The sequence below is a fragment of the Amia ocellicauda genome, chromosome 4 (assembly GCF_036373705.1).
Source record: "Amia ocellicauda isolate fAmiCal2 chromosome 4, fAmiCal2.hap1, whole genome shotgun sequence".
Lineage (NCBI taxonomy): Eukaryota > Metazoa > Chordata > Actinopteri > Amiiformes > Amiidae > Amia > Amia ocellicauda.
Window position 1 is genome coordinate 43502914 of NC_089853.1, and position 282642 is coordinate 43785555.

Consider the following 282642-nt stretch of genomic DNA (forward strand, 5'->3'; position numbering starts at 1 on the left):
AGGCACTGAGTACACTGGCTGTGCAGTGGTGCTGTGGTTTTTGATAAATACTCTCTAATTACACTACAACACTTACTGCCATCACTGGAAGCAGGAATCTCTGGCTAAGATTAAACAGCTCTGCTCCGGCACTGAATTATTCCTTTTAGGACCATTATTTCGCTCCGATTCACTTAAGGCTTCTATTTGTTTGGCCGGTCGTGCACACTTACAAGCAAGGGGCGGGAGGGAGGTGGGGGTTAGGAATGCATTTCTCCTTAATGCATTCAGTAATGATAATATTTTAAACAACTGTTACAAGAACAACAACAACAGGGGTACAAAAAAAAAAAACATGAGGACGGGGAGAGGCTTATTTAATTTATGTGGAAAGTAGGCGCGAGTGGCAGTGATACATGAGTTTGTTAGTCAATTGATAAAGGAGAGGAAATTTTTAAAAACCATTCATCACCACAGGATATGGGCACCATATATCACCTATTTGCAAACAACAGACTAATATTCATCCTACAAATGATTCAGTGACCCTCCCTGATACATGCAGCTCTGACTTTGACCTAATTAAGAACGAATGAAAAGGCTTTATAATTGGGGCCTGTACTTACACTGTTCGCTTTCGCCTATATCTTCAAATAATTATAGGCTTCACTTTATTGTGGAAATGAATCGTACATATTTTGCAGAAATTTAAAAAAGTTAAAATTATTTGCCACCATTAAATAATTTAAAAATATGCAGATTGTTGTCCTAGGTGAGTATATCTGTGATTTTTGAGTTTGTACATGCTGCCAATGGTTATACACAGTCTAAATTATTATTGCCTTATTCTATAGTACTAATTTAGACAAGCAAAGTGTTCTTATAATGAATCATTTGTTAAATTACAGTTTAAAAGCTTAATTCTGAATTTGTAAGAAGTTGTTACATCAGTATTTTTGCCAGGTTTAAGCTTTCATCAATATTATAAAAAGAATTTATGAAAGAGATGTTAAAATTGTCATTTTACAGATGAATTCCCTGTCACAAAAAAATCTTGCTATTGCAGGTTTTAACCCTGATTATGATAATAGATATTATATTAAAACTTTTTCCCCCCTTTCTTTCAAAAAAGCAATAATTACTCCATTATTCCTGGTAGTTATTGCCACTTATTAAAAAAGGAAAACGTCTTTGTTAAGATTCACATTCCAGATGAATGGTTTTTGCAGAGCAGTGTATTTATTTTGCTCCATAATGACACCAGGAGATTTGTTATTCCCTGGTGCTCCCGAGTTTTTCACATTGCTCCACATCCTCAGGGCTATATTTCATCTGCACACCCAATCCCCAAACAGATTTATTTACAAGTCTTATTTTTGTACAAATCTCCAGTTCACCGTCAGCCTTATACGAAGATCAGAGCTCTGATTTGTATTGTATATGTTTCCCCATTCGGCTTCACATTTTAACTTTATCCAAATGATGATCTTGATTTCAAGTTTGATTCTTATTCTGCTAAAACAACGGTGTCTGAATCCCATCCTTGAGGACCACGGGGTCTTTAGACTTCTTTCAATCCATCTGAGTTCTCCATCATGTAACTGAAACATTGTTTGTTTAATAGAATCAGTTTAACTTCTATTCCTCTGCATGAATGTGTGAAAACAGGAAAACACTTTCTTAAGCAGCTCAAAAAATAAGAGAAGTCGCCATCCCTGACCTAAGCTTTCCGTCAAGAGTTTATTGCACTCTCTCCGTGTAAGATATTTAAAGCACTTCCTCATTCACCGTTCCTGACCTATCATTCATCTTTTGTACAATCATGCAAATTAATTTAAATCATTTTAATTATAGGTAGAGAGCGATGCTAATTACAATATTATTCACTCTGGGTTTTGCATATGCAGAACCATTCTCTTAAGCTACACAATTGTGGCAGTTCATTGTTTTCCTTTTCTTTTGGGAAAACCTCAGCAATTGAATGGAATAATAACATGTGTAAACCGACCATTGTAAATAGTTTTCAGCTGAAAGATAATGACAGATATGTGCATAGGTGTCAATGAAGCAATGAAGAGTTCAGTTGGTATGAAACCCAGAAGACACTCCTCTTGGGTCAAGGTTGACAACCCCTGAGTTACACCTCACCTTTACTCAGCACATGGGATCCTCTGTCTTTCCCAAACACATTGCCTTGTCAATGCATTAACAGGCCAGCCACTCTCCCACCCATTTATACATTATATCTCTGTCACATCCATTATGACTTTTTGCAAGCATGAGCAGTTATTTTGAGTAACACTACCTGGGGGCGCTGTTTGTCAGAAGGGTGAGGAACCTTGAAACTGTACGGGCTGCCCCGTCTCAGAGGGAGGGGCAGAGAAAGAGCGAGGTGGCATTTTCCTACCCTTTCTCTCAGCAGTTCCTGGAGGATATTGGCAATTGGTGCTGTCAGTGTAATTTCGGCAGGGGCGGGGGTGGGGAAGGAAAAGCTATACATATTTAAAATGGTTTACTGTAACCCCCCGAACACACACGTGTGAGCGAGAAACAAACAACTCCAGAAGAAAATCATTTTTCACCTTCTGTTTCTTTTTTTTTTTTTGTTGAACAGCCTTCATTTTAGTCTCTTAATAAATGTACGGTGAGTTGATGTTGTGAAATGTCGGGAGCTGGTGGATATGAATGAGAAGTGGATCCTGGAGAGGTGGGGGTTGCGTTGGTCCAGGGTGCCTGTGACTAATGATTCAGGCTGCCATTCTGTTGGTGTCGCCCCATTTATAACAATCCAGGGCCTGCTCCTGTTCATTTTTCTCCTGTTCTCCTGCCCGGGTACTGGGGAGATTAATCAGCTGTCGGTCAGGGGGACGGATTGCCAGGCTGGCAGGACAGATTCATTGGGCTGAAACAAAGACAAGCTAAGCAGAGCCAGGGCTGGGCAGTGCTGAGTTTTAAAGGCATGGTCAGGTTCCACCGAGGGTGAAGCCTGTTGCTCAGAAGGACTGCTGTCTTCCAGCTGGACCCACTCTATCTTCTTAATGTTGAATTAGACTAGTCTGCTTTACTGTCGAACCAGGTCCAGATCCTTGGAACGCACTTTCTACTATTCATAAATCAAAACACAATGGGGTACTTCGTAATTTGTGATTCACGTGTGGGTCAATGTTTTGATTTGGTCTAGACCTATATGGCTGCTAAAAACCCATCTAGGTAAGTTCATTTATCAATCACTTCATTTTTTTACCCTGCAGCTCAATGCTTTCCCATTCTCCCTTGGTCTCTAACTCCACTGTCCTAAGTCTTACCATTTTTCTTTTAACATAACTCTGCCACTCTTTTATAAGCTAAAAGGACAACAAAGGAGATTAATTGGTAGTATTTCTACTCATGGTACTGGCTTGTTTTACGAAGGAAGACAGAAGCAGCATGCGATCACTCAACAAATTTTTTCAGGATGCACTGCCATCAGTTATCGGTTGTCAACTTTTCTTTTCTGTGGTATGACTAACCCTGTATAGAGCGGGCAAAAGAGATAACCAAGGTCTTTAATGAATGATTAGGAGATAAAATTGCAACATGTGAATTCTACATTTGTATCACGAGATTCTTGTTATAGATTACTTAATGCCAATAGGTTATACAAATGTGTGTGTGTCATCGTGAAAGATGTTTGGCAGTTTTTCTTTTGTGATATCAAAAATATCAATTTAACTCCATGCAAAAATCCATAAATGTAAGTAAAAACACACACCAAAAAACAGACTAGTTTAGAGGGTGTGGCTCGGCAGCAAAAAAGTCATGGCACTGGATTTATTTATTCCTTTATCGAAAGTATTTTATGACTCCTTCAAAAGGAATGATATAAATCAAGGGGTTGTATTTTCCTCTCTACCCCAGTCCTACACCTGAATCACAGATCCGTGGGTTTGCACTGGCAGGCTCATATTGTGTCTTGTTTGTCTGGTACTACAATATGCTATTGAGCTCCATTGATCCCCTAGGGCTCTGCTGAGCGGCCCACTGTGCTGACAAGGCGAGCCGTTTGGTTAATGATTAAAAGACTGTCACCCACGCCAGGGTCTCCTGATGGATTCATTATCACAGGGGAATGATGGCGAGCAGAAAAGCAGTCAGGTAGCTTTGACATCAGGGGAACCCCACATCCCAGTTCATAGCCGCCTGGTTCCAATGTTTGTTGTTGTTGTTTTTTAATTTCGTACTGCTAATTACGGCTTGATTATCTCCAAAGACCTAGGCCACCAAAGATGGGGGCTTTTTGCTGGGTAAAGGGCAGCTATGATGCGATACGTGTGACATTTCTTGTCAGTGAGTGGGCTGTGGTTTTGATTCAACTTGTACCCGAGTTGTACTGTAAAAATGACCAATTCCTCCCTGTTGACATCAGCAGCATAATTGTGCAGCCTGCTCTAAAAGACCACTGTTGATAAGCTGAAATTATTTAAAAAATGTTGGTTCGCCATTAAGAAAGACATTTAATCTCATAGCTGCAATGAAAAAGGTATAAAACTGAAAACACCAGAAAGAGTGGGACTAAGGTAGGTCAGTTTGAAAGCCATCCAGGACTGGATTTTACACCAAAGATTTCCCTAATACCTTGATCTTTATACACACCATGTTGAATGCCAGATGCTCACAACCGAGGTGAGTGTTAAACCCATCACACAAGAACTCAAACCAAATCCACAACAACCACGGGACAGCACTGTATAAAGATCCACATAAAAACCCTGATACCTGGTTACATAGGCACCAATTTTACATGGAGATGTTAAGATTTACTTTTGATATAAGCAGCCATGAAATCAGTTCTGCATTGCAGCATCTTTCCCATAAATTAAAAATAAATATATTATGCTATGGCAGTATTTTAGGCTTAATATGATGTCTCTTTAGGTTGTATATAAATGCCGGCTGACTGAGGAGTGGGTGATGTGAGGAAAGCAAAAAGGATCAAACCCATATCTGCATTCCATCGCCTCCATTAAAAGTCTTTGTAGTCCTTTAGATGAATTATGTGGAGAAGATGACATCAGCAAAAATAATAATAAAAATGATAATGTTAGGGATGGTAAACAGACAATGAATTATATCCTCAACTTAGTATAAAGAAAAAATGTGCGTGTCTGTTGCATTGCATGTAGCCCGCAGGCTGTAGGGGAAAGCTGGCCTTTAGGAGACATATGGATCATTTTTAAGAGAGATCATCTTAATGAGCAGAAGAACATATTTGCAGTCTGTTTGGAGTGTTTTGTGATCTTGTTCCAGCTGGTTGCTCGGCTGCGTGGCTTCTAATCTCTCCTGGTGTCTCTTGGGCAAACCCATAGAGACTGTTTGTTCAAATCACCTTGTTTTTAAAACACTCAGAATTGGGACAATATGGTAAGTATGGAGGCTGTTTCCATTCTCCCCAACGAATCTCTTCAAGATCACAGTGCCGTGCAGAATGCAAGATGAGGTCGTCGGCTGTGGGTCAATAATTCACCTGTTCCTATTGTAACTGGTTTCTGAGCTATTAGGCTTGGTACTAGTGAGTTAAGCAGTACAGTAGGTTTCAGAAACATTGAGGCTTCACTATAATCTAAACGAATTTCGTGTTGCTTCAGGAGGGATGAGATGAAGCACACGTTGTCAACGCCATCTGCCATTTCTTGCACTGCAAAGCCCAGAATGCCTACAGTCCATCTATCACGCCAACCAGAGGATCTGAGCAGATTGAACAGTTAACACCATGAACGTGAGCAGCCACAGGAGTTGGTCTTGTGTGGCAAACTAAATATGGGAGACCTCCATATGTTGGAGTCCAGTCCAGTTCTACTAGCCTATAGGTCACACCCTGGACTCTAGCATTAATTTAAGGATACACCTAATTAGAGAGCAAATAAGCAAAGCAAATAATCAACTGACAATTTTCATAAATATTTTGCATCCTTGCAGTAATATGTTCTACTTTCAGTGCCGTAAAAACGTAAATATTTTGGGACAAAGGGGTTTAATCAAATTCAGCCAAATTAAAAGGAAAATAGAAAGCAAACATCCTTCTTCTATAAAAGCAACTTAAATGTTCTGGGCACTTACAGCCTGATTTACAAAATAGGTGAAATAAAGAAATAAGATTCAAAGTAATTTCTAAACCTCATTCAGGTCACTTAACAAACTAATTGCAAAGGGTTTAAACAACATTTATCGATTGCCTCCCCCTTTAAACTATAAATGAAGCCACTTGCTTCTATAAAACAAGCTTTTAAAATGATGTTTTATAAGTATGCACCTGATAAAATTGTTTATTCCTTTATCTCAAGAATACACAAAAAATATCTAATTATCTAAATAATAAATAATAATGTTTAATCAGATCATTTCCAGTGTATCTGTGTGAAAAACAAACATGTTATTCAGAGTGGCGGCTGTAATGTCGGTGAATGGAGTGGTACGCGAGCTTGCCTCTCTGTGGGCATGATTGATGCCAGGGGAGTGTAGGTGGGACAGGATGTCTAGCTTATTGGAATCTGTGTTCCACTCACATCACAGAAATCAAGAGGCACCAAACTAGGCCCAACACCCCCCCCACTCCCCCTTCGTCCGAAAGCAGGGTCATTTATCACAGGCCAAGAGAAGAGCCCCCAGCATCCAGGGTCTTGTCAGGTGGAGCAATCGGCTCTTTGTGCCGGCCAGCAAACAAGTGTCGGATCAGCAAAAGTCTATTAAAGGCTGGTGGGCTTTTCAGAGGCAATTGGTAGCGGGTCACTGATTCTGCTGCTTTCCTATCCTCCTCACTGCTTGGACCCCTCTTTGTGTCGCTAGTTGGGGTGACACAGATCTGCTGAAGATTAATGATTTTTAGCAGGCATTCGTTTTATTTTTTCCTTGCTGCCTGGAAGAAGGACAGTATACCCCAGCTTATATTGCAAATGCCTTCTCGTCGTAATAATGGGTACGAGGTTTGATCCATCAGAGAAGTTTTACAAACTGTGTGCTTCCAATACAGGCACCCTGTGATGTGTTATAGTTCTATATAGAAACATGACTGTACTTTTCCCTTCACAAAATGCTCTTCAAATTGTGGTCTTTGATAAATCAGACCCTTTGACCATTTTGATCCTATCCTGTGAATCAAGCAGATGATGTGTTTTTTCCAAACATTGCATAGTGGAAATGTAATATCTTTTAGGATGTCTAACCATATGTCCATAATTAGGACAAAGCCTGAAATACTGAAGATGCTTCAAACACTGACACTTTAATGTTATGTTATAAAGAAAAAAACTCCCATATCCTTATGAAAAATAAACAACTTTCATGTGACTGTAGAGCAATATGAAGCACATGTATCCTTAGAAAAGTATAGTAGACAACGTAAAATAATAGGAGCCTGCTATCGTTTTATGACAAGCCTGTTTTCGTGTTAAACATTAGCTGTACACTGTATTTTGAAATAGAAATGTTTAAAAATCAGTATGAAACTAACGTGAAAAATTGATCTTCAATAAATTAAAATACTAACTTTGGATATTTACCTGGGATGAAATAAACATTGTGATTGTAGAAACTCTTGATTGAAGCCTCCTATAGAATCTCCATTATATTTGCTGCTAATACATAATGTTGTGTGGATCTTGCCAAAAGTATTTGGTTTGTTACAGCTTTGTCATCTGTTGTATCCTTCATTAAGAATTGTAACTGTAATTTTAGTTCTGTTATGAGCATGACATTGGGAAGAAAATGCATATTTATGAAAATGTACGCAGTAAACAAACAAAGCTTTTAGTTATATAACTTTAAAAGCAGAAAAATATCCTGAGGAATTGCTAAGAATGCACAAAATATCCACACCATATGAGTTCCACTTGTTAAATAGAATAAAATAATAAAACATGTCAAAACTTTTATAAGATTGTATTTGTAAGTCTTATTAAAGACTTTTGGAGTGTTTTGAGGAATGCTGAAACATTCTATTTGGAACATTGGCATTACAATATGTGGTACATCTCTGGTTAGACAGAGCTTCACCAAGTCCATGATATATATTGTAATCTCCAAGCTCTCCAATTGCCTACGGGATACCTCTTATTTTTTGGTTTGATAGTCTGGTGAACAGCCAGCTCCCCTGTTAATTAAACATATTCTGTCCTGGGTCACCCCAGGACAGCAGTGAGCACAAAGCCCTGATTACAAAAAAAAGTGTATTTTTTATTTTTATTTTTTTTACATGCACTCTCATTACAGGCTGTTATACATCATCGCAGACAGACAGGGCAATAAAGGGAGAGCACAAGTTATTTTTTGAGCTCACCACAGCGGTCAAATGTGGCTCCGCAAGCAACATGTTTTTATGGTTTTGAAAAAACAGCCTTTTCTTGGGGTTGGAGTTTGCATGTGCTCACTGTGGTCTGAGGAGTTTATTAGAAAGAGGCATACTGAAGAAAAAAAATACAGACCACTAATTACTACCTTTCCCAGCACAGAACCTGTAATTATTTCCTATGCATGCAAAGCTTGTCTTTATTATTAAAAATAGAACATTATCTTTACATATTCCTTATTGATCTGAGTTCAGTTTATAGAGTATGCTGGATTTAATCCTTGACAAATATGGCATAAACATGTAAACTTGTCCCAGCACTGGATATGCAAAACAGTTTTGGTAGATGCATGAATTGTGAAATATTGGGACTCAATGACATTTTATTGAATTGTTAACCTTTAACAATACCAAAATCATCAGGATTGTCCCATTGCTTTGCATTATCTATATATGTATATATGCTCTGTATGTCTAACCAATCCTATTTTGGAGTGTGTACTAAATTATGTATTAATTTAAACCACTATAGGTTTTAGCCCGTAGCAAAACATGAAGGCAAATTAAAATGAGTTTGTTATGCATTGCCTAACCTTCAAGGGTTAATATCTAAGACATGCACTCGATGTATGACCAATAGAGGCGCTCTCCTCAAAAGAATACCACTACAAAATATCCATCGACTTACTGCGATTGCATGACTGTCAACTGAAAGTAGGAAAGTAGGAAACTTCACTTGAAAACAATTAGTTTTTGAACAGCACGTCTATTACAGTCAAAACGCATTTTTTCTATGATGTTTTCACATAATGGAAAACTTGAAACATATTAGTTGATAACCACGTAAATCGGTTTCTAATTTCTTGTATAGGCTACTGTGCACTTTGAGTGAAAATATGCCTACATTATAAATACATTAATTGCATTTATAGTCTGTACTTAGTCTAAAACAAAGCACAAATTCAGAAGTAACAGTAGTAACACAAATGATTGTATCATATTTTAAAGCACTGAAGAACAATATACACAATTGCTTAAACGACCCTTTGACAGTCATTCTTGAATAATCTTTCAGTACACGACGTTTTGGTAGTACTTTTGGAGTACTGGAGTAATTTTTGTTTCTATATATATATATTTGTTAATTATATATATATATATATATATATATATATATATATATATATATATATATATATATATATATGTATGTATATAAAGCAATCTTACATTCCACTGACATTACATAAATAAAAAGTTATATGCTGGGAGACAGTTATGGGCAAAATATTAATATTATATCTATACCAAGATGCTCCAATTAAATTTACCATTTGGGCCAATATGGTTTTGTCCTTATTTTAGAATGGCAAAGAATAGTTGACAGGGAGACCCATTATACAAAGCACATCAATATTTTATTATTGAGCTTATTTCGATGTTTAAAAGTTAACTGTGAGCAAGATTTGACAAGATGTTTAAATGAAGATTGTGTAAATTATGTGTTTTTATTGGTTCCAGTTTTTTAATTGAAATGTGTTTTACCTTAGATCTCACTTTTATTGCATTTTAGAAATCCCATCAATCAACTGATTTTAGCTCTGGAATCGTGTAGTGATCTGAAACAATTATTTACAGATTCAGGAATTATTTTAAAAATACGTTTTTACGCACACTGACGTTAGAAAGATCCACAATATCATATTTGGATTTCTAGCATAATGGCAATGAGCTAAAATAATAACTTTGTAAATGATCTACAAAAAGTCTACAACACAAAGCTGCATGACATAACCTCCATCAGGTCTACAAATGGCCATTCGCCCAAACGTCCTTAAAGACGGTCACTTTATTTTAACCCTTCATTCAATCAACCTGATTATTTCTTTCTTTTTGTAAGTGTGGTCACTATTAAGTCATTAACACTTTACATTGCGCTTTGATTTCACAACAAGCGTCTCAATGATAAATGCCCCCCTGCCTAAAATATGAAAAGGAGATGAATGGATTGATATGAATAATTGCAGAGAGTTGTACAAATGGGTCACTTCGGATTAGACCAATTAAGGAAGTCACTGTTTAGTTTAGTCTTCCTGACATTAGTTAGGAGGATTTCTGGTAAAGCTTTGCGTAGCTCTTGGGTATTTTCTGGGAAAGGAGACTCATAATAATAATAATAATAATAATAATAATAATAATAATAATAATAATAATAATAATAACAGCCTTGGAGGTTATTCCGGTTATTCTGCTGTTAAACAATTAATCTAGTGGGACTTTATGTTTGTTAATTATCTTATTCTTGGTAAAAAAAAAAAATACAAATAAACTACAGAATACTTCGTATGTAATATGGTAATATGGTATAGAAGTCTTGCTCTGAAATAATAATAATAATAATAATAATAATAATAATAATAATAATAATAATTATTATTATTATTATTATTATTATTATTATTATTATTATTATTATTATTATATCCAGGACTTTTGATCCATCCATCACTGATTACATTATTTCGACGAACTTGGATACAGACCTCATCTTCTTGCTTACCTACATCGACGCTGGAAGAAACATATCCTAACTTCTTTTCGTGCACAAAGTCCTGCTCCGGAGTGTAATCGCGGCTTTCCCTGCGTGTAAACTGCGCCTTTTTATTTAATTGGGTAGGAGGCCTTGTAATTAATTATTATGCCTTAATTATTAAGGACATTTGCAATGGCCACAGCCGAGGACATGTTAGCACTGTGCCATCTTCTGAGGTCCAGGACGCAGCACTTGTCACTGACACAGGGAACATTTTAAAGGTGATTTTATTTGTTATCCATTCTTAAAATTCGTAGTATGGGGATCTCATTAGTCTAAATAAGCAAGCATCAACACTTTTTTCCGCTGTCTATAAGCACACGGATCACTTAATAGATCATTAACCACCAATATGCTGCTGACTGAGACATTTTTTCCATCTCTTCTCCATTACAACCTGCTATTATGGAAGAGGGGAAAATCCTATAGCAGTCCTGGGTATATTAGAGGGTATTACAATACACTCTTAGCAATGCCAGCCTAGGCAAACATTATTTTGCATGTCCCGTTTTAGTTAGTGTCCACAACTGCAGCCCAAGGACAGCTTTCTGACAGACTGCAAATACCAGCAGCTGTATGTGTAGGCATCATTTAGTATTACTGTACAGATCCCTTACAGCTGGTAAGAGGTTTAGCGAGTGTGTTTTTCCTCGAATAGTTTAGTATATATATATATATATATATATATATATATAGCAACTATTATATCCATATACACTTTACCGAATCTTTAAATTGTGTTGCTATATATATATATATATATATATATATATATATATATATATATATATATATATATATATATATATATATATAGTTTATGTAAATGTTCTGTTTAATTTTATTTGCATTTTGCATGTATTGGTATTTCTAAAGGTGTGGAATAAAATATCACAAGGTTTTCTGTACTCGGCTGTTTAGGGCAATAGGTTAAGGACGCTGAGGCACGTTGATGCCTGTGTGGACCAATTGCTAAGGCCTGATGAGGTAGTAAAATATTAGATTTTAAAGGTCACTAAACTTAAAATGTACTTTATTACTCCGATCTCTCACTATCATACTATTGAGTTATTGTTATTAGTATTAGTATCAGTATTAGTAGCCTAGTAGTAGTAGTAGTAGTAGTAGTAGTAGTAGTAGTAGTAGGAGTAGGAGTAGGAGTAGTAATTGTTGTTGTTGTTGTTGTTGCTGTAATATCCTTGTAGAAGTAGTAGTAGAGTCCAACTCTGTTGTCCAAAGTTTATAGAATGTAATGCATGCCTCTTATAATTAAGGCTAACGTTAATATAAAATGTCAGTATGGGGTTGTTTTAACTAAAAATGCTTCTCATAAAATTATATACAATCGTATAAAATATGTATATATTTTTAATCGTTGTGGAAAATACTTTTATAATTTTACAATCTAAGAATTATTCTCATTGTTGTTATTGTTGTTGTTCTTAATACTACTACTACTAATAATAATAATAGTAAATAATAAGAAAATGAATTACACTTTCATACACTGCAATATACCGAATCTTTAAATTGTGTTGCTATTTTAGTGCAATGGCTGTGTGGTTATGAAGCTAATATCAATTATTTCTTGTTGTTGTTACCATCAATTTCGAACTTGCCCCGTTTCTATTTTCTTTTTCTTTTTTCCTAATAGTGAGAGTGAGAGTGTTTCGGTGTTAGTGTCACAGTGGAAAGGTGCTCCAAACAGATATATGCTGAATATGGTCAGACACGTACTACTACTACCACCACTAATAATAATAATAATAATAATAATAATAATAATAATAATAATAATAATAATAATAATAATAATAATAATTTTGCAAAATCCCATGGAAACGTGTATCGGTACTGACAAAAGATAAGCAAACCAGAAAACGTTAGGGAGCCAAGGCTGAAAAAACCAATGCAATTTTGGACGTTTATATCATCCTTTAACCCTTTCTTTGGTCTCTAGCATTTGTCCCATCCTGTTTGCTTTTAATAAAGAAACAACCGAAGAAGACGTAATCTAAGTAAATGCATAGAATAGGCTACTTAATATACATAATTACAAGTCTAAATATTAAAGTTATTAGAGTTACTTGTAAAAGACTACGAGAATAACATAATATATAATATGTTCATTAAAGAATAACTGTCGTTGAATTGAGGTTTTATTTCGGTATAGGCTTTATACAGAGATGTGTAGGCTACATACAAATAGCTTGTATGGTCAGTCATATGGTTCCCAGTATCTTCAATCCCTGGAGTGATCAATACCCAGAGGGTTGCACTCCAGCGTATATAAGAAATGAAAACAGAATTATAATCAAATCGATGCTTTAAATTGACTCATTTACAACCAATTTCCCCTCGCAGGCGAGGAGGCTGAGCAAATTTCTGAACGCATCACATGATGAAAGAAAAAATGGTTAACATATAGAGTGTGAAAAGCTGGCTGCCTCATTTCACAAATCACACGCATGTTTTTATTATTTTGTCCTGCACTCCTTAATTATTTCATTATAAACATGTGCTTACAAGCTCAATATGCATCCTCACCTTTATTCTTCTTGCTCATCGTTCAACAGCACATTAGCCATCCATCTCTATGTGTTTGCATGCATGTGTGCGTTGACATACCTTGTAGAAGGAGACAGCTTGTTTTAACAAAAATGAAACACCTTATTCTTAAAATGCTAAAGTGCTCAAATCACTGATGAAAGTACATATTAGACGGGGGTTTCTGAAGCACCAGAGGTAGTTTTCATTTTAACCACATGGGGTCACTCTTCAGCGTGTTTTCTAGGGTAGATTAAAAAAGAAAGAAAGAAAAAAAGACAAAACTTTCACCACGGGTTCTTCTTTCTGAACGATACAGAATGTACTATTGCCCGAACAAGTTGTAATTACGTTGCAGAATATGAGTGCAATGAGAAAACATGTCCTCGAAACTACGTTTAACCTTTTATTAACGCGGACTTCACTCTGTCCTGCTGGGCAAATGCATCAGAACTAATAACTTCAGTGGCATCCAATAATCTTTTCAAGAAATCACTGAAGTACGCCAAAACCCTGCGACAGCAAAGCAGCGTCCAGATGAAAAGTGAAATATTAAAATGGAAATATGCACAAAATAAAATTCCTATATTAGGTAGCAGAGCAGGTTTTTTTCCAAAAATCTGAAATTACAAATGTTTAAAGCTTGTTTTTTTTTTAGTTTCCTTTAGCCACAAGACCTTGTATTTGACTTTGCGTAGGAAGTAAGTAAGTAAGTTAAGTAAGTTGTAGCTTTTGGTAAATAATATGAATATAAAACGTTAGAGATGTGTGTGTGTGTGTGTGTGATATATAGTCCTTTGCATGCATTGTCTAGTAGTGTGCATGGCGCACATAACGCAACTTGCATTCAATATCTTGACAAAACGTAAAGTAGTAAGTTTTTTCAACTCCTTAAAATGTGCTTGTCCATAGCAATTTGTAGTGGGAATGCACTTCTGTCACAGTGTTACCAACAGTCAGTTTGATACACCACATTTTAACATAACACATTTTATTTTCTAGCACATTTCTTGTCGTCGTTTTAGCGTTTTCTTAGCGTTTGTCGCCGTTTTAGCGTTTTTTAGCATGTTCAGCAGCATGGAGTTGTGGTTAAGCCACCGGACGCCAGAACGGAGGGTCGTGGCTCCAGTCCCAGGTGGGGGGCACTGCTGCTGTACCCTTGAGCAAGGGACTTTACCTAGATTGTATCAATGGGCAATTCCACGTAAAAAAAATAATAATAATAATAATGTGATGTAACAACTGTAAGTCGGGGGTCTGCTAAGAAATATAATAATAATAGTTGCTCAATGAGACCAGCAGCAATAAAAACAAACCATTCATATCGACGCAGTATCTCTCCAGAATATGCAAGCCAGTAGTAGTGGTAGCAGTAAAGGCATTCGCAGTCCTTTCCTCCTCTTCCTTCAGGAGTCAGCTGACTGTAGCTGTCAAAACTCCCCTCTCTCCTCCCTCCCTCCCTCCCTGGATCAGATGCTCAGCCCCTTTCCATTGGAGAAAAGCAAGGATCACCCACCCCTTTGCAGAGTGACATCAGGCCCGGCTATAATAATAAAGCGCAGACTGGAGAGACTCGGGAGTGAGTTAGTGCGTCTGGGAAGGTGGCAGAAATCTCTGCGGTGCAGAGAAGGAAAGCTGCTTTCAAAGCGAAAATCCGTCTTCCTGCTCACCTCCGATCCGGCCAAAGGACTTACAGTAGCGCGTCTCGGCAAGAGGAGGGGGCGCAACGGTTTCTATGTCTGCTGGTTTGCAGGAAAAGAAGAGAGACTGCATTTCGTACTTTTGCATGTACGGCAAATCATTCCTACCTCTTGTTCGGCAGACTACAACATTACAGAGGCCGGTTTGAAACAACCGCAGATACTGATGTTGTTTGCAGTGCATTAGAGAGAAAGTTTTTCTCCTTGTTATCGCCGAAGAGCGTCGCACGTTAGAAAACTCGCGTCCGCAGCGGTGGAAGGGCTGTTAGAGACTATTGCAGGAGAGCGGACGGGACAGCTAAAGTCGGGGGGGTTTCGACGTTGGCAGAAGTACAGAAGCCTAGTTTACAAAATAAACAAACTATGGCTGGAGAGTTGAACATGGGGCCAGAGCTGCCAACCAGCCCGCTGGCATTGGAATACGTCAATGACTTTGATTTGATGAAGTTCGATGTGAAGAAAGAAGCGCTAGCCGGGCTGGACCGCTCCTCCGTGCGGCAGTGCACCCGGCTCCAGCCGCAGGGCTCCGTGTCCTCCACCCCAATCAGCACCCCGTGCAGCTCGGTCCCTTCCTCGCCCAGCTTCAGTCCCACCGAGCAGAAGAACCACTTGGAAGAGCTTTACTGGATGCCCAGCAGCGGCTACCACCAGCAGATGGACCCCCAGGCGTTGAACCTGACCCCGGAGGACGCAGTAGAAGCGCTGATCGGTGCCACGGCCCACGGCCACCCTCCACCCCCACACGTCCAGCAGCAGCTACAGCAGGGTGGCTTCGACGGCTACAGACCAGCACATCACCATCACAGCCACGGGCATGCCCAGCAGCACCATCACCAGTACGGCGGGCTTCCCCATCATCCCGAAGACCTCCCGGGTCACCCCGGGGCGCACAGCCATGTGCACAGCCAGCATCACCACCATCACAGCCAGGACCCGGACAGCCCGTCTCCTACCTCGCCCGGGTCCCACCAACAGCTCCACCACCGCCACCATCATCACCACCACCCCCAGCAGGGCCACCACGGCGGAGGAGGGGGGCTCAACGTGGAGGACCGCTTTTCAGACGAGCAGCTGGTGTCCATGTCCGTGCGGGAGCTCAACCGGCACTTGCGGGGTTTCACCAAGGATGAAGTGATCCGCCTGAAGCAGAAGCGCCGGACCCTCAAGAACCGGGGCTACGCGCAGTCGTGCCGGTACAAGCGGGTCCAGCAGAAACACGTCCTGGAGAACGAGAAGACCCAGCTGATCAACCAGGTGGAGCAGCTCAAGCAAGAGATCAACCGGCTGGCCCGTGAAAGAGACGCGTACAAACTCAAATGCGAGAAACTGACGGGCAATAACGGGTTCCGAGAGGCAGGGTCCACTAGTGACAACCCGTCATCGCCAGAGTTCTTCATGTGAGTGCGACAGCTGATCCTGACAATATTAATAATAATGATCAGAATCAATATTAATGATTATACTAATAGAAGAAATTAAGAAATAATAATCTCATATCTAATCATCTCCATCCATGTGACAACTGAAATACAAAGAGCAAATAGATTTTTTTTTTCTTACAATTGCAGCATCTTTGTAGCTTAGTTGCTTGTAGAGACGAGACTATTTTTTCTTCTCAAAACAAAAACAAACGACACAAAAAAAGTACTAGATCCGAACTTTCTTTTTTGTAGATTGCTTTAATCTGCTAGGGGCATGGAAAAAAAAGTGGACTTTCTTCTTACTGTGGTTTCCTTCTTGAATGTTAAGAAAGGTCATATCAGACGTCTTCTAAGTAAGGAGAATACTTTATAAGACTTGCATATGCACTTGCCCGAGAAAGGAAAACAAAAAAACGACAAAAAGAAAAAGAAATGAAAAAAGACTTCACATATGCAAACTTTCTTTCTCTTATGTACCCCGCCTGCGAATTAAAACTGTCAAATGGGGAACATTTTATGCAACATCTCATTGGTTTATTGCCTGCTTGGTTATATATAAATATATATATATTAAAAAAAATCTGCATTAAAATATTAATCCTGCATGCTGGACATGTATGGTAATAATTTCTATTTTGTACTTTTTTCTTGTTTATCTTAAAAGCATGTTGTTGATCTGAGCTTTTCATTTGTTTTGGTTATATAAATGAAACGATCACAATATCAACATTACTGCTTGTGCAGTTTTCATAATGTTTGGGTTTATTTAGCTTGTAAATATATGCAACATCAAACTGCACAAAGACATTTTAAGGAGGCTGGTTTTAAACTTCGACTTTTTTTTTGTTTTGTTTTTTAAGTTTGAAAGTTATGGGCATTTTGTTTTGCAGTTTGCATTAAAGACAACCAACTTTGTTAATATTAAGTGCACTTTTTCGGATCATGAGTTTTCATTTTGGGTTTTTTTGCAGACCGCCTTCAGGGAAGACATACTATAATAATAACATGTTAGGAGGTGTGATAAATGAAACAACACTGATTATCATAAAAACAAAAGCTAATGATAACAGGAACATCCTATGGGCCACTGAGGCTATTTCATTGTGAATACAGCAGGATATTTGGTATATTTGGTAAAATACTGGGATACTCCACCAAGCAGTTGCGATCCCTCTATATCTGGATTGTGTTTGCGTTAAAATAAACACAGATAAACCGTTTGCTACCTGCATTCCTGTGTATTTTTTTTTGTACTTAATTATAAATGTTTTCAAGAAATAGCATTGAGTACCGCCTACTTGACATTACTAAATTATATAATCTGACTATATTAGAACGTTATTTTTTCTCAAGAAAAAGTATTCACTTCCCAAAACTAATGCATTTGGAATAAAGGCCTTCTCAACCTAAATTATTTTAACAAATCATAGCTTTCCACTTGACCGATTAATCTCAAACTTATTCAAAGACATTTTTTGTATGTGCATGGCAACATGCCTAAATATCAGGGGTTTATTTACAATTTAATTATTCTTTTGTAATTAACGTGTACATTTGAAAAGAAAATTACAATGATTAATGTTATATGTTTTCCTGTATTTTTTTTCTGCCGGCCAGTTAAAAAAAAGGATTCAGGTTTTGCAAAATCTCAAAATGAAAACTATATATGTGTATGTTTCTATTTTATTATTATTTTGTATTGATTTATTATTATTATTTGGAGTTTCTGGTTCTGCTGGCCAGATGCATAGTTAAGTTTTTTTTTTATTTTAATGATTTTAAATTAACAAACTGTCAGATCATATGGAAAAGCATGGTGCTTGCATTTAAAAACTATTGTTAAAAAGAGTCATGCATTTAACAATCTTTGGTTTGTTATTGATTCAACTGTGTTGAAATCAAACTTATACTGCAGCAGCGGGTTTTTGTTTTTTAATTTCATGTATTTTGCGAGGGGATCAATTTTCAATCCTGTTTATATAAACGAAAAAGTTAAATTTGGACTGTTGTAGTTACATTCAGGCTGGTTTCTGTTTTCGTCTTATTTTTCGTTGTTTTTGGAAAAAATGGTTTCCTATTTTGCTTATTAAAGTCATTGAAATGGCAGTTATTTTGAGGACATTGTTTTCTGTTTTCAAATGGTTTTTAATGATCCGACTTTATGAAGTCATTCAAGGGAACACACAAAAACGAAGTATTAATTGTTATGAAAAGGCATGCTGGCACACACCAGACGGAATAGGCCCGTCAAACGCACACCTTAACTGAGTTTTTAAATAATTTCTTAATTTATACGTCATGTTACATAGTGCAAAAGCAACACTTTCACGAGTGTGTAATGTTTGGATATGAAAGTGTCAAAAGGGAGATTTGCAGTCATATGTTCCGATTTGGCACATGCCAGTCTCCCACGAAGGATGCGGCTTACCTATAGAAATAGCAAATATTCAAATAGTAAGTAGCAATAGTTGTCGTCGTAGTAGTAATAGTAGTAGTAGTAGTAGTAGTAGTAGTAGTAGTAGTAGTAGTTGTAGTAACTAAATGGAAACTGAGCGATTGTGAATATGGGTATGGAATAAAGGTGGCCAGTTCTCAGGCAGTTCTCTATATAGGTGTAGTAAGAAATTCATCTTTTTGTCTTTACTTTTCTTTTCTTCCAAAACACAAACAAAACCATAGAACCAAACGACCACAGAAATAGGACAAAGTGTCGCCTATACCTCCTCATGCTGAGGTAGAAAAATGTGCAGAGATACAGCATGCACATGCACACGGTAAAAGGAGATCTTTGACCTTGCAACATTGCGCGCCCGACTGTGAGAACAATTAACCATTTAATGGACTATTTCGATGCAATAATGCATGATATTAAGGGTATTTCGTTTTTTTTTGTTTTTTTTTTACGCCCCGAAGAGGTGTTTGACCAGCACTAAAGCTAATTGTACCTTTAATTAATAGTGGCATGATACAGAATAATAATCAGAGCTGTATATTAATAATATTTGACACCGGTCTTGTTAATAGACTAATCTAAATAATGTATCTCAGATACGATTTTGCATATGCATCATCAAAGATTTAAACCATTGACAATTCTCTGTGCGTATCAATGCATATATACAGATGCATATCAGGTGTTTCTACAATATGCATGGATGTTTTTTTTGCTGTCTATATAGTATTATTCAAAACTATTTGCTATCTAATGTACCTATATGTCTTTCTGTCCAAGAAGACTATTCTGCAGAATATTTTTGCTATAACCTGGCAAGCGTTTATTTATGTATTTGCTTATGTATTTGGTTATGTGTAAAGACTACATTTATTTTTATTATTTTGTATTCGTCATTTCAAAATGTAATCAGCCCAGTTTGCCAATGAAAGGATCTCCAAAGCAGGGATACATATTCAAAACTGTCTTCCAAATCTTTTTAATGAAAATATATGCTGTGTTTGTTTTAAATAGTTTTACCTGAGACATGTTTAATGCGGGTTGGATGGGGGTGGCAATGTAAACTGCGATTTCCTAACGGTTTTGAGTTTCTACCGTCAGTACATTATCTGCCGGAGGTCTGCACATTTTCAAGGACGAGCTGTGCCCAATGCTGGCGAATGGAGAGAAGAATCTAATATAACTATATCCCAGTTTACATTTTTATGCGAAAACTTCACGTCAGCATTAGCAAAATGTTAGTTTAAACTGATCTCAGTGCGCTCAGTGAATGGCAAACAGCAGGGCAGCGGGCAATGGGAGAGAAAGTAATGGCATTGCTTAATCATTACAAATTAGTGCCATCATTACATAACGATTACAAGTAGTAATATTTCCTTTACAAGCCTTTTATATGTACAAGTAGCAATCTAAGGTCTGGCATTCGTGTGTAGAGGCACACAGTTTAGAATACACAGAAATTCATGTAGGGTTACTCACTTTTTACAAGATTATGTTCCAATCTCTGTCTAAATACAAGGGCAAATAAATATGATGAAACATTTATTCTAAGGATGTTTAGGGGATAGAGCTAAGTCCAGCTTGCAGACACTGCATTACATTACATTACATTACATTACATTACATTACATTACATGAGCTAACAGGAGCATCGGTGTAATATGGAACTGTATTTGTTTTCAGGATTGTGAGTTCAGAGCAGTTCAAAATTGCAGTCTTGTCATGGTTTGTTTATTGTCAAGATTTTATTTGTGTGTTTTTCTTGGAACATCTCACGTAACTGGGTTGGATTTTAAACAGGACTCGACTGGGGAATGCAGACTTCCAACAGTACAGCTCTGACACAATACAGCTTCTCCGCCTCTTGTATTGCTAAAGATGAAATCAGTGTGGATACAGTCTATCTGATGGCAAAGGTCTTTAAATAATCAGCTTGCAAAGACAGACACACTGCTGATGAACATTTTTAGGTTCAATGCAATGGCCAATGCAAAAAAACTGAGCACCCTCGTGGTACTGAGTATTGTTTGTGTTTGTGATGATGATCAAGATACAATAGTACCCCTTTTGTGCAACAAGATAAAGGATTTATATTATTTAATCAAGCTGTAGAATTCTTTCAGACTTCACGTTGAGATGGTGCAGCAAGAAAAGTTTCCTGACTGGATGATTGATGGGATTGGAGCCAATGTACATTGATTTCTCAGAAGTTCATCACTCTTTTTCTGTGAAAAGGAACAGCATTGTGGTAAGTGTGAAATAAAATAAATTGCAGAGGAACACCCTGCGCACAGAAAGAGAAGTGAAAGAGAAATTCTGTAACTTAGTGGAAACACGGTCGAGGTTGATAATTGGCATCTCCCAGGGAATGCAAATAAATCATGTACAGTAATCGCAAGGATATTTCTTCGGCATCCTATCCCAAGGATGGATAGTGGAGCATCGCAATTCAGCTCACTTCATATATGCACAGCAGAACACTGGAGAATATAATCTAGACACTATGTGTGGTAGAATCATTCCTTTTTGTTGGTGTCAGTTGTTTAATGGTAATTTAGGCTTCATGTTATGAGTAACTAATATATCCAAATCAAGAACGGTGGAGGTGTGGGAGGGTCACCCCTACCCACTCCTGCTAACCCACGTTCCCCATATGATCGGAGTGTTATCTCCCCCATTGCAACTGAGCTGCAGTCACACAGCTGATGAGTTTCGGCTCATTGTTTTCACCCCTTCATCACGCCGAGCATTTCGTGAATCTAAATACCTTGCATATCATCTGCCCGTAATAAAAACGTGATAAGGCCGGACTTCAGCCCGCTGCTGATGGACTAAAGTCCGTCCCTTATTAAACACACCCCAAACCTATCAGGAGGGGGGAAAGAGATACGTCAGGGATTACACCTTCTCAAGAAGAATCAAGGACAAGTTAACCAGTTAATGTAATAACGATTGCACTGATAACACTGCAGCTCCTCCAGTGGCAGCGTGATCGGCCTCCACAGGAGCCTGTCAGGATACATTATCGAAGGATATACATGCATATGCAGTTTATTATTTGTATTTATGCACAGCTCTAACCCCCTTCGTGTGGATCTCTGCAGTGTAGGTCAGTTTAAACCTGTAATGCTGAGGCTATGGTGTAAAGCAAATGAAGCGCAAAAGGCATTTGGGCCTGAACTCATTGAAACTGCATACATTGTCTCTGGTTTTTGTGATAAAGGTAGGTCTTGTTAGTTAAAAACTTCCTTTGGCCCTCCAAGTAGTTAATATGATTCCTAGGGATTACCTTTCAACAATACCTGGTAAAATAATTGCCACTGTTGTTCTCGTATGCTGAGCTGACTTCTTTCAGTAATAAACGTCACAGGAATTCAAGTTCTGTTTTGATCATTGTAAAAATAATAGTTATATAAGAATAAAAACTGCTCTTTTAGTTGGAGTGTAATTGGGAAGTTCCTTTGATATAAGCCATACATACAAAGATGCAGATATCTATGACGGGCTGGATTCCCCATGTGTTAGTGAGGGAGATAACAGGAAAACTCAATTCCAAGAGCAGTAAGTGTAATCCCCCCTTTCTTACCCCCACTGCCACTACCATTGACTTTTATTAGTACTGACTTTCCTGCTGTTCCAAATCACTGTGATTTCCTTGCAAATTAAAACAGCGATATCCCCAGGGACAGCCAAATGCGTGTCGAGAATTCCTGTGCTCAGATGGATTATATTTGCCGGTGGAGTTTGCTCAGTTAGGTGTGTGTGTGTGAAGTGGGAATGCCTGCGCTCAGCCCGGCCGGCCTTTCTTCTCCTCGGCCCAATTGCTTACATTACGTCAAGGGTGGCCAAAGTATACAGACCCGAGGGCCACATGGCAGGTGCAAGGAGAGGACAAATATTGAACGTGGAGCGGCAGAATCTGATAGTCTGAGAGCTGTCTCTGCGACTGCGATGCACTGCAGAAAGTGTAACGGCAAAGTCACCAGCAAAGTGAATTTCCATTTCAGTGAAATAGTACGCAGGCGATCGATGTTTGAAGCACACGTTCTTGTTGATTGGATTATCCCAAAACCCTCTGCCAGAGCTTTCTCAGCCTTAATATGACTTGCCAAAAGGCAGCAGCAGCTAATTGATAAAGTAAAAATGAGGACTGTTATGTAAATCCATTGGCTGATCAGACTGATACAGTAGAAGGCGTGTCTTCTAATGTTTAGCTGACAGTCGACTCCTGTATTCCTTTTGCTTGTAAGGGCTGTGCTTTCTAATGTTTGGGTATCCCACTGTCCCTTATTGTTTTGCTTTGATTTCAGATGGCAAAAATATTCTCTGGATATTCTAAATGACTTGGACAACTTTCTATGTCACCTGTTTTCAAGCTAGTGGATTTTAAATGACTGAAGTACATGACAAAAACAACTTATTATGGTACCATAGTTACCCACTGGGCCCTTAAGAAAATGACATGGCATAAAGCTGAACTTCGCTTATCATTTTAATTGCTCTGTTATAAGGAGATTGCACTAAAGTAAGTGAGTCCAAAGGCCATGTTTTATTATTTTGTATTCCAATCTTTTGGGCATATCTTGTAATTGATAACTAGGAAAAAAAAACACCTGCAGGATTTCCCAACCAAAATCCTGACAGACTCCTGGACATTTCCCGGACGAGTACTTCGCCAGTCCACAGGGAGGCTCCTGCAGGACTCCGTGGAAAGTTACACAAAACCATAAGGATTTTGACCCAAAATGTATGCATGTGTATTTCTGGATTGTTTTTACTGCACAAATATGTTGGTTTTTCAGATTTGCTTGTGACTTTTCAGGTGTCGAATAGTATATTTGGGTTCACATTGCATTATTGTTTTCCAATTCTGCACCATGTGTATAACTGAGTCATTAATGTAATTGTTTGCTAAATTGTGTTGTGGCTATGTTATGAGCTGTGAGCGTGTGACAAGTTCTCCCTGCTAGTTTAATGTGGGATAGCTATCTGGAAGTTATTTTGTAATAATCCACTACTCCTGCAGCTACTGTCATTGCACACAATACAAACAAACCTGCCTGGAATTCTTTTAATACGTTCCAATTCATGCACAAATAATAGTCGGATTGATTTATGTTCAGATTTCTGTTCTCGGGGCAACTCGGTTGGGTTCGAAAAGTAGATAAAATGCTAACTGAATAAACAGACTTGATTACACTGATGCAATTTTCATGACTTCTATTTACACATATATTTGCAGTGATAAACAGAATATACTTACATTTTTGGGGACCTGCAATTAAAACCAAATTCAAATACAATCTAGAAGATTCCTACTAGTATCCCATCCTTCATTTGTGCAGTTTAATATCTTTAATCTTTAGTAAGTCATTAAAGCATCTGTTCTCCAGAAAATAACAGGAACAGTCAGCAAGCCAAGATTGACCCAAATATGAGTTAAAGAACCAATTCCGGTCTTCAGTGACCTAAACAGACATAATAAGAACAGTCCTGTTATACTATATTCTTAACGGATGTGTAATCACTTAGTCATAGTCTCCGACCTAGATCTGAATTAAATATCAGACTAGATGTTATTCTTAAGTTTAGGGTCCTGTGAATTTTTTATCACTAGGACACATATGGAGTTGCCTTATTGCTATAAGAGTGAAGCAAATTAATGTGATGGGGGATGGACGATAGGGCACACCTGATTCTGCCCTAAGAGCCTGATCTGGCCCCTAGGCACAGAAGGCTTTAAATTGTGGTTCATGGGGCTTTGCGAGAGTCCGGCGCTGCAGGATCAAAAGGGACTTTCCCATTGTGATTCACGGGCCAGGGGTTGGTGCCAGACAGCCAGCTACACATCTGCACTCCTTGGCTCCTGTAAACACGCTTCCGTTAACACTTTCTATGCTGCGTCAGGTAGCGACTGTTTGACTGTCAACTTTAACCATCTAAAAGGTGTCATCGAGACATGTGAGCACAGCACAGCTCCCTTCCGGCCAGAGACAGGCCTTCCTAAAAAAAATAAGAATAAATAATAGATGAGTGGATTGTTAAAAAAAGAAAGGCAGATCCTAATTTCAGAGAAAAGTGAAAGCACTGCTGAAGGGGTTGGGTAAGGCAGTACCGTAACTTTAAATTTAATGTGCACATACACACCCATAAAATTCAATACAGTGTATTCTTATATAACATTCTTGCTGTAAGCATCTCAGGGCACTTTACAGCCACGTAGTAACACAGAGCTTTTGTCTATTGTCTGATGAATGCAAAAGACACTGCAACATAAAAATTCCCAGCTCTGCAGAAAGTGAAAACTTTTGACTTGTATTGTTGCACAAAACACAGAGGAAGAGTGGATGAATGGTTGAACAGCGAGGTATTGGAAGTTGCAGGTGATTCTTTGATTGAAAACATTTAATCATTTTAATTATGTACTTTGTCTTATTAATTTTACTAGTATTACTAAATACAAGTTTGTGACACAGAGGTTGTGCATCATGCCATATCTAAAACAGAGGCTGACTAGAAGAAAAAAAGAGCAGCTGTGAGTATAAACAGTGCGGGAAGAGCAAGGGTTCAGTCTCCATTTGACAAATAGGTAATGAGTGTTTGCTGCTCTCTGATGCTCCCCGGTGAAGCTGGCTCATCAGCTTTGCAAAGAGGGCTTACACTGTGGAGTAGCTGGAGGGGGGGATGTTACATCAATCCAACACCATGACCTCAAAGAATCTGACAGCTCCTCACCACACCTGCAGGCTATGCAGTCACAGACGTGTGTGCCTAGCAGAGGGCTTTGTTCAAAAAGAAAATAAAACGGGGGAAGAAAAATAATAACAAAAATGGAGGAGTTACGTTTTCTGCAGAGGAGCCCCCTTCGGGCCGTATCAAAAAAGGGAAACTGATTACTCTTGTGCTCTTCAGAAACACTATCTAAGCAATCTAAGTCACTCTTTAGCCTTTACTAACCTTCCCCAACTCCCAGCTCACCACTAGTATTGTTCTGAGAACCATAAAGTTTCGCAGCTCCACTGTTCTGTTCTCTATAGACGGCTAATTTTGTTCACAAAGTGTTAAGTGACAGCAGATTGAAGACTAACACTAGGAGGCGCATCCAATGAGAGACAGTGTTGGGCAGATGGACGGAACTACAAAGCTGTATTTTAAGAGACTGATTCAGTTGGATCCTTGACTGGACATCTAGGCTGGCCCAGTTGGGTCCTTATCCTTTCCTGTGGTCAAACTCTTTTCTCTTTTCACTCTTGCCTCTCAGTTCTTCCTTGGACCTTTGCTGCCAGGGTGAGTAACCTTTTGTAGTGTCCTGTACATACATTGTCCTGGATGTGGAACTCAGACAGCCCTACCCCCACACCCCCTCGCCCTAAGAGAGGCTCATAAGGTCTGTGTTTAATTTTACAGGCTGATCTGTTTTTAGATTTCCTCGTTTGCAGTTGCCACAACGCTCTCTTCTGCCAACATCTGCTAGTGGTTTACAGAGAGGCAGTGTAAAGGATGGAGTACCAGGGATCAAACGCAAACACATGCCTCCTTAACACGCTTCTCCATCTCTCCTTCTTGTATCCACTTGCAATACATTTCCGTGGCAGTTGCGTTCACACCCACTCTTACCCCCCCGAGCTGGGCTTTCTGTTTCCTTGGGGGTAGCTAGATCAGGCTGATTGCAATTGAAAATGTCATCTCCCAGCTTGGGATGTTACTGACCCCTTTCGGTACCCTTATATACAATTGAGAAACGACTCACACAGACAAAGAAAGGAAAGTGTCTTTTAAGACGCAGAAAGTGTCAAAGGAAGTATATCTGCATTGTGTCACAACTGAGCCTTCCTAAGTGTACAATCTACCCGAGATTAAACTTTTTACACTTTACAATCCTCCTGGTATAAAAAAAGACAGAGCAGTGGTTTAAACCAAGATAAGCTCTGTTCTATTCTTGTTTCTGTTTCTTTTTAGGAATGTATTGGTCAAAAATGTGATTCTAAACTAAATATTTTAGAGTAATTAGAGCTCTTTTTGGGTGTCTATTCCATGTTGATTGGAGTCCTTTGGATTGCCTTTACTTTAATCACAGCTCCCTCTTGTGGGATCATTCCAATCACTTCGCAGCTAAAGCAACCAAGGTCATTGACTGGAGTTTATCTGTGGGGTCCTGGTTAGTCTTCAAACTGGTTTGTGCAGTAAATCATTGATAAGGAATGTGTATGTGACTGTGACACGTCATACTGTGAAGGCATGTATGCCTGACAATGAACTCTGAACGGCCATAAGAGATTTCAGTCGTTTACAACACCGATTTGTGATTCGGTGTGAGGGTTAAATGTTGAGAGGTTTGGCTTCACTCGCTTGCCTGGGGGAATGGCGGTCTGGCGCTGACAGGGGAGATGGTGGGATATGAAACGACGACTGCTGGGGGGGTGATAAGCACAGGGTAATTATACTTTATTGGGCAGAAGTGAGAGAGCTGAATCGGAGTTGTCTACTCTTGAAATGTTATTATACATTTCTATTTTAAATAAAATGACTGTCGTTCCCCTCCTGAGATACAATATAACTTTGCCTTCCTGTGGAATTTATATTGGTTTAATAACAATCTCATAAGTCAGAGAGAACCTTCTGGAGAGCAATGCAGTTGGTTATGAGTTTATGACACAAAGACATGTACACGGTGCATAAACCTGAGTTGTAAGAGGCTGAAGAAGACACAAACTGTGAAGGGACAAAGCGAATATGGAAAGTTTTAGGGGGATTGACCTACATGATGTGTAAACCCTGGAGAGATAGAGATTAACTAGAGAAGCAATAATGAGATTATGAGATTGAAGGAAGCAGATACTCACAGCACGGCTAAGGATAGCCACCTCGTGAGATTGCATTGCAGTTCCCCTTTCAGAAAACAACAACAACTAAAGCACAACAAAAGCCTGGTAAAGATGGTCCAAGCGTACACACAGAAAGACATGTGAGGACAAAGTGCAAAAGCATAATTACACGTTACTGCTCGAGTACCGTAAAAAAACTACTGTGCTGAACGTCTAGCGTGGATCACATTCACTGCTCCCTATCTCTTCAGATAACCTTTACACTCTTTATCTCAATGGCTGGTCAAAATGTAATGAGGACCAGTGGTGCAAATCACCAAAATAGAAAGAAATATCAGGCAATACAAATAAAAATAATTAACGAAACCAGGGATGTAATAATGTTTAGATGTTTTCAATATGCCAGTCACAGTAGGTTGTTATTCTCATCATTCACGCTGATTTGGAGCTACGTAATTAATTTACAGGCTGCACTGAGACTACAGTAAAACTGGGGAATAAAAGAAAAGGCCAGATTACTTATCTAGTCTTATCTTATAATACTTCCATCCAAGCTCTTTAGTGAACAGCTATAAATTCAGATCCCCTTTGCTGTAGTTATAAGACCCTGATAGACTGTATTGCATATGACATCTTATTAACCTTGTTAACAGAGTTTACCTACACAGGGGGAACGAGAAAGTGAGCTGTGAAAATGTCGAGCCCACATTTGAAAGGTGAGTGAGGTGGCTTAGCACTAAACACAGGTGAAACTCTCCCTCTTTCCGAGCTTCTTGTTAGAAACTTGATAATTAGATGTGTTAAGTAAAATGGTAGGAGAGCTGCATGTTCCTGTAATTTGCCCTGTAAGCACATACCATTTTAATGACATAAATATTACATTTTTTATGTGGAACCTGTCCTTTATGGCCCTGTTTTGCTGGGCAGGTTCACGGGCACAGTTGCAGATGTGTGGAGGCAGTGGCAACCCCCTGCCCGTCCCTTGAGGTTTAATTGAAGGGGCTATGAAATCCCTGGACAGCTCCCTTGCCAGACCCAGCAGGCCCTTAACTGAAGTGACTGGGTCAGCGTAAAGCAGTGGATAAAAATACCTCCCTATTTATACTGAAATCACTCTGTTTCCAACCGCTGAAAACCCAAACAGCATTCCTCATCAGTGGAGCCCACACCAAGGAAGGAGATGGATGAGGAAGCTATCAGGGAAAGCAAAAGAGTCTCCACAAGTGGCATTTAGCAGCCTGTCCTATACTTTTTCTGTAAACTAGAGAGGTTTTTCCAACTCCCCCTCCAGCTGAAGAATGTTGAATGTTAGACTGAACCATCACCATTTCAACACCCCGTCGCACAATCTGTGGAAAATGTTTTCTTTTTTTTTTAAAGAATACATTGGAAAATATGTGCAAAAGACTCACATGAGAAGGGAGGAATCCTTGGGGAAATGTTTGTGGCTTGTCAGTGGCCCAGAGGTAAATTAATTCGGTCTAGGAGTTTTAACACGTTTTGTCGACGACCTCTCTTGAGTATAGGTGTAAAATTCATTTACCATACCTTTAAACTGCAGGAAACGATTTTCATATGCCAAAAGTGCACCACTCTTCAGAAATATGTCTTGTAATTGTATTTCACTATCAGTCATTGATCAAGGTAATCGATACGGACAGATCAGCTGGATGCGACCGTGAAATGAAGGTGGAAGCCAGGCTCTGAAGCCAACCACATCACATTACGAGGGAAACAAATTATATTTTTGTTGTTGTATTGCAAAAGAGTTTCTTGCTGAATGAAAGAGTGAATTAAATGAGGACTAAACCCATTTTGAAGTGCGTTTGATCGCCGAGGAGGAACTGGAAGACAAAAACACAACTTGAGTGACACACTTGCATCCCCCACTCTGCTGATGATGGACTCTGTGTAATAGCATGCTTGTGGGAATCTGCCACTGCATATTAATTTTCCCTTCACGCTTGCTTTGAGGAAAACAGAGGCTCTAATTGATGCAAAACAAAGTGGTTCAGAGAGGGGTTCAGGTCTTGTTAGAGAGGACGCTGGGTTTCAGCATCACTCGAAGACATCGGAGCGCCACACAGCTATCATCTCAGTTACCTGCGGACGAGGATGGAGGAAACTAGGAGAGCTACTGGAGTGCTGAGAAGTTTTGAAAACTATTTTTGACAGGAATTCCAGGATAGCCTTTTCTGGTCTGTCGTAAAAGATAATACCATTTAATAATTCATCATCATCATCATCATCATCATCATCATCATAAACTTGATTATACATAGTGCCTTTACAAGCAAATGGATTCAAAGCACTTTACAAGTCAAAACATAACACAATAACAGTCCAAAAGGGGCACAAACCACAGCCAGATATTTCATTTTGGCACCAAACTCTAACATGGTACTGACAGCATGTACGTTTACTGCGTTACCTAACAGATAATGATCAAACTTGAGTTTAATCACAATTTAATTGCAAAATATTGTGTGACATCCATTTCTGTAGGCAGAAGCATCAGTATTATATCAGTATTCTGAATAAGAGGGGGCCCAAAATAGAGCCTTGTGGGACACCAAATGTTACTGCCCAACCTCAGAACTAAAACCACCCAGTCAGATGAATTGTTGGCACCCTGTCAGATATGATTTAAACCACTGAAAGGCTCTGCCAGAGATACCCAATAACCTCTCTAACCTATCAAAGAAGGATAGCACTAAGATCCAGTAGAATTATAATTAAGAGAGCACCTCAGTCTGCTAGCATCTTCTGATCGTTATTAAATGTAATAAGGGTGGTTTCAGTGCTATGCAATTGTCAAGAACCAGATTGAAATGGTTCATAAAGTTTATTAGCAGTGAGGTGGCAGTTTAATTTCCAAGAAACAGCTTGCTCAAGTATCTTCGCAAAAGAGGGCAGAATTGAAATGGGCCGAAAATTTCTCAAATTAATCCAAAGCCACCTTAGTTTTTGTTGGCAAAAGTGTGACTGCTGCAGTTTTAAAACCACACCAGAACTCAGGGAATCTTTTCAAATGTTTAACACAAAGAAGGCAAAGAGTTGCAAAACAGGACTGGAAAAGAACAGAGGGAATAGGATCGAGTGAAGAGGATCATTCAAGATGGGTAAGAGATTCAGTAGTGTGAAGTGTGGAGAGAAAGAAAGAAGACCCGACTAAACCATGCAGGCTGAAATACTGTGGGACAACAAGAGAAGACGTACAGGTGGATGTTGTCAATTTGAGATTTAAAATAGTCTAGAAAACTGTCGCATAGTTGACGTGAAGCTGGCGATGTAGAGGGGCAATTAGGCTTTAACACCTGCTCAATGGTGGAAATCAGAAGTCTAGGGTTATCATTTAGCCAATATTTAAAAAATAGCTAGATCTGGTAGTTGCCAATGCATTCCCATATTCAACCAATGACTCCTTCCATCAGTGCAGTTAAGATGACAGATGTGTTTGAGGATAAGCTCCCATACTACAAATCTAACCCTACCTCTAACACTCTGAACCATCACACACAATTTCCAATTAATAAAATGGCAGCGATTTGCAATGCAGTTTCCTCATTGGCAGGTGGTTATTTACTCTCAGAGACGCACCTCCTTCAGAGCAGACTTGACCGATCGGTTCAGATGAGGCTACGGATCTCACACACCATGCAGATGAATGTTTGCTTTTTGCTTGCTTGTTCCATATTCTTCTGAAAAAATAAATACATATAGAAAGAACAGAAATATCATTTAATTTCAGTCAGTTTAGATTGTTATCTTTACTGACAGTTAAAGAATGAAACGTGTACACGCATGCATGTCTCCTCTATGAAGCTGTGATGGCCAGTGTTTCTGCAGTGGTGTCTCTGTGTCTTTAAGCGTGTAACCCATGCTTCTCCCCAGAGAGCGGCGAGAGGGCCCTGCCTCCTTCGGGGAGCTCAGCGCTGCTTTGAAGGTGATCCAGAGCTGTGGCTGAGCTGCGCTGTACCTCGGGGCCTGGAACCTGCTCAACTGCAAACAGCCTTGCTCCTACTTCAGGTCTGGGGTTTAAATCCTGCCTGAGGGCCTCAGCAGGCCCAACCTGCTGAAAGTGCTGTGTGTGGCACTGTCTGCACCACACACTGAAACCGGTGGAGAAAGGGAAAGCCTCAAACATGTATATTTTCTGCAGTGGCACAAGATGCAAGTCAGCATTGTATTGGTATTCCAGTTTGGCACATAAGGAATGCATGTTTTTGTTATGAATTGGGTAAAAAACATTGGGTGATATTTGTTGCCATTTACTGACACATTTTTCCACAACTGCAAATAAAGGGATATAACATACAAACAATATGTTGTAAAGAATTATTTTTTCGCTGGGCATAACATGATTTTTCATAAAACTCCATGACTGCAACTTTCCAAGACTCCATTTTCATAACACCAGTGTGATAATAATAGTGATGATAATTTAACGTTATTGATTCAAAATAATATTTTTTGTGACCTAAAAACTCCTTTAGGCAGTACTGTATAATGCAATGAAGCTTTATAACTTTATATAACTGCAATTAAAAAAAAAAAACTGAAAGTATATGTAATTTATTATTCATTTTAGTTTGTTGACAGTTTGGTGTACTGTGCCAGAATCAAGGATTTGCTGAACATAATCACAGGGTTATTATTGCAAACCTTTCAGTACCACAATAAATAACACAATACACTCCCCATCCTTGTGTTGTTTGTTGATTTGGAATCTGGACATTTTAATTGACTCGTTTAGGCAAATTAGCAAAACACATAAACAAGAACTATTATTTATGCCAGTTTCTTAACAGGAATACGAGAAAGGCACTTTAGGATAATAGTTCTCTGTTGTGGGTCGATGGGTGAATTCTTGGACGGTACCTGGTATACAAATGAGCCATATACCTTATTTTCACTCTTTTTTTTTTAAATACATTTTCTCGCCAAACATGGTTTCTATTATGAGGGATTTATGTACCTCTTTGTTGTTGACTTCATTATGTATATTTGTTCATCTGTGGGCCTCAGAGTTGTGTGCAACACAAATCTGTTTCCCCCTAATGACATTACATTTTTAGTGTATAACAGCTTTAAGTTTTTCAGCTCTAGTCTGGTCCTGTCCTGAGTCCTTTTTTTTGTTAAAGATCAGACTCTCCTCCCACCCCTGCCATAAAGTTCAACATTGGGTTCCAATTTCTATTTGGGAGATGTATTGGGGGGCTAATGGAGTATTTTTGCTGAATCAACCCTATCAGACAGTACCTTCCTCTCCCTCTTTACCTTATACCCCTTTCTCTCAGTTTATCCTGATTGCTTATCCCTCTCTCTCTCTACCTATGTGCGCTGCTATGTTTTTTTTTGTCTCTTCTCCAATCCCCCTTTCCAGCCTCCTCCCACATCCCTGGGCAAAGTGTTATAGAACCTGACTGACTGGTTCTTTATATTTCAGCAAGACGAGAGCTTTTTATGTGGGTTTGTGGGCTGCGAAAACCTCACGAAAAATGTCTCGAAGCCACAGAGAACATGGAAAGAGCGCATTCCTTAGAAAATGTAGGCTGAAGCACCTCGTTGTGCTTTATAATATAGAGAAATGCCCTGTCGACATTGGACTCGGAAATGTACTTTGTGCCTTGATGTATGTCCTATTATTCCTGCAATAATTAAATTGTCCTAATGAACACCAGATGTACTGCGTTACATTAACTGATAAAATTATAAAAATAATAATATTTTAAAAAATTAATAAATCAAAGTGTCAGAGTGTTATGAGCTTGAAAAGAGGTTGTGCTGACTGATTATTTGTCGGCAGGGACTGTCTTACTGTGGCTACAGCAGTTAAGTTTGAAGCACTGTGAGTTAAGATGACCAGGCCAGCATTTCAGGTCAGTCAGCATTGTCTGAGTGGTCTAGAGTAAAGTTCTCAGACAAGTTCACATTCAGGTTAGGCCTGGTTACACTCAGATGCAGTGATTGATTGTGTGCGGACTGAGCTTGTATCTGATTGCTCCAGACAGTAGTTTCGAATAGCAAGCAAGGGCGCAAGGCAAGTGCAATTCCACACCTTATATTGAAGGGTAGAGAGAAAAAACGGATTCTTATTGTATTGCAGCAGGAAGTAATTCACAGGTTTGAATAAATTAATAAATGCAACCAATAAAAAAAAGTTAATTTCCTGTATTTATTATGGATTATTGATTTTATTCAGGAAGGCTCTTTAAAGTGATCTGTTTGGAAAGTGGAAGGAACTGTGTGGCGCAGAGGAACGGCTGAAATCGAACCATCTCAGTGGTGCCTAGCAACCTTTCAATCGAGTGCTAAAGTTATTTATTTACAGTGTTGAGCCTCCCAAAAAAGTGTGACTTAATGCTCCTATGCAAAAGTATGATGGTAATAATCCTAAATCAGAAATGTGTCCTTACATGCCTTTTCTCTAGTTGAATCAGTTCTTCCAAAGCTGTTTTAACGAGCGTTTTTATGTGGGTGACCCTTTCCGTGAGTTTCTCCCCCCCACTGTTCTAGAATATAGTCCCAAACGTGCTACACAAACCTCACTTTCCTCTTTGACCCCTAGAAGAAGTACAGTGTCTCAGTGTTGAGAGCTATCTTTAGCCAGAGTATCCCAGGGGATTTCAGTCTTAAACTCCATATTCATGACACATCACTTAAAGGATTATCGCTGCATCACCTGATAGCCGGCTTACGTCAGCTTGGCAGCACGTTTGTGAACAGGTCTCTCCTTGCTCACACTCTCAACTAACAATTACTTTCTTCCCCTTTCTGGCTACGGCTTCAAAACTGGTGCTCTCCAAGTGCAGTCAATGCTGTAATAGTTAAAGCAGCAGTGTAGCTATCCAGTGTTTTATTTTCACCTCCATTTATTTTACTGATTTAAAATGGTTTACATTTGGATCAAGCTCAGTGTCTAAGGGACAGTGGCTTAAGATTGAACTGGACAGTGAGGGCTGTAGCAAGACACACTTAATTACCGTTAACCAGCCTACAGTATTAAGTTTCAATTAGTTCCTTGGATATTAATCCCCATATGTTGTCTTTTTGCTCGTTATCTCTGGACCTGGTTCTTTAGTGTCTCAATCGAATAAGCTCCTTTCCGGCACTGAAAGTAAGTCAACTCTCTGTGCTAGGGAGCTCCAAATCGTTCCCCACCCCTACTGGAAGAAAAACGTTTTATTTTTGTTTATTCGTCCGGATGAGATGTTCAGGGGTGTTGACAGCTTCTGCCCCGTCTCTGCGAGGGCGAGCGCCCTTGGCTAGTTGACCTTTGTTTGGGACACACCCTGTGTTTTGATGGTGACATTCCTCGGGGAGAGCTCAGACTGGAGACGGTGCCCCGCTCTTATCTCGGTAGTCCTGGTGTTGAAGAGTCCTGTTTCATAGACACCAGGGTTCATCACAGGATATCCAGGCGATTTCCTTCCTTTTCCGTCACACACACTTTTCAGGGGAGTACCACTGCCATATCAGAGCTGTCCATCAAAGATCTGAGCAGCCCATCCATCAATCCACTAGCAGCACCTACACGGGTCAATTTCAAACACAGGGTACTTTTTATTGGATCCAATATGGTTTTTAAACATCAGCAGTAACAAAATACACCATGTATATCAAACTAAGACCCTTTTTCTTTTAGTTTCAGTTGCTTTTCAATCCCAAGAGACTGTATTAACTAAAGCTTGACCGATATTTTCAATCGCCAGGTATTTGTCTCCAGTATTTCACCGTCAATGTAAACCTTGTTTTTCTGGCTCGTGTCTGTCAGGTGCTTGTTTGGGCAGCCCTTGCTCTTTGCTGCAGTGCATTACTGGGCTGCAGAGGGTATTAAGCCTCAATGTACTCATGAGATACCTTTGCATTCCTTGGGGAGATACTAAAGGACATCATGCTTTACCTCTAATCAGCAACTAGGCCTGCACACTGGCACACTTCCAGAGAGACAGTGAAACAGTGTTACTTCACTTTTAATACAAAGGCTATCCGACAGTTACATTTATTGGGACGGGTGCCAGTGACACTTCATTTCAATTTAAAATTTCAGCTTGACTTTGACCTTTCATCACAAAATGAGATACAGGATACGTTCTCCACTCGACTGAGTACATTACAACTTTATGGCAAATATGGCAGCAAGGGTACAGTGTTGTTTTCTTTTCCTGTTCAGTAAAGGTCTTGTGGCAGTATTTTCGTGAAGAGTGGGAGAGAAATTCAATTAGTCACATAGCATGACTTGACCCTGAGATTATAATATGGGTGAAACTTGCCGAAATAGCGGCCTTATCTAGAATATAATGTAAATAGTTATGTGTTACCTACATTAACAATGTGAGATAGCACATTCGGAGCAAGTCTTACCAAAGCTGATGTTGGCTACAAATGTGGTCAACTGATCCTGCCTGGTGAAGCACAGTCCTGTCGCTGCAATGGAATGTGAGTGTCGTTCACTTTTGGTTTCCTGGAGTCTAATCTGGCATTGTGAAGCATGTCAGGCGTGATATTACGGTGCGATAACTAGTGACTTCAGTCAATTACCTCAGACCAGGGCCTGATGTTTTGTGGTCAGATTAAATCATGAGCACATGCGGGGGAAGGACTGAATTGATCATATCTTGTCCATTATTCATGGGTGCCCTGACTCAAAGACAAAATTCCACATAAGCAAATCAAACGGCATGCTGGGAACTTGCTCTGACCATGAACCGCTAACCACCAGTGCCAGTGGCAGTCACTGTGTGAATGGTAGGGTGTCCATAAGCTCCCAGCACAATGAAGGCAATAGGCTGTGAATAATCTTGACAGGTGAAGAGGAGTGTGATTACATTTTCACTAGGAAAACTGCTGAATCTAATTAAATGAGTTTTTTTGTTGTTTGTTTTTTAGTTGGACGGGGGTGGGGGGTGGGGTGGGGGGGATTTACCTTTTTGACAGGCAAAACAAAGCCTTGTACTTACAATACCGTTACCTCAGAGATGAGCACTGACACAGGCTATAATTTTCAAAAATCTCAGCCACTGGCCGAGATTGACTCCTTACCAGTCCTTACCTTTCAGACTAATTTATCGTTGGTAAATGCTGAAATGTTCTCAAAGGTTACTGGAATATCTTCCCCATTTGTAAGATTGGGGGTTATTTCTTTGTAACATCAACAGGAAGGGAAATACTCCTCATGGTGCTTTATTTCAACACTGAGCTCTGTGCAAGCTCCAGTGAGACTCGGGAGGCCCTCCCTACTCCCCCTGATAAAGACGCCCAGATGTTTCCACAAGACCAACTCCTCAGCTCCTCTTCCTGTTTAAACTCACTGAGGAGGAAAATCTTCCAGCTCTCACTTTGCATCAGGAAAGAAAACACATCACTGGACTCTAGAATACCCTTTCCTAAAAAAAAGAGAAAAAAAGACAGATTATACTGATTTGCAGGCATCACTATTACTTACATTATACCACCAAGCTGAGAATAGGTGGAAAAAGGATTTGGAATTTGGGGATTTATTTGTGGGGGTATTGTTTAAAATGTAATTATTGTTATTCTTGTTTAAATGAAAGTCATTAAGACCTGTCAATGTATCTTTCAGTTCAGATCTGTCCTGTTGTCTTCCCCTTAGCCACCCGTTCTTCATCTTACAGATGTTCTTTGTCTTTCACTGGGGAATTCAATTAACCTTTGGAGTTGCTCGTTACTAGTCATGATACAGCGTGCCCTTTCACACACATTCGCCCTCGCACACACAGCGACGCACAAGCACTGTACAGTACGTCCTGTGGAGAGAGGGCTTAATGAATCTGGCATTGAAGAGTGGGAAGTGGGAAAAAAAACAAAAGCCACCTCCTTTCACAGCAGACATCCCCCCCCCCCACACACACACACACTATTTGGGTTGGCAGCACTTTGGGGGTCTTCCTCTTTCACTTGTGGCCTTTGAACCCAATAGAGGGATGCTTCCTGAAAGATTCCTGGATATTAGGGCACAGGGACCCTGTGGCCGGGTCTGTGCCATAGAGATAATGTAGAGGAAGAAATAAGTGCTTTCTTCTGCTGAACAAAGGGCACCATATATGAGCTTTCAATTGTAAAATCAAAGAGTCAAATTAAAAATGATGGAGTACTTCAATAAAAATATTAAGTTTTTCCTGCTACAGTATATAATCATACCAGCACAGATGACCAGGCCATTACCAACTGTCCAACAGGAACGTTCTGCCTTAAAAAAGTTATGCACTAATTTTAAATATGTTTTTACAAAGGTTCTTTAGATATAATGAATACAAAATCCACTTATTGTCCATTTCATATAACGTATTCCAGTTATATATACGTTTTGTTCGCATTTTATTTATTTTAAATTAAATTAAATTACATGTATTTATTTTGTCTTTTTCAGCCAGTGGGTGTGCACTTCTTAGTTACTACAACCTGTCTCACAACTGACATCATTAATTGCCCATCACTTGCTAATAGGCTTATTGGTCATTAGAGAAGGATGCTGATTGGATAAAGCCAAAACAGATTACATAAATTTCATTAGTTGTTTCTGCATGTTTGTTGGTTTGTTTGCTTTCCTTCTGATGATCAGGTTTTAGGTTTGTAATGAAAAATTAAATACTTATATATATATATAATTCCACTTCCCTGTGCAGAATGTCTTTATTTATGTTCCAGATATTTGTTTGTGGGGTTATTTCACAGGCCCTCTCCAGTCTGCATTGCACTTAGTCAGACTGGGACAGAACCCCTCCTGTCAGAGGCAGATCTCTTTGTATCAACTGGCCTCAGAGTTTTGAATAAAAATAGCTTTCTGGCTCAGCACTGTTAAGGAAAAACAATATATTGGCATGGCTGCTATCAGCATTGTTTTCCTTATCATCTCCAATAATAAAAGGCTGGTTAAGGACAAGTGCTGAGCAAATAAGAGAACAAATATGTTTGAAACACATTACATTCAATTACTACTGCAGAGAGATGCAATGTCTGATTTCAATTCTACTTTTGACCAGGCTTTTCTTGATCAATAAACACACAACATTTTAAATGATTTACATTTTATTATTTTAATTCAAAAACTGTACATATAATGCAGTTCTCACTCCATATTATATTATAAGCCCTATGTGTAATAAATAGAAAACAGAAAGGGGTGCAATCACATTATTACAACTTAGTCGAGAAAATAAAGCTTAATGTGGCATCCTACCTTCATGCTGTACTTTCCAAAGATTCAGTTGATATCTAACCCTCCCCTGCCATACAACTGCCCAGCGTTTTCCTCTCAGTCCTGTTCAATCTGTTAAAAGACTTTAATGAATAGAAACAAATTCTAACTGCCATCTTCCTCTATGCTTTGTACATGACTTTGTAAAGTCCAGAGCCTTACAACTCAAACAACAAATAAACGATTCACAACTAATTTTGAAACATGAATTGCCACACTGGATGCCATTCAGCACTCGACAATGCAACTGTGTCAGAGTGACAATGGTGGGCCACTTTTGAAGCGCTTGTGAGCAGCGCTAACCTGCTGAAAATGAGTCTTTCTGAATGGCCTGAGGTGTCTTGGTTGTGCTATATGAAGAAGGCAAGGGAGCAGGGGAGAGGGCTGCTGAGATGTTGCTGTAAAACTGCACAGCATTACCAGACACAATAAACTTTCCCCCTTCTAATTGGGCCAGGAGCTCCAGCCTAGATTGTTAAGCAGTAATTAAGCAGTCTGTTCTGTAATCACACGTTCCCCCTGCTGCCTTTGTTAACCGTGAGCCACTGATGCTGCTCGCTGTGCAATTAGATGTCAGACGAAGTGAATGAAGTCATGTAGGCTTGCCACCCCCATCCCCAAAAGAATATTAAAAATTCAAATGATATTACAACATACTTTCACTCTGATATATTGCCCTATGGTGAATACCTGATAGTTTTTCCAGACTAGGTACTGGTTGAGTGTCAGCCAGCTTGGTTACAATGTCTAGGCCAAGTGGATGATCCATGAAACCAGCAAAGGGCAACCTATCTGTGCCATACATATCATCATCATCATCAGCCACTGACCCACTGCTAGACGAAGGCCTCCCCAAGATGTTTCCACTTGCTTCGATCTACAGCTTCTCTTTTCCATGTCACGCCCGCAAAGTTTATGATTTAATCTTCCCCTCTTCTATGTGGTCTACTGGGTCTTTTTCCATCTCTTGGGATCCATTCAATAACTTCCTTTGTCCATCTTTGATCTGTTCTTTTTGCAGTATGTCCGGCCCATTGCCATTTTAACATTTACACTCTTTCAATGATGTCACATATTTTTGTTGGTTCTCAGATCCATCTCTTCTTGTTATTCCAAGCATAATATATATATGGATGGACTATAAACATGAAATATATACAATATACGAGTACAATCTCACCAGACTGGATTAGCCTTCACAGGTTTTATGTTTATCGTCCACGCATCAGTACTGACACGCATTATTCCTCCTGCTGTCACCACACTGCGGTCAGTCCCATAAATAATGCTCCTCTGATCTCATTGTGTCTGCTTTGTGTTGTTCTACAGTTCAATCCCAGCTCCTGTGTTTACGACTCACAGTGTACTCAGCACCTGTCCACTTCTTTGCCTTCCCTCTCTAAAAACACACAAGCGCTCACAATCACTGACACACCTTTTGAAGTTTTAAGCTTGTACTGTGTTTGGCCCCTTTCCCTCACCTACTGACAAGTCCCTGCCCCCACTCTCCCTTCCACTCTTACCCTACACTATTTGAACTGCGATAAGACGACTACATTTGGGTAAATATTTTTCCATGAGAGAGCAGGGCACAATGTTCCCGTCATGGCTAGAGCAAACACTTACTTCTTTACACAGGAGTTTTTAGTACTGTGATTTCTTTAGAGGAACAGACATTGTCCCCCTTCTTTTTAGAAGTGAGAGAAAGAAAATCTGTTTGCATAGAAATTCTGAACAGGGCTTAAAGAAACATTTAGCTAAGGTTCTATATTATTAATCATAATGTTAGCTTTTCTATTTTCGGGGATTTTGTTTTAATCTGGTGGTCTCATGCAAGAACTGACTTTATTGGCCCTTGTACATTTAGTTTTTACACTTCTGAACCATGCAGGCACCAAAAACAACATTCACCTTGTCATGGACAGGTTGATAATCCACAGAAGATTTGCTCTCTCATCACCTGTGAGGAGGAAGCTGTTTAAGCAGGCGCGCTGGCACAGCTATTGTGTAATATCAGGTAGACGTGCGTATATTAGGGTTAATGACTGCTCTGACTGAAGACTGTAATTAAGTGCGGGGAGAGACGTGTAATTGTCTGCTAATTAACATAAACAGTGCAGCGGGGTAGGGCCAAGCAACAGGCCTTCATGTAACTCTTTAATTATAAGAGGGCACAGATTGTGTCCACAAGATTCCAGGGATCTCCCCAGGCCTATACTTAACGGCCACTGGCTTTCTCAGCTGAGCCGTTTAATAACTGTGCTGTCCGTTGGAGCTTTAGCACCACTTAAAGGTCTTAGAAGGAGTGGGAAGAGAGGGTCGCCATTTATTGGATGCTATTTCGATCCCACTCAAGCTCGTGATGTTAAAGGTAGTTTGTAGGATTTTTAACAGGAGTAGGATTTTTCGAACTTCCCTGCACTCCACCCATTGTTTATCACCGCATTTCGGAGCTGTTATTTCGATTGAAGGATTGCATGAAGCTTGACGTGTCAGAAGCAACCTGTTGCAGTGCACCACCTGTCCTTGGAGACCATTTGGTTTCAGAACAGGTTTCGTCAATTGCACCCATTGAGATGTGCAGCCAGGAGACCATGTGTCAGGGGAGAGCAGGTCCCAAGGGAAATATCTGACCTGTGAAAGGTTTTCCATGTCCCATACCTTTGAAATGCTCTTGTCATTTTCACGGGTAGGTGTTTTCAAGTGGATTCTCAGCCCCCATGGCAGAAACAACATGACCCTTTAGTTTCCCAAAACAGAGAAGATGGTTTAAACTCTCATTAAGGGATGATGTATAGATATACCACATCTAACATGAGCAAAATCTGAGATTATTCAAAAGAAATGAAACAAAAAAGTAAGTGGTACCCCTGTCACATATTTATGGAACTTGCTTTGACTTTTGTATCCCCCCTTTATTGTATATATCCAGACAGGTGGTCACAGAAAGGACTGGCTAGGAACTCACCTTTGCCCTCGCTGTCAACTGTCCCTTTTGTGCAGCTGACATGTGGGGGCAAGCAGCTGAACCTGGCTGAGGAAGTACAGCCTGGGAACTGAGATGGTGATGAGGTATGGCCAAACTTTCTATAGCCACCCAGGTCACAGTGTGAAATGTGCTAGCTTTGGTTCAAATATGTTTCAGGATCAAAAGCTAAACAGAGTCAAACTTCTCTCGTCTCACTATAGAGTGTTTTACCAAAACTGAAAGTAAGCACCGTCTTCTTGGGTTCTGTGAATCTTTATAGGCAAGGATTCTAAGAAATGGGTGGACAAGGGACAGGATAAGGGAAGTCCACAGAGTTTCTGGTTTACCCTTATAATAGTGATTTGTCTTCAATGAGAAGGTATCCCTCACAAGAATGTCTCAATGCTTGTTTCACAGAAATGATGTACCACAAATGCTGCTGCTTGTTCATAGAACATGAGAACTGGTGACCAAAGAATGACTTCATTTCAGGAGATAGTGGTTGCTCTTTCACTATCAGAGGTATCAGTGCTGGGGTCATCAACCCTTTTCCTGGAAGAGCTGTCTCTTTTCTGAATTTCATTCCAACTAATCTCTCATTTTTTGTACTTGATGTTTTGTCTTGCTTTACCAGACCTTTTTATAGTTGTGATTCAGTTGAAAACTATTAAAAATGTCTGGTTAAGCACATTATTACTCCAATTAAGGTTTCAATTAGGTAATTTATGGACTCAGCTGAAATTAAACCAGAAAGACACAGGGTTCCTACAATATCAGGATGGACAACCCTTGGTTTCCACTATGGCACAACATTCCTGCATTTTCTTTACAATCCAGATTGATTTCCGCATGACTATAGAAAAGAAAATACTTTAAAAAGGAGAGTAACCTGGATGTCATCATTAATTATTTGAATTTGAACTGCAGGAATAACATTAGAAGAATTTTAACTGTTGTATTCATAGGCATTAGATTTGTTGCGTAGAAAGTAACTTAAAGGTACTTAAAATGTTTTTCTCACTTAACTTGTGATTATGATCACTTTGCCCTTTATTTCAGCAACTTAGTCAAGAAATACTGAGCAGCACTATAAATAACCAAACTGAGAAACAGCCAGTGAGATGATAAGTCTTTGGGGTTCTTCTTTCTGGTGCTTTCCACTTGAGACACTTACTGTAAGCTGCTCCCAATCTAACCTTTAACACATGTACTGTGTTGACACTCAGCACACTCAGAAATACACCTCAGAGCAGCGTATGTAGGTCATGTGATACTGTTGAAAGATACAGCAGATTTAAATAAGGAACCATTATGGTATTAAAAAATGTAAATGCCTATATCAGGTGTAGTACTATTATCCCTGAGCACACTCATTGGGAGTCAACAAAACTGACTCATGTAATTAGGGTTAAACTATTGCAATTAGTGTCCAAGGTGTTTATTTTAGTATCTATATATATTCACATGAAGACCCAATCTTTTTTTTTCACCAATCTTAATAAGCAGGCCTAATTTAATAACGTCCCTTTTGTTAGCATATTAAATACGGAGATTAGATAAAACGGGCACTCACTCACGTGTCATTTTTAGTTTTTGATTTAAGATCGCCGAGATTAATTTAAAACCTATTGTTCTCGCCTGGCAACTCCACTGCTATTTCACCCCCTGCACAATTCCGACACTTCATCCCGTGGAAGACGACACAAAACCACCCATCAATCATTGGAAAGGTAAAAAAAGATTATTATCTCAGTAACCATATTAACCCAAGGATCCTGGCAGTCTTATCCTAAATGGAATTAAGAAGCAAAACGGAGGAGAGAGAGAAAAAAAGAAGATTGGACGATTCTATTAATTCATTTATTCTTTCAGTACATGGTTTTTAATTTTCGTCTGCTTGGGGAAAATAAAGAGAGGCCTTTCATTCATTAAGTCTATTTGGGAGAAAATAAATGGGTGGGTATTTTAATTAATGGGATTTATGAAGACAGTCACCTTTAAATAAGAGAGTTGGCTTCAAGTCACATCTCTCCTTTTGTCTTTGGATTCTAAAGCCATATTAATTATTCCACATATTATGTATACTATGCATTTTTCATTGTATTTCTTGTGTTTTTTTTTTTAATTAAAAGTCTTTAAAGGTAAATACGATACCAGAGCTGACCTTCGAGTAATAGGGAATAAATTAAGCTTGTAGAAAAAGACATAATATAATCTATACACACAAACACACACACACAATACAGACATACAAATACAACCACAAGTATACACACACACATTTACATATCTTACACAGTACACAACCACTTCGTACAGATCAGTTTTTTTTAAGGTCACCCAGTACAGCTGAAGTGAGATTCTCTAACATGTGGCTCAGATCCATGGAATTTACCTGTAAGATAACTGACAATTAAAGACAACTTTCACATTATTATGATTACAACTTCCATTGGCGGCTTACTTTATCAATCAGCATTATTAGTCCATTCAATGACATCATGGCTATTGTGTATATTTACAGCCTATAGCAGTTGTTTTCAATCCGGTTGTGGAGTACCTCCTGCCCTGCTGGTTTTTGTTCCAACCAAGGTCTTAATTGATAAATTGAATCCTTAATTGAACTAACAAAGCAATATACCTCTAAATTAAGTAAGGTAGCACCCAATTTGAGGGCCCAATGTCCTTTCTTACTCACAGACCAGCTGACAGAGAACTTGCGAGTCAATGCTGCCATCATCTTCCTGTCTGTCACGCACATTTGATTTTGTAAATTGATTCTTTCATTTTCTTTTCATTTGATCAGTTTCCATATTAGCCTTCATGTGATTATTGTAATTGAAAATACAGTGTTTGGTATTCCAGTAAATTGGACAATGATGTTATTTTGATCCATATTCTAATATTTTTATAAGCATTAATTTAGTGATAATTTACTGTATCACTAATAAGTGTACAACATTTTTATATTTTTTGTATAGCTTACGGGTACATAAACTGCCAAGAAGCTGAGTGCAAGGTTGAGGTGAATACAAGTATATCTATTCAACTCCACTTCTGTGGAAAAGGCTCGATAAAAAAGGGGGTAAAAGTAGATATTTAATAAGAATTTGTCTTGCTGTAATTGCTGCAAATGGGCTGTTTTATTAGCTCTGAATGCATATCAGGGCCGGGATCATCAAGGATAGAAGGAAAATCAGCCGAACAATAATCTTATAATTTAATATAATTTGTATCCTTCTTGTCTCTAATGAAGTGATGAGAGAACAGATAGTGTAAATTACATGTTGCCACACACTGACATGAAAGGGAAAGAGCTTCATTTTATTAAACTTTACAAGTGACATAAAAGTTATCGTTAAATACACATTAACCGTTCCTTGCTCGTCTCGGCAAAGCGGCAGCTTACACTTGGAAGGCACATTGTCTTAGCTTAGCCTGTCACCCTCTCTTGGTGCTCAGAGAATTGAGAAAAAAAAGCCATGAAAGAACAAAAGGAACAAAGAGAATCGCAATGTGGGGAAACTGGGAGCTGCCAGTGGCACAGGAACGGTGCGATGTTGGCTAATCTTTCAGAGATGGCTTCTGAGCCCTGGCGCAATGCCATTTTTCAAGGTTCAGGGGTTTTACTGTCTGCTGTATTCACTACAAGGGCTGTAATACCATAACCAGATCAACTGTATTTACTATTGATACCGAATTAGGCAGAGAGGAGACGATACACCCAGGAAGACTCTCTCTCTCTATATATATATATACACTTGTGTGCATGTAAAAATGTACATGTAGTACATATGAATGCCAATCGAAGCTATTTCTCTTATTCTTTGTATTCATTCTACAGTATTTATATATGACTGTGGTTGCAAATAATGCCACTGATATTGTGTATCCAATACTGACACAAGTATACAGTGCATTTATGTACTGATTTATTTTTTGTCTGCAAAACGCGGCTGCATCCTTAAAAAAAATAACTTGAGGGACTTCAGTAAGTTCTATAGGGTCAAAGGTTGTAGTCGTACAGTGATGGTGGCAGGGGATTACCTCCAGATTACCTTGTTGTACCCCATTGTAGATTATTAGTAAATGATATGCTCTTTGAAGGAGTGCAAGCAGGGTAAATAACAGATGTCTGTAGATTGCCTGTGGTTTAACTACACTGTAGATGAGGCTCGGTCATATTGCAGTATAAAGCTCTGGTTCCCCTGGGGTGATTTCTAAATGTACATTGAAATGTATGTACACAGAGTACTTACCACAAGGAGGAGAGGCTGTGTTCCACTTTATTTGCACTAGTAAGCAGACAGCACAGATTTCAGCAAAACTGCTTTAGGTCGGTTTCAGGAAAAAATAAATAAAACTAATAATGTTCTGCAGCTATCGGAGCAGTTTAACTCCTTCGCTCGCCCCGGCCCTTCGAGAGGCAGGATGGCACAGCCAGTGAGTTAGCTGCTGCTGCATTTCTCTATTGGGCAATGCAAGGGGATTCTCTTATTTCATGTTGGAAAATACTTCCGCCCCGTGTAATGATTTATATCTCAGGGTTGTACTCACCAGCATTATAAAATCACCCTGCTTTAGCATGAATAGATTTCTCCTGCCGTTTTGTCAGCTGATCAATTTTTTTCCAAATGAAATAAAATACAATAAAAGGTACCATTTATTTCCCTTTTTTTCTGCACGAATATGAAAATTGGCATTTGAAACAGGCAATAAAGTATTCTATAACAGTACCAATCCTAAGGGAGAGACTGGCTGGGAGGACACACAATAATGTATTATCTTCTTTGTAGTTCTTTGTATAACAGACAGCTCGTATATTCTTTTGCGGTGCACATAGTTCTCCAATGCACTACAGCAATGGTCTGACATGGTTTATCTTTCATGCTTGTTGCCAGCGCTCTTCATATCAGAGCCACAGAGGATTATTCTGATAGACAACATGTGTTAAAGGTCAAATAGCTACCCTATGGAAAAAGTGAATATATTTATACATACTTCTTAGTAGCCATTTGACATGATAGAGGGGTATAAAAAGTGGCTATATTATGCAGGGTTAGGATTTCATAAGTGACTCACTGTCTTGAGTGATTTTGGAGGAAAGAACACAGCATGTGGGAGCCGAGGGCAAACCAAAAAACGTAATAAAAATAAGGTCACAAAACTAGCTCCTACTATTCAGAAATAAGACTTATGGCCAAGACATTACATTAACTGATAAATGCATCTTAGTCATACTGCCACAGAAAAAAAAACTGCCAAGCAAGAACTGATGTTCTATAATTTACTACTATAATACTACTACTACTTATTTATTATAATTATTATAATTATTAGCTTTTTACTGTAATCATTTTATTTATTTTTGTATTATTGTTTGTATGTATTTATTAAATACAGGCAATGACTAAATATCTAGCTTACCACATGCATTCATATATTAAGCCAAGGATAAATATGTAAGGAGATAGGATAAGCCAGGTGTTACTTAAAATGTTATTATCCACTCTAAAATAATTAGCTTTAATTTAATATAGACCATAACCTATCAAACAAAAAGCAAGGTGCACGAATACCTTCACATTAACTGCAAGAGGCAGGTATTTAGATCATTCAGATGCTCTGCTCACTACTGCAGAGTTGGCAGAAATGTCTAATATACAATACGGGTGCAAGTGAGAGCAGTTAAATAAATGCTATGATTTCTTATTTTGAAACTCTGGCATTGCCTTTTTTTCTACCAGGGAGAAAGACTGGGTAAAGTTTGTGTAGGCTGTTGTGCACACCATGATAATTTGCTTCAATGTCATCTTTAAACCCACAGCCAGCTGTTTGGCATGCAAAAGCAAAATCCCCGTTTTGCCTAATTGCTATAGCAGTGTGTGACACCCTTGCAAACTTCAAACCGTTTTCTCCTGCTCTGCTCTTTTTGCAGAGGATAGAACTGTGCTTCGGCCTTGTTTGTAATCAAAACAAAGCTCTTGATAAAACACGCTTGAATTCTCTGCAAGAGGCTGTAATGTCACCGAATGCATTGAATTAAAGAAGGTTTGGAGTAGAACAGAAGCATGCCTGATTAGTGACGAATTTAATGATGGCATGATAGTAACTCCTTGGGGAGCACTTCAAAACTGTGACTCTTCAAACTAATAAATGATAAAATAAAATAAAACCTATGATTGATCTGAAGGCTGAGGAAAAGGTCTTCTCTACACTGTTGCATCATCTGTTGACAGTAATAAATACAACTCCCTGTCCTCCCTCCCCCGCATGCTAATAGCAAGATAGGCACAAAACTTTGGGAACTGTTTTGAGAGCAGGTCTTCCGTGAAGTGATCATTTTGCTGCATGACCATTGAAAAAAATGGAGGCCTAGCTTTCATTTATGCAAAACAGAAAGAAACAAAATGTCCGTGAGATATTTGTTCGAACAAAAGAAACCCAGTTTTGATATTGTCTGTTTTTGCCCGCAAGTACCTGCTTTATTAACCTCACGACCGCAGAGAAATTGTGTGCTCAGCGCAATGTGACTGCAGTGGCTGATCAGGGCGGGTGTGGGGGTGTAACGAATCTTCCTCCTAAATAACCCCTAGATTGGGTGTACGTCCAACTCTTACACAACTTGAGGAAGCTAACTTCTTCGCTATATATTCTGTACAGGGTGTTAACCTCACACCAAAGAAAAAACCTAGCACAATTGGACTGCATTTAGATCTGTTTGAAATTGATAAAAGCTAGAATACATACAGTCACAGACACTTCAAATATTCTTGTGTGGTACACAAAGTGGAAGTATTGTATAATTTGTGCCTAATTAATTCTGTTCAATATAGATGTAATATCCCAAAGTGACAATGATTCCTCAATCACTCTGTCCCCTCATGAAATATGCCGAAATCTCGGTCAATTAGTCACTTGACCTGGACTGCGGATCAGACTGTTAGGAAATGTGGGGCAACTTGATGAATGCTGTTTCCTCCACTTCCTGTTTCAGTCAGTCACATGAGTCCAGTTTTACGCAGGAGAGCCGAGACCAGCAAGCATAATCACACAAGCAGGTGCTCACGGTCGACACACAGACACACGCACGCACTAATACACTGAGGCATTGTGGGAAAGAAAAGTGACTCAGCATTTTAGGCGAATAGCAGTGAAGCAACTCATAAACCACACTTTTTCCCAACTTTCTTTAGTACTGTTTTCTATCCTGCAATTTAGTATTTTGAATGTGAATGCTACAGTGCTGTGCAAAGCTTATCAGTACCATTAAATATGATTAAAAACATGCAAAGAAGCAGTTTCAGTTGCTTTACATTTGACATTTTCAAACTTGATAAGTGTTCAGATGTCCCATTTTCCCCGTTCGAAGCAAAAGTGTTACAGTAGCATGTCAGAGAAGGGTTCCTGACTGTCCCAGTGTTTCTAACCACAGCAGCCATGCTCTGTGTAAAAGCTTAATGAGTCAGTCTCCTCTCAGCCGTCAGTGCTCTACCTCAACCCAGCTTTACCATAGCAGCCAGCTAAACAAACAGGAAAGTCTCTGCTTTAGTAGAATCAAAAAAAAAGAAAATGAGGAAAGAAGAGAGAAAATCCTTTGCAGCAGAAAGCTGTGAGGTATTTGAATGTCTGTGTGCTAACGGGATTGGTCAAGGGGCATTTGTAGACTTGTACCATTGTGAAAGCCATTAGGTTACAGATTTTTGTATTTTATTATTGTCTTTTTTCACACTGGTGCACGTGACGGCATTCCTGACGCCAGACTAAGAACACTCTCTCCCCAGCACAGCATATCACCAGCCCCCTTCAGCCTGGGGCAAAGTGCTGAGTCAACTTAGAGCAAAGGTGTCTGCTTCATATTGGCGTCAGAGAGGCCCAGAAACACTGCAGACGGCTGCCTCTTCTCATCCGTTCCGTTGCCCCCTGCATCTCCGCTTCCCTCTTCTGCTGAACGCTCAGTATTTATACAGCGCTAGATTGAGATTTGCTCGGCTTTTCGCTGTGCCACAATTTTCACACCACTGGTACCTATGACTGAGAATTTCGTTTCCATTAGTTTAAAAACCACGCCAGGTTTTGAAGAGAACAAAAAATGTTACAATAAACCATTTCATCAGAAAACAAAGCTGATTTACTAGTGCAATTCCACATTTATTATTATTGTTACATTTCGTAGCAGACACACTTATCCAGGGTAACTTACAATTGTTACAATATATCACATTATATATTTTTTTACATACAATTCAATGTGACTGTGACAAACAATTCCCCTGCAAAAAAAAAAAGATATTCAGAAACTGGAAAGGGTGATATATTTATTTAAATCGGTTCTCAGAGATGCTGGCTCTTCATACCACTCAGTATTGCCGGTCATGGTTGTCCATTGTAAATGTAAGCTGTGCACAAAAGATTTAACTGTAATCCTGTGTTGTTTGTCTCTCGTGAGGCCTAAAATGCTGATGAAATAATTGAATTAATCCTGCAATTTTGCTTTTCAGACGAGCAAATCCTGTTCATCACATAAATCTAATATACTGTACTTATTTTTAAAAGAAGAAATCGCTTTTATTCCAGTTTATAATTCACTTGGCACAGTTCTGCATCTCAAACAAGCTAAGAAAGCCTATCTAATTACACATCCAAAATCTATCTAATTGAATGGGTCAGGTGCCAAATTTGTAAGGGTGGGCTGGTAGTGGGCAGCAGCACATATTCACAAGTGTCCAAAGATCGGTAAGCTATTGTGTAAAGAGTTGAAAAGAAATCAGTAAATTAGTAGGGTAGTCTGGCAGGGTTTGGGATACTTAAACGAAGCACCAAAGGGCTCAGCAGTATTTAAAGGAATCAGGAAACAAACTGGTTCCCTGATATCCCTTAATAGCAGACATATCTTACAGTAGCGTAGGCCACTGGCGGGTTAGCTAGGCCCTGTGATCACGAGTATGTATGCAATTAAAAGAATTTAATGTGACAGGACAACTGAGTAAATAAGCAAGCAATGTGCTGTGTGTTGACACCTCATTAAAAACAACCAAAAAAAAGCAAGGAAATACTTTTTCCTTATGAAAAATCTGCAGTGACCCACCCTGATGCAAATTTGCTACCAAAAACATGGGTATATTGCAAAACCATTATCACAATGGAGAAAGATGTTAGTTGCTAAGGCCTGCTTATAGCTACGCTAAATACGGAAAGCCATTTGTGCATTATTGTACCCTGTTAATGAGCTGAACAAGGAGCAAGACTTATCAAGAGGGTCATTGGTAGGGATTCAGTCTGCTGAAATGCCCTGTTAAATACTCACCTGTGTGACGCCCCTGGTCTATCCCTGCATGTCTATCTTTCGCTGTCTTCCCTAGCGGTGGTGCCGGGGTCCTGGGCTGGTTCCTCCCCTGAGAGACCCAGTCCTGAGAGCCAATGAAGACTAATTTCCAAAGGCTTCAAGCTGGGAAAGACAGTAAAGCACAAAGCACCATAAGTTTGGGCATCACAATCCAGTCTGAAACATCATCACCACCATGTGACATCTTGCTAGTTGTTTTTATTTTTAAATAGGATTAAAATGAATAGACTAGATTGTACAACTCTTCTTCTTCTTATAGTCATTAACAAACAACAATAATAAACATAATCATTATCATCATCTCAAATAAATAATTGATGTTGGCTATATTTATTACATGTTTTGATTGCCATATCAATATCTCATTCCTTCAATTGTCTGTATTTTATAAGCTTTGTCAAATTAATCTTAGAGCTTTGACACTTATTATTGATTGTCCTGTAAGTAAATCATTTAAAGACAGGTGGGCTTTCTTCTGAGGGTTTTGCAAATTGAGGGGATGTTTTCGTTTTTTTATTTAATCTGCTCAGGTGGAAAAACTAAAAACATTAGTTTAATGAAATTGAATTATTACACACCTGTGGATGTCTGCTTGAAATTGTTATAAGGTTTTCTTAGTTATGCACCTCCCTGGAAAATGTGACTGAGCATCAAGAGCCCTCATGTAAAATTTGCATGCTAGCAACTTCCTCTCTGTGATTACAGTAATCTTGAGGGAGGTGCGGGGAATGAGAAATATATATATATATATATATAGAAAATATTGTAGAAATGTTTATTCAAGATATCCAGGCAGACCTTAACAGTTTGAAAGTATAGCTATACAACTTTTACCAAGTAAACCAAGCAAAAAAAAGAAAAGTTCCTGTATTACATCTGTGAATAACGTTAATATTTTTATAGCTGATTATTCTAGTATAGCCATGACATTTCATAACTGTTTGACTATATTTTCATCTCTTCATGTACTTTAAATACTTGTTAATTATAGGCTGCACATTTGTAAACTCCTACATGAGGATAATATTCATGTCCAGTCCAGTGCATCAAATCAAATCATAATAGAATAGTCAGGTCCGCATATAGATGCCATAGCTTATATTGCATATTGCAAATTGCTGTGGTTTGCTATAGTATCCTTCAAGGTTATTTCACTGTATTTGATTGACTTTAGAAAAAAAGTGAGAATACACTGATGATTGAAAATTTGTTTTTATTAAATAGTCTTAATAAGTTCCTTTTGTGTTGTTTAAGGGTGGTTCACCGAAGGCTGAAAATGAAGAAATCAACCTCAGGGAATTTTGTACTGACAGCACGTATACTCTGCGTGCACAGGGAGGGGCTGAGGGTTACAATAACACTGAGGATTTCTTACGGCAAATACACTTACAGTAATGCATCTGAACCATACGTGCAGCATGTCCAGTCACAGCTACTGTCCAGCAGTCATTTCTAATCTCTGTTTTGCAACTGGGATGTGAATGCACTTAATGCACAGCTCAAAACCAGTGCAGATGTCAACTTTGTTTCAGCTGTAATTCAACTTTTGGTAAGAGGCACTTCTTTATGAAGCGTGGTAGATAGAATGGATCAGCAAGATCAATGTACACCAGCCCCACTGTCGAATACAATAGTTGCCTCTCGTTGCCCTGTATACGCGATGTCTCTCCCCTCAGCACAAGAGCAATGCAGGCAGCCTGCTAACTCAGCACTCTGCTCCTATAGGGCTCAGAGCGCAGGGGAGACAGGCGCCACAGCCCCACTAGATTCTATAGGGCTAGACAGCTTTTCAAACACCACGCGACACTCAGGAACAGCCATGGATTGCATTACAAGTTATCCTTAGAGAGGTGTCTTGAATATTTCTTGTTTGATTTTGTTTTTGGGGTTTGTTGCAGTTTGGCATCATTATAAATGCTAATTAATAATCAAAAAGCAACCCGACGGCCTGTGTGTTCATAAACATGGCCCAGTGGCTTCTGCATGTGTGTGCGTGTGTGTGCTTGTGTGTGCCTCTGGCTTCAGGAGCGTTTGAGAGTGTAGGGTGTGGGTGTGTGGCATGGCAGGCAACCTATCTCTCCTGTTTGCCCTCTCGCTCTCTCTGTCTCCCACTCCCTGTCACACACACTCAGAGACACTCCTCTGGCGGGGTGCTCTGTACTGTAACCTAGAGGCATGGGCAAAGACAAGCAGGCTCCAATACATAATTGCGCATGTAGCTACACAACCACAGGGGTTTGGCAAGGCATGAAGTGAAATCTGGGCACCCTCAGAGGCCAGTACCAGGCGGGCATATTTGCCAAGGGCTGGGCCCAGACTTCCGGTTTCATCTGGAACCTGCTTTCAATTTAACACACCCCCCTCAACCATACGCACACACCCCACCCCCCAAAAATCATAAAACACACCGAAAAGCACACGCACACCATCACATATCTGTACTGCTATCTTTCCAGGGCCACAGCTTGACTACCTAACTCAACATTGTTCCTGGGGTTAAGCCAAATGCTCTTAGATTGAGAGTTAGAGGGGAATTGCACTTTACTTTAAATGTTAGTATTCGCCCTTCTGGTTATTAATGAGACTGTATGCTCACGTCTGCTTCTTTAACTATAGTAATTAGAAATTAACCTTACACACATATGGATGCTAAGCCATATAATATAAGCCCATACACAGAGTGTCACTAGGCAGTGCAAATGCTCATGTTAACACAGACACTGTGAAAAAGTGAATTCCGATGTAAAGCAATCTTCAACTTTTGCAAAAGCAGCACACGCCCCTTCTTTAACTAGACTTGGAAGCATTTTTATATAATAATAATAATAATCATCATCATCATCATCATCGTCATCATCATTTACAATGGAGGTGGATTTTACCATTTACAATTTAAAATAGGAAAACTAAATATGCATTTTTTCAGAAAGGATGTTTAGTCATCACCCAACCCATTTTTTTCTAATTTTCTGATCCATCAAACTAAAAATCTTGTTTTAAAACGGGGTTGTGAAAGAAATGAAGGATAAAGATGATTTTGTAAACGTGGGCCCATTCCCACTGTGCTTCAATGGCATATTCATAGTAAACTAACCAGTTATAACAAGGCCATCCTTTTGCTAAGCCCCCTCAATAGTCTGTGGCGTTCAGTTAGACATTATTTCAATTATGGAGGAAATAACAGGGAGCAACAATAGAAGACTGGGGTGCATAAACTGAGAACTTAATTTCCCCATATAATAGAGTGTCAGAGATTATGTTCTTCTCAGAGTGAAGGTGCCTGGAAGGGGTTTGTCTGTAAAATTACTCTGACGCTAGAATTGTTTCTTCCCTTTCTTACGCATTAGTTCCTAGTAAGAAAGGGAGTTTTTTGTTTTGTTTCGTGTGTTTTTTTTCTCTTTTGCGTGAACTAATTGCAACACAGATTACCCGCTGTGCATGTAAACAGGTAGATCACACCCTATTTATCTCCACTCTGCTCATCAAAATGCAATTTCTCTCCGGTTTAAATTGACACTTGAGCTGTTGTAATTGCTACCTGTTCTCAACGTTCAATAACATACAGGCCCTAATTACAGCTCAGCTGCTGATTATATGGAGCTCTGGCAGAAAGTGAAAGTGGCGCTGGCACCCTGCTGGCAGATTACTTTTCTTCAGGGGAAAGGAGGCCTGTTGACTGAAGTCTTTAGCAGGTTTGTCTGCCTATCTGCCTGTATGCACTGCCCATATATATGCCCACTACCACCAGTCTTTATTTCCAATTCCCTGTTTACACTGTCATTAGTGTTCAAACCAGGCCTGTTTCTTCATTCTCTGAATAAGCTGGTTTGCTCTTTAGGCAACTTTTGTTGGTTGAATGCTTTTTGTTGTTATTTAAAACATGACATTTATTACATTTCTGATGGAACCGAAGAGCTTTCATTAATATTCTGACAGCCAGTTTCAATTTAATTGCAACAGAAGAAGAAGTGTTTGTTTCTTAATCCAACCATATTTTTCTTACATCTCCAAATGCCAAATATGTTGTGGCGCTCTAAGAATTTGTTGGAAAGAACTCTTGGTGTTTAATCTGCCCCGGAGTTTGGTTTTCATTTGTGTTCCTTACCCTACTGTATTTGGGACTTTGCTAAGAGCTGCTCATAAAAGAACAATGAGATCTATTTCTGATTCCACTTGCTAGACAACAGAAAAACCTTTTAACTACAAAGCAATCAAGTCCACAGATTCTCTTTTTTCCTTGCAATTTGCTCTCACAAAATATTAAAACATATTCTTACTTATGTAATGACACTTCAAGAATTCAACTCAGTTTTCCTTCCTTATTTTTTTATCACTCCATCCAGTTTATCACTGTACAGAAACAAACCTTAACACCTCTTGACCAGGTCATTATTCCCTGCTGACAGAAGGTGGGTTTTTCGAGCTACGAAATGCTGGTGTCTGCATCATTCGAAGTGAACTGGCGGTGGGGATTACAGTAAATAAAACTCTATTGTGTTACAATCCACTAACCCTGGGGTTAGAGCAAAGAACATTTATCTCTGGGCTGCCACAGCCCTGCTCTCTCTGCTGTAGGGAGTGAAACTGAGCCAGCATAATTATTGCCTGCTTCAAACTTAAAATAACATTCATGCCCTAATTACAACGCAGTCCTGATTATGCCCACTTCGAAGAGAGAGGCAAAGTTATATTGGCCTCTAGCATAAGCATATATATATATGAAAGCCATGGAAATATAGTGAAAAATGATTGGGAAACAGTAACAAATAGGAACGCATGGTGGTTATTCATACTAAACTAAATCTGTCTAGCTAAAGGAGAAAAGAAACTCGCAGACGGTAGTGTTAAGAAATGTGTGGTCGATTGGAGTTATGTCTCTACTGAATTTCAATTCATAAGTCACTTTCTTTTTCTTCGTGCTTGTCTTGTGTATCCGGCTTTTGTGTTACCTTATAGTTTTGAGGTCTTTACCATCTCATATTCTCTTGGGTCCCTTCCCTCCTGTCTTCCTCACATTCAATTTCCCTCTTGAAATAAAAGTCCAGGCTAATTAAAAGCTGTCAGTAAGTATCGCAGGTCTGTTTACACACAGTGCATCTCTGATATCTATCATTAGCTGTTGAGAGCCTCCCAGCCTGTGTGCAGTGTGTTTAATGATGTGTACTCCTGTTTGTAGTAAAAGAATAGATTAACTCTTCGATTGTTCCTCGTATAAATCATACATAGAGCAAATTGGTGCCATACCGTGTCATCTTTAACACCAGATAAAGAGTTATTTGCTTGCATCTCATATAATAGAATTGGACAAGAGATTCAGCACATCTTTCTCTCTGTAGGGTATTAGAATATAGGTTTTAAATATGAGTATATCTATAGTTCCTATATAAAGTCTACACCCCCTTGCACTTATTTCACATTTTGTTGGGTCAGTGCCTCATGCATTTATATTAGGATTTTTTTTTTTTTTTTTGCTATCTACACACCATACGCCACACTGGTCAGGGGGAAAAAGTTGTGAAAAACATAAACAAGTATAAATTAAAAATACAAAACTGAAATATCCTAATTGGATGGGTCTCCACCTCCCTGTGTTAATACTTGGTGGAAGCACCTTTGGCAGGAGTTACAGCTGTGTGTCTTAACCAACTTTGCACACTTAGATTTGGCAATATGTAATCACGGTTTACAAAACTGTATAACCTCTGTCAAGAGGTCATCTCGTTTGGAGGGACGGCCTGATCTAGGCAGGGTCTTGGTGGTGCCGTACACCTTTCAATTCCTAATCATCTTGACTGTTCTCCAGGGTATATTCAAAGCCTTTGATATTTGTTAGAACCATCCCCTGATTTTTACTTTCAACAACTTTCTCCTGGAGTTCTTTTGAAAGTCCCTTTGTGTTCATGGTTGAGTGTATGCTTTGAAATGCACCCAGCAGAGGGAACTTGAGGGAACTGCTTAAGTTATCCTGAAATCATGTGAATCACTCCAATTTAACACATGTGGAGGACACTTAACTTGGTGTGTGATTTTGAAGGTGATTGGTTACACCTGAGCTATTAAGATTGCTATTACAAGGGGGCTGGACACTTATCCAACCAAGCTATTTCAGATTTGATTTCTTATTAATTTTCAACAAAGTAGGCTGTGGAACAAAAAGCACACAGTGGATGTTTGCACTTGGAGCAAAGCCACAAGGTATAAGTTGAGATGGTTATCCTTATATTGGCATGAAGGACCTGCAGACATTCACATGGTGTTCAGTAACAACTCAAACAAGTTTGCCAGAGCAGCCTGCTATTGGAGTAAATAATTTATTGTCAGTTATTGTTCTTTCCACGCTCTATAATATTGATGTAGTTTGTTCTATAACAATGCACAGGACATCTAATTCCTCACGTGTATTTGGTTTTAGTCTGTTTGACTACCGCTGTGTGTTTAGTATTTCATTCCAACATTGACATTATGTTTGTGTCACTATGGCCTGTTACCAAGGGGTAAAGAGATAAAAAAAAAAGAAGTGGGTTTTTCATTTTTCCCAGTTAATCTTAATCCCCATTCAAATTATAACAATATGAAAAAAGTCCAATGAATCAGCTTTGCATACCTTCTTGTAAAACTGCGATACTTGGTTTATGACCTTATGTCACTTTATCCATCTCTGAACTGGTGGTGCTTTACATTTCGGTGCAGAGAGTCCACAATAGAGAGACTTATTCATTTTGTTTTATTTAGAGTAATACAAAAAAGCTATTCCAGACATTGAGGAAGGCAACCAGTGTTCTACAACCATTTTATACATTATTTAAAGGGAAAATTGAATTAGGATTGAATCTGAATTGAATGAATGACAGAATGGTAAATTCTACTTGCATTGTAAATGTATTTGAAATACTTTGCTCATGTCAAAACTATTCTTAGTGGATGCACTTGCATGATCTGATTTTGGAAGACTGAATAACAGATGCATTATCAATTTTCTGTAAAAGCCATACCATTGTAGATTATTGAAAGAAAGATAGATTTTTGTATTTTTCCTTTCCATGAGAGAGTCTGTTCCTCATTTCGACATGACTCATCCAGACACCAAGTGCAGCTGAAGTTATGAAATCGAAACTTACATCTATTGTTTCCAAAGAAAGCCCTGATTATTTGGGGGGCATTTTCAAAGAAAAGGAGCCATTTTAGTTTGGGAACTCTTTTGCATAGCAATATAAATACATACATAAATATGACAATTCTCCCAACATGTTAAAGCATAGCAGATGGATTTATTGTATTTTGGGTCAAAGTTGAGTCCAAGTCCAATTTGTGGACACAATAGATGACCAGCAAAATGTAGTTGACATTTACTTGACCGTATTATGCTCATGTTAAGTGTTTTGTATCTAATATTTGTGGGCTTAATGTCTGAAGCTATGTATGAGCACAGTCAGTACACACCGTACAAACAGTTGATCAGGTAGAAAGCCACAAAAGTAATATAGCATGACATTGCTTGTATTCATGTACATTTGTGTTGCATCAAGTTGTACGTATGGGAAATAGAGGCAGTGTTTCATGAGGAGACACAGATGTTGACTGCAGAGCGCTGCTGAAGTGAGAATGTGTGGGGACTGACAGGAATGTCAGTAATGTGTCCCATTATTAAGTGAGAGGTGCAGGAATGTAATTAGGGCAGCCACTGCATCCTCCCACCCATGGCAGCACGGTGCCAATACCCTGAGCTCCCGCCCTCTCGCTGCAAAACAAGGCTCCCGCTCAACATTGCAGCATTTTCCTTATTTATTTATTTATTTAGAGATGCACATGGGATTTTAATTGCAATATCAGTCATTTGCTAGCTTTCTAATTGCCCAACTTGAATGGAAGGTCATTTTCTTTTCTGATTGTGATTGGTTCCTGCTTAAGGAAATTAATCAAATCTCAAGGATCAAGGAATGGAGTTTTCTCAAAATTGTGTTGTTTTTTTTCCCCTAGTGCATTTGTATTGATTTGATGGCTTTGTCTTTGAAATGTAGGCCTCTTTGAGCGCTCTCAGGTTTAGTGGGTTTTAACAGTAACCCTTTGTCTAGAGATTTAGTAAGTTGTGGAGGGCGGAAAGCGGTTCTGCTAGATGGACATCTGATATGAAAATAGAAGGTAATCAAAAACATTAACAGTGCAAACTGTATTTAATTGTAGAGGAATTTTCTTTTTGGAAAACGCAAAACAATTGGAGATGAGATATGTTATGTGGCTGTTTCGATTGTATATTTAGTCCGAACATTTGTTTTAGGGAATCCCACTCTAAAACGTTTTTATTCGTTTTTTGTGTGAATAAAGTAACTTACCTACTAGTTAAGACTAACTTTCTATGGGTCTAGACATTGGTACAGTTGGCCATTTAGCTAGAGAAACTAGAACAGAGCTGCTAGATGCTTAAAAAAAGTCTTGTGAAAACCTGAACAGAACTGAACTGAAGTGACTAAGTTAAGCTAAAACCATGTGCTTTTAATATGCCAACTGAGTATTACTGCTTACCTGATTTTGGAACAGGACAGAACTAGTTAGAACTGGGATCACTTCAGTTCCATCAGCACAGCATTCGTTGATGACCTGTCTCCACATCCATGCCACATGAGCGCCCAGGTTTAAAAGAAGTGACAACTTCCTCTTTCGCTTCTACTATGGTTCTTGTCAAGTGATTCTGTGTTTTGGGGGATAGCTAAAGGGAGATAATGGTGGTTATTATTCAGGATGTCAAGTCATGTCTGTGAAAAAGCTGTGCAATGAAGCTGACAAGTGAATCACACTCCCATTCAAAAGCACTGAGTTGATGGAACAGCTGTCAGAGGATGTTGCAACAGGTCTGCAATTGCGATGTGTAATGGAAATGCTGGACAGGCAGACAAAAGCCTCACGTGAGGATTTTGAAATCATGCAAGAGGGAAGGTTGAGAGTTATCTGGAAAATGCAAAAGATGTATCCCATTATAACTGGAAGCGTGTGCTGAATTCTTGCGTTCTGCAAATGTTTATTGCTGCAGGGCCTCCCAAAGTACAAAATGAATGTAACATCCATGAAAAAAGAGTACTAAGTTTGTTGTATTCATCCATAAACAGAATCAACAACAGGAAGCACTGTATACTAGACTTTCAAAGACAAAATTGAAGGAATTTGTCCATTGTGCATCAGGATTTTATTATTATATTTTTATGGTATCAAAATAAAACTTTTACGAATACATTTGAATGTAGTTTTAGTCAGGAAACAGCTGTCTTACTGAAATGTGTTTATCTTAAAACATTCTTTAGAACCACAGTCTTGTCTCTTATTTCCTATAGTTTATGAACAAAGAAGGCAGAGAATTTGTGATTTGCCAAAATATAGCATGCTCTCAAATCAATCGACCAGCAGTAGAATTTACCTAATAGTATTTGGCACTCCTTTCATGCTAGGGTTAAAGCAATATCTGTTATCTTTCGAGTCGGAAGCACTGCCCAAGGGTGATGGGTTTAGCTTGTTTGCATAGGAACCTCATTGAAACATTTTTCTATCAAATCTGCCTGATAGGTCCCTGTGTCAGTCACTCAAACAGTCCCCTTCCTGTTTCCTGTTTGTATATAACGTGATGCACACACAGGAACTTTGTCTCTGGACCCTGAGGAGGTGAGCAAGAGCCTCTCTGTGTTTGTGTTGTCTTTTAATCTTAAAAGCCACAAAACTGTTTTCGGCTGGCTGGGTTTACATTAGTACTCCCACCCACCGAGGAGACGCTACATTTATTTGTCTCGTGTGTGTATTATTTTGTTTATTTAACTTTATTTAACACCGTCCTGTGATGTCAGCGCCCCTGGTGCTCCAGCTGTGCCTCAGCTCGGTTTCACTACACAATAATTAAACACTAGTCTGTTTTAATATATTTCTTTTTAGATATAGAAATATTTTTGTTGATTATTGATCTTTCAGCATTATTACAGATTCTTAAAAATGACTGTCCTTAAAATCACTGAATTACTTTACTGTTACAATAAAATCATCAATGCATATACAATTTACAATGTTACAATTGTAAAAGCTAACATCTAATATCTTCAATCTAAAATCCATTATTATTTAAGTTATAATCTAAAATCCAATATGCGAAATCTAAAATCTGTTGTCATTTATGAGTCTGCACATATAGGGGATTGGAGATCTCCTGTATCTCTCCGTCCGACATCTCTGGATGGCCAGTTTGTTTGAGGTCCATGTCTGATGACCTGTAAGCTCCTCCCTGAGTGGAGGAAGCCAGTTCCATAAATGGGACTTTAGTAGCTTTCTGGCAAAGTCCAGTTACAACTGAGTGCGTCTCTCTGATAGAGTGCACAATGCGAGAGTGCAGCCGGAGTGCCTAACCACTCTGAGTACCTCTGGCCAAGTATGACTTTACAGGCCCATTTCTTTATGCATTCCAGCTTTTTAGTGTGGTCTGTAGTCAGGGAACTGTGCCAGATGGGGACAGCATAATCCAGCATGGAGCGCACGTAGCCTGTGCAGATGGAGACCAATTCTGGGTCTCGGACACCAAATTTCTTCAGTCGATGCAGAGCAAAAAGGTTCCTGTTGGCTGAGGTCAGCATATGATCCAACTGACTGTCCCGCCACAAGTTATCCTGGATGGTGACCCCCAGGACTTTGACTGTGTCACAGACTTCCAGAATGTTCTGGTCGATGGAGAGAGTTGGCAGGACGAGTTGGTGTCTCATGTTGGTGAAATGTAGAACTTTTTGTAGAACATTTCCTTGGGTTGATTTTCATTTTGTGCTCCTCTACCCAAATGTCAAGACTACTCTGTTGAAGACTTCAGGGTAGTTGGGGTGTCTATGTCTGGGCTAAAGTGGTGGTGTTCTGTCCTGGAGGGCACTGTTAATCAGTAAAACTTCACCAGTCGGGTAGAGAAATGTCCCTGGTAGCGCACTTTCTGATGGCGGTCAGTCATGAAGCTGCAGATCCATGGGATCCAAGGTCAAGGAGGCACTGAACTGCTGTTGTGTTGTCTACAGCTTCAAAGGCCTTTGCAAAATCACTTTCAATTAGTGTACTCACTGAGCCTGGAACATCACAGGCTTTGTACACAAAGTCCATCAGACTGAGTAGACAATGCGTTACAGATTCTGTCGGCTGCCAAACTGCATGGGATCTAGATTTGGTGTGATGTCACTCAGGATCCAGTGTGTAGCAAACTGTTCACATAGCTTAGAGAGCCAGGCTGTTAATGAGATTGGCCTCTGTTCATCCATGTTTGGTGGGCTAGATTTTGGTATGGGGACAACAGTAGCCTATTTCCATTGTCCAAGGATGACCCCTTTTTCAAATAAACTGTTGATGATGTCACAGAGAGAAACACTGATCTCACATGCAAACTCCATCAATATTCTTGGGAGAATCTTGTCTGGACCAGGGGATTGGTGGCAGATGATGGAGGATAGTTTACTATACACATCCCACACTGGAATGGTTGGCAGTGGGGGGGCTGGTTCCAAAGGAGGTAGAGATGAACATTCAAGAGGCGGAAGTGACTGGGACACCTTAATGAACTTTGTGTTGATTGCAATTGTCACAAAGTCCTGGGGATTGATTCCAGGGGCGCTGATTCAAGCTCTGGAGTTCATTTTTATCATGTCTTCCACTTCGGATTTATATAATTGTTTTCTTGACACATGTGTTTCCCTTTGGACCTTATTTCTGTAGAACCTTAACAGGGCACATGATTTTCCAATATTGAAGGGTTTTTGTCGCTGGTTGATCAGGTGCTTGATCTTAGGGGTGATCCAATGGTTTGTCTGAGGGATAGATTTTCACTGTCTTCATAGGGAAATGTCTATCAATTTCAGAGAGGATGGTGTTGTAGAAAGCGTTGTTTGTTTCTTTGGTGTTTGCTAATTCGTTCACCTCTAGCCATGGGTGAGTGGTAATCCAACTGCGAAACTCATTCAAGCAAGGCTCCCTTATAAGTTGTTTCACTCGTTTCGTGGTCTGGGAAGGTCTTGGTTGTGCGTTAGGAGGACAGAGGACACAGTTGTGGTCACTTGAGCTGATAGGAGGGAGAATCTCAGGCTTCAAGTACAATGATTTCATGTTAGTGATAATTTCATGTTAGAGAGGCTAGTGTTGTTCAGAGTTTGTTGTCTAGGTGTATTTCATGGACACTAAGGCGGTTGAAGTCTGATTTCTGGGTATTTAGTACAAAGCAGGTCAGATTAGGCTATTAGATGTGCAATGAGTTAATTCTGCTGTTGTGAATGAGGTGGCAAGTTCACCACACACACGGCAATAGCAGATATGGGCCGTGGGAGTCTCAGGGGTCTCACTTTCACACACAAACATTCTAGATAGAATACTGATACAGGTTAGTGGATATGATGGAACAGTCTCTGATGTACAGTGCTCCACCTCTATTAATCGCTAGACTAGTCACTATGTTGGTTTTTGCCTCCAGGGCTTTTCCTTCACAGAGCGAGAGCAAGCAGCGGCAGTAAATCCAAGGCCCGGTTGCATGACCAAAGCCTCGCTCTGTCATTAGAGATCTCGCCCATGTGAGGGGCTCCTCCTCCGGCTTGCAACCCACTACTGCAGCTGTAGGAGGTCTTGCTCTCTCGGCTTGCAGGGATCAAGCTCTGCTTCGCTCTCCGTCCTTGCATGTTTCTGGCCCTGCAGCTGCTGGTGGCCATTTACCCATGGGCCCTCCTGCCCTCGAACAACGCGGCGCCCGGTGTCCCCGGCGTCCCTGGCATCCCTGGCACACCGGTGTGGTTAGGCCTGCAAGGCCCACGCAGAGCTTGTCCTTAGCACTCTGGTGCTCGGTGTCCAGCGGTTTTGTACGGCGCACCTCAGCGGTGCTCAGAGTTGCTCCTCTGGACCTCCTGCGTCGGTGATGCGGCACGGCCCAGTGACATGTCCTTTGGTTCGACCTAGCGCCCCAGTGCAGTAACAGTGTGACGTTGTCAGTGTGCAGTTGCCCTCCTTGCTGTTTTGAGACACGCTTACAATGGCCAGTACTGCTAGGCACTCCACTTGTTGCGAAAGCATCCCAGTAACTGGTGTGCTGCAGCCAAGCTGATCGGCCGCGCCACTTGCACACTCCGCTAGTTCAGCTCGTGTGTGTGGCACTTGGCGAGGATGGAGAAGTCTTGTACTTGGAGTTCCATCTCACCCTGAGCCCCTCTGCCTCCTCCCCCAGGCCTGCCGCTTCCAAAGCCACTGGGTCTGTAGTTCATGCTCCAACCACAGAGTGTACAGGAAGGCCCCCTCCCCACCATGGCACCGGCACAGCGGCCCCAGCTCTGCAGACAGAGCATGTGATGCTGCCCTTCTGGCTCTCATCGCCAGAATGGACCAGATCTGCTTTCCAAGAAAGAGAGCAATCACGGCAGCTGGCCCGGGTTTACCCCTGTGCCGCACCTCCAGCTCAGCCCCGCAGGCAGGCCTCTATCTAGAGCTGGTTCAGCGAGATCGCCCTAGCACGTATACCTCGGGGCAGACTCCCTTAGCAACTCGCTGCCTCCTGCCTTGCGATGGTGAGAAAGGAAGTACTGCCCAAGGGTTACAAGGTCACCCGGGAGTCTCAGTCTCCTGGCAAAGAAGAAGTTCCCGTGTGTCACGTTATATACATACAGGAGTGCAAATGTTGACGAGGGTCCTATGGAAACGAGCTAAACCCCTCCCCCTTGGGCAGTACTGCAATCTATCGAAATATCATCACTTCCATGGCTTTCAAGGGCAGATTGCAACAGCCACCTAAACATTTCACAATGTCAGGTCAAATTAAAAAAACATCTTCAGGACAATAACAGATTTTACAGATAGACTAAAACTACAATATCATCATGTTATAAAAATATTTTGCATTAAATTGCAATGGACACTGTGGTGTTGAGACACCTACACAGGCTATTTTGCTTATTGTTTGCAATGTAAACTTTCAATAATAATTAGATGTATTCCATTTTAAATGGATTGAGTAGCTTAAGCAATATGCAGATTTGAGGAGCCAACACAGTTTGTTGCAGGGCTGAACTCAACAAACTTGTGATTTCCTCATATAAGTGAAATCCCCTAAACATTGCCAGAAACAAACATTGATTCCAATAATATGTCTGTATAAGGAAATCCAAATATAATGTGTAAATCACCTCCAAATCCTAAGTTTGAAGGCTTTGTAACCCTTTCATGTTAACTTACAAAATACAAAAACAAATTCTGAAGAAGGATGCATAGAGGAATGGCACAGGTTAAATGTCAGAGCTGGGGCATCGTTGGTGCTGTGCAGGAACAGAAGGTCTCTGCAGGGCTGTGTAGGCGGACTCTGGGATTCACCAGGAACTCTAGCGGAGCAAAAGCAACTTCCCAAGTTTGTTGTGTGTGTTTTGTATGTGGACTCAAGCAACCTCCAACGATAAAAGAACATGCAATGTACAATACCATGCAGGTGGAAGCATTACTTTTATTTATATTACTAATAAGCTCCATATTTTTCCCCTCTGTAAATATGGACAGGATACGTATATTTCAGTCTAAACATCGGCATCAGGGTCAAAAAAACTTATTTTCTTCTTCTTCTTGTATTATTTCAAGTCTGGTGAGTGTTTGCATTATGAAAAGCAATGGATTGTTTTCTGCATCTAATACTGTTAAGAATAATGTATTTTGGCTTTGATATATATTATTATTATATCTTTTTGATATTATTATTAATATTAAAAAAGAGAGCAGTTGTCAAGCAATGAAATGTTGAATGGCTTCTCAGTCTGAGCCAAATAGCTTTTGAACAAAAAATTCCTTTACTGAGGTCTGATTTATTTTATTTTTACAATATGGTAACCTGGTAACACTTGTGTTTCAACAGCAAACTGGGTGTGGAGAGTTGTACTGTAATTTTGCTTCCCTGTTTTACTTACCCTGTGGGGATCATGGCTCCCATTCAGGTCAATTTTCATATTCTGAGGTTTATTTGTGTTGTGCGTCTTATTGCATTTCTTTCTCATGTTTTTTTTTTCTCAGACAGATTGCGTTTTATGTTCTTAGCACAAAGTGTTTATTTTAGTTGCAACTACAGTGGCAACTGTTCCGAACTGGTAGCACACATTTGTGTTTGAGAACCTGATGTCAAGCAGATGTTAGGATTTTTGTAGTACAAGCTCATGTGAAACTTTATTTGACAAGCTTGGGGTCTACTCTGCAGTGAACAGAGAGAGAGAGGAACCAAAGCATGCTTTGTGGAAGTTGATCTGGGTGCAAAAGCATTTCACATGAAAACCAGGAATAGGTTTTCATTTGTACTTAATGACAAATGGTCATCTTCCTATACAGTACAGGCCTGAATCTTCTACAGATTGACACCACCTTACCTCACAGCAACTATTACTTGTTTGGCAATAATGAAAGGAGTGCCTCTACATGCCAAATTCATTGGCATCTGCAGAAGAACTGGCTTTGTTGTTACCAGCACTACATCACACTGAATAGAAATGCCAAAGAAAGATCTGCACTTGTTCATTATATTCAAATGACTGTAACATTAGATTTATTATAACAAATTATTACTTCCCAATAGCATTATAACCATTCACCACTGAGAACCATTCAGCCAAGTCACCAGTCTCTTGCTATTTAAATGTTCTCCGCGCTGTATTTTAGAGAAGCCAGATATGCCTGGACTAGCAGAAAGCAAGACACTCAAGTGTTTCTGGCGTATTTCACTGCATCATTACACAGTCTTCCAAGATGAGCACCTAAATATAAGTCTCTGATCGAAGTCACCTAGGAGGCTGCTTGGGTTTGTATTCGCTCGCCTGCCGGTTTTAGTCAATTTCAATTTATAACAGGGACAATAAGCGGGAACCTTTCGTGTTTTCAACTGATAACCCAATAGCCAGGTCTAATAAGTTCTTTGCGAAGAAGCACTTAAGATTGGTCATTAGCTCTTTAAAATCACTGGCTGATGAAGATAACCTAAACGCACTGTGCTGCATCTCAGCCCCCACAGCACCCCTGCCCTAGCTGCTGCCGTAAGATCCTGCCGTTACCTTTCAATCCACGTTATGTTTTGTAGAAGAGAAAACTGCATTTGCTGCACCTTTCCAAATTAGACAATGTGAAAGTCGTGCTTTGGACAATGCCAATCAGGATGCCGTTCTCTCGGCCGACCTTGCCTGCCCTTTTGCAGTGCATTTAAAAACCCCAGCTGATTAGAGGCCACACGCAGTACACACACAGCTGGAGATAAACCGCCTTGTCTACTCATGTGCCTTACTATATTCTCTATATCCTTAGGGCTGTTACCTTCAAGGAAAGACCATGCTTGTACTACAAAGACCTTCCATTGTTTATGAATCACAATGTGTTTCATAACAGGCTATAATGAGGCCCTGCAGCTTTAACTACAGTTTTCCCGAAGCCATCACCCCATGAAAGAATGTTTTAGCCTACAGATCTACAGTACCCTGGAGCCTTGCTAAGAAACCTAGATCCTGTTCTCTCTTAAATTGACATGGCTCTTACATCCTTAACAATCTCCTTTTATCAATATTTACAGAGAGCTGATAATACAGCAAATGGGTTTCCATCTAGTGGACTGTATTGATGCCTTGGCTGTGTAACCCAATCATAGATGAAAAGTGCAGTTCCCTGTAAGATTTAAAACCATTTATGCATATTGAATTAAGATATATTATCAGAACGCCCTTCAATGTTGTGTAGTACATTAAAGAGAAAAGAAAAGTTGAATAAAGTTGTCCAAGTTACAAATCAATGTTTTAAATCGCTTTAAGTCGTCTGCTATTGGAGATCCAGAAGAAACCATGTTTTTGTAACAGTGTCTCCTAAGGCCTTCTTGTATTAGCTGAAAAAATACTTTTTTGACATTTTTGGGGGACTGACATTATGTTTAATGGGCACTTTGGGTGGTTATCATTTTAGAATGGAAAAAATAAATGTTTGGGGAATGCATTTATTGCGATTTCTGTAAGAAAAAAATCAGGTTGATTTCAAAACCATTTTGAAAAAAACAAATGAAAACCACATTGGGTTTGTTTGTGCTGTAGCTACAGAGGAACCTGCCAGTCAAATTATATAAATGTAACTATTTAATTACTCTGTAATCAGATTATATTTCTCAGACTGCAAAAAGCATTTTACAACATCTTAACACGCCTTCGCTCTTAACACACTTCTTTTAAGGGGACTGTTATTTTAATTCAGTCAAGTTTAGATTTTTATAATAGCACATAAAATGATCTGTTCAATGACCTATCATTTCTCAATGCAACTCTGTGTGATTAAAAAGAATAATAGCAATAAAGTTCTATTAGAGTTTAACAGCATGGCACAGAAGGTCAGAAGTAATTTCAACCCTGTCTTGTCCAGTAAGTGTGGTCAACCCTGACTGAAGCTGATTAGTGTTACAAGGACAATGGCTTCCATTGACCTCTTAATTAAGTCTCATTAGCTGGCACTGCTAAAAAAATAACAAGCCCTATTTTGATAGGGATTTTATTTATTCTGTAAGGTTTCAATCAAGCCTTGGACAAAAGTCACGGATCATTTAACTGTCATGTCTAAGAACATGTTGTAAATAACTGCTGCCTGCATTCAATCGACAGATATACCGAAACATCACGATACCACAACCATAATTGCACAGGACATTCTTGTAACCATATTTGTTTACTGATTAGCCACTAAGAAAAAAGAAAGAAGGAAAGAAAGAAAGAGAACAAGAAGTGAAAGGAAGAAATACTGTGGCGTTTCGGTGAGGACTGAAGAACAAAGGAACACATTTATCATGTTTTGGGAACTGCAAATAAACAGATAAACACATAACACCAATATCCTGTGTCTGGATTCCTTGGAACTCATTCAGGATTAGTTCATTTTGTTAAGTTAATTCCCCCTCCAGATATACAGATTGTGAAATCATATATTAGTGTCCCCACATTAGCCAAAGTGAGTCAGGAATGGATATAATTAATTCGGTCACTTCAAACGTCACAGAATTGTCTGTATATTCTCCAAGACCATTCTTTGGACTCATTTCAGACTCCATTTTCTTTCAGTGTCTTCCCATAATTGGAAGTGCGGGTTAACTCAACGGCCTCTTTCCACTTTGACATACCAAGGCGCTTTCCTTAAAAAGACGTGGTAAGAGTGGTAAGGGCACCTTCCAATGCACAACAAGGCGAGGCAACCTTTCTTGACCACTTTCAATATCTTTGTTTGGCAGATGTCTATGTACGTGACTCTTCATTGCATTGCAGGCTCTCTCAAGGTTTTGCCAAGAGGGCATTCCTTTCGATTACAGTATATTAATCTTACCATTATAAAGTCTCCTCGGATCTTGGGTCAGCGCGAGTCAAATCGGAGGCCGTAATTGAAAATAAAGCCAGGCAGATACACCTAAGCGAAGGACACACATCCCAGATAGAGTGGAGTGGATTTTCCATAGAGCACTGTCAAGGCAGATCAGTCAGGGTCAAGCAAGCACTCACTTAACCCTGCTGAAGGGTCCAGGTACGTCCTCATCCCTCTTGGGGTTTAGATGAAGAAGGGATATTTGTCAGAGTTTTCGCCATTCAAACAATCTTATTTCTTTCTACTGCATTCTTTTGTGGGCCCTTGCCTACTGAAATTAATATAGCCCTGGTAACCACTGAGTTTGTTTCCTTTGGTTTTGCTGCTTCCATTGTTGATAAGGCAAAAAGACTGATATCACATTTGAGGGAACAGGAAGAGCCATTGGACGAAAAGTAATCCAGTTCAGATTAAACTAAGATTATGGTAAATGGATATCTGCCAATAGATTTGCTGCCATTGTAATGTCATATTGATTATTTTCATAGCACAGAAATCAATAATTCATTCACTATTGTATTCCAGTGGCTAGCGTGTGACAAAGCCATCGGCTACTGTACATGTACCTAACCTTCTCAGAAAGATCTCCAAAAGGGACATTTCAAAGTCCAAGCAGAATTTAAAAGCAAGTCAAGATAAATGTAGATGAAAAAACATTAAAAAGAAATGTAAGACAGACAGAATACAAATCGCTGTCTAAAACTACTGTATCCCAAAGTTATAGTAACTACAGAAGACTTGCCTGTACATGGAACAAATACTACAGACGTTTTTAGTCTCCAAAATACAAAATGGTTGCGCTGATATTAATAATTTCTGTACTTGTGCCTGAGTCTTTCAAGTGGCATAAAGGAGCAAAAATAGTGGCATGGAGGCTGATGTGAGAGGACAGATGCATGTACACAAATGGAGAGCAAGTTCTGGTTGACCTGTTTCCAAACAATTACAGTTTGTGATTGAAGGTCCTAGACTGGAAGCGGGCTGCCACAGAACAGAGCCCCCGTGGAAAGAGGGAGCAGACTGGAGTCAGGGGCACATGGGTATTTTGTTCTGAACACGGCAAAGCACTTCATCATGAGCGCAGATCAACCTCAAACCACATGTTCATTATGGTGTCTAGACGAGACCTCAAGGATCGCTGACTTATTACCCTGGCTTCACCTATGGCATGCAGATCTATTGTTCCCATCTTGGCTTGTCTAAACACTGGTTGCTACATTACACTATCATTAAGTTCCTACATAAGACACAGGAGACGAGGTCTATAGCTCTGCCAGTGAGCGCCTCTGCATCTGTCTAAAGGTGGCTGATTTCCTCGCTTTGCGGGCACGAAACGGGTACAATTTCATAAAGACGGGGCTATATGTCATGTCTGGTGCTTAATTACACCTCACATCTCCTTTAGTGTAGCGCCTCTCTGAATATCACTCGATCTATTGCTGTATTAAGCCTAGTAAAAATTCTAAGAGCAGCTCTTTGTTAAAAAAAAAAAGTAATTTTGCAAAGTGTAATGGGGAACAGCTGTATATTTCACTTGTTTTCTCTTATTTCTCCACAAGTGAATTGATATTTACTGAACAAAACCACATTGTATGCCATGCATAACGAGCTTCACGCAGGTTATCAAGATTAATTCTAATATTAGCTGTAATTGCTTTTCTGCCATAGTTTCCAGTACTGTAAGAAATATTCACAAACATGTGCCCATTACTGTGGTGGCAGGCTGGCCAGTCTTCACCAATATACACTCACCTAAAGGATTATTAGGAACACCTGTTCAATTTCTCATTAATGCAATTATCTAACCAACCAATCACATGGCAGTTGCTTCAATGCATTTAGGGGTGTGGTCCTGGTCAAGACAATCTCCTGAACTCCAAACTGAATGTCTGAATGGGAAAGAAAGGTGATTTAAGCAATTTTGAGCGTGGCATGGTTGTTGGTGCCAGACGGGCCGGTCTGAGTATTTCACAATCTGCTCAGTTACTGGGATTTTCACGCACAACCATTTCTAGGGTTTACAAAGAATGGTGTGAAAAGGGAAAAACATCCAGTATGCGGCAGTCCTGTGGGCGAAAATGCCTTGTTGATGCTAGAGGTCAGAGGAGAATGGGCCGACTGATTCAAGCTGATAGAAGAGCAACTTTGACTGAAATAACCACTCGTTACAACCGAGGTATGCAGCAAAGCATTTGTGAAGCCACAACACGTACAACCTTGAGGCGGATGGGCTACAACAGCAGAAGACCCCACCGGGTACCACTCATCTCCACTACAAATAGGAAAAAGAGGCTACAATTTGCACAAGCTCACCAAAATTGGACAGTTGAAGACTGGAAAAATGTTGCCTGGTCTGATGAGTCTCGATTTCTGTTGAGACATTCAGATGGTAGAGTCAGAATTTGGCGTAAACAGAATGAGAACATGGATCCATCATGCCTTGTTACCACTGTGCAGGCTGGTGGTGGTGGTGTAATGGTGTGGGGGATGTTTTCTTGGCAAACTTTAGGCCCCTTAGTGCCAATTGGGCATCGTTTAAATGCCACGGCCTACCTGAGCATTGTTTCTGACCATGTCCATCCCTTTATGACCACCATGTACCCATCCTCTGATGGCTACTTCCAGCAGGATAATGCACCATGTCACAAAGGTCGAATCATTTCAAATTGGTTTCTTGAACATGACAATGAGTTCACTGTACTAAGCTGGCCCCCACAGTCACCAGATCTCAACCCAATAGAGCATCTTTGGGATGTGGTGGAACGGGAGCTTCGTGCCCTGGATGTGCATCCCACAAATCTCCATCAACTGCAAGATGCTATCCTATCAATATGGGCCAACATTTCTAAAGAATGCTTTCAGCACCTTGTTGAATCAATGCCACGTAGAATTAAGGCAGTTCTGAAGGCGAAAGGGGGTCAAACACAGTATTAGTATGGTGTTCCTAATAATCCTTTAGGTGAGTGTAAATCCAACTGGCATTTGACAGTAATTTAACTATGGGGACCAATTTATGTATAATCTAGCCTGTCACAAATGTTCTATCTCTCAGATTAATTTGATTTGAATACAGTAAGCGGAAATATGATGCCAGGTAAGTCTTTTCCTATCAACTACACTGATTACACAGGCTTTTAAGTAACCCTGCACACAGTGATAATGATATAGACTACCGCTTGCCTTTCTTTTTTTTCTTCTAAACAACAGAAGATAATTGGACAACAGCATCTGATAGCACTTTTAATGAATCACAGCTCTTTCTAGTTATCACCAGCACAACTTTGAAGCCCTGGATTCACAACACGGTTTACCTATTAATTACTAAGTGGAGTGTGCATCAGTTGAGATGGAGAAGTCTCTGTTAAATGTGTCTTTGAATAACAGACCGTTATAAGAACATGTAAAGAGATAAAGAGAGAGCAGAACGAGTCAAAAAAAGTTGAACAATCAGTCAAGGAACGCTTTTCTTCAAAGGGCTGCTGATAACAACGAGAAAGGGTTAAGGATTGATCGTTGAATACAGATAATAGAAGAGTATCTTGTGTTCATTAAACTGCCATTCTGTGCAAAACACGTGCAGTTTATCATGCTATCTAGGGGTATACAATACCTGGCTACCCAGCCTTTGCACTTTACTATGCTTGCTGGGATGCCCCTTGCTTCATTACGATCATTTGCAATGCCGCCGTAAAAGCTCCTGAGAAGAGCATTAGCCAGGTATAAAACGCACAACCTCTCTAGTATAAATGGGACACTTAGTGAACAATTAAACAATACTACCAGGAAGATTTACACATGAGGGCTTACCAACAAATATAGCAGTTCTTCTGGCACTTTATTAGACATCCACCCTGGCAGGGCAGATAAATGGGCCATTGAAGAACGTCTGTAATTGGTAAGGCAGTAATGTTTTTTTGTTTTTTTTTCGCTTTAAGGGATATAGTCAAACGCAGAAAGACTTACCTTCACTTTTTCGAGCTGCGTTTCAGCAGTGTTTTTCACTTGGCCCCGCCAGAGAGCAAGATTAACACAGCAAACACGACTTTTGGTCACTTCACTAAAGTTGCTATTGATTGTGCGAGGAAAAATATTTGCATTGGACAAAAAGTGGTGTAGCTGTATTTATATCAGCACTAGGCCCTTAGGTGGGAGGGGGGGAGTGTAGAGGAAAGGGAGAGGTGGGGGCAGAGATGAATGCATGGAGACTCATATCAGGGCCATGAAAAGAGCCATTTCTCTCTAACGACAGATCAATGAGTTCTCATTCAATTATAGAGTTTGGAATAATTACACTCCAACCAGCCTGGGCTGGTAATGACTTCATTCTCCGGACTTGGCAGGGTTCTACATTTGCCCTCAGGGTGGCCAAGGGGTGAGGATTAGGTTTGGAGGATTGGTGATCTTTCAGCCACCCTTAAAGAATTCATACATTTACAACAGAGATTTATACCACCTTCTCGCCCAACAAACGGTATCGGTGTCAGAGGTCAGCTGCTTGTTTTACTTTTGAATTCAGAAATAGGGAAAGTGATACAGCCAGAGGGTAGAAGTGAACCGCAGATAAGTGTCTTGCATTGTAAATTATTTGGGGCACTAACAAAAAGTGAAGAAAACTACATACTGATGTGTTTTACCCCGACATATACATTGATAACTATTTAGTAGTAATAGTGGTATCTGAAAAAGTCTTGGTATTCAAATCCTAAATAGCAGACCAGTGTTCAGACATCTGGCCTTTTGTCATTAGTGAACTTTCAAGGGGATTCTCTGAGTCGCGGACCACAACTGGCCCAGTGCCCGTAGGGGTTGGGTGGATTCAAAGTCACAAAGACTTTCCTCTGCTGTCCCTGAAGCTGCAACCCCTGAAGCTTGTGCCAGTCTGTGATGTCATCAGCTTTGTCATTCTGCCCCTTGCATTGCAGTCTGACAGTGTCAAAAGAAGTGCCTGCCCTGAGAGTACACGTTTCATGGAGCATGTTTTTGTTATCTTTGTGTTTGCATCGTTGTTGGCCATTTCAAATTAGGGACCATGTATATACATATACATATTTTAAATGTGTTCTGATCTCATGTCTATAAGGACTGAGGTCCCATCAGCTCCTATATAAGTGGTGCACTGTGGATATGTGATGCATTATGCTATGATCCTCACCCTTTCTATACCGCTGCCCAGCATATGCATCACTCTGTATGCGTTTAGCGACGAGAGGACGGAAAACAAATGAGATGTAATGAGAGCTCTGAGGGAGGTCAAGAGGGTAATTGGCCAATCTGTTTCTGATAAACTCCTGCTGCTGGTCATTCAGGCTCTTGAGGCATTGATAACAAACACCAAAAGTGTGTGCGTGTCTGTGTGTCAGGGGAGGGGTTATCATGTGTAGTGCTTGGGGAGCAAAGGCCAACAGGAGCCCCACTCCAAATGTGCCCTATCAGAAAATACGTTTTTGTTTTCACTTTCACTGTGTTCTTTTTCCTTCATCTGTTTTTCTTTGTGTCTAGATATTATATATATATATATATATATATATATATATATATATATATATATGACACAGCAAGGTAATCCTGTTCTGTGTCTCTATGGATGAATTTAGATTATGAAGTAAAATACAATCCTATCAAGACAATCTCACATCCTAAATCATTACTCCTCTTTTCTCCTTTTCCCTCTTTATTAACTTTTGTTTTGCAAGCCCCACCTCCATCCTTCTGTTTGCAACATGAACTTCTCCTCTCTGTCTCTCTGTCTCTCCCTCCTTTGGGCTCTTCTCTTTTTTCACCCTCTTTAACTCCCTCGCTCTCTCTCGCACTCCCTTTCCTCCTCTCTCTGTCCCCCTGCCGTATCGGGTTAAACAGCTGGCAGCCCTCCTCTTACTTCTTTAATGATGACAGCAGTTCATTAGCGTACAGTAGAAATGGGACACAGAGGTTAACTCAGGCTTTTCCTCTGAAATAGCTCTTTTTACAGCCCTATGGCAGTGATTCATTTTCCAACAGCATGCAACCCCAGTGCCAGGCAAGAGCAGATGATTGCAGAACCCATTCCCATTAACCCCTGGGTGTCAAGTTTTAAAAGGCTGTCACGAGAGCCAATTTTGAGTGCACTGTAGCTTTAAAGCTTAACAAGCTGGTAGACTGAGAGAGGGGTGAGAAGTAAACACAGGGCTGAGGTTTCAGTTGCTGAAAACCTTGTGGCCTGCTTCTTCGCAGTTTGCAAGAATCTTTGTGAAGCTTACTAGGCAGAAGGTCAGGGAGATGGTTTTATGGAATCAGTACAATCCAAGCACTATCGGCAAGAGTTAAATAAAGGGAAAGGCATTTTAAAAGTTTTGGCCAGTCAAAAATTGCAGCCTTCTATCATGGCACATTTGTTTCGGTTCAGTTGGATTTACCAGTGTAGAATGAACGAAGCCCAAACAGGGCCTCAGTGGACTGGATTGTAAAAGGACTGGCAGACTTACTATGAATCTTCTCTTCTAATATAAACTTTTACAGAGCAGCAGTCACATTTGGAATTTAAATATTCACAGTGCTGACAAATCTTTACATTTTTTGTTTATTTATATCACCATTACAGACCGAGGCTCAGTGCAATTGCTTCTGAGATTCGGTGCATAAGTTTTGCTGCGTCCTTCTACTATGACATGAAGGACACGGTTAAAAAAAAAAAAAAAAAAAAAAGGGACTGGGATCTGAAGAAGGCCTTCTCTCGCCGGCCCGTCTATTCTGCTTCAGTGGAGCCTGATGAGACTGGGGCCTCTTGTCGGGTCTTTATTTGATTGCTCGGGTCTGCTCGGGGGATCACATTCTCTCCCTGAGAAGTGCTAACTTGGACAGTGGGAGGAATTTTTTGTGGTTTATCCAGCGAGCAGCTCCATCTGTGTAAACTGGAGCCTGCCAGGACGTAGACTCCCTCTCTCCACAGTTACTGCTCGGCTTAACCCATTCGTCCCTCTGAAATGGTGTCGATTAATTTGCAGTTGCATTGCTTAGTAAACATTGTAACCTCTTCATTATCTCGGCTGCTGTGACCATCATCCTGGCGCAGGAGAGATGAGAACGGTGACCACGTGTCTCCTGAAACGTGCTCTTTCAAGCCATGCACTTCTTGTCACATTGCAAGCCCAACATGCTAACAACTGAGCTGAGGCCTAAAGCAGAGGATTGACTTGGCTCCCCTTGCTTAGGCTGTGAAGCTCACTGGCTCCTGATACACTGAGGGAAAGTCTTTCTGTGGAAACCAGGCTGACTTTACAGCGAACCAGCCTCGCCAGTCGGTAGAGTTACGTCATTTAAATGGTTTCCATAATACCCAATCTCCTTGTTTAATAGATAAATGCTCCATTGCTTGGTATATTTTATGAAGTTCAAATTTAGTTCCTTGCAGAATTCCAGAGCAGGCCGGGAGGAACTGGCAGTCGATGTAAGTCACCATGGGTTAGTGGAACACCAAGCGCTGACACATTTTCTATAGGTAAGAGATTGCAGTTTCAAATGGACGTTTAAGGGAAGTGAGTGTTTATACTGCCTCTGTTTTAAAATAAAACCTATTCCAAGTTATTGTAACCAATTAATTTATATATAAAAGTTAGCGCTTTTGAATTTTGCAGAATGTTCTCAATGATTTCACAAATAATGTTCCCATAAGGACAACTGACTAATGTAACAAAGCAAACATTTGTCTCCACCTGTGATCTGAAATTGTTAGAGAATGGCAGTTGACATATACGTAAACTATAAAAGTATCAATGTTTCAATTATTTTTCATCTGTGACGAATTGGGCTCAACAAAAATTCTATCCTCCTTTAAATTACCTCTCTAAGTGTTTTAAGGCCTCTTAAAGTTTCATAAGCAAAGGTCCTTCGCGTTCCTTCACGAGGAGATGTCCAAGAGCATCCGCGAATGACTGAACAGATGAGCTGCAGTCAGGTCTCTGTTTCTCGGCTGTCAGCTCTCCTTAACGGCAGCCAGCCTTGGATTGGCCGATCTCACTGTGCCGCCCTGGGCACTTTGCTTGTACAAGCCAGACACCGAGAACACAGCCACACAGACAGCCCTGCGGCTAGAGGCACACAAAACATTTAGCATTATATAAGAACGCCAAAGTGATCCTTAACCATCCGTGTGAGCGCCAAGGGCCCTTGCACTGCCGAGCATGCGAACACAACGCAACAGCTCTGATCTGAACGCCCTGGTTAGACTGGCGTTGAAGCGCCTCCATTACTCTGCTGCCAAAAGGGTAATTTGGAGCGTAGAGACTTGACAAATTCATACAGGGTAATTTTCCAAAAGCTCCTTTGCTTCTGTAAAAAAAAAAAAAGAATGCTGCATGTTTTCAGAATTTGTACATGACCCATTAGTGTTCTAATTTAGAAATAATGATTGTTATGACTATTTATGCGTTTGTTGGTTGGTTTATTTATTTATTTGAGGGTTCGTTGAATTTAGTTTCTTAATCTGAAAGCCAGTGATCTCAACAAAGACATATTCTTACATTTCTTAAGTAATGATCAGCCTGGGTAGCTCACACTGCCGGTCTGATCTGAAATCTGCGGAGGTCAGTGCACTTCCAGACCCTTTCTAAAGAGTATAATCCTGAGCTGCAGCGCTCAGGGGTGGGGGGGGGGGGGCAGGGCAGGTGGCCGGTGATCTATTGCAGTCCTTATTGCTTTGCTGCTCCCATTCCCTTAAGCACCACTCAGGATCGATGCTCCAGTCAAAGACCACTTCTGCACACATCTCTTTAAGTGTACACTACTGTGTGAGTGCAGGGAGAATTGCTCTGGCTCATGGCGCTCCAGTATCGGACACTGAGGTTTGATGGTGATCCAATATAGTGTGTGTAAATAGGGGAGAGAGACAGGATAAACATTAAGTCACAGTTTATTTTTTCCATACCGAACAGAATGTGAATTGTGTGTAATTCAATATACAACATTTTCAGCACCTTTTCAACCAGAACTTCATTTTAAGTTACAATATATGATGTCACTCTGTCCTGATATGATTTTCCTATTTAAATAGTGAGCTCTTTCTGAACACAAATACTGCGAAATCTGCACACTGGTTCAGTAAGATGTATCACACTATTTTAATAGGGGTTGATTTTACAGAAGCAGAATTGAACTTGGGAATTATTTAAATTTGATAGGTTTCATTTGTATATATTAATTTATTTGACTTTATAAAATGATGGTGATAAAATCTGAAGCCTGTTCATTTAGAATCTGAAGTTGCTGGGTAAAGTGAGCAAAACACATTTAGATAGCTGCTGCTCAACTGGTGACACATTATCGAAATAGCTTCTTCGGCTTTTCTGAAAGAAGGAAATAATTTTGTATGAGTGAAAAATGCCCCCGCTACTCGTGCGCTCTATTTGAAGCCGCCTTCCAGAAGCGAGCGAGGCACGGAAATCTCAAATATGACTTTGTTTCTGTTTCTCCAGAATCAACCTTGCTGGAATGAAATACAAAACACCCTTACATTATTAATCTCCATGTGAGCATCAGGGAGCAAGATGTGCCTCTATTTTTATTTTTGCATGGTAAAGTGACTCTACTGTTGTTGCACAAGAAAGAAGCAACATACAATAGGTGGAAGCCAGAGTTGATAAGTCTTGGGTCTGAATGGCTGTGCGGGCAGCCAGAGCATGGCTACATCTAGGCCGTTATGTTCCACAAACCACAGTCGATTAACATACTGCAATCAAATATTTACAGTAGTTAAACCCATTCAAAAGTGTCTTGGCCATTTGTGTAGTGGTGCAGTTTAGATATGACCAGCTGCAGCTTTAATGGTTAGAAAGGTTTTAGATCTTCATTTGTAAAGCGTACCAAACTAAACCAGAACTTAATATTGTGCAGATAAATTTACAGTGGGTCTTGGGACAAGCACAATGTATTTGTGTGTTTATGTAAATCATAACCATATTTCTTTTGCCAAAAGATTCTTGAGTCTAATTTTTTTCTGCTGAGATTTGACAATATACTTTAGAGAACTTTAATTACATATGACAAATGTATTCTGAAGTATCCCTGAGGTTCAGACCTTTTCTGAATGACCCAAATGAGCCCAGTCCACCTTACAGGTTGTGTCTCTTTAAAGACAGATTCCTGGCTGAAGGATTTATGGCAGATGAGTCACTGGGCTGTCCCTGGCAAACAAACCCTAGCCTTCCATGTTTATGACTTCAGTTGGCCAAGAGCCTAGCTCCATGGCTCTGCTGTCTAAATCCACTCATCCTTGTCAGGCAGGGGAAAGGGGGGGATGGGGTGCAGGATTTCTGAGGGGTGCTGGGAACGCAGGTGACATGCCACCTTCTTTGCAATCGGACCCAGATGTCCTGAATCATTTCCATGTCAAAATGTTGTGTGTGGAACTCGGTGTGTAACTCTGTAAATTCCCTGTTTACAGGGAGTTGAATTTCACAGACGCAAGCGTGGGGAGGTTATGACCTGCACACCATTTTATTATGACTCCCTCGTTTTTCCCGGTCATTTGACTGTGTTTGTTTTCACTTTCAACAAAACCTGCCTGCTTTCTCTGGACCCTGCTCTGCGTTGCCATGGCAGTGCTCTTGTTGAGGTGCTGGTACAGACAGTACCGAAAGCACGGCCCGACGGCATGGTTCTGCCAACAAGTTCCCATCACAGAGTTATACCCTTTAAGAATAGTGTAATCACTATTTATGGGGACACTTACAAATGTTACAGGGCATTGTATACGTGCTTTCTTTCAGAAGTAGCTGATTGGAAAGTTAATATGATGAAAAATATATTCATACACATACTGAAAGGTAATCTGTACTGCAAAGCTCATGCCAATTGTCATTGCTTCATTCAGAGCAGCGTTGGGACATCTCTGCAGTTCTTTCTGTCAGACGCTGATGTTGCAGAGGGCTAATTTTCCTGTAGTCCGAGCTTTGAATGCCTGAATGCAGACAGAAACTCCCAGCTGCCCCTGCCAGCGTCCCTCTATTCTCCCCAGACTACCAGCCTGTAGCGAGGACATCAGACAGCAAATATTTGTGCAGTGATCTCAGTGTTTGCATTAAGTGCACCGCTCGCTGCAGAGCAAACACGAAACAGAGCTCCTGACAGCTTCTCCGCAGGTAACAGCAGCATCCCACCTCTCGACGCCTAGGTGCCAAGATGACAGGGGAAAAAAAACTCTGTGCCCTGTCACCCCATGGCATTCATGCACCCACCTGCACCCCCATGAAACAACATATGAAGGATCAGGGACAATTTAGAGCCAGTAATTAATCTACATATATTGCTGTGGACACACTTAAACATATGCAAATCATTGACATGGGAGAAATACACTTGCCTAATGGAACACAAGGGATACTTAAGAAAGTATCCGCTTAAATAGTGTAGCCAATACTAATAATGAAAACCTAAAGTGCAGTTTCATAATTCATTCTTTTAATGCGGATATCTGTACCTGGTAATCTCCGCATCATTTACGTATTACAGCAATGGTCAGTGTATCTCTCAGTAGAGTGGTCGAAAGTCTGGAATATTACACTTTTTGGGAGGAGCTGTTATTAGTCACTGCTTCCCAAATTCGCCTGAGCTCCCACAAGTACAGTGTCTGAGGATATTACGTGTTTTCTGGCTCGCAGGCCTGCCGTACTATACCTACTTCAGATTTTATTGCATCTGATACTTGTGGCTCTCATAAACTCCGTCCCTGATCTCATACAAAATGCACCAACTCTCAGATCATCGCCAGGGAACAGTTCCTTCCTGCAGTGCATGCCCATGTTCACTCAACAGGAGGATGGTGTAGCGAACCCTCTCTCATTGCTATGCCAGTATTGATCCCCCCGGAGTGAAATCGGTAGATCTATTTGCTGTGCCTAATTCCTGAAGCGAACAGCATGCATGGCTCTAATGCACGGACACTTAATATCTATCATCTCAGCTAGAGAAGGGGAATTTAAAGGATATCCAGGTGATTAAGAGCTAAGGTGCACAAGCTGGGACAGGACTGTGAGCTGCAGTGACTCAGAGTGAGAGGAAAGCAGAGCTCTAGCCATAGGGAGGAGTGTGTGTGTGTGTGTGTATGTTTCTGAGGGGGGTGTCACCTTATCACAGCTTCCCATATTTAACACTTTCCCCTCTGGAAAGTGTGTGGAAAAAACAAGACCATCATGGTGAGATTGTTTCTGTATCTCAAACCTCTAGCTCTTTGCGGTGTATTCAAGTTGCTTGGTTATTTGTTTTTTAACCATCTACTGCGCATTGTGGTTGCTTATACTATATCTCACGCAGCACCGTGTAAGCAACTGAATTTGTTGTACGCCTGCAAGTTTGAAGGCTACTGTTCTCAGGATTGGACCAGTGTTGTTATCCTCTGTGAATGTATAATGTCCCATAACATACAACACAATTGCACTATTAACTACAATCCAAGGCAAATGAATAGATAATAGTAGTGGTGGGACTTTAAAGGGTTAATGGCAGGTAAAACACGCACGTCTCGGTGCAAGACACTCTAATGAGAGCTCATTCCCAGGCCTGCAAATGCTACCGTCCTCCTACACCTTAATGGGCACTTACATACTGCTCCAATTTACCAAGAATAACAATTAACTGGATCAGGGGCAAAGTAAACACGGCACTGATTTGACAGCTGGAGTGGGTGAGAGGAAAAGAGAGAGCGAGAGAGTGAGAGTTGAATAGGGGGAGAGCGAAAGGGAAAGGGGAGAGAAGAGGAGGAATGGCAAAGACTGAGTGTGTGTGTGTGTGTGTGAGAGAGAGAGAGAGAGAGAGAGAGAGAGAGAGAGAGAGAGAGGCCTCTTATGAAAAGAAAAGGAAAGGAAAAGGGAAAAATGCTGTGGAAGTTATTTTGAATCTCTGGAGGTTCTGTAAACCTTGTGTGGAGGTGTTTTTTTTTTTTAAAGCTACACATTTCTCTAGGATTCTTACCTATGGGGGAGAGAGATGAGAGGGGAGAAAGTGAGAGAGGAGGAGGAGGAGGAGGAAGAATAGTGGGTGAAAACAAGTAAAAAGTGAGAGAAAGATTAGTTCGTGTGCAGAAAGGGAAGGCCATGTAGATTTCCATGGGTTGGCACACCAGATGGCAGGATATCAAGGCTGGCGGCCAGGGTAACAGGACCCCACTACCCCATCAACACACACACACACACACACACACAGGCTCCTGCGGGAGAATCTCAAGCTCAGCATCTCAGTGAAACCGCAATCTCTTACACACTCCGGCCTCCCTCAGCCCTCTGCACACATCTGCTGTACTCCTGCACTCGGGGACAAGCTGTGACTCGCAGATCAAACGCAGGTGAGACCGAGCCGGAGCATGCTCAGGGGAGGCATGGACAGGCGAGTGCGCAGTACCCTGGAATAGCCTGGCACATCATGCACGTCCCTTTGGAGACGATTTACTGGGGTTACCACAAAAGCCAATTAATTGCGCTCCTGTTTTTGCAGCATGCAGACCTGCGTCATTCTTGTCATTTAGCGGTAGTGAAACATCCGTGGTCTAGATTGGCATGCGTGTGATGCTGAGCACAGTTCAGCATCTCGATTGAACGGTTTAATGTTATTCTTCATTCATTCCTCACTCTGGGCTATGTTGTCTCATTCGTTTACCATAAAACAATCTCACACACGATTTTTCTTTCAACAAGTGGTTTTCTGTACACTGTGCTGGAATTTTCACCACCTGCTCTATAACCAGCAATAAAACACCCCCATCCGAGCTCTTCCATCCTGTCACTTTCAGCTTTAATAATTCTTGCAGCCCCAATTTAAATAAACGAAAAAAACACAAAGTAAAATAGCTTCTGCTTCTGGGTGGGTCTAATGGAAAAGTTTCTCTCGTTTTCTCGCTTTCTTTCTTTCATGTAGCTTCAAAGAGAAAATATCGAGTGAGACAGAGGAGCCCTTGTCTGCGCTCATTGTTGGGACACAAGTTAACGTTCTTCCCGACATTATGTGAAATGTTACATATCTATTTTGGTACGCGGGGGAGCGACGCAGGCTCTGTTGCCAGGGTATCAGGAGCGTGGGTCAGCGAGGCTGGGGAGAGGGGAGCTCAGATCATCATCATCCAACTGACCACAGAGTTACATCATGCCTTCCTGACTCTGGCACTGTGCTCAGAGTTTAGTATTCTCCACATCACATGTCTTTCCGGCCCCTGTTTTAAAAAAGCTGCTTTTGGTAATGCTAGCCCTGTATAAGAAACCCCTGATTTACTTCCTCTTACTGAATGTAACTTTTTTTCTTTCTTTTTTCCCTTTTTCCTTCTGCTTCAAAACAGAATAATACCACATTGTCGATGTTATGAACAGCATAGTAGTTTGAACAAGGTAAAAGGTGTGGATTCTATTATATTTACTCTGATGTATATATATTTTTGTTCTTACACAACTTTACATCTTTTATATCAGGTCTTCACATTTCTTATAAAACCATATTTCATGAAGATATGAAAGCCCACATCCTTTTACTCACTCAGTCCTCATAGCAACTAAAACCCTCTCTTCCACACTGCAACCTAGTGGAGTTGGGGAGCAACTAACAGCACTCAATCTATAGCTGTACTCTGAGACTCCATATAGTTTTAAAAGTGATACTGTGGAAGACACTACATCACTGAATTGTATGGCTGGAATTGTGCTCCATATTTTAATTGTACAGGACCATGTGCATTTCTATAGGATGCCCACTGCTGTTTTTGTTGTTGTATTATTATTTTTTTGGCAATCGTATTCTTAAAGATCATTTCCATTAGTGAAAACTCCAGAGCTGGCTTCCCCATCATGAAGTCTGATGAGGATTTATTATGCAGGCAGCTGTCAGCCATCATCGTACTTGGCGGGAATCAGGTGAGGCCCCTGGGGCGACAGTTAAACTGCTGAAGACTGAAAAATCACGGGTGGCTGTGCAAGTGCCTGATAAAAAAAAAAAAAAAAAGGCTCCAGTGTGTTATACTGATCAGCGATCATTATACGAGGCCTTGTCTCTGTCAAGTGGAGGCCTCCCAAGATTCTGCTCCCAGCGCATGACATGTTTTCTTTCCCCGTTGCCTTGAAGTTTAAAGGGAATAAGGGGGGAGAGGAGATAGATAGATCTTGGAGACAGAAAAAATCTGAGGGTCTATCTCTCTTCACCGTATGAGCCTTAAGCAACTTCCGAAAAAGCAACATATCAAAACTTAACTGCATTTCCTTTTTTGAATAGTGCTGAGTTCAATATTATTTTGTTTTGAACTTAACTTTTTTCCATACTCTAGGGCACCCCTTGATGAAATGCAGGCGTATGCTTAGTGTACTTACTTAAGGGCAATCAAACATTTTGTCTTTTTTTATTTTTTCACGGTGTAGGTAACTTCAGTTTGCAAGATACGCGATTCTGAACAACTTCTTTTTTTCACAGCGCGATCGGAGCTATTTAAAGTGGACTGACAGCAGTGGAAATGAAAGTCCATATTTTAGCAACAGAAGGTCAAACATTGGTAGCAACTGATTGACCAATTCCAGGCAAAGCCATGGAGAGATTCAGAAAGAGCTTCTTCCCAGGTAGAGATAATCCTGTTTTGTTCCTAAAGTATTGATTGCATTTGGGAAAATTGATTGATGCACAAAATCCCAACGATGTGGTTTTCCTAGTGTGGATTTCATTACATAATGCCATAAGCAAATACAAATTCTCCATCTTCTATTTCATTTCATAAGAACAGCTTCCGAATCCAGACCTCACAGGAGGGGAAGGCTAGCCGTGATGGATTTGGAAATAAGAAATCAAATTCAATGAAGGCGAAGCTAGGACGACCAAATTAATTTCCTTATGAATTAAGTCTGCAACCGGGTCTATGGAGATGCAAGGCTACGTAATTGGTCCCATGTGCTCCTCATGCCCCAGATATCAATAATCACTGTGCTCAATACTTTAACTGAATCATTGCCTCTCGGTGCTAGTGGGAGAGAGCAACCTTCCACAATGAAATCAAAGAGGGACATAACTCCTGCTAAAGGCATTTTTACATCCAGATGAGAACTCAGCAAATGAAGGGAGGCGGGGGGACGGGGAAGTACAAGGGAGGGGAAATAAAAATCTACATTGTATACCTTTAGTGGGATGTAATTGTAATATGTCAAAAATAAAAATAATTGATGTTATTATGAACCTCAATTCAGACTCATTACTGCACTCAGGAGATACTGCTAAAGTATCAAGAGATATTAGATTTTAATAGTAAGATGACAGTGATTATTATTATTATTATTATTATTATTATTATTAGTAGTAGTAGTAGTAGTAGTAGTAGTAGTAGTAGTAGTAGTAGTAGTAGTAGTAGTAGAGTCATTTGCTAAAGGTCAGGAACGGCAATAGCCCATATTTTATGTTATGAATTCTTCACTACATTTTTCGAACTGTTTGCTTAATTGGACACAATTACCATCACTCCTATGAACAGATCCATCAAATCTGTCACATCCACTGAGGTTTTTGACATGAAAACAAAGCGGTAAGGATTCAGACAGCTATGTAAGCTGCACAAACCAAAACTGAAGATGCTGGGGTACATGGTTTAGCCGCCATATTGGATCTTCATCTAAGCATGAACATGTTAGATTTACACTCTACCTGTCAACACTGTTAACTCTAGACTAATCCTAAAACAATTATTGAACATTGAGAGGTAATAAAGGGGAATTAAGTGGTGTCTTAATTCTAGGCCTGGCACTATCTCTGCCATTGACCTCCTTTTCACAAGCATCTGTAGCTCTCGTTGATCTGGATGCTCCTCTGAAATGCACGCAATTCAAACCCGGGCAGGAACGTAAACACCAAAACAAAACACAATTGAATCACCCTGTAACAGATGGTATGTAATAATATAGACATGATAACAGGATTTGAAGATTAATACAGAGCAGCTATGGATTTTGCATGCAAGACCAGCAAGGGATTCAAGCTAATAAGATTAAGGAAAGAACTGTTAGAAATTGTATATGTTTTAAAGGATCACCCCCCCTGGTAATTGTTTAATTATGTCCTTATTACAGTATTATGCTATAGCTTTTTGTTTGCTTTTGTCATTTAGTTTTGTAAAAGCGGTTTATGTACTGTGTACTTTTTCTTATTGGCATTGAACATAATCTGCTGTTCTGCACTCTCTTCAAACATAACATGCAATTACATCTCAACATTCAGTTCAAAAAAGGTGATGTAGAACCTTAAAGGTCGTTTAAAAGCTTTGAACATTTGAAAGCACCCCCTCCACACACACACACCTTTCGGGAAATTCAAAACCATTTGCTAATACGGTTGCCAAACTGCATAAAATGATTTTTCATATGAAACCAAGCAATGGACACACAATCTGCAAGCTTGCACAGCACGGCTGAAAACCTTAACCTTCGTTTTCCACTTTACAATATTCATATACAAAACAATCACACCTGCTCCTTCTAACTGAATCAAAACGATGCTGTGAAGCCGAGTGTGCCAGTGTCCGTTTCACACTCTGTAGGGAAGAAAGAAATATATTTTTGTAGCTCCACAAAAAGAGCTCCCTCGTGACATGAAAGTTCCTATTCTGAAAGATCCAATACTCCATTCCTAATGTCAGGTGAGTAACAAGTACAGAATATTTTGCACTAGCCTATGTACCGATCAGATAGATACCTCCTACCTATCTAACCTACCTAACTAACATCGGCTTTTCATTCTGCACTGTGGAGAAATGAAGTGCTGTTTTTAGTGCCGCTCGAAGTGAAGGGTATGGCACCCTTTCACTAACTGCACCCTGTTTATCTAGAGCTCAGCCCGTCTAGAGTATGTAAGGCTCATGCTGTCAGCCAGATGATAAAGATCTTGACACAACAAGCGCTCAGTGCTCGCTCACTGGGGCACGCAATCAGTGCCGAGCTTAAAGTGGCAGCTCCTGTACATTTAGATTATTGCAGCTTTGCGCAATCAGACTTAGACTCTGAGGCAAACCATACTAAGCAAAGCAAACAGTGTCCAGCACTTTCGGTGCAGCAAAAAGCTGGAAAAGCAAAGTCCAGTATTGTAGATGAATGCTTTGGGTAAAAATGACTGTAAATCTGAATAGGGTAAAAGTATAGAATTAAGTAGACATTTTCTTCTGCTAGGTATTTGTTTTATTATTCTGTAAACACGAAACATGAAATAATGAATGTATCATGAATAAATATACTATATATCCTAAAAAATACATATATGTGTGCACACAGGATATTATGTGACAGGAATGTCTGAACTAGAACTTTCTGTTAGCAGATTTCACTAAAATGCAGTGTTTTACACATCTAAAATTGTAGTTGTCACTTTAGAGATCTGCCATATGCAAGAAGTGTTTTACGCTGAGCCAGATTATTAGTTGCGTAACCAACCACTAGCATCACATAATTGTAGGGATTACAAATGCCTCATTGATTCAGTATTAGCTCAGATGCGCTAATCTTCAGAAGTGTGAATTGGAAAAAGTATTTTTGCTTCATTCATATATATAGTGTGCTTATAAGGTTATGTGTCCAATTCAAACAGCTTTCACACAGTGTACAGTAGATTTAATACAAATGGGACCATGGAGAACGTACCCTGTAACATCACAATTCCTTCTTGAACAATGAGCATTTCCATGCAACTGTGTAGTACGTCCTGCGAGCCAACATGGATGCAAGTGGTGTTCATGCTCAGCCAACCCCTGGGAACATTATATCAGTATATTAGTTATATAGATGGAGTGTTGCTACAGTCCCCTAATTGTTTTCCCGTAGTCAACACCCTAGTATTCAAATTGACGTCTAACCAAAATAAAAATGTGGAAGTAACTCAGAAGAAAAGGTTCACTAGGAGTTAAAGTGTGTTTTTGTGCAAGTTCCTCATTTTCTTTTTTTTGGGGGGGGGGGGTTTTGGCATTTTTAGATTTCTCAAACATTGCACTTGCCCATCTGTCAAACTTTAAGTAAAAAAAAAAAAAAAAAACAGCTAAAGAGAGTCTTTCCCATTAAACACTTCCTATTCGAGTGATCTTAAGTGGTTCAATGTGCATTTAGCGAGCAGCTGTGAAAATTAGCGGGAAGAAATTAAAAGAATGGATTCACCTGGTGAGCAGAGGAATGATTCACACACGTGTATTTACACCTGGGTTTATGTATTTATCCTAATCCATAAGAAGACTTTTTTTTCACTCCGCTGGGGAAAAAAAAATGATAAAATTGAAATGAATGTACAGGAAAAATCAATGCATGATACGTCCTCAATAAATATTTTGTGTCTCTTGGAGAGATTATGTATTTCCATTTACATTATGTGTGTACAATGTGTTTTGTTCCATTCCACACTATTGACTGGACTGTGATTGCGTTTGCAGAGAGTGTGCACCGGCATCGGTGCCAGGAAGGCAGTGAAGGCAGGAATGCATCAGAAGGGCACTCTGCTGATTGTGTTAAATGACATATGCCCCCCCCCCACCTCCACACACACACACACAAACACACACCTCCTCCCTTTCCCACCTCAATCTGATATGTGAGTTGGTCGAGGCTTCGTTCAGATGTAATATTTACTTCAAGAATGTTCACCACAGTCAAAGGGCGCTCATTTTGTGCTATATGAGACTCGGGGCTCCCCTTCAAAGAACACCACAACTTTTCCACTATAGCTGTGCAGATTCTCACAGCCCAAGAAGAAGGAAAAAAATACTATTTATAGATGCATATCATTAATAGTCTGTTGAAAAAGCTGTAAATATAGAAAATATATTTTATTCAAACAAAAATGTGCTTTCTAATTTATCTTGATTGTGTTTTGATTAATTTTGCGGTCTTTGATAACACATTTTGTCTACATGCTGATAGGCTGGCTATCCGCTGTACACAACTTAGCTTTTTTATTTTATTTTGGCGGAGGTGGTTTTGATTTTTGTGAAAGCTCATGACTCGCAATCCCTGCAATCCTGTTACAGTTCAGAATCTATACTAACCCCATCAGCGTCCCCTGAGCCGGGCCGGGCAGCCGAGCGCCTAAATAAAACAGCGGGGAGTTTGTGTGAATTTCTCCAGCTAGTTTCTCTCTCACTCACTCAGGACCATTTTCCAATCTTTCAATTGAAAGCCTAAGCAGCCTCGGTAAAGCTGTTAGTGAGGGGAATACCAGATCTTTATTGATTATCCAGGAGAGAAAATCAGCTTGCATTATTACCATTATGATTATTATTTTATTTCTATTTAGTTGTGGGAGGGGGGTTGGAATGTTATGAGTTATTTCATTGAAATTTCAAAGGACCCTCGGGCTTCGAAACAGGTATCTTATAAGTGTGTTTTGTTTCTCTTACAGGATCAAGCGACTGATTGTAACCTTCTAGAAGAAATTTGTCAAAATATAAATGTTATGTGTCGCCACATGTCGCCAGTTTTTTATTTCCATTGTTCCAATCCTGACAGATTTTTAAACTTAAGATAGAGCTACAATGCACTCTTTGTGAAGATGGCAGCTTGGCGTTTGAGAAGAGGGTGTGCCCTGGAGGCAGCTGACAGTCTAAAGTCATCTGCATCTGCAGGAGAAATGTTGACTGCAGACGTTTTGATTGTATTAAGCTTTGGGAAAAGGTATTTTTCTAGCAACTGAGCTGAGAGATAGAGAGCAACTTTGATGCTTTCCTGGGGACCGATTGCAAACTGACATCCGGAAAGGGATCACAGGTGACTTAAAGTCTTGTGTGGGGTGTTAACAGCTCCACCCAAAAAATATTAGCAATTCACTAGGTTGGAGCAACTAGTGGACATGCCTCTGAAGCCATGTGCCTCAGAAGGGCTCAAGATGGGTAGCAGAGGGAAAGCAGAGAAGTAAAAAGGCATCCCGGCATTGACAGGGATAACGCTGCCCAGAAATATTATCTGACACTCAAGTACCGAAGGGTGACCTGTTTCAATAACGCTCTGATTGGGAAACAGGTGGAGATAGTGCAGACTAGTGTAGATTAGAGGCCAGATTGACACCCTAGCAGCCAGACAGCTAGGCATCATGCCAGCCTTACAGACCTAGCAGCTTTTTTCCCACAGAAACTTTTTTTATTTTTTTGTTCCTTTTTCAAAGTTGAGGAAGCTGGTTGTAAATTGTAGCTGCAGCTGGAAAGTTTGGAGTGTCATTATTATTTTAATGTTCTTTTATTTTGATTGCTATGTATCCTCCTTTTTTTGTCAGATGAAAACACGACTGGCTCAGCTTCATAGAAAAACAACAACGTTTCTCACACCTCATTTTATTAATGAAAAAGCCGACTTGACAAAGTTCTAAGTGTAAAATTTTTTTTAAATGGTGAACAAGACCAACTCTTCTATATACATTTACTTCATATAGCTTAATATTTATTATTATTATTATTATTATTATTATTATTATTATTATTATTATTATTATTATTATTATTATTATTATTATTATTTCTTGTTAGATGCCCTTATCCAGGGCATTTTTAAGCGCAATACAATATAAGCGCAATACAAAGTGCAAGAATACAGTTATTTACCTTAATTTATTTATATTTACATGAAACATACATCACTATTAATTATTTGCCAACTACTTTGATCTCTATACGGCATGTTTTCGCCTTAATGTGGTATAACGTGTTATAATTTTGAAAATATTTACACTATGTAACTTTTCGATTAATATTAGTCATCTTTAACATAGGCATCAGCCAATTAATAGTAATAATACTCTATATATAAGAAAATAAGAAAAAGTGTACTATATATCAAATAAAATAAAAGTAATATTGATGAGAATGAGAAATAGGCTTTAATTGCTTGTGTTTTACTGTGAAACATTGCAAATACAATTTTTTCTTCAACATCTTAAATCTAATCCAGATTTCAGATGGGCACAATACTTACAGGCGTGACAGGGAACAAATCCAATCTGGCATTTGACTATAGTACGTGAGCAAAGCAGGGTGCAAATGTATTCAATCCCTGCAGCTATTTAAGAACTGAAGAAGAAAACAGACTGCAATCTGAGCAGGCCTGCCTCCCTAATTCCAGCAGTAAAGGAGTTAACAGAGTCAGTCAAGCGAGCTCCAGCTGAGAAGCTCCCGTAAGCTCAAGAGAGTGAGAGGCAGAGAGGGAGAGAGAGACAGAGTGAGAAAGAGAAAGAGAATGAGAGAGAGAGAAGGGTGGCGGTCGACATTGAGAGGGAGAGGGGAACCAAGGGAGCAAAAGAAAACAAGAGAAGGAAGGGGAGAGAGAGAGAGAAAGGGGAAAAGAGAGGGAGGGAGAGGGAGAACACGAAGGGGCTCTCCAACGAAAACAAAGTGTCAGATTTAACACACTTGTGCTGAGAGGCAAGGCTTAATGACCCAGTTCCAGCAGTCAGTCGACTACAACAAAACTATTGAGACCCGTTCAGGCAGAGAGAGAGTGAGAGAGAGAGAGAGAGAGAGAGTTGGGTGGCTCAGTCAAACTGTTTTTGGCAAGCGGACTCAGCTCGCCACCAGGAGCTATACACGAAGCACACCACAGAGTAAACATGAAGGGATATTAAAACAGGTTTTCGGATGGCGTGTTTGAGCGAGGGAGCTTTGATCAATCGCATGCCTGCTTTACTTTCTTCATTGTAAGACTTAGTTTTATTGACAAATGCACTCAAGCTTGTGGCCATAAAGAAATGCAGTGCATTTCTACTATGCTGTGGAATTTTACACTGGAACTGTTCAATCAAAAAGCTGTATCTGGTGGCCGTATAGTGTGTAATATAAGCAGCACAGGCCAGGCGCTCAAGTCCCAGTGACAGTAGCTCCCTTCCAGTGGCCTGAGGGGCCAAAATGTAGATGAACGAGGCATTTTTGTTGTAAATCAACTTAATCTTTAAGGGAGATCTAGCTCCAAGGCAGTCTTGTTACTCCTCAGCTGGTTGGTTACAGCCCTGAGGATTGCCAAAGAGATACACTTGATTTACAACAAAACAAGCCTTGAAAACTAATCACCAATTTATAGTTTAGTTTCTACCCTTCCCAAGATGGAAATTCCACTTGTTACTTGACTCCACTGTGACCCCTATATTAGCACAGGACCGATGAAGACAACCTACACTCATCCTCTGAAACTCAGAGCTTCCTCTCACACTGACCCAGAACAGAGACAGTAGAGCAAAGATCACAGCTGGCCAGCTAAAAAAAAAAAAAAAACGGTAGATTTTCTTCCCCCTGATTTGAATACAGTCACTGCATGCTTTTTATTAAATTACTTTCAGAACTTGAAGGGTTTTTTTTCCACATTACTGTACTACAACAAAAAAATCAGCTCTGATTGTCATTTTAATGTTGTTGTTATTAAAAACACGTCCTTACTGACAATCACTATCCACTGTGAGCTACGATATGGGCAATGCATTGTGGTACGATTCTCAACTGACCTGCTGAAACACAGAGGAAAAGTTTAGTAGTTTAATAGGGGCTTAAAAGTTCAGCATTTTATGTTTCCCTTGTCCTGGAAATTTGTTTTCTTCTTAAGGGACTTCTAGACAAAAGTGTGAACACCTCATGCATATAAAATGATTGTCTACGGGCCAAATTGTAACCCCAGATTAACGTTGTATTACTCTTGGCCTTTTGTGTCATGTTCCAACATTAAATTAACTCAAGACCTCTTTCTCTGAACAATTCTATTTAGGGAGTTAAAAGTCTCATCGATTGGACCGACAACACAAACTACAAATAATAAATAAATATTGTTGTGTATGATTGTGATTGTGTGTGTGTTCGAGTGGAGAAAGGGACGCACAGCTGTTTTGCCTGGTCTCTGTACACTACAGTTCAGCACTGCTTAGAAGGAGAAGTATGAAAAGAGAAGGGGGGAAAAGGAAAAAGGAAAAAGAGAAAGGACATCCATACTCAGACACACACACACGCTTATGCACACAGCAGCGAAGCTTGTCCAGCTGAGAAAACAGTACCGCGAAAAACAGGCCTGAGAAAATGAAAGAAAAGCGTCTGAAAATTTGCTTCGGGTGGCTTTTCCCCCGTGAACATCTGGAGAACTGGGGAACACGGGGGTGGGGGGTTGGGGAGTGGTGGTGGTGGTGGTGGTGGTGGGCAAAAGAGGTGGGGGATGGGGCAGGAGGGTGTTGTTAAACCAGGGGAAAAAATGAGCGAGAGAGAGAGAGAAAAAAAAAAAAAATCGTCCAGCTGTTTGAAGTGAAGCCATTCGGCAGAGGACAGGGCTGTGGGGGGCGCTTAACCTTCTTCCTGCCAGTGGCCAAGTCGCGTGGAAAGGCAGCAAACATGTGCAGTCCATTAAGAGGACCGGAGGGAAGCAAGGCTGTAGGGACAGTGTCTTTAACTCAGAGACAACTGGTTGCATCATGACATCCTCACAGATAACACATGTGGGCCGTTTCACATCATACTAACCCTTGTGACAGTTGGCCCTCCACAACCCCCACTCGCACACAGACAAACCCAGAGCAAAACTGTCCGATTTGCCACCTGAGGGGAAAGCTGTAATGGCTGTTTTGCTGTAGGGGTTTGCCTCAAGACTAGCACGTTTTTCCAGCCTGAATTTAGGGGGAGAAAAATGACAGTAAAATACAGTAAAGGGAAAATGATGATTTAGTTTTTTCAGTTTAAATGAAATAGCCACTGAAATTCTACTACGATCTATTTTTAATAGTCAAAACACATGTCTCTATAATACAAGCCACCCATAGGATCCCCCTATATATCTAACCACACACTATTTACCCAACATTTTACAAGCTCCTTTATTTTATTATTGTAATGAGGATTTATGAACTGATGATGTGCAGAGATACAACGGTAGTAAAAGGAAGGTGCTAGTGTGGCAAATCTTTCTTCCATCTGTCTTCCTTAGGACAACCGCTTTTAAAGAGAGGGCTCGGACGCAAATTAATTCCCGGTAAACCTATCTGAGAACATTAACAGACTGCCTGGGGTCTGAGTGATTGGCCCGGTAGCCTAACCTCTCTGGATTGCACTGAGCGTTCATGCTGAATGCAGAGAGACTTAACGGAGCCAGACAAGTGTGGCGGGGAGAGAGAGAGGAGGGGGGCGGGGGGATCTGTCAACTGGTGTGATGGGGAGAGGATGTTATTAAAGCCATTGTAATGATTTTAAATGTAAAAAGCAGGCTGCCTCTCTAATCCAGAACAGTAACACAGGGACTGAATGAACTGAGAGTGGCTCATATTGAACAGTGGGGCCAGTACAGCAGTATTGGCTGACAACACACCGGCAGGCATGAACAGCGATGAACACATGTGTGCAGTGGGAAGTCACACAGCATTGGTTTGACGCTCAACAACTTTCAGGATAAGCCCTGGCTCAGCCCCTCGGCACCTCCCCCTGCCCAAAATATCTGTTGTAAAATGATACAGTGCCCACCTGTGGCAAGCTGAGGGCCTGTTCGATTGATAGAAACAACCTGTTTTGTAACAGGGATTTACAGCCTTCCGTGACCCCTGACACGTGACCCCGTGACCTCTGCCAGTCAGGTGCAGGATTCCCGAGTGCCGCGGGATCCCGAGCAGAGGGGAATGCCATTGTTGTGGGAAAGTCTTTCTGCACAGGCACAAGGTCACAGTGTGGGAATTCAGCCGGCGAGGGAGACGGGCCTGACAATCACAGCATTCATTCCAGTTCGGTTGACATCTGAAATTACCATAAAGGTTTTTAGGAATAGATATAGATATACATTTATATTTTGTAGCAAAAATCCTAGGACAAGACTGACTCTTGTCTATATTTTGGACAACACTGTACTGCCAGCATTGATTTAATATTATGTTATGGGCTTATAGATTTACCAACACTAATATACCATGTAATACAGCTGGGATTATAACACAGTAGTTCAAGGAGAATACCATGTCATGGCTTAATCGGAGTCTCTACCTCAATCTGCAGAACACAAGAACTGGACTGATGAACCGGGAAGAGGCTGCAGAGACTGAGAGAGTTGGGAGAATATGGTATGAAGGTAATGGCATCTCGGCTCATTTCTGTGTGTATATAAGTGGAAGGGTTATACAGAAACTGAAACAGAGCAGTTATGGACACTCTACTCCCAGCAGTGTCACCGCCCAAGCCCAAGCAATTGCAATGGCCTGACACATACATATTGCAGGATTAGAGTTAAAAGAGTGACACCATTCTCAGTCCAGTGACTTTACAACACCAGTTACCCAGTTATAACTCAATTCTAGCTCCTTTTCCTTAAATCTGCCCATTACGTCCATTTCTCAGCACCACACCACTGTTTCGCACACACCCATTATTGATAGTTTTAATGATAACTAGTTTGGGAGTAGAGTTGGGTGTTTAGATATTACAGCATTTGAATGCAACCATCATTGTCAATTAGTGACAAACAGGTTTGTCTTCATAAACAACTGTCCAAGCCGGTTCAATTGCCTCCACGAGAAATCCCAAAGCTGTGAAGGTCACTTTCCTCAGAAATCTAAGGACATTGTTTGAATATCCTTCTGGAGAAACTTGCAGTATCCTTAAGATCTATAGCCATGGCCGTGTCTCCCCTGAAGCAAGTCATTAAAGGTCATTATGTGGAGGTTCCTTGCCAATGTAATTTAAACAGAACTCTTCAATCCTCAGATAATGTGGGCTCATATTAATTTTTAACTTTATGAAGGGACTGACGTAAACTGGTAATGGACATTCCTTCTGTCCACACAAAAATGTCCAGGAACAACTGCAAGTGGAAAAAGATTGGATTTCTATTTCCATTGAGACATCCATCATCATCATAATAATAACAATAACAATAATAATAATAATAATAATAATAATAATAATAATAATAATAATAATAATAATAATTTACACTAGACTTGAAGCAAATATAGGACAGGAACATAAAAAGTTGAATTCATGCCACTAGGGAGTACATTTTTGAGAGTTTTCATAATTCGTTTAAGAGTTTTTGGTTTTGTAAAAGTGGAAATTTGTTTCTTTATGTATAAATGCTATAAATGTAATATGGAATCTATTTTATGGATATAGTCCTAAGTGCCTTCAGCGTGTCCCATATTAGGACCCGGCATCTTCCTGATCAGACAGACCCCAGCTAAGTGGGGGTCACTAGCAGGTGATAAGAGTACTTCCCTTGGAAATACATTAAGAAGGAGGATATTGATTACACATTTTAATTGTTTTTCACTCCAATATATCCAATTACCCTTTGAACTTTCTATAGGAGCATTAGTGTCCCAGGAGGACTGTCAACTGGTGGTTTCTCTAAAGACCTTCTAACAGCAGTGAAAATGCTCCAGAACATGGACATGACATAAAACAGAAATGATCTCTTCCCACTCACCACGACCACTCCTAAAGTTTGAGAAGACAACATAGTAACCCATGAAAACGAAAGCAAATTCATTCTAGAGCACGACTACAAGAACTAATAATATACTTTAAATTAAAATGTCAGTCCATTGTCACACATGTATTAATCTTTTAAACAGGCCCTAACAGGCCCTGATTTAATAATCCTTATAAAAAGTACGTTATGATCTATGAATGTAATCCTAATTTTAGAATTCAATTTTCCTTTAAATGCAAATCCTAACCATATTAGTTAAAATAATTATTTCTAAATAACCTCAGTGTAAACCTTAGAGAAGGGATTCCCAAACCGGTCCTGGAGGACCCCTGCCCTGTTGGTTTTTGTTCCAACCAAGCTCTTAATTACATAATTGGGCCTAATATTGCATTGTAACTTTAACGTTGCATTGTTCAATTAACAATTCAATTAAACATTTTATATCTCAATTGCAAACAAAAAAAACTACAACAGGACAGAGGGAACCCCTGCTTTAGACCATCCCTACCTTCATCTGTATCCCAGATCTTTTTTTATAAAGATCCAAATCTTCAATTAAAACAGTACAGTCATTTTCTGGCAAAGCAACAGCCATAACCCCAAACCTAGCCAAAATTTCACACTTGGCCAATACAAATCTACACCAAATTCAGTTAGGTCAGTAGAAAAGCAACCCTAACCTAAACGAAAGCCCGTTTTTACAGGTGATTCTAACCCAAACACTAACCCACAGCTAAACTACCTAAAATAATGCTGTGTAAATTATCTAAATCTAAAGTACACCATTCCTACCTTCACCATTCCTACCTTATCCCTAACTACAAGATAGTGTCTAAATTGCAATAGAAAATAAAAATAATATATATTTCAGACAATTAATTAGCCTAACAACTAAATAATATTCAGAACCTGTTTTCTGAACTCTACATCTGGAGACACTCGGATTGATCACTGAAGTTAAGTCTATAATGGGGTGGAAGGTTTGCATAGTCGGTCTGCTAAATTGTTCAATAGGTGCATCCTGGGCTTCAAAGGGTTGGGAAACACTACAAACGCAATAAACAATGATTTGTTGTTTTAGTGCGGACAAGACACAATAGAAAGAAGTTAGACTTTTCCTGCGGTACAAGCCATGAAACAACATCATCGATCTGCAGTCTCCTTATCTTGCTGCGGGAAAATATTTTTAATGCAGTTTGTGGATAAGAGTGTGTTTGTTTCTTGTGAGGCAGTGTGTTTTACTCAAGTAAAGTTCTGACGTCTCTAACAGGACTTTCCCAACGTTGGGGGGGATCAATACTGGCGTCTGGTTCAGTTCTGCTCCTTGGAGCGCGGGCTGGAGCCAAGGTACCATAACACACAGTGGTCCTGTGAGTTCACTGTGCAAAGCTCTTGGAACTCTCTCTATTTTTCATGTATTTCCCCCCTGTGTCGAGACCTCCTGGATGCCTTTCTCCAGTAGGAAGCCAAACAAAATGATTGGGGTGACTTGGCCTGAACCAAGCAGAGCAAGGCGAGAAACTGTAGTAGGTGCAGGAAGGTAATTTAACCCATTAAACACCTACCCTTTCCACCGACAATTCTGCTCTCCCCTCCAATATAAATAGAATTTACATAGCTCATAAATCTTTTCCAAGCCCCACAGAGTTGTAATAATTAGAACAAACTGCCTTCAGCTCGTAGAACGCCTCTTTAAAACTATTACTCAATCCTCACCAATAGGTCTTGTGGCGATGTAAAGTTGGTCATACAGCGCATGTTTTATATGGCTTCCTAATGACCGTGGAATCCCATTGGCTGGCCGGCCTTTTCAACTGTTTCCGATTAGTTTACGGTGCCCAGAATGCACATATTAAAGATGCTTATCTCTGTGCTCCCTGCGTAGATAATATTGGAGTTCCCAGCTGGGCACAGACAGTCTGTCTCAACGTGCTGATCAATAGGGAACTACCGCAAACATGTCACTTTTTATTAACTGCCGAGGAGCACTCCATCACCGTGTCACCAGCTTCACACTGCGCATACATGAATTTATACACTTATTAAAAACAGTTTTAAGCCATCTAATAACTCAGAGCTAACCTCTCTCTCCCTCAGCTCTCCCACACAAGAGACAAGAGCCCCCAAACATCAGGAGCTTGAAGTGATGCAACCTAGCATCCTATTGTTCCCCTTAGGAGGGAAAGCTGTATACTCTATGGACACACTGCCGATGAAAAGCCTGCATTTTCGTGTTGCTGCTCTGCTTTGCACCGAAGAGCAATCATCTTGGTTTTTGAAATACGGGGATGCCACAGTGTAATACACTTTCAAAGAGCATTCCAGCCCTGACTCTTGACAGAATCAATGGTAAATTATTTAGCAAATAAACAAGAAAATCAATCCCACATAATGCACGAGAATTAATCCCTCTAAGAGTCCGAATGATACACCATTTTGTATATGTGTATCTATAGCCCAGAGCATGTGGGGGGCAATAATCCTCACGACACAGAGCGAGCGAGCGAGAGAGAGAGAGAGAGAGAGAGAGAGAGAGAGAGATGGACAGAGAAAGAGGGAGAGAGAGAGAGGGGGAAGCTTCAAAGGAACCCAAACATTTTGCAGATGATTATTTTACATTTTTAAAAGTCTCAATTACAATCTGTGAAATAGACAGATATGGGAATGACAACTTTATCCTTTACGTAACCACAAAATGAAAAAGACACCAGTAAGTTGTTGACCAGTCTGTTTAAATTTCTTCCACAGTATTTTAAAAAACACATGAGCTACAATCACGTTACATTCTAATTTGCATTTGCTGTGCTTGTAATAACTTGATGTTTACAAGAAGAAAAAGTCTTTCTGAATTCCTTTGCACGAGTCTTGTGTAAAAGAGGAAAGACAGATATAGATGCATATCAGCCAATCACTCAATGAACGTTTGTGCCCCAGAGAGGAGGTTGTAGAAGTGTGATAGAGTTGGTGTGCAGCAGCGCAGCCACACAGCACAGAGGACGCCAGGAAGGCTGACACCCAGCGCTGTGCGTGTCAGAGTTCAACACAGGCCATTGTTCTAGGGGTCAGAGAGGCTGCTGCTTTCAAAACTAATGCACTGCAGATAAACAGGGTAACTTTAGACACATAGGATTACATGGATTAGATAGACAGGCTTAGTCTTTTTTTATCTAAATGTGTGGAACTCGTAAACATGCTCCTGTAAAATGCTTTTTTCATTCTATTGATTTATTGACCACTGAAACTGCAATAATAATAATAATATCAACAGTGAAGGAGTGACCATTTCTGTCATGCTGTGGGACTCCAGGAGATCTCAAGAGCAAATGTTTTTCTGTAGCGCAATATTCAGCCCAAGAGTGGCAGTTTGACTTGGAAAACACAGAAGGTTTAGAAATATACAGATCATATTTTACCCCTATACACAGAAGCTTTGGTTAGCCTTTGCCCCTGGAAATTTTAGCCGTGCAGAACAGCACATACTACTGGCAATAACAGCAATATTATATGTATTGAATTACCAAAAATGTTTAACCATACACAATGACGCAGATAATAATAATTCTACAAATAGGATATTTTCCAAGAATAGGTAGCCCTGCACTGCATTCCCACAGAGATTGAGAGATGGATCGACTGAAACTCTTCGATGTGTCATCATACTTAAATCACTGAACTGCAGCTCCACTTGCCCTATATTCAAAGGCACTGAAGTACTGGAAAACTGTTATAGAAATAGCAGCTTGTAAAAAAAATAAAAAAAAAAGTGCACAAAGTCATAATTACAGTAATTCATTGAGCAGTGTGCGCCGGCACAGAAATTCCCAGAGTCTATTGAAATCAGATGTGGTTTTATACAATGAGCACAATTAGGCTCACCTCCCAAGACTAAAATTAATTACTATGTTTCCTTAATTATAACACGTCTTATAGCACACTTTTGTAGCTAAAGTCTGCATATTGTAATCAAGCAAGACACTCAAAGGGCAAAGCTTAGATTCAAATTATATTTACTGGTATCATGTGCTGACACTTTAACTTTCGGAAAATAAAGGTTTGCCTTTATTTGTGAACAAGCTGACCAAGATAGTTCATACAATCACCTTTACAATTTCCACACAAAGTCAGTCTTGCCATCAGACCATTACTTTTATTTTAATTGGGACAGACTCGAAAGAATACTTTGTGCCATGTTTAAATTTGGGCCTGGGGAGATTCTCCAAACATGTTTAAACTAATACATTGGCCAGCTGGATGTTCTCAGCGTCGATCAGTTTTAAGCATTTATTCTCTCACCACCTGCTCTGAAACCTCATCCTTACCCTGAGAAGAGGCACCAGCCTCCTTCACCTCGGATCCTTTAAAGCAGGGCTGCCTACACAATCACAACCAGGGCTACTTGTACTTGTTGCCACAGAATGTTAATAGAGAAATTTGTCGTCACTTATCTGCAGCGAGGGGAAACTCAACGGCAAACCATATTAGCATGTCACACTAATTTGGAGGGATTGCCTGAACCCAAATAGCTTCCTCTTAAACTAAAATATACAAAAAAAAACAAAAAAAAGAAGAAATCGTTCGAAACCAAAAGCCTCTTCTGTTTTCTGTTCTCTGTTCAATTGTGCAACCGACGAATTCCCTGTGTCTTTAATAATAAAACAGTGTATAACTAATACCGCCTTTTTTATTGTCTTCTTGAATGGCTTTATAAAAAATCATTGACTCGACTTTGTCTTGGTAATATGGTGAGAATGCTGAAATTGTAATACAAGTAAGTAGGAGAAATTGACAGAAGATCGTAAGACTCATTTGGAACGATATCCTTAGGTAATTATTGTGAGCAATTATCCAGCTAATTAGCCAGTTATCCATGTGAGCAATCTATAACTCTGAAAGATCAATGTGTTCCGATGCATCAAACATTCAGCTAATTTATAGATTTTTAAACCATTTTTCCTCTTACTCCACGATCGCATATTGATTGACTGAAGTTAAGAACCTGCATTCTGTACAGTGCAACACTACTACATGCCAATTCAGGTCAAAGTGCATCCAAATAATTAAAAAAATAAAGGTACCATCAAGGTAGGTAACTTGCATATATACACACAGAGGAAGAGTAACGTCAGATTTCTTTTAAAATCATTCCATCCCATTCCACCCACAGCCCAGTAAAATGGACCTGCTCTGACAGAAGGAAGCCAGGCTTTCATTGTCCTGAATGTCTGCAGACCTCTTTAATTAAGAGATGAGGCTTTTTCCTCCCTGTCTCTGGACAGTCTCCGCACTAATGAAAAAAAAACACATCACACTGTGCAGGCAGTTATTAAGAAGACACCCTCCACGACTCGGATTCCTGTCTGCTGGTTTGACTTGCAGGTTAGTCTTATCTTTTCCCCAGGACATTTTTATCTAAATTATTATTATTGGGAGTGTTTTGTCCTCTATAGCAAGTTATTCCGGCGGTCTTTTGGCGGAACGACATATGTATAAAACAGACAGAGAGGAAGGAAGAGTTCAAACTGATTTTTTCCCCATCGTACGTGTTTGACATGCATCCCCTTCTAAATACAACTTAAAAACACGAAACTGTCCATCTACAGGAAAAAACGGAAGACAAATATAAATTCCCTTTAAGACACACTTTTCCTATAAACACCACTTCCACTTTTTCAGTCTCTCTCTCTCTTTATTGTTATGTTTTTCTTTCACTCGTAAGTAACCTCTTCTGTAATGCAGCGAATCAGCAGCTGTGGCTGTTTTGCCAGAGGAAACTACTCTTGCCAATGTCATTCTAGTCCCCCTCTGTTGTAATTGTATCTGTATCAATAACGGCTGAAGGAGAGAACTGAAAGTCACTCGTGGTAACACTGGAGACTGCCATTCCCACAGGACTGGATGAAATCACGGGTCCCATCGCAGCGAGGAGTTTTATCTTGCCCTCTGATCACCTGCGCGGAGCCTCTTGGCAGTATACCTGCTCCTATCTCTCCCTAGCAACGCCTGGCTTCATGCGCCTGGCTATAGTGGCGGTTCACACATCCCTCGCACAGGAGTGAGAGCCGGGGCGCGTATCCCACGATCCGAGAAGGGCATCGCTGGGAAGTCAAACCGTAGGCATTAGACTTTAGTGACACTGATGACTAAGCTGGGAGACAGTTTGATTAATCCTCGTCTTAATCCTTAATTCCCTTTAAGTGGAAAACGAGCCAGCTTCGTTTTTGTGGGGGGATTTTTATGCAAATAGACTATGATAATGGAATTAGCACAGGCCTCTGCGCACAGCATTTTACAGTGGCTGGGGTGCAATATATAAAAATATGGTCGCCGGCAAAATCCCCTGGGGTTTGCATGTTTTTTCAGTTGAATAATTTGTCCCATTGTATTTCACTATGCCACCACAGTGCATTTTATATCAGAATAGCTGCATGACAGTATTGTTCAGGCTAATACTACAACTAAAAATATGTAAAAGCGTGCAAAATATTCTTCAATATGTATTATTGTTGTTATTAAAAATAATAATACTGTTCATTCATACATTTATTCACTAGCAGTACCTTAATTAAAAAAAATATTCTGATGAGGATATCCCCCTGAAAAAAGATGCGCAACGCAGCTTCAGGTTGTAATAACGGAGGTTGGCTCACGCTCAAAGCAAAGCCAAATTGAATTAAAATAGTGCAGTGCATGTTGCAAATTTACATGTGAATTAGGCAGAGTAAAGGTGATTACTTAAGGCCAACGTGACTAATTGAATAAGGCTCCAGGTTTTTACACTGTGCGTGGCGGTTCTGTCCTGTGTTTCCAATGTCATTAGCAGACATACATGCTCAGTGTGAGGTGCCACGCTTTGCTAATTTTGGTATTACCTGAGAAGGAGAATGACAAAGGTCGCTGTGTTTTCATTGGCGTTCTGTATCGAAGACAGGACCATGACATTGAAGACGAGCCAAAAGTCTGCTGCTTCAAATAATGCATTAAATGTTTTCTGTGAAATGTAAATCATTTTAAAAATAAATGGACATTGTCAACAGTTTCATCATCTGCTTCCTAAGTAGTTCAAGTTATATATAAGCGGGCCGGACACATATGGATGTCTGATCATGTGGCCCACTATTGAAAACTTGGACTCCCCTGGTCTCGGGTGAGATGAGAAAAGCAAGGCAATGGACAGCACACACACACACACACACACACACAAAAATAATTAATGATCGACTTCCTTTATTTTTCTACCTCCAAGGTCATTAAACGTGCAGCCCATGTGGTCTTAAATTTTGTGTCGTTTTAATTAAGAATAGGTCTGTTTTGCAGTGGCAAGGTATTCTAAACACCATGAGAGGCCCTTACAGTACTGTTCCGAAGCAGATGCCTAGTTTATTAGCATAACGAGTAACAGTATCAACTGTACATTAGATCTTGCAGTCAAACTGCATGGGAAACGCTCGATAAGCGCGGCTCAGTTTGTCAGACGTGTTTACTGATCACAATGGTGTTTAACAAAGGAAAAAGGTATGGCATTGTTTTTTTTTCTTTTTCTTTATTTTTACTGTGTGTGGGGGGTGGCTGTCTTTGTTTTGCCTTCAGCTATCACACCCAAAATTTCCACTTACTCTTGGTTTTTCTGGCTCACAGCACTTCTAACAGCAACCCTGGCAAGAACATGATCATGGGAAAAGGGTGAATACCATATTGCCATGCAAATCTAGCTGTATGTGATACCTGTGTCACTATGAGGCTTGTCAGTGTGTCACAGTGTTTATTTAAGTCTTATTTATTTTTTAATATGGACTGCAATGAAATTCACTTCAGGTGACAGTGGGACTTTACTTTCCCAGCTCCCACAGAACTGGAGAAAACCACAGGTCCCACAATTACCCTGGGGCTTATCTGCCTCCAGCATCGGCAGCATATCTGCAGCCATCTTTCCACCGCAACGCTCGACTGCACCTTCACTATAGTGGCTGTTCACACATCCTTCTCACAGGAGATTCAATCCAGGCCCATATCTCCTGCTCATTTGGGATTTAATAGCTTTATCTAGACACAATACAAAACACACAGGCATCTCTGCAAGGGAATAATAAAATTAAATAATAAAAACAAACGGTAACAAATCCAGGATTAAAGACACTAAAGGGCATGAACAACTGAATGTTTACAGTAAACTGGGTTATCCATTCTGTGTTTGGTGCTGAGCGTGTGAATCTCTCAGAAGAGACTTTCCTTTTACAAGCACAACTATATTGTCTTTCATTGCTATGAACTTCATCCACTTCCCTGCTGAACTATTTTGTTTTAATTCTCTGTCTGTTGTTTGAACCCAGGGCTTCTCAGACACTTCTAGTTTATTTCATAATCGAACTGATAACTCATTTAGTGAAGCCATTTACATGCTTCAGTTAATTTATTAAAGACACATATGAACGTCTACTGGACTGTGGACCGCTAAAACCACAGTCACGGATTATTGCTTTATCAACTTCACAACATTAAGCATGATGGTAAACGGCTTTGTTACCAGTTTGATTCCTACACAAATATATTTAATTAGCCATTAAGGAAAACATTAAAAGCTATCATTGGTATGTTTAATTAATCTCAGAAGTGTCCACTACTACCATCCTCTGCACTGTGCCAATGGTGACAACAACTCACTGCAATTTCCGCCTCCTTTCCCTCTTGTGGTGACTGTAGGGGTAGCTGACTTGTAGCTGGACTTTCAATTATGCAATTATTGAGTTCAGTTGTTTAATTGAGTCAGATAACTCATATATTAATTCTGGTCAAACATTGAGGGGGGAAAGGAAGCACACGTGAGACATTCAACTCGCAGAAGTAGAGCATCAAGATCCACTTTTGTATTTAACAAATGCATACACACTAGTTCCGGTATCAGTGCTGTAGATACAGAAAAGACACAGTTGGAAAGAAAGAAAAGCAATTTGTATCCAAATATAATGATCCACTTTGTACTTCAAAATCTAATCTACACGCTAGTTCCTGTTACTTGGTGCCATTAGGGGAATACATTAAATGACAAATACAACATATTTATAATAAGAATTGAATGATCTGCATTGCACTTAATTTTTTTTTTCTTCTACTTATTTTTCAGCTCTAAATATAACTTGGTACATAACAGGAAGTCGTTCTAGGGTAAAAGTACAGAATGGCACTTCAGGTTAACTGATGTATTACTTGGCCGATTCGTTGAATTCTACATGATCCCAATATAGACTGTAGTTAACATTTTCCTAGTTCGGACTCTCGAGATATTCAGGCTTAATCCATCCTAAAATTGACAATGGACAGGGGCCACTGGAAACAAATGGATTATTAATTAAATAAAGTCATATTTGTGTTTCTGTTATACCTCCTTCTATACTGTACATTTTAATGATCATACATGCTTAATAGTGTTTACAATTTCAAACCGGCACTTGCATTTACATGTAAGTTAAAACTGAAAAAACTGGCATCTGGGAGTGTGAAAAAACAAAACATTTGCATTAACCCTTTGGCTTTCTGCTCAGTTGGCTGGTTCCACCAGTTTGCCAGAGGGCTTCTTTATTGTCTATGGGAAAACAAAGCGGCAAAAAAATATTGTTGTGGTACATTTTTTTCTGAGACTAAACCATTGGAATCTGGGCCTCGTTTGTTTCTACTAACTACTGCTTCAAGTGATCGTCAAATTAATAAAAACGCTATAGGGGTTGGGTCATGCTAATTGGGACCAACTGTGGGACACACGTGCCAAAAAAAAAAGATTTTGTTCTCCTACCAGGGGGACAGATATGGTTTCTGAAGTCACCCAATTGAAAGAGATACAGTCTGAAAGTTCAGAAGAGAGAGGGGCTGAGAGTCAAAACACTGCTACTCGATGACCATAGCTGATAAGCTTGTGAAGGAACCTGCACTTCTGTTTCATATATCAAGATTCTGCAACTGGAATGTCTGTCTATGTCTACCAATTGTCATCTCACCAGAGGCTGGGCAGAATTTGTGTTGGTCTAGCTCACTTTGCCCATGCATCACCAAAATGGAAAAAGTTACGGCATCTGAACTCAGCCACAGCCTGGCCAGTCACCACGCATGAACCCCACTGGCCACATGTGGGCTTTCCTCAAGTCATCCTTACAAAAGACTCCCAGAGGAGCCATTTCCTGAGACTTCACACAGATCGTAGACTCCATTCCCACACCTGTTGTTAACTACACTTGAACCACAAAAAAAACATTTCTTACAGTCTGTAAGAATGACACATACCGTCATCATCACACATCATATTCACTTTTTAGGGCTACAATTGGATATTCAAATGAAAACATGTTGACACATTCAGTAAAAACAACTAAGACTGCTAGCTCTGAGCTTGTTCTGGACAAACTGCAGTATGACACATGTCTCCACTCTACATTCGGGTGACAAACAACTCCTCAGAAAGTTCTGAAAACACAGAGCACAAATCATCACCCGTTTAAATACATTTTGTTATATTATGCTGATTAGCTGTAAGCATGTTACAGAAATAATACATAGATGTACTGCCCTTTTCTCATTAGTCAATACATCTGCAATTTTGGAAAATCAGGGCCATATTGGACAGAAAAAGGACAGTAAAGACCCCAAAGCAGAGGGATCTGGGAAAAACTCCCCATATTTGCCAAACTATTTACTGTGGTAGTGGTTTATATGATGTGGAATTACCATAAAAATGTTACTACAGCAAAAACATGTGTGATATAAACCCTGAGAATTGAGAATGGTGTCGCCAGTGTAATTTTGCTAGTTAAACCCACGCTCATCTCTCTCCAAATCAATTTTACACACTCTTATGTAATCTTACAAGAATTTGTTGCACACATGTAATATTTCTTCAATGGTTCACTGTATCAGGCAAATAAAATTAATAAATACATAATAAATATATAATATAAAAAAAAAAACATGGTGTGTTAATGTTTGTTGAGTATGCATACAAAATTACAATGCATGTTTTGCATCATAATTGTGACTAATCTCTCTCCATCTTATTTAATTCCAAATTCAAGCAATGGCCAAACCCAAGTCTTTATGTGTGAAAGAGCAATAAAAAATAAAAAAAACAAACAAAAAAGGAAAGTCAACCTCACCCAGCAGTTATGTAAAATATGCCCTGTCATGGTGTAACACGACATCCCGATAGTGAATCTTCCCTTATTAGGGTCAGGGATGGAGTCATGTGAAATTAATGCTGACTTAAATTATGGTCACACTGGTTGAAATGTAAAGAAACCGATGTGGGCCGGTCTTAAATTTCAAGGCAAAAAAATAAATAAATGGAAAAGTCACAAGAACACAATTCAAATTAACTCCAGTGAATTATATATGATGTCTTTTCCGTTTATTTCGTATTGCTGGAGAAAAGCAGTAAGATGTGTAATTAGACCACAAGGCTAAGGCACATTCTGAATAATTAAAAGAGCAGGAACTCCAATTAAAATATGACGGCACACCATTCACAGTCATTTTCCTCCGTCCCGTACGGGAGAAATATCACCTTTCCGGCATACCTCCCCCTTTCTTATTCTTGAACTTTTGACAAATAATAAAACTAATTAAGGCTTAAAATATTAATATGTAATTCATAACAGCAATGTTGACTCTAAGATATAATAAACATTGATTTTATAGCATCAGGAAAGTACAATAAAGGATATAAATCAATAGGAACATTAAATGATGCTATATGAATGGCTGTGGCATGTATCTATTGATAAAGTCAAACATGAAATAATTAAATACGTTTGCCTAATGCATTCCAAAGTTTTTTTAATGTTATCAGAGTTGTCTAATATATAGAATACTACAATACCCTGCATGTATTGACCGATTTATGGAAGCTATGTCATTTATTCCCTTTTGGCTAAAACTCATACTCATGGACCAGGCGTAAAGTGCTCCATTACCAAACGGAAACACATCTATGCAGCTTAGATCCAAATAACAAACCTTCGTTATAAATGTGCTAATCATAAGTGTGGTGATCTAAACAACACCAAGGGCTAAAAGAATGGAAACAGGGTCCAAAAAATACATTCCTAGTCATTATAAAATATTTTGTTTGCACCATAAATGAATGAACCATTTAAGTCATTAAGTTATCCCTAAAAAAGTGTATACAGTGAGTTTTGATTTTCTGTAAGTAACAATGAATGGGAAATTATCGTCACATTTCGGTGATCAAATGAGTTGATTCACCAAAAAAAATGAAAGAAAAAGATAAATAAATAAATATAACAATAAGGAGAGCCTGGTGCCCGGCCCTAATTAAAATGTTTGTATACAGCTGTCTCTATTAATAATGCAGGACTGGTGTGTAAATTAGCTGGGCCACCGTAAACCAGCACAGGGCCGTATTGATTACCTCTGCCTCTTCATATAGGAGACCTCTGGAAAGTAACTGCTTACAAATTGCTGTGAAAACAATGACACTCCACGCCCAGTTGAGTCCTAGAAAACAAGTAGTAATGTGTTTTGAAGAAAAAATACACAAATAAAAATAATAATGGCTTCTTTTATTCTATTTTGTTGCATTACAACCTGTCATTTAAATGGATTTTTATTTGGATTTCATGTAATGGACATACACAAAATAGTCCAAATTGGTGAAGTGAACTTGTTTAAAAAAAAAAAAAAAAAAAAAAAACGGAAAAGTGGTGCGTGCATATGTATTCACCCCCTTTGCTATGAAGCCCCTAAATAAGATCTGGTGCAACCAATTACCTTCAGAAGTCACATAATTAGTTAAAGTCCACCTGTGTGCAATCTAAGCGTCACATGATCTCAGTATATGTGCACCTGTTCTGAAAGGCCCGAGTCTGCAACACCACTATGCACGGGGCACCATCAAGCAAGCGGCACCATGAAGACCAAGGAGCTCTCCAAACAGGTCAGGGACAAAGTTGTGGAGAAGTACAGATCAGGGTTAGGTTATAAAAAAATATCAGTACTTTGAACATCCCACGGAGCACCATTAAATCCATTATCAAAAAATGGAAAGAATATCGCACCACAACAAACCTGCCAAGAGAGGGCCACCCACCCAAACTCACGGACCAGGCAAGGAGGGCATTAATTAGAGGCAACAAAGAGACCAAAGAAAACCCTGAAGGAGCTGCAAAGCTCCACAGCGGAGATTGGAGTATCTGTCCATAGGACCACTTTAAGCCTTAGACTCCACAGAGCTGGGCTTTACGCAAGAGTGGGCAGAAAAAACATTGCTTAAAGAAAGAAATAAACAAACATGTTTGCTGTTCGCCAAAGGGTATGTGGGAGACTCCCCAAACATATGGAAGAAGGTACTCTGGTCAGATGAGACTAAAATTGAGCTTTTTGACCATCAAGGAAAACGCTATGTCTGGCGCAAACCCAACACCTCTCATCACCCCGAGGTGGCAGCATCATGCTGTGGGGATGTTTTTCATCGGCAGGGACTGGGAAACTGGTCAGAATTGAAGGAATGATGGATGGTGCTAAATACAGGGAAATTCTTGAGGGAAACCTGTTTCAGTCTTCCAGAGATTTGAGACTCGGATGCAGGTTCACCTTCCAGCAGGACAATCACCCTAAGCATCCTGCTAAAGCAACACTCGAGTGGTTTAAGGGGAAACTATTAAATGTCTTGTAATGGCCTAGTCAAAGCCCAGACCTCAATCCAATTGAGAATCTGTGGTTGCTGTACACCAGCAGAACCCATCCAACTTGAAGGAGCTGGAGCAGTTCTGCCTTGAAGAATGAGCAAAAATCCCAGTGGCTAGATGTGCCAAGCTTATAGAGACGTACCCAAGAGACTTGCAGCTGTAATTGCTGTAAAAGGTGACTCTACAAAGTTTTGACTTTGGGGGAGTGAATAGTTACGCACGCTCAAGTTTTCTGTTTTTTTGTCTTTTTCTTGTTTGTTTCACAATAAAAAATATTTTGCATCTTCAAAGTGGTAGGCATATTGTGTAAACCAAATGATATAAACCCAAAAAATCGATTTTAAATCCAGGTTATAGGAATAATAGGAAAAATAGGAAAAATGCCAAGGGGGGTGAATACTTTCACAAGGTACTGTATCTATATATAGGTATTCCTTAGTAATAATACAAAATAAACATAACATAAATGCTTTACTACTCAGTATAGAAACAGCACCACAGTAATGTTTAGCCAGTTTAAGCTTTTGAAAATACACTGATACAGCATAAAAGCAGATCCCTCTGTTTTGCCACCACAGTTATAACTGTATAGACGAATTCAAAATACTTCAGCCTCATGCCCCATTGCCTTACTTTCCCACTTCTCACACACACACACACACAATCAGTGCCCCGAGGTGACACCAAGCTCCTCTGCTTAGACCCCGTCTCGCTGTTTTTGTTTTGTTACACTCGACTGCAATTCTCAGCTCACTTATTCTTTTGTACTTTTTTTTTATTTAAAAAACAACAACCACAAAAAAACAAGACCGAAAACAGAAAACATCTGAACAATACCGTTATCTTTGTTACATCCGCTCTCCCTGTCTCTATCTGTGTCTCCTTTCTTTCTCTGAATCTCATTCGGTCTCTGTCCTTGAACGCCTCTTCACACACACATCCTTCGTTCCACTATTATTAAGTCCACCCTACCCCCTACGTGTCTTTCTCTTCGTCTTGTTTAGTTGCTGTTGTTATTTTCAAATTCATATTCGCTAAGACTACATGAATCAGGATTTTTATGTTCACAAAAGCAAAATGCTTGGAACAAATGCCCAACAGGATTGTGTGATCACTAAAGCAAAGGCATAACACAAAACTGCCTGGATCAGGAATAGCCAGAGAATAGGAGGTTCACAGAAGAGACAGATGATTTTGCGACTCTGGCTATCAGCACAACCTGAAGATAAAGAGGTCAAGTATGAAGAAGATCTTTATAAAAAAATAAAAAAATAAATCCTCTCCTTGCATGCATTTTGTGTATATTCCCACAATGTACTATTATTATTATTATTATTAGTAGTAGTAGTAGTAGTATTGTGTTTATTATTAATACAAAAATAATAGCATGAATAAATTACAAATTAAAGATAGACGTCACTCATGTCTTTCTTAATTGGGAGCTCCCTCTGATTACTGCCTCATCACTTTCTCCCATCGCCTCAATATCTCTGTTTCTGGCCATGCATTTAAATGCAGGAGATGTATTGATCTGTTGACCGTAATTGCTTTTGTGAGGCTCTGGCATGTTCTGAGCCAGTCTCCTGAAACTCAGATCGCCCCGCGTCCCCACAGCGTATCTGACTCGCTCCTCTGGATCAGGGCTGGGTACACGTCCCTCTGACAGGGCTACACAGACACACACAGATATGCCAGTGCACAAGGGCAAGTCAAACTGGTAAGACTAGATGATTAATTTGTTGTAATTTAAATGAACATCCACTGGTTGTTCAGATGCATAGTTCTTCAAAATGATTGTGGAAGAGTGGTCCATCTTTTTCACACATTATTAGATTTTGAAAGCATGTGTAAACAGTGTAACAATGTCTAATAAAACAGGGTCTGAAATCCATAATGAAGTTGTACAAATTGAGAATGGAAAAAAAACTGTGATTGTTACAATTAATATCAACATGATAAAGAAAATGAACTATAGCTATTTAGACAATAAAAACTTACTGGAATTAGATTGTTTTGGTCAATCTATGCTATTGTTAGTCTGGGATGGCTAACCTGTAGCCAGCAGACATTCCCCGTAAACCTCGCCTCCAGTCAAAGCAAAGAGTTAACCTTGCCTAAGGCACTTGGCTCTGATATAAAGCTTATCTCACACCCAGTGCAGTGAATCTGTCCTCTAAATTAAACTAGCTGGGAGGGAAGGAGGAATAAGGAATAACAATGTTTGTTACTCTCAATTACAGCCTTAAATTAGAATCAATAGACCAGGAACAACAACAACAACAAAAGCTTTCCGTGCTATCTGGGGGAGGATAATCGAGGGAACATGCGGGAGAAATTAAAGCCAGGTTATTCCTTTAGAAAAATAGTAATAAGGAGAAATAAACTCACAGGAAGTTAAATAATACAGACACAAGATATTCTATTTTTTTCTTTAACAAGGCCTCAAGCCAATCCCCCCCCACCTCAGTTCCCTACCCCTCACCGGTTGCCTAGATACCACCCATAAGTTTCGCCATGGCAACATCTGGAATAAAGGTGGATGGGCACGGTGCCAGGGGTGGCCTAAACTTTAGCTGTAGCCATAAAACTAACAAAAATAAATCTTGTTCAACTGCTCTTCTCCTCGCTGCTCAATCCCCAAACTAGCTCTTTAACACTAAACTAAGTGTTCATTTACACGGATCTGCTTATCTGAAATTCCTGAAAAGAATTCAATGAAATGCCTGAGGAGGACTAGTTATTTACTGAGTGCAAATATAGCCATCTGCCAGTCGAGGATACAGAACTGCTCTGAAGGGTCAGCTTGGTTCTTTGAGTTTACTCGCCATTATAAACCAGAAGATCCTACTGTAAGTATTTGCTTTATTTCATTCTGTTTAACCTGTGGAACTAAACAAAGTGTCCGTTGTTACTCTACTATGATTTTATTAGGCGTGCTGTGAACTTAAAAACAGGTTCTCCCTCTATTGCCATCAGGGTGAAAATATGCAAAACACTAGTATCATCAAAACCAAACTGGATGAAAATATAGGGCAATTGAGTAAATTAAAATGCGTCCCAGGAGATATCCCCCCTCATCACCATCACCCCTCCCTTTGTATTAATTCTGTGCTGGCCTGTTTAAACTTCTAAGGCATCCAAAAACCCTTTCAGGATCTGAACCACTGTACTTGTTGTAGTGATTTTGTAGATTTGTGACCCTTCACCACAACACAAGGCATGAGACACAGTGTTTAGACAAAAACCTTCATGGACAGGCCTGATTTCACCAATTATTTTCGCCATCCCTACCTGTTATTAAAATCTGTAATTAACACTGTTAATCCATGTGCACTGAATCCATGTTTCATTTCATTCATGCGGTTCTCATGATAAGTCAAGCCTTTAGGAATACTTGCTTTCAATTAAAATGACACTCTATAAACACCAATCAGGTGATAAAGAGTGATTAAGTAGTCTCGTCGAGTGCAAAGAATTAGTCATTGAGAGCAAATCTAGTTAGGTGATTCATTTTTGCACATTGAACAACAACTAAAACAAGCTGCCCTCAATGACTCTTTCTTCGCACTCAGACAATTACACAACAGCACACTGACTACTCGAACTGTGCAGTCTAATTACTCAAACAGGTGCCATGCTCTGTATTGCCTGGTTGTCGTTTAAAGAGCATCTTTTCAATGGAAAGCAATTATGAATAAATGCACAATTCGCGATCAGTTCTCGGATTTAATTGAGAACCAGACGTGTTAAAAATGTTCATTGCAGTTTAAAAACATACTTTTTTCCCGATTAGAAAAATGTAAATTTGCTCTATAAGACAAAACAGAAATCTAATATGCCGGGGAGTGCGGCATAGGTTTGGTTTTGTGATAGAGGGTCTCATTTGATTGTGAAACTACTTCACCTTTCTTTACTTACTGATAACCAAACTAAAGCTCGGCTCTGGGCAAACCCCAATATTTGTCACAAGCTGAACAACTGTCTACAAAGCTACTGCTTTTTCACACTCTTTTTGCAAGAACACTAAACTATCCCCTACAAATCTATGCATTTGCTTTCATTTAGCAAAGACCTAGAGCACACTTTGTATGGCCAAGATTACTGCATTCTATTTACTTGTTTAGTAATCAGTTATTAATTATGAATCTCTTTAAGCAGCATATGATTAATGCGTCTCCTCCGATTTTATCTCACTGCAGAGAAAGCAATCCCAGATGTACAGGATTCATTCTGGTCTACATCTGGCCTCACCTCAGCCCTCCTTAGAATGAGTACCAGGAAAGTAGTGAAAGGAAAACAAATCTCAGCCAATTGTCACACTTCACACCCAGACAAGCCAAATGAACACAGTTAACTCACTCTGAACTGGCACTGAAACCAGTGATGTAAGGGTCACTGCGCACTATGTGTATTGGTGACATGATCCATTAAGAAGCTGCCAGGAAACCAAACATGAAATCAGTAATCATATATATAAACAGTGTGTTTTAATCGTAATAATAATAATAATAAAAGGGTTTGACTTGGACTCAGAGCTGGGATTGAACCCAACTCTATTTCTAAGTCATGTAGGGTGGGGTGGAAATCCTGAAATGAGTGGAAAAAAAGTTGTGCAAGATTTTTGAACTTGCAATAATTTGGTGTCAAAATCTTTCCAGATTCCTGCATTTGTCCTCCAGGGATCCCTTAAGGATGATCCCACTAACGTTCACTTGAACAACTCTGAAGTGGACTGATCAAATACTGTACCCAAAAGCTGACAGGATTTCTGGATGTGCATGTAAGAATCACACTGGATTTAGACTGAGTCAATATTTCATCATCTCATAAAACATCATTTACAGTTAAAGCTTTTTTAAGAAAAGGGTTCCTGTTCCTGGGAAAGTCAATTCAAAACAGACTGTGTGTATAAATAGATGATTGCATGTAAAATAAAATAAAAAAGATTTCCTAAAATCAGCAAAGTGCAAAGCCACGACACGAATACTTTCCAAATCCCGATAAAGCACAATATTCAGTAGAGGAAACTCCTGTTCCTCATCATGTACCAAGAGCAAACGCAAACTGTTCCTTTAATTAATTGAGTTCCTTGCTTAATGTATGGATTGATTTCACCCTTTCAATATTATATACTATAAAATCATATTTAATACCAAAATTACCCACTTTATTTGTTGTTTAATCACAGCAAATATCCACAGTTCCATTAAAATTTAAACTGGACTCTTGTTTAAAGTACCACGCTGCTTTTTTAATGAAACTGAAAACAGGTGCTTATAGTTCTTTCAAACTAATGAGGATGTTAATTTACTCAATACCTTTTCTATTATTTTTTAAATAGCAAATGGCATGCAAGGTCCTTTTCTTGGATTCCTGACAAGACGGCAAAGGTTTGTAAAGCAAACAGAGATGTGAGTTTTCTAAAAGCATGTCTCTGAGGCCGTCTGGGCCGGTAAGGTAGCACTCTCTCAGTCTTTTCTGGTGCGTCTATACGTTCAGAGAGCGTACAGGAAACCTCCAGAGAGGACTGTTTTCCTTGTGTGTGTGTGTGTGATTAATTTTTTAAGGTGTATGTAAAAATAAACACTGTGCGTCACGAGTTGGTTCAACTTCATTTCTTCTGACAGGTATCTGAGGTCTGGAAACGTGCAGCCCTTGTACTGGGTGTGTTCCTTGTCTGTACATCAAAACAGGGCTGTAGCATTCTGTATTTGTTGTATTTGTTTTATGCATTGGAGCCCCGAGTGTAGTGACAGCATACAGAACCTGTCCAATTGTTGAGTAACACAACTGAAAATGTTTAGTGAACTGAAATACACCATATTTAAAAATGTTCACATAAGAAACTATTTTAATATTAGATAATTAACTATATTGACAATTTGTAAATATTTGTATAGTTTATATCAAAACCTTTGCACATGTATTTATATATATTAAATTAAAGCCTTCATTTGCTATTGGCTTGATCAAAAGGTATTTTATATTGTGTTGTTTGGCATCCTAAGCTCTGACCAGTGCAAAATCTGTAGTGGTTCCTGCTGGGATTCCTAACATGCAAGACCTTGTCATCCATTAACTTCCCCTGTGGTTACGTAACCCGGCCCAACTCCATACCCCCTCCCTGTTCTTCGGGAAAGAGTCAATTATTTATCAGGCAGCTTGTATTCTTTCATCTCTGTTTAATTGCTTCAGTGGACTTCGTACTGGGACCAAAGAGCCCGCTTATAGTTTGTAACCTATTATTAACTGTCTCTAATCATGTGATTACTTCCCAGGCAGATGTTCCGAAAGTCACAGCTGAACTGGTGTCAAACCGGTTTGAGAAATTGTACCGATACAAATCATGTCGTATTACCTGGATGTCTACCCATTAAAAAAATGTAAATGGGGTTCATTTCTGTTGCCCACAGGTCACTAAAGATAAACATGTCACTCTGCATTGATACGAGTTTTAGATCAATTTATGTCTGGATTGGGTAAGTAAGGTTCTGTACGTGTCACTGTCCTCTCTCACAATGTCTGTTGATGTATCCAAACACAGCTGAACAGCATGGCACAGCTATCTCTGATGTGCCAGCCCTACGCACGCACCCCAATAAAACTATGACTTCCCACTGCTACTCATATACTGAAGGCACATCTACGTGTGAAAATTATCTCAGTGTGAAAACAGTTGGACGCAATGTGTTTATCATAAAGTTTACATGTGGTGTCCCAATGGCTTCAGCTCTTCGGGGATGCGATGTGGTTGTCAGAGGCATAATGAAGTGACTGGCAAGGAACCCAACAGCTAACCTTCCCCAGAGACCGGCAGCCTCTTTGAGGTGCAGACAGTGTATGTTAAAACAAGATACGACAATAGTAAAAGGGTCAGGAGGGTTTCGGTGATTTGTTCCATCAATTATTTACAATTATTTGCATTTCGAAAAAAAAAAAAATCTTTTAAAATGTCTTTTTCCTGAATCTGGTGAGATATATTTAATGTGACAGAAAATGTCCACAGTAAATCCATGCAGTGTGACTGAATTGAATACATGGTACTAACAAAATAAGTCTACCTAAAATATATGTATATTTACATAGAATACATACATAGAAATATTGTCCTAATTAATTTAAAACAAAATAAATTAATTTGTATTAACCTATTAAATAGCATTATTCTGACACTGTTTTTGTTTGTTTGTTTGTTTGTTAGTGTGATTGTAGCATTTAAAATTTGTGGCAGTGCCAAGAAATAACTCTGCCCTGTACTTCCAAAAGAAAATATGTTCAAAATAGCCAAATAAATTGGAACTGAAAGAAATGAAAAGATGAAAGAGCTGCACAAGCCCTAAAAGCACGTCAAAGAAAACAAAAAGCTCATGTCCAGTGAAAGCAGGATGAACTTGGTTGAAGTGTGCAGCAGCAGCATCTCACTGCGAATCGCAGGCGTGTTCCTTTAACCCACTTTCGAGCAGAGATGGGGGAGAAGGAGGCACATGGGACATTTTCAGGGCAGTATGGGATGGAGCTGTTGCCTACGGTGACGGGAAGAGGGATTTACAGTGCATTCCATAAATTCTTCCGGTCTGAAAGCAAAGCCCCGGGCTCCTAAGCCACAAAGCTTGCCAGGAAGATTTTGGAATTCCTCTATGAACTATTCGACCCCGGCACAGCCAGCACTGTGGGATGTTCCTACTGCAGCCAGTGATTACAAACAAACAAAAGAAAAAACATATATATTTATAATAGTCCACCCAGGAAGACAGAATAAGCTCTTTGGTGTGGCCTAGACTAGAACTGCACTGGGTTTCATTCCAGCCCAGCTTGACTTCTTAATTAGTCTAATTAAACAATTAACTGAATTAATTGAACAGTTCTCTCCAGACTCTGAAATGTTCCGTTGGTTCAATGTTTGGAATAATCAACAACTTGTAACATATTGGCTAAAAAAATCAAATATAACAGTTTTAGATAAGCCTACCTGAGTAATTAATGACATTAAGTAATTGGGTGCACAAACCAGCCAAAAAAATGCATTAGATTCACCATCATTCTAATACAGAGGTATCAGACTCCAGTGCTGGGGGTCCAAGGACCCCCAGGACTGGAGTCTGATACACCTGTACTAGAATGAAGGTGAATCTGATGCATTATATGGTCAAGGGCAGTCCAATTTTAATTTCATAAACACAATTCTCAAATAATAAGAATAATAATTTTAATAATTAATGAAAATTATAATAATCTTTAGTAGTAATTATTATATAAACAAACGAATCTGCTGTGTTTCCACTGTATTTTTCACAGTGGATCAGTCAATCACCTTGGATGGGCTTCTGGGAGGCTGTTCACCCAGAGAGTCGCTCTGCTTCCTCATAAGAGCTTAAATCACAGAGACATCGCTGTGATAACCCAGAAACACGGAATGCGACAGTTTTGTCTTTTAGTTTTAATGGAGTAGAAGCGACGGAGAGCAGAAAGATAAAGGGGAGCAATTGATAATGTGTAGGAAATAGGGAACAAGAGAGGGGGGGAGCGAAAGAGAGAGAGGGAGAGAGAGATGGAGGGAGCGCAGATAAAAATCTATCATGTACTGCCTGACAACCACTTTAGCCCTGAAACAGCACATTCTGACTGTGCTCGCCGACAAATCTTTTCTATACATCATCTCGCAGGAAACAGCGCATGATAAATTCTTAACACAATACATTTTGTCCAAAAGATTTAACATCTAATTCAGGCCTGACAGGTCCCTCCATCTCCTTCCTCAGCCCCGTGCCATTGATCTCTCTGGCTTTGCCCGGCCTTGGACCCAACAACCGACTGCAAGCTTGAAAATACGGGCCCGGAGAAAAGAGATAAGACTGAAACAGGTGATATATGGAACCGTCATCAACTGGACGTGAGAGGGCTGCATACGCTCAGCATGGCTCTCGGCTACTGGGATTAAATGTTAGTTTTCCCTGCCCTTACAACTGCGGGGGCACATCTCTGAGTACAAAGTGAGTTTGTCGATCTCACAAGCACAACAAAATACTGACAGATAGGAGGGATGACAGGGTCCCAGCTGAAGTGTTTCCTATGCACATAAAGGCTGCCATCGAAAAAGCAGGTTTGCTTTCCCAGTAAGATGCTCCATTCGAAAGGCGCTATATTGTATTCATAAACACAGTGGAGGATCTTTGTAGTTGAAGTGCCTCCGGGCTTTGCTCAACGTCCAACATGGGTTCTTGCCAACGCAGCAGCTGCGAACATGGAAATTAATTTGAAATGCTAAACGACTCGGAGATTACATTTTGCACTTGTTTATTTGGGACTACTCAGGAGAAGGTTGAGAAACTTGTAGCATTGAGACAGAGGAGGCCTGGCCCTGGACCATCCGAATTCCAATGCGTTTCTATTTTGATATTATTTATTTGGGAGACGGACCACAAACGAAAACGGGTGCCTTGAACAAAAAATACTTGGGAGAGATCAGATTGTGGAACCAAACCATATTTATGCTCTTCTCTTCAATCTTGTAATAGTTTAAGGATATTCTTCAATCAATCAGCCACTAGGCTAGCGAGGTGATTGATCAATTATAACGATAGGATTCAAATGCAACCCCAGTTATCTGAGAAAGAGAATACTACCCAAAGGGGGATGGGACATCGCTCGTTACCATGTGAACTCAATAAAGCATTGACTATAGGCCGATAGGGCCACAGGGCCAGGCTCTACTGGGAAATAAAGAGTAAAACACTGAACGGGGAGTAGGGGCCAACAGATGCTCGCACACTGCCAAAAATACAAAACCAAGAGCAGGGGTCAAAGGCCACGCTCTACTAGGAATAGAAAAACAAAGATACTGGATGGGAGGCAGGGACCAGCTACCTTAACATATCATAAATATAATCTTAATGCAAATATATAATGTTAAATGTGAGGAACATGGATTTAATGTGTGGCTGAGCAAGAACAAAACATAAAATACACTCAAAACTGTAGGGAAGGGGTTAACACGGATTTGGGCACCTAGCTAGGGGTCCACAGAGGAGGAGGTTAGCGAAACCACTGACCAATGGCTTTTCACCTCTTCCTTCACTTCATCCAGGGGTCACACTTAATGTTCTGTTTCTATGGCAACGAGGGATTTGAACAGCGTCACTGGTAGCAAAGGGCAGGAGACTGGCACCGCGCCAGGACAACTGGGGTTAGCGCAGATCCACAGGGAGAGGCAGTAGAGGCTGCCAGGCTGGCTCAGCGGGCTGGGGGGACAGAAGGGGAGCGAGAGGCTGAGAGAGCCCTAGGCCTCCACTACCCAAGCCAGGCCTCAACTTGGTTGAGTGAGAGAAACTGCAGGGAGGGGAAAGGGAAAGCAGCGCTACTTGTGATAGAAGAGACGACCAAAACAAAATTAAACAAAGGGAAACAACCACAGGAAAACAGAACCAAACTCCAAATATAACAGATCCCTCCCACACTGGTCAGACAGGCAAGCGAGCAGCAGGATTACATCAGGTTGCGATAAGAGTGCGAGACTGGCATGTATTTCTTGGTTTTAAAATTGTAAATAAAGAAAAGAAAGGCAGCATATTTCAGTATAGATTCCTTCAGATTTGGACCACACTCACATCACTTTCAGAAAAGCGGTTAAAAGACACACAAGTCATTTGCAGTTTGCCGTTTGTGAAGGCAGCAAAACAGAAGCAGTGTACGCAACCGCCAGAGAGGAAAGGGTTACCCATTTCTGTGCAGTGCTGTGCTTCTTCAAGCTAATGGATTGCAATTCCTTAGATTATGTTTTGGCCACATTCCCAACATACAAGCAAATTGAAAGAATTACTAGGAGGACACAAGTCTCAACATTTGGAACTGCGAGATGAGGATTCAGATCCCCTTGCCAAGCCTTATTTGGCACAGCAGCGCATGTAAAATCACTGGAATAATTAACTGTTAACTACACTTGAGCAAAACACACCGATTTTGCTGTTTTCACCATGGATTTAAAGAATTCCTCTGCGGGTAATCTAATAATTGTAGGTCATGTTGCGCATAGAGTCTGTGAAATGTCCTGTGTCTGTGCTGCTCTTGCTTCATTCATTTTACAGCAAGAATAAAACATGGCAGGGATGAATAGATCAAGTTTTGGATGTGTGTGTGTGTGTGTGTGCGTGTGTGTGTGTGTGCGCGTGCGTGTGTGTGTGTGAGTGGACTGTGTTTAATAACTATAACATATAAATAAATATCAACATTATATTACATGTATATATAGAGAAAGATACCGATATAAATAGATGTAGAGGCAGATATATATATGGATGAGACGTGGTCTGCAGAAGTCATGCCGTATTGCAGGTCAGTGTTCATATGTTTGTCAAGGGTTAACCCCTGTCCCCTCCCCCCACCAAACACAGAAACAGCTAATAGCTTGAAAACAGAAACACATGGTCGAGACAGATAGGCTATCATTACCCTGTGCAAGATGTTCCAAGCATTTCAATTATCTAAAGTTTGCAAAAACGTTCTGTTGAAATTGAGAAAGGCAGTGTGCACTAATGCAATCCAAAACGATTAAAGTGGATCTGAATGAGAAGAAAATGGCTCTTTCTTTGGTGCTAATTAATTTAATGACTTGTTGCCTTAGGCTCAGCCCAAATGCTGAAATTTCTTAACGAGAAAATATCCTTATTTTTTCTCCCCCCCCCCTTTTCAGGACACCAAATGTGTTGAGAGTAATAACCACAACAAGTTGACACTAAAGCTGGGGGAAGGATGTCTTTCTCTGACAGGGGAGTGGAGTTTAAGTGCTTTTTTTATTTATAAAGCCATATTCATGCCAGATTTCTATTTAGATACCATCTAATTAGAGCTCCACCATTCTTATCAATCATTCCACATTTCACAGTAATTCCCTGCACATGTATGCATATGTCAAACATCCAAATATGCAGGTATATACAGTGAATGTCAAAACAATTGTCTGCAACTTAATCTCATATCTGATGTTTACAAAATATGGATGATTCATTTTTTTGGCAGCCTTAACTTCAGCATCCAAAACACTCTTAGGCATAATACCAAAGTGCAATGAAATAAATCATTTATATATATATATATATATATATATATATATATATATATATATATATATATATATATATATATATATATATATATATATATATATATATATATAAAATGTAGAATTGAGAACAAGGGCAGTGATGTTCAGACTGTACAATGCGCTAGTTAGAGCTCATCTGGACACTGTGTACAGTTCTGGGCTCCACACTTCAAGAAAGATATCGCTGCTCTAGAGGCAGTTCAGAGGAGAGCAACCAGACTTATTCCAGGTCTGAAGGGAATGTCCTACTGAGAGACTGAGGAACTGAACCTTTTCACCCTGGAAGAGAGGAGACTACGTGGGGACTTGATTCAAGTCTTCAAAATCATGAAAATCATCGACCACTTCAAACCAGAGGAGCTTTTCCAGATCAGCAGGGACACACGCACCCGGGGACACAAATGGAAATTGGGCTACAAGGCATTCAAGATGGAGGAGACACTTCTTCACACAGAGAGGCATCACAATCTGGAACAAATTCCCCAGTGATGTGGTTGAAGTGACAATTTGGGAACATTTAAAAGAAAAACTGGATAGTATCCTATCTTATGTTCCTAATATGATCCGCTGCTGGATGAAGGCCTCCCCAAAGAAGTTTCGATCTACAGCTTCTCTTAATATATATCATAAATCCCACCAAATTAATAATAAATAAGATTAATTAACAGGATTAAGTGAGCTCTCGTACCGTAACCAGCCATTGTGACAACATCTCTAAACTACTGAGGACAAGTTATCACTACCTTACTTAAGAATGTGACATTGACAACCAGTATGGCTTTGAACTCTTTCAGTTTTATGGAAGATGAGCACAACATGTCCTGTATTTGTTTGCTACAGATGAGACTCTTGCACTTCATGGCTGTGTTGTGTGTGTTTGTATCCTGTACTGGTTTGAATCTCCCGCCAACCCAGCCCATCCCCCTATGCTCCAGCAGTACCGGTCCCCACCCCCAGCCTCCTGTCTGGCTCCGGCTGCTGCACACACTGTAGGCCTGCTCCACATGTGGAAGCACTTTGGAGGTGATACATGCTTGTAAATCTGCACACAGGCTCAGGAGACATTCAGGATTATTATTTTTTACACCAGAAATTTAATTTAGAAGGAAGGGGGGGGGGGGGGTTGAACAACAGATGTTTAACATTTTCCATAGCAAGAGTATGTGTATGTAGGCAATTGGTGTATGCTTGTCTAAATGCATACCTCCTACCTATGTATCTATCTATTTCTCTAAGTGTCTGTCTCTCCATTCATCCATCCACAGGCCTTTTGCTTTGTCTGTTTATCGGTTCATCTCTCCATCTCCTTACATCCATTCATATTTCTATTGACCACAGTCTCTCCTTATCTCCCTCTTGCTCGGTGGCTTTCAGCAGGAGCTATTTGCAGCTGATCTGTGGCGTTGGGGGGGGAGCTTTATTGGATTTGTAAGTCTTTGATGCTGATTAAGCCCATGAGGTGTACATAAAAAAAGAAAGAAAGACTGTTTCTTTATGCAGCATAATTGAACCACTAGAACCACTAGTGACAGCCTTGACATCAGTACAGGGTTTTGCAGGTGGGATATTCCACAGGGGAGCCCCTAAAGTTGCCCCCCACCCACATCGCCACTCCCCCATCCCATTGAAGTTCTGTCCAAGACTCCACGTGTGTCAGATGAAACGCTAACCATCATCTGTGGCCCTTCCTGCTAAATCATGCGGCCACCAATAAAGGTACACAACAAAGCATCTTCAATACTGAATGTGCAGCAACTGTAAACTACTGTAAAAGACTGTTGATATAAAGTATCTATCTCTGTAAAAACACTGTAGTCAATTAAGTCCCAGCCAGGGTGACATTGAGCAACAGCAGAAAAGCACATGCTCCAACCCTGCAAAAGGTCCACAGGCCCTCCAACACTGTGCAGCTGTGACTTCTTGCTCTGCCTGCGTTTAAAAGCAGATGGCTCTGGCAGTAGACCGTTAGTAAGCAGCACCCATTCAAAAGTACCATCACACCTGTTTTAAAGATCTTCTGCTGGGAGAGATCCATGTGAGTCTGAGCAATTCAAATCAAATGATTTTCACTTTGCGCACCAGAAAACCTGTTATGGATTTGGTTTCTTTTCTGCAACTGAACAGCTGTGTGGGTACCTTCCCATAATGCTTTGCTTCACTTTGTAGAAGGTCAACGGGCTGCTGTCGGGCTGTGGTATTCTGGAATGCCTATTGTTTTCAATACTGGGAAGAAATTCCATTGTCTCTACACTCACTGCAACGGCCAAACCGTTTGATGACAGATGTTTGTATCAGCATTCGTAAAACAATATTTATAGTCTTCCTTGAGTAAAGTGTAAAGAAATGTATCATCTCCAAACAGTGTTAGTTGATTAGTGTTCTGTTAGTACTCATATTATTATTATTGTTAGCAGTTAGCAGTACTCAACTGTCCTCAAAGATTCCTGTGGTCACTTACAGACTTAAATTAATTTAGGGGTATCTTATCAAAATTATAACATTTGACCACCCAAAAAACATATTAATTACTGTATGTTAAATCAATTAGATATTATCAACAAGATTTTAAATCTTCATAACTATGATATGGCATATCATTTTATGGCAGTACATTCTAAAATAAAAGTTTATAATAACGGAAACATTTAATGGCAAAAATAAGAATAAGTATATATATATATATATATATATATATATATATATATATATATTTAAAAAAATAAATAAGTTTAAGTTTATTCCAACTCTAGCTAATACTAAGCAGCATAATACGGCTACCACCTACAAAACGACTTTTTTCTCCAGCCCGGGCAGATAACTCTAAACGTATTAGATTTAGACTTGGACTTAGACAAGCTTTGCAAAGTCAGCCCAATTTGTTTCCCTAATACAGACCACATTATTCCAATATACCCTTGAGCTGAATTCAAGTTCACACAAAGAAATAGCAGGGTGTGTGGACTCCACAATCCACACCATTAACACAGAGGTTACCTTGAGGTCTAAGCCCGCTGTTGTTTTCATAACCTCTGTCAGCGTTACCAAAATATATATTTATACGACGACTGTGGTCTATGCCTGCTTTCTTTTTTTTTTTTTCTCTTTAAGAAGCAAGTGAAGATCTTTGTGGTAAAACTGTCAATATTGCCAATCAGAGACAAAAGCCACCGGTCCATAAATCTCCCCCTTCCCCAACCCCCACATCCTCACAACAGTCATTGTGACCTAGTTTCTCGGCTCTTTGGAACACTTCTTTTGACAAGGGCAATGCAAATATAATTTTCTGCTGGCTCTATTAGGAATAGATGCTGCTTAAAAGAAGGCGGTGGTCCGCAGTTACTTCATGAACTGGTATAAAGTAAATGCTAGTCATTTAAAATTCACACAAGGACACCCTCTCCGTTCCTTCCCTATGGGCAGGAAGCTTTAAAGGAAACCATCGTATTTGTAGACGATCTTTGTGCCTGAAAGCAAGAGCTCAGTCTGTTTTGAGCGAGAGAGGTTGTACAAACAAATGTGGGGTTGTGTCTTTAATCAGGGTTTGTGAAAAGGCAGATCGCTCGCTGTCATTTCGGAGTGTTGGCTCGCAGTATCGATCTCGGCCTGTTAATATTCATAAAGGCTATTGCAGCAGCTTTAGACTTTAACACTGCAGCCCACCGTCCTAAATCAATTTCCATTGATCTGAATCGACTTTTCCTCAACGCATTGATCTCTTTTAAACTCACGCTCAAGGTCTTTTCAAACATATTTACTTAAAAATGAAGTCCAGGAAGGCTGTTAATTCTTTTTATTTTTGCATATTAGAAATCACGGTTTCTGTTATGGTTAATAGATAAGTTAGAACTGCGACTTCATTGTGGTTTATACATTTGTATTTCACTTTCTGATAGGAGAACGGGCAATACGTATCTGGTATAACTCTTGGGAGTATTTAGCACTTCTTCAGGCAGCATATTGTATATGTGTAATTCTCCAAAAGCAGGCCTTATTTATAGTCTATGGTGGTTTTATTCTTAACACTTCACAATGCCACAAAGCCAGAATTATTTGTTTATGTTATGTTTGTGTTCTTTTGATAGCACAGAAAACACAAATAATGTACATTTTGTGTTGCTTTAGAAAACAATAAAAGCAATGTACGGTGGGGGGGGGGGAGTAAAAAAAAAAAAGCAATTGTTAAAACCAAGAAACACTGCGCCTTTAATTAGCAGGTAAGAAAATTCACTGAAAATTAACACAAAAACAACAACAAAATGAAACAGAATGATTTTAAGTCATTTCTGGCTTCATAGGAAATAGCTGTAACATTCTCAGACACAGGAAATATTGTTAAGAAATGACCGTTTTTATTGGGTTCGTTAGCTGCCTACGGCTTTAGCTCAGGATGGTTAACTACCCTAGTGTGCTAATTACCTAACCCGACTTTGAATTCGGTTGCCTAACTGGAATTATGTTCCTTGCACTCTGCAGTATTGCTACCAGGCATTATTTACTAAAGAGTTCTTTTAATTTCCAACAATTAATATTCCTCTATTTAGGCTGATTGCTATTATTTAATTCCTAGCTCGCAGGCGTTTTATCTTAAACCCCATTGTGTGTGAAGTGTTCTTCCCTGGTTCTCCAGCTTTGTTCCCTGGCCCCTACAAGACTCTCATACTTCATATTCAGCTACGCTGTCTGAATATTAATACTCGCCTCTCCTGAAGCTCTAGGGCTTTTTTGCGCTTCGCACCCAAAACAATGAGATGCTCCGTTCTCGGCTCTCCAGCGCCCAGATCTCGCAGATGAATAATGGACACCAAAACAGTCACTTTTCAGCTCATCAGCACGGTGTCACTGCGCCTTAATTATGAGCAATGAAAGACTCCAGTGTCGGCTCCCTAACACCGTCAGCCGGCACTTCTTAATGAGCAGTAAAACACCCCGTTCTCTCTACATGTAGCACCTCCATAATGGGCATTCTCACTTCTGTCACACAAAACTTCAAAACAAGATTGGGAGTCTCTACCTCAGCCTTACTGGGGTGTCTGTGCATCACTGTAACAAACCCTAAACCTCAATTCATTCCTTTCAAGGCACTCCAGCTTTCTACCCTGATACTAAGCATTCATAAAATGGCAATCTCCACTCCAGCGCTGAGGCCATGCACCATAATCTGAGATCTAAAACACTGTCTTGTACAAATGAAGGTAGCAAACACTGGCCGTGTTTCACACCCGTTTTCAACACAATAGAAGAGCCCTAAACACCAAACCCCCTTGTCCTGCCAAACCCTCCACTCCCACAGAGCTCAGGTCAGTTTTTACGAGAGGTTGGCCTCCACAGATAAACAAACTTAACCAAATGATTTATTTAATAAAAAAAAAAGGGACAATTTTTTTCAGGAACCTTTAAAGTGCAGAAAATATGAAAAATTTAATAATTCCAGAGAATAAAAATTCATAAGGAAATGTACAAAATCAATATTTTATGCTACTTACTGTACCTATTCTTTATTACAAACCTATTCAGGAACAAGCATTAAAAATTAAAGCTTATGTGAAAGGAGGGGAAGGAGGGGAGGGGGTGTGTGTGTGGAGCAGAGCTGCGAGTTCAAAAGCAATACAATTTCATTCATGTTTAAAGGGCCTTTTTTGTTTCTCTAAGAGCCACTAAAGCAGTTTTTAAAACAAAAAAATGCTTTGATAGATTGAACGTTCCAAGGTGCCAAGTAGCTGTCAACATAAATAGCAATAAAAAGTCGAGAAAATGTTTTAAACCTGAGTTTTCAAGGTTATGGCCCATAGCAATGATTTGAAGGAGCTACTTTCTGTAGCTACTTACGCAAGTAACAGTACATGTGTGTGTGTGTCAGTGTGTGATTGCACTATAAGGGTGTGTGTGCATTTGGGTGTGTTAGTGTGTGAGGGCTTTAATGGTTTTAACATATGGAACAAGAAACTCGAATTAGACAAGGAATTGAAATGTTTTCAAAATAGAACAGCATTCCTACCTGAATTGCCTCCTCCTCTAATGCCATTTATTGCCGTTTCCTCAAGCACAGTGTGTATAAATGCTTGTACAATCCGTGCTTTCGTGGTTGCATGTTATAGTTTAATTTTATCCTCAATTATTTTTAATTTAGTTTTCCTTCGCTGTTATGCTGTTTTTAAGGTTTTCAATTATTATCACAATCATCATCAGCTGGAAGCACATGGTAACCAAGTGTTACGTTGTTCTCTATAAAAAATATAGTCACTGCAATGGCTTTTTGGAATGTTAATAATCAACATTTTATTGGTTTATTTTTATAATTCGTTTTCTCTATAACTAACACATCTGAAAACAGGCACAAATAGACACATTTATTGTCTTTAGTTTCATGTTTTCTGTACATTAACTCTATATATTCAACTTCACACCCAGCTCTGGGAAGTGCAGCCCTGTCACTTCTGAGATGTGATGTGCTGATGAGATTGGCGAATGCACAGCAGTGCAGATAAGGGATGCTGGTTTGGAACTATATCTTAGATAGCATCAGCAATGAATACAACCTTTTGGAAAAAAAAACAGCCTGCATGAGATGGTGGAAAAAAAATGTTTTTGTTTGATTTGTATATTTTAATAAATAAGTACATACATACATAAACACACACTGTATGTATGTATGTGTGTGTGTGTGTGTGTGTGTGTGTGTGTGTGTATATATCCTTAAATATATAATATGTCTCTTATCCATTAAGAGTTTTGGGATCCTTTAATTTATCTCAAGCATTATATAAATAACTATACAGCATCTGGATAAAGTTTTTTCTTAATTGTTTAGAGGTTTGTTCCTCCGCACTTCTATTCCAATTTATTCCTATTCCTATTTATATTATGTTTTTGTGTTTTATCATGAATACACTCATTGTAAACTAAACACACAAACAAGGACCTGATGAAACTAAGGTGAGAAAGTGACCGTTCATCAAAAAAAGATGTTGTTCATGCATCAGACATTTTCCATTTTAATGCAAAACGTCCTTGTTCTGAAGAAAATTGCGTTGTGTTTTTAACATCAACATATTCTTCGTACTTTGCTGTGGTTTGACAAAACCCAACAGTTTCAAACCACTACATATCCAAGGCGCGTTGAATGACTGCATCTTCCTAGCAGCCCCACCCCCCCCCCCGGGTTAATTATATAACATTACCTCTTATCAGCAGCAGAGGTCAGTGTAACGAGCCACAGCGCTGTCACTGTGCTGTACCCTGTCTGACAGTCCTACTGACTCATCAACTCGTCTGCCCGTACACCTGTGCTGAACCGAACACTGCGGAGACCTTCACTCCGCATCGCTCTGTCCGGCCAGATCCTCTCGCTCGACCAGGCCCGACGCAGCCAAGATGAACTTCTAATGGAAGGTCAGGATTGCCAAAAGATTTAAATAAAATCACTGTGGTGAGACAATGATCAGCCTACTAGTTTCCCCAGACAAATCCTGGTTGCATTGCAGGCCCTGACTCTTCGGCGCTGGGAAGTGATAAAGTCAGCTCACAAAACATGCAATTTCAAAGTTTAAAGTCTAGTCTTGCGTTGTTATCCCATGACGAAGGTGTCAAAGATGGGATGTGATACCCAAGGAAAGAGGGGACACAAGATCTGTAGCTCTTTTTTGGATGTTTTATCTGTACCTCAGCGTGACTGAGTGACTCTAGTTAAGCCACATCTCCTTCTGTACACAAGCTGTTCCATTTTGTCATCAAGCACTACTGACTAACATGCTACTACAGTGCGTTACTACTGACTGATGTGCTGCTAAAGCGCACTGCAAGGAAACCTGGCTTTTTACCACTGCTTCCTTGTCAGACCACTGAACTGACACCCTCCCTACCTCCCAGAGTGGGGAAGCCCACGTCCGCCTGCAGAGTGAGTGCGATTTGCCTGTCTGTGTTTGCTAAGGCATATTATTGTTACAACTGTATGTGTTGCTGGAACAAGAGAACTGACAGGGCTGCCAGACAGATATCTGCTCTCAGTGGGCCAGGTAATGGAAGAAAGATGTTTTTGAAGAGAGCCTGCAATCAGCAGAGCAGAGTGTGTGAGGTGTGTACGATAGGTTCCTGTCTATCCCCATGCAACAGGATTTAGTCTCCCTACAGACAAGTACACTCAAATTATAAATCCTGAACTGCACTTAAACAATGCCCAGTGATTCGAACTGAAATAAAGATAAAAATAACTTTGCAAGATGTCTTATCTCCTTTATGCATGCGTCTCACTGTACTAATATTGTGAGAGGCAAGGTCATCTATACATGGTAACTTAAAACAGACAGATCTCCAACTTTTATACAGGATTAATAAGGGACCGTGTAATGGAAGATGTCGCCTACACATCCTCACACAACTTCCGCTACATACGAGAACTGTGTGTTTTGCCTGTAAGCCTTGACTTGAAGGAACTAATGTATACACAGAACGAAACAAATTCTCCCTCGCTTTCCTTCCTCTCGCCACCGAGCGCCGAACAAACAAATTGCTAAAAATTGAAGAACAAACAAGCTCCTCCCCACTCCTTTGTCTGTAATTCCTCATGGAAGTGTTTAATATCAGCCTGAACTTTAATTGCTTGTGAATTGAGTGTTTTCATGGGGTGTTAGTCAAGGCCCTCCCTTGGATTAGCGTGCTCACTCAGGGGGAGAAGAAGCTGATTCGAGCTGACAGCCGCCGTGTCAGAGAAAGGCAGGCTAACCTGCCGGATTCACGCCCCACCAGAGCCTCCGCTTACTTACGCCGAGTGGAGACATATGGTGGGAATCATGCGCTCTCTCTGCCTTGTAATTAAAACATCTGGGAAGAGGCCTGGAGCTCGTTGAATTAAACAGGAGCTGCCAGGCCAGGGAAGAAATGCCTCGAATGAGCCACTGTCTCCCTGGACCCAAGTACCCCGGGTTGCCACGGAGACAACTCTTGAGGCCTACTTCTGCTTTTGTGTTGTTTTCATTCCCTAATCTCTTTCATCGGTGTTGGCTAATTCTCTGCTACCAACAAGTAAAGTCAGCTGCGAAGGATTACAACCAAGTCGTCGTCTAGTTTTCAAATACATTAATTAACTGAACTGGCCCTTGGCACCATCCCAGTTGTGCTTTGCGATGCCTTTGTCATTCAGTTTTGATGGATAGTTTGTTTGTAACTGATAATAAGTATCTCTACTCCTCAACAAAAAAGAAAAGTGCCACAATTTTTTGCTATAATCCACAATCTAAAAGCAGGAATTCAAGAGTCATGCCAAAACAGGTAGCCTAGAAACTGTAACAGCGCCCCACATTTCAACTGCAAGGTATAGTGAGTTTATTCAAAGTTAGCATTCCTATAAAGGAGCCAAAATACCATTTGTCTGGCTTTAAGTTGCCGTTTACACCCCTCAGACCGCACTGGCTTTGGCAAGGATGGCCCCAGAGGTCATGAATAATGCCGAGCCCCAAGGTTCAGTGGCCATTCCGGTTGTGGAAGCTCTCGGGAGCATGGTTAAGAGGCAGTCGCCTGTGCCATGTACACCATATGCTTTCCTGAGTGTGAGGCTGTGAAGCACAATACAGAAACCCCACGGGCCAGAGCTGTCACACCAGCCATAGGCAGAGCAGCCAGCATCACGGCCTCGGATGGAAATATTGTTTCATCTACATTCGGGCTTTAGAGGGCCCCTCCAGTAGCAAAATTAAGAAAATAAGAAAATAAGGCAACTAAACTGAAGACAGGACAATGCTTTATCAGTTTTTGGTCCCTGTTTTGGCATTTCCTTTTTGTTTAATTGATGCGGTTCACAAGTCACTTAAAGGAATCAAACAATGTGTTATCAGTAGGACAGCTTGTCCTGGTCTATACTGGAGAGTTCTAGTCCACAAAAACAAAGTCACAGACTAATAGCTCTGGAGTCTGAGTGACCAACCCATCGTGAATGTGTGACACTTCACGGATGGGACTTCACGTACCTGTGGCACCTCCAGCATGGGGGTCTTATCAGCTGCAAAATCTGCACCTTCCTCATAAAGTCATCTGGACTGGTTCACACAAGTGAGCGGCAGGTTCAACCAGATCAAGATTCTGTTGAGAAGGACACAGAGAAAGGTCATTTTTTCTGGGAAAATCTTGAAATTCTGCAATTTCTATACTATTTCCTAGTTTTCCCGCATGGAATAAAGCTATCTCAGCAGCATTGGGCTGACGGCGGAAAATATGAGTGTTACGCCAAACTACCTGGTTTCTTTAAGAACCTGGATATCAAGTTGAAATAACTGTATGGACAGCAGTTTTGGTTCCTACTTTTCCAGATCGTCCAGATAAACGCATGCATTGAAGAAAATGTAAATCTAAAAAAGTCTCAAACTGGAGAAGAAATGTCATTTTATTTCAGAGTAGCTTCTAAGGTATTGGGAAGCATTCTGTGTGCCTAAACAACAATCCTGTTGGTTTCACACCTTCTTCTCTGCTTTTTCCTCAAAGCTTATGTTGAAAAACACGTCAAGAACACTGTGTCACATTTTGAAATCGGCTCTTCTCTTGGTAAAGTGGGAGCAAATTGCAATTGTGACAAAATGCGGTTGTGTGTTCTGAAGCACCTGAAGTATTTTTTACGGATGCGACAACAGCACTGGCCCAAAGAGAATGGAGGAGGTGGGGGGGTGAGGAAAGGTTTCAGTCTCATTGCTGCCACACTGCGGCACTCAGCACTGCTGGCTTTCATTTCACAAACAGAAGTGTCTGCAGATAAGGCAGCAAGATCGCGTGGAGCCCTGCTGAATTGTGGCACCGCGCCAGGACCTTTATAGTACATACCAACTCTGTGGCTACACACTTGGAGACAAACTGCTGCCAACAACTAATTGGCAATCTGATATTTTCTTAGGCCTGTCCCTCTTTTTTTCTTCCTCCCCGTGATTCCCTTTTTGTTTCAATGCACTGCAGAAGGATTGTCAGTGTTCGCTTGCCCTGATTTTAATTTACCATGCAGCCATTATTAAAGGGGTCTGATGTCAAGCATAAACAAACTTGGATGGATTATGCGACAGGCAGCCAGATGCAAAGAGACTAAAGAAGCTGCAGTAAAACGATCTTCACTAGCAATTTAGATCAGTAACAACAAGTCTGACCTGAACAATTTCACTTCAAAGTACGAGACTTCGCTGTGAATAAAAATAAGTTGCTTTAAAGGAAATTTGTTAGATCTGATACTTCGGATTTCAAGTACATCTCATTACAAATTCATACTAATGTCACTACGTGGGTGGACTGAGATTATATCTGGAACTGAGAAACTCTTGAAACACAAATGTATTTGCTTTGATATTGATATAAATTGAAATAACAATAATAATTATATAAATATATCAGCAGTCTTTATCGATCCACTGCTGAATGAAGGACTCCCCAAGATATTTACACTTCGATGTACAGTGTCTCTTTTCCAGGTTATACCATATGTGTGTGTGTTTGTTTATTACTAGAAGTAGTTGTAGTGGCTCAAAAGTCCTTTTTGCCTTCATGCAAGTTCAGTAAGATGGACAAACAGGAACAAACATGTGCTCTCTGTGGTCATAGGAGTCAGGTACGTGTGTCCCAGCACAGACAGTGTGTCTTTAAGAAGAGCACAGAGTGCACACAGAGACATTAAACAGTTACCGGAAGAGCAGCCAACAAGCTCTCGGTAGTGAAGGGGAAGCCAACAGTTTAAAGATTTCAATTGGAGGACTTGGCCGGGGCTGGACTCAACGTGCTGTACAACATGTTTCCCTGAGCCAAGAGACACTCGCTGCCTTCACTGGGTTAGGAGGGAACGAGGAGACATATAATTTCTAGCAATGGGAGCAGTGCTGTGCCAGCAACCACAGGGCTTGAGCAGGCTTAGCTACCCGGTATCCCATCCACACTGCGAGGCTTTCCATAAGCCCGAGTCGGGGAGCGGAGGCGATGGGGGGGGGGGCTGAGACGGGCTGTTGTGTGTGTGTGTGTATTGGGATGGGGGGGGTTGGAGTGTGGGCTGGAGCACCCGAGGTTTCTTGTCGGCTCCAGAAAATAACCAGATCCCGTCGTCACCACTGTAATTACAGGCTGCTCTGCAGACTTCTTCACTATATTCCACTGCTGTTTCTGTTTTTTGTGCTTGGATTCAATCTTTCCAAATATTTTGTTACCTTTCTCAAGCCCCTTGCCTTGCCCTCCCTGCCAAAGATTACACTCAATTACATCGCATTAAACAGCAGTTTTGATTAAGATGTCACTTTTGTTTTCCTTTTTTCCCCGTGGTGCCTTAAAACACACTAGCTTAAAGTATGCGTCTGCTTTAGCAGGGTGACTGCACTTTAGTGTCTCCATTGTTTTAAAGGCTTCTTTGTTCAACATATAAATGTGTACGAGGTGAAATGACTAAGTGCATTATGGGTGCACAGTTTCTAGGCTGAATTCAGAACCAGAAATAAACTGGCATTGTATGTATGTCAGGAAAAGTCCATTTCAGGTCTGCAGGTTCTGTAATTTACCATGCCCCTGCCCTTCTCAGTCTTTCCTGCTGTAAGCATTGAGTCATCATTTACCTTCACTTGTTCTGCACACTCAGAAACTAACTGTTCTGTACATTCAAGAAAGCTAAACGTAATGTTTTCTCTTAAAAAGTGCTTGGAATTAACTGTTACTACAGTTAAATAATAAACATTGCATTTGAGGGTAGGTTAACTCTTTAGTGTCTGCTCTGTTATACAGCACAGCACATAATGTGTCTTAAATATAATGCAATATCATTTTATATTTAACTGCAGTGTTTCGAAGTATGACATTTCTTAGCAGACACCCTTATCCAGGGTGACTTACAATTGTTACAATATATCACATGATTTTTACATACAATTACCCATTTATAGAGCTGGGTTTTTACTGGATGTATCTAGGTACAGTGCCTTGCTCAAGGGTACAACAGCAGTGTCCCCCATCTGGGACTGAACCCACAACCCTCCCCTCAGGAGTCCAGAGCGCTAATCACTACCTCACATTGCTGCCCAAATAGTTATAATAGTAGTAGTAGTACAAATACAGATTGAAATACAGACACATGAAACATTCAAATGCTTCCTTTCTTTGTTTTGTTGCACTGCGGTAAACAGTTAAGGAAGAGTTTTCTCCTGATTTGCCATTGTGATTATACAACATAATTTGACATGGGTTGAAGCTGAAGCCAGACTCCCAATAATATTAATTCTATAATGGTGTTCAACGAACTAATGACCAGGAGAACCGAGCAGATATGATTTAGGGGCAAATATTACTCGGTCAATATACCTATATAATTTACAACATGGCTAAGTTAATTGGGTATTTAATCAGTTATTGGGAGGCAGATGATAACGTTCTATTAAACATAAATTGATGTAAAAGGGACACCACTTGACCCTGCTGGATTTACTAGCCGGGCCCAAGGTCAGAGTTCAATGTAGGGCCATAGTGGTCAGTCCTATAGGTCACATGGCTATGGAAATTTCAAAACTCTACATATATTTTACAGATATTGTGTTGTTGCTTTTTTTTAAGTGATGTTCCTTTTATTTGAGAGAATATGGACTTCTGCCTGTTCCAAGTGATGCTTACAAATCAGCAGTTTATACAAATGTTGCAATATCTTCCCTTTCCAAATCTTTGCAGTCCCATCCATCTCACTCCCTTGCACAGCCAGATACACACAGGCACACTCTCTCAATAACCAACGGTCTCCTCTCCCTAAACATTTAGCTCAGCACTGATTCATTTCTGTACTACTTGCTTCGATGGCCTTTCATGACAACTCATTCCACATGTGTCGTCCCAGGTGAAATATTGATGGATTTTTTATGAATCGCAATGAAAAATTAATTCATGTTCAGAAATGAAAGAAAGTAAACATGCCCCTATCTGCCTATTGTCATTTATTTATGTATTTGTTTGTTTATTTATTTATTTGTGTTTGTTAGTTTATTTATTTATCGTGCCTCTGAACGTGATGTTTGTTTGTGCTTCAAAGCCGCAAGTCTAATGACTTAATTTGCCCTGCATTCTCATCAATTAAAAGTCTGTCAGCAATAGACAGATGGGTAGATAGATTGATTAAGAGATCAATAAATAAATAAACAAATAAATAAACTGAACAGGGAACTGCTGAAATGAAAAAGGAAATGATTCAAGGTGAAAGTGGTAAAGCAGAATGGATTGTTCGCCACATATAGATAGTTAGATAGATTTTCAGAAGAAAAAAAATGACAGAAGCTACACACTTTCTAAAATCTACTTCAATTAACTGAAAACGAACGAGAGAAATGCATGTGTGGAGCATTTGATTTCTATGTTGTATTTAAGCATAATATCAGGATACACTTGATCTAAAACCATGTTTATCAATCCAAAGCGGGGCTTTCAATCTGTGCCAGTTTATAATGTTTTCCAGCACCATCACCTTGTTTTAATTAAACCTCTCCCGAGAATCAAAGATACACCAATTAAATTTCAAAGAGGGTGTAGTTTCGGTACGTACCTCACAGAATTCGAAACCCTTGAGATGTCTTAATGAAAACACCCTATTCCACAGTGACTGAGCTCACTACATTAATGCTGCTCATTTATATCTTGCTTACACGGAAGACTTCAGGCATTTCCTAACTGCCTGCACTTCAACATTGATGTCTCCCAAATCACAACTTACAGCATACAAATTTGACTATTATTCAGTAGGAACAATAATTTGTGATATCTACTAACAGCATTCTTTGCATTTTAACTATAGTGACAGAGTGTAGCACTGGAATATTAATATAATATGCCTTTTTGGCTACAGAATTCAACTTAAAACAATCTGTTTTCTTTCATTTACTTTCTTATATATATAGATGTACAGTAATAATGATAATAATAAAAAAAGCTCAAAGGAGAAAAACTTGTCTAAATAAAATCCGACGGCAACTGTCAGTTTACATCCAATAGAAAAAGTGCAAGATTGTTTGCGCAGATATATCAGTTATCTCTTCTCTTCATGCAGTTTTAGCAGCACCACAAACACTGGCATGTATGCAAGCTATACATTATCTAACTGAAACCACCAACTACACCCACAATCTTTTTTTTTTCCTTTTCCTTTTTCTGATAGCTTGCTGTCATTCAAGGTAGGGCTGACCATTGCATTTTACACATTTTGTGAAACCCAGATACTTTGTGATTGGCAGACATCAATGATCTCTCAATGTCACAGAAGAATAGCTCCTTATTCTGGTGTGAAAGCTAAGCGACTCCCTGAAAAGAAAACATACAACATGGTATTACGCCCTTGATACCAAAGGTCAACACACCTGCCTGGTCCAATCGACAAATCATAAGGAGGCCGATATCAACTACTCAGCCTTTCTGCTCAGATAGATGGATCAATGAAACAATCTCTTGCTTATTGGGAAATATCGATAAACTATGCACAATTATGCCGGCTCACCCTTCGTATTAACCCTGCCCTTTGAACTTGAAGAATATGTGATTGGCCAAGTGGGAGAAGGAGGCACTCTTCAGGGTATAAGAGCATGATACGGACCTCTGCCATTTTTATTTATCAAAGGAAAATGTAATCTGCTTTAAATGGCATACTGAAATTGCATTGTCATCCTTACAAGCTACACAATAAATGTTGACCTAAAATTATATGCAGACAGAAGAAAGGAAATAAATAAATAAAAATAAAGTACGCCTTAGTTTCACTTCTATATAGACCTGTCTGTTACTCAGTTTTTCCCAGGCTCTTTTGTGTTTGTGAATCTGTGAAACACCAGTGAATATTTCCTTTTCATTAAGAAGAGATACATATCCAAGAAGTCTTACTCACCTGTCCCTTGAAAACAATCTGTGAGGTTGCCAAGAGGCATAAAACATGATTTTTTCCCAAAAATAATCATAACAAATAAATGATCCTGCACAATACTCCTAGCTCAGTAAGTGGGGTGACGGATCTAAGGATTGTACAGTGTAACACATAAAACTGTGCAGGGGGGAAATGTCTGGTCCTAGAAGTGACACAACTGTCAGCACAGAGTGAGACTGGCAGCGGCGGCGGCGGCAGCAGCAATATAAACTGACTTCTCTCAGACTTCATTAGTCTAATCCGTCCGCCAATACTAACAAGGTTTTGGGGAGAAGTGTGCATTGATAAATGAGATAAACAGTTATTAGATCATCAGATACCCCCTTCAATAGGGCTGCTTTCTTCCAGCCAAATTAGCCCGGCAGTCACTTAAAGACACCGGGGAAAAGGAAACTGTATGTGCAGCGTCGTTCCTAATCTGGTTTTTAGTGCGGTAATCATGTCAGTGTCACTTTCAATCAGCACTGAGCAACGAGGAGCAAATAAATCCCCCCAAAATTAAATTGGCTGGTGTGGGGGGGGGTGGGGGAAAAGCAGGGATGGGTCACAGACGGTGTCACAATTTAAGGAACTATTATTGTTTATTTATTCGTTTTATTTTATTTTTGTATTTTTACGTCACCGAGCATATTCGTGGTGCCAGGTTATCCTTTGTTCTTGTTTTTTGAAAGTGCTCGTAAAGATCTAGATCTATTATAAGGATGGGTAGAGTAAGTGGAGATGACACAGCACTATTTTCAGGTGGATTTCAGTGCGGTTTCAGGATATGTTTCTGGATTGCTGGTTATGAAGTATTGATTGGGAATGTTCTGTTCAATTGGCACCCATACTTCTCCCTTGAGAACTTAAACCATTCAGCTGGTGTCTAGGCTAAGACATTGGTGTGTTAACAAATGAATTCTAAATGGCTTTAAATGCAGGTACCTTTCCCAAACCCACTAAAGAGCTATGCAAGACAGGATAGCATTACAATGTAAGACAAAATATGGATCTGTGATCTTGTATCAATTCAGAAGCAGGAACAGAAAGGAAAAGATCAGGCTTAACCAGACTTTCTGCTGACCAATCAACAGTGAGGGGACACACGCTATTAAAAGCCCTTCTGTGGTTTAAGCGGAAGCTCAGCTGCACCAGACGCGAGAGAGAGCAGCATGGGAAAGCAGGTGGCCTTGAGGACGAATGGTGACTTTAACAAGGTGCTGGAGCTTCTCGGCAGTGCTCTTCTGACAGACTGAGACTGTGCTTCGTCTGGTTTGTGGGCTGATCACCTCCCAGCATATACATTTTTATGTTAAGACTGTTTTCCCACTAGGTATCATCTCTCTACACATTCTTTTTCTTCTCAACGTCAAAGCTTTCCAGGACTGCTCTGCACCCTTTCCCCATTACTCTCCCTGGATCTCTCTCTCTCTCTCCCTCCCTTGCCGGTAGTGGGCCCCGTCTGTAGGTAATTGACAGAGATGTTCTGGTGATCATGACAAATGCCCCTGTCTATTTGTGAGGACGTGGCTGTGTGGGGAGCGGGCTATGTTAGCAGAGTGAGAAGAGGAGCTGTCAGCACAGCAATAGGACCGAGTGACAGGCAGCTCCAGAGTATAGACACTGGCCAGCTTTGTCCTCTTATCACAGACCTTCACTAGTAAGAGGCCCGCCGGCAACCACAGCCTATTATTCAATTAAATAATTTCTTTAGGAGGCTCCACTGATCTCTCCAGAGACTGTAAATGATTTGCAAAATCCAAGTTCTACACAGTTAGGGAAGCCTTGAGGGAACAGACTTTGACAGGTTTTGGCAATGTAGCTATATATTTATGATATGAACCAGTTGACCCTGAAAGATTTCCTTGTAATATTCTGGCACAAGCATTTGAAATGGTGGGGAACCGCTAAAATTGTAACGATAGATATTGAAATAGTATTGCATGAAATGTGAATGGACTTGACATAAATAATTAATTGGAGGTGATAACAGATACAGTACTGTGCAAAGGTTTTAGGCAGGTGGGGAAAAATGCTGTAAAGTAAGAATGCTGTCAAAAATAGACATGTTAATAGATTATATTTATCTACAACGATCCCAAACATACAACAAAAGTCATTAAGAACTATCTTGAGCGTAGAGAAGAACAAGGAGTCCTGGAAGTGATGGTATGGCCCTCACAGAGCCCTGATCTCAACATCATCGAGTCTGTCTGGGATTACATGAAGAGAGAGAAGCAACTGAGGCTGCCTAAATCCACAGAAGAACTGTGGTTAGTTCTCCAAGATGTTCGGGCCAACCTATCTGCCGAGTTCCTTCAAAACCTGTGTGCATGTTTACCTAGAAGAATTGATGCTGTTTTGAAGGCAAAGAGTGGTCACACCAAATATGGATTTGATGTAGATTTTTCTTCTGTTCACTCACTTTGCATTTAGTTAATTGATTAATATAATCTATTAACATGTCTGTTTTTGAAAGCATTCTTACTTTACAGCATTATTTCACACCTGCCTAAAACTTTTGCACAGTACTGTATATATTTGGATATGTATATTAAATACAAATAAGGAACGACATTATTGTATATCAATTATTTTTATAACTAAGTTCTTGAAACGTGTATTGAAAGTCATGTTTTCACACTCTTTCATAGCATTTGTTGTTAGGAGGTTGATGGTTGCTTCACAGTCAGGTGTAAAAACACCACAGCTTTCCCAATAGCAGAAGCCCTGAAAATTTTCATATGAAGCAAAAAGAAGAAAATCAATGTAAAGAAAGCCACAGGCCACAGACCATGCCTGTATGTTTATGTTTGTGGGGAATTTCTCAAACACCAATACTCACTCTCTCAGCATCTTTTCTAACCACAACAATCCGGTAAATTTGGTGGCTTTTGCCGAGTTGCTAGAATCGGCAGATTCGCTTCCACAAAATCCTGAGTCCACAGGAGTTACTTAAAAGTGACAACCTCCACTCACCACACCATTGCGCTCGTCTGCCTCCTGTGAGAGGTAAACCGGAGAGAATGTATAGAAATTGTAGTAAAGTAGTAAAGAATACAAATAAGTAAAGGAAAATGTTTTTTGTTTGATAAAAGTATTTCAATTAAAGCTTTGAACCGTCTGCCATTCTCAAATTCTCTCTTTTTTTGTATTACTTATGTATTTATTTATTGATTCATTTTATTTATTTGGTAATTGATTTCATTATAAACAATGTACAAGCTTACCTGAAGAAACACAGAGCAGTGGGTTTAGAATTTGGTGTGTGCACGTGATTGAATCCATCTCCTAGTTATTTCTTAATATATCAGAAACATGCCTCTGACGCGCCTCTATATGAACAATACAGGAAGCAACATGGGAAACGCAAAAGCATGGCAACAATGTTAACAATCACCAGCATTTCCACACAGCAGATACACTTCAGAAAGGATACGTTAATTACAATTACTGCTTGATTTCCTATCTGAGATTTATAACACCAGCTCTTGAGCAAGACAGCAGCCATTAAAAGTACATGTATTTACTTAATTAATGACTTTTCATAACTTAATTATCCTCCCATTGCTAGAATTATAGTTTATATTACAGATACAAGTAAATATATTATAAAATATGGTAGATTACATTAGGATAGAAGGTAGCTGAAGCAAATGTTTTCATGCATGGCAAAAAAAAAAACTGCTCTATGCATTTCACATGTAAATGTAGGTCATTTTTAGTTTATTCATCAGTTTCACCATATTTACAAATGTTATTATTGATCATTTTTAGTATATACCAAATCATATCAATTGTATATCATAGATGTATAGTACAAGTTTTATAATTGAATGCAATTTAATCCTTAAATATTTAATTGCTTGATGCTCTTTGTCATGAAACACAGACTTGCAGTCATTATTCAGTGAACCACATGAAACAAAACCAGAATCTTCCCTTGGGTTGCACATGCTCCCAAAATCTGGTGTAGCATTACATTATGGTATAGGATAACAATCCAGCTGTTATGATATGAAAGTGCAAATAGTTCTTGCACCTCTAGCAGACAATACACTCTGTCTGATCAACCCTCTATTTATATGCTTTTTACAATAGTATTCCCATCAATATTTAAGTTAAGTTTAAGTTGCAGAGTGAAAGGCCACTTTTTTCCCCAATCGTGGAGGCCCAGCTTTAATTCTCACTCCAGCAGCAAAAGCAGCAATATAGGAACCACTGCAAATGTAATAGTTCCTCAATAAATCATCCTCAGAGAGGCCTTCAGAAATACAGAAGTTAGTTAAAATACCCAGATGCCTTTATGAAAGAAAAAAAATTGGGCCACATGGGCTAATTCTTAGTAAACCTCTTCTGCTTTTTTTTCATATATACACACACGCACACACACTCACGTACATACATTTATATTTACACACACGCCCATTTTATATATATATATATATATATATATATATATATATATATATATATATATATATATATATATATATCACCATCAGCCCATACCAATCCACTGCTGGATGAAGGCTTCCCAAGATGTTTCCTCTTGCTTCAGTCTACAGCTTCTCTTTTCCATGTCACACCTGCAAAGTGTATGATTACATCTTCCCATCTTCTGTGTGATCTTCTAGGTCTTTTTCCATCTCTTGGGATCCATTCAATAATTTCCTTTGTGCATCTTTGATCTGTTCTTCTTGCAGTGTGTCCAGCCTATTGCCATTTTAATACTTTCACTGATGTCACATTGTGGTTTGTTCTCAGATCCAATCATTTATTTTTCTCTCTCTTCTTGCTATTCCAAGCAGACATCTTTCCCTGCTCCTCTGTGTCATTTGCAGGTTTTGTGTACGGTAGACATAACTTATCAATTCTTCGAGTATCTGTTGAACTACTTCCATTTTCCTAGTTGTAGCAAAACTGTTAAACATGACTTATGCTCAGGTTCATTTTAAGTCCAGTGTTCTTACTTGCATCTGAGAGTCCTTGAAATTGTGTTACTGAGGTGTTTTTGCAAATATGACACACAGACACACACACATATATTATATTATATAGTGAAATTACAGATTAAATGGGCAAAACCAATCTGAGTATTTCGCAGCCAAGTTTAATACTGTATAACATTTGGCTTCAGACATGACAAATTATGAATGATGTTGGGTTTCTCACAATAGCTTAGTAGGTAAATTAATATAGCATCTTATTCCACTTGTCTGTAATTGGTCAGACTTACAAAAATCAGCATCAGGGTAAAGACAGAGGCATACTGATCTGGGTACTGTCTGAAAAAAAACCTTTCAGAAACCTTGCAGAACAGTGGTATCTAAACAGTACAACTACATAAATAAGAAAGCGAACCAAGCAGAGAGAGAAAAGAATGAACTCATTTGATTTGTTCAAGATTAATGCTCTTGCTCTCCTTTAATGACACACTCTGGTCTAACTGCCACCTCTTGTGGTGAGGCCCAGTGCAGGAGAGACTGTGGAGAAGGCTGAGCGAGAGATGCAACAGGAAGCAGGTATATAGAAATGGTAAACCACCTCATCGACTCTAACGGCTGACTCCAGCAAATACGAAGTCTTTTCAGAGCTTGCTCAATGCTTTATCCTATCTCTTGGTCTGGTTCACATTGTTGCTGTTTGCGATTTGAAATCTCTTTCAACTAAACAAAGTTAAAAAAATGAAAAAGTTACAAACCAAAATAAAACTCCCTGTCAGAGCTTAAACGGGATACATAAACATATTCGGTTAGGTCCATAACTATTTGGACAGTGACACAATTGTCATCATTTTGGCTCTGTACCCCACCACAATGGATTTGAAAGTGTAGACTTTCATCTTTAATCTGTGGGTAGTTACATCCAAATTGGGTGAACATTGTAGGAATTTCACCCATTTTCATGTGTGGTTCCCCCAATTTTAGGGGCTGAAAAGTAATTAGACAAAATGAACATAATCATGAATTAAATTGTGAGTTTCAATACTTGGTTGCAAATCCTTTGCAGTCAATGACTGCCTGAAGTGTGGAACCCATAGACATCACCAGATGCTGGGTTTCTTCCCTGGTGATGCTCTGCCAGGCCTGCACTGCAGCTGTCTTTAGTTCCTGCTTGTTTTGGGGGTGTTTTGCCTTCAGTTTTGCCTCAAAACAAACCAATCAGAGAGAGAGCAAAAACATTAGGTGTGGCCAAAACAACTATTTGGTACATTCTTAAAAAGAAAGAATGTACTGGTGAGCTCAGGAACACCAAAGGCCTGGAAGACCACGGAAAACAACTGTGGTGGATGACAGAAGAATTCTTTCCCTGGTGAAGAAAAACCCCTTCACAACAGTTGGCCAGATCAAGAACACCCTCCAGGAGGTAGGCGTATCTGTGTCAAAGTCAACAATTAAGCAAGGACCTCACCAGAGGGTTTACCACAAGATGTAAACAGGAAACGGGAAGACCAGATTCGAGCCAAAAAACATCTACAGAACCCTGTAAAGTTCTGGAACAACATCCTATGGACAGAAGAGACCAAGATCAACTTGTACCAGAATGATGGGAAGAGAAGAGTATAGAGAAGGGAAGGATCTGCTCATGATCCGAAGCATAACACCTCATCTGTGAAGCATGTTAAGGCATGGGCATGTATGGCTGCCAAGGGAACTGGTTCCCTTGTATTTATTGATGATGTGACTGCTGACAAAAGCAGCAGGATGAATTCTGAAGTGTTTATATATTATCTGCTTAGATTCAGCCAAATGCTTCAAAACTCATAGGACAGCGCTTCACAGTGCAGATGGACAATGACCCGAAGCATACTGCCAAAGCAACCCAATACTTTTTTAAGGTGAAGAAGTGTAATGTATACATATATACATATATATTATTATTGTTTACAACATTACAAGCTACCCAATTCAAGCTCAGAAAGAGGTTTATGTTTTCTTAAGATCTGCCAGGCTGTATTGTTAGTTGTGTAAAAGGGATGAAGAGGGGGAATTCAAATAGAATAAGAAAGAAAAGAAAAATAGACTCTTACACAGGCTTTTTAATATTGGCCCAGGTTTTTGCTGCGCTTCCTCGTGCATTTGTCACGGCAAAGCGCATTGAAGGCTTAATTCATTCTACTTTGTTTAAGGAACTGCATGTCCAAATCTATTTTCACAAGATAATGTGTTTCTATAACAGTGAATGCAGGGCTTGTGGGCTCTTCTGAGGTTAGTAGAAGGCAACCAAGCATGATGTCCACCACCAGCTCACCTCAACCACAGAGCAGCCCCCGACACCTGGCTCCTCAGCCCGGCACAGCACTGGACAGCAGTTGCTTTAAAACAGAAGACACAGATGCAAATAATTTTAGCCTTTTCCACCTGAGACACTGGAGGTTTGTGACAGGAGGCACGTTGACCATACTTCCAGCCACCGCTTTTACAACAGATTGAACAGAAAGTGCAGAGGAAGAGCTTATGGTTTCACTATTCATAAACCTTTCCTTCCCTACATATTTATTATGTTTCTTCCTTTTTTAAATCCTTCCCCACACCTTATTTATATCTGCCTAAACCGAGCACACTCAGATTGGCCAGACTAACCACATGAGCAGGTGTGTGAAGTGCAAAGGTTAGGGTTCAGCTTCAGAAAAGAAAAAAATCCCTTTGGAACGGACTCTCAATGTGACTGAAGTAAGGGGTCAGGAAAGACCAGCTGTATTTTTCAGGTTTATTCATCCTTTTAAAGTTGGCCATTAAAGAATACCTTTAACCTTTGGGTTTATTGGTTTTATTATTTTGTGTGCGATAGTCAAAGCATAATGTCAAAAACAGTTAAAATAATTATAGCCTTGAAAGAGCCTGAGGGTTAATATAACTGACAAGATTAAAGTCTAGCAATACAGCTAACTACTAGTACTTTTATCATCAATATTTTGACTATAAATATTAATATTATACTCATACTATTTATACTACTGTGCAAACTGCAATAAAATTAATACTGATGTATTCAGGCAGCACAGTTTTACAAAATAGCACTACAAAGTTTAATATTAAAAGAATAGGCATGATATATCACTTCATAAAGAATGCACTGTTTTTGATCTATCCCATAATCAACAGTGGCCTATACTCTAATGTATATTCAGACATAAAGATTGAGATGTATGGTAGAGAAAACAAAAGGATACGCAGGTGTTTTTTTAAGGTAAGAATTAAAGATATTGAAAGAAGGAATATGACGGCTGGGGGAAATAATCTGTAGCACAAATGAATCTCCACAGGTGGGATGTATATTTCCACTGACCTAAATGAAGTCAGAAACACACACTCGCAGTCCGTATGCAAAGCAGCGTGAGTCAAAGTGCTTCTTCAAAGTGGGATGCCAAATTATTTTTATTTACAGATGATATTGAGTTCCTCTCTTTCTTTTTCAGCTTCTCGTTTTAATCTCCCGCAGGAGCCCACGTCGCCCTAACATCAAACGTCACACCACAATATACAATCATACAAAAAAGCAACATAATCAATGAATAAAACATTGTCTCGGAAAGGCTTACAAGTACAGCCCTTTAATTTGAAAAATGACAGCAGGATTCCTTCAAGTAACCAAGCAACTGTTTCTTTAAGAAATCAGGTTTGCTTTTTTTCATTGGGGGGGTATCAAGTCTAATTTCAATCAGCCCTATAACACACCGTATGAAAACATTGTACTGAATCTCACTTTCTAAGAGTTACTGTTTCCCAATAAAACTGGGCCCCCCCCCCCCGAATAGCTAAAGTTTACTCCAAATCACTGTTTTGTCTGTAATACCATGTGCGTACAGTAACTGTAATGGCTCTGTAATAGGGATTCTGTTTTCATAATTGTTTTATAAGAACTGCATTTCTACGGTGATATCGGTTTCCTGGGGCTATGCGACGATTGAACTTTCTTTTCCTTCTCTTTCTTTTTCATTTCAACCCCTCTACCCCCCCACCACCACCACACACACACACACACACACACACACACATCCCCGACTGTAAATCAAATGCTGCCCCAGCTAATGCATGGATCCATACAGCCCTGAGTGAATTAACGTTAGTAATAAGATATCAGGGAGCTGATTGATTCCCACCAGCAACACTATAAACTGGCTCAATCCGAGAGTCGACAAGGCCATTATTTTCAAACATTGATCCCACTGTGGATTGAGGGTGGGGGTCTATGAGTCTGAGAGACCCTTTCCTGGTGCTTTGGGGACGACCAGGATTGGACAGCATTCAGAAAGCATATTCCCTACTGAACATCCCCGACAGACTGACAGACCTTGCCAGGTGAGGATGAGGAGAGTAGACCTCATGTTTGCAGGTTCTGCAAACGATGCTTTTGTTGGTTTTTCATTTCAGTTGGGGTTGGCTGACTGAGCTGTAAGATTTGATTCGAACGCACATGTAGCTTAACATTTGCATTCTTCCCCTTCTACCTATGCTTTGCTTATAAAGATTGGGTAGGGAGTTAAAGCTCAAATATGGCATTCGTAATGAGGTATTAAGATGTTAAATTACAAAATGTAAGCAATGTGACCCGCTAGCCAGATTTTGACCTGCTTAAATCATAAATGCACTTGTAAACAAAAACACCTATTTTCTTTTACATGAGAATATTTTGACTAGTCTATGACAGTTTATAATGCACCCAATACTGTCTTTCTGTGAATCCACTTTCTCTATCTGGTAGCTCAGATAATATGGCCAGCAGACTTGCTTTGCTAAAAACAGGCAGTTCTTCAAAAACATGTAACCCAATCATAAGAACCATCTGTTAATAAAAAACAATTTGGTTCACATTACATATATTCACTCAATGATTTTATTCCAGGAAGATCAAATGAGAGTTATTATACTGTTATTTGGAAAAATGGGGAGGGGGAGGGGGGTAGAGAAATCCCCAAAGCATCCTGTCGAGGCAACTTATTTTTGTGAATGTTATTGATTTTCCTCCTAATTGATATTCACAATGCTAATCTCGAGTCACAAATCTAGGCAGCTATTGATCAGGAAGAATGTAATAAACTTTTTCAATGGACGAAATAAGCGTTATTGCAATGTTAGGAAAACATCATTTAATACCAATATTGTACTCGTAATTATATTAACACAATCGAACTGCGGGCTACGTGACGCATAATCAAAGTTATAACTACAGCTGATAGCATTACAGTGTCCCTGGAGAGCCGGTGACCGAGAGCTCTGGAAATGAAATGGCTCTGTGCCCATGAGGAATGGCACTTAAAGGGCAGGGATCTGGGCACTCAAACCCCGACTTTTAACGCTGGGGCACAAGAGATCAAAAGCCACTTAACGTGAGACAGGCACAGCCAGGGGGGATGCAAATGCAACGGAGCGTTCTTGACTGGCTGAGAGCGATTCATGTTGTGGGTATTACAATACCTGAGGGAGGGACTCCTCTTTAAGATCTTCTACAATTTTATTACTGAGGAGGCGCGGATGTGTCCAGAGATGCTTTGATACTGAGGGGACCCAGAGTTTAAGTGGACCGATTGGTTTAATGTGTTCACCATGTGTAGCTCTGCTGCTTTCATGGAAAAAGAAGAGCACACTGGGGGTAGCAGTGTTGAGGGGGCTGTACAACTCAACACAGCACTGCACAACACATCCCAGAGATATAAAATAAAACACAAACATTGAAGATTGCTCAAGTTAAAAACAAAATGGCCCTGCAACTTACATAAGCAACTTGAGTAATAATAAATGAGGCAGTGATGTAGTGACCCCCCCAGATCTGACTAGTTATAGTAATTTCCGTTGTACATTAGATTACCTATTTTAATTAAGTGTTCAACTCATCAAAATGTTAAATTGACCTATTATACACTGAGATTATCTTTAGTTGTGGGAGGGTGATCTTTGCTTTAATTCTTCGCGTGACCTTAGCTGTTCCACATCAAGATTAAGGTCTCTCTCTTTCTTTCCTGAAGTATTAAACATATTCAAAGATTCAAAGATTGTTTTATGTTAATATATATATATATATATATATATATATTTATTTACATATTAGGTCATAATACAAAACTCATGTTACTGATCTGAAAGGGTCAAGATGTTGAAACACATCCCTGCCTACACCACTGATATGAGGAATACCTGAGGAATCTCCCCCATCTGGAGAAAGTGGCTGGAGTGCCAGGGAGCAGGGAGTTCCGCGCAGGGCCAGCTCACTTCATTAGATCGGCGGGACCCTGCAGGAGCAGCTCAAATGAGCTGGAAGGGGCCGCCTCATCCCAGGCCGAGGAAGCCGCACGGATCTTTAATATGGCTCTGGCCTACGGGGCCAGGATCCCTCCAGGAGGTGGAGGGGCTGATTGCTTGTAGCATTTAAATGAACTGCCTAGACTTAAACTACAAAAAAAAATCCCCCCTGTCCACTCAACAGTAACAAGACATTATTTGTGATTGTTGCAACGAGGGAAATACAAACTCACTGTAATAAGCAAGACCGGGCATGGAGACAAAACTATGCAGCACCTCATTATATTACCCATGTTTCCTGGCAATGCGCATTCGATAGCAGCAGAGAAATGCATCAGTGTGCGTTTGATGCTTTGCCTGTTTTGTCTCCTTTTATTTTATTTTCATTGCACACAGTAGTTTTGCATCTCTGTCAGAATTCCTCTGGTGAAACCCAATAGCAGACCGAGTCAGCGAAACAGAAATAACTTTATATAACATGCCCCCTTATAACAAGTGCTTTATTTTAATAAGATGAACAAGTGAAAAAGGCCACATTAGAGTGATGCAGGCCTTGTGGTGTTCAGACAGGCCACAGTTTGTGGAATAGTTCACCCCCCAGTCCTGACAATAGGCTTAATATAGTCAGAGATGTTTATAAAAATGCCACTTAAATGTGAAAACAAAAAAGCCATAAGAGGACCCAGAGATATATTTATAGCAATGGGTACATATGTTCTCAAAGTCATAACATTCCCAACTGAAATGAACAAAACGTCTTGGAGAGAAAACAAAGCAGAGTAGGTCGCACTTGGACTGCGATGGAGCGCGAGAGAATGCCACGAATATCAGCAAACACCCACAAAGGTATCAAAAAAGCAGCCTTGTCTCAGGCTTTTTAAAGTCACTCACATTAAATAATGGGGGTTGGGGGGAGGGGTGCGGTTTTTGAAAGGTTCATAACCAGAGAACGAAAGAGACGAATGCCATCGATGGCTGTCGTTCAGGTGGGCAAGACCTCATTACCCAGAGAATATTAAAGGGTGCTCGGTTCCTAGTTGGAGGCATGTATTTTCCATGAGTGAGGAGGTGGGGGGGTGTTAAAGCTTGCAGCTGTGAATGTGGGCTAATGTGACTAATAGAGCAGCCAGACATAAACTGAGAACCATTAGCCATTTAATAAGAACCAGACAGGGGTCAGGAAAACAGAAAACAGTATGGACCCTGTGTACCGTGTGGAGACCTGCTCTGAACATACACCAACTTTTGTCTTTTCGAGAAGTGCTAATTTGGAGGAATGTGATAATTCCTCCCATATTACAGGTGTCTGCACTTAAGTTCTTTATTAAAATTTATTTGCTTTATTTTCGGATTGCATTTTTTTATTTATTTTTATTAAACACCCTGAAGTAGCCAAGGCAGCTCTCCAAACCTGCTCGGGTCTGTGAGTGAAGCTTTTTTTGCATCTTGTAGTGGAACAGCCTTTCGTGGGGTGTTGTTTACACCAAGTAGGTCATTTGAAACCCAGATATTTGCCCTTAGGAAACTTTAACTCTTGCATGAATATTTAATAATAAGCTTTTCAAATAACACACTTACATATACACAAACATATACGCCCACACAGAGTAGAGCGAGATGGAGAAGTCCTACTCAATCTCTTTCTCCACACACACGCATATATACCAGACGTTGGATCCCTGCCCAATACATTGATTTTCCCTGTCCCATCATTCTGTACCCTGTACTTTTTACCAGCCTCTTGAACCAGGTTGTTCTTTTATTGTGTTGTTTGCCCCACGCTCACTCTCTCTTTGTTGGTTTCTTTTTTCTTTTCTTCCCCCTACTCCACAGATGATTAAAAAAAAAAAACCCTCCTTCGCCCGAAACACTGAGCCACCCAGCTGCGCTCATCCCTGCTGCTCTATACAACGACCACAAGAAAGCTCGCTGGGCAGCTGTGTGTGAAGGCACGCTCAGATAAATAATTTGAGTGGAATCTGGACTAGCGCGATGTGCCGACAGAGCCGAAAGAAGTGGTGGACTCTTGGCACTCTCGCTGCTACCCTCAGAGCCGCGAAGACACCAACGCAAAGGGGAGGTCTGCAAAAACAGCTGCCTGACTGCGAGATGCCAGGACTGCTTTGAAAAGAGGTGGAAGGAGGGGGCCTGCTGGAGCCAGGAGACCTCCTCTAAGGCGGGACTGTAAAAAACAAAACAAAATAAAAAACACACACAAAGAAAAAGAAAAGAAAAACTCCCTACCATTTAGTTCTGTGCTGAGTTGGAGCATTAACCATTTACTGCACAAGCAAAAGAATAACACAGGTTTTAAATCTGTCCTTTTCGCAACATGTTAAGTAACACTTGAATCATTAAACTTGTCCTCTGCTTGTAGGATGCCTAGTCACTCACTTATTTCTGCCATTGCTATGAACTAGTTCACAAATTGTAAAATGCTTCAATAAGATGATGAGACCATTTATGAGATGATGTTTGAACTTGTAGACACAAGATCCAAATAATAAAGTGCTGCTGTCGTTTATGGCACTTCCTTCAACCAAAGCTGTGGATAACAAAAAGATTCCCCCGAGTCCCTTGACATGAGATGTGTGAGGAGGGGGGGCAGACGAGAAAAGATGTTCAGTGTTCTCCCAGTAGTAGATGAAAGAAAGCATTAAAGCACTTCCAATGATTTGATTTTTGTATTTGAGAATTTACAATAGCTGGTCTCATGTGTGCAATTTTTACTGTTGCATAATTTGACAACTGGCTCGCCCCTGCAAACTTCCTGGCAACCTCCTTTAAAGACCGCTTTTATTTTCCTGGAATATTTAACCGGAGCTGAGAAACAACCCCCTGAACAGGAAGAACAATGCAAGATCATGCACAACACATATACATGTAGTAATGCTAGCAGAATCGAAATAACTGGAATAGGCAGTTGTGCCAACTTGGCTCCAATCAGAGGGATTTCTGGGAAAAAAAAGTGACACACAAAAAAAACGAGTCAACGCTTCGTGTGGATTGCAGCCCTGGCAGTATGTTTACATGTGTATGACAGAGTTTGATGATTCTGCTCTGTGTAAAAGTGACCTCCTCAGCAGTAAGCGCTCTGTGCCAGCACACACTGCCCTGCACCACATGGACACTTACTGTAATCTGGCCCCTGCGCGTGAGACATGAGGGGAAACAAAGTCAAAGGGCTCTAAAAATAGCCTGCACATTTTCTGAGACTTTGTAATACGGACCATGCGCTTCTTTGATGTGGCTCAAAAGACAATAACCCCCAGAATGGTGTGTCACCACCATGTGCTGGAAGAGGGGTGAGTGCGAGTGTGGGAGGACGAAAACGCTCCGTGCCACACTGCAATCTCGGCACAATAACACAGGCAAAACAAGAACAGAGGCCGGCAATGTTTTGGATAAATATTTTTTCTTCTTCAGGTCTTCGCTTTTTTCCCTGACCTGAGTAATAAGCTGGTGTTTTTGTTTTGTTTCTGATGAGTAGAGCTTAAAGAAGTGATTAATCAACTGAATAAGTTAGGTAGACACTTTTCAGTCCTCTTGTCTGTACTCTTTCACAGTACAGACTTTTTTCAACTTTAGTAGTTTTGTTTTAATCTGCTGGGATGGAGTAAGTCACTGGTAACAAAATGGTTAAGAAGCAAAAGACATTAAATCACTCAAGAGAGTTGCTTAAACCATTCTGCTTGGGAATGAGAGCGCTGACAGAGTTGATGGCTGAGAGTTAGAAGAAAATTACTACACACAAAAATTACATTGTGCACCATGTTCTGTCCTAGAGAGTATTACAGATCTGATATTCCCTAAAAAGTAAATCAAAACACACACTCCTTACAAAATGTATATTTCCAGTATTGGGTATACTATCTGTAATAGTTAAGTCTACTCCTCAATATCCACACTCTTACCTGGGTTATATATAAATCAATATTTTTAGTTTGTATCAACAATAACAAGTACAAAGAGCCAACACATCACTGTTATCTATTGTTCTTGTAAATGTCTATTTGTGGCTAATTTATTATTATTACATATTTTTTTTACTTTTAACTTTTAAAGTCAAACACAATTAAATGTCCATTCCCACCTTTCCAAGCAGATTACTTTAAAACTGAGTGCTGCGTCATTGAAATCACAATATCAGATCCGTTCGGTAGTCACCTGTGAGGTACGTTGAGGAGGACGCCGGCAGAGAAGGGGTTAAATAACACCTCCTGCCTCATGTGAATATGCTCGAGAGACAATGGAAAACATCTTCAATGGAAAAATGCAATGGCTCGCACGGTGACTAAGACAGACCACAATAAAAGAAACCCATTCTAAACAGCTTGAAATATATATATATATTTTTTAAATTGTCCACAAAGAAAAGGCTCATAACTTTTTACCCCCAGGGAGAAAAGATACACTGACTGTCAGGCAAAAAAAAAGAAAAAAAAAAAAAGAAAAGAAAATTCTGATTAGAATAATATGGGAAAAGATTGAGGGCACCCCCTTTAATATAGAAAGTTTCCCCCCTTTCCCTCAGCAGAGATGTCAGGTTTGCTTCATTTTCTAATAAATCCATGCCCTAGAGTTATTTGCGCACGCTGACTGGACAGAGAGAATGCGGTTTAAGGTTATCACTGGCGGAAATTGTCAAGTCTCCAGCAAAACAGAAACGGTGCATCTTTAATCTGCCCTCATAAGTATGCCAAGATGATCCAGTTCCACAACAGACCTGGTAAATAGACAGCAGCACAGGCCTTTCACAGAAGAAAGAGCTCGTCCGTTGGAACTCAAAACCAAGGGCAAATGGAGAGGTGGGGGGGGAAATGTGTTGTCACTTGTTGTCTGTAATCTTGGACACTAAGTGTACACTCTGAGAATGACCATATATGCACGAAACAATTGTTCTTCAACCGGACTCATAATTAACTCCTTGTGGGATCTGCGAGAGATTATATCTAGGTGGCTGGTATACTATGCACTCCCCAGCTGAGTGAATGCAATGTCTGAGCATCTTCAACAACGCATTAAGATAAGACTAATTAGGGCACAATACATTCATTTACACTTTTCGGTTCATTTATTGTAGAATGAAAACCTGCTAAGAGACTTAAGTTCGGACTCATTTAAATAAAACCGGCACGTGTTACAAATACAAAGTAATTTTGGATTCCTTGCAGGGATTTACAGGAGAATTCAGTGCCCCACACATCATCAGTTATATACACTTTCTGTGATGGAGAGCCTTCCCATGACATGGCTTATTATTTGCGAGAGTTCGACTTTTATAAGGGGTGGGTTAGCAGCAGGAATCAGGTGACACCAAGCTTCAAAAGATGGTTCATATTGTTTGTCTTTTTGGGTTACTTTCCAAATTTTTTAGATAAATCAGGGTGTTTAAGAAGAATAACCTAGCGGACAGTCTCTTTAAATGTAACATTAAACAGCTGCTAAGCCTATCAGATGCTCTTACACCACAAGTTGAGAACCACAACAAAACAAACACAAACCTTGTGATCTTAACAAATAAAACATTTCATTTGGGGGCAGTACAAGATACATCTGCCTTCTACAAGCCAGGCAGTGCATGTCGCGATCCCCAGTTCTCCTTTCATTTTCCTAAATACAGTACATACACCCGAATTAAGGATAATGAAAAACACTTTGAGAAGAAGGGAAAAAAGATGACAATATGTGTGGCAGATTTAATTATTTTGTTTTGTTTTCTTACGCAGAGAGGGAGGCAGAACCAAGCAAGGCATACAATGCTAAATGTGTTGACAGATCAGATATCTATCACTTATGTTCCAAGCAAACCTCATATGTCAACATGTGGTCAAAATCCATTTTTACGATTATTCACTTTGTTTTTTTTGTTTTTTAACTTAAAACAAGAGAACGTTTTACTGCAATCAAGAGGTTATGCTCAGCTATAGAACAGGGGGTTCTTGACTAATATATGATTGAAATCATCATTATTAAAGTGAATACTGGATGGTGTGCAAATAAAATAAATCCTCTTTAAATGAAATATATGACTGGGAATGTAAAAGAACTGCAAGTCATATTTAATATGATTGAAAACATAACTGTATTGAAACTTGAGATACCACCAATTTGCTCTCTTGGTGTCTGGTTCCATGTTTACAGTCTTTTTTTTTCTTCCCTCTCAATGTTTTTCTCTCAATTCTGCAAGCTGTGGAAGACTTGTCTCAGCACACGGCCAAAAATTACCTCTAATTAAACTATTTACAATTTGGTGTTTTAGTACTTTAATTACACCCAATTACCTTGTTCTTATACATATTTAGAACAATTCGTGTTCCTACCTACCTTTACTATGTGGAAAATGGTACGGTGTGTGTGATTTAAGTACTGTTTCCTAGTAAACAGATTATAACTGATAAGTACTTTTTAAGAACACAAAATTAGGGGCCCGAATTAAAAGGGTTTTAAAAGGTGGGACCGTTTTCAAGGCCACATTAGAGCAAACACATTTACGAAGAATTTGCTGTACTTTCAGTGTCAGATCTTGACTTGAAAAGACATGTAGGCCCACGTGGGCGACTATTTTTCTTTGTTTGTTTTCTTGCGTTTATCGTTTTGATATTTTTAACCATTTTGGGATACACTTTAAAGTGCAGAAGTAAATAACAACAAGAACCTTTATTTGTACACCATTGTTCCCCCAGACTTGCACTGGACCATGTACACACACCTATATAGGATGGAAAACAAACAGTCTGTCTAGGTCTGGATATACGAAAGGAGTGCGTGTGTTTACAGAGCCGTGTCTCATGATCTCGTGGCTGACTCACGGCGAAGGTATGAGGAGCCAGCGCTGGGAGCCCAAGGTAGAGCTGCAGCAGGCTGTGGGCTGACTCAAGGCCTCTTTTCATTTCCCCTGCCTGCGCTTGATGTGGTCACAGGCGCTCAGATGAGTTCGCCTGGAACCGAGACGGAGACGGAGAAAATGAACACAGGGAACCAAGGGGCACCGCTGCGCATGATAAACTCACAAGCAACCACCTCTCATGTTAACCCCCCGCACCTTAGAGCTGCAGCAAACAGACACAGTTACACACGGCGGCCGCCAAAAGCAGAGAGGGTGTTTGTTACGTCGAATACAGAAACGTTATCTGGAACTAATTATTGCACACACGTTTGAAGCAGAGACGAGCTAAACTGGATTATTTGAGGACAATGCAAACTGGGAAAAAAAGAAACATTTATCTACAGATTTCAGAGATTTGCATTTGTATATATATATATATATATACAAATGCAAATAAAAATACTATATATATTATATAGTATTTTTATCCCCCTACCCCCCACCAGATATTTTAAAGTGAAGCTTAGGTTACACTTTATGTGGTTAAAACCATACACCTTGCCAAGAATGTCCAGCAAACCCCAGGAATGACACAATTACCGGCACTAAAAATGAATGTTCTGTTAATGACAACAACCAAAAAGATCTACAATCATAATAATGTATCAACTGGAAGGGATGTTGTTGTCAGTAACCTTAGATGAACATTATTGTGTGCTTTAACAAAACAGTTGCACTATGTTTTATTGAATGCTCCCTCCATATACGTAATATACTCTTTCTTTCCTTTTTGTACACCTTTGTAGTCGCATGACAACACACAGTAACCTCTTGTGACTGCTGGCCCGTCCCGAGCACATGCTCTTGCTGTATTTCATTAGACCTCTCGCTGCGCTGAATCAACAGATCATGGAAACTTGGCTTTACGTTCTGTTTAGCGCCCTTACACATGGCTTCAAAACACAGCAGATTTTCTTTTTTACAAATCACAAAAGCCCATCCTGTATTTCACAAAGTTCATCAATACCTCTCCAGGGCTCAATGTGTTTCTAATTAAAATGAAACAACAAGCCATAAGCCTAACCCCAGCTCGTTATTAACTACATAAGCCTGAACTTTTGCACCACCCCCACCCGGTTTTCAAAACCCTCTCCTTGGCAGACACCAGGGTGACCTTGCTGCAGCCCTGCCCCCCCCGCCCCCAAGCTCCCTCCTTCCCTCCCTGCCTCTCTCTACCCCCCCCTCCCCTTTCCACTAAACAAACAATTTTCTTTTCTTTAGCCCACATCCCTTTTTCAAGCCAGGGTTATTATTGCATTTTCGGATGTTGGTGACAGAACATTCCTCTGTCCAGGGTCTCCAGTCCCCATTCACGCAAGTTCAAGACTGGGTCAGAGAAGGCTTGATACACTTATACTTTTCAATTTAAGTGCCAACACATAAACATACACACACACACCCACACACACACACACACACACACAGATAGAAATAAAACATATACACATATATCCTAATGTATTCAACCACAGCGACCACACAATTTGGCTCAATTCAGATTATTCCACCTAGCAGTTCCCGCCGACCGCAATCCTCCGGCAAATCTCAATGACACAGATCGTCGAGCAAACCTTCTCCATGCATCTGAACACTAACACTACAAGTCTACTGATAATTCACCTGTCCTGAGGAATCTGTGCTGTATCACTGACTGTATTGTTGGAAGCGTTTCAAACAACATAAGTATGCCCACTTCAATCGCAGGCCCGAAGCTGTCTGCTCGCATTACAATCTACAGGGCCGTCTCCAAACTCCGTGATGCTCATCAATTTCTCAATTAGTTGACTCACTCGTACCCTGGGATCTTAAAGACGGGAGCGCTGTGGATCTCGACAGGGAGAATTGTTTTGGAGTTTGTTACTGTAGTTACTCCCCCACGAATGTAAAATCAGCATATTCATATTTACACATCATTCAGGACTGAAATGGCCAGGGCAGTCCGTGCTGTCACAAGGTCGAGCGCGCTGTCGCAACTTATGTTTTCACTGCAGTGTCCTCTTTGCTCCAGTGGGCTACAGCCTGTGCTATATCTCACCACCAGAACAGCATGGTGTCTGTAGAAGAACACACACACACACACACACATGCATTCAAACACACACACAAACATATATATATATATATATATATATATATATATATATATATATATATTATATATATACAAAAATTCTGAAACCTCCCAACTTGTAAAACGTCTTTTGCTCCCACAGTCACATTTGCTATAAAAGCTGGGCATTGAAGGCAGATTGTTCTAGGAGAAGAGTGAGAGAGAGGGGGGGGGAGAGATGCGAAAGAGAGAGAAAGGAAGACCTTCAAACATGAAAAAGAGAGAACATCAAGGCAGGACACATAAAACAGTTTGTGTGCAAATGAAGCAGCCCTGGCTTTTTCCTTCGGAACAAAAAAACAGCTCCGTTAGGAAGAAAGAAGAGCCGGCAGCCAAAGCACAGAGAGAGAGAGAGAGAGAGAGAGAGAGGGAGAGGGAGAGAGATGTATTTGGGAGTGCCTTTGATGCAAAGTGGTGGTGTCTTCATTCTGGCCTGCTCCGTACAACCTGTCAATTACACCCGCAACTCTTTACATACCCTCCCTGCTTCAGAGGAGGCAGCACTCGTCTCTCTCTCTCCCTCTCTCTCTTTAGTGTGCTGCTGTGCTGCTCAAGGAAACGATCAATCAGTAGCGGCCGTATTTGATGGAGCTGTTTCTCCTATATCTCTCTCTCCTGAAAGGGTGAAGCAAGCAGACAGACACTGGCTGTGCGTGTGTGTGTGTTGTTGTTTTGGAAGCTTGATTCAAGATCGCTAGCCATACAGCATGCATTACCAAACGTGTCAGAGACATCGTGTTGTTTTAACAGACCCCTAAGGCTAGAACATCCACAACGTTTGGTCCTGCATCCATCTTTCTCTGAAGCTTGGTGTTGATGCTTCCAGAACACCGTCCCTGTGTCCGACCATGACATGAAACTGCTTGCTACCCGATCATTTGTTATCAGACCAGTAGATATCATGATCACTTTTCAAGGCACTCCAATGCTTTTTCTTCCTACTTTCTTCCACATTCTCCACCCTTTTTAATTCGATCCTAATGCAAATTTTCAATCTGCTGCAGCTGAATTTGTGCTGTGTGCATTGAAGGGGAGTTACAGACTGTACACAGCCAAGCACATGCTCCATTGCTGTGAAAACTCTTCCCAAAAGGAACTAAACTTCTGAACACTGAGAAGTAAACACATGATTTGCAGTTGTCTTTTGACCCAATCATTGAAAATGTCCCATGATAGAGATCAAATGATTACACCATCCATGATAAACTATATTACCCAACATGTTGAGACAACAAACACATATGAAGAGACAGCTGTCCCCAACGAATACTGCAAAGCTTTTAAAGGATGGCTGAAGTAATCCTGCACCATTCATCCCACAGTACAGCTTCTAATTGAGTGAGAGCAATTAGTCCATAAAGTGCCTTCCTAATATGCATTCCAGTTCCTCCCAGAGGTGTTCAATAGGCTTATGACTGGGATGCTCTTTTCCTTGAGGCACTGCGTAACACTTTTGTGACATGGCATTGTGCTGTTGGTAGATGTTTGAGGGCTCACAATAACATTCCTTCAATTCTGGCACAACACTGTTGTCCAAAATATTGCCATTGGTACCAGCAGAGATGAAGCCCTTCAAAACAGCCAAGTTCACCTTCTCTGCATCCATGCATGACTGGCAAAGGAAGGATTTTAATTTAAGTTTTGGTATTGTAATGTACACTCACCTAAAGGATTATTAGGAACACCTGTTCAATTTCTCATTAATGTAATTATCTAACCAACCAATCACATGGCAGTTGCTTCAATGCATTTAGGGGTGTGGTCCTGGTCAAGACAATCTCCTGAACTCCAAACTGAATGTCTGAATGGGAAAGAAAGGTGATTTAAGCAATTTTGAGCGTGGCATGGTTGTTGGTGCCAGACGGGCCGGTCTGAGTATTTCACAATCTGCTCAGTTACTGGGATTTTCAAGCACAACCATTTCTAGGGTTTACAAAGAATGGTGTGAAAAGGGAAAAACATCCAGTATGCGGCAGTCCTGTGGGCAAAAATGCCTTGTTGATGCTAGAGGTCAGAGGAGAATGGGCCGACTGATTCAAGCTGATAGAAGAGCAACTTTGACTGAAATAACCACTCGTTACAACCGAGGTATGCAGCAAAGCATTTGTGAAGCCACAACACGTACAACCTTGAGGCGGATGGGCTACAACAGCAGAAGACCCCACCGGGTACCACTCATCTCCACTACAAATAGGAAAAAGAGGCTACAATTTGCACAAGCTCATCAAAATTGGACAGTTGAAGACTGGAAAAATGTTGCCTGGTCTGATGAGTCTCGATTTCTGTTGAGACATTCAGATGGTAGAGTCAGAATTTGGCGTAAACAGAATGAGAACATGGATCCATCATGCCTTGTTACCACTGTGCAGGCTGGTGGTGGTGGTGTAATGGTGTGGGGGATGTTTTCTTGGCACACTTTAGGCCCCTTAGTGCCAATTGGGCATCGTTTAAATGCCACGGCCTACCTGACCATTGTTTCTGACCATGTCCATCCCTTTATGACCACCATGTACCCATCCTCTGATGGCTACTTCCAGCAGGATAATGCACCATGTCACAAAGGTCGAATCATTTCAAACTGGTTTCTTGAACATGACAATGAGTTCACTGTACTAAACTGGCCCCCACAGTCACCAGATCTCAACCCAATAGAGCATCTTTGGGATGTGGTGGAACGGGAGCTTCGTGCCCTGGATGTGCATCCCACAAATCTCCATCAACTGCAAGATGCTATCCTATCAATATGGCCAACATTTCTAAAGAATGCTTTCAGCACCTTGTTGAATCAATGCCACGTAGAATTAAGGCAGTTCTGAAGGCGAAAGGGGGTCAAACACAGTATTAGTATGGTGTTCCTAATAATCCTTTAGGTGAGTGTATGTAGAGCTAAGACACTTTGTCAGGCTTCGTAATTAACACTATACAAATTGCTTGGTTACATAATTCAAACATCACCTTGGAGCTAGAAGCCACATCTCAGGGCAAACCATTGAGAGAAGAGCATCTCACAGGAAATGCATTACCTTAAAGACCTTCCATTCAGCATCTCATTGTGGCTGCTTGGTCGAGGCCTGTGTAGGGCACAGACCCAGAACTTCAGCTTCCCCTGCCTTTCCCCCACAATCCCCAGAGGAGTCCCACGGATTCAAAAGGGAGTGAATCACGCACTTATTGAAAAATCTTCTCCAAGCAGCATCTCCTATTGTACGTACATTCCCCTATAATCTGGTGTAAATCAACACTCCCACAAAGCCTGCCTCTCATGGCCTACAGGAACTTCTGACGAGAGAAACTTCTGACTTTTCAAAAGCCGTGTTGTACTTTTCCACTGTAGCCCAATGCACCTCTGTGAAGGCATACTGTGAGCGCATGTTCTCAGCGTGAGTTGATATGGGATGCGACCCGTGTCTCACGGATGAGGGAGGGGTAAGTATTTTTAATAACTGCACTGCGTATCCCGACAAGGATTAGATAAAAGCCCCCCCCTTCTCCAACCTTCCCCCCCAATTTTCTTTTTCCTCTTGTCCTCCTACACATCCAGGCCCTTTCATGTGCAAAGCAGATGCAGGCAATTGACATGCTAATGAGACACGGGCTGGTTATACGCAGGCCTGTAACCAGCGGCACCCCCCTGCCTCACACTCTTTAAGTGGAAACGATTGGAAATGAGTTCAGCCTGCTCCCGAGGGACCCCTCTCTCAGTCTAACCTGGGACGCTCTCCGCGCAAACAGGCACAGCGCTGCCATCAAACCCTGCCGCGTGCGAGAGCGGCGTCCCCCGGCACACCGCACTGTTTAAACAGCAGCTCCTCTCCGTGGGCATGTCCCGGGCTTTCAAGGCAAGGGCTCTGGTGGTAACAGTCACAGCAACGGCCACATTTAAAGGTAATCATACACATACTACATTTATTATTGAACTCTAATAAGGTTAATCACAAATTCATGTTTTTTTTTGAGCAAGCCGACTCCTGTGCAATAACGGCCCGAATCAGCGCTGTATCGCTGTTTGTCATAAAAGAGTGAGGCAAGCAGTAATATAAATGACAGCGTCTGGGAGCAGAGAAAGAGAAGGCAGTGTAAATAGTTTCAGAAACAATGTGTGTTGTTCAACAAATGTGACTGTGCACTGTTCATATCGATGCTCAGGGAATGAAAATCTTTTTTTTTTCCCCCTTGAAGTACTATACCTACAACAAGCGTCATTGTTTTTATTATTGTTCCTATTTTTTTATGAAGATAAAAGATGAGAATGGAAATTAAGACAGAGAAGAAGGAGGAATAATACTGCCACCTATCCAAAGCTGCGGAAAACCTAAAGATGTTTTTCTATCTCAACATCCCTGTAATTACATTCATTTTAATAACAGAGCTACGACAGCTTTAAGGTTCACTGCTCTCAGCCGGGATAATTAAATGCGCTCTTCCTTATCTCCTTGTATCTCGCTTTCTCTCTCTCCCTTATCGGCTGCATTCACTTCCCTCCTCGCAGAGTTTCTACGCAAAGTGCACAATACAGCAGTTGATGCCTGAATCTCCAACAGCATATCTATGCTAAATAGACTCCTAGTTTGTACACAACTCGAAAGCCTGAAAGAACAGAGTAGGTACACAGGTGAAGGAGATTTATTCACCTACCATTCAGGCCCTGTAATACCAGAGTAAATATAATAATTAGGGTAATCGTTCTGAATCTTTATACAACATGCAACAGGAGCAAGAGCCAGAAACTTGGAATTAATTCTCACATGTTGCTGCAACGGTGTCTGTCAGTTTGGCTCTTTATTGTACACATCCTAGGAAGTCAAATTCAAGATGGCAGTTTGCATTGGTGCAGGATGTCCAAAGTCTGTCTGTCTGTCTGTCTGTCACGGTCCATGTGATGTCATTCGCAGCTACTGGCGGATCACTATCTTCAGGCACTTCCATCTCTTCACCACTGGGAGTAAGTAACAAGCGCTCAGACAGCAGCCTCAAGGACATCCCCCTGGACACACCAAATGGAACTGGCCAGCTTTGGAAGTGATTGCACTGGACTTTTATGGTTTGTAGGGATGAGAGACATGAAAATAAAATGGCAGGCCTGGTTGTAGCCACACCTGGTGACCTTGTTTGGAGAACCTCACTTCAAGACTATCTCTTTATGTACAGCTATTGACACACCATCTAAACAGAGCATCTGCACCAAAACCTTGTGTCCGTGTCAAATTTCCCCCGCTCATTAAGGCAAAGCGTAAACAGAGGACGGAAGATCGGAGAGGTTTCAATCACCAAATAATTTGCAGTCGTCGGTTTGAGTAGACTGTACCCTGTTTAGCTTCGGGATCCAGGTAGAAACCATCCCCCAGCACCTTCGAGGAAGTGGAGAGGAGAGGAGAGGAGAGCCCGCCTTGCACAACCCCCCAGTGGTTGGACCCTGCCGTTTCTGTCCTGGCTGCAAGAAGTGAGGCCATAACTCCATCAGATCCCCGGTTATCGACTCCCACGGAAAGATCAATACAGGAATGATGGGCCTCCTATGTCTTCCCCATCCATCTACAGGGCCATTGAGCGCATGTTAACGTTATGAATTATTGAGAGAACAGTTACTATTGATTGGGTGGGGGATTATAGACAAGGTGAATTGAAGGGGGGAGGGGGCACCGGTGGCAGGGGTTGAGCAGGGGAAGGAGGGGGGTGCACGGACAGGTCAGAAATCTCAAGACAGGTTAAAGTATCCCCTCCGTGCTACACAGACAAATGACCCCTGAATAGCTTTGAGTCAGAGTTCACATGAGGGCCAGGACTGCCATTGCAGTGTGTCCACTCTCCACTTTGTGTATCACTGAGGAAAGATTATTTCAGTTTTGAATCCCCCCCAGATGTTTCCCGTTTTCTTTCTATTTCCATCCTTTTGTTTGATTAGGCACGTCTAAAGAGCTTATTTGTCTAGAGGGCAGAAAGAGCATAGCAGTGGAAAATAGAGGTTTCTCTCTTTTAAAAAAAAAATTCTATGTGTTTTAATCCACATTTGAACAAGGCAGTGAGCTGCAGTTACACTGGGGGTAACCGATACCATGCAAATAGAAAGTGTTTTGATTACAAGTCAAGCTGAAAGACATACGTTTGGATGTGCGGCTGTCCATATCTAAATAAAAAAGCTTTATAGTTCGTAAGGCAGGGAGACAGTCAGGTTGTTTGTGTGCGCGTTGTCAGATTGAAGTAAGACTTTAAGAAAAATGTATATATTTGCAAACTGGCAGAGGATTTTCTGTAAACTTCTAACAACCACAATATGTTTTTATTCTAGCATTGTATAAAAACATGCATATCTTATTTAAAAACATTTCTGGTGTAGAAATACTAGATTTTTAGGGGTAATGTCTTACCTTAACTAGTCACACTTTTTCATATTAAAAAAGTGTTTGACAATATTCTCTCTGCCTCTTTGTTTGAAGTATTGTCGCTTTACAAATTAAACCGGTTACCACTTTAACTCTGAAGACATTATCACTTATTGATCGCTTTCTTTAAGTGTTATCATAAATTCCCCTCTTGCCATCTAATAGCATTGTATCTCATGCTTCATCAAGGTATCTTTCAGGAAGGGCTGAGCAGAAATTTATATTTATCCCTTGCCAATACTGCAACTAATTAATTCATTACAAAAAACAAAAAACACAAAAGATCTCTAGCACAGGAGTTCAAAGTAATGCACCATCAAACAATCTCTGTCCAAATATCACACGAGGAAAGGGATTTGAAATGCAGTTTCAACCAGTTTTTGTCCTGTAACTGTCAATGAATTTACATCAGTTCCTTTACACAACAATGCCTCTGTGGAATGTAATAATATACCCAATGGATGCAACGTTGATCTTTATCGCGATTTATGTTATATCTCACGTCTGTTCGCAAAATTACACTTTGGAAATTTAAGATGTCGTCGGAATACCATCAAAACAAGGTTGGCATGAAGAACCTGGCGCAATAAACCATTACATTCAAGATGTAATAAAGGAACAATGTATTTCGGTTATCGCATTTAAAATGAATGAGTACATCAACAGCCATTACGAGCAAACAAGTTTATTGTTTGTGAAGAGCTGTATTATTACAAATCTATAACCAAGAAGTAAAGCCACCTGTTCCAGGAATAGGCTTAGGTCCGCGCCATGGCTGTTTAATATTTTAAGAGGTTTATCCTTTATAAAGTCCTACAGAGAGATAAGGTTGTCAGGATGCCTTTTGAAAGCTAACTAAAACACAGAGAGGCCTTCTTAAGAGCAGTGTGCTTTAATTCATTGGTAACCTATAGTAATCTATGGTTAAGGAAAAAGAAAATGCTGACAGGACAATGGGGGAAAAAGCGGAGTGATCCGTTAAATTTAACCGGCGAAAGATTTCCCAAGATCAGAAAATGAGGCCATAAAACATAACTAACCATCGAATAATACAAAATTAATCCCTTAATATGTTCATAAATTTTGAAAAAAGAAAAGGTTTCCACAGAGGGCTCTTAAATAAAAGTTATACGTAAAATGGCATAAATCAAGTGACAGCTATTAAGCCTGCCCTTTGGTATGGCGCAACGGGAGTAGTTGACTTCTGTCACATTGATAGTCTGCCTATATCACTCAGTCCTTTCCCTGCCAATCTCCCACTTATTCTCACGCACTCATAAATGTCAGGGATAAATCTCTTCAAGTGCTTCTGATTTCAGATCGAGGGTACAGAGAGCCAGACGCAGACCGACACATGGCTGCAGTTGAAGTGCAGTGCTGTGAGTTACACCGCCCTGCCACTCAATATCTGTATCAATATGTTTAAAGAGAAGGGCAGGGACTGCGGAAATGCGAGAGAATGGCGCAGGTCTCCCGAAATGTACCCGCTATCTACCTTTGTACCATTTACAAACTCTGCTCTGTCATTGCATCCAAAAACCACAATTCTCAAAACAATGCCAACGTTAGGATTGATTATCTATCAATTCAAACTGAGCCTAAAATGGAAGAGAAACTTTTAAAAAGTCGTTGTGGATCTACTATGCCTTTCCAGATCTCAAAAAAAAAAAAAAAGACACTTTCCAGGGGCCTGCTCCAGAACTTCAAATTCCACGAGGACTTGCAGGGGTGAAATATAGACCTCCGTAATAGCCCACTAAATTAACTCCTTGTAACCTAGTTAAAAATCACCATCATTAGCATATAATAGGTCTACGGAGGACCAGAGCTGAAGGGGCAAGTCCGCCCTGAGGGTAGCACTATAGTTCAGCTGTCTGGCTGCTAATAGTACTGCAAAGTTCACCCTTATAAACATGTCAGCCTGCGTATAATTAAGCGAGTGGTCATTAGATAATGTATATGGTACCTGTGGGCTGGCCATCACTCTGCCGGCCTGATGGATGCAGTTCCAATAATTGCACGCTGGCTCTCTCATCCAAGTGCCTTTTACTTATTTAAACTGTTTGCTTTAAGCGGCAGGGAAGCCAATTAAGGCTTGCATAATTCAAGGAGGAGGATCAGAGAGGCGGCCGGATTGCCTTTTCTTTCCACTCCTTTTTTTTTTTCCTTCTTCTTTTTAATATTTTGATGGGGGATTTGGCTGAGAAATCACTACTGTTCCCCCCCTCTACCTCTCACTGAAGTCATGTGTGACTCAGGATGCAGAACCAGCATCATAAATAAATGGAAAAAAGAAAAAGAAAATGTTTTCTCTTCCTCGTATAGCTCATCATTTGTATGCACGCACAGTATACATATAGTTCAGTGGCATGCAAATTTATTAGAACACCCCCGTTGCATCTGTAGTTTTGATTTATTGTGCATACCAAATCAAACCATTGCGACTAACTATCGTGGAAAATTGTCATAATAAATTATTGATTGCCTAATTTCATTGACAAATTTAAAATGCCACACATGCAGTTCAATTAAAATAGACAGGGAGAAGGACATATGACCAGCAATGTGAAAACACAGGACTTTGTGTGTGTGTAGTTGGACACTGGCCCTCTTCACAAAGTAGACAGAATTATGGATCGGCAAACGCACGTCAACCGGAGAAGCTGATTGGACAAATCTCATATTCCGATCAGATAACACTGCTGACACATATCTAAGACATTTCAAACAGCTTAATGTGAGAGAACTGCAAAACCTTACTAGTAAATTCATATTTTTCATTGTGCAAATCTCAATCATTTGCAATTGCATCCTGCTGTTAATTTATGTATGAACTGCATTGAGTGGACAATTGTGTTTAAAACAGTCTACATTCATGAAGCATATTTTCCAAACCACGATTTACCTCGATACAGGAGGTTGCAGGAACAGATATGCAATAATACTGATCCATATTTAGAAGAAAAAAACAAAAACACACACCTAAGAATTATTTAAATCTAACCCGTCTTTATTTAGATTTTTTTATTTTAATTAATAAAACTGTGCAGAGAATGAAGTCCCCTAGCACCTTCAGTCATTTTAACAGCCCCTAATAAATGCGATTGAAAATGGAGCATGTCACTTGTGCTACAAAGCGGTGACCGGTCAATATTTCAGCTGCCAGGTGCCGGGGGTCACATATAAGTCAGCCCGTGATGGATATGTATCCAATAATTGATGTAGGGCGGCCGTTATTGTCAGTTTCACTCCAGCCTCTATTGCTTATTAAAAGCTGTTTGCCTTAAGTACTATGCAGCCAATTACAGCAAGCACTTAATCTAAAGCAGCCCCAGTCACAGCCTCGCAGACTGCTGTAAGAATTGCTCAGCTCTCAGACTGCAGATGATCATCAATGGACTTGTCTTTAAGGGAGATATGTTGTGATCCTAATTCTGTTGCTCTTTGCCATACACCCCCATCGACACTTTCTCCGTTTCCGCTTTGATCAAGTCCAGTTGTGTGCAGGTGGGTGAGAACACAGGAGTTTGTGCAGAATGGGTGTGCATGGAAAGATGTCCCCCAGCCCACTGCACTTTAAAGCGGTACAACAAGCTTTTGGGGAGTTTGAATACACAAACCTAAAGTTAATTAATTAATTAAAAAACAAGAAACAAGAAATCTCTGCACTATAGTCCCCTGAGGAATGAACATCGTGTGAAGGAAACTACAGCAGCTTTGATTTCTTTAGCGTTTAGCAGCTTATGATGAATTTTAGGCTAGGTCTGCTAAAACAGACATATTGTGCATCAGAAATGAGAGTATTCATTTGAATGGTCAAGAAGAGCACCCACCCCCTCCCCCCCCAGTTCAAGACATAGCTGAAACATTGGTTTCACCGGCACATACAAAAGAGAGGTGTTTGTTTTGATTCTGTTGTTGTTGGGGGGGGATGGTGAGTGACATCACTCACCTAAAATAAATACACATTAATATCCTCAAAACCTTAATAGTACAAATGTTTATTTTAATAGCACAGTAATTCATTGTTTTTGACGTGTGTGTGTGTAGGGGCGGGGGCAGCTTCACAGAGCTGTCAGGGAGGGACTAAACAATGTTAATTGGTGTTATTTAGCAGGTTAATTAAGGGATAGCTCATTTAATTTGAACGGATTAGTTAGAGTACTAATTCTCCATAGGAGGTGTCCTGTGTTGGGCCCGACATGTGTCAGCTTTCTTAACTTCTCAACATTAAAGGCAATCAGTGCAAACAGGAGCAGCTGTTGCTTAACTGAGGTGTTACATTAACTCAGCCTGCGTCATTTCACTTTTTCCAAGTGGGCTCAGTTTGTTTTTGCTGTATTTGTTCAGTGGACCTTCCATAACAGTCTACAGTCCATTTAATAACGAGATTACAGAATACTAAAATGGTCCCACAAAACAGTCAAATTATCTTAGTGGGGGGAGAGTTTGACTGTTCGCATGAACAATGAACATTAAGTACAGGAAATAAGCTACAATAATTTGTCAAAGAACAAGAATTAGATGAAGGAGGAGATTCATCCTTGTTATTATTGAAGTGTCTAACCCCAAGACAAAGGAGGGGGGAAACAAAAAACTTTGGTTTTGACCCCACTATGTTGTAATTGTTGTAAAACTCAAAAAAAGCTGCTTTTGCACATTTCTGACATTACAGCAGCTTTTCATTCGTGATCAAAGGCTCTGGTTGTACAGCTCCTGATAACGGAATCAATTTTGGTGCCTTTTGTTTTTCGCTGAATGATGCACGTTTAGCGGTAACCTTCGGGGAAGAATGAAAAAAAGGAAAAAATTAAAAAGAGAAGGAGGAGGAAAGAATTGTGCCTTCAAATTCTAGGAAATGTCAAAATTCAATAAACTTACCAGAATTTTCTTGAGTTTGATGGGATTTCATCTGCAATGGAAAACCATTAACTTAAGGGGGAAACGGGAGATGATTAGAATATGAAATGTGTTAGCAGAGAATAGGAAGAGAGATGAGATGCCCGGGAGATTAAAAGATTACCTGTCTTCTCAGCTCGTCTTCAGTGTTTTTTTTTTTCCCCTATTTTCTTTGTTTTCCAGACTGGAGCTTCAGTTCCAGCTCAGACATCTGCATGAAAGCATGACATCTGCAAAAAGTAAATAAATAAATATGTAATTTTGAACCCAAAACTCTCAAAACAACTCCAGTAGTTATTATGCAATATCTGCATACATAAAAAAAATTAACCATGTCAGCACTAGAAAGCAATCGGTGCTGAAATACACGTAAGCAGTTGGGAATCACACCCCAGACCTGGACATGCTGAGAGACAACGCTACTGAGCAACAAAGCACGGCAACAGTGAAATCAAATGGATATCGCACAAGATGAGAAATGTCAGATTGTTCATCAGCTTTTAGGATTAGGTCAGGTGATCTAATGTACACTGTAAATGTAGTTAGGAGATGCACACGCAATCTGTAGTGCATCCTCAACTTTCAGGTGAGCGAGTCTCCTGATAACAATGATCGAAAATCATCAACGTAGACCGCCATTCGCCCCGCTCTGGGCAGGATCAGGGCCCGGTGGTCCGTCTCCTCTGAGCCCCAATGAAACCTTTGCTCCACAGAGCCCTGGCAATGGGGGAGCAGGGAGAAAGGAAAAAGAAAAAAAAAAAAAAAAGAGGAGAGCGAGAACCTGGGGAGCGCAGGTCTATCCATTATTAACGAGAGCGTGGCGCTGGCCAGCACTGAGTGATGGGGATTAAAAGACGCTAATGTAAAAAGGCTGGCCGGTGACCTTCCAGAAAGATTGACTTTACTAGAATGGAAATGATATCCAGTAAATCACAGGCTGTTGAGCTGCTCATTGAGTCGAATCATTTCCTCTGATCCTGTCAGCGCAGACAGGCTCTTATAAATCAGTCAGGTTCCAGGGTGCTAGCTCGGTGTCGTGCCCATTTAACCATTTAACAGCCCCCCTCCCCTCACCTCCCCGGCCCCCCAAATCCACAAAACATCAACCCAACGAGCAGAACCATGTCGACACAGGCCAACAACACCATTGTGCATAGTAAGGAAATAAATAATAACAATTTATCTCTCTTACTGACTGAAAAGAATGGTATTTCATTTTATGCAGCTCTTTATAATCTTCAGTAGAAAGATACAAATGGCGATCACGATTTATTGTGTTTGTTTTCCAACTGTACATGCCTTTTTCGAGTTATATTTTCCCAATAAACTTAAACAAAGTGTTTGGAACTCCCTTCTGATATACAAAACATAACTCAGCATTTTTAAAACATATTCTTCCTTTCATTACAAATGGTGATACTCCAGAAAATTATATAGACAGGCATTTCTCTCTCATGACCTGACTTTAAAAAACATTTGTGAACACCCTTCTATGTGTGATTCACTGAGATTTCAGATTAACCATCAATTAAAACTGAAATGGAAGATCTGGGGATTAATCCTTTCTTTCTAGAACTCCTCTTTCAGGGCAGTTTGTTTCACCCTCGAAGAGAAAATAAGAGAGATTGGGTGACAGTCAATGGGGATGGCTGGTTGCAATTTGCAAAATGATGCCAACCCATTTGGGCTCACATCTCTCGTTTCTTGGCCAAGGAAGTCAAACACCAGCCTCAACAGAATGTCGACTAGCTATTTCCAGTCTCCTGGTCAGACTTTAGTCGGGCTCAGAGCTTTGTTCCCAGAATAAGGAGTCTTGTCAGCAAACACACAGGAGTCCAAATGAGCTACAGATATACCAAGACCCTCACAGTTTTCTCTCTTCAACCCCATGTGAGCAGTAGCACATACTGTAAACGAGAATAACATGAAAGAGGTTGATTTAGTTCATGTCAAGAGTGTGTTTCTTGTAAAGCCCCTTATATTGATGCAGCCAGAGATCTACTAATTGAAATGCTGCCTTCTGTCTACCATTGCCTCTCAAGACACCGACACAGGTGGTGCCCGGATCCTTGAAACCGAGCCTGGTAGCAGGTCTGCAGTTTGTCTCAAACTACGGCCATGTCTACAGCAGCACGGCGAGGGAGGGGGGCTTTGTTTAGCGTTTCTGGCAGCCGGGCTCAACCTGTTTTTATTACCAGAAAAGAACATCTGTAATAAATTTCACGTTTGACCAAATGAGTTTTGGCAGAGTAGCAGGCTGATGACAAAACACGCTGCATGTGTTAACGTAGAGAGAGATTTAAACCCAGTCAATCACACGCTCACGGATACAGCCATCCACACGCACGCACACTGGAGCCTCTTTGCACAGCTGGGCTTTGGCACACGCCGCGTCTGGTAAGGCTATCAATACGAGGACTCATTGTTCTGAGAATAGCCCGTTAGTGTCCCCTTCCTCGTTAATACATAATGTACATTTCAAATTAATATAAACGATCCTGGTAAAGCTGACATAGTTATAATTCAACGCAGAAACATTTGGAACTAAATGTAGTCAAAGTAACTGCATACTATATATAATGTAATGCAGGCGGTTCTCCTTACTGTGTACTTAAATACAAAGCTGTCAGGGAAATCTCTACATATGCACTTTTCCTTAACATAAATAATAGATCTAAGAAGTTGCAAATGAAGCACTCTGTGAAAGATGAAGTAAAATATCTGTAATTTTAAATACACCAAGTAATTTAATAAATATTCATTTTACATGTGTATGTTAAGCATATTAAAATACGGGCTCTACTGAGCAAACAGGCACATACACGTACATGTTTCCACTTCGATATCGGACAGAATCAAAAAGACAGGCTCACATCTGATTTTTCTGAAAGACTGGAAGGTCACACACATGTGTTGCCAAAGTCTGGGGAATAGCCCTGGTTTTGTCTGATCTGATGGAGGATTATAAACTTTTATCCCAATATTGACTAGAGGGGAGGCTTATAGTGGGAAACCAGTCACCCAACCTTTTAAAAGTGACCTCCGCAACATTATAATGCCTGATGGTGCAGTCTGAAGAAATTATTGCCCGTGGAAGGTCAATTTTGCAACCTGAGGGGCAATTTTTATTCTTTATCAGCTGGAAACTTCACTCAATATCCATTTAATTGCAGTGAGATGGTTTGGAGTATATTGATTCAGATGTATATATAATTTTTTTTCTACCTCTGATGACTGCAGTATTTCTCTTTTGTGTGTAATTTTATTTATTTTGTATTTTGTAAAATCGGGGAGGCCGGTATGGCTTCTGCACTGGCTTCATTCCCTCCAGCCAGTGTTACTTCTGAAGTCAATCACAATGAGCTTGTATTCCCAGTAAGACTGTTAGCAATGTGGGAGATACACCCAGGGTGCACCATGTCAAATTTAACACTGTGTCTTCAATTTAACGTTGTGTCTGCAACTGATCTGCCATTACACTGTGACTGTACTAAAAGGGTGCCTGGTAATTACAGCAAATGATTCTCTGTGACAAATTAAGACATCATGCACTCTTATCAGCTTTCATTTCAAAATTAAAGATAATGAAGTATTTACGAATCTCTATCTTTCCCGTCTCTCTTTCCCAGCATGTAAAATGCGTAATTATTTCACGTCAATACGAACGGTCGCCCCCTCAGTCCTTCGCTCATTCATAATTAATTAATTTCTCATAAAAAAGCGACAATGATGCGCGGTGTTCCTGTGGAAGGTGAGGTGGGATATTGGTGACTTCTATTATGAAGTTGGCCTCATTTCCATTAACTTATACAGCACTCTCAACTCTATAACTCAGCTTGCCTCGGAGCCATAATAAAAGCTTTTCCTATTCCAAGATTTCTCAGATTATTCTTGCAGGAATATGTAATCAGAGACTGAGTGGGAGCACGCAGCACCACTGGACTGGTCCACTGGCAGGGATTTTGGCCCAGTCTTTGGCTGCTAATGCTATTCTCAGACACCCAGGATGACATCCCATAGATTTCAGTGACCTTAGCACTCAAGTTCAGTTCTACTGTCATTTCTGGTCATGCTCTAGACATCCCTAAGGAAAGGCGGGGGGGGGGTAGTCGTTTTTTGGCTGATTCACTAGGGCTGGCACTCGAGCAGCAGGAAATGTCTCTCTCTCTCTCTCTATACAGTGAAAGGTGGGCGATTGAGCCAAGCCCTCTCCAAACCACATCCTCTTTGACTGCTCCTCACAAATCCCCCCAGTGGATGTCCTTAGGGTGGTCCCCCAGCAAATCACAAAGTCAGGACCACCCAATGGGCTTCGGCATGGAAAAGGAGGGGGCAGTCTCCTCCTTAGGACCCTGACGATGTTCCCACAGTTTGGGGAAAACCGCTAGCACTGCGATCCAATAGTTCAAATAAACAAGTAAATAAATAACTGGACGACTGAAATCAATTTGGTCACAAAAGGGAAAGGAATCTTCTGTTAATACATTCCAGAAGTGGATTTATCTTCTCATTATTATCCTGAATTATACAGTTCCCACCCTTAAACAGAGTAGACCATTGCTGCGGCACCTGTCACTCATTTTTAGATTGCTTAGCTCCTTGTTCCTGTTTATGCCTATTGCAGATGGACTAAGATGATAGAATGAAAATAATACTAATCCAGTTTTAAATGCTGGAGAATAGTGTATCAAAGTTAGATCACGGGATTTTCAATAGTCAGTAAACACAAATATAATACATATGTCCACTGCTGAAGGCTGCCCCGAGATTTAATATAGTGTAGTGTTTCTTACCTAGAGTGCATTGGTGTGCCACAGTCACGTAAGAAATGTAAACCTTTTTTTAATTATTATTAAATTGAGATTGTTGTGCCTTATTGTATCATTATGTGAAGAGGTTACCTACTTACGCTTCATTTCAAGGTCAAGAAACAGCCTGAACCACAACACTAGCCAACACCACAATTTCACGCTAGGCCCACACAAATCCACACCCAATTCAGTGTAGTGAGTAGAAAAGCTTAATTTAAGAAATTAAATTAATTAATACATTAAAATTAGTCATATAGTCATTTAGTCATACTGAATGTAAAGTAAAGTCATACTTTAGTCATACTGAAGTTTACCGTTAGATCATACCCAGCTAATGTGTATTCTGTATCGCTAATTATAACAGCATGGTCAAGTTTTTCAATTTCAGTGGAATTTCCCTTAAAATTCTAAATCTTCAATTAATATAGATATGTCAATTCATTATACAAACACCTAAATAATATGTAGAATCTTACTGTTTTATAGTACAGAGTGAGAGACATCAATACTTGTTGAGGAGATGACCCTTACAAAACTCTTCTCTTTATAGTATCAGAACACTAATAGTATTTATAGCTGATATATGATTGTTCAGACGGGTTTTAATAATGACAGTGTTTCCAGTTACAATTGGGCACAATTACACAGACACATGCTTTGCACAAGTTCAGTTACGATTATGTAATGGGCTCAGCAGTGATAACACATGAAGCAAGCAGCTGCAGCACTTGACTGAGGTGTAAACAGTGCAAGCAGAGCTGTTAGTTCGTTTTCATTAGGGTCAAATCAAATTCACAATGAACACTCTTATTTTTGGGTTGTGATCCCAGCTGTACTGTTTCTTTTGTTTAGTTTTGTGTGTCTGTGTGTGTGTGTGTGTATGTTGATTAAAAGGTAGCACAGGCAGGAAAAAACATCAACAGGATAATATGAAAATTGTAAGGGCCTCTGGGAATTAAAAGATCCAGAGAGAAACACATACAACAAATACACAAGGGCTTCCTTCTCAAACAAGTAAACAGAAAAGCAGCTCATTACTGTAAAAGTCACTCAGTGTAATCCCCTTTATCCTAAATTGTTAATATTTTAATAAGAAACAGACTGGTGCAGAGATGGGGTGGGAGGAGCCTTGAGTGTTTGTAATTCAATATTGACAGTAGTAAAACCACTACAAACCTATTCTAAACACTTTACAAAGTAGCCAAAAAGTCTGGACGGAATTAATGGAAAAGCACTCACGTCACCATTCCACATTTGGAGAAGTTAGCTCAGAAATATAGACTGCTTCTTTTTTCATTACAACGGCTGGATCACTGGAACAGATACTGTAACTGTACTGTAATGTTTTAATTCTGCTGGAAGACATCATTTTCACCACCAGGAAAAGCTGTTCTGTGAGGAATGAGTTGCTCAAGAACACAGAGAGAGACAGAGAATGAGTTAGAGAGACAGAAATAGGGAAGGAAAGCTGACTAGAGCTTTATTACTACTAGTACTTTATTTGCATTTAAATTAAACAGGATTTTGATACAGTACACAGTGCCATCGGCAGCCTAACATCACATCTGTGCTTCCACAGGGCTGACTGATAAAGCAACAGCTGTTCCTGATATTATAAAGTACTGTATACAAGCATACCTCTGCTGCACGAGAGAAGACGGGCGCCACCAGCAGTATAGGCCCGCAGATTCTCAGCAGGCTAAGGTTTGTATGCGGATTTTATTAAAAAAAAAAAAAAAAAAAACGAATAATAAATAAATATATAAAAACAGTGAGGTCGGTCTCAAACTCCGTGCGGAAAGTTGTGCCAGGCCTGGAAGACGTGCAGTTCTCAGTGGCTCTCTATCGCCGTGGTAACGCTAAACGTAACCAAATGTCAGACAATAATTGGGGCCTCTCATGATGGAGATCGAAAAAGGCTGGGTCCTAATTATATAATTAGGGCCCTACTGGGAGCTCACTATATACTTAGACATAGCCACACAGCACGGTTTCAATTATAGGCTAATTCCACCGTTTATTTTCACCATCTCTTCGGGTATCGGAGATCCACACAAGGCACGAAACCGTCTGCATTCCCGATAGGATGACCTTGTCGTCCTTAATTTCGGCAAACCAATACGGGCTGCTGTGCTGGAGCACCGTTCCACCAGCCTCTCCTACCCACAGCAAGTTTACATACAATATATTGCAACAGGCACAAGAATTCACTGTGTGGCATGGGAAGGCAAACACAGATCACAAGTGTGTGTAGAAATACATCCACTGTAATAGTCTCTGTATGTTAGCGCTACATTCATCACCAAAACATGGAGCACGTTCATGTACTTCGAACTTCTTGGCCGTTGTTTTTCAGGATCTATTCGCCTTTAATATTATACATACATTATACATTGCAAGTAAGAATTAAGCAACATCAATTCTTCCTATGTTGTTTATATATATATATATATATATATATATATATATATATATATACACACACACATACAAACAGTACTGTTCAAATGTTTTAGGCAGGTGTGAAAAAATGCAATATTTGGTGTGACCACTCTTAAAAACAGCATCAATTCTTCTAGGTACACGTAAACACAGTCAGGGATTTTGTAGGCATATAGTCAGGTGTCTGATTAAACAATTATACCAAACAGGTGCTAATGATCATCAATTCAATATGTAGATTGAAACACAATCATTAACTGAAACAGAGATCGCTGAGGTAGGAGGAATAAAACTGGGTGAGGAACAGCCAAACTCCACTAACAAGGTGAGGTTGCTGAAGACAGTTTACTGTCAAAAGTCATACACCATGACTGAGCACAGCAACAAGACACAAGGTAGTTATTCTGCATCAGCAAGGTCTCTCCCAGGCAGACATTTCAAGGCAGACAGGGGTTACCAGATGTGCTGTCCAAGCTCTTTTGAAGAAGCACAAAGAAACAGGCAACGTTGAAGACCGTAGACGCAGTGGTCGGCCAAGGAAACTTACTGCAGCAGATGAAAGACACATCATGCTCACTTCCCTTCGCAATCGGAAGATGGTCCCCAGAAACTGCTGTGCAAGTGTACATAGAAGAATTGATGCTGTTTTGAAGGCAAAGGGTGGTCACACCAAATATTGATTTGATTTAGATTTTTCTTCTGTTCACTCACTTTGTATTTTCTTAATTGATAAATATAATCTATTAAGATGTCTATTTTTGAAAGCATTCTTACTTTAAAGCATTTTTTCACACCTGCCTAAAACTTTTGCACAGTACTGTGTGTGTGTGTGTGTGTGTGTGTATATATATATATATATATATATATATATATAGATATATATATAGTGAGGGAAAAAAAGTATTTGATCCCCTGCTGATTTTGTACGTTTGCCCACTGACAAAGAAATGATCAGTCTATAATTTTAATGGTAGGTGTATTTTAACAGTGAGAGACAGAATAACAACAAAAAAATCCAGAAAAACGCATTTCAAAAAAGTTATACATTGATTTGCATGTTAATGAGGGAAATAAGTATTTGATCCCTTCGACTTAGTACTTGGTGGCAAAACCCTTGTTGGCAATCACAGAGGTCAGACGTTTCTTGTAGTTAGCCACCAGGTTTGCACACATCTCAGGAGGGATTTTGTCCCACTCCTCTTTGCAGATCCTCTCCAAGTCATTAAGGTTTCGAGGCTCACGTTTGGCAACTCGAACCTTCAGCTCCCTCCACAGATTTTCTATGGGATTAAGGTCTGGAGACTGGCTAGGCCACTCCAGGACCTTCATGTGCTTCTTCTTGAGCCACTCCTTTGTTGCCTTGGCTGTGTGTTTTGGGTCATTGTCATGCTGGAATACCCATCCACGACCCATTTTCAATGCCCTGGCTGAGGGAAGGAGGTTCTCACCCAAGATTTGACGGTACATGGCCCCGTACATCGTCCCTTTGATGCGGTGCAGTTGTCCTGTCCCCTTAGCAGAAAAACACCCCCAAAGCATAATGTTTCCACCTCCATGTTTGACGGTGGGGATGGTGTTCTTGGGGTCATTCCTCCTCCTCCAAACACGGCGAGCTGAGTTGATGCCAAAGAGCTCGATTTTGGTCTCATCTGACCACAACACTTTCACCCAGTTCTCCTCTGAATCATTCAGATGATCATTGGCAAACTTCAGACGGGCCTGTACATGTGCTTTCTTGAGCAGGGGGACTTTGCGGGCGCTGCAGGATTTCAGTCCTTCATGGCGTAGTGTGTTACCAATTGTTTTCTTTGTGACTATGGTCACAGCTGCCTTGGGATCATTAACAAGATGCTCCCGTGTGGTTCTGGGCTGATTCCTCACCGTTCTCATGATCATTGAAACTCCACGAGGTGAGATCTTGCATGGAGCTCCAGACCGAGGGAGACTGACAGTTATTTTGTGTTTCTTCCATTTGCGAATAATCGCACCAACTGTTGTCACCTTCTCACCAAGCTGCTTGGCGATGGTCTTGTAGCCCATTCCAGCCTTGTGTAGGTCTACAATCTTGTCCCTGACATCCTTGGACAGCTCTTTGGTCTTGGCCATGGTGGAGAGTTTGGAATCTGATGTATTGATTGCTTCTGTGGACAGGTGTCTTTTATACAGGTAATGAGCTGAGACTAGGAGCACTCCCTTTAAGAGAGTGCTCCTAATCTCAGCTCGTTACCTGTATAAAAGACACCTGGGAGCCAGAAATCTTACTGATTGATAGGGGATCAACTACTTATTTCACTCATTAACATGCAAATCAATTTATAACTTTTTTGAAATGCGTTTTTCTGGATTTTTTTGTTGTTATTCTGTCTCTCACTGTTAAAATACACCTACCATTAAAATTATAGACTGATCATTTCGTTGTCAGTGGGCAAACGTACAAAAACAGCAGGGGATCAAATACTTTTTTCCCTCACTGTGTATATATATATATATACATCCAAGTCTAAAATCATATGTTTAAGGGAGCGCAAAATCAATGTTCTTGATTGGCCATCACATACATCACATCTATTATTTATAAATATGATTTATTTATGTATCGCAGAATATACCTGTGTCTCAGTATGCCTTTATGTTCGGGTCATGTGGGAAATACCCCCAACAGACCTCAAGCAGACCGAGTTCTCCACTACAGGAAGCTCGTCACTTGGCTATAAGCTTCAGCTCCTAATTAACAGTAAGAGAAAGCCATCAAGTCAACAGCTATATCAATGAAGGCTTGAGCGCAAACCTTTATAGCATTCCATGCAGTGCTATTTACCTGCTGATTTATTCATGAACAATTATATATGAACAAAAAAAACATCTATTATTCATTTGAGAAATACTAATGATGACTGGGGCAAAGTGTAAACCGTGGCTTTCTGTTTTCAAGTTGCCAACTGATTTGTACACCCCCCTGTGATCATCAAACTGCAGTGTTCAGTTCACTGTCTTAGTCCTGCCTTGGTCTACACTTTGGCTTTTCTGTTGCAACCATCCAAGCCACCTAAATGACTGCTACCTTTCTAAGTTCATCCCAAGTATCCCAAGTGGAAATAAAAGCGAAATCAGGTCCAAGAGGAGACATAACTGGTTGCATGTTCTTCTCCAGTTTGTCGTTGATACTCCTGGTATGGCAAGAGTGCCATGTATTTGTCACGTAAGCTTAGCTCAGTGGAAGACTAGCACTAGAGCTTCCAATCCATTATAGTGCTGTATTGTGGCTCAATCTGCTTGTTAATTGTTAGATTAACTGAAAACTAATTGAATCCTGCAGACAAAGAGCCCTATCTGTGCCTTCCAAGTGGTTCTGACATATTCCATGTTCTTACACTGAGCAACTGAACAATTCTTCAGACAATACAGCCATTCCATTAAACTCCCCCCACCAGCATTTGTGTTTCAATCAATGACATTTAATATTGTGCATGTAATGGAACTAAGGGCACTGTCTGATGGAATTAAAACATAAGAAGATGGCATATGTCAGCTGTGCTCAGAATACACACACGGGTCATTGGATGGATTCTGTGACATCATTAAGGAGTTGGTTTTACCAAAGAACTGCTTTGAAATGGATTATTAAGTCTGCTATTTGGCTACCTCTGGCTTCTATAACCAGTCCCGTTCCACGTGCCCTCCTCTCCATGGCCTCAGCCCTAATTTCCATGTTTACAGGAGTTGCCATTCTGTATTCGGGATCATGTACGGGAATCCAGGCTAATTTGCCGTTGACAATAACCCAATTACCCAGAGCTCCTGCAGAGAGCTCTAAGCACTGCTAACGCACTCCAGAGCTGTGCAAACAACAGCCTGCTGAGGGAGAGACAGCAGCGAGCTGTGGGGAGTCTCATTAGGCCCAGCAGGAGATTGTCTGATCCCCATCCATCGTGCCTAGTAAGGCAGCCTGCGACAACAGCCATGGCACCTCTCCACAGCCAGGGGGCACCACCCTTCTTGGGGTCTCAGCGCTCAGCTCCTTGAACACCAAATGGGAAAAAGCTGGAGAAGGTTCTTTGCCATCGTAAAACAGGATCCCCACCCCCGACATGTTCGCTGGGTTTCTGCCAAAATCGAGGCTATTGAATGTGAACGGCCTAATGATTACGCCACATTTAATTTCCATGGTCTAGGATGTATTTTGTTAATTTTACTTCCTCATTTTCTGGGCTCTGCTGAATTTATAACGCAGCACAAGGCAATGAAGCATGAAAAGACCAGCAGGAGGATCAGCCCCTCTTTTTGTCATTAGTAGAGGACCACAGACTGATTTGGGAGGAAAACGGCTCAAAACAAAGACAGGTACAGTTCTCCCACCCACTGTTGCTACCCAACAATGGACCTCCAATTCTGAAAAACAGTGCATTCTTCCAACCCACACAGGGTCTATCTCAAAGCCAAATTCACCAAGCAAGCGATCTGTTGAGCCACTCAAACCTAGAAAGTCATTCAGCTGTCCAGCATCCCCAAAATACTACTGTATACGAAAAAGTGTGCGGTTCTAAAACAAGTAGACACACGCCCAGCGATCAAAGCTGTTCAACGCTGAGGCGAGCCCAGAGCAATAAATTGTAAAAGACTGCTAGCAGAATAGGAAGGGAGGGAGAAGAAAGAGAGAGGTGGGGGGAGGAGAGAGAGGGAGGGAGAAAGAATTAAATAAAAACGCAATAAAGCAGCCACTGTGAAATCAATCTGCTTATAGTTTTGTTTAATAAAAATTCATGAAGGGTTGGTGGCTGAAAGCTCATAAGAAATACTGTGGGTCGAAGAGGGGGGTGGGGGCTTGTCAGTATGTATGTATGTTTGTATTGGGAGGGGCCACGCTCTGACTGAGCATCCAACCAGCCTGTTGTCGTGCAGCCAGGCCTCACATCACTCCTGCCTGTGTTGGTGCCACCAATCAACGGCGCATCTATCACTTTAAATTACAGAGGAGCCAAGCAGTCACCATCTGATTTGACCTTGAGTGGAAGCCAGGCTATGAGTGGGTGTCCGCGGCCTCTGCGAGAGCATGGAGGAATGCAGAGAGAGTCCGTTATTTGTGCATGCAGACTCTGTGTTTTAAAACTGCATGACCCAGTTCCTAAAGAGGCTGGTATGGTACGTGAGCCGAGCCTGGCTCAGATGCATCCGATAGTTGGTGTACTGTACTGTCCTTACCAGTGTGCGTTTTTCCTGAACAATCTGCGGGTGTGACCTCTGCACGGAGCTCGGTCACGTGGGAGGAATGGGTCCGCCGATTTGAATAGCTGCAATTCAACATACTTGAGTGAGGCCAGATCTTTGGCAGAGTTTAATTAAGCCGAGCTGACTTTTATCTGTGGGTTTGGAACTTGCTTTCGGTCATGCGATGTGTGCTTCCCTTCTCCTGTAGAGGCTTCCTTTTGAAAAGTACAGGGGGTTAGACGAATACAATCTAAATGTCTTTAAGTCACGATTTTGAAAGGAACACTCTCTTCCCACCAGTCATGTGAGAACAGGTCAGAATTGCTGCCAAACAATGCTCATGGTGAACTGCTTTTTTCTCTCTCAATATGCCATCCCCCTGAAGCTAGAACGTATGGTCAGAAGAGCTCAGAATCTTCATTCTGAATCACATATGAGAAACCAGCAGCATTTCCAAACATCCCTCTACCTCTTATCTTGTGTATAAATATCATCCTGTGCAGAGAATTATCAGATTTTTTAAATGTCTTCAGTTACCAATGTTTATCTAGCACGAAAACACAACACAGATCAGCTACTGTGGGTCAGTTAAAGCAGATCCCGGGCCAAACCATTTTGAGGTGGGGAGAAGGGGGGTTGATTGTTATAATCAAAGAAAATAAACGTTTGGGTCACTATAAAAAGATTTTTGGGTATAATCCATTAGTGTGATTTATTGTATAAGATTTCACGCAGTTTATGTAGCCAGAACCAGCCCCAATCTGCACATGATAACATCTCTTATACAATAAGACACACTCTTCACACAGTGTATTAACTTATTAAATATGCAGATCTCATGTATCCCACGAGGACCAGCCACCCTCTACAGCAATTACTGTACAATGGAGCCCAAATGCTTTAAAGATTATAAAGTAGCAGGATTCTGAACAATAGAGCATTATGTCTTCTCATATAATGCTACAGTAATGTCTTTCTTTTTTTTTGGGGGGGTGGGAGTTAATAGTTCAGATTATAACTTGAACGTCCATCACAGTCATTTTCAACATGTCAGCTTGCATTGAGATGCATTGAGATGCCAGGCTTTGTCCTGGAGGCGGCAGTCTGCATAATATCAGCGACAACTACTAGAGAAACAAACCTCTCTATATGCAGAGTTCAAATAACTACAGGTGCTAGTAGTTGCCAGTGATGTTAAACAAACAGCAGCCAGGAGGACACACCCCAACACTAAATGGCGCCTTCAGGTGAATTGACATCTTAAATATTAGTATATGAGCTATGAATTTTGTTGTTTAAAGATTTGTCATGATTTTAATGAAGAAAATGAAAACACTATTTAAATAGCTGAAGCAATACACATGGATTATGTAGGTATAATAGTATAACACTGTTACATTATTATTTATTTATTTATTAGCAGACACCCTTACCCGGCCAGTGCGATTTACAGTCAAGTGGGAGACAGTAGCCTATTCTTGGTAAATGCATATTTTTGATGTTGTAGTAGATTTTAATTCTTGCTTTATAAAAACAAGAGTGCTGCCTGCAACAATGCACTGAAGCTTGAAAGAAAACATTAATAGATTATAAATTTACATCATAAACATCAATTAGTGTTTTTTTATCCCATTAAACTAAGGGGGTATGAGTTATGCATTAGTTATGAATTAATACACAATTACCTCTTAACTGGGTTAATTACCATCCCAAGTACCGAAGCAGTAAGCAGTGGTCTAAAACAGTGCCCATCTACTGTATTCCACTGTCCGCCATCACGAGCAGCATAAACCACAAATAAAGATGTTATTCCGATTTGATTATTCACACATCCTATAGTCAAAAGGGGATATTAAACCTCAAGGGGAAGAATAAAAGTAAAATACACCTAGAATATTTTTTGAATGTATTTTAACACAATTTACATATGTGGTTGGCTTACACAAGAATTTCTTCAGATATAAAACAGAAGCTAATATAGATATTTAAGAAAGAGTTAAAGAAAAGCAATTTGGACCAAATTACTGCTAATGTGCGTGCTTGGTAACTATAACTACTATAAACCAAATTGCCATTTTCTGCAAATTCCCTGCTATAGAGGAAAATAGGGTACAACTACAAACATTTTCAGGTGTGCTTTTATTTTTCCAGTTTAGAGATCTATTTTCTCCCGTGTGCAATTGAACAGGGACGAGTATTCTTGGGGAACATGGGGAGAAAAAAAAAAAATATATATATATATATATATATATATATATATATATATATATATATATAATAAGAAACACAATCTTCCGAAACAGCCCAGCAGACAGCGGCAGGCATATCGAACAAAGAAGGAATGTCTTGAGTTCCAGGCCATTTATTCCGAGGACAATAACCCCTATCTTGTTTAACAACTTGCACAGCAGGGACAATTACACACGCTTTAATTGGCTTTCGCTTTAATTGCCCTTTGGGATGCTTGCTCTTGCCGATGCCTTTAACTCATCCCATGCTGGAAAATGATCAAAGTTTCATTGTGGTCCAGTGAAAGGAATTTAGAAGCAGGATGCGTCACACCGTATCCCTGTTTGTTTGAGCCCTTCCCACTCACTGCACAGGCAGAACAAAGGTATTCATTTTCAGGATCGCAGCGAAATCTGCTAGTGTTCCTCAACATTGGGAGGGACACTGCAGGTTGTGGTTCACTTATGCTTCGAGTCTCTGTGGGTTTGCTTGCCCTCCATCCAGTTACAGTCGACGGAAAGGCTGTTCTGACAATTGATTTTCCTATTTTATCCTCCTAGATAACTGATCAAAGAGCCTGGAAGAATGGCAAGGAATCAACAGTCCCTCCCAAAATCCTCAATCCAGTACTACTTGATTTCCTGGCCCTGCATATAAATAAATAAAAAAACGTTGGCAACATCGGCTATAAATGATTGCAACAAATCGTCCCAGAGCTATCTTGTTTGCATCCTTACAAGACTAATTTCATTTTAGACCTCAAAGCAGTCACTGTGTAACCTTAAACTTCTTCGCCACACATTTGGTTACACAAGATACACGTTAGTATTTATTTAATTGCTTCTGCAGAGGCTCCATTAATAACAGCCCAGATCCAATTGGACGCCTTTTCAGCTTCCATTTAAGCGGGCATGAATGAACTCACAGATTTCACCGTCTCACCCCCATTACTGCCACTGACAAACAGATTGATATACAGTTGCGTAAATGAAAAAAGAACTGAGGGGCAGGAGGCATGTGGCCATAAAACACAGAATAGTATAACCGGATCAATAACGATTTTCAAATCCAGCATGATATGACACATGCAGATTAAATACAGGCTGTGCTACGTGTGCTACTGGTACAGATCCCCTCCCGCCACACACTTTGAGTCAATGTCAAAGGCAGTTTAACCCATCAGCACAAAGTATGATGGTCCACATGCTGGAACTGGCAGTAGAGAGAGATCACACCACAAAAACAAAGCAAAGAAAAACCACTAGATCCAGAGGGGCCCATACCCGCTCTCAATCACTCCCATCTCGCAGCTTTATTTTGATCATTGCTCCGTTCTGCTCTAGCTCTTTATTTGATTTTCCATCAGGAGAGGGGAGATGGGGAAATAGCTGGCAGTTAAATGGAGCTCCAGAGTCCAGTCTGAGCTTGGGTCTTCAGGAAGTGCAGCGCGAGGAAAATCCGCACTGAAGCGGCCACATGCAAACCAGTCACCGCAGAGATGGAGGCGAAGCATCAGATTAGCAGCTCCGTTTGATCAAAGTGCACAGAGACAACATCGACATGCCCTGGAAAACCTCTGCGAAATATGCCGTTACATTATGCAAGCTGGCTCTGAGAAAATACCATGCAAAAAGTGTCTTACAATTCCTCACAAAGCCTTCTGATCAGGACTTAAAATTCAGATGATGATTGGGTGCAATGGACCTGACACTATTTTATCTTCTGATATTATTTCCACACCACTATCCAGTTTATTCGGTCTCTCTTTGCAGACGTCTGAAACTCCTCTAGAATAGAAATCAGGCCTTTTTTCTTTTTCTGCAAGGGACATTCCGATGCCAAAAATGCCCACAACTCATCACATGTAGCTCTTGCAGAGACCAATGAATAAACAATACAACCAGACCAAGAATTTCCAATATTATTTTTTCAGGATTGTAGGGTTGGGGCAGCAAAAGGTGACTTAAAACTAACTCGAGAAACTTTTGGTGCATGACATATGCCTCAGTTCCTCAGAAACCAAATCTAGTGCTACTGTTTTTAATTGTATTCACACTCTCTCCCATGCAACAGACTGAATGTTTTCAAACTGAATTGAACTGTAGTTTTCATGTGACTAGTTGCTGGATTGTTGGAGGGACAAGACAACTTTTAGTCGCCCTTTAATGGAGACTCCGCTGCTTTTTAAAACAAGTTGTCTGTAATTTCTCAATCACAGAAGAGGACAGGATGTGTTGAAGCTAATAAAGGAAACTGCTCCATCCCATAACTCCAACCATTGTGAAGGAAAGATAAGTCTGTTTGCCCTAACTTGTAAGGCCACCAACCTAAGGCCACCTACAGGGGGGTTGGTTGAACTACAACAGTAGTGAACACCTTACAGTCAATAGTTTTAATTATTGGAACAACCACTTTATGGTAAATAAATAAAAAGGATATCAATAAAATAAAATGCATTTAAATAAAAAATAAAAAGGAGTAAATTACCAACTCACAATTTTTGACGGTGCAAACGCAAATGAACAGCTGCTGGGATTTTTCAGCCAGGCAACATGCGTCTGCGGTCCTGAGAGCCGAGATGACGTCTCTTTTCCTGCTCTCTCAAACGCCTTCCAATTTGCAGGTTATTAAGGGAGATAAGAGCATTCGTTTGCAGCAGGCAGCTCTGGCTGTGGAGCCCATCGTGCAGCAGAGGGGTGATTAAGTTGCCTGCGCTCAAGTGAGACAGGCACATTGAGCAGGCACAGGAAAGCACGGGGATGGCAAACCTACATTTCCGCTCCAATTTCATTTAGCAGTTCTAGTGATTTAGTTAAATGAACAGCGATTGTTCCAATTAATAGTATTGAGTGTTATTCATCACAGCTGTCTAGGCCACCCTTCTGGCATCATTAGGAACTGATTTCTCTGGAGTTGCAACGTCTCTCTCTCTCGCTCTCCCTCTCTCTCACTCTCCCTCTCCCCACGTCTTAAAGACGCAGATGCTCCATTTATACACCAATATGGTATCTCAGCTTGCCAAGATTGGAATCAAAGTGTGGCACTGTTGTGGTGATGACTTCCAGCGAAATCAGAGGGAAAGGAAATAACTATCCAAGTTTGCCAAGCTGCATAAGAGAGACGTTGATTTGTATTTCAGTGCCGCAGTAGGTCTTGATTATCTGTTTGTATGTTTAACCTAAACCAGTTCTCCCCACAAAGAATGTATAATCACACGTCAACTTCGTGAAAATGATAGTTAATATCTGTACACAATAGTTTTCTTTTCTTTTGCGTAAATAGACAGTATATGATTTGACAGAAGGTCACGGCGTATCGAAATTAATGCACAAAAACTGCAGTTAAGTTTTTGTCCTCACTTCTAAGCACACCGATATAGAAAAAGATCACAGATCAGTTGGCATGTTAAATTTTATTGGCGCTTGGGAGCAATTTTGAAAGCAGTCGTGTCTTAAAGAGGCAAGGGGATTACGGGGCCAGTTGGCAACCCTGCCCTCGAGCGCAGAGTGAACAGCGACCTGTCCTTCACCCACCAACGAGGCTTCCTGTGTCATTAGAAACCTGGGCAGGGGAAGAGGACATGGGCGATTCTGCTGTCAGAGCAAAGGGATTCCCTGCACTGAGAGCCACAATGGAGCAGGAAGGAAGAGCCACACAGCCCGTCGGGCCCAGGCCTCTCATTAAGCCCGGCGAGAGAGGAACCAGAGAGCGAGCGCGGGGAGGTGAAAAGATCATGGCCGGCAGCCCAGTGCTCCTCATTCTGGGCCAAGTCTCGCTTCCTTCCAACGTAGACACTTTTATGTCCTTCTTACTGGCTCCCTCTTTTGTGTGCCTCTTTAGATTAGTTCCTTTTTTTTTTTTGTTATTCAAGGGATATAACCAGTCAGGTTCTTCTTACCCGTGAACCGGTCAAGGCCAGAAAGCCTCACCGCAGCTGCTGTGAAGTCGCCAACTTTGGTAATGGTGACATTATCTAATGGCAAGACTTCCCAGCTCATTTAACTTCAAAAGAGCACATTCAGATGTAAAACACCAAGTTGTAATTCTCATTCAGACTAAGCAGATCTTAAAAGACAAATGCCTGGTGAACTAGGCGGACCCACAGTTTTGTTTGTTTTTTCAAACCAAATGTGTTTGCCCATACTGGTGCAGATGAAATGCAGCCTAAATACAGGAACTTGTAAAGCGAAACTGGTCTGGCATGATACAGGACAGTAAAGACTGCATAACCAGGAAATGTGGACAGTCTTGTGGGATGCAGGTGAACGTCAGCCTGGTTTATTGTTCAAAAGGAAAAAGTGTGCGGTCCCTGGAGAGCGCTGGAAGTGGGGCATGTGTAGCAGCGTCTCTCATGTGCTCGACTCTCGACCATCCTGTTAAACAACCAGGAAACCATGCTGGCCGGAGCGCCAGAGCCGTTTAACACCCTGACCTTCCATTTCCAGCTCCGAGAAGCCAAAGGCTGTGGGAGAGCAGTACTGGCAGCCTTGCTTTCATTATCCTGTTAGGAGCAAGAACAGGCCGTGCCACTATATGAGCCAGGGGCATCCACTGAGCTCTCAGCGCCGTGTGGGAATGACTGGGACAGGATGGAGGGGCACATCGGGCTTCCCTGCAGCTGGATCCGGTGAGGGCCGCCACGCTCCATGGCTCTGTCTGTGTGTGCATCACTGACATGCGTGTAACGCTGTTTGCGCGCCCCTGCATCCGTCACCATGTCGATCTGCCGGGTTGTGTAACACACTGCATGTCTGCCTGCCCCTGTGTGAGAGGAATATCCCTGTCTACACGTCTGGAGCACAGTGCCTCTGCCAGCATTCATACTAGGGTCTCTGGCTGAGATTCATTCATCCCAATTACCCAAAATATTATTCAGATCAGTTTATGTACCCCTTAATTAAGCTTTAATTAATCCTCCGAGTTATTTCCAAATCTGCATTTTCTGCAACGAGAGCATACAAAATAATTAATTGTAGGGGAAAGAAATAATAATGCATACAAATGCATCATGGATATTGTCATTTGTAGGATGAAAGCAAGGCGCACCAAATAAGGGTGTCAGTTCACTACAGTACAGGATCAGACTGTAGGGCACAACCATGACTGTCTTAAATTGCTTTATGGAGCTCTTATACATACAGCATTCATCCTACTGAGGAGGGTGAGGAGAGAGGAAAAGTGGGAAAAAGCAAAGTATACTTCTGTCAGGTCAGACCAGGTGTAGCAGTTAAAAGAGCAAGTTCATTATGGTGTCATCCTCCTTATTAATGTCACTGAAGTCGGTAATGGCTTGGAAGTTGCTCTGAAGGATTTCTCGTCCAAAGATGACAGCGTGTCTGACGTCTCCCGTGTTTGTACAGATTCCCACAGTCAGACACAGACATTTCCTGTACAGGGCCGTAACTAAAGCATTATGTGTGTGGCGTGTTCGGAGCTGTTGAGGTGTTGCTGTTCAAAAGAAAAACAATATGGTGAACGCCATCATCAAAAGTGCGGCCTACTCCTACTCCGCCCTGCCAAATGAGTGTGATGACAGTAAGGCCACGGGAAAACGCTGGCCTCGTTTCCTGAGTTTCATTACTGTTGAAAACAAGACGAGACCAGTCGAGATTACCTTTGAATACTGGGTGTCACAATAACATTTTACTTCAAGCAGCAAACCTTGAAAAAGGTGGGTCTCGTTTCCATATTTCAAAGGTGCGTTCTTTCATTTTTGTTGATGTTTACACAGAATTCCCCATAAAACGATCTGCCCCTTCATGTCTCACTGGGTTACACCATTTGATCTTGTTTAAAAAAGCTAAATAACAACTCTAGCCAAAAGCAGCTATGGAAAACTAACCCTCTGTTAATGGTTTGTAAATGTAGTTCTGCATTACTAGAATTAAAATTTAATAATCTGACAGATGAAAGTTTTAAAAGAATGCACTGAATGTATTACTTTAAACTGTTGTGATTTAATGGCTAAGAAAGTCAGCAGGGATTTAGTTTCCAACACAATTCCATACAAGGGATATTAAACAATACTCATGAAAAATATATAAAATAAATAATCCAAGACAACAAAAAAAGGACATAATTTACTGTACTGAACAGCCATTTAACCACAGGCCAGGTTTTAAAGCATCTACCTATTCTAGTAAAATCGCTTCATTCATAAATTCTTGCGAAGATCCCCCATCCCCGCCCCCACCCCCGGCTTCCTATCACCACCAGAATGTAGTTAGCTTTATATTACTCTTACACTTTAATGTCTCAATCTCCCTAGATTAAACGGCTAATCAAAATCTTGTCTAGGCTAATGGGATAAAATTGAAAGATAGATATTACACTTTACACAGTTGATTAAACAGCAGAATGGTGCGAAAATCTTTCACTCCTCTCATTAGATTAACCGGGTTTGTCATCTGCTAACGACCACATAGCGGAAGCCAGCCGAGGGGATCAGCGGCTGGTGAGGTGACGGCAGGATGCCAGGGGGGCCCGAGGTGGCAGAGGGCAAAGCGGGTTGCGTCTCACGAGCGCCGGTGGGAGGAGGCGGCGCTGGGAATTAGAGGGATACCGTAACTAAACTGTTTCCAGATCACAAAAGCCGCCAGTCCCTGAGCTACACAAATACTGCCAGGGAAGAGTGACAGTGCAGCTCCAATAACACACAGCATTGACGAGCACATGTGCAGATCAGGAATCATTTACCATGCCCTGCTGAAAGGCGCAACAAGCAGCGCAAACGTGTTCTAGGCCTGGGGACTCATAGCATAGATATTTGGTCTTCTTTTCCTTCCTAAACTTACAAGCAAATTGCAGGAATATTCAAGGCCATGCCATTCACTTTGGAGCAGGAAGAGGAATTAATTAATAAGGCACAGGAATTGCAGAGTTAGATTGTAAGGGTTTAAATCCATCCCATCCGCTAAGCAACACTTTCATTTGACAGTTGGATCTAGCTGGAAGATAGAAAGATGGACACACAACAGACACACAAACACAGACAGACAAACCAGAGGACAGGTATGTAGATCAGTGAGACAGTTGGTCAATAAATTACACAGATAGGCTGCTTCACAGACAGATATCTCCTGCAAGTATAGTTTATAAGACATCGCAAATCGCACAGATGATCAGTTTTCTTTACCTCCCTTAGAACAGCAGGGTAAGTTTAAGTGATGAGGACAGGAGATTATTTGTTGTGTGGGTGTGTGTGTGTGTGTGTGTGTGTGTGTGTGTGTGTGTCTGTGTGGGGGGGGGGGGGGACGACGACAAAGAAGAGAAAGCAGAAAGGGAACAGAAGCCTATTCAGTGTGGTGGAACTTTTCACATCTCAGCGCATTTCATTTTGTCACATTCTTCATTAACTTCATTAACAGATGAGCAGAGGCGATTAAGCATCGCGTTACGCTGACTCAGCGCGATTGCACCCCCCCTACCCCCCACCCCCCACCCCCCACACACACACAGACACCATCTCCCCCCCCCCACATACCCCCCCCTTTCTCCCTCTGAGCACCACTGGGGTGCTATTGGTGCACATCACCATACCCATCGCAGGCACAGAAGGAAGCGTCTAGTAAGCCACCGAGTACCTCAGCCAGCCCCTGTTCGAGAAGCACTGACCTGTACACAAGTCGATATTTGTTTTTTTTTTCCTGTGATCATCCAAAATGTCTGCCCGTTTCCAACCAAGCTGGTTGGTAGTCGCTGGTTTAAGAAACCCTCGATTCAACATACAGACCTATATTTTGAGAGTGCAAAAGAAATATGTGTCCAATTAGGCAACTAATTAGACCAATTATGTATTTGAGATCTTGGCTTTGAATAAAAACAGAGGACACTGCAGCCCCCGAGGCACTGACTTATACTGGTGCTTTAATGCTCGCATTATTTTCTCTTTGTATACTTTAGTAAACTGTGCAACATTTCAGTGACATATCGTAATGGAATTATCCTTCGGAGGTTGTTTTTGTTCTTGGTGGTGGGTTGTTGTTGTTTTTTTTCCTTTCTTCCTTTTAGATTACCAGGCTACAGTTGAGCAAGTATCAGTTTAATCAATGGACATGGACTGTCTCAGTTGTTGTCCTTCCTTTACAAATACTATCGATCACAATGCTTCTTTTCTTTTTTGTAATCTGCTCAATACCACACAAGCATATCTGTTATCCGTACAATAGGATCCATCTATCTTTGCGAGGAGGAAAATTAAAATAAAATTAGCATTACTGATCTTTAGTAATTAACCAGGAAAAACAACTCACGGCCACTCACGCAGCACAGGAGAGCTTGTGCAAAAAATCCTTTACAAGACATGATATGGGACTTTGATGGTTGCTGGGCTAATACAGAGGACTTTGCTATTAGTTTAATATCACAGGAGAGGAAGAGAAAGGGTGATGTATAGAGCACAGGAGAGTCAAATCAACATTAGAAGATTTATAACGGAGCAGTTTAAGTTAAATAAGGAAAGAATTCCACCTATTTTACAAACATTAAACAATTTAAGACATGACAGGTGGACAAGGCCCTCTATGTCTGTGTATTTTTAGACCAGTGAGGTGAGTGATGTTTAAACCCATTTTAAGGAGAGAACAGGAAGCGTAGCAAAAATGATCTTGTACGGTGTGTGTATGTGAAAATCTGAGGGATACAGGAAATTGGGTATAGCACACTATACAGCTTACAGTTCAAAATGCGTCTGTCACAAAGAAATAATCTCAAAGTCTTAATTCAGTTTCTGGCAGAATTTCAGCAACAGATATAAACTTGCCTTTTCATCAAGCGGGGCAGTGAGATTTAGCTACTTTGAGTTTATCATGCCAAATATATATAATGGACTTGGTTGGGCTCCATTTTTTTTTTCTTTACGAGTTCTAGGTGTTTTACAGCGTGGCTGGTGCGGGTCACTTTCAGTTGCGTAATTCGGGTAGGGAAGGTGTTCTGTAGCGCCAGAGTGGCCCAAGGTTTCGAAGGCTCCCGAGCTCGTCTCAGCAGAAGCTGACACGGGGTGTTAAGCATGAATTATTAAAGATCATCCAAATCATCTTTCAACTTCTCTTTTCATCCCGCGCTTCCCCAGTCTGTGTGAAGAGGGCTCTGGCGATGATTGACGTCTTACACGGCCCTTGTCTTGTTACTCGTGCGCACAATCTCGCTGACTCAAACTCCGGCATATGCAGATTTCACACTGTTCAAATTAATTTTGCCTCTCTCTTTCTCTCCGTCTCTGTCTCTCCCTCTCCCCCTCTCACTCCCTCTCGATCACTCTTCGCGACGAAGACGAGCAATGCCTTGCCATCTGGCTCCATGTCAAAATAATATCATTTAATTTGTTGCATGATTAAATGGCTGTTTTCACCAAGCAACTTAAAAAAAAAGAGAAAAAATAAAAAACACAGAACCAGGAATGCTGTCACTTATGCCCTCCCCTCCCCCTGCTTTAATTCTATTAATTTGCGCTTTTTTTCATTATCGAAGAAGTGAAACTGACACCAGGCTCTTCTCCACCGAAAGCGATAAGTTTGTTGGCAAGTGGAATGCAAGCTAAAATAAAATAAATTAGCACAGAGGTTTTTTATTCCAAGATTCCAAATGCAGAGCAATTAGATTTACTTCTGCCTCATCCTTCCTAGCTCTTGTTTTTGTTCTTCTGCTGCACAGTAAAGTCCACATCCAGCCCAGTCCTCTCCATTTGTCCGTCTGTCTCTCTAACTCACGATTAGAATTAGAATGAAATGCTTATTTCAGAAGAGATGCTACTTAGTTATCAAACTTCATCACAAGACTCGGATACCCCAAGGCCCTGTTTACGGCTGAAACTTAGACCTTAACAAAGAGCAGAAATAAAGAACACAAATTCCCTGTAAAGATCTAGCTTACAAGGGACACTATCCCAAGAAACATACATGTCATGCAGTATTTTATTAAAACATAGTTAATTTCTGTTAAAAAGTTAAAAGACAAAACACATTCTGGTCTATATCGTTCTCACGGGGCACACCTACGGTGCTATGTCACATTCACTAGTAGATTATCAATAGCTGTTGACATGCAAATCTTCCATCTGTCATGCAGTCTACTGAAAAAAAGTTACTGTTATTTTCACCTGCGACAAAGTGACAACCTAGTAGACATCTGTCCATCCTTAGTACAACGAGAAAGAGACTTCCTCTCTCCAATTATTTTATTAAGGAGAAATAAAAAGCACAAAGATTCCCAGGATCTCAAGATTTCATTTACACATTGGCTTTTTCATGCATAAGAGGCATTGCTAAACACGGCACATAATTTGTACTTTTAATGGCTCCCAACTTCTATATTTTCTGACACAACTTAATCAATAACTCAGTCCCACACTGGCAGCCCGCACTGGCATTTTATTAATTTTGAACAAGCACACTAACTAGACGCCTGGTATCAAGATGCATTTCACATGAGATAATAGGCAAAGTGGATTGATAGGTTCATCCTTAACTCTCACACTCTCTCTTTCTCGCTCTCTCTCACTCTCTGTGTGTGTGTGTGTGTGTGTGTGTGTGTGTGTGTGTGTGTGTGTGTCAGAAGATTTAAGGAGGAGCGGGGGACACACACTGTCTCTTCCATTTCACTGTGACGAACCAAAAAATGACAAGGAGTACTGGGAGATGGGAGAGCTTCTGACCACAATCATCAATAGACCACCCACAGTCCTGGTAGACAACCACTAGAGTCTACAGTTCCATTCCCTTGGTACAATGGTTGAATGGAAGTTAAAGGCGGGGCGAGCCTGACCCTGGAGAGAGTTTGTTTTGATAACTCTTAAATCATCCAATTTCGAAAGACGTGGAACCGTTTCAATTCAACCGCTTAAGGATGGATTTGGTTCAAAGAGGAAATTGAGAGATTGTTTGGAATGAAAACACCAATGCCCTGCAGACATTCAGGACCAGAGTAGACCACTCCTGACTTCAGAACAAATAACTTACTACATTTATGACCAGTCTTTCTAAATTGATCTATTACAGAGACCTGCAAACTTGCCTGGGATGCAGTTCTCCAGGAGAATGCACATACCAGCCATATGATCTATATATTTAACTTTTCGGTAAAGTAGATACATGGGGCTTTGAAAAAGAAGCCATTAGGTTTTGGATACCTGACATCGTATACTTCAGAGGAGACTATTAGTATATCCAAAATAGATATAGATACAGATAGTGAAAAGACTAGAATAGAATACAGCTTTTGTGTTTGGTCATTTGAATGTTTCAGGTAATGTTGGTTTATATTCTTTTTTTTTTAAACTACTACACAATTATATTCATTAAAATAACAGACATTCAGAGGTGCTTTAAACACAAACGGAGGCAAATCTGTGGAATATATTGAGACGCCAAAACAAACAAAAGACAGTGGCACAATTCTGAGATGCGTTGGCTGCTACACGTAAACTGAGCACTGATGGGCCAAATGGCTTCATCTACTTGGTAACTTATTAAGTAATTAACAGCTACAACTGAGCCAATTAAACACATCTCCTGGTCTTGTGCATTTGATTAGTGAACCAAACCTTACACAAGCGCTAATGGGCAGCAAATGCAGCAAATCATATTCTACACTGAACAAAAACATGTGGAGATGTTCTTGATTTTTGTTAGGCTGCCTAACATTACAAAAGACAAAAGGGGACTACAGGAAATCTCAAGTTGCATTAGGTGAAGAAAAACAATAGAAATTGCCAGGGTTGCTTGCAGACAACAGCAGCCAAACTGGATTCACATCTGAGGTGGAGTTCTGGAAGCAGAAGCCACATTATACAGTGTTATCAATTGCTCTGACTGCTCCAAGGACTTGCAACTCTACAGGCTGATAAGGATGTGCTTGGTTAATGCTTTTATAAACAGCAAGACAGTTGCTTAAAAAAAAAGCCATGATAATGTTCCTGTTGTTTACACTATATTTAGCACAAAACAGGACAAATATTGACTTTTACGGGCATGTGTTACTTATCAGAGGATTACAAAACATAAAAATTCAAAAATAAAGTGACTCAGACACAATAATACATTTTTGCCTATCTTGAGTGACGCACAGAGATCGCTGCAGCCCCCTTAGACTCTAATGACGGTTCACTGTAATCAGGCTATGCGTCTAATAAGCAGAAAACTAGGGAGTAATCAATGATGACTCCCTGTGTTCTGTGCTGTGTTCTGGTGACTAATTATAATGATGGTTTGCATTAAGAGATAATATGTCATCATCCATTCTTGCCAGGGCTACGGAATATTTTTGAGGTATCGAAAAGGGGGTGAGTCACAAGACATTTTAAGTATTAGATTAGCGACAGCTACGAATCCCTATTTACTGACACCGATCCTGTTTCAGTGCCTACCAATCTATAATTGGGTGACGTAATTGGTTTGCAACGAAGACCACCCCATTTCTCGTTGTAAATCGCATTTGCCTCTGGCCTCCCCTTACAACCAGTTAATCTTGACATGAGCTCCAAACTATAGCTGTGTGTCAAGAAGTTTGTCAAGCTGTGGGGGGCACAAGCGCTAGCCCGACAAGGAGTTTGGGAGCTCACAAAGGCATCCCGCACCTTTTAACTAACAATTACATCAGTACACCTTAATTTGATCAGAGCACAGTGTTGAAGCATCTAACCAGGCCTATTTGAAATGAGACCAGGCAGTCAATCAATAGTGGGGCCATGCAGATAGTACCTGTCAACGGTCACAGGAAAATGGATGCCTGAGAAAGCCATAACTATGATAAATTTACTCCCCGGATCCACGGAGTAGAGTGCCCCTCCCCCACCCACAGCCGTCTCTCTTTGACTAATGTATGCGGTAAAGCTCTCTGGTACTACTCCGCTCACAAGCGTGCCATACTCCTGATCGGCCAATCAATCTCCACGTGGACGCGGAAAGCACATTAAAATAAATTTGTCACTGTAAGTTTATGAAATATTGATGGTAGGGAGAAGGGAGGAGGAAGGAGGGGGTAGGTGGTGTGGGACAGGGGACAGGGGGGTAGTGGGCAAAATATAAATGGCGGGGGGGGATTGGTGTGGATTGATGCCGTAATGAATTAGCTGCAGACTGTGAATAATAATACTTTTTTTAATACGGAACGAGTGCCTTGTTTGCAACCTTCCCCGTAAAAAAAGGCTAACAATAAAAAAAAAAAAAATCTTGGTTGTGTGTTATTCATTGCTTTTTTTCCGTGATCTATCTATCTATCTATCTATCTATCTATCTATCTATCTATCTGTTTGGGTTGGGACTTCATTCCCCCTCCCCGTCACATAAGAGGCTTGAATAAGGTATAACAAGAAACACTAGTCTCCATTTTTCATTGGGATATAATGATAATAGCACACGGCGTACGGAAATTTGGAAGATTTATGAAAAGGAATGACAATTTCCTTGACAAACAAGCTGCTCGTTGCGTGCACCGTCACATTTGTTTTTTTCTTAAAGGAAAGTGAAATGTTTACATTTCTGGGAAAAAAGAAACCCGGCTACATATGATAACAACGCACCTGAGTAACTGTGGACATTGCTATAAATACCAACATGATAAAGTAGTAATACAATAAAATACTATGAACGTGTTAGGCCTGAAGTAACCGTTTGACACAGATGAAACATCAAATCCATTTTACAGCAGGATAACTGGTTGTTTAATTGATCACCAGTTGAATTAAATAAACTGATTGTGTAAAAGACCAGTACTGGGATAGAGCTCTGCTTTTCCCAACCCACGTGAAAAGTCTAACCTGCTAAAATACTGCTGTGAAAATACACAATATCAATAATGTTCTTGACTCCAAAAGTAAAAGTCTACAATTGAACCTGAATGACAGTCGGCTCCTGCACAAACAGAGCATAACCATTGCTACTAATGATGCACATTTCTGTCATAGGCCGGACGGAGAACTCTTATTTATTTGGTCTTCAGAGTTAGGGCATTAAATCTGAGGTTCAATTTCTTATTTGTACCACTCGGACTCTGTCATTTCCAGCAGTCTAGATGTTTTAATCACAGTTGTGACCTGCCGTCATGACAACGTTTGTTATTGGCATCCAAAACCAGTGTTTTTTTGCAAGCCACACTTCTTTGTGGCCTCGGATTATGACAATGAAGGCTTACTGCCTGGCCATGCTTCAGTTTCCCTTAAGAAATAATTAGCATTGTAGCATTTGTGGGTTCGGGGATAACAAGGCTTTTGTTTGAGAGGTAAATGGCACGTTACTCGGGTTTTACTAAATGGCTTAAAAGATTGCACTAAATAAACAACAGGGAAGCGGCAGCAAGGCGTAGCTAGACATGTGAAAATGTACAAAAACAAGTGGCTCCACTAGCTTCCATTCAAAGTGTCGGCCAGTTCCTATAATTGAGAGATCATTAGGTCAGATCGGGGCTGTGTTATTTGCCTGCTGTGACCTGGAGCAGTTTAGGGGGCAAACTAAAACTGGCCGAGCACCAACGATGCCATATTCCTTAGCTACTGCGTATCAGGGACCCATGTGGCAGGTGGCACACTGTCCTTGAGTTCACTGGCCTTATACTGTAGTGCCAGACATCCATGTTTTAGGGTCGCCGCACAGACACCCACAGACTCAGACTGGAAAATTCCCAATCTTCCTGCTGAATTTCTACCCTATGATGTTCTTCTGTTCCTGGTAATCGCATTACACAGCCTGAGCACAGAGCACAGCTGTTCTCGTTCATTATGTTCAGGGTAAAGAATTGTGGTTGAGTCCCAAAATGCTGGTTTGTCAATAAGTGAGCATTCTCCGTAATACACTGCAACAATTAAATCCCATAATTTGGCTTTATTGGAGTTTTTAATTTATGTGAACATTTTCAAGTACACATTATTTTAAATTAGGTGGAGATTAAAAGCATACCATCCCTGCAACTTCAGATGTCATTAAGGTCTTTCAGTACTGGCATGAGTCAGGGAGCGGTTGGACCTCAACGCAGGCATGGAAAAGTGAATACATCATGAGTGAAATAAGCTGATTATTATTATAATTATCATCATCACAGCAAATAAAGTCATTTGACGGCTGCCACAGGGCTGCTTTATTAGCTCCTGAATAGCAACGTTGACCTCCTTTTCACCGGGAGTGTAAGTGACTGCATTAAATTCGGGTTCTATTGTTCAGCATCTGTGCTGATTGAGATGAATCTATGAGACTTTATTAAAAGCCCCACGGTTAGAAATAGAAGAAAGCTCTCAGGAAAACATTGCACCAAGGTTATGTTGGTGGAGGAGGATAAGCACAGCCTAGTCTATCCTTGGAGCTCCACCTGACAATGTGAGAACATCTGTCCTGCTCTGAGAAAAAGACATCTCCATTGTGGAGGTTACACAGAAACGGCCATATTGAAGTGTGTTCACATGTGAAATATATACAAATAAAAAGATTGAGTTGAATAATTCATACATCAGAGAAGTGTCCAGCATTCATTTGAAAGTTATGTTGCAAGTCAGGTCTTCTTTTTCAAGTTACATTCATCACTTGATCAACCCACAATGGAAAATATTTGTACCTTATCTTATATGACCGTCAGTGGTCTGATTATTCTTGCAGGATAAGAAAAAGGGGATGGAGATGTTTTAATTTTTTTTGTTTTTCCAGTCACGATATTATATTATTGTGACATTATTGCAATTCCACTGAAATATAATGTAATAATGCCACAATATAAGACTTCAATCACACTGTTGTCTTATGACGGGATTTCTCCTTGGATCGTTTGTCTGCACTTTTTTTTACACTTACAAAAAACGTATTTCCTTGTCTCTCTTCGCAAAAAAATCGCTACATATCAAAAGACAACTTTACCATGCATACATGCGACCATGCGTCCAGTGTGAATAACTAACCAGTCTGCCTCACACCCCCACAGTCGAGCAGTTGTTAAAGTTTGGGGGCAGGGTGACTAGACAGGGCCCTAATTCTGCTGATAATCTCTGGTGTTTACCCAGTGCTGCCGGGCCCATCACTTGACCCCGGTCCTCTTGGGTTCACTGGGTGCTAATTATTCCATATTGTCCAAGGACTCACTCCCCCCCAGTCGTGTCCCCCCCCCCCCGAGAGAGGCCTTGCACATCTGGACAGACAGCGGCTCCACTCACGCCTAAATATCCAGTTAGCACGAGTGATCAATTCCTCATGAAAATTTAACTGGGGCCTCAGCTTCGAGCGGGAGTTTAATTAGAGCACAGACAACAGCACTGCGCCTTCAAATTAACTAAACACACAAACAAGTGACGCCAGGCTGAGCTAGGGAGGGGGCGCCCTCTGCTGGGCAGGAATGATCATGCAAGGAGCCCTGGTTACGGCAGGTCAATAGATTGGGTAGGCAGTAGGACTGGAAGCAGAGCATTCAGGAAAGATGCATCTACTACACAACTGAATTAATTCACCTTTTAAATCACTGCCACGTATTTATTAACAATGCAAACCTTTGAAGGAGCCATCATAACATTTTATTTTATTTTTAATACAAGTGTTTCTGTACACATACCATCGTTTGAAATGTATGCAGACAGTTACACACAGAAACATCCGAGGTGTGAATTGTATCACTCGTTCTCTTCTCCTGACACCCCGTGTGTTGGAATTCAAAAGCAGACAAAATCTCCCATTTTAAAGGATTGTAGCACGGGGCGGGTGGGGGGGGGGTGCAATTTATACTGAGTCCATAAGGGTTGATTTTGCAATATATCCTTTGATGAAATGAAAATACATTTAAATATGCAAGAAATATTTTTAGTGTTGTGTATCTATTTTTGGTGACATAAGTGTCCATTGTTTAAATGATCATGAGATTTGTATTAAACCACCAATCCTGGCCAAGCTGAGCTAATTGAAATCCCATTCTCTGCCAAGAAATACAGAGAAAACACAGAGGAGAAAGATGGCCCTGACCTGAATAAACACACTGCTGTCTGTGCCGACAGAACAGGACCTCACATGTCTTGCTGGTCTCGTAAGTATGAAATAATAAATAAGTGCATTAAAAAGTCAGCGTGAAAACTGTCTGCTGGGAAAGGCTTGAACATGGAAGACAGACTGTTGTGTTCCCAATACGTTTTGCGGGTCTCTGCGCTTGTGTGAGCGCGAGCAGCACAGATTGAGAGTCGAGGTGCCGTCTCACATTGGTGTCTGAGAAATCACACCCTTGACAGAGATCCCAAGCAAAAATTAGCTGAGGCTAGAAGTTGTTGACAGCAAAACATTGTTTTTCATGCTTGTTTTTTTGCTTCTCTATTTCCAGTGTCTCTGACTCTCCAACACTTCGATGCTTACAAGTTAGCCAACATATGTCAAGCCGTAACCTAAAAGAAATGAGAAACTGTCAAATACGGTGCGTTGACTTCCGGGTAATATCTTGCTACATATCTTGCTGCAACCAGTCATAATATTTTTAGCAAACTCCATCACTTTTCTGAAAAAGCAGAACACCTGTTGTAAATGTAGTCTAGCTGTTGAATCTCTCTGTGGGTAAGTTAATAACAAGGCTTTGAAGACCCGATGGTGGCCAGACTTTGATTTGAGCCAGAGTTCAGATCGGGAGTATAGCAATCGAGGTTCTGAGTTAAATCGGGTCAGCCTGGTTAGTGCTTGAATGAATGTCTGTCTGCAATAACAGGTGTGCAGGCTACAAGCCTACAGCAATACCACCACACACTGGCCCAATCTCATCTGATTTTGGATTAAAAAGAAGGGAAAAAAATGAAAGACTGGAATAATATAAATTTCAGTTTGAACCCATAACCCACAAACTCTTTTACTAAGACTCTCAAGAGTAGCATTTATTCAGCCATGAGCATGTCTCCTCGATGTGTACTTTCTCACTTTCTTTTTTCTTACCTTTTTGATTTAAAATGTGCAATTACACTATTTATACAGGACTGACACTGGGCAGGGTTTAGTAATACCTCGCATTCAAAAAGAAATGTAAACCACAAATGTTTTAAAATGAAATATTTTTTTCCACCATTTTTAATCTGCAACATCAACAAGCTTTCTTTACCTACATCTTAAAATAATTAAAATGAGCTTCATAGAGGTTATAAAATACAGTACAAGTTCACATCACAGAGTTCCTAGGATTTATTCCCAAGCCACTACAAATCACAGATTTTGCATACCTTGCTCTGCTTTGAGAGGTAGTGCAGAGTGAGAGCAAAAAAATAAAGCCACCTGAAAGAAAACTGCCCGACCTGAGGCTGGTAAAGAATGTCCAACTTGTTTAAATATCGAAGGCTTAGCGACTCACTTGAACGAGCTCAGATCCAGATTTTATCTCTTGCAATCCAGCCTTTTCCAGCTCAGCAGCTGAGAAAGTGCCAATTGCACAGTTTAAAAGCCCCACTGGCGCGAGCATGATAGATAGTTTAAAAATGAGGACGTGTGTTAAAGGGAGAAGGAAAAAAAAAAAACAAGGAAAAAAAATACAAAGTGGGGGGGGGGGGGGAAGAACGAAAAAAAAAAAGCAGCTGTCAGACGGAGAGGCCAAGCTAGCATGACGGCGTTTCTAACAGAGGGAAGAGACAGCTTCACAACTGCAGAGCATGCTCTCTTTCTACACAGCTGTGCTGCTTGAGAGAGGCACAATCGAGCCCCCTCAGCTTGCCCCTGCTGTCAGCTCCCCTGCTATTACACACGCCACACACTGCGGAGCCACGGCACGGGCGCCACTCGAGCGCTGGTACAACACAGTGAAGGTCAACCTGCTGGCCTGGGTGCATGATATCTCACTACCCACGCATCTATCCCAATATCTATCATTGTGCCTTTCTATGGAAATCTATACGGCGTGTCAAGAAAAAAGCTGTTTCTCTGGCACGCGCAACCCAATAATGCATCACAGCAACAAACAAAAAACAAAAAACACGCAGCCTATGGTGGCGTTTATTTCATTATTTGATCCCTGTCTCAGGCTGTGAGTGCAGGCAGGCAGGGTAGCCAGGGTGCAGACACAAAGAGAGGACATTGACAAATCAGCGTGTATCTCTGTCACACCAATGGAAATCAATGGCTCGGTAATAGCAGCTTTTATCAACCCCGGTCTTTGGAATCACTGAGGTCTATAGCTCTGTGTGGACTACAACAGCCAGGTCCGGAGAAGAAGAGCAACAGCCCAGATGACAGGGTAATACAAAGCAGGTAGCCAGGATAGAGATCTGAATTACCCTGGCAGTCCAACCGGATTGCTTATCTGTAGACTGTGCAGCTTAAAGAGCAAGGTTTTCAAGAACATATAGGCCTATATATTTAAATTCCATATTTTGCTACAAAGATGGCAACTTGCATATGGTACACTGGGTTGGTCTTTGAGCTGCTGTCTGGTTTCGCTCAGTTTGACCCAGCATATTCAGTTCGCAAAGGAGACATATGAAGTAGAAATAGAGATTGAAGAGAATTACATTCAAACAAACTAAGCCCAGACGGCATACGATCAGCTGACTACAAAACATGACAATGCCCAATGACGTGACAGTCTTCTTAGCCGTCAGAGGCATTTGTAGATGACCATCTCTTGGAAAGGATTTCTGTGCCGCCTGACGTACCATTGTGTTCCTGTCGAGGAGGACTGCATGCATCAAGGTCAGACAGAAGGAAAGGTGGCAGGGACAGGAAGGAGAGGAGGAGGGCCATCGTGCCACTCCGAGTGGGAAAGCAGCACGGTGTGCGTCTGGGTGGCGGTGCCTATAACACAGCCTTATCAGACACTTAATGAGCAGACCTTCCTGTAGTTTCCTTCATGGCACTTGTGAGGCAAACCGAGTATTAATCTTCCACCAGTCACCGGCACGCCGGCACTCCCACACTGCTTGGACATGAGGCCCTGCGGGACACGGGGACTGACGTGTGAGTGTGTGTCAGTGATGAATGGAGCCGTTGTTAAAATCTTTTTAATAACCTTTAGAGAGGCTGCCTGAGCTAAATCACATACACATATCTGCAAACGGGTAATCTCGCCACAGCATTATTACACTGCGCTTGACTGCGTTTTCCTGGGCAAGGGACTCATTTCCCACTAGAGATCCCCGACTGTTTGGTGCGGTTTTTTTCACTGGATTTGTAGGCCTGCGTTCCATGTCTGCTCTCTGCGCTTATACGTGTCTTCATGCGCCACCCCCCCTATTTCTAGGACTCAGGCACCAGGCTACCAGATTCACAGGGAGCAGCAGTGTGTTCATGGTCCAGCAGTGTGTGCTAGATCAAAGGACCCTAGTTGAGACGGTGACAGGCATTATACTTTGCCCGTTGGTCTGATAGTAATCAGTATACACAATAAAAAGCTGTTTGTATGATGGAAAGCTACCACTCACACACATCTCCTTCCTTTGGCATGATGAGAATGCACAACAGAGGAACATCACTTTTGGCAGCAGCGCTGCATGTCTGAAAAGTCCCCGCCCGGTCAACTAAGTTCTCAATTCCAAAATTAACTAACAGCAACGCTCTTCTGTGATTGACTTCCTTCATGTCTTATTCCCTTGGTAAGTCACAGCTGGTGCGATGGTTCCCAGACACACTTCTGCCAGAACGCCCGAATAATCAAATAGTTTGAAAACAGTGGCAGTGCGAAGGACTAATATGTCATGACATGATTCAAAGAAAAAGTGTGATTTTCTCAATATCCCACTGGAGATGCCACTAAATAGAGATCTGCGCCTCTCTCACAGCTTCTCAATGAACCTCAGCCGAGTGTTAAACTGCAGTCACTCTCGCTCTCTCTCGGGAGGTGTGAATTGATGAGTCGATTGGCACCCATACTGTTCCTCGTCTGACACACTTTCTCTCCTGTTACTGGATTGCCTTTTAATGGCAAGATCTAACAGAAGCCTGACTGTGTTTTTAACCCAACTCAGATTACAGCGCATCTAAAACCTAAAAAACACTCAAGTTCTGAAGTGACTAACAAGGAAAAGGAAAACACGTAAAGGTAATGGTTAAATGGGTTGCTTTTGGTTTCTGCAATTCGTCACTGATTACTTCAGCAGCCATCTTCATGAAGGCTGCGCAGAAGTCTTGCTTGCTTTTGTGCGTCTTCAACATTCTCAGCAGACTTATCCAGGGCAGCTTACAATTGTTACAATATATCACATTATTTTTTTTAATTCAGTTTAGACAGCTGGGTTTATTGACGCAATCTAGATAAAGTACCTTGCCCAAGGTGGACAACAGTAGGGTCCCCCACCTGAGATTGAACCCACAACCCTCCAATCAGGAGTCGAGAGCCCTTGACCACTACCCCACACTATGGTCCATTGTGCATTTGGACTATAAAGATTGGTTAGAAGCTTTCAAAGCCTCCCGTCCCTTCTGCAGACCAACAACACGTTTGCACAGACCCGGCAAAAGCAGTGCTCGAAACTGGAGAAATGCCCCAGGACTCTCTGCGCCAGTCTGGCCCCTGCAGTCCACGTCTAATGAAAGCTGGCCAGGGGTGTGAGCGCTGGGTGAGAGTGCAGCTGTGCCCCCATTGTTTTCCTGCCCCATTGTCTCCACCGCGGCGGCCCACAGATCATTAATAAACATCCGGGGAAGACCCAAGAGGCAGTCTGCAGCTGCGACTGCCCACCAATTACTCCCTAACAATGCCAGTTTTGAAAGGGAAAATATTGGCTGTGCTCCGTACAAAAAAGAGAGAGAGAGAGACAGAGGGAGAGAGAGAGAGAGAGGGAGGGAGAGAGAAAGTCTGCAGCTAGATTTATGTGGCAGCCAAGGAGTAATTAGAGCTGCTGTGCAAGAATGCAAAAACTTAAGTGTTGCTGTGGGGTCTCCACACTTGGAATGGTGGACCAGGAGGCAGCTTGACCTACTGACTAGGATTTCAGACCATTAGGAGGCGAGAAGGCCAAAAGATTGGAGCTGAGAAATTGATATTGTCTGTTGTTGTTATTAGAGCGAAGGGGCCGGGATTGTGTGTGTTGCGTAACTCTCGGAGCCACGATGATGCCTTAACGGAATGAGATTTTATAGTTACAGATGAGGCACTGAGGGAAAAATAGTGAGAGATGAGTTTTAGGAGGCCATGGGGCCCAGCAGTTAACCAGGAAACTGGGAGGTAGTGTCACCTAGTGGTCAATCCACTGGAACAGGAGAGAGGCCACCGATCCATCAGTTGTGAACTCTGCACCTTCTACTCTGGATGGGAAAGAAAAAACTAGAAAATTGTAACTGAACCCGACAGTATTCTGGGGGGTTTCACCAATTATGAAAGTGTGCAGTGGAGGGGGCCAGTCAGAAGAACAATAAAGACCCACATGGTGTATTTTATTGTGCCTTACTGTGTGTATTTTATCTGTTCTGCTGAAGAAATATTCTTCAAAATCTTGTCCATGGGCCACAGTTTCGAAGGTTGTCTCTCTAGATAGATCATTTACAGATTTAGACCATGGGGAGGAAAAGGGTATTGTTGGTTCAGTTTAGTAAGGAATTAGTTCAGTTAACGTGTTAAGAACTCCACTCTGATGAAAACCAGAAGAGCCTGTGGACTTTAAGGATCCAATCTGAATAACTTTGCTGCACACTAACATCAAATCTGGTGCTGATTAAGATGTCATGGAGAGAATAGGAGGCTGTGGGGTGTATTCTCTCTGCTATACAAATATAAATACAAATGTTCAAAATTAGTTTTGTCACCCTGCTGTGATGGCAGAGCAGACTGGAAAAGTGCAGCGAAAATGGATATTCCAGGAAGAAAAGCAGAGGGAGGAGGCCGAGATTGTCAATCGGCTGTGGAGTGGCGTTGGCGGTCTCCAATGGCACCCATCCTCCAGCACAGCACAGTACTTCACTATGGTGAGCAATTAAAACAAAATCTTTCCTGTTGTGTGAATAAACAGGAAAGCAGGAAGTGGGTAGCTCCAATATTGCATGTGAAGTCTAAGCATGTATCAGGGGAAAGAAAGTGCCACAGAGGAAGATCTACCATGGGACACCTAGCTCCTCCACAGCACCAAAGCAACAATGCTGTTTGATTGGTTGCTAAGGTGCATTTTCTCTCTTGGACAACATGTGGAACAGAAATGCATCTTCTGGGATCTAGAGAGACACTCGACTGGGAATCAGGCACGGTGTACTGTGTGCAGTAAGATCCCAGGCTAACGCCACCAGTACAGGCAGCAAAGCCAAAAAAATGACAATCTAGAAATCAATGGATTAACAATCGACAATTTACACACCTCAGTGCAGTCCGATGCAATCTCCCCCCATTTCCCCTGGGGTGAATCGGTGTTCAGCAAACTCGGAAAAGATACCATTGATAAATACGTGAAGCTTAACAAACAATATGTATTCAACTGAATGAATCACAGAATAACCATTTCCAATGAAGGGCGTGAATATTTTTGACAACAAATCGAGCTTTCATTAATCTGTTGCAAGAAAAGGAATGTGTGAGTTGTGCATTATTAGTAAGTTATCAGTTTACACTATAAATTGATGTACAAGTTCATAAACAGTCGCAGACAAAATGGCTTGAAAAAGACCTCCAGGGACACCCATGTCCATAATGTGAGGTTAGCATCAAAACTCCTACACTATATCAATTGGCCATTTTCATCTCATTCCAGACACAGTAGGGATTTCAAATTGCAGTTTCTCAGCCTCATTTGCTTGTCTGTATGAAATCTGAACACATAAAATCCAATCAGCACAGAGAAAAAAAACGAGCTGCACTGGTCCATCTAGACATCTATGCGATCAGTGGCATTTTAATTTGTAAACAAAACCAGAGGTTAGACAAATTTCTCAGCAGTGATACAGTCGACTCTCACAATTGCAGGCCTCTTTAATCTGCGACACTAACAAGGTGGTGGCCTCACTTTTAAACTGTGTTCTTGCTGTCATGACCATTTGGAATTCAACAAAGCACTTCAAATAATAAAATAAGCTTGTGTTTAGAAAAAATAAGTCATGTACCTAGAAAAGTGAAGATCTAATTCTTTAAAATTCAAGGAAAACCCCCAACCAAACAGCTTACTCATTAGGTTTGAACGTGGTTCTAGTCTACCAAGGTAAAGGTCGGTAGAGTTCAGGTGTGAGGAAGAGGTGCATTGTGGGTATGTGTGTGCTGACTCTTAAAGAGACAGGACAATCACACATGTCAAATGTATTTTTATGCGAGGTAAAGTATACTCAGTAAATACTAGTTGTCATGCAGACCATATTATTACATTTTATGATCACTAAGAAATAGTGGCGTAACATGCCATTTTAATGTGACATGTTAATTCAATGCAAGTGATTTGCAAACCTTTATTCACTTGTTGCTTAATTTCCAAAAATAAAACAACACATGTTCTGCCCACATGTTCACATGTTCTAAGTGAAATATCCCATTTTGTCTATCATGATTCATTTGGTGAAAGCAATTCATTGCCGATACCTATCACTCAGAATATTTCAGCAAACACATCAAATACCAAAATAATAAAAAATGACACATCAATGTTCTGCCAAAACTCTAATTGGCCAACGAGCTACAAGTCTGCATTCCGGACCTGATTTTGAAATGAACACAGAAAGTGGCTAATGGGAATGCATTTCAAGCACTGCAGTGTTGTCATTAGCACACACACAAGCAGCGTACTACATTTTGTCACTGAGTGCCAATAAGAGAATCTAATATGCAGAACCAGTGGGGAGGTGTCTTATTGTGAAAGGAAGGAATGTATTCTGTACTTAGTGAGGTATTCAAGAATTCATAGCAACAGACAAAAAGGTAACACAAAACGGAAAGGAGAACTGGTGAAAATTATTTTGCATATTTAAGGTACTATATGGAAATGCAGATGTATGCATGGATGCACAGACAGATAGACAAACATAGACAGACAGACAGATAGATAAAGAAACTGGAGTACAGACAGAGTACAATAAAGGGGCCATTACCACTTTAAACACGTTGTACAAACCACAAACCACTCCAATTAAAGAGACCAAGCTTTCCCAGCAATTAAAAAACTACAAAGCTTGGCAAAAAAAAAAAAATCTTTCTCCTCATCAAATTATATGTGCTCTCTTTTATTTCCCTCCCTCCCTGCCTCCCTCCCCGATTTCCAGGAGGAAAACATGTTTTCTGAAGGTTTTTTTTTTTTTTTCTGTAAAGGTTAAAAAAAAAAAAAGCCTGATTGCGTAGTTTGGCAGGTAGAAGGCTGTGAGTGCAGGCTGTCAGACGGAGCTCCTGATTACCCAGCACCATTCATCAAAGTGTCACCCCCCTGACAGCCGCTAATAAATATACTGCCACGGACCCCGCTCGCACCTGGCAGCCGCCGCACCGCGCAGCAACACAACGTAAACCTCATTTGCTAATTGCTGCTTTTCCCATCAATTCTACTCCTGTCTTGTTCGGTGTCAACAAGAACTAAAAAAAGCACGAGAAACATGTTAAGATTGCTGTGGATCACTTTTGTTGTTTCTCCCTTTTTTATTTCCCTTTTTCTTTTTCTCTTTTTTTAAACCCAGCGTACTCTCTGATGTCTGCAGTAATTCCATCAAAAAATCTTGAATTGCGCCTGGGCGTAATAGACTCATGACTAGCTAATTCGGAAGCTTGTGTTGGTTTAAAAACAAATCGTATGCACTTCACTGGAATAAAGTGACTCTTTGTGCTGAGTGGAATCTGAACTGAACAATCTGGAGAGAATATATATATTGGTTTGTTCATGTCAGTTGACCACTGTTACTTGCCATGAACTGGTAGCTCTTTTAGCATTACAGTTACAGCTTAAGTCTAACCCAAAATAGCTCTTTTCGCAAACTAGGGTAGAGTCCAAAGAACCTGAGAGCTTGGCTCAGTAGGAAGCTGCCAAAACTCCCATGCCAGAGAACACCACAGATGAATGGACTCAGAGGTTAAAATCCCGGCTCCGTGTCTGCTAATGGGTCAGTGTGACTCATCTTACATTAACACCGCTATAGAAGTCGGCTCTGTGGACAAACAGGGGGTTTTCACTGCTGCTAACTCAGCAGGAGAGAGCTCTATAATCCTCCAGTTATTTCTTCTAGATGAACGCATGTGTGTTTATTGATAAACTGTGAGGTGCACAATGCGATTGACGCTGCACTTTCCATTGATGTGAAATACTACTATCGTTTCGGTTTTCCTGCTGATGCTGAAGTGTTCTTCTATCTGCAATATGTGGATAAATGAGAGAGTAGGTTTTGTTTGTTTTTTCCATGACTTTCCTTGTCGATATCCTCAAAATCAGGCAGTTGACCCTTAGGTTTAGGCTTAAAAATGAAAAAAAAATTCTGAAGCAAACTGGATATGGGAAACTATATGACTATCGACTCTCCACAATACTATGTTAGTGGTTCCACATCTACTATTCCAAAAGGGGAGTTTATTTCCCCCTTTGTTTTAAACAACGAACACAATGCGTTTGCAGTACATAACGCATCTTTCTCTCCATGCAGGTAAAGCCGTTTCCACACAGAAAGATGGATGATGCTGGTAATGTGCTAGGCTGGGCTCTAGGACAGATCCAGTAGGGAGCGTGTGGTGCCATGCGCGGATTGCCCTGCTCCAGTCTGTTTGTTGCTGGGTTCGCTGGTGCCAGGCCAGGGCTTGCTGTGCCAGCAGATGGTATGGCGCGGGCTCCCCCAGTCGAGTCAGCACAGCCGGCCGCGCAGGCGGAGGGGGACGGGCACTCGGCATGGCATCCAGCATCTGCTCTCACAGCCAGCCAGTGCCACCCACTGCCGCCCACGGATTCGGACACAGGCCTCCCCACCAACCCTCCGCTCAGGAGAAGCGGATCCTGTGCAAACAGCTTGTTCTTGTCTCCAAAAAAAAAAGTATTTTGCTAATTCAGCTATCCCATCTGAAGATGCCCAGTGTTAGAAAGTTAAAGTGTGCTGAATGGTTCAAAACCAAAAGAAATCCAAAGACATTCATCTGATCTATGGAGTCAAAATGCTCTCTGACCACTAAATAGCCGACATGATCCAATCTGCAACATTTCCATACGCTCCTGTCCTCATCACATCGCACCTCGCATTGATTTACGACCAGTCCCACCTGCAGGCCGTGACACATCTTGATACGTCTGAGTCCTGTCTCATTAATTTTCCCTTCTGCTTCCAGGACGTTCTGCGTTTCTGGCTCAGCCACACATAACATCAACTGGGCGATAAAATAATATTCTCTCCCCTCTTTTCACTCTTCTACTGCTCCCGTCCTTCTTCCATTTCAAATTTGCCCCAGGACGTTAATGCAGGTTCCTGAATGACCGCTCCAGACTTCCTCAGTTCCCATTCTCTCCCAATGTGGCCTGGCACTGCTTCAGGCTGTCCAGTCTGGAACAGCACACCCATCCTATCTCCTATCCAAGGACACATGGACTCCAAAGCGCCGCCGAGCCATTCAAGCTCTCATCTTGGATGCATCAAATGCATAGCTGTTAATTAGGGCCAGGTGATTAATGGAGAAGGGTCTGAGGAGCGCAATGTTTTTCGTGGGGTCCCCTCCCCTTCCTGCTCCTCAGGCTTGCTCCCAGACAGCCAAGCAGGGCCTGATGAGCGGAGTTTGAAATATTACATCAAGGCGGGACATGGCAGCACTGCGGGCCTCAGCTTTCGTGAGGTGTCAAGTGGAGGGGAGGGAGAGCGTTATAAATCATCCGTTGCTGTTCAGACTATCAGTCTCAGATCCTGGGTGTTGGAGACACCTTACCAGTGATATAATTAAGAGATTAGCATCAGCTCCGGCAAAGGTAACATAACTCCCGCACAGATGATCACGGATGACTGCGAGTCCCATAACCCAAGTCACTTTGTTTTCAGGCATGACACCTCCAAACGCACAGCCAGACTTATAAATCTGCAGCTCTAATGCACCTCTCTGGTTTCATTAAGAGTCTGTTTCCAGTCGATACAGGTCTTCCTGTAGCAAGACTGAAACAGAAACATGGCTTCCGCGAACACCACGACCGTCAACTGCATGTTCTGCTACAGCAGGGGTACCAACTTCCACTAATTTTACTGGGGTGTCTGAATAATAACCACCATAACAACGGGGACATGCTGTTTTACTGTGCAAAGGTCTCTGGCAGTGGAGTGAAAACCTGACAACACTGTGGCCCTGTGAGACCATTGTAGACCACTGTAAAAATTACTGTTAATGGACTAGCACCACTAAAAGGAAGTCTTCATCCGTTCATTCAGAAGAGTAAGAGCTGAGTGTGAAGGACATACTGTTTGGTTTGCATTTCTCAGCAAAGATAGGTAGTACTATTTTTGGTTTGTGTATAAAAAGGAAACTATATAGACCACATATTGGTCTGCTTACAATGACACCTATTTCTGCAGAATTACAGTCATTGAATAAAGAGAGCATGTGCTGTTTATATGCACATAAAGATTTACATCCATATAAACCTTTCAAAGTGAATTTGAAAGCTGGTGTTTCAACACTAATCTGTTCGCATATTCAAAAACCACAACGGCAACAACAGCAGCAAAAAATAAAAAAACGTGAGCAGACGCAGGCAATACGTGTTATTAAGCGATCCATATTAATTTTAACAACTAGCACGTCCTATATGTCTTATGACAAAGCAGTTACACAAAATCATTGGGAGCTCATTAAAGAGAGAGTGGCTGGGGAGCTCCTGTAACGATTAGACTTGGCTGTCTGCTCCGGCTGCTGAGCCCTGTCCTCTGAACTGCCAGGCGCCTGATGGGAGCAGCGTCCTGAACTGGAACAATCTGTGGCGGAACAGTCGGGAAACCGGTACCTCGGGTTGTCATGGTACCATAAAGTAACACAAAACCACATGTGTAAAGGATACACTATGTATCGGATTTAAATGCCTGTCTCTTCTAACTTGTGCTCTATTACATCCATGACACAAAGGAAAAGTCCAATCTTCTCAGGGCTTCCATGCACCCCGTGTGTAAAGAATTTTCCTGTGCTGTAGTTCCAAAAGCTTCACCCACACAGATCCGAGGGGAGGTGAAAAACTGACGAGAGGGGACGCGCTCTGCTGAACAGGGAAGTGCCAGGAGAAGACTAACACCAAAGTGGGATATAACATTAGCAAGTACTTAGCCTCTCCTGGAGATTATGCATTCACACATATGCAATAACATCGTACAGCGTTGCACAGTCTTTCCAAGTGTGATGTAAAAGGATCATGTCAGAGGCAGGTCAACAGCTCGGTGCAGGAGTTGAGAGATGGGCTCAGGACAGGGGATTTCAGGGCAACGGACATGAATTGAGATTGAGACAGGAAATCGGGAGGCAGGTTTGTCTTAGTTACAAGGGCAGAGGGCGGAGCATTTTGCTGATGTGTGAGACTAGAAGGTGCTCGGCCTTCACTTGCCGAGTTTGCCAGGCTGTAGCCTGGTTCACAGCCGGCTTTGCTATAGATGAACGGCTGTCCTGGAAGCCGGCGTGTGTTATTGAAATGTAAGAAGTCGCATTGTGACAAATGTCCCTCCAGGGATACAGCGTGTAAACACGAATCATTTGGCAGATGCATGCAGAGTAAATTGGCAGCGTATTCCCCCCGGTGAAGCAACGTACGCCACTATCAGGATTGAGACTAATCGCGTGTCGTGTCCCATATGATGAGCAATTAATTTATACAGAATCAAACAGCAATGCAGGGAGAGTGATGTGACTAGTGCCAAGTCCGAGGTTAATTTTTTTTATTTAATTCTGCAGTACCTTTTATTTAACCTTGTTTGCAGAAGGAGGATAGAGGGCAATAGACGTTCACCTTTACAGACTCCACTCGGCAGCTCACTCAGGCCTGCTGGAGAAGAGCTGCTCACTGGCAAGTTAAAAGGCAGAGGGGTTGGGCGGGGGGGTATGGATAAGCTGCCGTTTAACTGCCCTGAACCAACAGCACCACAGCGGCAGAAGAAGGTTGCTATCAAGAAATCCTTACTGCTGCTTGGCACCATCTGGTTCATTCAGACAGAGGTCATAAAGATTTATAAAAGGTGTACTGTATTTAATTCCTTGAGTTATTGTGCGGCGGAAATTGTATAGAAGGATCTGCGCGTTAATCACGGTAGATAGCATAAGTAATGCAATTGTATTTACAAGTAAATTAATTTCATATTCAATTCTTTCCCTTTTAATTATATCACAAGTACATTCTAATTAGAGACATGGGGTATAATGTGATATTTAATATTGACAGATGAAAAAATTATTGAGGCCTAGTCTATTCTCTCCACCCGGAGCCTGAAAGGGGCTGTGTCTGAGGAGGCGAGGATTTCAGTGTATTCAAAACTCAAATTAATTGCATGAACTGATGACCTTTCAGATAAGTAGCGTTATAAATGATGAAGTAAGACAATTTAAAATGAGGGACATTATTGATGGCCCCAAATCCTATTAAAGCTTCTTTTTTGTGGCTGTTGTTGTTGCACAGACACCCGCTTTTAACCTTATTTTTTCGTATTATTTATTAATTGAAATTAATTTTCTCCGGAATCCCTTGGAGACACAGCTCGTACTTCCAGGCAGATCCGAGAGAAAGAGTGGCTGAACGGACTGCCATCAATCATCTTGTCAATGCACAATAAAACAGAGTGCACAATTACGAATAATCACAGACAAATCTATCACACAGACAAGATAGAAAACTCGAGTGAAGTTACCAAACGCAGGAGCGGGTGATGTTAACCCTCACACTGCTCAGGAAGACCAAAAAAACCAACGACTTCATTAAATCAGTACGCCCCAGCAGCCGCCAGAAAAACCCACTTGATCCCCCCACTACCTCACCAATCGCAAATCCATGTCTGGAGACCTCAAGAGCTTTTAGCCCAGCTCTCACCTAGCCAGTGCTGGAAACCTGCTGGTGTTTGTAGAGGCGCCATAATTGCCTGAATAATCCCAGAGAGGTGGAATCCAAGGGAGAGAGCAGGGATTGAGAAAGCCTTAATCAAATGCTGTGATTGCTTCCTAAATATTTTATGTCTGAGGGTTTGAACGGGTCCCAACAGTAACAACAAACTCCGAAAGAAAAACTGAGCTAATCTTCCATGCCTGAGGGGATCATAATTATCCTCTCTGTTACTCTGCTGTTTAGTGGCTGCAGCATGTTTATTCCTTCATTAGCATCTCTCCGTATTCCTACAGCTCAATTTCAGCTCAAGTCTTTATATAACAGCACCCCATCTTATCTGTGCACATATTCCTTCCATTATATTAGAGAGGAACTGGGCTATGTGTCACCGTTTTTTTTAAAAGTGTTCACCCCAAAGCTTAAGGCACAAGCTCTTCAAATAAGAAATCGACTCCTGTCCCTGACTGTCCTGTTTTCTCTTTCTCCGAGGGGCAACATGCAAGAAGGAGAAAATGTAAAAATGTAAATGACTCCTCCTCAGAAGTTAGCAAAACAAATAAAATGCAAATAAACAAAAGCCACAAAGTTCTAATAAAAGCCATCTCTCCCCATCCGTAGCGGTGTGCGCTGACCGCTAGCGCCGAGTAATAAAGACACAAACCTGACATTTCCCTATGCATAATTTACAAGTCAAAAGACGAAAAACGCAGCATTTTCATAAAACACAATAAAGTTGTCCAATTTCTACAGCTGCAGGAGAGCCCTGTTCACTTTCTGTCCTGATAAAACAATATGCAATATAAATGCGGTGGCTTGCCAATTTAAGCGGCTGAATTCCATGTGTAAATTAAAAGAGCCACAATGCATTCATTTACTGAGCCCAGCATAACAAATCGCTTGGATTTTGTAGAGAGAAAAAAAAAAAGAAACAACACCTAACTTTCATCTTCACCATATACACCAGATTGTAACAGAAAGGTCTCCCTAATGTTAACTCATTCATCTCTTTAGAACCAAGTGGCACGGTTACCATTTTCCTTTAAGCACCCCATTCCCCTGTGTCTCATAAGTCATTCTCTATACAGGAAAAAGAAATGGAAGAACTAGTGCAGTGGGGAAAGAGGAGCTATATTGACACTACAAAGAGTCACAGCAATGGCACCCAATGACAAACACAATGCCCAACGAGTTAAAGTATAAGTCATTAGTAGAACAAGAACACTGCTTAGCTTCTCATGGTTAAACACATAGGTGAGTGGTGTGATGAATAGCTTATGATGAAGTGTCCGTCTGAAGCATTTATGTTTTAGTAGCAATCAGATACATTACATCATGTTTGGGGAATCACGTTTGACATTCTTGATTTAAACCCATGTTATTTAATATGAATGTATGAAGTTTACATGCGACATTCTGCATCTAAATAACTATGTCATATATACATACTATCGGAAATGTAATCAATGCCATCAATTAAACATGTATAACCAAAATAATGTCTTCTAAATAGGATTTTGCTTTATAGGTACATGTTGTTTGTTATCCTGATGTGGACATAGATAACCACGTAAATCTGTTAAAAACTATTTATAATAATAACTACAGAAATTTAATTTGTATATTGGCTTACCTATAACTATGAATTTACACTAGATTTGAATATATAGACTAGACAGAGATTTGAATATCTGTCATAATTAAAATATTGTGATACATTTCCGCTGTTCTATACAGGCTACCTGTGAGTAAATCCTTTGGCACTACTACACACACACACAAACACACACACATTTATAATTTTCTTAAATTCAGCATCAGAGCACCCCTTAAGTGTACCGATCTCATATTGTATCTTAATATAAAGTGACCCGAGTGCAAAATGAAATTCTCTTTTCACATTTGGCAGCATATATAAGCAGCCAATGGGTAGACAGTTGCACGTTGGTTTTCCAAAGATTGGGGAAGAGGGAGTGGGGCTTTACACAAAAAAAAAAAAGCTAATTGCTACAACTGGGTTTTAGCTGTGAAATGCCTCAGTCGTCAATGGCTGCTTCTATCATTAGTTAATCTGCTGCATATTTCCCCGCCTTTGCCCTCTCCGAAAAACTGCCCTGGAGATCTCTGTTCATGTTTCCCCCTCTCCTCTGCCAGAGTGCTGAGATCAGGTTTGTTGCTGTGAGAAGCCTACATCTGGGCTCCTCTGACAGGAAAGATTAATACCTCAGCCCCCCACCTCCTCTACTGCATGGCCAAACCAAAAATAAGAGGCAGCCCATGCCCACTTCCCCAATCCCCTCCTCCCCCACCTTAAATAGAATCTCCAGGCCACAGAAAAACAACTTTCTGCTGATGCTAGTTTTTTCCCCCCCCTCTCTCTTCCTTTTTCTCCCACTTCATCACACACCTTTGGTTACAGGAGCCTCAGATGAATTCAGTTTGAGGGTACATATATATTTATTTATCTCCATATATTTATTTATATATACATTACTTTTTTTTCATTAATATCTAGGTGTTTCTGAACATTATAGATGTCCCAGTATTTAAAACCCAGTTGCCGGTAGGAATAATATAAAGAGGAAAGCCCTACACTGTTTTAAACTCCATATAATGTATTCCTGTAGCGTTGCTTGACAGACATCAGCAGCCTGTATATACTGTATACATCAGTCTGTAAAAATATAAAAATGTGTGATAAGCCATCAAAATAAGCTCCAAATAACAAACTGTCAGAAATAATACATCGGAGAATAGAAAGAACGTAAATGTTTTTTTTTTTCCATAATTCACTTCAGACTAATAGAAATGAAAAGGTATCATCATCAAAATCCAAATAACGAAATGTAACTGAACGATTATCTCACATTGGAATTACTGTTATAAAGCAACAAACCCTAACTTCCACACATTTTACTGATCTATTTTGAAATCTGAAATCTGAAATTTGAAAGGTATTAGCATCCCCTGAGAAAGTCCAGTATGAGATGGGAAGTGTTTCTTCCTGAAATCATGAATATGAGATCCTCAATGATCCACTATGATCCACTGCCTTGTGAAATACCAAAGAAGGGAACAAGTAAGAGTTGGTTAAGATTTAGGACATACAGACCCTGATGGAAAGGCAATAAAGTAGTGGGGATGGCAAAACTAAGGCTTGATGACTGGAGAGGGTGGGATTGGTAAATCAGTTAGGAGAAGGACATTCCATGAACCTCAAATATCCAAGACCTGTTTGGGCTGCAGTCACAAAAGGAGAACTGAAACCTTTTGAAATACCCATGGTGTGGTATCTTGTATGCAAAGCAGTTATATGTGGATCTGTTTACACATACCATGGTGACAGACTCCAAATGAAATTGAGCTCGACACCCCCCCCCCAGCCAATTTCTAATCTGCCATAGTGGGACACCATTTGCCATTGTACGCTGCTCTTAATCATTAGCAGATTAAGAGGGATATCGAGAAAAAGGTGTGTCTGTCAAAAACCAGGAACCGTTAATACCTAACACGGCGCACGAGGACGCCTCTTTTTTTATACACTCGACTCGGATTCCATATGGATCGATCTGCTGCGTTTTGATCTCGCGAAACTCAGGACCTGTTCTCTCTGCGAGTCTCCATATGTTGTGTTGGTAAGGTTGCCAAAAAAAAAGTACACAGTCTGCCAGGTTTTGTTTAAATAACAGTTCGTACTGAAAAGGTGTCACACAGGTGATGTTGAGCACCAGGTTCGCAAGCCAATAAAGCTGAGAGCGGAGCGTCAATGCTGTGGTACTGTCAAGCCTTGAGCTCTCATTTTGGCAATGCAATCTGGGGCCTCTCTCTCACAGCAGGGTGGTGATATTGGTTGTAAACATGGTCGTCGCAAGTCTTATCTGCAAAAACAGTAAGGATAAGACTTCCACAAGACTAGTTGCAGTTCTTGTTCTTTTGCGCTTCATTTAAAATGAAAACACGTTTGTTTGCAAAACACAGGAATGCCTTGGTGGCTATGAATGTAGGGAAGGCTCAAGAAGGATTTCTGTTAGTGTTGTAATGAGAAATACTATGGCATATTTTATATATAAATCAAGTTAAACTGCATGATTGCGTGTTTAGTGTATAAATCAAGCCCATTGGTTTTATAGCCAGTTTAATGTATACATCAAGTCAAATGATGGAATAGCATATTTAATGAGGGGTGCTTAATGCTGGGTGGTGCTAAAATAGATCAACTCAGAAAAGAACCTTGTCATCAATGTCCTCGTTTAGGGGAAGTGTGTGTGTGTGGGGGGGGGGGGGCTAATTCTTGGATATATAATCAAAAATGTTCAATTTCAATCAGGGGTAAGGCTAAACAATCCTCCTTTTCAATGCTATATATATCAAGCACTGATTACTATACAACAAGCAAAAAAATATATGTGCTCAGGAATGAATGTAAGGAAGAACAAAGTCAATAATTGCGGTAATTACAGGACTGAAGTATATATCCCATAAGGAAAGATTTTTTTTAAAGTAATAATAATCTCTTTAACGTGGAACAATGCAGACTTTGGGGAAATCTGATGAAGGTATTCAAAATCCTGAAAAGGACTGCGTAATCAACACAACGCATCTCTTAAACCTCAAGACAGGAATCACAACTAAAGCAACAAAAGTGGAAGTAAGGGGGAATGGGGATAGCAGTCCGGTTGTGGGTTTAGGGAACAAACTAGCACACAATAGAAGCCAACTAATGCATGTCTTTGTACAAAATGGTTTGATTACCTTTTTGGATCATTAAGCTGCTAGTATCTAAAGGATCAAGACGGGAGCCGCCTCTTATAATTTATAATATTTGTTTTCTTTTTGTGGATTTTCTACAGTCTTCTGGTTTGTTTCAATGGCCTGCAGTAATGAAGGAGTCAATGCCTGGCATTAAAATCCATATGCAAATAAACACTTTAAAATGTAAATAATATTTCTTGGCTATAATTTGCATCTTTTTCCCCATTAAAATATATATTTTTAACAAACAAACAATTATAAAGCAAATCAATGCATGCCAGTCAGAAAATAGGAGCTTGTTTTGAGTTCTGTTGAAATGTCTGATCTAATCTCATCTCATTCACAGTGATTACTTAATAAACAACACAGAGCTGAACCTGACCATTTCAAATAAAATTTCAGATTATTATTATTGCATCTCCTTTTTTTTTTTAATCTTTAAATAATGTATGAGGTTTTACAACATCACCCTCCCCCCTCCCTCCGAACAGATCTCCCTGCCTTCTTTCCATGCATCATCAACACCAAAATTTCTAAGAAAGAGTTTTTTTTTTCTTCTTTTTCAAAGTCAGGATGCAAAAAAAAAGACGAGATGAATACAACGAAAGGCTTCTCAAAGATTCAAAACTAAACAACATCAAAAGGCACAGACCCACACTGTAATGCTGGTGGGCTAATGATTCTAGCTATAGGGGGTCCGAGAAGGAGACTCACGCTTAGCTTTGAATGGGCAGATTTCTAATGCTCACTCCTCCCCACCTACTCCTCTGCCTCGTACAGATAGGTCATTTAATTAACATTAGGCAGGCAGGGAAACACTGATGTGTGCTGCTTCCCTGAAACCCTTGTCATTTCATTTTTCTTCTTCTTTTTTTTCTCACTTGAACTGACAACCAGCACCGGAGATAATGCTTCATATGTAGATCGGTTTACGGGCAATAAAAAATCAAAATAAATAAACACATAAAAAGGAGGTTGAGATTACTGAGACTGCCGCCTGCCCAGAGTAAGACGGGTTTCAACCAGTGTGTGGGACAGTCTGTGTGAAAGGATGATTTCTCTTAATACTATTCTGTGTGTGTGTGTGTAGGCAGTTAGGAGGTAGGCATTATTTGGCTTGTTGTATTATACTAGTACCATGTTTATGGTGGTCAGGCCTCCCAAAACTATAAATGAAAATAAACCTCTACATGATGATAAGGGTTAGGGCTGAAAAACTAGCTAAGGTATCTGGTTGATGTGATACACAAACACACACAAAATCAATTATAAATCATAGAGCCTTCCAGACTAATTAAACCCTTTTAACAATTCTCAAACATGATCATAAAATAATTGCTAACCTTATTCGATGCCCAAGCTTATTGTGAAGTCTTAGCCTAATCAGGATATAACCTAAGACCTAGAACTAAGACAGGACCCAGCTTTACTACCTTTACTTTCCACCAGATTGTAATGCGTGTGTGGTGGTGTGGGGGGGGTGATTATTAGAAAACAATATTTCTCAGCAATGTGGTGTAAAATAGAAAGCAATATGGAGTGATGAATGAGCTGGTTGCTGGGGTTAGGGCGAGTGGGAAGCAGTACAACAGCCCTGTGAGGGGATCGGAGAATACAGACTAGAACCATCACAAGAAAGGAACCTTCCAGAACTCCATGAAGCCCCCTTCCAGACTCCATTACACACCAGTTTAGGTTCACTAACCCTGCCTGCTGGCCCAGTCTGGCATTCTTCACCGTGTAACACAAATAACCACAAGAACTGCCAACCACCTGTAAGCTGGTCACGCTCCCTTCCTCTGAAGCATATGACATGGCTTTTCAAATGTTTAGGTGCACCAAAGTGGTGTGTGGTTAATTCCTTTTTCCTTTCATCCATTTTCGTCTCGCTAAAACAGTGGCCAATACCACAGCTTTGCTGTAGCCCTGTGGAAATAATCTGCAAGAAAAGATCTCAAATTAAAAGTCCCTTCGATAAAAAAAACGGCAAAATTACCAGTCTAAAATACAGCCGAATTCATTCTCAATGCTGTATACAACACTTTACTGTACTGTACTTAAATCTATGATTAGACAAAAATGTTACACATCATATTCACAGCTTCAAAGATAGGAAGATCACGACATTGTGATGGACAAGTTCACGCATCAGTCTACGTAGGTAATCGGGCCTTTTTGTTTTCTAGTCCTGCACAACTAAAAGGTCCCTCACAAAAAAATATATCCCTGCCCTGACACTACATCCTGCTGACTTATTTGTTCTCATTCAGCTTGTGGATGTTTGAATTGCAAACATAGCCAGCGTTGTTGTTTTTTTGTGTATTGTTGCGAAAAACCTACGTCTAGAGCCAGCCCGTTCAAATGATTTAATCTTCTGTTCTGTTCTCTAACAGAGGAAATGTTTGAAAAGTCTCAACTGAAAGCTGGTCATGGAAAGAGAGACGAGCAAGAATGCAGCTAGCAAACATAAAATAATAAAACGGCAATCAAAGCTGAATAATTGGCTTTTAAGACCTGGAGGAGTGTCTCCTATTTATGAAATCTACCTGAAACCGAATAAAGAAGAGCCAAGGGCCCATTTCTCTGCTTGCTCTGAAAATGGGAAAGCCTCAACAAACAGACTAATGCTGGATGAAAACAAACAACCCGAGAGATATTGCACATCTGATTAAATGCGGCTCAGTAAAGCAGCACTCTCCTGCAGTAATTCTCCTGTTCAAACAGCTCCTTGTGTCAGCACATTGCCTGTTGTGGTGCTGTGGTCCATTGGCATCCAGCAATAGCTATAAAACTAACTACCAGAATAGAAGCATCAACGTTTTCAAATGGCGTGTCTGCTGCAGCCCAGGGAAGGTGTTGGAAGGGGAGAGAACAGCTGTTTGCAAGCTCGGCTTTTGTCTCGTGTGCAAGGATTTCATTACTCCTAATTTCCTGCAGGTTACAGTTCAGGTAATTCAGCACTCCAAAGCAACCCACGTCAATAAACGCTGTCACTTTTATTCCTCGCACTTTGTAGGACCTGTAATTGCACAATACTGCAGATGAATTATTAAACTGAAGCATGCGGCACGTAGACTTCAATCTGCCATAGTTTTTGTTGCATTTAATGTGCCTTTCAGACACAGGTATGAACAAGGGCTGTAGCTGCATGTACAGTAATGATGCAAAGGTATTGTGTTGTTTTAGACACTGTGGGGCATGAAGAACAATCCACATTAGAAAAAAAAAGCAATGTTGCAGGAGATTGTCAAACATTTGTGCACCGATAGCTGATATGTGGCTTTTCCATCATGTAAACCTCAAAGTTTTAAATAATAATTATAAGTGCATTATTATTCATTGCAAGCTTCCTAAATCACTGGTTTATTTTAGTAATGTAATTAATAAACTGAAATGTATTGGAATTACTGAAAAATACTGCATACCAGATACACATTTTGTATAGATTATGTCTTCACATAAAGCATTGTGCATGTGTTGTTAATTGTATGTAGTTAAAGGTTTCACATTTTCTTCCTGTTTTAATGCAGTGTTGTTGTGTTGTGTATGAAAAATTGATATACTATATATATATATATATATATATATATATATATATATATATATATATACATATATATATATATATATAGAGAGAGAGAGAGAGAGAGAGAGAGAGAGAGAGAGAACATTGTGCATCTGTGAATGTGTGCATGAGTGTTTATGGATGATCATATAATTTAAAAACAAACATTTATGTTTGAATATCATGTTTACTGCAAACTTTTAATATACCATTTGAATTTCTATATTGTTTTAAAATCGTCTAAGTAAAATTAGGCCTTCAAAACTTATAGTAATTCTATATAATTCTATGGTCCTTATTTAAGATTAAATATTAAATGCAATGTGTTTTAAAATAATAAGAATGTAATAAGAAACTTAAAACATGTTTCAACTATTTCAAATAATAAAGAACATTAGTATATAATATCAGATACATCTTTCAGTATAAAATGAATCCTGTTTGGTTTCATATGAAGAAAAAAACAAAACAAAAAATCAAATGGAAACCAAGCCATCTGTTTTCTGATTTGTTATTAAATTAAATTAATCTCATAATAGCTAATTTTATAAGTGTCAGTATTTACATAATTATTTGATTGTTAATAAATACATAGATATTAGATATGATACAAACTGGGGATTCTATTGGCAGGTTCTGCATTTCTCATTTCAATGCTGTTAAAAGCAAAAAGTGATAGAGCTCAATATAGCTGATTTAGCTTAAACATTCATTTATATAAAGATGAGTTATTCCAAGAAGAGACAATCTAAAGGTAATGGAAAATAAAAATGTAATTCAGATATTCTCTTGGGTTGTATTCACATGTACAGCGAACTCAGAACCAGTACAGTACCACGCGTTCAGTGCACTTCTCTGCTCTCTGGACTCAGACCCATTATGAAATGGCTCCTTAATGCATTAAAGACATTCATTTTATCTTTATGGAGGCTTGTCATTAAAACCTACATTAGAGATTATGCAGGGATACTGCACAGAGATATTGCGTTTCTGATTTGTTTCCACAATTTGAAAGGCAAAAAATCTTTAACTTTGACTTTCTTTATCTGCTGAAATAGAATGGATACCAGTAAACCTTTAACTCCGGTGTCTCTGTGTTAGAGTCTGCAGATATACACACACACACAGACACACACACATATATGTAAAGTAAAATCCTGATACCAGCTAAAGAATTTATTTTTAAAAAAACACTTACAATTACAATCCACTAACTTTAAAACATCAAGCTTTGCTTGCTTTGCTTTTTTTTTTTTTTGAAGAATCAAACTTGTTTTCAGTTAAGTGAGACATATTAATTTGAAATACAAACATAAAAACTGTCTATTATACATGTTTTCTGTGTTTAAAATTGCAATGAAGATGTTATTGGTTAATATCTGAATAAAAATGCATTTCACATGACATAAATAATGTTTGCAACCCTGTTCTTTTTAACCTAATATTCAAACTTGCCATTTTGTTTAGTCACATATTTAATATTGTCCACGCCTGGAAATATTTTAAATTAATCAACAGTGCTCCCTTGTTTGCTGAAAATGAAAACAAAAATACTTTTTCTGAGAGTAGTTGCAGCAAACATTTCCTCTGTCTACAGTAAGGTCTGATACAGAGCCTGTGCTCTGAATATGTCAGACAGAGGAAAGGAAACAGGGTTTAGAGAATATCAATTCTAAGAAATGCCTCTCAGTTCTAAACTGACAATAAAATATTATTACTGAAATATAATTAAAGGCACAAACAAGCAAAGGAGAACAAGAATCAATCTTAACTGGTTAATCTTAAAATACAGTCAAGTGCAAAATATGAAACAATAGAAAATGTTTCAATAATTGTTTTATGTCGTTATCTCAAAAGGAGAATAATAATTATAAAGACTATAATAATATAGGCAATTATTAGACATTGTAAAATAAGTACATGGACATTAAGATATTTTATAAACAGTGGTTACAGTGTAACAGACAAAAAGTGATATATTCATATATACATGCATGCATACGCACACAAATATAAATATATATATATATACAAATTATTACAGATTATTCAAATTAGTTTTAATTGCAGACCAGCCAAATATATATATATATTTGGCTGGTCTGCAATTAAAAATAATTTGAATAATCTGTAATAATTTGTGGGAACTTGATTCTTGTTTTAGTTTACCCAAATTCAACTTGAGATGGACTGTCGAAGTCTGTGTGATGTAACTGTCATTGTGACCTTGTTTTTTTTTTTTGGGGGGGGGGTTGCAAACCATTTCAAATTGTGCAAAGGTGCACAACTAAAAATGTGGGTTCCCATTTGAATCATTGTTAATCTTAAATTCAAATAAATGACACTTTTTCCATTAATCAGAATCTCAGATTATAGAGAAGTCGTGTATTCACAGGCTGCAATCTCAGAATTGGGTGCTGGGAAGAAACAACATCCCCCTGATATCATCTGAGGACTTTAGACATTTTAATGGACTGAATTGCTGAATAGTACACTCTCATGAAAAGACACAATCAGCTGCATAATTATTATTACTGTAGACCTCTCTTAATAGATTAATGAGATATTCCCTCATACTAAAGGAAGTTTTATTTGTATTTATTTTTTACAAAAAAACACTCAGAAATTAAAATTAAACAATAAGAATAATGACAAAGGCGCTTAAAATGTGACTTAGTTTTTACAACAGGGAAAATTGTGTCCATAAAAATACCTTTAAAACATCTGGTTGCAAAGGTTTCCAGTGTAATTATTATTATTATCATTTTAATTTGTATTATTGTGTAGGCAATATTTTTTTTATTTGCAGCTGTATCCATTTTTTGCCCATATGCTTACATGAGGGAATTTACAGAAGACTGAATGATTCCTTTCAATGTGACCACAGTACAAGCTGCAATACACCAGCTTTTACAACAGTTGACATCAATAGCATGGATTTTAATTTTATTTACTGTAAAGCAAATCACATTTTCCTTTTTTTTCTTCTTCTTCAATTTCAAAATGACCAGCGTAAAGCATTAGCCAACTCCCAGTGTTTCAGCAGCCCAATTCAGTATCATAAAAAACATACCATTACAGTAACAACATTCCTAATTGAATGACAGCCGGTAACATAAGCTCCATAATCAAACCACTGCTATCGATATGGACTAGCAATCTGTTTGGATACGGGGGGGGGAAGTTTGGCTTGAAAATAACAGCTTGTGAAAAGAACAAATGAGTCAATATTTTTTTGTATACGCTTTCATTCTCTGCAAGTCAGATTTATTTAAAAGATACACACCAGATGTTCTACTCAACATAATTTTCAAACAAGTCAATAAATAATAGAAATATGTACTTGATTTCCAGTAAAAAGAGCATAAAGGGATGGATTTTTAAGGTAAATATATCGAGACATGAAAATGATGTGTATGCAAAATTAAATTAGCAGGCCATATATTTGGTATGCTTGAATTTTCTGTATTTTCTTCAATTACCAGATGTACATTTCATAATCACATGAGTCTACAACAGCCCTGTTACAGGGTCCCTTTGCTCTCCTATATTACCCACTTGTTCCTACATTAAAACACAATTCCTTGCACTTGAAGATAACATTAAATGCTTATGAAAGGCCTTCTTCAGTCCATTTAGTAAAGTGTTTGAGAAGCAATTGGGCTGATGATGGGGGGTTAAACTAAACAATTCAATTTGAATTAGATATTGATAGAAGGCGATCAACAATCAATTCCTGCCTCTTACACAATGCAAACAGTGCTACACTTTTTTATTAATATGGATTTAATGTTTTGTGTTACTTTCTGAATTACAAGAAACCCATCACCAAAAATAGACCCATACAAGGTAATAGGTGTAATTTCAACATAATTAACAGGGCTATATACATGCGTGGGTATGCCTTCAAAAAGAAGACACCGTGTGTGTGTATGTGTGTGTGTGTGTGTGTGTGTGTGTGTATGTGCGTGTGTATTCATATTATTGTGTAAATTCCTCACAAACTGGTGAGGAAAAAAAGTCAGAATTCAACGGTTTGATGCGCAATAACATGCTCCTGTTACAAGCTAAATTATCACAAAAACAAGTAATCTCCTTACTGCAAGGCACCATCACACTAATTTCACACAATTCAGGGATTTATTCTTACTAACATAATGTTAAATGTTGACAGTATTCACAGTTGTAAAACAAACACAAAAAAGCACCCAAGGCTGCCATAATGAAGAGATGAACACAGGCATGGCCTTAAAAAATAAGAGATAATAAAGAGAGCATTTCCACATCGTAGAAAAGACGCAGGCTGCAAACTTATTCAGTGCTGAGAACAAAACTCACAGGGAGGATAAATGTGACCTGACTAGAGAGAGAGCTGCGTGGCACACTAGTGCCCCCTTGTGTTACCAGAAAAACAGCTCAGGCGAGAAGTGAGAAAGTGAGACGACCCTCACTGTGCAGAGATGAGTCGATGGCAATAGGATCTGCACAGGATCTGACCCCTGCTATCCACTCTCTAATTGAAAAATGGGGAAGATGAGGATTCAAAATTCCCTCTGTTTCTCAGAAATGGTTAAAGTGGAGTTCGTGGTGTGAGAAGTTCAATCACAACTGCAATCAGCGAGAGTTTTAAGACCATTAGACGCACAAAAAAGCAGATTATGGGACAATAAGCAAGGCCTACTAAAAAGCTACTAGTTTCAAATCCATTGCTTTAAATCCTAGATACATACAAATAATCTAGAATTGAGATAATTATAACAGGTTTGTACTACTAAAAATCAAATAATAATAATTCAACAAATGTGATAGATCTTTTACAACCCTTCAGTTTTCTGGAAGGACACAGTTATACATGTTTAAAAAAAGACACAATAAACTAATAAAGAACAAAAGAAGTGTGGTTCTCTCTCTCTCTACACCTTTAAACTCACTTTATTTTCCTTCAAATCAGGAATTAAAAAAATTTCATGAAACAAAATACAATCATGGGCCTGCCTTTTTTATTAAAAAATAAAATAAAATAAGGGGGGGAAACATTTCTGCAATCTTGCAGAACCTAATTTGGTACTTAGGGAGTTAACACACCTGCCACATTCCTGCTGACAGGAGCGATTTTATTTTTTGTTGTTGTCGATGTTTGTTGTTGTGGTTAAAACAGAAGAAAAAACCCAGACCTGAACGAAAGCGCTCCAGAGATCCCAAACTGCTGCCAATAACCAGCAAAGGCTAACATGTGAAAATGTTGACTGCAGTGTGATTGATGGTAGTTATTTGTGGCTTTCTAACCCCCCTCCCCCCCCCACTCCCCTCTCCCTCTTCCCCTATTTTTTTTTTTCCTGAACTTCAGACGTTTCCAACTTCAGATGTTGGAAGATGATTAATTTTGTGTAATATTGCATAAGCTGCTTTGTGTCTCAGTTATTCCTCTGGCATTTGGAAATACCTGACACAAAAATGTAGACTGTGCTGTCACCGGAGCTTTTTCTAGTCTAGGTGGGTTGCGTATTAATTAGGAGTCTTAAAAAGCAGCTGCATCTCCTGTCCCCCTGTTACCGCTGCGGCGTCCGACAATCATGTGCGATTTCTCTGTGAATTGCAGGTATCATCATTGTAATCTTCAACCAAACATATTCCTGTGCACCCAATAAACAGAGCGATTCTTAACACTATTAAACCTCGCTCGGGCAGCATTCTGCATGAAACTAATCCCACACGCCAACATTTCTAGCATTCAAAATAATATGCTGAGCACCACACTTGCTGTTTACGTGGATTATGTTTCCAGTTTCAGTAATCAAGTGTCTCATTTTTTTATTTGTGCCAAACCTTTCCAGCACACACTCTTTATCTATGATCTAAGGGCTTTGTCCAGACCAGTAGAGAAAATGCAATTATTTCATTATAAATTCAGCATGCAAGTCATTATTTGCATATCTACAAATCAAAAGTAGTTCTCTTAGTAAGGGTCACCTATATTTAAAGCAGTATCTCTTGAAAACACCCACTGCAGTTCGTTAAGCATTAAACAGTATCTTTCCTTTACTGCAAGCATTGTACTTTTCATAGATCTTCACTGGGGATTGTGTTACTGAACACTGATATGTTATCCTGAACACACCCCATCACATACGCTATTAGAAGAAAATGTATATCGAAAAAACACCTTTTTTTCTTTTTATCATACATTAATCAGAAAAGCAACACAACTACGTGCCCCTAACATGTCAGACGTGGCTTTTTTTTAATCCATAAAAAAAACTAAGCAAAAAACAACAACAACTATTTGTCTTTTTGTCCTACTGTCACTCTGAGGGATTCCAAGGGTGAAACAGGCTTCTTTAACATGCACATTAGAAAATGAAAAAAGAAAGAAAAAAATAAATAAATAATATCTATATAACAGGCCCAGCCGAACTGAGGGGAACGTGCAGTTGTGGTTATGGATGCCAGCAATTACTGTCATGTTGGCAGGACATCATCAATCATTGTGTCATCCAGTATCTCCGAACCCTATTGTATAGGAGGTGGGGGCGCTGAATCAACAATCTATTGAGTTTTAACGCACTTTTATGTATTCAGGTCCTCATGTTTCGCCCACTCCTCAACTTATCTCCACCCCCCACCCATCTCCATGGCTGCCACATCTCTTGGTTGTGTTACAAAAAGTATAAGGGAGTATTTTTGGTTTTCACAGGTTATTTAATCTTTGCCAAACACATATTTGAATGTGCTTCAATTTGTGTTAATATCTTTTAAGTGGAAGTAACCTATTCCATTTGTCTAATTGCTTACTTCTCGAAGTGAAAGAGTTAAGAGGGTGGTGTTCGTAATGGCAAGGAATACTTGTGATTCTCAGCGGCTAAAACAGTGCCATGTTACACGTAAGGGGAGGGGGACTATTAAAGGTTATGATCCATACTGAGTTAAGTTGGACACGGTCGTAATGACCTCAGATTGGCCATGAACTACGGCAGAAACAACCCTGCTGGACCTCAGTGCAATCATCCCAATCAAGCAAAGGGTTAACGCATTCGAAAATAGGGTGTCTTTGCTGTAGAGAAGCGATGTGGCGGTTTTGGGGCTAGTGAGTCTAGGTCTTTAAAATAGAGATAGTTCCTTTTAAATAATTTATAGGGAAACCACAAAGGGCATTTGAAGCCAGTATGAGGACTTTTTTTTTTTTTGGAGCAGTAGACCTGACTATGCCAGCTAAGTACAGAAGAAAATGATGCTCAGTGGGTTGTTTGTTTTTCTTTCTTTTTTTTTTTGAGGAACATCCAGGTGTACGAATAGGTCTCTTCTGGAGACTAATACTAATTTGTACTGTAGAGGTGGTAACCCGAAGTCTGATGTAATTAAACCGTACTTGCTGAGATCTCTGGGTTTTGCTCAGAAAGCATTTTTTTTTCCTAGATAAAAATTTAATTGAACCCCCTCCTTTAGAGTTGGAAGCATATGTCGAGGGAAAATAAAAAAGCCAAAAGCAGTTTCTTTAAGTTAAGAAGAGAATTAAAGACTTTCATAAGCGTCTGATGTGCATTTCATAAAATGGTCAATATATCTTGCATTTTCTGGATCATTTACGCCACATTATGGCAGGCTGCAATTTTAATTTCTAAAGTGCCTTTCACAAACGCAACACCTCAAGGCACTGTGCAAGAGACAGCCGGAGCACGGAGTGGAGAGACGACAAGCCAGGCGCAGACTGCACCAAAGCCCGCTCCTCGGGCCCATAAAGCAATGCCGTGCGCGAGACACAAAAAGTTGCAATCAATCAACTCTAGTGGCAAATGGATCAGGACTGCGCGAGTGTGTTCCCCGGTCCGCTCCTTTCTCCAGCTGACTCAGTGTTGCATGGCTCTGCTCTACTGCTGTCCCCCTGCATTTCATATTACACTCCATTTATTATATTTGTACATTGGTAAAGTCCTCTATGACATTGTATTACTGTATACACTGTATTCCTATTTATGATAAAATGATATGGCTGTGCTTTGTTTTCCTTGCATAGCGTAAAGCATACTTAGCAGCCTTCAGACTGAGACGATATCACCTGAACTTGCTGTATGTGTGAAGTCATATTCATTTCAGTGAAATACAACAACCCAATGCATGTAGCCATTTACAAGCATCTTTACTTTAATGACCTGTAGTTTGCAGCACAGAATTTCTAACTAATCAATACAGCAGTTATGATCTGAATAAACCGTTGTGGTCTGCTGACTAACTCTGAACGAAGATACCTATCAATTGTCCTGAAACTTAAGGGGATATGAAAGATCTCTCTCACCACTATTTGCTTTCACTTTCTGTCCTTGTGACCTCGGCACAAATTGGCCACAGACAGTTCATAGTCATATTTTATTCATTTTACTTTTATTTCATTTGTCATGTGAATTGTTGTAGTTGTCATTGTAAAGCGGTCCAATAGGGAATTAGAGCTGTATGGAGTTTTTTTTTTTTTTTTTTTTTCAAATATAACAATTAATTTGTAATGTGCACCACTGCTTTTTATTAGATTCATTGGCCTTCCTCAGTTGTTTTATATAATTTGTGGCAACCTCATAGCCCCACTCAGGCCTCCGCACCAATTTTGACGTGTGCGCTTGGCCGGGGTTTGAACTTCAGTCGCAGGAGCCAAGGTCAGGCGGAGAGGTGTCAGAATTAGGTGTCAGAAATGTTTTGAGCAGGGGAGCAATTACACAAGGGCAGAGTTTCAGCGGCCGCTGGTCTGTGGCAGGGGAGGAGGAGGCGGGGGGTGCGGGGAGAGCATTAGGAGCTGGGAACCGCACGTAAGAGGGGAGGTGGATGCTGACCAAGCGGGGGGGAAGCGACAAATGCTCCGAAATTTAATTCACTCCTCCCGCTTCCTGCTTTTTCGCTGCTTTTGTGGAGCTAAATGCTGCTCTCAGAAACATGATATACCGCCACTTACTTCAGACCCGCAAAAAAAAAAAAGAAAGCGAATTCTGTCTCACAGCTCCCATAAGGTTTGCTTTCTTAATGGTAGATTTTTTTATGCTTTTGAACATTTAAATCATTTTATTCATTAACAACACCACAGTGTTAGTGCATACAAAAAATATGAATCTCAAATGGAATTGTACAGAATGGATTAATGGTTAAATATCACTTATGAACTCAGTCCACCTATTACAGGAAAGCAGATTTTATAGATTTTATAAATTAACCCTAACATTTTCCTTGTCTACAATGTTAAATGTGTCCCTACCACAGAGTAGTTAGCCACAATTCAAACCTATCACTTACATAAAGATGTTTTCTAATTATTATTATTATTATTATTATTATTATTATTATTATTATTATTATTAAAAACAAATCTATGACTCGGATTTGGGGAATCTAGTTAAATATGTATTATTTTCAGAAGAAGAGAATTGTGTTGAGGTCTTGATAGTAAAACATGGCGGGGGGGGGGGGGGGGGGGACACCCATCACAATTGAAAAGAACCCCCAAGCATTCAAACTATTATGAAAGCAAAAAAAAAGGTAATATTTGCATTGCCCCACTAGGTCTCTTGATATGTAAAAAAATATATAAATGTTAAAAAATGTTATTTTTTTTTATTAGACGAATTGCATCATTAAATAACATTATAAAAACTAAAAATGCACCATTAATTTTCCCAAAACAGCAGTAAATACATTTCTCTCTCCGTCCCTGGCTTCAATTTAATTTCTGCCCCGGGGGGCGACATTTCCAAACCCATTGTATCCCATTATGCAAATGGCACAATTGAGAAAGATAGATCTATAAATATATGTTTGGGGCTCGTCTAGTTGTAATGCGAAAATAAATGAGTTTCTAATTGTCTGTTGCACCACAAAAAAAGAAAAAAAGAAGGAGAAAGGCTCAAATCAACAAAGCAAGAATCGGTACAGTGTCCTGCAAACACAATGTTATTGGTTTTCTTTTGGCCTTTGTTCCTTTGTATTCAAAACATTTGAAATGCAAAAAAAAAGAGCAGTATAATAATAGTAGAATGATTTGACGCCAACAGCCAAAAAAATTGAAAAAAGACAAATGTTACAGCAAGTTTGACTTGACAGTTAACAGAAGTGGATATCTGAGGCTTTTGGTCAGCTCACAGCACAACGTTATAATTTCACAATATCACTGCTGAGAGTGCTTCTGCTTTGTAGGATTTTTTAGTTCATGAGGAAGTTTAATGTATTCTCTCTCAAAAATATATGACAGCCGTACGTGTATTCCTGGATACTTCCCCATACTGCTGATCTAAACCCGGGATGAGTGTCACCACTTTCTTAGTTTGAGGAAGCTGGGTAACCAATGAAACAATCCTCCAAAAACAATAACATTCTCGGCTGTGTTGTTCATGCAAGCGGCTTTAAATAGACTGCTGTGTTTGTGTTGTGACACGGAGCACAAACGTGAGAGAGGTTTTAGTTAAGTTTAGAATTAGGATATTATTATATAAAACAATGGTAATGTTCTGTATTAAGTCTTTGTATGTTTTAATGTCTCCCAGCCCAACCAACAGAGAACTGAAGAAAACACTGCCTAATAAGTCCAATACATTTTCTCTTCTTACCTGTGAATGCAAGGAATGTATCTTTGTACAGTGTATTGTAAAAGCATTCAGACTGTGGGTTTTAATATTTTATAATCTACAGTACAGGCATTTTGAGTCGGTCGTCGAGTGCACAACCCTCAATACATGAATCACCTTGTCCAAACAAGGGTCTCCACAGTCTAGCCCTTTGCTCACACCACTGATCTACTGAACCCTTCCTGAACTCCTCTCCCATCCACAACCTGCTCTTTACTGCCGCCCACACCCAACCCAGCGCGGCGCTATTGCCACCGAGCTCCCGAAATGCACATCCTTCAGCCCAGCTGACACTTCACACCCCCGGCCGTTCACATGGCAGCCTGCTTCCTGATTACTGAGCTACATACACCCCTGACCTTCAGCAAAGAGCAGCAGCGCCCTAACAGCTGTAGGCCATCTCAGATTTCCCTGTATCTCTGTGAGCTTGCACATCAGTGCTTCTCCTTCTTGGGCACTGCCAGGACATAACAAATGAATGCAAACGGCTCGTCCATTTATCATGGGGCTTGGGAGGGGGGGGGAGGGGCGGCTAATTATAAAAAATGTGGAATTAGGATTTTTATTTAAAAAAGAAAAAGAATAAAAAAATCGAGGCAGCACAAAAACATAAACATCATATACCCGTATACATCGGCATGCAAGTGGAATGATTAATTAAAAAGAAGGGAAGAGATTTTGACCCAAACGGAAAAGTCATCTTGAAATTCTGATTTATTTTTGGAATGCGATCTTGGTATTAATTATCCGAGTGCAGGTGCAGGGCCCAATTTTTCTTTGCAGCTGCACCCTTCAGCGCTCCAGTCAGTGACGGTGCATCCGCACCGCAATGCATCTGGGTGGCTCAGTGAAAATGTCCTTGCAAAGTGAATGATTACAGCTACATATTTAGCAAAACGGTGCGTACCTGTGTCCTGTGCCAGTTTCTCTTCAGCAGAACCGTGTGCCTGATTTACCCCTGTGCTGTTAAGAAACATAGAAGCCAGCATTTTCCCCAAGTCAAAAGCATGGCCAGCTTTCGTCAGGACTGATTGGTCAGTCCAGGACGTTTCCAGGCAACTCCATCTAATTAACCCCTTCCAGCTTCCTACTAAAACCGCTTCTTAATGGAACTTGAAAAGTGTTCAAATCTAATCACAACACAACCCGTTCATTTTCCAAGAAAGATGCCTCCGAAGAGAAAGTCACTGCAGGATACCTGGCCGTAAAATAATAATAAAAGTGTGCATTTTTAAGTTTCATTCCCCACTCTCATCTGGACTAGAACAAAACTTTGAACTCCAAAACACTGCAACTACCACCCAAAAAGCTCCCAGAGAGCCCAGACGAAGGCCTGCTGAGCCACACTGAGAACACCTGAATTCAATCGCTTGGCAACCCCCCATTTAATGTTCCCTCGGCTGCAGGGGAGGGTTGGTTTTGGCAGTGTGATTGGATTTTTCAGTCTTCCTCACTGGCCTGAGGGAAAACTGAAAGCCCTTTTAAAGAAATCATTTGATATCAATGTTTAATTGGCAAAAAAGAAAAAGAAAAAAGTAGGGCAGATTGGAGAATACATTACTATATTGTACATGATACCGGAACATTTTCATAGAACATTGATGTAAAACCCAGTTTGTCCTGAAGTTTTATTCCTGTCTGCCATTTGTGGGACAGAAAGGGGGCTTCGCTGGACTAAAATGTGTCCATTAATTTTGTACACGTGTGTAAGAAATACACACTTTTAAAAAGCACCACAGTCTGAGCACACAGTGAAAACGAATGCTAATGTAGGTGCCCTCACTGCAGTAATTGCTCTGGGAATTTAAAGAGGCAGGCTTGTTTACTGGCAGCAGGGGAAGTGCGGGTAATAAATTATCGCCATTATTGCCCTAAGTAAGTGTCTGACAGTGACAGACTGGGTGCACAGTTCATGGGTTTCCCTGTTTGTGATTCCTTATAGTCAAGGCAGAGCTAATTTTGCAGAGGATCTTTTTTCTTGGTAATAGTGTCTACGGATACTCTCTCTGTAGTGGCTCGTAAAGAAAAATACAAGTATGTTTTCTTAACCTTTTTGTGCTCCCAAATAATCCCAAATGCCTCGTTGTTCCACGAAATCCCATTCTTGCTATATCAAAATGGGAAAACAAAATATGTTATTTTGTTCTGCAAGTGTCCCATAGTTAGGACACTATGTCAGTCCCTCTTTGCTCATATCGACATGTATATGTGTCATTCTAGAACATTACAGTGTCCTTCTGTGCAAATAAACCATTTCTAAATATTGTCATAATTAATGTATTAGTAAAATATTACAAGTGTGTATCGCAAACCTTAATTTTTAAACCCCTTCTTGCCACCATAATTGAGGGGAACGTTATGGTGTGAGCAATTTCCCAAATCAAGGAAGAACAGCATTGTGATTAATAAGACGCTTACTGAGAAGAAATTCTGCATCCTTCTCCCTAGTTGGGATAGAGCATCACGGGAATGAGAACTGTAGTGTCTGTCAAAGAAGGTGGCCCACAGAATCCTTTTTGGGCCCGTAATCCTCCTCGTTATGAATCAGAATTAGTGCCTTGCGTCAGAGGCTCTGATTAACCCTATAAAGAGTGACACGGTGCCGTCTGAACTGCGCAGCTCCTGCTCTGGAATATTGTCTCTTCATTCCTCTGACAGCTCCCTCATTTCTCCATTACAAATTGCCAGCGGCTCCCCTCGGCATGCATCACGGTGCGAGAAGCCGGCCCCATCACCGCCGCTCTGTCGCTCTCATTTATTACCCAGTTTGTTTGTACTCTTATCCGCGGCCTTGTTCGGCCACCCCATCCATCACCCACGCATCTGCTGCCTGTACCAGTTCCCTGCTCTGTCCCAGCCTGCTGTCCCGGGGCGATTGCAGGCCCCTCTCTGCCCAGGCATGGGCCCTTCCTTCGCTGCCTCCACACTCCCCAACAACACAATACATCGCCACGCACTGCCATCGGGGCCCAGGCACGCTTGTTGCTCTGCCTTCTGTGTACTGCCCGTTTCCTCCAAAAAACAAGAGCAAGAAATACATAAAAAACAGCTCCCTAAGCTATAATTCTGTCACCACTTTTCAAGTGTAAAGCAGACAAATATAAAGAAAGCACATTTAAGTCTGACATGTTTTCACTATTGCCTTCCTCAGGTCATATAAAAGGAAATTTAGAGGTATCAACATTTGCATTTAAGATGGACGGACAGCAAATGCTCTGTTAAAGGTACCATTATCTCTTTCCAGCGAAGAACAAAGGGAAAAGGGAAAGTGGGTAAAAACAGCTTGACTGCCTGTAAGCTTTGGCATTTTAATTCAATAAAGGATAGTAACAATTCATCCTATCCCATACAGAGGCTATATAAAATCCACTTTGATTATGGTTTGTCACAGTATTCAGTGTCACTCAATTTGCTTATTTATAGGTGTGTTTATAGCGCTGAGTCAGGGAGTGAGATTTGGCAAAACTATATCACTGACATGATATTTAAAAGCTTTGTAAATAATTGTAGATAAGACACAAATGATCAATAGTTTCAATAAATTATGTAACAAAACAGCTCATCAAATCTGGAGGAAGAAAAAAAAAAAAACATCTAATTCAAAAGGATGGGTTCTGTTTTTCCATCAAAATCCCATTGCCTGGGGGTCAAAAACAGCAGAAAAGCAGATTTGTGATTCTGCAAGAGTCCTGCATTCCTGGAACATCTGCATGTCATTTTACAGCGGCAAACAGTTTCCAGCTCCTTAGTGAGGAACAAATATTTATGAACAACCACCAAAAAAACAAAAAAAAAGCTCTTTACCACAATTACAAAGGATTAGATAATAGCGTGCGCATATTGTTTGGGTTCTCGTGCTCAACATTTGAAGTTGTTCTGCATCTGACTGGACTTGAACGCACCGTGTTGGGAGCGGCTGCCAAGTAGTGAAGAATCTTCCACCCAATTCACTTGTTATTGTGCTGTCCGAGTGACAAGTATACCTATACAGTGAGTATTTATTTCCAGGATGTTTTGTTCCGTTTTCCTGCGATGATGTATGTTTCTTTTATAAATCCATCGTGGGCTTTTAAACCATAAACAATATTTCTCTCACTGAAGATTCCTTGTGCAGCAGTCTTGAGGAACCTTGAAATTTCCACCCCTTGATTTAATGGCTCATAATTCTTGAGAGGTAATCCTTCTTCAGGCCTGGCCTACACACCCTCAGGACCTAGTAAAGCCTGGGCTTAGAGTAGCAACTCATAAGGTGTTATGATTACCCAAGTCTCCCTTAGACAGGCTCACACTCCTGCCTAACAACATTCCCGTCCCAGAGACTTAACACTTAACACTGAACTGCGCTTTTAGTTCAACCTACTACAGTCAGTTACTATAAATGCCGAACGTAACAAAATCAAGAAATACATAGTAGATCAGATAATTAATTGGAGACAACAAACATTGGAGCTTATTTTATTTATTTGCAAAAGGAAACATATTTGATTTCAGTTCCCCAGTCAATAAATACATAAATCCAAATTTAAGATTTTACTAGATTTACTAGTGTATGTGTGTATTTTTGTTTATTGTTTTCAAAATTAAGGGGAAAATATGTAATTAACTTGTTTTTAAAGAGATTTTAATAGTTTTCAACTGGAAACATTTAGTCACCTCTTTTCCTGACATTAGACCACAGTGCACCTACCAAACGGACAATGAGACATAAACATAGTCACAAGTTTAATCCTGTAAACTCTTAACAGATGTACTGCACGAACAAAGCATTACCATGGGGATTAGTTTGTTTTCTCCGAGCATACTGTATCAGTACAGTGGTCAGTTAAAGCTAAAGTTCTGCCTTTTGCTCTGCCGTAATGTCACTTTCAGCAAAAAAGGCACTGGAAAATGAGGATTTACCAGCATACAGACTATACTACTATATGTACTATAATAGGATTAGAAAATGCCTGCACACCACGAGAAACTAACCTGCCAACTCTTCAAAACTGTGGTACTTGATATCAGGCCACTTCAAGAAGAAGCAGTTTTCGATTGATCACCTTGTACCTCCACAACTGCATATCTGAAGAGCATACACTACATGGTCAAAAGTACGTGAACACCCCTTCTAATTAGTGGATTTGGCTATTTCAGGGACACCATTTGCTGACAGGTGTATAAAATCAAGCACACAGCCACACAATCTCCTTAGACAAACATTGGCAGTAGAATGGGCCGTACTGAAGGGCTCAGTGACTTTCAACATGACACCATCATAGGATGCCACCTTTCCAACAAGTCAGTTTGTCACATTTCTTCCCTGCTAGAGCCACCCCGGTCAACTGTAAGTGCTGTTATTGTGAAGTGGAAACATGTAGGAGCAACAACAGCTTAGCCGCGAAGTCACCCAACATCAGTGCCCGACCTCACTAATGCTCTTGTGGCTGAATGTAAGCAAATCCCCGCAGCAATGATCCAACATCTACTGGAAAGCCTTCCCAGAAGAGTGGAGGCTGTTACAGCAGCAAAGAGGGACCAACTGCATATTAATGCCCATGAGATGTTTGACGAGCAGGTGTCCACATACTTTTGGCCATGTAGTGTATTATTTATGCAGTTTTTACTAGATTGGTATGTTAAAGGGTACATGTTCCAGTTTCCCAAGGCCAAGGATTGAAGCCACACCCACTCACCTTTCCTCAGCCAATTATAACCTTAACAGATGTCTGAATTTACTGGGTACTCTAACCCGAACCCTACACCACACCAAACTGTAACCCTGCATTTAATACAGGGCTAATTTGTCATCTGAACACCTCACCACAATCATATTCAGATTGTCCATCTTGACTTGCGATTCTGCATTGCAGTGCCAATCTGTGAGATATGACACCAAAAAGTAAAGAGAAAAAATGATATCAGTGTCCATCAGGTTAAGCTTTTCAGACAGGGGCTATTCCAATAGAGAACTGTTATTGCTTAGAAGTATTGGAAAGGGCAAGGAGAGGTGGGCTGGGGTTCTCCTGTGAAATCAATTCTGCATGGTATCTAGAAAGCAGAAACTGGTTTACTCTGCTATAAAATTTCTGCACCACTGATCTGAAGCTTGTTGACTTGGGGAATGAAGACCAGGCTTTTTGCTCATTTTTAAATTGGCAATAAATACACCCAGTGACCAAAGAAAAAAATCATTAGCTCTCCATCTCTAATTGTTTTTTTCTTCTCTCCCCATGCATAATCCGAAGTTCCTTACACTCGCTCTCATTAACAATGCATGAATTAATTAGTGCCTCCATAGGATTTCTGCACATTGAAGCGGCGAGATAAAAAGCATCCCATTTTTTTTTTTTTTTTTTTTAGCTCTTTTCCTTTTTTTTTTTTAACTGTATGGTTTTCATGTCATGTCGATAGCAGGATTAATTTCACAATAGATCAGGCTTATTGACCTCCTCGTCAATGTATTTTATTTCTTTAAAGTGCTAATTACACGGAACAAGAAAAGCAAATTGCAATGTAACCTGCTCAGTTATTTGTTTTCCAATAAAAGAAGACAAAGATTTTCAGATGTTTTCCTAGCCAAAAGAAAAAAAACACCACTGCCAAAACGTGTGTGGTCCTAAGACATCTTCATTAGACCATACTTACCTTGTAGTGAATGTCTTAAATTCAAAATAAATAAATGTAGCAGTCTACAGTTTAATCACTCTTGTTAAAATGGCGGCTACAATCATTTTAATGGCCAGATCAGTAGTCCTCTGTCATTTCTCACAAAGCAATGCAAAGAAACATGTTTGATTCACCATTTAGGTACTCAAAGGTACTCCCTGGGATTGAGCTCAACGGTCTGAGAAAAAAGCCTTTCAAAACTACTTTCCTTGACCAGTGTGTTGCTCTCCCAGTTTTTGGACGTGCTGCTCATGGTCAGGAAAGACAAATCAAGTGAAATACGATTGTTATGATGCGTGATTGACCACAGCAGAGACAATACAGCAACGTGAAGCAAAGAGCAAAGAATGCAATCCTGGAGAAACACAGAAATCAAACTGACTTAGTACACATGGCGGGGCAAGCATAATAAAAACGGAGAATTAACACCATGAACCTCTATCAACGGGCCCTTATTTCGCCACACACCTCAAAACACAATGGAAACAACTGAGGTGAGAAGACTTCTCCCCGTAATCCGCGCTCTCAGCCCGCGGAGCATGCCGATCACAGTCCCAGGCTGGTGCGCAGCGATGTGCTGTACAACGTATGTTCACCCAGCTATACCCCCCACCCCCCAATCTAGATCCCTAATGAACTGAAAGGTCAAACCGCTAATAAAACTATTAGCAGAAATGAATCTCTCCAATGTGTTAATGCACTTTTAATTCCTGTTAGCAAATTTCATCCCCCAGCAGTTTGCTGCTGCTAATGAGAAATAAAACTGTGTGCGTTCAATGGGGGCACACCAGGAGGCTGACAGCCCCCTCTCTCTCCCAGCCACTTGTGATGTTATTCACGGGCAGAATTTAATTTCCAGCCGCATGGTTCTGACGGGTTAATTAGGAATTGAACTTCCATCTGTTCTCCTGGGCCGCAGCGAAAAACGCTATTTGAACTGATCTCGTTCCCTTACTTATTCTATGGCCAAGATGTAACACAAAGTAATGAAGACAGTTGCCTTACTGGGGAAAAAGGAGACTTTTTCAAGCTCTTATGAAGAAGAGACTGATGGAATTGGACACTGCATTTCACGCTTAAGATGTTCTCATACATGTTGCATGCTACGGTAATAATGGTCCAGATATCTTGAGAGGAGTAGAAATATTCTTAAATACAGGCTATAAAATCTCACATGCTGTGTAATTTATTTGAAGATGTATGCATTTTCAGTCAGAGCTGGGTGGTGCACACAGCGTTTATGTTTTTTTTTAGGTATAGAAAGGAATTTAACCTTGGCAGAGCACTAAAACAAGAAAAGTGGGCAGTAATAAGACATTTGGTGGCATTAAACTATGTAAAGGAAATGCATACGATTGACCAATTGATTTATTTACTAGACCCATCACTAAAGGTAATTGTTATTTTAGATTAGAAATATTTAGAAAATGATTTTATCCTGATGGAGGAAAAAAAGTACAAACGGGAGATATATTCAACAATACAAGTAATTCTATAACACATTCCTTTCTTTGATCTGAATACATACATTTTAACAGGCGTATTTAAGCTGCGTACACCACAGACCTAGATAATATCAAACTAACCGTCCCTTTCCCTAATCAGTTGAGACAACAGCCTCTTTTCCCGTCTGTTTACAGCCGTCCTGTTGTTCTACACTGTGTTCTGCGCTGCGAGGAGGAGGGGCACCGACATTCTATTACCAAACTGGGCCTTTTAATCAATAAAGAGATAAAAGATATTTTAATCAAAGACATATTTCCTTGTTTGTGTAATGCCTCTGCGCACATAATCTTTAAACACTGAAAATGATGCATAATGCACTCCAAAAGAGCCACTCATCCATATAAATAAAAAATAAGGCAGTCAGCAGAAAAATACACCCAGCGAGCAGACGCACCACAGCCGCCAAATTGCATTAGGACGTTTATATTAAAGAAAATTGCATCCTGTAAACTTAAATAATATCCCCCTTTACCCTCCCTTCACTCGCCACCGACGATTAGAACCTGGGTTATTTGTCCAACACACACGCAGCTACTTGCAACAGCAAAGGCACTGAATGAGATTATCAGGAAACCTGACACGACTCTGCCGAGCCCAACTGAGCTCATTCTCTGGATAACAAGCTGTGTATCATGGAGGATAGGGTTTCTGTCTTTAGGTTAAAAGGCTCTTGACACCAGGAGACTAATAGAGTAAGCAAGGGGTTGTTTTGCAGGCTGATTTCATAAGACCAAAACTAAAATAATAATAATAATAATAATAATAATAATAATAATAATAATAATAATAATGTCTTGTCCTGCCAGCTTGCACCCTCGATTGTGGAAGCTATTATTTGCTCTAGAGAGGATCTGGTTGCACGAAGCAACTCAGGATCCAATTTCCACTGAGGAGACACGCTTTGGAAAATGGATTTGAAATAAGCTCATCCTAGCAGAACACACATACGCCCGGCTTGAGTTGCCAGCCTGTCAGCCTCCACTAGGTGCACAATTTGACTCCAGAGGACTTCCACATTAAATGACCTAATGAGTGATCAAGATATATCAGAGTAGTGTTATTCAGAATGTTCTCATGGGTATTCAGCAATATTACAAAAAATTGTGGGATTATGCCACCTTGTCACTTCAAACCTGAATGTGTTGAACAACAGTTTTTGTAAACTAGAAAGAGTGCTAAACTGAGAGAAACATCATCATTAGCAGAAAAATCATTTACTAAAATAAGCATTAAAACAATCAGAAAACAATCTGGATTATATCTGTGGAAAGACGGATGAAAAGCAAACAGCTGAAAAAACACAAAAGCTCACAGAATCTGTCCAAAAAACTCAATAGAATGACTTCAGTTGAATAACTACCTACCTTACACATAGAAATCATCAGTAATACTCAACAATTAATTAATTAACATGAAAAATAAAACATATTTATTCTGAACTGTGATGCTGAATTACAAAGCTGACTTTATACAATAAATTGTGTTATATCGTTAGGTTATCAACCCCATTTGAGGCCCCAAAAGTATAACAATAAAAGTTATAGGCCCATACAAATATACACCTGATTAAGTCATAAAACATAGAAAAGCAACCTAACCTTAACAACAGCCTACATTTACTGGGGACTCTAATCCTAACCCTAGCACAAATAAAAATGAAACCACATTGATCACCACATTTTGCATTTTGTCTACATTACTCAAAATAACACTCTCTAAACAACCTTAATGTAAATGTAAGATCATTCCTACCTTAATCTGTATTCTAAATTAATAGTTTGCTTGGTCAAATTTTCTAATTTCATTATTTTTCTGTTTTTTAAAAAGTTTTTTGTCCCCCTAAATATGCAAATCTTCAGCTGACACACATACATTAATTAATTAATCTAATACCTAAATAATATTCAGAATCTTTCTTCTGAAGAGACAGGAGGGAAAAGGGAGAAAAAAGGAGAGAGAAACAACAGAAAGACCTCCATTGCTATAATTAATCTGTTCCTGACCTTCCTCCTAATCACCAAACAGTTAATATCTTTATAGGCGATGAGGGTTTCCTTACTACTACTAATAAAAAACAAATATATTATGTTCTGTATTACTGTGAGTTTTAAAATAATTGGAAAGACCATCTAATAGCAAATTTGTCACAAAGAAAAGGTTTGAGATATTTGATCTTTTGGACCCCAGGCTTGTTTTTTGCTTTGTTTTTCAGAAATCCATTTAAGAAATGATTTCCTAATCTACAAGTTGAACAAGTTGAAGAATGATATATGCCTGATCTACCACAAACCATGTGACAGTGATGTTCTGCTTTCCCATGATTTTTTGCTGATTTGCTTTACTTTATTTTCTCACACCGCATTCTCGGTTATATTTACATATGTTTCTGACTAGGAGGATTCTCTCATTGCCTATTCTTTCTCCGTTGTTTGGCTGATTAAAATAGTGAAGGTAACAAAAGGGTAAATGCATTTCTTTAGAGAAAAGCGATGTTTACTAAAAGAAGAAGTGACTTGCCAGAACAAATACATAAGGATGACATTCATACCAACAATATTTTCTTGTACAGTGCCAAGTCCCCTGTTTGATAAATGCAAGTGCACCACGATGGTGAAACTGATATCTGTGAATACCACATTACTCAGAAAATCCCAGTATCCCTGTTTGATATTATTAATGACTTGTAGGGCACAAAGCCCTGACTTGAGCTCCATTCTGGCACTGCAGAGAGTAATACAAAGATCTCCACCAAGCGGGGCAGACATCCTGCTTTCCTCAAGAATTGCTATGAATGCCAATTTTAATAAGTCAATAAAAAAATAATGTAGGCATCAACAAGAGCACATGCAGACAACTCAAAAGTACCCCAGACACATATAAGTGCTGCTATAAGGGCATTGAACTGGAAAAAAGTCTGGTCACTTTTTACAAGAAACGCACAGGTTTTCTTGGCCAAGACACAGGGCGGAATAAGAGAGGTTCTTCGGTTCTGGAGTGATCAGGAAGGCATCTACATACGCCAGACAGTGGCTAAATGCCTAAACCAACACAAAGTACACAATACTTAGTCCTTTTAGGTAAATTATTAAAAAGAAAAGCACAAGTTATTGTAAGTGGTGTACTTCCCAGTTAATACGAGTTTGGAGCCACTTGACAGTTCTATGTGATTGATGGACTTGTAACGGCACAGATTGCTCGGGGAACCAAAACCTAAAGGAACCGGTGCTTCACAAGACAATGAAGTGGCAGCGAGCCATGGCTCTGTAAAAACAGCCACATGTGCTCCAGTCACGAGTTTGGCCCAGGCAACTTCTCGGTTGTTTGTGGTTAACAGGCTAGCCTTTCATTAATGCAGAGGAAGCAAGAGCGAGGGAGCATTACGCCTCGGAAAGGAAACAGCAGCCCTCTAATAATGATTCATGCTTTCCGTCAGCCTCCTTGACAGCCCAGGTTCGATCCCTGTTCACAGCACTGTAACGCGATCCCCGGGAACATCATCATAACTGCATGTTGGTGGTGTTTGGGCGCTGACATATTGATCCGCTCTCCGTTAAGAGATTTGATAGATTACGCTCAGCGTGGATTGAAAAACTTAAAGGGAGATACAGCAGGAACCGTGAGGTCGTGGCGGCCTTATGATCCAGACAAATCATAGGAGCACACGGTTAAGACCTCGGGCCAGGACTGTGTTTAGTGAAATATAGCAAGATCACAGGTATCACAACTATCCATGCAGAGCCCAAAGGTAACCTCCCAACAGACCTCAAACCTCCCTATGAAAAGCAACCTGGCAAAATGATTAAAATCCATTGCAGCTAGGTAATCAGGCAGGCAAACTAGGCAAGTGCAATAGCATTCTTTATATATTTAACCAAGTATTAATATAATATGCTTCTAATCCTAAACTAAGCTACTTTTCAGCAGTATATCTGAACTGAGTTGCTGATGAGGTTTTTAAGATATGCATGCCACTCTGTATCGCTCATTTTTTCCTTCTAGTCTGCATTGCGCTACACTAAAAAAGTAAAATTCTGTAGTTCAGTACAGCTCTGGTTGTGGAGTGGATAATTCTATCATAGATGTCAGACTGGAGCTAGTTAGGGATTTTTGGGGGGCTGTGGGGTCCCCACGGACAGAGCCCGAGAGCCGCTGAAATAATCACACTAACTACGGGAGAAACGCCAGTGATCAGAGCTCGGCTATTGTTCTGCCAGCCCCTGACAGAACGTGATTTAGCACCAGAGAGGCCCAGAGCTCAGGTCACCGTCTTGCTGTGGGCCCTGAACTATCCGTCCATAAGATGGCAGAATGAATCATACCTGACCAGGAGCCAGCCATGCCGCACAAACATGACAAATCAGGTGTTTATTTACCTTTAAAAACAAACAGAAAACTGCAGAAAATCAATAGAAAGGACAATAGGTCTCTGCGTTTGCAATTGTTTGAATATAAATATATAAATGTAAAACATACCTGTAAAGAGAGAGTGTAGGATATGAAAAGGCCATTACAGGGGCAACCGAGGAGATTTAAAGTACCGTTCAGATGAACAGAGTGTTTGCATACAAGTAGTATTGATTCTTATAAATCGATATATATATATATATATATATATATATATATATTATAGGAGCAATAAGTTAATGCAAATATCATTAAATTAACAACTGATGTGCTTTTGTCTTTCAGGGCTTCATAAAAATGATAATTTGACCTTGGATAAGAACATCTCTTTCCTTAAAAAAAGTCTGCTGACAGTGGCTGACAATTTTAAACACCTTTTTGTTTTATAAGTGGATTTTAATCCATGCAATAGCGATGGGTGTATTGAATGTACTTGAATCTATCACACACACTCCAAATGGAAAACTGAAAGGTTATGTCTTTGTGAGTTTATTTGTATCAATACCCTTTTAAGAGACTGAGGACAAAATATACATATATATATTTAGGTAAACTTTTAAAAGAAAACAACTGTCCTCTGGAGCACTAAATATTCTATAATATTTTTATATATATATATATATATATATATATATATATATATACTTATACATATACATGCACAATCCAGAACTGTTGGGACGTATGTGGAGTACAAAGTATCACACAGGTTTTGTCTCTCTGCTTTTGACAATAAGAAAACAGATTGGGTTTCTTTAAAAAAAAAAAAAGTCGTCAAGGCTTTTGTCATATCTTACATCACTGCCCCATCCCCAGTAAACCAAGCAGTGACCAAGGATGAAAGTGCTGGAAAATGGAAGTAATTCTAAACCATTTTCTGCCCAGGAGCCCTCAGCATCAAGAAGACAAATGGGGCCTGGGCAATGACAGAGTGCCTGGCCCACAAATCACTGCCCGCTGCCCCGTCCAGTCCTCCCCCTGATCGCCCTCCTCCATTAGTCATCAGCGTGGAGAGAGCACCAGCCAGGATCAGTAATTAGACAAGGACAAATAGCCGGCCACAGATACGGATGGCTCTCTCCGCTAAATAAAGGGCCGTTACCATACCGACCGATGGGCAGCACGCTCGGCTCGGGGGGAGAGGCTCTGCCCGTGCGCTGGCAACTCATTTGTTATCCGAGCTTCTCTCTGCCCCGGCTAGGACACGCACATCCTCAAGCCCCCCTCCCCCCCCAGGAACACACGGAGGAGGACTGGACTGCACACGCCTATTCCTCTGCACCTGGGATGCACCGTCAATTTGGAAAAGAAAAAAAAAAAGAAGAGAACTAAACAGAAAACAGAGGACGCACAGGCCACAAGTTAGCATCACAGGGAGGCGTGTCTCTCTCCGAGGCATCCTATTCGCCTACAAGTACAGGAGTCTGCCTGTGACATCAGTAAGACACAACACAATGCCACCCAACAAGTGGTCTTTTCATATGCAAGGCAGGTTTCAGCCTTACCTTCACTTGGCGGAGGGCGATCTGCACAATATGCACCAGCTGTAACATAATCAAAGAGACAGAAGTCATGCAGATACATTTTTTCATAACTGCTGTAAAAGCCTATCAGTTGCCTTTCACTTCTACACTTATGTCCGTTTAAATCAAGCATCCAATTCAGTCAAAGTTTGTATTTGAGGACTAGAAATGTCTTGCAAAGACCTTCAGATTCTCATGGAGAATGTTTCGTTTATCTGGAAAATCTCTGGTTTTTATTCACTTCTTGCATGCATTACACACAGAGAATCAAAGACCAAATGTCTAATTTAATTGTACAGCTTGATATGAATATAGCCTAACATATAACCAAATAAAGCCCTGTTGAGTTTTAGTTTTAGTTTTTTTTTTCAGAAAAAGGAAGAATGACGAATAATTTTGGAAGCCGGGGTTAGTACGAGAAGCTGTTGAATTATATTAAACAGGCTTGTCAACAAAATATAAATTGGTGTTATATGAAAAATTGGAGACCACAATCACTAAGGGATTACATTTAACGATCGTTTGGCAAAGCAACACTGTGCCTCGAAAGACCGGACCTTAGGATCACAGAGTCTCTGTGGAGACGTTCAGTGCAGTGTGGCGAGAGTTATACCTGAGAGCTCACATGTATTGATCTCTTCCATTTCTAATTATTTTTATTGGATTTCATTATTGTAATAATAAATAAAAAATTAAGAAGCAGGCAGGAATTTCACCCCAGTAAACAGATTGGAAAGCAATATTATTATTTTTTGCCATAGAATTGAATTAAAATTAACACACATGGCAGCATGGTTAAAGCAACGCCAAAGCTCTTAAACTGACACTCAACATAAAGTACATGTTTATATACTACACTATAGTTGTATCTTTGAAGATAAGCAAGGGACAAGTGAGGTAATGCAACTATGTAGGCTGTGTGATGCTGGATCAATACCATTTAAGGTGGAACATTTTGGAATTGAAGGCAAGCAAAGTATTTTGTATTGAACTCTATCCAAAATACAGTATAGAGACACACAAAGTCAATGCTTCATTCATTTTTCTTTTAATTTTGAATTTTGAATGGAATGGGGCCTCCAGAGAAGGATTCCTTTACATAATTTTCCTTATTCACGTAATAAGATATTTGCTTTTTGACATACAGGTTATTCTACGTTTATTTTCATTTTTACTTCTGAAGCACAAAAGCCTTTTTCAATGAAACCTGGATTTGTTAAACATTGGAAATGACAACTTACTTTCCAGCAGAAGAGGTGCAGGCTGAGACTTTCTTTCGCCACGAGGGGACAAAAGGGCCCTCTCATTTTTTTATCCCTATTCCGTCCTACAATTTGCCCCCTCAGTCATGCCCACCGCAAGTTTTCAGGAGCACACAGCTCACTAATTAATATTAAACCATCTATATGCTTCATTCATGAAACTCCCTAGCACCATTAATACATCAGTCACATACATTGTACCAGTTGGAAAAAAAGTCTCATTTTGATTGGCCTTCACACAGTAGAGAATGGGGTCAATTTGACAATTTAGGTTAACTTTCAAAGTTATGTATGCCATACAAAGAAAAAAGAAAAAAGAAAAAAAATCACCACACAGCTGCATGAAAAAATGTTAATGTTAATAGTTGGCAAAATGAATAGTTTAGCACAATCGTGTGGAAACACTGCGAGTAGTGAATGAGTAGGGATCTGAAAGAGTATGTGTAGCTCCGTCCAGGCTGCATTGTACAGTACTGCTTTCCGAGATTGTTAATGCACTGTATTGGCATGGGGTGATATTGCCAAGTGATATTATGGTAATTAGCATCAGTTTATTATTATAATTATTATAATAATAATAATTATTATTATCCATCCTGTGTGATCATCGAATGAAAATAGTTGTGCCCTCTTGCCGAGTTAGTCATGCCACCGGGCCTGGGGGCAGGGCTGGGGCCTACAGTTACTTTAAAGATTACATTAGGTACATGAGAGGGGCCTAAGAGAAAGGCATTGAGGGATATTTTCACATATATATGTAGTATATAGCTCTTATTTTTCAGTATTGTTAAGGTTTTAGCATTTTTTGTTTTATGTTAATTTACAGAGAGTTGATGGTTTTCAATAGTTATAAAAAAAACTAACATTTATTCTTTACTTCACCACTTGCTTTACCACTCCAAAGTCTCGTTTCTCTGTTGAGAAATCCAGGCATGATAGACATTACATGTCTGCCTCCTGAAAACAAGATACAAAACTGTGTGACCTTGAAGTTTTGCGGTTGAAACTGGCTCTGCCACTGATTTGTTAATCGCATTGTTCTCTGTCTCTTAGATTGGATATCAAGTCAAGGCCCTACTGTAAGTGACTCAGCAGTGGCAGTTGTTGATACATACTTCAACCATCGTGCAAGCATTGGGGGTCTGCCAGTTGCAACCATTCACAAAACAAGCTGACAGAATTAAATGGAAGAAATGAGCAAAAACCCACCTTTTAAAATTATATCTGATAGTATTTGTCTAGTGACCGTCAAAAAACAAACACACGTTATAATGTCTTAGAATTATGCAGTGAAAGGGACTGAGAAAGTGGCTTATATGTGCCATTAACATTACAAGGACCAATGTCTCTTAAATCGAACCATAGAACTTACTTCTTGTTGTGCTGACAAGAGTAATGCATGGGTCTATCACACTCGCTTTCTTCTCCCTTTCACACCTGATCAAGAGGCATCTGCAATCACAAAACAGGAGGGGGAAGGGGGGATGTGTGTGATTATTCACTGTCAGCCCAATAACAGTTTCTCCACTGCGTTTCAGGTGCTGAAGATCTTTTTAACAGTGCAGCGCATGAAGCACCGGCCTGCGATTCTTGTTAAAAGGCCAGCAGACATCAGCAAGAGTGAGGATTTGGCAGGTGGGGGGTTAAAGCCCAGATGAAAGTGTTTGTATGCTCTTCCATTTCAGACAGAGAGAGTGAAAGTGTGTTAAGGGATCACAGTTCGGTAGCAGCAAATTAGGCGTCAGTTCAAGGAGAAAGAAAGAGCAACGGACCATTAAGGCACTAAAGCTTAGCAGCCGAGAGAATAAAACAAGCTTACACATCTTTAAGGGGCTGGCTGGGTATGAAAGATAGCGCTGCTCATGAGGAGAGAAAAAAAGGGAGAGGGCGAGAGAGTGAAAAAGACAATAGGCACTAAGCAGAATTATTCAATTGAACCTTTATTTAACCAGGAGCTCCGACTGAGATACAAATCTCTTTTACAACAGGAAAAAAAAAGTTTTGCTTGGTGGCGTTTTAAAACCCATTTCCCTCCTGTAATTACTTTAAGAGCAACATTCAAGCCTCTCCTGATCATTGCGTCGATGACATTTTCAATTTCCCCATGTATTTTTTTGAATTATGGTTATAGATCAGCTATGCTTTAATATCAGCCCCTGGTGTCTTGAGAATACAAAGATTCTTCCTAGAAAAGTTTGAGTTTCTATATTTTAAGATAGTAATTTCTCTAGTAGTTACTCTAAAACCTGCAGGAACCTGTGGCTCTCTAGGACCAATGACTACACTTCACTAAGGGCCAAAGTTTACACTATATATATATGGACATGTGTATATATACCAATCCATACATTAGAGGAAATTAAATAACGGGTGCAATGAAAAATGGGCGACACTCCAGTCCTTCTACAATTGCGTTTAAACACCTGGACTTGGGAAGACTTGTAAAACACGTTAACTTGTACTAATTAAGCAACTCCCTGATTAATTTAAGTCAGTCAGGGAAAGGTGTAACTTAAACAGAAGACTTTCATACCAGAAATCTACTAGGAAATCAACAAGTTTCATAATGCGGCCCAAGCTAACTTTTCCATGACCAGTGTCGTTCTGCCCACGGCCTTGGGCGCTGGCTGGAGAGACAGTGGGTGTGAGTTGTGGGGCCACAGGTCAGCGTAAAGAGTTTAAATTCCAGTGAAGATGTTTTTGGCCTTGATCACCGAGCGGATCGATCCTGCTGATTCTCTCTCAGATACGTCTTATTTTATTAGTGGCTTCGGCCTTCTGCAGCCCCATTCCGGTGTGATCAATACTGCCGCTCGGACGGGCCGTATTTTTCTCACTTTTAGTGCCTTAACGCTGTTTAACCGTGTCACCTGATAAACGGCGCACCCTCCCGAAACGCTGATTTCCTATTGATTTCTGCCTCGCTTCCCCATCTCTTGCCTTGTCAGTCTCACATTGTTTTTATCTCCAGTTATTTCCCCAATTCCATCGCCTTAAAGAAATACAGCACCATTTCTGGCCACATCTACCAACGTTTGAGCCTTCTTTGCCACAATTTGGTCGAGCAGAAATGGCTACCCATCTGTTTTGTCCCCTCTTGTCTCTAGCTGAGAAGTTTGGGCAAGAACAAGCTGATTGCTGTTTGAGTTTCTGTTATCTGTAGAGGACTGTGACCTTCCTTGTCTTTTAAGTACAGGGGGGAAAAAATAAAAAATAAGTTGGAGTTGGAGCAGCATACGAACCCAGGTGCTGGAGTGCCCTGTGAGATACAGAGGATTGTGGAGAACCCGCTTGTGACAGAGTGAGGTTCAGGGTGAATCTCAGGGATTACAATGCTGTTTCCATCACAGGAGGCAGTTGCGCTTTTCAAAAACGAGCCCGGTGTTAGCTGGGCAGAGCACCTAGATAAAGCAAGACATCCAGACTTGCCAAGATGCTCACACAATCTCCCCATTCCTCACACCAAGCACACAGAATCGGATGAAAATTGCACTCTAGCCCATAAGGTTTCAAGGCTTACAACTAACTAAAGGAAACTACATTTCTTTAGCTTCCCAACAAATTAAAACACAACTAACTTGCTGCCAGAGACTTGTGCATGTAACCTACTGTCACAAATGACTGATAGAACCTCATCTTGTAGGGAGTAGAGACAAAAAAAAACATATTTCTCACAGAAAGCCAGCATACATCTTTTCTTAATGCCAATTGACATATACAGCCTAAATCTGAATGAGCTGAGATTACAGGAAGGCCAGTGTCATCTGCCTGACTTACACTAAGCATAAAGTGAATATTATCATGTTGATTAAGCAAAGGTTGCTCAGCAGATAATTTTTTCTGTTCTCTCCCCAGCATAGTGCCAAGTACGGCCATCAAAACAGAAAAAAAAAAAAACAAGTCCAGTCTGTTCACGGTCCTCTGCAGACCTTTAACATTACACTTCATGCTACTTGACTCAATGGCTCATTGCATTATTTATGCAAAATTAAACTGGTTACTACTTCCACTCTGGAACACAGCATCTCTTATTGATTCCCTTCCTGAAGTGTTTCCATAAATTTCCTTCTTCCACCTTAACGGCATCACACGGCGGGCCTTATCATCGCGTGATTTAAGAAGCATTGGATACAAATTGCTGTCTCTGGAATCCTGGAGTCAGTTGGCGAAGCGGGTTTTCTGGCTTTCTCCTTCGGAAGGCACCTGCCTGCAGATATTCATGAAATGCAAATCTGACCAAATTATAAACGGACATATTCTGAGCATTTATGATCCCAGACAAGGAGACAGCAAGTTTGGACACCTAAGAGCTATCCTATTACTTTTGAGAAACATAACCAGTGCACATCTTTTGAATATCTTTAACTAGCCATTCGTGTTTGCTGGTATCTTCCTTGTATGCCTGGAAGCTTGAATTATGCAGCCTTTTGAATAGGATAGATGATGTGGAGAGGTGATACCTTCTGTAGCCGAGCTGTGAAGACACACGTGTGAGTGCGTGTGTGTTTGTGTGGGGTGTAAAACAACATCACACCCGATGTAAATACACTTATCGGTACAGATGTACATATACCTTATTCAGAAATTGTCCACTGTTTTATTCAGATCTCATCCTTTCCATGGTGATTACAGTGTTTCCTAGATCTACTTGTCATGCTGTTTGTGCAGGCTGCATTTTATGATTTGTCATTATAAATAAAGGAATACATGAAAAGAGAAATGCAATGCTTTTATCTGGTTACACAGAATTACATATTAAGAGGACCTGGGAGAGGTCAGAGAGTAGACTGGAGAAATCCAGCAGGAGAGACATTTACACTGTGGGAGATGGGACGGAGGATGGCAAAAGTCAGTGCCCACATGGCTGCCCCTGGACTTCGATCTTGGCGTCTCTCCTTTCCTCGGCTGCCATTCAGACTTGTGGATCGCTGGCACCACCTTGTGGCCGTGTCTCCGCATCGCAAAGCCAGACACATTAATCATAGCCAGGGGAGTGTAAAATTCAATCGGCTCCTTCCATCCATTTCAGGTTGCAGTCTGAAGGCCGGCCTTGTGTGCCTGAAAAAAGCTCCTTACACTTCATCAGGACCCCTACTTCATAACAAATGGAGTGTCTTTTTCATGGAGTTCTGCCATCAGAAAAGAGCGTTCTCTCTATCCATTTAATTCCAGCACTAGTGGAAGGGTCAGGGTGGGAGCACCTAGCTACATTGAATACCCGGTGCTTCCCAGTCACGCAGTAAACTACCTTTTAGGAATTGTTTCTCAATAAGAAATGATCAGTCCATTTATCTGAGCCAGGCGGGCTGTCTCTTTCCCCAGACCTCCAATATTTTTCGTTTGACCTGATCAGGGCTATAAACTAGACTGAGGCACCTTCAATTTGTCACCGGAGCAGGGAGCTTCAACAACTGATTGCATCTCCAAATGTAAAAATTCCTCCCGCTTGATTTTTTTTTCCTTCCCCCCACTACTTAACGTTTCCTGCAAAATGTTTTTCCATCAGCTGTGAACACCTTACAAAGCATGCGGTGCAATAGCTCAAATCCATCCAACCAGAGACTTGAAGAAATGAATGGGTTCATATATGTGTATGTGTGAGTATGTATATGGTCTTTGAGAACATTGGTCACCCTTTTAGTGTCTGGTTTATATAATTTCTTCAAGTAATCTATGTGATAGCCCTCCCAACACACAAATAATGATAATAATAATAATAATAATAATAATAATAATAATAATAATAATAATAATAATAATAATATACAATCTGCCTGCACAATTATATATAGAATTTGTAGGATCTTGCCTGTGGGAGTCCTATAGGATTCCTGATGGATATTTTCCTGATGGGGTGATCATTAGATATTCCAGGCCAAATTGAAAATAATCTTTGCAAACACTCCTAACTATATATGTGAAAGGCCAACCTAAAAGAGAAGAAACTTACAAAAACTACACATTTAAATTTCCAAAGTAAAAAGTATCAGCAAATTATATATATATATATATATATATATATATATATATATATATATATATATATATACATATATATATATATATAAATAAAGGTATAGAATTGATATATCATATAATATAGGTTGCAGACACTGGTAATGTACCCTTGAGCAAGGTTCTGTACTTAGATTGCTCCTGTAAAAACACAGCTGTATAAATGGGTAATTGTATGCAAATATAATGTGATATATTTTAACCATTGTAAGTCACCCTGGATAAAGGTGTCTGCTAAGAAATATATAATAATACATCAGGAATGGAATATCAGTTTTAATCCCTTTACATTATTTTGCTTCATGTTCAGAACTATTCTTACAGTACATTAAAAAGTCAAGTCATTTTGCAACATTGCATTTCAAACTGATGCAAATAATGTTACAAAAACACACTAAAATGTGCAACAGGTTTCTTAACACTCCGACTTCAATTATTAACCAGTTGTTTTTCTCTTGAAGACTTTTTCAACTTTGAACAAGGATAATCATGTAATAAACCTGAGGCAAAACACTCTAAAGTGTAGTTAAGTTGGTTAAAGTTTATCTAAGCAGAAGAAGCACTAAGTAAACATTTAAAAGGAAAAAAAGTGCCTTGAGAATGATAGATCTATGTGCCCTAAATCTGTTAAGCGAAAGTGCAGTATTAACCAAAGATTAGGGCATTGTATATTATGTTGCCCCCCAGACTCCCTACGAAATCTATTGCTTTTAAAAATCACTTTTCATTATGCTCTGTGCATGTCAGGACAACCTGTAGTTAAATCTGATACAAACTTTCAAAGAGTAGGACATTTAATATATATTTTTTAGATGATTTTGCGATTGGCCAAAACATTATCCCTGCTGATGCACCTTGAGCCAAGAATGTTCTCAAGTTGGGCAGCATATACAAACGGGCGAATGTAATCTGCAAATATTCACGCTTACGCCAGCCCTGCCCTTCTCACTCGGCACAGCGATGCCTTGCTGGAGGTAATTGAAACTCTGATCCACTCTCTCGCACGGAGTCCTCGCCTCTATTTCCCAAGGGAACAATGAAGATGTGCTTTCCGCTGCTCAGACCGATTGGAGAGCTAAGCAAGGAAGTCAGCCACACTCTCTCTTACTGCTGGGGGAAGTGTATTTACATTTCCTTTCAAAGCTCCGATCGATGGGCTCACAGTAACCCAACACCTATCACTAGAAGCATATCATCCCCCCACGACCCCCACCAAAAAAACAAAACAAAAAAAAACACACAAATAGAAAAAATAAGTCTCTTTAGCCCTTAACTATCACGGCTATTAGCTTACTTACTTTCCCTTTGAGATACAACATCTTTCCCCGAAGTGACAACTACTCAGACATCCTAATACAATAGTGATAACTCACACCAAATGAAAATGTAAGATATACAGTACATCTAGAATTGTTCTATTTATGAAGGACATTACACATACTGCACATACATTACACATATCTGCACAACTAAATGTCAAATAACTTAAACAGGTGACCAAATATAAGACTGCAAAGCCATGGCAATATTTTACTGTTTTTTTGGTGCAGGGTAATTCTTGTATACATCATCTACAACATGCAAAGTGATATGCAAGGCTAAATTAGCTTAAGGCTGAGTTTTGCAAATGGCATCTGAATGTCTATTGTCAGTTAATGCACACAGCCTCCTTGTAAATATTCTAGGGACCAGTGTAGTCTAATCAAACATAATGTACCATGATGAAAACTGCAGTATCGTACCAGCACACATTGCAGTTTCTAACAGATACCAGAAATCCCACAGAGAATTGCAGTTTGGTAATATAATGACCACAGTGGTAGTGTGTCCATTTAAACATTTAGCTTAAAAACATTAGTCATCAAAAACCAAGTCTTGAACCTATTTTTACTGATTGCAAAACAATTTTCTTCCACTTTTAACCTTTGTAACCTTCTGATCTCTACAAAAGTCATCTTTAAGTTAATAGGTTAATGAATAGGTTAAAGGTGAAGTGCTGGTTAGTTGCAGTGGTTGAAAACAACACAGACCCTTGGTTCAAGTTGTCTTAGCCAGCTAGCTTTTTTTGATTCTTTTACTGACAGTTAGGAGACATGGAAATGTGGAAAGAGAGCTAGGGTATGACAAGGCTGACACCTCATGGTGATTTCAAGCATTGCCCTGCATCTTTCTCCTTTCACGGGTCTTAAATTGCAGCCTAGTTAATCTGACATTGAAATAGTGCATGTTAGAGAGGATCAAGCGCGCCGGGGAGGGTTGTGGAAGCTGAAATCGAACCAATACAAAAGCTCTTGACATTGTGGAAAGACTGCACGCCGCAGACATAACACACAGATTTTGGCCGCTTTCAAACAGAAGAAGACGGCGACAGCTAACTCTGAGACCCCTTATTCCCACATAAAAAACACCACCTTTGCAGCCCCACAAGGCACTGTGTATCATGTAATAAAGGACCTGTATGAGCTCTTTAAAGACTCACACATGGAGCTTTTCTCCTTAATTCACATCATATTCCACAGGAGGGCGCCAACGTTGAGGGTAAACACTGAATAAGCTGGGGCAGGATAACACTTCTTACATTTCCAGTGTACCTTTTTCCTGCTTAATTGTTTAATGTAAATAAATGTAAATAAAATTCAAATGTGTTTCATCAGGTCTTGCATTATAGCTCAGTTGGACTGAACCTTTAGGGTGAGAGGTCGTATATACGAGATTATAAAACACTGACCTCTCTTTAACACCGGAAGTGCTGGGATTTAAAAATGGCAGCCTCGGTTCGCGGAAGTAGCATGCCTGTGGCTCATTTATACGGTTTTATGCGGGTATCGACATTGATTTGGCGTCTGTGGTTTAACTATGCCTTTTAGGATTACACCCTTTAATGGGATTACATATCGGCGCTGTGAGACAGGTCCCTGGGTAGACAGTGTCCAGCGGCGCCGTTCACATGCGCTAACTACACCACACACACGTGATCCGGACAGAGGCCAGCATAAGGACTGCGGGTAAGAGATGACGTCAATAATAATAATAATAATAATAACATCAATTACATGCTATAGATATTTCTAGCTGCGTCTTTTTCAACTAACAATAAACTACATTGAAAACGTGATTGTTCTATAACGCGGTCTAGCCCATAGCATAGCAATCGCCAGCAGAGAAGGACTATAAAACACACTTGTCATTATAATATTTAGTGATTTTTCTATTTCGTTTATGAATTATTCAAGCTATACGAGAACGTAAGCAGAGTTAATGTAACTACTTTGTATATGCAGTAATAATATGATTTAGGTTAAAAGGTTTAACCTAACTGCATGGACATCCACTTATGCAAAAAAGTACAAAAATAGAAACGCAATGGAAAGTGTTGGTCCCATGTTTCATGAGCTGAAATGAAAGATCCCAGACATTTGTCATACACACAGAAAGCTTATTTCTCTCTCAATGTTTTTGCACGAATGTGTTCACATCCCTGTTCGTGAGCATTTCTCCTTCACCAAGATAATCCATCCACCTGGCAGCTGTGGCAGATCAAGAAGTGGATTAAACAGCATGATCATTGCACAGGTGCACCTTGACACAACACAATGCCACAGATGTCAAGGGTCAAGTGTCCAGGGAGCGTGTGATTGCCTGCTGACTGCAGGAATGTCCACCAGAGCTGTTGCCAGAGAACTGAATGTTCAATGTAGTTTTTTGGCAGGACATCCAACAGACCTCACAATGTGTAACCACGCCAGCCCAGGAGTCCACATCCGGCTTCTTCACCTGTCGGATCATCTGAGACCAGCCACCCGGACAGCACAAGCGAAGGCATTCTGCACAAACGGTCAGAAGGCGTCTCGGTGAAGCTCATCTGCAGCTCGCCGTCCTCACCAGTGTCTGGACCCAACTGCAGCTCTGGTGACATTCCTGCAGTCAGCAGGTCAATCCCACACTCCCTCAAAACTTGAGATCCATAGATAAGGGTCTAAATGAATTTATTTTAATTGACAGATTTCCTTATATGAACTGTAACTCAGTAAATTATTTGAAATTGTTGCGTTTATATTTTTGTTCAGTGTATTATAGTGACAACATCTTAATGCTCTCTATGGTCAACCTGTAACAATATGTTGGAGGAGCCAAGGGGATCTAGTCTAATGTTATTTGACAGGCACATTTTTATATTGAATCGTATGGTTTAGGTTTTCTTAATGCATAGGCTATATGTCCAAATATGCATTTATAAAGCATGAGTCTGATTTATATTTATTATCGCAGCTTTAATCAATAGAACAGATATGCACAGGTCACTCTCAACTTGCAAGTAGTGAATTAAAAATTGTACCTGATCTACAGTTAATTTCTTGAGAAAATCCAACCAGCTCCAAAACGTAGTAGAAAAGATCAGTGTAGTTAAACTAGCAATAATATTTAAAGCATATTAGGGGTCTGGTATGCAATAGCTGTTCACATTGAATACGTTTTAGGGTGTTTCTATATTCATTTCAGCTTCGTGCAAATACGTTTTTTTTCTTTTCAACAAAGGGAAAAACAAAATGATGGCCAGTGGAAGCAGCGATGGCATGTCAAATACAAATGGAACCCTCTACAGAATTTCAGCAGAGGACATACAAGTGGTGAAAATCAAAGAAGAGCAAGATGAGGTGGACGTGGAAAACAGTTCAGAGAAAACTCTCTATCTTTGCACAGACTGTGGTAAGAGCTTCAGCACAATAGGTCAGCTGGAGTCTCATCAAGTGCTGCACAGCGATGAGAAGATCCCCTCAGAGACTTCTGATCGTGAGGAATCAAACTCCCAGAAAGCCACACCAGAGAAGAACAACAGGACTCGATCGCCGTTCATATGCACCGAGTGTGGCAAAAGCTTCTGTAAGGAATGGTACCTCAAAGAACACCAGCGGATCCACTCTGGGGATCCCACGCACCGCTGCACGGAGTGTGACAAGATTTTCCTCCAGGCGGGAGACCTGCGGAAACACCAACGAACTCACACGGGAGAGACGCCGTACAGCTGCACCCACTGCGACAAGAGCTTCTCTCAGTCGGGGGGGCTTAAAAAGCATCTGAGGACTCACACAGGAGAGACGCCCTACGGCTGCGAACAGTGCGGGAAGCGATTCAGCCAGTCGGAGCACCTGAAGAAGCACCTGCGCATTCACACGGGCGAGACCCCCTATCACTGCGAGGTGTGCGGGAAGAGCTTCAGGACTGGCGATGCATACAAGATCCACCAGCGCGTCCACACTGGAGAGAACCCGTACCAGTGCAACGAGTGTCACAAGAAATTCAGACACTTGGGGCGCCTCAAATCACACCAGAAAGTTCACACCCGAGAGACTCCTTATCACTGCACTGTGTGTGGGAAGAGTTTTACTCTGTCCGAGACACTTAAAATACACATGAGAATCCACACGGGGGAGAGACCGTATACCTGCCAAGAGTGCAGTAAGGCTTTCACCCAGTTGGCACACCTAAAATCACACTTGAAAGTGCACAATAAGAAATCTTAAATGTATTCTGAATATATGTTTGTATGTATAAGCTGCGTTGAAAAGTTTTCTATAAATGTACGCATTGTATAAGAAAAAAGTCCTTAACACTTACCAAGTTCAGCTGTGTTGTGTATGATTTCCACAGTCCACTTCTAATGATCAGGCACTGACGAGGTCAATCAGACTTCCACAGTTACTTTAGCAGTTTATGAGCATTCATGCTGGAGAAACATTATACAGTTGTTTACAGTAAGATAGGGGTGTCAGTCAAAAATAAAGCAGCAAACAAACAAAAAATCAGGGTAATACATGCTTGAGGGGAGGTTTACACTTTTACAACAATTTAGAACAATGTAATTGCGTTTTGCTCATATTTGGATCAATATCATTCAACATTCCTGCTGATATTAATGTCTACTGTATTTTTCTGCCACTTAAGGGTTCATATAAACATCAATATAATATTAAATACCTTTATGTAGTTGTCAGGATCTCAATAATTACGTACAATAACATTTTTTTTTTTTTTTTTTATTAGATTTGCATTTTTGGGGGGGAAATTGAAATGATTAATGAATGTAAACACAGGCCAGTCATTTGGGAGGCTGCAGACATTTGCTCTTCTTGAAAGTACCCGATATATCATAGGACTTGACCTTGACCTCAAGATCCGGACAAGTAATCAAAGGTATTAAATATTCTAGTGATAGGCTTATATGAACCCTTTTAACTTGCCCTGCGTTTCTCTAAATTAGGATTCACTGTCTTGACCTGTGTCCTACAGATGACTAATAAGGGTGACCAGAAGTACACACAAACGTTTTTATTAATGGGTAATAATCTCTAGAAAAATAGTTTTGACCCCTATGAGACCTACCTTGTCGCCGTATCAACCACATCTTTTGAGGTCCTGCAGCGAGCAAAATGGGATGACTAGATCCTGGTGGGGGTTTTTTTTGGGCTCGGCATTCCTACTGTAAAACAAATGGAGTGCTGGACAGTATGCAGTTAATAAAGGAAAATGCAAGCAGCAAAACATTTGATTGTATTGAGTGGGAACTGGATGTATTCATGTCTGGTGGTTGGAAGCATTGAGTAATAAAGGGATGGTCATCTTATATTAATGTTTAGATCTGGTACATATGGAATCTTAATCAACAAGAAGAAAAGGACTGGATACATAACATTCAATTTCATGTTACGGTCCTCGATCTGTATTGCACTTTTTGTCCTATCTGTAGGTGTCCCATATGAGGCAGACATGATCAGGTGTGTTTTCCTTCCTCAATTGTTAGCACACACAAATCTCTGTCTTTGGGAAATGTTGAAGATGCTGGTTTTTGTTTCCCTCACACCATATGAGGAAGTGAAGAATACACATAAAAACAACAGGTTTGTATATGGGTAGCGAAGTTAGTGTGAGCTAACATTCAGATGAATAAACGGGTGATGTAGTTGAATTCAATAGCCGCCGAGAGAATGGGCTCCACTGCCGCCCTTTCACTCTCCCATAGAAAAACTATCCTGTATAATTAAACATTACGAGACTGCAATTATAAACTGAGTTTGAAGATGTACTCACGCCTGTCACTGGAGACCACCTCTGTTAAACTTCATATGCCTCTCCCCCTGCTTCTATTAGCGAATTGTACCGGTGCATGCTGGGACGTGTAGTTTGTTACCAATTTATACGCAAACATAATGCAAATTCAGCCGGACACAATCGGGCTATTTTTGGGTAAAGCCAACGGAACATCTCTCCGTGCTTAGTCCTGTCGTGGTTCCCATCCCTCCTCGCACATCTGGGCCGGATCACCACTGGTTTCACACAAAAATGCTGCTCCGCTGCATTTCCTCTGACACCGGAAGTAGTCTCTTGAAACAAATGGTGTTATTATTACCTTGAGTGGTCCGAGAGTCAAAGCCTGCAGGTATGTATATTGATTTATTGTTCCGTTACATTGTGTGTTTTGAGAAAGCTACACATGTGCCGTTGGAAATACCGTATTGTTTAGTAGGAGTGCATCCACATGATTGTATCCCTCTATAATGTATGAATACAGCAGACAAGACAAGCCGGACTGCCTGCACTGTGGGTCTCTGTTGAAGTGCAGCGCAATTCAGTTCCATCAACCTGGAGTCGTGGCACAGTGTTGAGCGGTATAACGGCGTTTCATTTGTCGATAGTAAATAAATACATAAAAGCTAGATTTTAGTTAGGAAAACACCTTGATCCCTTTATAGAGAGCAGGCAGCCTTTAGTTTGAAACTGATGAAAGCGGACGCACGGTGAATGCCCTGCGAAATGACCGGACAGCCGCACCTGTGCTGTACATGCGATCACATGATTACAGTTGTAGCTAAATATATATATTTTTTATTAGTATGGAGGGGATTGCAGTAAAACTTCTCCTTTGTGCGGCAGAGTATAAGCAAATAACTGTCCTGAGACCAGGGGGGAAACGGTTAAGTTTCAACTGAGCCCGTTATTTGGTGTGTGTGTGTGACTTCACTGGGGACGGCATGTATAGATACTGAAACCTTTGACCTAAAAAGCCTGTAAAAGGGCTTCACTGTTAGTCATCAGGAATGCAGTCTGCAGACGCAAGCCAACACTTAATGAGCTTTATCTTTATCTTTATCTTTATCTTTAACGTTGGCTTACCTGTGATTGAAATAAGATGACACGCATCCACAGTGACCGAATTACTTCTCCATCAGCATGGTGCACAAACCCTGTGCTTGGCAAACCAGTCCGTTAAGGAAATAGGGGGTTCTTTGTTGAGTTTGATCAAATTAAGATTTAATTGTACTGGGAAGGGATTAATTGTAATTTGCTTAATAACGAATATGAATTAAGATTATGGTCTGTTAAACTAAGCCTTTTACTTTCATTCTGTGTAATGAAATTCTAGACTGGTCAGCGTTGCAGTCATTTCCAGAGAGAATTGTAATTGTTTCATTTTAATTTAATGCAGTTAAACTCCAGATTTTCATACACATAACTTGCACCATATTGCTTGAAATAGGCTGGTTTCATAGACCAAGATCTGCACTAACCTTGGAAATTTTTTTTTTTTTTTGTATTTTTTAGATATTAGATGTAACAGTATTGTGGGTGTATCTAGATAAGATGATTTGTGTCCTAAATGTTTGGGTCTCAAATGTACACTATAACAGATATACACCGATCAGCCATAACATTATGACCACCTGCCTAATATTGTGTAGGTCCCCCTTCTGCCATCAAAACAGCCCTGACAAGTCGAGGCATGGACTCCACTAGACCTCTGAAGGTGTGCTGTGGTATCTGGCACCAGGATGTTAGCAGCAGATCCTTTAAGTCCTGGAAGTTGCGAGGTGGGGCCTCCATGGATCAGACTTCTTTGTCCAGCACATCCCACAGATGCTCGATTGGATTGAGATCTGGGGAACTTGGAGGCCTAGTCAACACGTTGAACTCGTGATTCATCAGACCAGGCCACCTGGTGGACAGGGGTCAGCATGGGCACTCTGACTGGTCTGCGGCTACGCAGCCCCATACGCAACAAACTGCGATGCGCTGTGTGTTCTGACACCTTTCTATCAGAACCAGCATTAACTTTTTCAGCAATTTGAGCTACAGTAGCTCGTCTGTTGGATCGGACCACACGGGCCAGCATTCGCTCCCCACGTGCATCAATGAGCCTTGGCCGCCCATGACCCTGTCGCCGGTTCACTGCTTTTCCTTCCTTGGACCACTTTTGATAGGTACTGACCACTGCAGACCGGGAACACCCCACAAGAGCTGCAGTTTTGGAGATGCTCTGACCCAGTCATCTAGCCATCACAATCTGGCCCTTGTCAAAGTCGCTCAGATCCTCACGCTTGCCCATTTTTCCTGCTTCAAACACATCAACTTTGAGGACAAAATGTTCACTTGCTGCCCAATATATCCCATCCCCTGACTGGTACAATGTTAATGAGATTATCAATGTTATTCACTTCACCTGTCAGTGGTCATAATGTTAAGGCTGATCGGTGTATACAATAATACTACTTTATCATTATTTCTGTGTTCAGAATGAAGAAAGAATCGATAGAATGGGAAAGATGCACACACAATGCAAGTCATAATTAATTACATCATTTGTATTATTTCATGGATTGGAACTGAGCAGACTGAATTGAGGTGACAGTGGAATTGAACCTGTTAAGCAATGTCAGCTTCATATAAATCAATGGTTTTATTTTCTTCCTACTATAGGACCTGAAATTCATAAGGAAATAGACCTAAAACTAATGCAAACAAAGTTGGAAGATGACCCACGTAACCACCGAAGACATGTCAAAAGAAGTCACTCCCAGAAATACACTGGAGGACATACAACTTGTGAAAATTAAAGAAGAACAAGAAGATGAGGTGGATGTGGAAAACAGTTCAGAGAAAACTCTTTATCTTTGCACAGACTGTGGTAAGAGCTTCAGCACAATAGGTCAGCTGGAGTCTCATCAAGTGCTGCACAGCGATGAGAAGATCCCCTCAGAGACTTCTGATCGTGAGGAATCAAACTCCCAGAAAGCCACACCAGAGAAGAACAACAGGACTCGATCGCCGTTCATATGCACCGAGTGTGGCAAAAGCTTCTGTAAGTATTGGTACCTCAAAGAACACCAGCGGATCCACTCTGGGGATCCCACGCACCGCTGCACGGAGTGTGACAAGATTTTCCTCCAGGCGGGAGACCTGCGGAAACACCAACGAACTCACACGGGAGAGACGCCATACAGCTGCACCCACTGCGACAAGAGCTTCTCTCAGTCGGGGGGGCTCAGGAAACACCTGAGGACTCACACAGGAGAGACGCCTTACAGTTGCGAACAGTGCGGGAAGCGATTCAGCCAGTCGGTGCACCTGAATAAACACCTGCGCATTCACACAGGCGAGACCCCCTATCACTGCGAGGTGTGCGGGAAGAGCTTCAAAAGGGGGGACTCGTTCAAGATCCACCAGCGCGTCCACACCGGAGAGAACCCCTACCAGTGCAACGAGTGCGATAAAACGTTCAGTCACTTGGGGAGCCTGAAGTCACACCAGAGAGTTCACACCCGAGAGACTCCTTATCACTGCACCGTGTGTGGGAAGAGTTTCACACAGTCGGGGACGCTAAAAAAGCACAAGAGAATCCACACTGGAGAAAGGCCATATACCTGCCAAGTGTGTAGTAAGGGTTTCACTCAGTTACCACACCTCAAAGCACACATGAAGGTTCACAATAAGCAGCTCTGAATGTATTACTGTAGTTAGGTTCCAGGTTTAGGCTCTTATTCAGCCTTTAATTTTGTAGAAGCGCATGAATGAATGTACCAAAGATCATTTCAAAGATAATTTTGTGAACCACCCCCCCCTAAAACAACCTGTGACTGTGTTATCATTTTGCCCAGGGATGTGGTGTTTACCAATTGAATGCAATAACTTTCCATGAATTCACTATTTTTTCAAGATTAAAATGTGTCAATTCTAAAAGTCCCAAGGTCTCGAATCCCTTTTTTTCCTACCTCTTTTTAGTTTGTCCTGGTGCATTTTGTTATATTGGTACAAAAGGGAGATGACAAAATCTGCAGGAGCCTATAGGCATTGCTGCTGTATGCTTTTAGCAGGTGGTGGTGTAGATTAAACACCCCATGCATTTGATAGTCAAACTGAAGATTGTAGGTTAAAAATTGTAATTTCTTAGTAACTAAAAAGTAAACACTTGAAAAGGTGATATGCTTCAGTTTGCATGTCTAGAAGTGATGCATGTTTACAGATGTATTTAAAAATGTTACATACAGAAAACAAAGTGCTTTAGTCACACATACCAACTTAATCTGTTGTTTTAAAGGACTTGGGCAGTGTGAGAATCTAGTCTTCCTTTATCTGAACCGTTTGTTTGTTTCTAAAATGCACAGAAATACATAGAGGACACATCCATAGTTGTAGTTCAGGATTGTCCTCCATGCATCAGTACTGCTACAGGCAATTCTGTAGTTGTGCAACCCTGTTATTGCTTTATGCCTGTTGACATTTATTTCCAAGATCAGTTCATTTAGTTATAAAGGAAAAATGTACTGAAACCTGCAGCCATCTCTCAAAACAAATGAAATACAAGACTTCAGGGGGAAACAATTCCACAGTACACGGATGCACTGTAGTCATCCACCATGAGGCGTTTTTTTTATTCCGACAATTAAAAGAAAACTGCTGATTTAAAAACAATCGATTTTTTCAAATGAGAGGACCCACAAGGCATACACATTTAAGAGCACATTAGCTCCATAACAGAGGAGAGCCACCGAGTTGTGATTGAATGTGCATTAGTCGGCCATTCCTCTGTTCACAGAGCCGCTCCAGAAAACCTTGTACCATTTGGAGAACAATAAACATGACTTTAACAATGATAATCGGCTTACTGTTGTAAAGTCATTAAGTTAATATCTGTATATACTCTAGAAAACCAAAAGTATGTGGACAGCTCCTCACAATGTATTTAATGAGGTGTAGGCCCACTCTCTGCTTTAATGACTGCTACAGTCCACTTCCCAGAGACAAAACCGTGCCCTTCAGCCCACAGCCCCATTCCTGCTGCAGCAAAAAGAGTGTGTTCTCGATTTGATGTTGTTTTTCATCCCAGAGGTTAATTACTAGATTGAGGTCAGGACTGTGTGCAGGGAATCCACTGTTTTTAGAACCATTATCCTCGAGCCACTGTGAGATACTTTTTTTTCCTGTTTTTATGTAACAGTGTCATTCTGTTTGATGTCTGAGTCCTCACCATTACATTTGTGCACAGCTTTCAGTTGTCAACCATATCACATTGAATACCAGTGGTCATTGTGCCCTTCACAAAATCCATTCTCTGGTCTGCCCACAACCATCAATTCAATCAATTATCAGCTGTGGGAAGCTCACCCCATTACTCGTGCTAACAGTGATAGTGGAATACCAAACAGCCTATGAGGTACCTGGGTATAACTGTTGAGTAAGAAAGCTATTACAGAATATCGGTACTGTGTAGGCCTATATATAATACACCGTAAAAATATGCATTTAAAAAATAAAAAAAATGGTTTAGGCACATATTATAAGGTATTTATAAGGATTTCTCCAAGAAAAGAAGCACAGGAGCTTTTTTGTTTTGGTATGCATGATCGTATGTATTTATTGGAAGATGTGTCGGATCAGTCACTGGAGATGCATCATGTTTTACAGAAGGGGACTTCAGAACTTGGAAGAGAATTTGGCCGAGTACAGTTTAAAGGAGACAGGAATGTGGATCTTCTTGCAGTCTACTACTTAAACTAGTGATCATCGGGTGTTAGTTATCATTGTTTAAATTTTAACATGCAAGAATATTCAGATTTATTTGCACATTATCTTAGTACTCACATGGTATTCAGCAACAGCTAAATCTAGCCTACTAGAGGAAATAAACCAACACATAACCATGCAGACATTTAGCAATAAAGTTATAAAGGTAACCTTACTGAAATGAAAGCAGGTTTCACTGGAATTAATGGGCTCTGCATTTAACTCTCTTTCTTCAACTTGACAATACACTTGGCTACCAAATGGAAAAAGTCAAAATATGCATTAATTTCTTCTACAATTCCATGTCTTATTTTATATTCCACTGTTTATTTTAATTTTATTTTTGTGGCAAAACTGAATACTTGAAATACAAATTGAAAACCTATCAATACATATAAAGTGAAGTATTCATCTTTTACATTTTTCCACTGGGTAGCCATTTGACTTTTTGTGAAAATACTACACATGCCAACCAAACTAAACACAAAGTCAGAGGTCATCCAGACTAACACACATGTATTGGAATAAAAATTGTATGAATATTAAAAGTTAATGCATTTGAAGATTTTTTTGTGCTAATGTGCTTAAAGAAAGATCACATGACAAAACAAAATCAGGTTAAAAGTGGTGCTTTAAATACAAAAGTAGGACACAAGAGGAAAATGTTTTGTTAAAAAAGAATAGTTGTCATGTCATACTTTATAGTAAGCCTTAAAATATATGTTTTACTTCTAGACTTTTCCATATGGGATCAACAGTAAGACTGACTAATGAAGACTTTCTCATATTGAAAGAGAAATACAGGAGAGACATCTACATGGAAATCCATTTTCTCAAGACAAAAGTACAAAGAGGATTGATTGGTTATTGTTTGGCACAACCTTGTTTCCATTTAAATAAAAACAAGACTGTATCAATTTGGCACATTGAGTAACATCCTAAAGGCCACAGGCAGCTGGTATCACAGACCTCCGTTGGCACTAGTCCTGGAATAACTGACAAAATAACATTAGGTAGTCAAAGTCTAGTGCTTTCCTGGGTCTGTGAAACCAGTGCATAATCTTTAAAATTGGGAAACAGACATTCTGCTATAAAAACCTATGAGTAACCTATAGAGCAGAGACCGAAATTCCTAAATAAAAACTTTGAAAATGATTAAATGCAGATTTTAGTGCTCTGGACCTCTTCCTTTGCCTTTAACTGTAGTAAACCACAGACCCCCAACCACTAGGGTGGCAAAACAAGATTTGAGGCTAGAAAACTTGAGCTCTTCAGTCAAACCTGCTTTTCAAATCCATTTCAGGATCTCTCGAGTGTGAATCAGTGTGACATTTCTCTCTATGTACAGTGCCATCTATAACTCCAAACAATAAAAAAATAAATAATAAACTTAGGTCCAGCTGACAAACATTTTGGCCTTGTTAAAAAAAAAAAAGTGTCAGCCAGACTTCCATTTATTTGGTCTCTATATACAGGTGAAGAGGAATGGGAAATCAATATAATACATATCTATATGTACAAGGATGGAGCTCATTGGGGGAGTGATCCTCTTTGGTTTTCTTGCCCTGATACCCCCACACTGATCCTCTCTTCCATTGTGCAGCTTTGCTGTGGCATTCATTTTGTGGTTAAAGCATTAACCAGTACAATCTCCAAAGGTTTACCCTGCAGTGGGTTCCAGTGTGGGGTTACCAGGACACAATTATCTGCTCAGGTCACCTTTGCCCGCTTGCTGCCCATTGACGAATGCTAAAGAAACAAAAACAAAGAAGACAAGGAGTGGAACTGGTGTTTTTTGTAAACACTGTAGACTATAGCCTGTAACACGTTTAATTTGTTAATGCTTTTACATACCATCAGCAGCTATGAGGAGGCATTTTGAAGCTGCAAACTACTATGAATGCAATGCAAGTTCAGATGCATGGTTGCAAGTGCATGGTTGATTTTGAAAATAAAGGATGTTTGCAGGAAAATAATTCCGTCTGTATAACACAAGTTACTTTGATAATACGCATTTCTATGTTATTTCCAAATAAAAATAGAAATAAAATCGAGAGAATATAAAACCGCAATGTTTTACGTTTCTTATGAAACCTGTACATCACATGATCATTATATTTATGTAAAATTAAGTAATTTGCAGCACTATATCAAGCACTGTGATTTGTTTGAGAGCGCTCTAGTCCTGACGCATAGAGCCTAGTACTCTGAGAGTTAAGTATCATTGCAGAAGGCACCTACCTTGGCTTGCTTGTAGAAATGTGGAGCCAGTTCCACCAGCCAGGAGGACTCGATCGCAGTCACATCACGCATGAAATACTTGGACGTCTGGACCACCTCATTGAAAACCACCCTGGAGAGAGCAACCACAGATCAACGCTGTGCAAAGAACCTGGGGTGAAATTGTTTGTGTTTGTGTGTGGGTATTTTTGCTTTTAAAATAGCTCATAGTACACAGATTCACAGATTTTCACCCATTAGCTTTGCATTCTTACCATTTAGGAGGCTTCTCGGCATATAAGACAGAAGTGGGATGAATGTGCAGCTCACGATCATCTCGAAGAGTCCTGGGGGGGGGGGAAATGCAACAATGCTCACACCCTTATACACACACACACACACACACACACACACTATTTACAGCTTGGTGGCAGTCTCACCTGTAGGAGCCCGAATGGTGAAGTCTGGCTGCATTTGCAAAGAACCCAGAGACGATACATTTCAGGATAACATCAGGGTCCCCTGGACAACAGAAACAACACTGCATCACTAAAAAGACACTACCTTGTTCCCCTCTAACCTGGTTTAGCTGTAGTGGTTGAACGCTGGTGTAGGACAACAATAAATCAACAGTTTTCCTATCCGCTGCCAGGGCTGAATTCTGTCCTGGACTGGCGAATTCGACACGCCTTGTAAACATGTGAACACCCAGCACCTCAAGCTTCCTGCTCCTCCTAGTGTTCTTTCTACAGGCCCAGAATGAGACCAACCTTCACTGGAGGTCCTGGGCACCTTGAACTTGGCCATCAACCTTCGGAGCTGCTCCCTCACAGTCACAGCACGCAGGAGGCCCTTGTAGTTGAGGAAGTGCTCCTGGCACCACTGGGAGCTCTTCTGATGCTAAAAACACAACACAGTATGCAAAGGGTCCTGACAAATAATGCATTTTTCATCTTATTACAACTGTTTAAGCAAGGTGCCTGCAATTTCCCCGGTTTTGGTGCAAGTTTCATGTCCTCAGGGCTACTGTGTGCCTGACGCGACTGACAGCAGCGAGGGAAACTCCCTGCTCTTGACTGCCAGCTAAGTGCCTATGGTCGCTAGAGCCCTGGGCAGCAGTGTACAAGTCTGGGGAAGTTTCCCCAGCTGCCATGAGTGAAGTCAAACAGTGTGAACCCCCCCCCCCCCCAGACACACACCTGTGTTTCAACTCTCTGCGATACTGATCACAAAAACTATTACATGTTAAAACTGAAATTAAAAATGACAGGTATATTGATTATATAGCTGCAGCTGCAGCAACATGTGGAGGGTGTATAAGCCAATACTGTTGGCACCTTTTGAATGCTAGGGTAGGGTGAACTAAGACTGGGACTTCAGGTAAAAGTATCCAAAATCACCTGGGATGTAAAACGCATTGTTTATATTACTAAAATACTCTGATATTCCAAAGGCAGCCATATTGCGCATAATTGGTAGTTTGTCTCCAAGCAAATGACGGGCTTCGTCACTCCCTTGCTGAAAATTGTATTAATCTATACATTAATACTAAATCTATTCAATATTTATTAATTAATTATTATATATGAATCTATTTACCAACTTATTTACCATTGCTAAAGTTAGAACTGTTTTATCTTTTGGGGATACAGAGAAAATGATTCATGCTTTTATTTCATCATGTCTCGACTACTGTAATGCCTTATTTTCAGGTCTGAAATCATCATACATTTGCCCAGCTCCAAATTGTTCAAAATTGTTCAATTGTTCTACTGCTAGATTACTGACTAGGACCAAAACTTCCTCACACACATTAACCCAGTATTAGCCTCTCTACATTGGTTGCCGGTAAATTTTGGAATTTATTTTAAAATTTTACTAATCACATTCAAACCAATCTCACATCCTCAGACCAGGGATTTTTAGCCATTCCAAAGTCTAGGTTGAAATCTAAGGGAAATCGTGCTTTTGCTATAAACGCCCCTAGACTTTGGAACAGCCTTCCTTTTAATGTTAGATCCTCCGAATCAGTCCGTGTTTATGAATCACATCTCAAAACTAATTTTGACGCATTCCCAAATGTATAAAACAGTTATAAAAAAATGTAAAGATAGTTTTATTGCAATTTGTATGCATCTACTGCATTTGTTCTCCTTAACTATTTTCAGTAGCTATGTTTTATTGCATCTCGTCCTCTTTTATATTTCCTTGTATAATATCCAACTGTTGTTTTTTCTTGATTGTGCAGCACTTGCTCTGTGCTTAATAAGTGCTATATAAATAAATGTATACCAACCTACCAAAAGCTCCTACCAGAGCAATATTGACCTTGACAGTGATGAACTGCTGAGGTAAAGGGAGTTCTTACCTTGATAAAGGCTTCATACACGTTCAGCATAGTGAGGTGGTCTCCTTCGGCCACAGCAAACTTCCTGTGTTCTCTGGCCTGAAGAAAGATACCGTTAAAATACAAAATGTTCCAAAAGGGGCTTCCAAACAAGCGCTAAGACACCAGCATGGAGACAGTGGAGGTTCATTCTCGAAGCATGAAGAATCTCACTTCGGACACAGTGCACTACCGCTAAAGGCAAAGACTGAGATGTAGACAGCAATGGCGATGTCTAAAACAATGTGCCCCCAAATTAAAACACTTCTACGTGGTAGGGAGTGACAATGGTGAAAATGCCAGACTGAAAAGGAGTAGTTTTCATCTGCATTGCACCTTTTATTTCATACATTAATTCTACACCCAGTGTGTGTTCCGATTCCTGCGCGCTGTTCTGCTTTGATTCTTATTTCCATTACATTCATTTTCAACAGGAAGTGTGGTGGGGGAAACGAATTATGGTTGCACAGAACCTGGTTCCACTTGCTTCCTTCACTATTGAGAACTTATGAAGAAGATCTTTTTTATTAAATGTTAGCCAGCACAGGAAACAAAAATATCACAGCAGAAACAATGCCTTGGAATTCAGCAACCTCACACATCACTGCAGGGTTTGTTAACTCACAGGCAGGGAACGAAATAACAGGCGAATGCAGATGATCTGAACTAGTCCGTCAAAAACACGTGACATGTCAAAGTGATCGGCGGAACAAAAAATAAAGACTTTAAAAAAAGTGCTTGCCTTTTTTTAGTTCAGAGTGAGGAAGTGGGGAAGAGCTGCTGAAACAGGAGAATGTAAACAAGTAGTAGACATCAGTCTGTGCTCTGGTGATGCGGAGTGTACTGAAGGTGGGGATCTAGATTTAAATGTAGCTTCCCAGAAAACAGAAAACAGCTGCTGGAACTTTGAAGGATATGGCAGGATTTCAGGCCAAGCCCATTTAAAAAGCTTCCACTGCTTCAGTTGTACTTCACATCTGTGGCATTGTCTGGGGTGTAATGTCCTACTATGGCTTCTGATATAGTCTGTTTGATAACACCCCTAAATAATGAAACCGGCACATCTCTTCTCAGACTGATATTCAGAGCACTAAACTGAATCTAGTCCGGGTGATCTGGTGTCCCTATCGCACAGGAAAGCTGTGAGCTGCATGATGCTCTCACTGATCCCTGGGAAAACACCAAACTATTGGGATGTGAAGTGAATACAACATTGCAACAGCTGTACATTTCAGTGGATTACACAGCCACCTCCCAAGGGTCTCCCCGCAGAACAAATCCATATTTGTCACATACACATCTGCATCGCAAGCAGATGTGTATGATCAGGAGTGACTTACAGCCGCCTTCTTCTGATTGGGTGGGTTCACAAACACGTTCTGGATTTGCATCATGGCAGCGATGCTCACGATCTCTTTGGAGCAGCCAAAACTCCCTGCAACAAATGTAAACACGAAACCTTGTTGTGGCACTGTGATGCATTCAGGCTGATATTACACAACATACATTCTAGTATGACAAGGATATTACTAGAAACTGACCACAACATTTCATCATGGAAATGCTTTACGAAAGAGTAACAAGATCTCTAGGACAGGTGACAGTTGATATGGCATTTCTGTAATAACCTGAATCCAGCAGCATCTTGGCAAACATGGGGCTGAGGGGGAATTCTGCCATTCGAATCCCCATGGGCTCAGTGAGGCGTCCGTACTGATCTAGCCCTGCACAGGGCAGAGCGAAAAAGAACCAGGAAAGAAATGTTATGTTTATGTTTATGTTATGTTTTAAACTTTCTCTCTCCAGAGCCTAAATCTGCTGCCTTTTACACACGTTTCCTTCTATCATAAACGGTTTACACCTTTCACTGAAAACCAAAAGAGCTTCCCTTATTTGAGTCTGTTTAGATATCATGAAGTCTAACAGTCCATCTCAACAACAACTTCTAACAGATTCCAACATGGCAGTCACAACTCACCTCCAAGCGCATACAGGAGCTCCAAGGCTTGAACCATGGACTGGGCAGGAGGCGGCTGAGAAACAAGATCAAATGTTACAAAGAGTTCAATTTTAATTTGCTACCTCAGAGTGTGAGGGGGGATAATGGACCCCAACCCAGCATGATGTTGTCAGATGGGTATAAGCAGTGACTTACAGAAAGGAAGTTGAACCTCAGGACATTGTCGATGCCCAAGGCCTTCAGCTGCAGGATCACTGGGGCCAGGTTTGTGCGCTGCATCTCTGGGACTGTCATCGAGGGCAGCTTTTCAAAGTCTTCCTCTGCAATGGAAATAAAATCAGGATAGTGGTGGGGAAGAGAGAATGGTGCACTTTGGTCAGGCTTTTGAAGACCTCTTTGGACAGGACTTACCCGTGTACAGCCGAAAGCACTTTCCAGACCTGTTGCGGCCACCTCTGCCCGCTCTCTGGGTGGCTGAGGCCTTCGAGATGGGGGTCACCACGAGTGACTCGATGGCCGTTTTGGGGTTGTAGGCCCTCAGCTTCACAAACGCGCAGTCGATCACAAAAACAATCCCGTTGATTGTGATGGACGTCTCCGCAATATTAGTAGCTACAACCACCTAAAACAAATGCATAACAAGATTATAAATATTTCCTGCTCCTCATGTAAAATTATACAAAAGACATGAAAATAACCCAGACTTCAATGTATAGCTTCTCTTCTACATGACTTGACACATGGATAGGAGAAAGATAAAGAGAAGTAAATAAAATGTCAAGTTTCACCTTCCGCACTGTAGGGGGCACTCTCTCAAAAACCTTCATCTGCTCGGTGTAGGGCAGGCCTGCATACATGGGCAGCACACGGAGGTGCTTCTTCATCCCGAACCGGGACAGAGCCCTCGCCTGTTCCACCAGCAGAGACACCACTGTCTCCACCTCGTCCTGCCAACACACACACACTCACTGGACTGCTGTTTTCCCATCCCGATTGCAAATGAAGTCCATGTGAATGAAAATGCCAATTGCAAACCCCAGAGAAACTACAAACAATCCACACAGAGTCAAAAAAGACTACGAAGAATTTTCCTACACTGATATAGGCCATCATATTAAAAAACAAAAAGGTATCTATAGGACTACATCAAAAACCTAACTTTAAGGTCAGTGCTGTGTAGCTAAAGAAAGCAGTGCACGTACCTGTCCAGTGAGGAATGCAAGAACATCTCCATCTCCTTCAGTCTCATGAATCTTCAGCACTGTCTCCACGGTGGCTTTCACATAGTCAGGAACAGGGCTGGAGAGAGTGGGAGCAGTGTGTTCAATCACATCCTACAAAGGAGGTCAATCCTAGCCCTTAAATTAATATTAACTTGCTTTAAAGTTTTTTTTTAAAAACACTCATCACAAAAATATCCCATCAAATAGTGAAAAACTAACACGCCGAGAACACGGAATTAGGGACTGAAATAAGGGCGGCAGATGGTAGACTCATGAGAAAAGAAAAAGAAAGATTGGTCAATTCCATGCACAGAAATATGACTGACCCAGCAGCCACTGCCACGACCACATGCTGGTTGTGTTTTACCTCACAGTGTAGAAGACATCCACTGGGTAAGTTCTCCCTTCCACAGTCAGGATCCCACAGGTGTCCTTGCTGGGGTCGCCAGACTCATTCAGGTTAAAAAATTCTTGAAATTTCTAAAAACAAGAAGTTAAAATACTGAACTCTGGAATTCACAGAAAACTAAATAAGTCTTATTTTTTACTTCAATGTTATGGAGTATAAATATGTAATGAGGCATCATGTTTACTTAAAGAGGCCCACAGTTCATGAATAAAGCAAACTCCTAACAACCACCAAAATAATGCCTCGTTCTAACATTCCCACACTCTGTAAACTGCCATTAAACCATGGGATTAAGAAAGTAATTACAAACACAAAGGTATTTCATAATAAAAGCAAATCTTTCATTAAATCTGAATTATACTGATTATCCTAAAAAGGGGAAGCATAGAACCTGTTCTGAAATGTGTGAAATTTAGAAACATTTTTTTAATTATATTTATATAGTCTTCAGGACCATTATAAGATAGCCAATTAACCACTTCTGAATCAATGTCTTAAGTCTTAAAAAAATAAACGCTGTTAGGCAGAAACACTGGAGCTACTGTTAACGCAGAAATTCTCATTTCTCATCTCATGTGTCCATAAATTTCTGTCATGTTAGCAGAATGTTCTGTACAAACTCCAATTTTCCTGATTCTTATTTTGCCTGAAGGAGCAGGACTGTCAAGAGCTCTGAAATACGATAGTGGGCAGGTCAATAAAACCTGTTTAGACTTGGCTTGAAGCACTTCAATACCATATGCATCTCACGCAGATTCTAGGGCAGGGATTGTAAATCAGAAACTGTCGCCCAAAACATCCATAAAGCATTTCAAGAAATCTTAGACCAAACAAAAATATATGGTTAATTAATTTGTCTGACATGCGTAATTTCTCATGTCGACAGAAACTGGCAGATACCAGAAACAAGCAATGGAGATTTAAAAGGTTGCCCTATGAAAGCGTGGTATTTAATGAATGGTTCAGCACACAGCAGACAGTACAGGCAAGCAGCGGGGTGGTATTAGATATTTTTTCTTGCAGATTACCTTGGCATCTAGGGTGGCTGAAGCAACTATCAGGCGCAGATCTCTGCGTTTCTTCTGGATCTAATAAAAGAAGCAGGAAGGGAAACCTTTTTATTGCCATGCAAAAAGCTTCCCCTTTTCCAATTGTCATTAACAGCTTAGAAAAGTTAAAGTGGAAAATCTGACTACCATCCATCCATTGGGAGTTGGAGTTATATTTGCTCTGCAGCATGAAGAATACACCCATTTTGGCAAGGACATACAGCTACATTCACTTAAATTCAAGTTCAACAATTCCAAATTATATGTTTTTTAATGTATATTTTAAATGCCCAGTTTAATTGTAATATCCTGCATCAGAAACTGAGCTCTTTAAAATTCATATGGATAACTCCTCAAATAGTGACCTTCTTGAGCAGGCCAATAGCGATGTCAGTGTTGAGTGTTCGCTCATGGGCCTCATCCAGGATCAGAACACTGCAGAGAGAAAAGCACACAGCAGGTCACTCACACAGCCTTTATCAGCACTGCCACACACAACACCGAGAACAAGAAAATGGTCACTATCTGCCAACATCCTAGACTGTCCTTCTCAACTATTCCTATTGGCATCTGATTTTCATGCACCATTTCTGATGGCAAGCGTACTTAGAACCACAAGCTGGGGGGTGGAGGGAACGTAGAACAAAATAACGTTACATTAACAGTCCTGCATCTGTGCAACTGCTCCCGAAGGCACAGGCAGTCTAAAGGAGGACTGAAGGAAGCATGATCTGAAAGCATCTTCCCTTTTGTAAAGCTATCTTACGAAAGAAAGCAAAGCACAGAAAAAATAATTGTAATGCTATTGTGAAGATGTAGTTATGGCAACCTCAGTGGCAATGACTGACTAGTGTCAGTGATGGAAATGCCGACACTCCAGAAACAAAGACTAAAGTAAACAGGAAGAAGGTGAGGCTGAATACTGCCTGCCTTTCACCACACAGAGACTTAGACAAGAGCTGTGAAACCACAAATCAGGCTGGAATTGTGACATTGCTTTCCTGTAATAAAATCAAAATGAACTGATAAAGGACGGGCATGATTCCCAGTTCCACCCAGTGTGAAACCGTAGAGTCATTAGCACTTTGAGAATCCCATGCACTCTAGCCGTTTCAACTTCCAAGGTGAAGACAATTCATTTCACATTAACCACTTCCATTGCCAACCACGTGGTTGGCATTGACTGATCAATACCTTTTAGCTTTGCATTCTTGCTAGTTCACACCATGGAAACAGGAATACAGCCAATCAATCGTAACGTGATTGAACATCGCTGTAGATACACAATCACAGAGGGTTTGTGTGAGGGAGGGAAAAGAGGCTACGGAAGGTACCTGTATTTCTTTAGGAGGGGGTCTGCCATCATTTCTCTCACCAGCATTCCATCAGTCAGGAACTGGAACACAGAAAACAACCAGACAATAAAGACGGTGCCTTTCAGCAGGTCAGTCGATGCATTTACTTTTGCCTAAGGCTATTGTTCTTCAGTATTCACATATGACTTTGGAGAGGGATGTGTAAAATCCAATCAGCCATTCGGGAGGGCTTCTCTTTTAGAAACATGAATTACGAATAGGAAATCTCTGTTGGATCAGGGTCTGGGGTTTTAATTCATAATAACTCCGCTGATCTCACGTCGTGTTCTGCAAAGTGTCATACCTTGATGCGTGTGGCATGGGGGTCCGAGCAGTCATCGAACCGGATTGTGTAGCCAACCTCATGGCCCAGCAACGCCCCTCGCTCCTCAGCCACCCGACTGGCCACCTGACGCAGGGAAAGGAAGAGGGGAGAGAGAGGTCTGCGTCAGTGCTTTGTGGCAAATAAGATCGAACTTCCTCTCATTAGAAGTACACCCTCAATCAACACGAATCACAAAGGCCTCCCTCACCGAAATGGCAGCGACCCTTCGAGGCTGGGTCACCCCTATCACCTTGCCCTCTGCAGCCCATCCAGCCTCCAGCAGGTACTACAGAGACAGAGACGCATTCAAATAGAGCAACATATTGTCTCATGAGAGTTCCTAATGCATATGTGTTGAAAGAAATGTATGAATACAATTTCTAAAAGATGTAGTACAACAAAGGAATGGTAAATTCCTCTTGTAGGACTGGAGTGTTGCGATACCTTCTGCATCGTAAACAAATTCAAGATTACTGGCAATGCTGAAGCATGGAGGGTTGCAGAAGGGGGATCTGACCTGTGGAATCTGGGTGCTCTTGCCAGAGCCAGTCTCTCCCACGATCACAACCGTCTGGTAGCTCTCCACCAGGTACAGGATGTGGTTTCTGTGCTGAAATTCAGACAGCAATGCCACAGTGTTAGACAATAAAACAGAACACACGTAATTCAATACAGGGCAGAGCAACAAATCTGAGCACAGTTTGCATATTACTTATTTGTTTACAAGAAACACTTTGAAAAAGTATGCTTTCAAAACCAAATATTGCATGAGTCACCAACATACAATTTTGAATAAGCATTTATATATTTTTTTCTCCTTCTAACTAGTTCTTATGCCTCTTTCTCCACTTCAAGCCCACACTGTAAACAGCAGTTAAGGCAGCAGACTGGGGACTTGGCCAGCTCCCACTGAGAATAGTGCAACCCTGGCACCAGTCTGGGGTTCATTAAAAGACAGTACCTTGAACACCGGAAGCTTCTGCCTCTGTTTCTCGATGGACAGGGATGCGTGAGGGTTATAGATGACAGGAGAGCCCCCGACCTCAGAGGACAGCTCACGCTCCTCTCCCACTCCCGGGGCTTCCGATCCTAGCACCATAACATGCAAAACACATAACATTTGTATGCAATTCCAACTAATACCAAATATCACAGGGGGAAAAAAAGTACATTAGGGACACAGGGTTTTTCTTTTTGTTTACAGTTTATTTTGGTAATTATATTAGTACTTTTTCCTCAACAGACATTTCATTTTCAGCTGAGTTTACAGAAATAATTTAGTTCCCACCCTTACTGCCTATTGCTCCCCTATTTTGAGCAATCTAGAAAGTAGGCCCTATAACAACCCAGTTTAATAATACACAAAGTAAACAAATATACCAGGTTCATTTAATTTTGGATGAACAGAGAACAGAAAAAGGGAACAAATATAAATGCAAGTGCTTTATTTTTATTCGCCAAAAATGTCAAAGTTCAAGCACCTCACGATAAAAAGATCAATACAAAAAAATCGGCATTTCTCCAAGTTCACTCAATGTACAGTCGAGTACCATGTCTTGAAGCTCGCATAATTCAATCAATTTACAATCTACTTACAATATCAATATCATGCCAGATTTTAAAGCCCTCACTGTAAGCATTCACTCACACAGTCCAGTTTATTCCAATCTTACAATCTGATTACATTGTCAATATCACATTATGTCAATAAAAGCAGATGTTAAAACGGTGTCTATGTATCCATTACAAAATGACAGCATTCTTGTTGACACAGCTGGGGTTGTAATGTTGCAAATAGGTGTATCCCACACAGTTGCTTTAATTTCAATATTTAACTGTAAAGGCTTTAGGAAAGTATTATTTTAAACGTTCTCACTTGCAGAGTAAGAATAAGATAATAATCATTGAAGTGGACTTACTGAATTATAATGTTCTGGATTGTATGCATCCTCAATGCACCGTCTAATAGGTTATGTGTATTTTCAGTTACAGAGTTAGAAATAAATACAACTCTGTAATCTGCGTAATTCGTTATAATAATCTATATCACTGTGCAGTTCACATTGCCAATGGGTTGGTTGTCTTTGGAACTACTGGAGCGCAGGGAAATCTAGAAAGATCCATAAATTACTGCCATTCAAAGCATGGATATTTTGAAAGGACAACACAAATAGATAACATATGCAAACCCAAGCAAGTCTGAATTGTCGTATATGTCGGTTTATTTCGCAATAGCTGCCGCCGTTGTGCAGAAGATAAACACAGAGCTATAAAAACAAATACAATTGCGCTTCGGTTTCGATTTTGCAGACGTGTCTATATGCCTTGCTTTGAAAAGCAAAACACGTTTATACCAATCGGTATTCAAAACGGCTGAACATGTTCACATGGGCAAACAAATACCACGATGCACAAATCATCTGAGCATTTGTTTTGTTTTGTTCGTAATAAATCAAGTAGATTCTTACCGGGTTTCCAAAACTTCATTGTGGAAAGGGGCGCCGCCATCTTGGTTCATACGTCATCTCTTTAAAAACTTTATTTAAAACGGAGGGCAACGATCAAGAACAAGGAGGAGTTGGAAAGTATTGATCCAAAGCAGCACCTAGGAGACTGACTCAGACGTGTCAGTAGATTAGCACGCATGAGCACAAATAGTATAATGCATAAGATTTTTAAAGTAGTGCAATTCTTTTTTGGTTTAAAACCTTGTTGGAGGTTACAAATTATTCCAAATCTGATGTCTAACCTCCAAGATGTTGAATACAAATAAAAGATCTCAGATAGCCAGTGTGTACCTGTATGTATGGACTTGGGTTTTCTCTGG

The 282642-nt window shown here is 40.4% G+C and overlaps 3 protein-coding genes and 2 long non-coding RNA genes across 5 annotated transcripts; 2 read left to right on the forward strand and 3 right to left on the reverse strand.

Moving 5' to 3' along the window:
- The first annotated feature begins 14983 nt into the window (after positions 1–14983).
- Positions 14984–18666, forward strand: mafba (MAF bZIP transcription factor Ba). The gene has a single exon (XM_066702413.1). It carries the CDS (start codon positions 15503–15505, stop codon positions 16538–16540), a length of 1038 nt encoding a protein of 345 aa, XP_066558510.1. The 5' UTR covers positions 14984–15502; the 3' UTR covers positions 16541–18666.
- Positions 18667–32396: 13730 nt separating this feature from the next.
- On the reverse strand, positions 32397–40559 carry LOC136748558 (uncharacterized). Its single transcript, XR_010816595.1, has 3 exons — positions 39749–40559; positions 36893–37226; positions 32397–35370 (listed from the first exon to the last, which is right to left on the reverse strand). It is a non-coding gene; the product is annotated as an uncharacterized LOC136748558 (long non-coding RNA).
- Positions 40560–50159: 9600 nt separating this feature from the next.
- On the reverse strand, positions 50160–187825 carry LOC136748560 (uncharacterized). Its single transcript, XR_010816596.1, has 5 exons — positions 187454–187825; positions 170396–170501; positions 132848–132959; positions 59893–60076; positions 50160–51474 (listed from the first exon to the last, which is right to left on the reverse strand). It is a non-coding gene; the product is annotated as an uncharacterized LOC136748560 (long non-coding RNA).
- Positions 187826–258757: 70932 nt separating this feature from the next.
- LOC136748829 (zinc finger protein 271) lies at positions 258758–267067 on the forward strand. Its single transcript, XM_066702875.1, has 3 exons — positions 258758–259985; positions 260591–261570; positions 265844–267067. The coding sequence occupies exons 2-3, from the start codon at positions 260602–260604 to the stop codon at positions 266825–266827; spliced, it is 1953 nt and encodes a 650-aa protein (XP_066558972.1). The 5' UTR covers positions 258758–259985; positions 260591–260601; the 3' UTR covers positions 266828–267067.
- A 2434-nt stretch (positions 267068–269501) lies between these two features.
- dhx35 (DEAH-box helicase 35) lies at positions 269502–282353 on the reverse strand. The gene is made up of 22 exons (XM_066702414.1): positions 282284–282353; positions 280777–280904; positions 280333–280425; positions 280024–280101; positions 279795–279899; positions 279470–279531; positions 278501–278570; positions 278115–278174; positions 277045–277157; positions 276657–276753; positions 276243–276401; positions 275866–276076; positions 275650–275774; positions 275473–275527; positions 275123–275218; positions 274835–274929; positions 273477–273554; positions 271879–272008; positions 271549–271630; positions 271384–271455; positions 271130–271241; positions 269502–270637 (listed from the first exon to the last, which is right to left on the reverse strand). The coding sequence occupies exons 1-22, from the start codon at positions 282321–282323 to the stop codon at positions 270599–270601; spliced, it is 2100 nt and encodes a 699-aa protein (XP_066558511.1). The 5' UTR covers positions 282324–282353; the 3' UTR covers positions 269502–270598.
- Between the last annotated feature and the right edge of the window lie 289 nt (positions 282354–282642).

What these genes read in the sequence shown, in the direction of transcription:
- mafba (XM_066702413.1), top strand. Translation starts at nt 15,503, where the DNA reads ATGGCTGGAGAGTTGAACATGGGGCCAGAGCTGCCAACCAGCCCGCTG.
- LOC136748829 (XM_066702875.1), top strand. Translation starts at nt 260,602, where the DNA reads ATGATGGCCAGTGGAAGCAGCGATGGCATGTCAAATACAAATGGAACC. An exon ending in TGAAAGTGCACAATAAGAAA is followed by an intron (nt 261,571 to 265,843) that starts TCTTAAATGTAT and finishes TAAAACTAATGC; the next exon opens with AAACAAAGTTGGAAGATGAC.
- dhx35 (XM_066702414.1), bottom strand. Translation starts at nt 282,323, where the DNA reads ATGGCGGCGCCCCTTTCCACAATGAAGTTTTGGAAACCCG. An exon ending in CCCATGCCACACGCATCAAG is followed by an intron (nt 279,532 to 279,794) that starts GTATGACACTTT and finishes TCTGTGTTCCAG; the next exon opens with TTCCTGACTGATGGAATGCT. An exon ending in GCCCAGGACCTCCAGTGAAG is followed by an intron (nt 271,631 to 271,878) that starts GTTGGTCTCATT and finishes TCTGTTGTCCAG; the next exon opens with GGGACCCTGATGTTATCCTG.